This window comes from Puma concolor, chromosome B3, assembly GCF_028749965.1.
Source record: "Puma concolor isolate L17-30 chromosome B3, mPumCon1.1.hap2, whole genome shotgun sequence".
In the NCBI taxonomy this organism is placed as follows: domain Eukaryota; kingdom Metazoa; phylum Chordata; class Mammalia; order Carnivora; family Felidae; genus Puma; species Puma concolor.
Window position 1 is genome coordinate 124,296,637 of NC_141672.1, and position 288,358 is coordinate 124,584,994.

The 288,358-nt window shown below is 41.5% G+C and overlaps 1 protein-coding gene, 2 long non-coding RNA genes and 1 pseudogene across 5 annotated transcripts; 3 read left to right on the forward strand and 1 right to left on the reverse strand.

The window, feature by feature from the left end:
- Nucleotides 1-12,536: 12,536 nt before the first annotated feature.
- Nucleotides 12,537-206,708, forward strand: ATP10A (ATPase phospholipid transporting 10A (putative)). 3 transcript variants are annotated; one of them, XM_086711333.1, is made up of 22 exons: nucleotides 12,537-13,267; nucleotides 102,427-102,631; nucleotides 152,907-152,992; nucleotides 167,353-167,459; nucleotides 167,852-167,983; nucleotides 169,042-169,172; nucleotides 170,656-170,908; nucleotides 174,099-174,316; nucleotides 176,348-176,542; nucleotides 178,953-179,535; nucleotides 187,026-187,129; nucleotides 187,223-187,349; nucleotides 190,109-190,293; nucleotides 191,789-192,116; nucleotides 194,712-194,788; nucleotides 197,807-197,932; nucleotides 201,554-201,754; nucleotides 204,307-204,387; nucleotides 204,465-204,569; nucleotides 205,051-205,081; nucleotides 205,214-205,238; nucleotides 205,407-206,708. In XM_086711333.1, exons 1-22 carry the CDS (start codon nucleotides 12,801-12,803, stop codon nucleotides 206,023-206,025), a joined length of 4,386 nt encoding a protein of 1,461 aa, XP_086567459.1. In that variant the 5' UTR covers nucleotides 12,537-12,800; the 3' UTR covers nucleotides 206,026-206,708. The 3 variants fall into 3 exon arrangements, with proteins under 3 accessions (XP_086567459.1, XP_086567460.1, XP_086567458.1); XM_086711334.1 differs by having other exon boundaries at nucleotides 12,541-13,267; nucleotides 191,789-191,875; nucleotides 192,020-192,116; nucleotides 205,051-205,238; XM_086711332.1 differs by having other exon boundaries at nucleotides 12,541-13,267; nucleotides 205,051-205,238.
- LOC147580350 (cytochrome c oxidase subunit 6A1, mitochondrial pseudogene) lies at nucleotides 102,640-109,424 on the forward strand (annotated as a pseudogene).
- Nucleotides 128,230-146,538, reverse strand: LOC147580351 (uncharacterized). The gene is made up of 3 exons (XR_015252820.1): nucleotides 146,425-146,538; nucleotides 145,825-145,937; nucleotides 128,230-128,454 (listed from the first exon to the last, which is right to left on the reverse strand). It is a non-coding gene; the product is annotated as an uncharacterized LOC147580351 (long non-coding RNA).
- A 34,521-nt stretch (nucleotides 206,709-241,229) lies between the features above and the next one.
- On the forward strand, nucleotides 241,230-270,664 carry LOC147580352 (uncharacterized). The gene is made up of 3 exons (XR_015251928.1): nucleotides 241,230-241,651; nucleotides 267,796-267,908; nucleotides 268,200-270,664. It is a non-coding gene; the product is annotated as an uncharacterized LOC147580352 (long non-coding RNA).
- Nucleotides 270,665-288,358: the final 17,694 nt, after the last annotated feature.

Below are 288,358 nucleotides of genomic sequence, written 5' to 3' on the forward strand. Positions count from 1 at the left end.
ACAGCAAGATGGAGAGGGAATTTAGGATTCAAATCCAGTCAGGAATAAAGTGTAATTTACATTTGATAGCTGAAGTACAGAGGAGGTTGGTGGAATCATGTTGCTCCTCAAGACGTATAAGATAAACAGAACTGCCATACTGACATAACTCAAAGGACACCCTCTTTTACCTGCCCCACCACCGCTGTCCCTAACTCCCACATGTTAAAGAACAAAAATCCCACTAAGTACCACTGAAGATCTAACTAGCTTTATTAAGTGATTCTTGAATCAGGCAGCATCCCATCTACCAAGTAGAGGGGAGCTCTGAGGAGTAGTACAAAATAGAAGATTTTTATAGGAAGGAAGGTGAGGTGAGGAAGTTATTAGCAAAATAAAAGAAAGGATCCTCTCAGGTGTGGTCAACTTCCCTTAAGGGGAAGAGTAGGAGATTTATCATGCAGATTATCTCATTTTCTTTTGGGTGGGGTGGATAGAGAGGGCCCACATGACAAATGACCTCACTGATGCTGATCAGAAAATTTACTGACTGACTGGGTAAGACTACATTTCTGGGGGAGGTTGAAATTGCCCCTAGGTTAGATATTAAGACTGGGTTTGGTGACTCCATCTAAGTTGATGCCATTTTGGGCCTGTGGTTTTCTTTGTAACACAGACATACTTAAGTTCTTGCAGAAAGCCTGTAAATAGCTGGCTATTTTACCCTTTGCTTATACTGCTATCTCTGCTGTGTCCTGTTTTCAGGGTACAAGAGGTGGGCATCAGACCTGGTGCACTATTGTAGAGACGTTGGCATCCTATCTTGTTTCACTCTTAAACAACTCCTGGAGGCAGCTCCTGAAAACCAGTAGAAGCAGAGTTAGTGCATGCAGGAAGACTACAATTGTCAGGAGTCTCACATGTTGCCTTGGTGCTTTTCTCTTGTCTTGATGTACTACAGCTGGTCATCCACAGTTGTCATCGTGAATTTTCTAGCAGAGTTTTTTCCTGATATCTTGCTACTATTTTGAGCATTCTCAAAACTGTCCTCATAGACATCCTTTTCTGTTCAATAGAACAGGACACATCTGTGTTTTTCCAAAACAGAGGTGGGGTCCTTGACACCTAGAGGGGCAACAGTGGTGTGGAAAGGAAAACTTAAGCCTTAGCATGTGAATGTGGTTGGACAGAGATGATAAACTGTCATAATACATGTTTGTACCCCCACTCAACATGGGCTTCTGAGGGCAGAGACCAAGACCTATTCTAGTGTTATTCAATTAGCATATCCAACACTATTTGTCATTTGTCTGTAAAAAGAATAGGAACTTGCACCAGAATGTAATGTTAACATACTGCTTCTTTAACTGAGAACATTTTGTCTAATGAGCAGTACACCAACACTTACACTAGCTATGCATACTTATAATCTTGCTAGTTATTACAGTATGCAATAGTAGGCACTTAATCATTATTTATTCACTTTGTGAAATAGTTTTCTGCATGGATTGATTGATCTTTAGGTTAATCATAAGAGGACCTAGGCCGTCCTGGAAAAGCAGTACTTTTTTCACTAATTACTTTCCTATCTTAACAATTCCTTCATCGGTAAAGTGGCACATAATGTATCTAGTATATATTATCGATATGTATCTATTGATCAATATATTATTTATGATAAAAAATAATATATGTTATTGGTCCAAACATGAATTTGGTTATTCTATAAGATAAAATTGGATGTTCCTTCTTCTCTCCTTGCTGCCTCATCTTCCTATAGCCTAGATACAGCAAGCATCTACTCAATAAATCATTAATTAATCTCTCGTGTTAGGGATTGCTATGGGTTGAATTTGAACCCCCAAATTTACATGTTGAAGTCCTAACCCCCAGTTCCTCAGAATGTTACCTTATTTGGAAATAGAGTTATTACAGATATAATTCATAAAGTGAAGATGAAGTCATACTGGAGTAGGGTGGGCCCTAATCCATTATAACTGTTGTACTTATAAAAAGGGGAAATTTGGAGACAGATACAAACACAGGGAGAGAATGCCATGTGAAGAGGAAGGCAGAGATCTACAAGTCAAGGAATGCCAAACATTGCCAGCAAACCACCAGAAGCTAAGGGAGAAGCCAGGAACATATGCTCCCTCAAGGCCCTCAAATGGAACCAACCTTGCTGACATCTTGATGTTGGATTCCAGCCTTTGAAAGGATGAGACAATACATATCTACTGGTTTTTAAAAAATTTTTTTTAATGTGAGAGATTTATATTTACATTTGAGAGGGACAGAGAGAGCATGAGTGGGGAAGGGGCAGAGAGAGAGAAGGAAACACAGAATCTGAAGCAGGCTCCAGTCTCTGAGCTGTCAGCACAGAGCCTGACACGTGCCTCAAACTCGTGAACCGTGAGATCATTACCTGAGCCAAAGTTGGGTGCCTAACTGACTGAGCCACCCAGGCACCCCACATTTCTATTGTTTAAGGCACCCAGTTTGTGGTACTTTCTAATGGTAGCCCTAGAAAACCAATACAGGGATATATTGCTATATACTTTGTTCAAATCCCACAAATAAGATATAATACATATTATTACTGCACATATCATTTTCCAACTTCCCTTTTTCACTCATCAAGGTATGGGTGTCCTTCTTCATGAGCACATTAAATTCTACCTCATTTTTAGAAAATGGCTGCATAGTATGCAAAACTGTGCATGCTTTTCTCTGTTAAAATGTTATTTACCTTTTACATGTTAATATGTTAAGCTTTAATAGTAAAGAAGGATTAAATTATGTAGCTGGTCTTGTCCTTTATGGCTTCTTTTTTTTGTTCTTGTTTAGAAAAATCTTCCCACTCCAGCATTATAAACATAGTACATTTCTATAATATTTTTTCCTTTTTAAAAAATTATATAATTAATCTACCTAGAATTTGTTTTAGTTTATGGTGTGAGATTAGGATTTGATTTTTTCCCTAGTCAATTTTTCCAACATGCTATACTGAATAGTTCTTTCTTTCCTCCATTGATTTAAAACTCCACATTTGAGGGCACCTGGATGGCTCAGTCAGTTAAGCAACTGCCTCTTGACTTTGGCTCAAGTCATGATCTCACAGTTCATTGCATCCAGCCTAGGGCAGAGCCTGCTTAGGATTCTCTCTCTCCTCTCTCCCTGCCCCTCCCCCACTTGCACTTACACTCACTCTCTCTCTCTCTCTCTCTCAAAATAAATACACATTAAAAAAAAAACCTCCACATTTATCACGGACCAATTCTCCATAAATACAGAAATTTGTTGCTTTTGTCCCAGTTATACATTCCTTCATGAAAACCATCAGGAAAATTAGCTTTAACTGACATGTAATAGGATATAGCCTTCTTTTTTTTTTTTTTTTTGAAAGAGGAAATTATAATGTTTCATTTTCTTTTTTTTGCCCACTATTTATTTATTTATTTATTTACTTACTTACTTACTTACTTACTTACTTACTTACTTATTTTTGAGAGAGCATAAGGTGTAGAGGGAGAGAGAGAATCTTAAGCAGGCTCCATGCCCAGTACAGACCAGTGCAGAGCTTGACACAGGGCTCAATCTCACGACCCTGAGATCATGACCTAAGCTGAAATCAAGAGTTGGATGCCTAACTTACTGAGCCACCCAGGTGCCCCGTTTAAACAAATCATTTGGTATACAAACATTATATGTTAGATATATTAGTTATAAAGCATGGTAATACACTTGAATAATAGTTACTTATTACTAAAAAACAAATTACCCAAACAAAAATCACTTGAAACAACAACAATTATTTATTCTCTCTCTGTTTCTGTAGGTCAGAAATTCAGGAGCTGCTTAGCTGGTGGTTCTGGCTTGGGATCTTTCATGACCCTAAGATGCATTAAGATGTTGGCCAAGGCTACAAACTTCTAAATGCTTGGTTAGAGCTAGGGGATCCACTTCAAGGATGCCTGGCAGTTGGCAAGAGATCAGAGCTCCTCACCACATGGATCTCCCAGAGGGCTCCTTGGGTGCCCTCCACCATGGTAGCCGGATTTCCCTGGGACAAGGGATCCAAGAAGGTAGGCAGAAACTGCAATGTCTGTGACCAAGCCTTGGAGGTCACACACTGTCATTTCCTCAGTATCCCATTCTTTACACATACCATTCCTATTCAGTGTGAGAAGGGACTACACAAAGGCATCAATACCAGGAGATGGGGACCATTGAGCCACAACATATAACACCCATGAACTCACCACCAAGACCAAGAAACAGTACACTGATAACTTGCATCTACCCATGTGTCCTTTCCTTACCACAGCCCCCTGCTTCCTGTTGGTATCATTCCACTGTTTTTTTTTAATGTCTGCATTTTCAAAAAATGTTTATTTTGAAACAATTGTAGACTCATATGCAATTGTGAGAAATAACAAAAAGAGATCCAGTATATTCTGCACCAAGTTTTCTTTAATGTTAACACCTTACAGAACTATAATACAGTATTACAACTAGAAAATTAACCTTAATGTAATTTGACTTTATTCAAATTTCACCATGCACTCATGTTTTACATGCACTCATGTGTATGTATTTGTATGTGAATTTAGTTCTTTTAAAAAATATATTTTATTTTTCCATAATCTCTACACCCAATGTTGGGCTCAAACTCACAACCCTGAGATCAAGAGTCCCATGTTCCTCCAAATGAGCCAGCCAGGTGCTCGGCTGTATATGAATTTAGTTCTATATGATTGTGTTGCATGTGTAGACTTATGTGCTCACCACTATAGTCAAAATACAGAACACTTTCATCACAAGGACCCCTAGCAATACTATTCTATAGCCATAACCACTTCCCTTCCTTTCTCCTCCCAAACCACCAGCAACCACATTTTGTTCTCCATCTCTGTTATTTTGTTATCACAAAACCGGAATGGAATCAGACAATATGTAACCTTTTGAGATTGGCTTTATTTTTTGAGCATAATTCCCTTGAGATCCATCCACACTGTTGTGCATATCCATAGCTCCTTTCTCTCATTGCTGAGTAGTTAATTCCATGATATGAATGTATCACAATCTGTTTATCCATTTACCTATTACAGTTACTTGATTTCTTTCCTGTTTCTATTATGTATAAAGCTGCTTTTATAAATATTTGTGTGCAAGTTTTGTGTGAATGTAAGTTTTAATTTATCTGGGATAAACATTCAGTAGTTTAGTCACAGAATTGCCTGGTAAGCACATGTATAATTTTGTAACAAACTGCTTTATTGCAGATAAAAGTAGCTGAACGATATTTTGCTCAGTATGTCTAGCATTTGGGATCTGTAAAAACAGTATTGCTATGTATATAGTCTTCTGGGACTTATTTTTTCACCTAAAGTTAGGTTTCCAAGATTCTTCCACATTTCTGCATGTATCTATAGTTCATTAATTTTCATAGCTGCACAAATTTCTCATTTTGTGATTACTGTACACAGTCAAAGATGGAACAAGTTGCTCCACTTGTGAACAAGTGCACTATTTACAAAATGAGTGTTCATGTGCAAGTTTTCTCTGGTGTATTCTTAGGGACAGGGGTGCTGAGATTTAAGGACTTCAGATGTTCAAATTTAAGATGGAACGCCAAATAATTAACCAAAGTGGCTGCACCCATTCATACTTCCAGTGGCAACGCTTAAAAGTTCTTCTAATCCACATCCTCTAGAGCCTTAAGTATTTGACTTCTTAACTTTTGTCAAATGTAGTAGGTTATTATGACTTCTTAATTTTTGTCAAATGTAGTAGATTATTAATTTCTTATACCCCAAAATTTTTTTAACCTATTTATCTTCCTTTATTCTTCTGTTACTTGTATTCAAACTGACAAGTTGAAAACAATAAATCCAGTTGGAATTCGTTTGGAAAATACACAGAATCCACAGGTTAGTTTAAGAAGCAAGCCCACTCGGATAAATGGCAGGTCTATATTTATCCAGATCTTCCTTTACCACCTTTAGCAAAATGTTGGTAGCCATATGATCACATATTCCTCACCTGTGATATGGGATAAAAATTCTCCTACCTCATGGAATGGCCAGGAGGATGAAGACAATCACTATAAAATGAGTAAGCACATGCCTGACAGGCATTACATTCTCTACAAAGGTTACATTCTCTACAAAGGTTATCACCACTTCTATTGTTGGTTTTTGTTATGATTATTTGCATACATCTTGAACTGACATTTTTGTTCTTCATTAGGCATTTTATATTATTCTAAAAATGAAATCCTTCTGTTGATCCATTATATTTTCTAATTGGCTCTTGCTTATACATGAGAAACTTATAACTGCACATTTTTATCTTATACTTAGCTATATTACTAACCACTTTCCTAGATAAAAACCATGACATTGCAAACAGTGATAAATTTTGCCTTTTTCTTTTCTAGTATTTATACCAAAAATATTACTATATGGTAATAATCTATAAATACACTATAAGCTGCCCCTGCAGCTCTATACTTTGATAATTTAATTTCAATGAATGTTAAGGCCTTGTTAATTACTGTACAACATCTGTGCCTAACTTTATAAATTACAAATTTCAGAATCTCTTATGACCTTTTCTTACAAATTAAGTACACTCACAGGGCACCTGGGTGGCTCAGTCAGTTAAGTGTCCAACTCTTGATTTCAGCTCAGGTCATGGTCTTGCAGTTTCTGAGATCGAGCCGCACATTGGGCTCTGTGCTGACAGCTCAGAGCCTGCTTGGGATGCTCTCTCCCTCTCTCTCTGTTGCATGTGTGCTCTCTCTCTCTCTCTCTCTCTCTCTCTCTCTGTCAAAATAAATAAACCTAAAATATATATTTTAAAATTAGGGACACTTACAAGAGTAAATATTAAACAAATAATATCAGTTTAAAATATTACAGACTGTGATTTTTACTTATTCCATAAGCATTTATTAAGTAAGCATCACACCACCAAAGCAGTATATGAAAGGTGGAAGCAGTCTTCATGATTCTTTGATCCAACTCCATATATTTTTCAGAGAGAATGTATCATCCAGAGTTTCTTCTATTTACATTCTATCTGTAGGTACAACCTTCTCATCACACAGCTGTAAATCACAGGTATCTCCTGACATGGCCCAGATCTTTACCTCTAGTGCTTGGCTTTTCCTGTCATGTTGATATTTCACTATCCCTCTACCTCCTTGACATCTGTTAGATGTCAAACAGCCACCTCTACTTTAACATGGCATATGTTAGCTTTGTATTTTTCCCCCAAACCTGTTTTTATTTGTGAGAGTGGGAAAATTTTCCCTTCTTCCAACCTAGGTTCTTGACTGTCCTAATAATTAAATTAACAGGAGAAAAACAAATTAATTTCATACTTACAAGGGCCCCGTAAAAATATGAGGCTCAAAGAAGTGACCAAAGCAGAAAAATTTTGTACCTTTTAGACAAAAAAATAATAAATAAATTTGTGAAGAATTGACAAGAAAAAGGGGTTTGGGCTTGGGGTAGTAAATTGGTGAAGAGGCAGGATCTGTTTATACAGCCTTCTTGGTCTTAAATGTCCTATCTCTGGTGATAAGGATGCCTTCTACTCTCCTGGTACAGGGATGGTACCTTTCACATAGGAGATTCGTTTCCTGCTTTCAGAGAAACAAAAGAGGGTCAGCATATCAGTCTTTCACTAACTGTTTTTCAGGTCACTTTAATTCAAAATAATCAATATGCCAAAGTGGCATATTTGGGGCTAGAGCATTCTACAATCCTTCATCCCCAAGTCATTAACTAGACTCTTGAGGGTTACTCTTGATTCAGCTCTTTTCCTTCTCCAAATATCCAAGCTGTTCATCTATGATACTTGTAGTTTTCCACTCTATCCACTGCCTAGAGCCTAAGCCACCTCCTAATTTGTTGCCTTGACTGCTCCCACTGGGCTCAAAATTTAGCTTTCATCTTTTGAAAGGGATAATAATATCTTCTCACCTTATGCCTCTGCTTGGGGCAGTCTACAGCTTCCTATTGCAGTTGGAGCAAATCTAGAGGCCTATCCCTTCCAAAGGCAGCATGGTCCATGCATGCTGGCCCCTCTGTCCCCTTCCCACTACCAGCCACACTCTCTTCCACCCAGACTCACTCTATGACCCCAGACCTGTATCTCTGGCTGGGTCTCTCAGCTGAGCTTGGCTGTGTGCACCTCTGTCAGACTTCCCCTCCAGGGTCTGGTGACCATCCCAGGTCTGCCCCTCCCACTGCCTTCAGGCCCCAGCAACTCAAGATATCAGTTGCTTGGGCCCTCCTCAACTCGTCCCTTATTTCATATCCCACAGCCAGTTCAACACTATATTGTGCATGCTTTAATATGGCCATGTCCCACCCTGCACCATGACCACTCCCACATGAACCACCAACTCCTCTCCAGGATTATTGCAATGGCCTCTTACTGTCTCCTTGCTACTGACCTAGCCCTTCTGCATTCTATTCACACAGCTGCTGGTGATCTTTGGAAACCTAAGTTTAGTGATAAGACTCCTATGCTCAAAGCCCTCCAAAACTTCCCTTCTCACTCAGCTAAAAGCCAAAATCCTTACTCTGATTCTTTAGGCCCTATATGAGCTCACTATGGGTTTATCTCTGCTCAGCCACTTGGCTCTAGACACCTGGACCATCTTACTGGGCCTGGAACCCCACACTCTCCTACAGTCGCTCATTTTTCCCCAAGATATCTCTGCAGTTTTTTCCTTAGGCCTCTGCTGAGGGCTGTCCCAGGAGGCCCCCTCTGACAGCCCTAGCTATAGTAGCCCAGGCACACCCTTCCTGCTGGGTTCCCTGTGCCCCTCCACTTCCTACATCCTTCTTGTTGGAATCACCTTAGGAGATATAGCATTCCTGAGAGCAGGGACTTAGTGGTGTTCTCAGGGTGTCTTGTTTAGTTGCTGCCAATTTTAAGGGACACTAATTCTCTTAACATGTGTTGTCTGTGGGGTTTTTCCCCACACCACCAAGCAGTTCCTTGACACCGTTGGGTGTCCTTTAATTCAACTCAATTGACACTACTTGGAGATAGCATCAGATCTCACAGGTTAAGGTCTTAGTCCTGCAAGGCTGCCTCCCAACACACACACACACACACACACACACACACACACACACACACACACACACACTTCAGACACTAGTCACAAGTTCAGGTTGTCAGGTGCTTCTAAACAATTGGCTATAGATCAGATGTTCCAACAACCCCACCTTGGGTTTAATTCATTTGCTAGAGTGGCTTACAGAACTCAGAGAAACATTTTACTTACCCAATTACCAGTTTATTATAAAATGATATAACTCAGGAAGAGTCAGATGGAAGAGATGCACAGGGAAAATATGGGGCTTCCATGCCCTGTCTGGGAGTGCCACTTTCCCTGACTCTTCACATGTTCACAAACCTGGAAACTCTCCAACCCCCATCCTTTCGGGGTTTTATGGAGGCTTCTTACATAGACAAGATTAAAACATGGGCCATTGACAATTGATTTGACCTCCAGCTCCTCTCTCCCCCTGGAGGTCAGTGGAATGGGGCTGAAAGTTCCAACTCTCTAATCACAGGTGGTTGGTTCCCCTGGCAACCAGCCCCCATGGAAAGTGCTTTCTAAAAGTCACCTCATTGGGGTGCCTGGGTGGCTCAGTCGGTTAAGCGTCCGACTTCAGCTCAGGTCATGATCTCACAGTTTGTGAGTTCAAGCCTCGCATCGGGCTCTGTGCTGACAGCTTAGAGCCTGGAGCCTGCTTCGGATTCTGTGTCTGCCTCTCTCTCTGTTCCTCCCTGCTCATGCTCTGTCTCTCTCTCTCCTTCAAAAATAAATAAAAACATTAAAAAAAAAATGAAAGTCACCTCATTATGATAAACCCAGGTGTGGTGCAAAAAGGTTTGTTATAACTATCAAGATAATTTTATCAGTCTCATCACTTAGGAAACTGGTTTAAGAGCTTTATGCCAAAAATGGGGATGGAAACCAAATATATACTTATTATTATAAACCAGTGTCATACTGTCTCTTCCTACTAGAATGTTAGATCCATAAGAATATCAGTTGTCATCAGCAATTTTTCCAACTTGGTCCCCAGTGCCTAGAACAGTGTGTGGGGAAAAACTGGGTGATGAATAAGTATTTACTGAAGGAGGACAATTAAAGTGACTTGTCTAGAGCCCAGCAGCAGGACCTCATCAGAGCTCAGTGGTCCAGACAGTCAGCTCAGAGTTCACCCAAGCCTGGCCCTGGCCCAGGCCTAGGCAGTCAAGAGTCTGAGAGTTTAACTGGCAGAAGACATCTAAGCTCAAAACCCCTGCAGAGCAATCTAAGGGGAGGTTTACATACCAATGCACATAAGTCAGAAGAGAAGTGATTCCATGAAGTTCAATGGATCATGCAGTGTGGAAACCTTCTGGGAGATGAGTTGAGTGAGGACTTAGCGGAAATACTGAATTTGGATCGGTGAAGAGCAAGTGGGGAAAGATTCTAGGCTTCAGGAGCTGCAGTGTGACTCATGGAATCTTGGAACCTTACAGCGGAATGTAGATGGGAATGAACAAGGCCTGTTCTGAGAAGGGTAAGGAAACCTCTTGCCCTGGGGCTGGGCCTGGGTAGGGAGGGGTGGAGTTAAATCAGTAAGTTGGTGACAGTTCCCCTGAGGGCCTCAAAGGACCTCTGCCTGAGGAGTCAGCATTTGACTTTGTAAGCAACAGGGGACTCCGGTAAGCTCCAGGGTAAAGAAATGAAGTGAAGGGGTCCAGGAGATCAAGGGACCACTTTGTCAACACGTGGATTGGCTGAAGCAAGGAGACTGGGAGGCAGGGAAACCCTCCCAGAGGGTTGGGGCCACACTGGGGATACCTACAGGGATGGAGGCATCTATGGAAATAGAGGCCCTGGGGCCTCACTGGGTTAGGTAATGGAGGAAAAGAAGAGTCCATGAGGTCTTAGTCCTTGGAAACCAGGGAAGTTGTAGTCCTTCATTTGCTGTTAACACTCATTTTGGGATGCCATTGGTTCATTGTGAGATCTGATTTCTTTCCCTGAAAATGCAGGTACTTTAGCCAAATCTTTCTCTGACCCAGGCCTCTACACATTAATATTATACCCCTAGAAATGGCACAGGGGAGAGGTTTGATATATGGCATGCATCATTTTCTTAGTACCTGTCACTCTACCCTCCTTATGCTGGATTCTGATAAATACTGTGGTCTTTGGCAAGGCTCCCTGTAGACATGTGAGACCCTGGCATGGCTGGATGGTGTTTGACCACGGTACAGGAGGTAAGAGTATCATGGGGAATAGGTAAATGATTTGAGTAAAGTTTAGGAAGTGACTTGTAGAAGGCCTGGGAGGGATGAACCCAGCACTGGCAGAGGCTGCTAAGGTGGTCTCTTGGGCAATGACTGAGTATCCCAATGCAAGAAGAGAAAGGTGGGGCTGGCCTACAGGAGGAGGCCAACAGCTCTCAGAATCAAAGACAGACAGTGCCCATAATGGCTCTTCTCACCCAAATTCCCAGCCAGAGTCTCCTCAGCAAGAATCTCTGCTTCTTATCTCTGTACTTCCAAAGCAGAAGGCTAACTGTCACAGCTGTGGTATATCTGGGGGAGAGCATTACTGCGGGAGTGGGGACTCCCCCATATCTTCTGCCATACCCAGCATATTCTCCTACACCCATCGTTTACCCGCTCCCCTCTCCAATTGCCCATCAGTACTAAAGGTAGCCTTTGCCCCAAACTTCTGCCACCGCTGGTCTTCACCTGCCCTCCCAACAACCACTTTCAATTCCCTGTCACAGTTTCTCATAAAGGCCTCCTCAAAACTGCAGCACACAGGGATATTTTAGCTCTCAGGGTTTTCCAGAGAGGAAAAGAAAAATACTTGCAAACCTGTCTTTCTTTTCCACTGCGAAATAGTCCTCTCTTCAATTAAAAAAGAAAGAAAGAAAGAAACAGAAAGAAAGAAAGAAAGAAAGAAAGAAAGAAAGAGAAAGAAAAAAAAAAAAAGCCTATTTAGGGAAGTAAGGAAAGGCGGCTATGATCAGGGAAAAGAAAAAGTTCACCGAAAAAGTGAATCTGAAAGTAGGTGGAGGTTGAGCAGGGATAGGGAAGGGCGTAGAGGCAACGGAATTCCGACTTCTTGGGCTCTCCCCTAAAGCAGATATTCTCGATAAATAAGATTCAAAAATTGGAGCAGTGGTATACCATGGCTCATTTGGATTTTGATTCTAGCTGATTCCAGAAGGAGGCTCCTAACCCGGGTCCCCAAACTGTTTCCTCGTCCTGGGCCCAGGAAGCAGGGCTGGCCCAAGAAGAGCCTGGCAGCTGCCAGAGAACTGCGGTGCCTTTTCTCTCACAGTCTGCAGCTTCCTCTCTCCTACCGGAGACAAGGCGCGTTCCTAACGTTCTGGGACTGAACTGATGCTTCTGGGAAACGAAACCAAACTGCTCTAAGTTTCCAGCTCGGGCTTTTTTTCTTTCCCGCTATCTACGGTATCTCCAGCCCTGGCGCGGCGCGAGGCGGGGCCAGGAGCTGCAGCGGCGGAAATGGCCGGGAGGGCGCCAGTACAAGGGGGCTCTATGCGGCGCGCGCCCCGCCCCGCCCCGCTTGCGCCCTGCCGCGACTGCGGACCGGCGGGCTGGGCGGGGCGGGCGCTGACCGCCGTCTCCTTGCGTCCCGCAGGCTGGGAGCTCGCGCCGCCGCGCCCGAGCCGCCGGCGATGATCACCTAGGAGGCTGGCGCGGTCAGGCGCGAGCGGCGGAGGAGCCGGGCGCGGCGACACGCGGCCATGGAGCGGGATCTGGCGGCGGCGGCGGCCCAGGAGCCCGGGTCCCCGGGTCGTCGCCGTCGGCGGCGGCGGCGTGGGGACGGCAGGACGCGCGTGGTGCGCTCCAACCTGCTGCCGCCCCCGGGCGTCGAGGACCCCGCGGCGGGCGCGACCAAGGGTGCGCGGCGGCGGCGGCGCGGGGGCACCCAGCACCTGGCAGACAACCGGCTCAAGACCACCAAGTACACTTTACTGTCCTTCCTGCCCAAGAACCTGTTCGAGCAGTTCCACCGCCTGGCAAATGTGTACTTCGTCTTCATAGCGCTGCTCAACTTCGTGCCGGCGGTGAATGCCTTCCAGCCCGGCCTGGCGCTGGCTCCCGTGCTCTTCATCCTGGCTGTCACGGCCTTCAAGGACCTGTGGGAGGACTACAGCCGCCACCGCTCGGACCACGAGATCAACCACCTGGGCTGCCTTGTCTACAGCCGGTGAGTTGGGCGCTCGGAGCAGTGGAGCGCGGGGTCAGTTCAGGGCCAAGGCTCTCCGATAACTTGGTGTTGGGCTCTGTGTGAATGGCACCGGGCGGGGTGTGCCCAGAGAGCCGCTCGAGTGGGGGCGAAGGGTCCGACTTCCATTGCTCCTGGGAGCGCGGGGGGGGGGGGTACCCTGTCCCTGATTGCTTGGCACTGAGATGCCATGTCCGAACCAGAATGATCCCAGGGCTGGAATCCAGCGGCCGCTGGGCGTCCTCATCCCCACCGCTCCCGCCTTTTAAGTAAAAAGGAGGGAAATCCATCCCCCGTCCCCCCACCGCCCCCCCCCCCCCCCCCCCCGTGCTCTGGTTTGAAGTCCTAGCCCCAGTCTTCCATGAGGCTCTCTAGGATAGGTTGTTTAACAAGTTTAGCAACCAACACAGGTACCTAAAGCTCAGGCTTAGGTAACAGCTCTTCTTGGAACAACAGTGAAACTGCCACCAAGTTTTGGTGTGACCAGCACAGACATATTAAAAAAGCAGAGGTAATAATAGCAGCTGCCATCCATTGATGTGAGCTGTGAGCAGGCCACCCACTGAGCACCATTCCATAGTTGACTGTTTATTGTTAATTTTCTAAAAATTAGCCCGTTTCTAAACGTAAAGACTGAGGCTTTGAGGGGTTTTCCAGCCCTGCCCATGGTTGGTATTAGGGAATGTCGTTCCATTGGGCTTTTTCTCACTCCCTGCACCTTCCCAGAGTTTTGGACCCTCAGGCTCAGAGTGACTGGTGTCTTTTCTCCCTTTAGACTATCCACCCCCAAAGAGCCACTCCAGATCCATCTTGGAGCTGTGCCCAGTAGCTGAGCCCACCTCAACAATCCAACCCCTCAGGAAGGCAGATGGTCTGGACTTCTCTCCAAAGCTCATCCCATCTTTCCCTCGTCTTCACTTTGCTTGAGTGCTGGTGTAGGGGGCTGATGTGGGCCGCTGAGTTAAGGACATTACTCTTGTCTGGCTTCTGTCATATGTGAGGGGCTTCTAGGAAATACCTTGTGCTCTCAGTGGCAGATTGTTCCCCTAAAAGATGGGAGTCATGGTTATTCCTACTTTTTAGGATAACTTAGATGCAGAGTTGTATTTCTGACCCTCCCAGCAACATTGGTTGTGCTTCATACTTATTTTACAAATGAGTAAACTGAGGTTCAGAGAAGTTAAGTAACTTGCCCAAGGCCACACAGCTGCTATGTAATGAAGTGGTACTAGAATTTAACCCAGGTCTTATCAGTTTTACAGCTTTTCCAACATTGGTGGTGCTTGTGCTTCTTAAATTTATATAAAAATTACTTGAGGAGTTTGTTAAAAATTACAGCTCTCAGGCTCCCATCGCCAGTGTTTCTGACCAAACTCATCTGGGATTGGACCCAGGAATCTGAGTGTTTAATTAGCACAGAAGTGATGCTTATTTAATGATGTCTCATACTTTGAGTAATGCTCTCTTGTTCTCAAGGGGCACCCACTGCCCAGTAGGCAAGCATGATGTGGATAGGGCTGTGGGATTTCCTGGCTCTTGTTCACAAGAAGCCTGAGAGTAAGAAGGGAGGGGGCATCTATTACACAGACATCCTGTGTCCCTAGTGTGAGGATTCTGGGAGCTGTACATCTGTCTTCTGCAAGACAGAACTCTGGTGGGACTGTCGCAGGTTTGAGTCTTCACACACACCACTTCCTGTTATTAGTGAGCCAGTAGCTCCGGTAGCCTCCTTTTCAGAAATACTTAGGCCTCAGGAAATATAGTATATTTTCAGTTGACAGAGTGTTTTTAATCCATTAAGTCATTTGACCCTTAAAACCACCATCACCCCAAATGTGCAGATGAGAAAATAGAGTGGGACCCAAACGCAGTTCTCTCTACTTGACTTCAAAAGGTTTCATAGGATTCTGAAACCTTCATCTTCCCCTTGGACCACACCTGTCCATGTTCTCCTCACCTTCTACCCTGACCAGACTGGGATTCTTAAATAATCAGTACAGCCCTCAGGGGCAGGTCCTCAGAGATAATGGTGCTTTCAGGAGAAGTTGCTAAATGTCTCCCAGCTCCCAAGTTGAATTTCTTGAATGCTTTCCTGGGCAGAGAAGGGGCCCTCTCCTTAGGAAGGTCCCATGTGCAAGAGGGGTGGTAGCTGTTTGTGGAGACGAAGACTATCTGGAGGACAGTCATCCTTGTTCAGAAGCCAAACTCTTCCAGGCCTAGAAAGTCTGTGATTGGTGTTTTTATGACTGAGCTGTGAGTAATGTGGATTTCTGAGCCCTCCCCTGTCCTCTGAGAATGGTGACTTGTGCACCCATTGCATTCCAGGCTGTGTGTAGCTGCCTTGAAAGTTCTGTGCTTTGACTCAAACCAGTGCCCTGAGTTGCTCCTCACCATGTCATGCCCTAGCCACACCCTGGGATAGAAAAGGAGGAGGCTGGGTCTCGCCCGGAGCTTACTGTGGGGACTGATTGCACTATGCAGGACGTGTCCATGGGCTGGGGCCAGGACAAGGCTCCTAGCCTAGCATTGCAGGATGCAGGTGAGGAGAGGCCTCCCAGAGGAGGGCATGAGTGAGGACCAGGGAGGATGTGGCCAGATAAGGGGCGGGAAGGGCAGATGCCACAGTTGAGAGCACAGGATGGTGGTGGTGGTGGTGGGGCACGTGACAGGGTCAGGGCAGCCTAAGACTGCAGCCAGGCCATAATTTTTTTTGCGGGGAGTTGGGGGTAAGGTGCATTCTTGAAGCCCAGGATCTCAGGTGCCTGGCATTGGGACCAGCCAGAGTGGCCCAGAAGATGACTTATTTTATGTCAGGCCAAAGTTTGTTCCGTGCCTTTGGTTACTAGAGAGACAATGGGAAGCACAGTTGTGAGCAGTCAAGGTCTGTTCTGTGCTGCATCATTTCTCTGGTTGATGTGCAGAGGGGTGTTTCGTCAAAGCATGTGTAAATGCAGAGCATGAGCAAAGTTTAGTTGGGGAAGCCTTATCTGCTGACACCGTCTCTGGATAGTGGCTTCTTTTGGACATGTCTGTGTTATGACTGTAGCCTGCAGTGTGTCAGTTATTTATGTGGTGTTTCTCTCAGTAACATGGTCCTAGGGTTCCTTCTTTATGAGAATCCCCATCAGACTTGTGAGAAATGCAACTTCCCCAGCCCCCACCCCATGCTTTCTAGCCTGTGGAGGTGGGAAAGCTGGTGTCTTCATCAAAGCTTTGTTAACACACAGAAGTTTGAGAAGCAGTCCTTTGCTTCCATGTCCTGAGCCCATTGTATCCTCTCATGGATTTCATACTGTGGTATTTAGAAAAATTGTCCTGAGCCATGCTCAGTGGGATGAGAGAGCTAGAGAGGTGGGTGATCTTGGGGGTCGGGTCCTATCAGTGACCTCCCAGCTGGTAGAAATGGTCAGTTTGAGCATCACGCATTTGTGGTCTAGTGGGTTGGGGAGGGTGTAGAAAGGTCTTCTTGGTCATACAGACCATTTTGGTGCTGGCTGTAGGCTGGCCAGAGGGTCCACAGGTGGAAAGAAAGGGGGCTTACTGAGCAGCCATCTGGGACAAGGCTGGTGTCACCAGAGGCCTGGGCTGAGAGGGGAACAAATGGTTGAAGGGTGCAAGATTGGCAGGGCTGAAGGAGGAGAGGACATGGGAACACAGAATCAGCCTGGAGAGTGGTGATGGGGGCAGGAAAGCAGAGAATAGTTGTCTGAGAAGGACATTGATAAGGAAGTTGAAGAAGCAACATTCCGAGAAGGGAATATTGCCCAGGAGAGCCAAAGGGAAGAAGCAGGGACCATGCATGTAAGAAAGCACTCTCATCCTTGTCTTCACTTTTAAGGGAAGTGGGTAATACTTCATTAAACAAGAAAACCTGCTCCCTGCTCCCAGAAACAGAGCAGGTCTCCTAAGGGGTACAACTTGAGGTGGGGGTGCTGCATAAGCCCCCTGCCTCACCTGCACTCTGTTTCCTAAGTTGTCAAGTGGGCTGTTGAACCCAGGTCTGCATTCCCCTTCTGGCTCCCTTGTCCTGTGACCCTTTGCTCCATACTCTGCCTGAGTCATTGTATAATGTTTCCCCCCCTTTTGCCTCCATTCCCTTTGTAATGACTTAAATATAGTCTTTTTAAAAAATTTTTTTAATTTAATTTTTTAAATTTACATACAAATTAGTTAGCATATAGTGCAACAATGATTTCAGGAGTAGATTCCTTAATGCCACTTACCCATTTAGCCCATCCCTCCTCCGACAACCCCTTTAGTAACCCTCTGTTTGTTCTCCATATTTAAGAGTCTCTTATGTTTTGTCCCCCTCTCTGTTTTTATATTGTTTTTGCTTCCCTTCCATCATGTTCATCTGTTCTGGGTCTTACAGTCCTCATATGAGTGAAGTCATATGATATTTGTCTTTCTCTGACTAATTTCACTTAGCATAATACCCTCCAGTTCCATCCATGTAGTTGCAAATGGCAAGATTTTATTCTTTTAATTGCCAAGTAATACTGCATTCATCCATCGATGGCATTCATCCATCGGTGGACATTCTTCTTTATCCATTCATCCATCGATGGACATTTGGGCTCTTTCCATACTTTGACTATTGTTGATAGTGCAGCTATAAACATTGGGGTGCATGTGCCCCTTCGAAACAGCATACTTGTACCCCTTGGATAAATACCTAGTAGTGTAATTGCTGAGTTGTAGGTTAGTTTTGTTTTTAATTTTTTGAGGAACCTCCATACTGTTTTCCAGAGTGGCTGCATGAGCTTGCATTCCCACCAGCAATGCAAAAGAGATACTCTTTCTCCCCATCCTTGCCAACATCTGTTGTTGCCTGAGTTGTTAATGTTAGCCATTCTGACAGGTGTAAGGTGGTATCTCATTGTGGTTTTGATTTGTATTTCCCTGATGATGAGTGATGTGGAGCATTGTTTCATGTATCAGTTGGCCATCGGCATGTCTTCTTTGGAGAAGTGTCTATTCATGTCTTTTGCCCATTTCTTCACTGGATTATTTGTTTTTTGGGTGTTGAGTTTGGTAAGTCCTTTATAGATTTTGGATACTAACCCTTTATCTGATATGTCATTTGCAAATATCTTCTCCCATTCCGTCGGTTGCCTTTTAGTTTTTCTGATTGTTTCCTTCACCGTACAGAAGCTTTTTATTTTGATGAGGTCCCAATAGTTCTTTTTTGCTTTTATGTCCCTTGCCTCTGGAGATGTGTTGAGTACGAAGTTGCTGTGGCCAAGATCAAAGAGGTTTTTGCCTTTCTCCTCAAGGATTTTAATGGCTTCCTGTCTTACATTTAGGTCTTTCACCATTTTGAGTTTATTTTTGTGTATGGTGTAACAAAGTGGTCCAGGTTCATTTTTCTGCATGTCGCTGTCCAGTTTTCCCAGCACCACTTGCTGAAGAGACTGTCTTTATTCCATTGGATATTCTTTCCTGCTTTGTCAAAGATTAGTTGACCATACGTTTGTGGGTCCATTTCTGGGTTCTCTATTCTGTTCCATTGATCTGAGTGTCTGTTCTTGTGCCAGTACCATACTGTCTTGATGATTACAGCTTTGTAGTATAGCTTGAAGGCCAGGATTTTGATGCCTCCTGCTTTGGTTTTCTTTTTCAAGATTGCTTTGGCTATTCAGGGTCTTTTCTGGTTCTATACAAATTTTAGGATTTTTTTGTTCTAGCTTTGTGAAGAATGCTGGTGTTATTTTGATAGGGATTGCATTGAATGTGTAGATTGCTTTGGGTGGTATCTACATTTTAACAATATTTGTTCTTCCTGTCCAGGAGCATGGAATATTTTTCCAATTTTTTGTGTCTTCTTCAATTTCTTTCATAAGCTTTCTATAGTTTTCAGTGTATGGGTTTTTCACCTCTTTGGTTAGATTTATTCCTAGGTATTTTATGGTTTTTGGTGCAATTGTAAATGGGATCGATTCCTTAATTTCTCTTTCTGTTGCTTCATTGTTGGTGTATAGGAATACAGCCGATTTCTGTGCATTGCTTTTATATCCTGCAACTTTGCTGAATTCATGACTCAGTTCTAGCAGCTTTTTGGTGGAATTTTTTGGGTTTTCTATATAGAGTATCATATCATCTGTGAAGAGTGAAAGTCTTAGCAGAGGCTAAGACTTCCAATACTATGTTGAAAAACAGTGGTGAGAGTGGACATCCCTGTCTTGTTCCTGACCTTAGGGGGAAAGTTCTCAGTTTTTCCCCATTGAGGATGGTACTAGCGTTGGGTCTTTCTTATATGGCTTTTATGATCTTGAGGTATGATCCTTCTATCGCTACTTTTTTGAGGGTTTTTATCAAGAAAGGATGCTGTATTTTGTCAAATGCTTTCTCTGAATCTATTGAGAGGATCACATGGTTCTTGTCCTTTCTTTTATTGATGTGATGAATCATGTTGTTTTGTGGATATTGAACCAGCCCTGCGTCACAGGTATAAACCTACTTGGTCATGGTGAATGATTTTTTTACTGTATTGTTGGATTCAGCTGGCTAATATCTTGTTGAAGATTTTTGCATCCATGTTCATCAGGGAAATTGGTCTATGCTTCTCCTTTTTAGTGGAGTGCCTGTCTGGTTTGGGAATCAGGGTAATATTGGCTTCATAGAAAGAGTTTGGAAGTTTGTCTTCCATTTCTATTTTTTGGAACAGCTTCAAGAGAATAAGTGTTAACTCTTCCTTAAATGTTTGGTATAATTACCCTGGAAAGTCATCTGGCCCTGGACTCTTGTTTTTTGGGAGAGTTTTGGTTACTAATTCGATTTCCTTACTGGTTATGGGTCTGTTCAAGTTTTCTATTTCTTCTGTTTCAGTTTTAGTAGTATATATGTTTCTAGGAATTTGTCCATTTCTTGCAGATTGTCCATTTTATTGGCATATAATTGCTTATAATATTCTCATATTATTGTTTTTATTTCTGCTGTGTTGGTTGTGATCTCTTTCATTTTGATTTTATTTATTTGGGCCTTTCCTTTTTCTTTTTGATCAAACTGGCTAGTGGTTTATCAATTTTGTTAATTCTTTCAAAGAACCAGCTTATGGTTTCATTGATCTGTTTTGTGTTTTTGGTTTCAATAGCATTAATTTCTGCTCTAATCTTTATTATTTCCTGTCTTCTGCTGGTTTGGGGTTTTATATGCTGTTCTTTTTCCAGCTCTTTAAGGCATAAGGTTAGGTTGTGTACTGAGGTCTTTCTTCCTTCTTTAGGAAAGTCTGGATTGGTATGTACTTTCTTCTTATGACTGCCTTTGCTGCGTCCCAGAGGTTTTGGGTTGTGGTGTTACCATTTTCATTAGCTTCCATATACTTTTTCCTCTTTAACTTCTTGATTAGCCCATTCATTCTTTAGTAGGATGTTCTTTAGTCTCCAAGTGTTTGTTACCTTTCCAAATTTTTTCTTGTGGTTGATTTCGAGTTTCATAGTGTTGTGGTCTGAAAATATGCATGGTATGATCTCGATCTTTTTGTACTTGCTGAGGCCTGATTTGTGTCCCATTATGTGGTCTATTCTGGAGAACGTTCCATGTGCTCTGGAGAAGAATGTATATTCTTAATATATCTGTTAAGTCCATCTGGTCCAGTGTGTCATTCAAAGCCATTGTTTCCTTGTTGATTTTTTTCATTAGATGATCTGTCCATTGCTGTGAGTGGGGCATTGAAGTCTCATACTACAATGGTATTACTATCAATGTGTTTCTTTATGTTTGTGATTTATTGATATATATATTTGGGTGCTATCACATTTGGCGCATAAATGTTTACAGTTGTTAGGTCATCTTGGTGGATAGACCCCTTGATTATGATATAATGCCCTTCTGCATCTCTTGATATAGTCTTTATTTTAAAGTCTAGATTGTCTGATATAAGTATGGCTACTCTGGTTTTCTTTTGTTGACCATTAGCATGATAGATGGTTCTCCATCCCCTTAGTTTTAATCTGAAGGTGTCTTTAGGTCAAAGTGGGTCTCTTGTAAACAGCGTATAGATGAATCTTGTTTTCTTATTCATTCTGTTACCCTATGTCTTTTGATTGGAGCATTTAGTCCTTTGACGTTTAGAGTGAGTACTGAAAGATATGAATTTATTGCCATTATGTTGCTTGTAGAGTTGGAGTTTCTGGTGGTGTTCTCTGGTCCTTTCTAGTCTTTGTTGCTTTTGGTCTTCATTTGTCTTTTTTTTTTTTTTTCATCTTTTCTCCCCTCAGAGAGGCCCCCTTAAAATTTCTTGCAAGGCTGGTTTAGTGGTCAAAAACTTTTTTGATTTTTGTTTGTCTGAGAAACTTTTTATCTCTCCTTCTATTTTGAATGACAGCCTTGCTGGATAAAGAATTCTTGGCTGCATATTTTTCTGATTCAGCACATTGAATACATCCTGCCACACTCCTGCCACACTCCTTCGTGGCCTGCCAAGTTTCTGTGGATAGGTCTACTGCAAAACTGATCTGTCTTCCCTTGTAGGTTAAGGACTTTTTTTTTTCCCTTGCTGAGTTCATGATTTTCTCCTTGCCTGAGTATTTTGTGATTTTGACTATGATATGCCTTGTTGATAGTTGTTTTTTGTTGAATCTAACAGGAGTTGTCTGTCTTCCTGGATTTTGATGTCTGTGTCTTTCCCCAGGTTAGGAAAGTTTTCTGCTATGATTTGCTCACGTAACCCTTCTACCCCTATTTCTCTCTCTTCGTCTTCTGGGACTCCTATGATTCTGATGTTGTTCCTTTATAATGAGTCACTGATTTCTCTTATTCTTAAATCATGCTCTTTTGCCTTAATCTCCCACTTATTTTTTCTGCTTCATTATTCTCCATAAATTTGCCCTCTATATTGCTGATTCTGTGTTCTGCCTCATCCATCCTTGCCGCCGCGGCATCCATTCAAGATTGCAGCTCAGTGGTAACATTATTTATTTCATCCTGACCAACTTTTACTTCTTTTGTCTCTGTGCAAAGGGATTTTAATCTGTTTTCAACTCCAGCTAGTATTCTTATTATCATGATTCTAAATTCTGGTTCAGACATCTTGCTTGTATCTGTGTTAGTTAAGTCTCTGGCTGTCGTTTCTTTCTGCTCTTTCTTTTGGGGTGAATTCCTTCATTTCATCATTTTGAAGGGAGAAAAAGAATTAATGGGGTTAAAAAAATTAAAATTAAAAAAATTTAAAATTAAAAAATTAAAAACAAACACACAAAAAGAAATTGAATAAATGATGCTCGATCCTAGGTGTGTTTTGGTCTGGCTGTTGAAAGGGGCTTGATAGATTAGAGAAAAAAGGGGAAAGAAAAAAAAAGGAAATTGTTTGAAACTTTGAATAAATGAATACGGTGAAGTAGAGTAAAATGAAATGATGGAGGTAAAATAGAATTTGAAAAAAATTTACACAAAAGTAAAAAATATAGTAGAAAAAATTAAAGAAAAATATTTTTAATAAAAATAGAAAATAAAAATGAGTTTCTTCTCTTTCTGTATTTAAGAAATGAAAAGAAACAAGAGAAAAAAAAACGAAAGAAAATTGAATAGATCGACCTGCAAACAGACTGAAATATGACTGAAATTACTTTGTTTCGCCTAGAAGTCAAACTATGAAGTGCTTTATAGTCCATAAACTAAGCAGGTGGAGAGACTTCTGTTCCTGAAGAGTGAGGTTGGCCCAGTTGGGTGGGGCTTAGTGTAATGGCTCCATTTTCCACTAGATGGCGCTGCTTAGCTTTCTGGGGTGGATTGTTGTGACAATTGTAGGTGCGTGTGCGTGGGAGCAGTGAAAATAGCATCACCCAGCTACCCAGTTTCTAGTGTGGGAACTCTGTTCTCCCCAATCAGCAGTCGCGCACCTGTCCTTTGTCCTCGGCTTCCTTCCACTCCCCACTTTTACACAGTCTGTGACCAAGCCCCAGGCAGACCCTCCCTCCTGAGTTTTGTCTCAGATGCAGCTGTTTTTCCCGACCCCTTACTTCTAAGGGACTGTGTCTTTGACCCATTCTGCCCCTCTGCAGGAGGGTCTCACCAAGCAATGGCTGGGTGCGGGCCACATCCAGGAATGTTTGCAGGACCGTGCTGCTACTGATGCCCAGAGACGGGCTGGCACCCGACGCAGAAAAAGTCCATGAGATAGTGTAGCAGCAGCGTCTTAGGGATTATGGAAAATCACAATACGCATCTGGTACCAGGCTTCACCCTGAACCACGTTGCAGCACCAGTGGATGTGGTTGTTCTCCCTGGTCCACTGGGGCCTTGCCTTTGGGGTACCCACACAGCCTCTACCAGGTATTCTCCCATCAGGGGAACTGCCTCTCCCCATGTGGCCAGAAGACACCTGGACTCAACTCTCTTCCTGGGGATTCACTCTTCCCACCAGAGCACTGCCAGGTATTGAGCTGAGGAGTTTCAGACTCTGTGCTCCCCCTGTTTATAGTATTAATGGAATTTAAACCCTCTCCTTTCTCCCTTTTTAGTTCAGGCCCTATGGCTGTTTTACTTTTCCACTTTCTCTCCAGCTGCTTTGCGGGGGGTGGGGGGGGTGCTTTTTCCAGAGTCTTCCCCCCCCCATCGTCTCTTTGCATGCAAAAGCAGCTCCCTGCCCTCTGCGGCTTCTCTCCCCCAGTTCACCTCTACCTGCTGTGTACCTGCTGAGTTCTGTGGTTCATGTTGTGCAGATCGTTGTATTAATCCTCAGATCAGTTTTCTAGGTGTGTAGGATGGTTCAGTGTTGGTCTAGGTGTATTTCATGGATGCAAGACACAGAAAAAAACTTCCATGCTGTTCTGCCATCTTGTCTCCTCCCCCCTGTAATGACTTAAATGACTTAGTCTTAATGACACCTTCCAATGTCTGTCTCCAGAATGGTGGAAACAGAGTTTCTGCATGAAATAATCTGAGATGACTTTTTCCAGAATCATTTGGGCTCTGTACTTGTATTTGAGTATGGTGCCTTGGTGTCTTTCCATTATCTTCTGGGAAAACAGGTAATCAAGGGGTACTCTAATGCTTATCTTGGAATTGCTCTAATTTTGTCTGTTCCCTTTCCTTTGATTCTCACTTCATTTCCCCAGCTCACTGGGTTTATCTGTCCCAACCTGCTTACCCTGGTCTTCATGATTTGTTTTTTCAGAAGAGCCTGAAATGAGACCCAGCAAAGTTTTCCTTTTGTTTTCTGTTCATTTATCTTGTCTTCCTTCTCCTTCTTTCCCTTTCCTGGGCAGGAAACATCTTGCCTTCATGTCAGCAGCAGAAACATCTTTTCCCTGGAAGCATAGCAACTTTATCTTATTTGGAGTAAAAGATTCACAAAAGCAGACACCAGGATAAGATCCAGGAGACAGGAACATGCTCAGATAATGAATGTCCTCTTTAAGGCCCCTCACACATGCCAGGCTGGGGGACACTTGGATAATATTTGGACATTGCCATTCACCTGGTTTTTAGAAGTCGTTTTTCTTTTGACACCTGCCATGTGTCATTTGTGACTGCACTCATGGTTGTCAAGTTGTAGAAAAAGACCCTTTCTTTCCCTACAATCTTGGTTGCCTTCAGAAGGCAGTCTTGTTCATGGGGCAGTTCTTTTTTTTTTTTTTTTAATTTTTTTTTTCAACGTTTATTTATTTTTGGGACAGAGAGAGACAGAGCATGAACGGGGGAGGGGCAGAGAGAGAGGGAGACACAGAATCGGAAACAGGCTCCAGGCTCTGAGCCATCAGCCCAGAGCTTGATGCGGGGCTCGAACTCACAGACCGCGAGATCGTGACCTGGCTGAAGTCGGACGCTTAACCAACTGCGCCACCCAGGCGCCCCATGGGGCAGTTCTTTTTTACTTGTTGATAGGAGACAAGTGTTTTGTACGTGTAATTCCATCTTAACCTAACAACAGCCATATTTTCACATCCCCACTTTTCACATATGAGAACACTGAGGCCATAACTTCATCTTGTCTTACCAATAGCCCCTTTACTTTTTACATCCCCTTTACTTTTTACACCTCCATTTCACAGATGGGGAAACTGAGGCTTTAAGAAATAGATAGCTTGCCTAAGTTCTCCCTCTTAGACAGCAGCACCACGGCTTAAGTCCACAGTTCTGCTCTGGCTGCGCTTTTATTGTTATTTTTGTACTTGCAACCCCTACCTGTAGGAGAAGTAAGCCTCATTTTTTAAAAAATAGTTGAAAGTGTTATTCACTTCAAAGTACTTTCTAATTTTCCTTATGATTTCTCCATTGACCCATTAGATATTTAGGAATGTCTTAATTTCTGCATATTTGTGCATTTTCCAAATTTCTTTCTGTTATAGATTTCTAATTTCATTCTATTTGCACATATAGAGAATTGCACTTGTAATGAACCATCCTTCAGTTTCAACAGTTAGCAGCTCATGGCCAACATTGGTTTGTCCTGCCCACTCCCTCTTTCCCTTTTATTTTGAAGCACATCCCAGATAGTTTTTTCTGTAAATGCTTCATTATTTATCTTTAGAAAAGCAATGACTCATTTCATTTCATTTTTAAATGTTTATTTAAAACAGGGAGAGCAAGTGAGAGAGAGCAGGGGAGGGTCAGAGAGAGGGAGAGAGAGAATCCCAAACAGGCTCTGCACTGTCAGCACAGAGCCCAATGTGGGGCTTGATCCCAAATCAAGAGTCGGAGGCTTAACTGACTGAGCCATCCAGGTGCCCCTATTTTTATTATTTTTAAAGATCTTATTTTTAAGTGATCTCTACACCCAATGTGGGGCTTAAACTCAACAACCCTGAGATGAAGAGTTGTATGCTCTACTGACTGAGCCAGCCAGGTACCCTGCAATGTTTTTAAAACTAAACTGCAGTATAATTATTATACCTAAATTTATATTCTTTAATACTATTAAGCCTCTAATCTGTGTTCAGATTTTCACTTGTCTCATAAATACCATATATTTTTTTTTCTATCTGTATGTTTGAATGAGATCCAAATAAGGTCTCACTGTGATTGGCTGATAGATCTTTTAGGTCTCCTTTAATCTGTTGACATCCCCCTCTTAAACCATTTCTTTCTCATTTTCCTCCTTGCAATTTATTTTGAAGAAATTGAGTTATTTATACTGTAGGTTTTCCCTTGGCCTGAATATTGCCTCTTACTTTCCTGCGATATCACGTGACATGTTCTTTGGGCAGTAATTCCTGTTTAGTGTAGATTGGTCTGGATGCTTTGTCAGAACTTCCTCAGGTACATATTTGGTTTTCTTTTCTTTTTTTGGTCAAAACCACATTCATAGATGGTGTTGTGCACTTCTATCAAGAGGAACATAATATTCCTCTGTCCCTCTTTTTCTGGTGTTAGCAGCCATTGATGACCGTTGCCTACATCCATTAATTTGTTACTGGATGCCAAATGTTGATGATCTAATTCTTTCATTTATTATTGGGAATACTTTTATCAAAAGACCCTTCGCCTCATCAACTACCTGGTTTCCTAGTGGTACAGGTCATAGGAAAAGAGAGATAAGTGCTCAGTTTGGATCCCCAGGATCTTCTGATGGGAACCAATTGGCTTTCTAAAATTTTTAACCTTATTTTGATATAATTTGTAGGAAAGTTGCAAAAATAGTGCAGAATTCCTGTATATGCCTTATCTACCTTCTTCTAACTATAACATTTTACTTAACTGTACTACAGTGGTAAAAACTAAGAAATTAACATTAGCACAAGGCTATTAAGTTTTTTAAAAATTCAGATTTGAACAGTTTTTCCTTTAATGCTTTCTGGAGTGGGTCAGTTCTTTTGCATATTGATCCTGTATCCTGCCACCTTGCTAATTCATTTATCAGTGCTAGTACTTGCTTTGTGGATTCCTTAGGATTTTCTCTAAACAATCATGTCTTGTTCCTGATATGAGAGAGAAACATTCAGTCTTTTCCCATGAAATATGGTGCTAGCTTTGGCTTTTATATAAATGCCTTTATCAGGTTGAGGAAGTTCCCTTCTATTCCTACCTTGCTGAACTTTTTTTTTTCTTTTAAATAGAGTGTTAGATTTTGTTAAATGCTGTTTTTCATCTAGTGGCATGATCATGTGGCTTTTGTCCTTTATTAAATTAATACAGTGTATCACACTGATTGATTTTCATATGTTAAAACTGTTTTGCTTTTGGGGCGCCTGGGTGGTTCAGTCGGTTAAGCGGCCGACTTCGGCTCAGGTCATGATCTCGTGGTCCGTGAGTTCGAGCCCCGCGTTGGGCTCTGTGCTGACAGCTCAGAGCCCGGACCCTGTTTCAGATTCTGTGTCTCCCTCTCACTGACCCTCCCCCGTTCATGCTCTGTCTCTCTCTGTCTCAAAAATAAATAAATGTTAAAAAAATTAAAAAAAAAAAACTGTTTTGCTTCTTGGGATCAGTCCTACATGGTCATGGAGAATATTCCTTTATAATTTGTTGGATTCAGTTTAACAGTATTTGCTGAACCTTTTTGCATCTCTATATTATAGGGGATATTGGAGTGTGTGGGTATCTTTGGTTTTGCTCTAAAGAAAACACTATATTGGCTTCATTGCTACTATTCTCATTTTTGGAAGAGTTTGTGAAGAGTTGGTATTAATTTTTCACTAAATGTTTGGAAGAATTCAACATTGAAGAGTACTTTAAGCTTTCCTTTGTGGAGAGTTTGAAAATCACTAGTTCAATCTCAATACTTGTTAGAGGTACATTCAGATGTTCTGTTTCTTAAGTCAGTTGTGGTACTTTTTTATGTTCCTCGGACATCCATTTCATCTAAATTTATCTTATTTGTTGGCATACAACTGTTCATAATCATCCCTTATAATTCTTTTTATATCTGTAAGATTGGTAGTGATGTATCATCTTTTATTACTAATTTTAACAATGTGAGCTTTCTTAATTTTGCTTGGTTATTCTAGCTAAAGATTTTATGATTCTTTTGATCTTGTCAAAGAACCAACTTTTTTGTATTGTTGATTTTTCTCTATTTTTCTATTCTCTATTTATTTCTACTCTAATATTTATTATTTCCTTCCTTCTGTTTGCCTTAGGTTTAGTTTGATCTTTTTATAGGTACTCAAGGTAGGAGGTTAGGCTATTTTTTTGAGACATTTTTTCTTTGTTAATGTAGGTATTGACAGCAATAATTTCCCTGTAGGAACTACTTTAATTGCATTCTGTAACACTGGATGTATCATATTTTCATTTTTCTTTGTCTCAATATTTTCCAGTTTCCCTGGTGATTTTTTTCCTTGACCAATTGGTTATTTAGTAATGTCTTGTTAATTTTCACATTTGTGAAGTTTTCAAATTTCTTTCTGTTACTCATTTCTAATTTCATTCGATTGAAATACTTTGTGTGATATCAGTCCTTTAAATTTGTTGAGACTTGTTTCATGATCTAATCTCAGAAATGTTCCCTGTGTACTTGAGAAAAATGTATATTCTGTTGTATAGATATCTAGCTGATTTACTGTTCTGTCTAGCTGATTTACTTATTTTAAAACATATTTTTAGTGTTTATTTTTGAGAGAGAGAGAGTGAGCAGGGGTTGAGAGAAGAGAACAAAGGATCCAAAGCCGGCTTTGTGCTGACAGCCGAGTGCTGGATGCAGGGCTTGAACTCATGAACCATGAGATCATGATCTGAGCTGAAGTCGGAGGCTTAACCGACTGAGCCACCAAGGCTCCCTGGTCTAGTTGATTTAAAATGTTATTTACATTTTCTATTTCCTTGTTGATCTTCTGCCTACTGGTTTAGTCATCTTTGAAAGTAGGGTGTTTAAAGTTTCCCAACTCTTGTTGAATTGTTTTTCTCCTTCCACTTCTGTTAGCTTTTGCTTCGTGTGTTTTGGGGCTGTCAGATACATAGGTTTTTAAGATTTTTATGTGTTAATGATGGATTGATACTTTTATTATTATAAAATGCATTTCTTTGTATATACCAATTCTTGTCTTAAAATTTATTTTATCTAAAATTAATATAGCTACTCCACCTTTCTTGGTTACTGTTTCCATGGTATATCTTTTCTTATCCTTTTACTTTCAACCTATTTTTGTCTTTGAATCTAAAGTGTTTGTCTTGAAGTTGGCATATAATTGAGTTATGTATTTCAAAAATTTTATTCTTGCAATTTTTGTTTTTTGATTGCCTTTTGATTAACATTTGATATAATTTCTGACAAGGTAGGATTTATGTTTGCCAATTTGCTATGTGATTTCTATACATGTGATTTCTTACATGTTTCTGTTCCATAGACTTCTGTTACTGCTTTCTTTAAGTAAATATATTTTTAGTGTACCATTTTAATTCCTTGTTGTTTCTTTTTTTTATATTTATGTGCTACAGGAATTATAAGTAGCATCTTAGTTTAAAATAATGTAGTTCACATTAATACTAACAGTTTCCTAGTGTTTAGAAAATTTGGTCAGTATAATTCTATTTTCTCCCCCTCCTTGGTGCTATTAGTATCCTATAAATTTACATCTTTATACATTATAAGTCTATCAACACAGATTTATAATTATTGGTCTATGGCATTGTCTTTTAAATCCACATAGGAGAAGAGACAATTATGAAAAAATACGTTTGTGTTTTTTGCCTCAACTGGTGTATCACCTTCAGGTAACTGCAATGTTGAACAGTTGCTGCTTATTATTTTCAATGGATGCCCTGGGTATAGGGCTTTTCCCATAGAGCAAGGTTCAAATCAGCTCCAGTTACGACACTGCTCTGGGGTTGGGACTTTTTGAGGAACTCTGAACTCCATGTACCTTTTCTGGTGGCATCAGGCCAGGTGATTTTCATAGGTACTATGGCGCTAGGGAGAGGGGGATGGGAATAAGTCAAGTTAAAATACCACAAATCCTAGTATGGTTATTGAGGTTCAACGGTTTTTCTTGAATAAACTCCGCTCAGCTTGTGGCTAGCCTTACTTGTTAAAATCCAGGTTTATGAAAAAGTTAGTTTGGAAATTTTGCCAGTGTTGCTCTTATGGAGGAGCAAATTTATATGGAGGTCCTCATTTGCCATTCTGGCATTCCCACCTACTGGTCAGTTATTTTATACAATTTCCCTTAACGTGGGTTGGTGTGTTTCTCATGATTAGATTGAGACTGGCTTTTTGGCAGGAATACTACTGAAGTATTGCCTTCTCACTATATGATATCAGGGTGTATATGATGCCCATATATCTTTTATTGATGACACTAATTTTGATCTCTTAGTTAGGATGGTGTCTGCTGGGTTTCTCCATTGTAGATTTATTATTTTTTCCTGTTGTAAAAAATAAGTATCTTAGGGTAGATATTTTGAGACTATGTAGGTATCTTACTTCTCCTCAAAATTTTGCCCTCCAATTTTAGGACCCGGAGGTGGATCTTGCCTGCAGTAATAATTGTGGTGGTGTTCTAATGGTGACTTTCCCCCTACCTCTTTCCTTCTGTATTTATGAAGTAGAATTCTTGGAAGAGCCATTTTTTTCCTTCTTCATTGTTAATTTACTCATTTATTCATATAGGTGCAGACTAGCAGATGTTTATTCTGTAGGTTGTGATTGAATACTGTTGTAATTTTCGTTATTGCTCACTTTGTTCCAGCTTTGGTGATTGGGAGCTCTCTCAGTCTGGCTTTTCTGTTCCTTGACATGTCCCTAACCTTTCTTGAGCTCTTTCTTACTTTCTTACTCTATAAGATATTCCAGTTTTATCTTCTATTTTCTTTGCTCTGGTTCTAGAATTAACCACTTTTCCTAAGGGGCATTTAGCTTTTAAAAGTTTGTTATTTACTATGGATTTATTTACTATGGAATTCATAGATTTATTTATTTATTTTTAGTATTTGTTTATTTCTGAAAGAGAGAGAGAGAGAGAGAGAGAGAGAGAGAGAGAGAGAATGTGCGCACAAGTAGAGGAGGGGCAAAGGGAGAGAGGCAGACACAGAATCCAAAGCAGACTCTGGGCTCTGAGCTGTTAATGCAGAGCCTGATGAGGGGCTCGAACTCATGGATTGTGAGATCATGATCTAAGCCCCAATGGGATGCATAACGAACTGAGCCACCCAGGTGCTCCTGGAATTCATAGATTTAAGTACAATCTATTGGTTTTGGGCTTATTGTGGTTATTATTGTAATTGATATTCCCTGGTCAATAGGAGCCAATCCAGTTGGCTCTTGAATGTTTTGACATAACCTGCATCCATTTCTTTTGGTCTGTATCCCTGGCTCATATTAAACATTTCCTAGCATACTTCTGGAACCCGAAGGGGCCTTCTTATTTTTTCCCCCAGTTTTATTGAAATATAATTGATATATAGCACTGCATCAATTTAATAGCACAAGGACTTGACTTACATATATTGTGAAATGATTAATGCAATAAGTTTAGTTAACATCCATCATGTCATATAGATATAAAAGCAAAAAGAAAAAAAAGTTTTTTCTTTCTGATGAGAACTCTTAACAACTTTCAAATTTATACAACACAGTTTTTTTTAAGTTTTTTTTTTTTTTTTTTTTTGAGAGTTTGTGGGAGAGTAGGGAAGGGGCAGAGAGAGAGGGGGGGGAGAGAGCATCCCAAGCAGGCTCTGTACTGTCAGCTCAGAGCCTGATGTGGGGCCTGAACTCATGAACTCATGAGTTTTTGATTTTTGTTTCCCTAATGATTAGTGATGTTGTACACCTTTACATGTACCTGTTGACCATTTGTATGTCTTCTTTCAAAAATGTGTGTTAAGATCCTTTGTTCATTTTTTTCATTGGATTGGAAGCCTTGTTGTTTTTTAATGCAATTCTTCTGTAGCTTTCAGTGGTTTCTGAAGCCCAGTGTCCTGGTTTTCCATGCTGTGGTGTAGCTGGATCCTCTTCTAATGGTTATTTATTACTGTGATCATGAACTCTGCAAGTTCCATCTTCCTGGAAGGGGTCAGGTATCTCCTGTCTGGGGGCAGCACTGCCTCCAGATGTGCTTGCAAATACTTAGCTATCACAATGACTGCTGGTCTTCCTGGTATTTGGTGTTCATGGGCCAGGGTGCCGAATGGTATGTGATATACTTGCTTTGCTCTGGATAGTCCCACCCTGTACAGAATTGTCCTGCCACCAAGGCCAGTTTAGGCCCTGGTTGAAAACATTTTTGGGAGACTTTTAAAGTAAGGTCTTATCTGTGTTTCTGGATTACTTGGGAAGATTGAGTAGGGGCTATGTAACATTAGGATCCTGCCCTTCACAATGGATTGCTCCAGTTGCTTGTTGAATCCCTGAAACAGGGGAGCCCAATGTACTTACTTGTACAAGACTTACCTTGCTATATATATAGTGCATTGAAAAAACTAATAGGAAAAAATGGAAATGCTATGTTGATATTGCTTTTTTAGAATACTCTTAGCTTGGCTTTCCTTGTTAGTTTGTTTTGCATTTTCCCGGAGTACAGTTTGTAGGCATTGCCTTGGATATACACTCTGTGGTTATTTTTTCCCTGGGAATACTGTATTTTGAAATACTTTGCCTACCAAACTATTTTCATTAGGTAACAACAAATTCTTCTGCCCATTTTAAGCCAAAGAGGGATAATTAAAACCCCTTCAGTAAGGTTTGAACCCTTGCCAACAGTTAGATGTGACAATAGTTAGACGCTGGTCAGGCTGCATCTCTCTTCAGCTCAGTGTCCTCATTTAAATAGGAGGGAGATTAAGTGAGATGATGCACAAAAGGTTGGAGCAATGCCAGGCAGGCAGGCAGGTGTTGAAGAGGTTATCCATAACTCATTATTATGATTACTACTACTACTGTTATTTCTATTGTTATTCAGATTTTTTTGTAAAAATGTTTCCTAACATTGTTTGTTACACTGAAATTGATGTACTTCCAGCTCAAACAAGGAACTTTAAGTGTCATCTAGTCTGTGTGGTTTTATCATGGGTAAATGGGCAGTTTTTGGAAAGCATTTCGAAATATTGAAAGTACCTCATGGACTCCTGATAATCTAGGGATACCCTCGGTTGGCCCAAGTGTCTTCATAGAAATGCACTTCACTGGAAAAGCATTATAGAGAAATAGCAAAATTAAGGCATTATTTGCTTAGTAGAAAGCAGTGTGGTGTATTTTATGCATCTGATTGGATTTGGTAATAATCCAATTTTATTATTGGATTTATTATTTTAAAAAAGATTTTAAAAACGCACATCAGGAGCACCTGGGTGGCTCAGTCAGTTGGGTGACTGACTTCGACTCAGGTCATGATCTCGCAGTTTGTGGGCTCGAGGCCTGCATCGGGCTCTGTGCTGAATGCTTGCTTCGAGCCTGGAGGCTTCTTCGGATTCTTTGTCTCCTTCTCTCTTTACCCCTCCCCCACTTGTGCTCTGTCTCAGTCTGTCTCTCAAAAATAAATAAATGTAAAAAAAAATTAAAAAAAAACCCCACATCAGGTAAGTTTAATTCATTGATCCATTTAATGGTATCTTTGAAATTCTCATTTTTGCTAATTACCTGTTAGGAAAATTAAAAAAAAAAAAAAAAACCTAAAGTAAGTCTTTGGTTTTCAAAAGGAAAGTAAATCTTGAGCTGCCAGGACGCATTCCTCCAGAGATGTGCTATGCAGGACTCCTCCGAAGAGTGCTTTCCAGGTGTTATGATCTGTGGTCTTAGAACAGTCAAGACATTAGATCCATGTGGAAATCTGCCTTAGTTTTTACCCCCAATCAGGTTTTCCATCTTTCAGGAACTATAGGACTTTCCTAGAAAGGTCCCAGGGTGTGAAACAGACATGAGGGTGGTCTGGGTCTTAAAAGGTTGCCCCTTCCAATGCTCAGGAGCGCTCCTGGGCATCCCACTTCTCCAGTCTCTTCCTGTTTTTCTTCTCCCACCTCCAGTGCTTTTCTGAATGGAACCTTCTGCCCCACAAAGGATCCAGTAACAGAGGGGTTAATGAAATGGAAGGAAACCCAGATGTCACCAGCCCACTGAACTGAGCCCTTTGTTCTCACTTCTCACCACTCTTTTATCCCACCCTTTGTTTTTGTATACTTCTAATAGCAGTTTTGTTTGTTTGTTTGTTTGTTTGTTTGTTTGTTTTTAGTTCAGAAGAGTCTGTGTTTGATTCCTCTTTTCCATCCTTTGTCAAAATGTGACCTTGGGATTCTTGATATGTGTAGCAAGCCAGCTGTGGCTGGGGAGGCTAGCATGGCTGATGCTCAGTGGCATCCTGTCTGTGATGTCTGGGCTCATTGTTCCACCATTCCACCAGCCTCTTTCGGGTGGTCTCACCTAGCAGTCCAGTAAGTTGGGTGGAGGAGGAGGCCCTGGGGCTTACTCCAAGGATGTGGCCATATCCTTTTTCTGTGCTGGGGCAGAGACACAGATGGGGCCTCTTCCCTCGCCCTGTGCCAAGTTGGACATCATTCTCATTTCAGTTATAGAATCCATCCACTCTATCTAGGTCATCTTCAATGCACAGTGGCTCGGGAAATCTATTGACTCCAAAAACTCAGAACAATCTGAGGCAAAAAGGCAATGCAGGAAGTGAGTGTTATTGGGAGGGGACAGTGGTTTCTCTTGGGATGCTTTCAGGACAGGCAAACCATTTTTAAACATAAATCCAAGTGATTTGTTTCAAAATGTCTCCTGTAAACGACAAATAAGGACAAATGTTTCCTGTCCATTCAATATTCTCAAGATACACATAGCATTTATTTATTTTCTTAAAAAGAGCACTTTTCTTAAATTGTCTGACATTAGCTATGTCTTCTTCCTTGTGGCTAGTTGGTAGAAACCTAGGCAGTGCCATTCCATATTGTAATTGTTATCATCCTCATTCTTTTCTTCATTTTGCCATGACAGACTTTAGTCAAACAGATGTGTGTGACTTTTTCTGGCACTTAACTGGCATTGTGACTTGCATTGTAACATTTTCCATGTACAATTTTTCTTTTTTTGGAAAGAAAATTGTTGCCTTTAAGTGGGATGGAAAGTTTGATTCATTACATTGAAATCTGGTTGCTGCGTTGCCATCTGTAGCACCGTGGTGAGTGTGCTACGGCTGGGATGCCAAGCTTGCAGAGGCCCCTGGTGACCTTTCACATGGAGGAGGTGAGAACCAGAGTCCAGTGCTGTGGCAGGCCCCATGGATAGGAATGTCTTCAGGGGTTCTGTCTGTACTCACTGCTGATCATCATAAACCTCCCTGCTAATGGTCTTACTTTCTTTTTCCTCTCTTGGTTTCACATCCTGTTAATTCCTCTGTGAAGTATCTGCGGGTATAATGGGAATTCCTTCATAGTAAGGCCATGGGGCTGGGAGAAGGGTGTGTGGATGGGTGGAGGGCGTATTGTGTCTGTAATTCTTGGCTCTGTTCCCAACTAGTGCATAGCATACAGTGACATCTTAAATCAGTCCCTGCTTCTTTAATTCTATGTTACCTTTGTCTTTTCATCGTCTATATTTGATGCTTTGGCAACTGGGATCTGGTTGACCCTGGAGGGGCAGCCCCTCCCAAGACCTGCCAGTTCCTAGAGAGAACAAAGGACTTGCCTGTGATTGTGTCTTTTTTATGCAAACCAACCAATCCATAGCCCACACTCACAACACTTCTTTATCAGGCCCACACTCAGGGCCACCATCCCTCTGCCCTAATCCCCCTGCCTTAATCAGCCAGGAGCCAGATGCCAGACAACTTGAGGCAGCCCCTATGCCCCAGAGCTGACTTAAGTTATTCCTAAGCCTGCTTATCCTGCCCTGTCCGTTCCTTCCAGTAGAAACCACAATAAAGGGTCTTGCCCATGTTTTCCCCTTGCTCCTAATGGACTCTAGTGCTTCTCTGTGTGACCTCGTGTGGTGTGATGTGCCCTTTCTTCTTGGGACTGTGAATGGCAAACTATATTTTCATTGTCACTCATCTCCTGATCTGTTGGCCTCACTGCACCTGAATAATAATAAACCCTCATTGAAGACACATACCCAGGAGCTACTCCCCTCAGGCCCTCTTCACTCTCTTTGTGTGTCTGACTTCACCTATCTTCACATCTACTCCTGCCTTTGTTGGTGCCTCACTTCTGGTCCTCCTTCCTCATCATCCCCAGAACTGTATTTTTCAGTTTATAAATTTGTCTTTTTCTTTGAATCTTGGAACCTACCAGTAAATTTAGAAGTCCTCTCCATTGCATGCCAGACTGTAGCCCTGGACCTCCATGCATGGGACCCACGGTTTCAACTGCTCTGCACACACCTGTAGTCCCTTTGCACCCTGCCACCCTCAGCCCATCTCCAGCCTTTTTCTCTGAGACCTGTTAAGTGCTCTCTTCCTGCTGCCATCTGTGCTGGGAGCAGAAGTCCCTCCCAGGTACTCTGAGTATTCATGCTCTTCCCTGCTCCAGCTGTTCCTAAAGACATACTGCTCTGTCCTGCTCTCTGGGCCACTCTGGGACCAGCCAGTCTTTACTGTCCCTGTGGTTCTTGTTCTGGAGTAGGGTCTCAGCATCTCTGAGTATATAGATGAGTGAGTGAACTAATCCTCATGATACAGAAGTCATGGCACAGTGAATGCCTGTTGGTGGAATAATGGCCCCCTAGAGATCCTAATCCCCAGAATCTGTGACTGTTAAATTACATGGTGCAGGGGAATTAAGATTGGTCATAGATGAAATGGCAGTTGCTAATGAACTGACCTTGAGATGGCAACATTATCTTGGCTTTTAATCAAATCGCAAGTTCTTAATGTAGAAGAAAAGAGGGCAGAAAGATGCAATGTGAGAAGGGCTCAAGAGCTCAATAGCTGGCTTCAAGGATGGGAGAGGAGCCACAATCTGAGGAATGTGGGTGGCTTGGAGAAGCTGGAAAAATCAAAGCAATAGGCTTTCTCCTGCATCCTCCAGAAGGAGCACTGTCCTACAGAAAACTCAGTTTTATCTCAGTGAGACCCATGTCTGACTCCTGATCTCCAGAACTATAAGAAAACACATTTGTTTTGTTTCAAGCCACTGAGTTTTAATTTGTTACAGCAGCCATAGGAAACCAACACATTCCTGTTCATGGGAGGATCTAACAAAACCAAGTGCTTGAACTATAGTTTTTAGTGTGTAACTATTGATTTATATAATTTCAGTTGAAAACATTTGTAGCCATTTGAATTAGCTGAGAATACATGAGGATCCCCATGTTGCTTAGTGGGATCATGAAGACATGATATAATGGAAAAGAGGTGTTTTTTTTTTCCACTGAAATATTTAATGATAGAACATTACACATTTCTCTAGCACTGTATGCTTTTCAGAATTTTTATGAACTTGTCTGGTGAAGTTGCTGGCCAGCCCTGCAAGGTACTGATAAATTCTTTGTTGATCCTCTTAGGAAATGGTGGCCCAGAGAGAGGTCTCAGCTCAGAAGGTGCAGAGCTGGGGAGCAGACAGGTGGTTCTCGGGCTCTAGGATACCAGGTGATGCTACTCAGAGCCACTGGTCACATGCTGATTATGTGTTACCCTGCATGAGCATCCTGGGCCATTTTCACCTTGGATTTGTATGTAGGTAGGATCCAACTGTTTAAATATTTCAGGCTTTTGGGAAAGTGTGTAAAGCCAGATAATTATCCTGATACATGGCAGGACCTAGAATTTACCCAAGGATAAATGGCAAGGAGGCCACATATATGCTTTTTAGAAAAATTTAAATGTTGTTGTGGACATTGTTTTAGTGTAGCTGGATCATAGGTGTACATCTCCAAACTTTTTTGATCTCACACCTCTGTTAGTAAAAAGTACTTGTACATATGTAATTAATGTGTATTTATTGATGTATAAATCATAGGCATACAGTACATGAATAAATGAATGAATAAGTAAATAAATAAATTAGAGAAATGGCAATTACAAATACAAGTTGTGATATTTTTGCATTTCAGTGATGGTTTATTTCTTGTGTATGTTCATTGCTTCAGGGATCGTTGCCCTAGAACATCTTGAAGTAGCTTTATGTTGTGAAGTCATCTCAGACCACTGAGAAAACATTGCATACTTTTAGTTGTACATAAGTTTAGTTCATTCTCTTAATTGCCCTTTTATCTGGGGCTACTTAGGAAGTTTTAAAGAACCGTAGGCACCACTAATTCTACCATGTGCACATAAGGGCGGTCTTTCCTTGTGTGCAGTGGGGCAGGTTCTGGTGGTCAGAGCCTGTGAGATGCTGAGTGCCTGACTATATCCACTTTCCAGACCTGGGTGGGTCATTGCTGGTATAGGTGGTGAGCCAAGACAGGCTGGTCACTTCACACTGGGCAGCCTGAGCTGTGCTGCACAGGTGCACTGGCCACCTGCTTCTGAGTGCACTGTCTCTTGTGCTTTAAAACTTAAAAATATATATATATACATGACATTTTCCATTTTAACCACTTGTAAGTGTACAATTCAGTGGCTTTAGTTATATTCACATTGTTATGCAACCATCACCACCATCCATCTCCAGAACTTTTTCATCTTCCCAAAGTGAAACTCTGTACCCCCTGAACACTTCCCCAGCCCTTGACAACCACTATTCTACTTTCTGTCCCCATGAGTTTTACTGCTCTAGGTACCTCATATGAGTGGAGTCATTCATGCAGTATTTATCTTTCTGTGACTGGCTTATACACTTAGCATGATGTCCTCAAGTTTCATCCTCAAGTTTGAGGCTGTATAATACTTGAGGATGTATATATGCCCAATTTTACTTACTTATTCGTGTGGTGATGGACACTTGGCTTTTGGCTGTTGTGAATAATGTTGCTGTGAATGTTGGTGTGCAGATACCTGCTTGAGTATCTCGTGGTTTACATTTATAGAGATGTTTTGCATGAATTTCTTTTGGATGTGCTTTCCAGGGGCTGTATCCAGGGTGGCACAGTGAGGGATGGTTATTAGGGCAGTGTGAGCTATCTATGGGGTCATTTTCCCACTGTTAGCTTTTGTGTTGCTCTTAAGAACTCTGAGAATGTTGCATTAGCCCTTTAACTCCAGGTGATACTGCCAACGGACAGGCCTTTAGGGGCGTTGGCCAGGTGTTTACTCACCACCCTTGTCCGCCTCCATGGACAAGTACACACAGTGAGCTTGGTGGAGTTGCTATCAATAGGGACAGTGTCAAGTGCTCCTCTATGGTCTGTTGCCTGGATATTATCCCACCCTTTATCTTTGAGTTTGAGATTTCTTTTGAATCCAGAGGTAGCCCTGCTTGCTGGCTGCATGGGCACAGCAGTGGGCTTGCTTTAGAGTGTGGGGAGCAGCGCTGGCGGCTGAGAGCACACTGCTGGAGGAGTCCAGGCCTGGTCAGCAGCGTCTTCATCACCAAGGTGGCCTCTGCACATATGGATAATAGGCCATGCTGACTGGATGATTTTGAAGCCGTGATGTGGTCTTTGTTGCCTTTAATTCAAATTCTTCCTTAATGGTTATTCATAGTCTGTATCCTTTGTTCACACTGATTTTTGGCAGCCAAACAGAGTGAGAAGTTGCCCTCTAGTGTATCTTATAGCTCAGGAGAATTTCCAGCTGAGGGGTGTGGGAGCTGAGGTCTTACTTGGTGAGTGGCCACCATGGCACACAAAGGTGCCACTTTCTCCCTGCATTTGGGGGTTTCTCCTGAGTCAGTGCAACCTATTGACAAGGCCCTTGCTCAGGGTTCTGTCCCTTTTGGCTAAATCAGAAGCGTGCAGCGATTGGTGATCAGAGGAGCAGGAAGAGCAGCCGTATCTAAAATCTGTCACTAAAGATAGGGAAAAGTTGATATCATCTCGTGTGTCCTTAAAGTGATCATGCCAAAGCTCCCAGCCTTCTAGTGTCTGCCCCATTCTGTGTCTCATATTACAGGTGGGGCTGTGCATGTCCCCAGAAGGCAAGTCTGCGTGTCCACAATGCTGGCTGTTTTGCAGCTGGGAGCTGAGCCAGGGTGTGTGGGGCAGGGCAGGGGATTCATGGTGAGGGGACAGGTGGGGCCGCACCCTGGCAGTTGTTTTTCCACTTCACCCATTACTCACTGTGTGATCATAAAGCCCCCTCTGAAAGAGGCTGTTTTTTTTTTTTTCTTAAAGTTTATTTATTTGTGAGAGGGAGAGGGAGAGAGAGGGAATCCAGCAGGCTCCAAGCTGTCAGCACAGAGCCCAATGCTGAGCTCAAACTGATGAACCTCAAGATGGTGGTCTAAGCTGAAATCAAGAGTTGGACACTCAACCAACTGAGCCACCCAGGTGCCCCTGAAAGAGGCTGTTTTTAACCTGTTTTATGAATGAATGAGTACTTGCTCTACCTGTATTTGAAAAGCTTTCAGGAACACAGAAATTGCTTCTAAAGGAAAACCGTTTCACTTAATTCTCTTTTGATTACCTGAGAACTTAATAAATCTCTTTAAAAATAGGATATCATAAAAATATGTTAGAAACATGGTGGTAGGTAGAAAAATATCTCTTAAGCTTCATTACTCTATACAGGATCCTTAGTTTAGGAAAACCTATAAACATTCCTTTTATTTATATCATAATTCACCTTGAAGTTGTAGTTTGTTAATCCTCTCTTTTGTGGAAAGAGATGGGATGCAGAGAGAAACCCAAGACTTGTTATCTTGAGGTCTTTTTTACTGAATGGCAAATTCTCCTTTTGAAAATGTTTGGTTTGCAATGTTATGACATACAACCGATTGGAAATAATAGATGCTATCAAAGTAAATGACAAAGACAGTTTTAATAAGATGTGCTTTGTGGCCTGACATCATTTGTTTCTGACATTTTAGTTCTTTTATATTTGGTGTGATAGTAAAGTAAGGTGTCATCTCCACTTAATTTGTCTTGAACAAAAGTTTCCCCTGTGGTGGGCTTTGTCACAGTTTTGTCAGAGGATTTTACTGTCATTTTAGGCCAAAACTGACTCCAAAACTGTACACTGAGTCCCTGGGAAGAAGAATTAGGTGAAAAGGAACCTTTTCTGACAGTTGCCTGTTGAGTGTTCTTGTATTTAGAGTTTTGTACATCGACTGGAAAGAGCATCCAGAAATAGCTTCTAGAATTAGTGGGGTCTATGGGAATAGCTGTGGGCATGGTGTAATTTACCTAGGTAATTCAAATGGTGGGAGTTTCATGTTGGTGGTCATATGTCTGTCTTTTATATTGGTAATGAATTCCCCTTGAGTATCCTCAAGGGATGTTTTTTGTTTTGGATTCTTGGATGAACTCTGAATATGTGGGAATCAGTAAGTTTACAGCTTAGGGAGGGATGTTGAAAGAAGCTGCATTCATTCATAGATGTCTAAAAGAACTAATGTGCATGCGTGTGTGTGTGTGTGTGTGTGTGTGTGTGTGTGTGTGTACACACAAACCTGTATTTGCTATAATATAATTCAGGACGTTAATGACAAATTCCTGCACAGAGAGGAGTATCTTTTTTCTGCACCAAATCTGGACACTGTGTTTGGAAAATTTATTATTATGTCTATATAGAGGCAAAGTTCAATCAGCTTCTAAGGTAATTTATTATGCTCTCTACCACTTAGTTTATTTTTTTTATTATATTTATTTTTTTTTAATGTTTATTTATTTATTTAGAGAGAGAGAGAGAGGCAGAGAGAGGAGATCCAGGATCCCAAGCAGGCTCCATGTTGTCAGCATAGACCTGGATGCAGGGCTCGAACTCATGAACTGTGAGATCCATAGCATTGTGACCTGAGCCTCAATCAAGAGTTGGATGCTTAACCTAACCGACTGAGCCACCCAGACGGAGCCACCCAGGTGTTCCTGTGCTCTCTACCATTTAAATCACATCTCTCTGGGCAGCTGGGTGGCTCAGTCGGTTAAGTGTCCAACCTCGACTCAGGTCTTGATCTCACAGTTTATGCGTGTAAGTCCCCCCATGATGCTCTCTGATGTCAGTGCAGAGCCTGGAGCTCCTTTCTCTCTGCCCCTCCCCTGCTTAGGCACAGGCTCGTCTCAAGAGCCCACTTTCTCTCTCTCTCTCTCTTTTTCAAAATAAATAAACATTTATAAAAAAAATAAATCACATCTTTGTCCACTTGAACTGAAGAGAGAGGATTTCCTTCTATTTCTAGTTTTTTGCTTTGAAATTTAGCTTCTGCAGAGCTGTGCACCCTGAAAGCCTCTGTGTACACTGATGTGGGTTTGGGTGGTGATAAAAGACTTTTGCAGACAATTGTGGTAGGAGTGTGGAGGAGGGACCTACTGCTGTATGGTTCCTGTCAGCTCTCTGGCACCAGGGAGGAGGCTCGTGGAGTGATTATATTGGACATGAGTTTGCAAAATTTAGTTTTGTACCCTCCCTCTAACATTAAACTGTTGGCACCTCCTGCAGCTATTTAGAATACTAGGTTGTGAAATTTTGGATAATGGAGGGAGGTAATTATAATATTTAAATAAAACTTTGTGACCGTAGAGTCAGACTTTTACAGTGACAAGAGGCCTTGTAAAATCAGAAATGATGTTTAATGACTGGCCTAAAACACTGTGGATGTCAATCATGTATGTAGATGATGTAAATTCTATTAATCACATTCTGTGAGAATCATATGACTCTCATAGAAATATCTCAGAAAATGCAAGTGAATATAAATTAGTGTTTTGGTTTCTAGCAGTTCCTTTAAATATAGTAAGTAGAGGGGCATCTGGGTGGCTCAGTTGGTTAAGCGTCTGACTTCTGCTCAGGTAATGATCTCATGGTACCCGAGTTTTAGTCCTGTATTGGGCTCTCTGCTGTCAGAATGGAGCCTGCTTCAGATCCTCTGTCCCCATCTCTCTTTGCCCCTCCCCCACCCATTCTCTCTCTCTCTCTCTCTCTCTCTCTCTCTCTCTCTCTTTGTCTCTCTCTCTCTCTTTGTCTCTCTTTCTCTCTCTCTCTGTCTTAAAAATAAATAAGCATTAAAAAAAAAAAAGGATTTAGACACAGTAAATAGAAAAATAGAAAACAGAGACTTTTGGTTCCAGAACAAGATGACATAGATTCACTTTTTCCTACTCCTTCATTGTAAATAAAACCAAATCCTGGAAATAATTCAACAGGCACAATAAAAGGACACTAGAAGTTGGAGAAGAAGGTGGACTGGCTAGGTACCTCAGAAGCTGAGTAATGATAAGATGGTGAATTCTGCAGATTTCCTTTTTTTTAAATGTTTATTTTTGAGAGAGAGAGTTAGAGAGAGCAAGCACAAGCAGGGGAGGGGCAGAGAGGGAGACACAGAATCTAAAGCAGGCTCCACACTCCGAGCTGTCAGCACAGAGCCTGACACGGAGCTCGAACTCACAGACTGTGAGATCATTACCTGAACTAAAGTCAGACGCTTAACTGACTGAGCCACCCAGGAGCCCCTCCAGGTTTCCTTTTTATCTCTCCTATATACCCAGACTAGACATGGAGAGGTCTGTCACCAGAACTGATACACAAAAACAAAACAAAGCAAGATAAAAAAAAAAAAAAATGCTGTGGTTGAAGGAGAAGGCCAGCAGAGACCTAGTGAGAGCCCAGAGTCCTGCCCTACACCCTTGATGCCAGCAGGCTGTCTGGTCCTCCTGCAGGGGCCACATCACAACACTGTGTCTTCCTGCTCTCCATCCAGTGGCTAAAGGAGACCCTGCCTCATGGGCTTCTGCCCACTTACCCACCCCATAGCAGAAGGTAATGCAGGGAGGTACCGTCCATTCCCTTACTAAAAATATTTACAGAAATAATTACAGTTAACAATATACTTCATGATTGAAAGTCTGATGCTTCCCCCTTAAGAATGAAAACAAGACAAGAATGCCTGTTCTCATGACTTTTATGTGATCCAGTATTAGAAATTCTTATCACTTGGGGTGCCTAAGTGGCTCAGTTGGTTAAGTGACATACTATTGGTCATGATCTTGAGGTTTGTGAGATTGAGCCCTACATCTGGCCCTGCCCTGACAGTGTGAGGAGCCTGCTTCTAATTCTCTCCGTCTCCTGTCTCTGCCCTTCCCCAGCTCGCACTTACTCTGTCTCAAATAAACTTAAAAAAGAAAAAACAAAAGGCTTAAAAAAAGTTATCACTCAAAAAGGTAAGAAAAAGAAGTAAAATGCATCAGCTTGGGCAAAATAACAAAAACAAAAAAACCTCACCCAAACTTCAATTCGCAGATGACATGATTGCCTATAAAGAAAATTCTTAAGTAATCTACCAGAAAACACCACAATGAGATACCACCTCACACCAGTCAGAATGGCTAACATTCACCACTCAGGCAACAACAGATGTTGGCGAGGATGCAGAGAAAGAAGGTCTCTTTTGCACTGCTGGTGGGAATGAAAACTGGTGCAGCCACTCTAGAAAACAGTATGGAGGCTCCTTAAAAAATTAAAAATAGAACTACTCTACAACCCAGCAATTGCACTACTAGGTATTTATCCAAGGGATACAGGTGTGCTGTTTCAAAGGGACACAGGCACCCCAATGTTTATAGCAGCACTATCAACAATAGCCAAAATATGGAAAGAGCCCAAATGTCCATCAATGGATGAATAAAGATGATGTGGTATGTATATACAATGGAGTATTACTTAGCAATCAAAGAGAATGAAATCTTGCCATTTGCAACTACATGGATGGAACTAGAGGGTATTATGCTAAGTGAAATTAGTCAGAGAAAGAAAAATACCATATGACTTCATATGTGGAATTTAAGATATAAAACAGATGAACATAAGGGAAGGGAAGCAAAAGTAATATAAAAACAGGGAGGGGAACAAAACATAAGACTCTTAAATATAGAGAATGAACAGAGGGTTGCTGGAGGGGTTGGGGAGGAGAGTGGGCTAAATATGTAAGAGGCATTAAGGAATCTACTCCTGAAATCACTGTTGCACTATATGCTAACTGACTTGGATACTTGGATGTAAATTAAAAAATAAATTAATTAAAAAAAATAAAGACAAGAAAAAAAGGACTTAAATATGGGTCCTTATATTTGATGTGGTTATAAGAGGCTCTACATGTGGAAAATTGCATTGAGGTACACACACACACACACACACACACACACACACACACACACGAGTGTGCTCAAAGCTGGTGAAATCTGAAGAAGCTCTGTGGATTGTGCAAATATCAATTTCCTTTTTTTTTTTCTTTTTAATGTTTTTTTTTTTGAGAGAGAGAAAGAAAGAGACAGTGCAAGCAGGGGCAGAGAGAGAGGGAGACAGATTCAAAGCAGGCTCCAGGCTCTGAGCTGTCAGCACAGAGCCCAATGTGGGGCTTGACCTCACAAACCATGAGATCATGGCCTGAGCTCAAGTCAGATGCTTAACTGACTGAGCCACCCAGGTGTCCCAATTTCCTGGTTTTGCTAATGTACTCTGGTTATGTAGTGTCTTAACATTGGGGAAGGTGGGTGAAGGGTGAACAGGACCTCCCTTGTACATTCCTTTGCAACTTTCTGTGTATCTATGATTAGTTCAAAATAAAAAGTTTAAAACTGCTCATTTTATTATTAAGTACTATAATTATTAAATATGAAAATGAGACAACAGAAACTTATTCCCAGGCAATGGGAATGTGAACTGCCAGGACCACAGCCTCAGAAGCAACCCTTGTTCTTCAGGATGCTCGGCCACTTCGAATAAGATTGGGAGAGAAGATGTACCTGCTGTTTTTCCTAGGGAGAGGTAGCATCAGAGATTTGCATTCTTTCTAGCAAAGATGAAGCACTTCAGTAACAGCATCTCTCATGGGTACGGGCATAAGCATGTAAAATTTGTGAATAAATGTAATTAAGGACAAATAGAGGATTCTTACTATTATTTCACACCTCACTTTAAGGAGACTTAGTTCTCTGATTATAAGGGATATAAAATGCTTGGGAATATTAGCTCATTAAATTAATGCCTAGAAATATCCACCAGTATTTTATTTTAATGTACTTTTATTGTTATGAATAATTCAGATAATTACAATTCGAAGGGATGGACTAGTGCACACACCCTGTTATGTATTATTCCTGTCTGAATCCTAGGAGTGTCACAGCCCTTTGCCTTTTAAACCAGAACTGTAATTGCATGTGAACAGCCAATGTCGTCTAGAAAGAACAGGTATTGGATAGAAAGCATGCTGCTACATTACAGCTGACACCTAAGTAAATATGCAGTTTTGACACATTTATGAGAAATGGATACTATAGTGAAATACTACACTGCTATGGGTTGTCCCTAAAATAAACAAGCTTGCCATCAGAGATGTTCACTCCCATGAGACAAGACATAGCATGGGGCAAGTCTCTTGTGCTCATGGAAAAGTGAGGAAGTTCTCAATGGGAAATGCTTCTGAAAACACATTGATTGTTAACTGTAAAAAAAGATTCCTTCTGCAACTGAAATAGTATCCTGGAGTAATACCTACACCCTCCCTTTTCTCAGGTTTTAAGGAAATGCATCATGCAGTATTATCAAGAACCATAACTGTCAGTGGGATTCTTCCTATAAAAAGCAGCAAGGGACTCTCTTGCAGAGTTAAAGATACAGAAAATTGAAACTTGATCTGGATTTCAGTAACAGCACCCAGTTGTTGGATTAATGATACATTAGCTGTGATCAGAGATTAAAGGGTATTTTGAGTATGAAGCCAAGCCCTGAGGCTGCAATTGGGATGCTGTATAATACAGTCTAAGCTGGCAGAGGCCTCTTGGGCTTTCCTACTGACACTGTGTCTGGGAAGGTGTTAGCTAGGGGAGGCTTTGCTGAGAGTGTGAACTTGTCACCATTACTGGCTATATGGCACATTTGCTCACAGGCTTGGCTTGTTTGGATCTGACAGTCCCTGTGCCTGCCTGCCTGCTCGCTTGCTTTCTTTCTTTCTTTCTTTCTTTCTTTCTTCTTTCTTTCTTCTTTCATGTTTATTTATTTTTGAGAGAGAGAGCCAGAGACAGAACACGAGTGGGGGAGGGGCAGAGAGAGAGGGAGACACAGAATCTGAAACAGGCTCTAGGCTCTGAGCTGTCAGCATTGAGCCTGATGTAGGGCTCGAACCCACCAACTGTGAGGTCATGACCTGAGCTGAGGTGGCTGCTTAACCGACTGAGCCACCCAGGTGCCCTGCCCCGTGCCTTCTTTCTGTTCCCTGAATGAAACTGAGGGTTGTGCAGTAGCTTAGCTTGCTTGGTGTCCTGTGCCTGTGTCTTAGGCCTGTGTTATGCAGGCAAATTATCTGAAATGAGATTAAGAGTATGTTCAAAAGTGTTAGTCCTCTGAGCTTCTTATTGCAGAGGGTTGGTTTCACATGGAAAAAATCAAAGTATCACAGTTTCTGATATGTCTGAATCGGGTCAAACAAGAACCTGCTGAATCTCAGGGAAGTTGAGTCTGAACGAGGTATACACTTCCTAGCAGGGCCTTCCTGTTTGACCAGCCACTTAATGCTTGAGACATCCGATGTAGACCTTCATGGAAACACTGGAACAACTTCCTAAGTTATGGTGAGAACCCCCAAGAACAGTGATTTTCAAAATGTGGTCCCTGGGCCAACATCATCACATTACTTGGGAACTTGTTAGAGGTGCACATTCTGTCCTCGACCAGCTGAATCAGAGAGTCTGGGGTGGACACCATAATCTGTTTGATGCTGTCATATGCTGAAGTTGGGCTGGGCATTGAAGTTGAAGCTGTCCCTGGGCATTGTAACTATCAGCTCTGTCCCTCCTCTTGTCCCCCACACTGCCAAGGAGCAGTGCCCCCCAGCCAGGGTTTTCCTTCCAAAAGCGTGGTCACCTAGTTTAACCGTGGTCTATGTCTGTCTCTTAACCAAGTCTACTTTTATATTTCTCCTTCAGTTTGTCCTGTCTACCACATGTCCTCGGCCATTTTCTAGGGGCCCTTCCTGCTAACTAGAATCAGGCAGGGGATTTTCACTGAATTTGCTATTTGTGAATGTGCCTGTTTTCTGGTTCATTGTCCATTAGTGGCTATTTGTGTTAAATAATAGTTCTTAGAGCTTAAAGAATATTGAAGTTTATAACTTTCTGCTTTGTTCTTCAAGTCAGTGTCATCATCTACACATAACAAAGCCCAGTTCCAGAAGCTTTGTGGACAAAGGTGAAAAATTAATCTTTGCCTTTAAGGGACTTACAATGTAGTGAGAGGGACAGACATGCACATCCATGACCTTTCTAGATGTGTGGCTCTTTGCAAGTGACTTTTGCCTTCACTCCCTGTGAGTTAAGGATGATGATAGTACCCACTTCCTAGGTTTGTTATGGGGAATAGTGCACGTGAGCCAATACCTGCAATGTTCTTAGGATGGTTCTAGCACATTGTTGGTGTTAATTAAATAGAGGGAAGACTTTCTGGAAAAGGTGGGGCTTATACAGGGCCTTGGGGATATCTTAGTGTTTGAATAGATAATTAATTCATTAAATTAATTATGTTTGTACTTGATTGCTTTGTTTCAGTGTTGGCTACAGCAGTTCAGCCCACACCATGAGCCTTATATGCTTCTCACTTTGATGTCAGCACTGCCACCTCTGTGATCAGGGAGTGTTTCCTTTGCCATGCCACACTTACAGGGTAGTTGGTTCAAACAACCCTCAGAAAGGAAGTTAGAAAGGGAAGAGAATTAACAAAGGAAAAAGAGTTCAGAGAACAAAATGAATAGTATGTGGGAAAGATGGAGCAGGAAGAGTAGAAGGAACTGAAGGGGAAAAAAAAAGGAGCAACAGATTGGAAGGGAGAGTGGGATGCTCTTGTGCCCAGTGACAAAGCTTCTGGGCCATCTTCATTCAGTATGGACTGCCCTGATTCCTGGAGCCCATAAAACAGCTATAGATACTATTGAGTGAGTCTGTGTCCCTATGCTTTCTGTGACAAGTAAGGGAGGGATATTGCCCCTGTGGGTATCAGGAGGGCCAATCAGTCATAGAGCATGACTTTTTAAAAAATCTTTCACACCAAAGTGAAGAGATATAGTTTGGTAGCAGTACTCTATTGTCAGACAACTCTTTAAAAAATAAAATTGTGTGTTGTAATGAGAAAGTTAGCATGAAATGGCCTCTAGCCAATCCCATCCTCTTTGGTGCTATAAACTAGGTTTCACTGAGTCTAGATTCCATAGAAACATCAGTATTCCAGTTTAGTGAGGTCTTTTGGGGAGCATGGCTCACATGCATGCATGCTTGTGCTCTTTTAATTTATTTTATTTAGGCAAAAGGCTATAGCTCTTGCCTGTTTTTGTTTTGTTTTCTGTTTTACACGTAGTATATCAAAGTAGAGTGACTGATGCAAAGGAAATATGTTTGAAAAAAATCTTGGAACCCATTTTAAATAGAACCCATGATTACAAAACAAAAAATGGAATCTGCCTATCAATAACCCGAGATGTAAAGATGCCAATTTAGAATTCCAGTGATGGATCCAGAGTGTCTCCAGTCTTTGTGACGTCTGTGGCTTGCACAGCACACTCAGTGTAATTGCCCTCCCAGAAATGAGGCCATGTGTTGGCACAGAAAATAGCATTCAGTTCTCCACCGTTACTGTAGTAGTCTCCCAGGGCTGCTGTAACAGATTACCACCAACCAGGTGGTTTAAGACAACAGAAATTTATTCTCCCTGTTTTGAGAATTAGAGGTCTGAAAACAAGCTGTCAGTAGGGCCATGCTCTCTCTGTGAAGGCTCAAGGAAGGATCCTTCCTTGCTTCATCCAGCTTCTAGTGGTAGCTAGCAAGCATCTTCCAGCTTGTGGTGGTGACCAGCAAGCTTCTTCCAGCTTCTGGTGGTGGACAGCAAGTTTCTTCCAGCTTCTGGTGGTGGCCAGAAATTGTTATTGCTCCAATTTTTGTCTTCATCTCGACATGGCCGTCTTCTCTCTGTGTGAATCTCTTTCTTCATTTTCTTTTTTTTATAAGGACACCAGTTGTTGGATTAGGCCTCACTCTACTCCAGTACGACCTCATTTTAACTAGACTAATTACACTTGCAAAGACCCTATTTCCAGATAAAGTCATGTGGTTTTGTCTGGGTGGACATGACTTTTGGGGGGATGCTATTCATCATAGTATAATTGCCATAGTCGCTTACTGACTTGCAAGTCTCTGTAGGGAGTTTTGTTTCTTTTTCAAAGATTCCATTTTGGTGGTGAAAAATAAGGAGTTACTAAGAGCAGAAGGTTGTATGGCTCTTTGGAAATCCATGACAGTGTTTGTCTTCTGGATGTCTGGATCAGGCAGTGAGATAGTACACACAGGGAGAATGTCACAGTTACCCCCTGCCTAGCACAATGCCTTGCACATCATATGAGCTCAGCTAGAGTTTGTGGATAAATAAGAACTCAGAAAACATGGTACATTAATCCATATGGTATTTAGAAAAAAATCCTTGAAGGCTGTCTAATTGATTGCCACATATTTCAAGGATGTTGCTAGTTCAGCTTTACTTTCACATTTCTACACGCTGAATGTGTATTTTTAGAGAACTCCCAAATGTGGTTCCATCCCTTATTAGGAATTACCCGCCCACAACATTTCCCTGGAAAATGTTATCAAGAAGATTAACTGTCCGTGAATAAATCTGGCATTTTTCTGAGGGAGCATAAACACACAGAACCCATTACAGTTATAGTAATTGCCCAACAATGTGTAATTGCAGCATGGGTACCTTGTATAGGAGGAGTCCATGGAGGGCCCAAGCCACACATGGCTTTGGAATGAGCTAGGCTTCCTTAGAAGGGAGAGGGTGTGGGCAGCAATTCCAGACATCCAGACAAAGTAGAGGGGGTGCTAGGTCAGGCCCGGGGTCTAGCCTGTCTGCTGAGGGTAGGACAGGGTGTGGTGGGGAACGTGGGTGGGTGGCCAGGAGTTTTGTTAGTTTTGTTTGCATTCATTGCAGATTCGTCATTCACTCCAAATATAATTTTGGCTTTGAATAATGTGGATGGGCACTCAGCTGAAGGAAAGTCTGGCAGGACATGAAGCTGTGAAGCCAGGGAAGTCTTGATATCTCCCTCTGGAAGTACTGCTTGCTCAGCTAATTATTTTTTGGTGTCTTTTGTAAGTCTGAGGAAATGAGTTCCTTAAATTTGAAATACTGATTCCCATAAACTATTAGATATTAAAGTCCTCATCAGGTGACAAGTTTAGCAAAACTAATTTTTTTAAGGGTCTAATAGTTAAAATGAAGAGATAGTTTTAGAGCCTTTTTTTTTTAATGTTTATTTATTTTTGAGACAGAGAGAGACAGAGCATGAACAGGGGAGGGCCAGAGAGAGAGGGAGACACAGAATCTGAAACAGGCTCCAGGCTCTGAGCTGTCAGCAGAGAGCCCGACGTGGGGCTCGAACTCACGGACCGTGAGATCATGACCTGAGCCGAAGTCGGACGCTCAACCGACTGAAGAGATAGTTTTATATCTTCCTGGGACAGCTCAGGTGTGGAGAAAATGAGTCGCAGTGTTAGAGTTCTGTAGTAAAGATCCCAAACACACAATTAGAGGAGGAGAGGGGTCACACAGAGCAAGCAGTGCTTTAGTAAAGCAGAGGTGTGATGTCTGGGGACACTTTCTGAGTGAGGTGAAGGTGAGGATGTACGTGCAGGGCCAGGAGCTGCCCTGTGTACTTTCTTTCCTCCAGTTCACCTCCTGCTATGCCTGTGTGGTGGGGTGGTCCCTCTTCATGCCTTGTTCCCTTTGTAGATTCATCCACAGCTTTCACTGGTTTTCCCTGAGAACCTAGCTGCTTCCCTTCCACTATGACCATGGTGTCCTAGCTGGCCTCCCCGCCTTTACCCTCACCAGCTCTTGCCTTTATCCTTGCCTTAGTACACACTGTGTACCCTCCACTCAGCTGCCATAGTGATGCCTTAAAATATAAAGCAGATCACACACACCTCTGCTCAAAAGCCCCCTTTCCCTACCCGCATACCCTGAAGCCCTTTCCCACGCCTGTAGGTCTTTGTACGTGGCTGGCTGCACATCCTCACTTGTGTTCTCGCCACTCCACTTTGCACCTGCATTGCACCACACTGGCCTCCTGACTGTGCCCTGCCTTAGTCCTCCCTAGCTCCACTGTCACATCTTTAGGGAGTCCTTCCCTGGCCACCTTTGTCCTTACATTGATCTGGTTATCTTGATAGCACTTAACCACCATCTGCCCTTTTACCTGTTTGCCTGCCCTTTAGCTGTTTTGCAACCCTGTCTCCTCAGTATAATGTAAACTCCAGAGGGGCAATAACTTTTTCCTGTGGCTGCACACCTGGCTCCTCGAGTAGAGTGATGTCTACCTCCTAAATGATGCTTCAGATGCATTTATATGAATATATTTTAAAGAACAAAGAACATCAACACACTCAATATTTATTGACTCAGTTAAGAAATGCTTTTACTAAAAATAAAATTTATGGGGTTCTCTATTTTAGCACATCTTTAAGATGGAACTGATATTACCTGCTTAGTAGAAGTTGAGGTTAAATAATTGCAAAGACCTGAAGTCACTGCTCATTGGGTGCTGTCAGAGGTTAGCATCATCACTGGTGGTATATCACTACCACGCATGAAGATGCGTGAACCAACACTTTCCACTTAACCCCAGACATACGCGACCAAGCTTTGTAAAAATCTTTTATGACAAAGCATTCTTTGATCTACTTGTGTTATTAAAAGAGAAAATGGAAAAGGAAGGAATACAACTGGTTTCCACTTCCCTCTTCTTACCATGTTGATTCTTGCAGACATATTGGAGTATGATATTTACCACCCATCCTTTCTCCCAAACATTTATATCACTATGTATGATTTGAACATAGTTTTACTAATAAGGTTAACAGATATCACCAGCCATAGAAACACCTGTGTTTAGTATACATTCCATTTCTACAGATAAAATATGGGGAAAATAATATATATTTTTTAAGTTTATTTGTTTTGAGAGAGACAGAGACAGCACAAGTGGGGTAGGAGCAGAGAGAGAGGGAGAGAGAGAGAATACCAACCAGGCTTCATGCTGCCAGTGCAAAGCTCCATGTGGGGGTTGAACCAATGAAGCCATGAGATCATGACCTGAGCCAAAACTGAGTTGGATGCTTAACTGACTGAGCCACCCAGATGCCCCTGGGGAGAAGAATCTTTAATACAAAGATTAAAGTGCTCAAAGACAGTTAATTTTTACAACAGCAAAAATAGAATATAACTTAATGCTGCCAAATTAGCATAATAGCCAGATATTATGGTATATTCATTTGTTGAGATATTATATATTTGTTAAATTACATTTAAAAATCATTTTAATTGCATGGAAATGCTTATATTTGAAAAAAACAGAAATGATATTAAATATAGGATGTTAGATTCCTTCTAGGCACTGTTTTAGCTCTATCCCATAAATTTTGGTATGTTGTGTTTTCATTTGCATTTATCTCAAAGTATTTTCTAGTTTTCCTTGTGATTTCCTCTTTGATCCATTGGCTCTTAAAGAGCCACATGGCCACATATTTATGTATTTTCCAAGTTTGCTTCTGTTACTGAATTCTAAATTCATTTCATTGTGGTTGGAGAACACGCTTGGTATGATATCAGTCCTTTAAATTTATTAAAGCTTGTTTTATGGCCTAGCATGTGGTCTGTGCTACAGAGCATTCCATGTATACTTGGGAAGAATGTGTATTCTGTTGTTGGGTGACATGTTCTGTAGTTGTCTGATAGATCTAGTTCATTTTCATTGTTTAAGTTTTCTATTTTTTTTCTGATAGTTACATTCATTATCATAAGTGGGTTATTGGAATCTCCACATATTGTTGAATTGTCAGTTTCATCTTTCAATTCTGTCAATTTTGGCTTTATGTGTGCTGGAACTCTGTTTTTAGGTGCATTTATGTTTATAATTGTATGACTTCCTGATGGATTCACTCATTTATTATTATAAAACATCTTTTGTTATCACTCTAGTACCAATTTTTATTTTAAATGTTTTTTTCTGATATTAATATAGCCAATCAGCTCTCTTTTGGTTACCATTTCCTTATTATATCTTTTTTCATCCTTTTACTTTCAACTTATTTGTGTTTTGAATCTAAAATGTGTGTCTTGGAGTGCCTGGGTAGCTCAGTTTGTTGGGTGTCCAACTCTTGATGTCAGCTCAGGCCATGATCCCAGGGCCATGGGATCAAGCCCCATGTTGGGCTCTGTGCTGAGCCTGGAGCCTGCTTAAGATTCTCTCCCTGTCTCTTCCTCTTTTCTTCTCCCCCATGTGTGCATGTGCGTACTCTCACTTAAAAAGAAATGTTGTCTTGGGGCGCCTGGGTGGCTCAGTCAGTTAAGCAGCCGACTTCAGCTCAGGTCATGATCTTGCGGTCCGTGAGTTCAAGCCCTGCGTTGGGCTCTGTGCTGACAGCTCAGAGCCTGGAGCCTGTTTCGGATTCTGTGTCTCCCTCTCTTTTACCCTCCCCCGTTCATGCTCTGTCTCTCCCTGTCTCGAAAATAAATACACGTTAAAAAAAAAATCATTAAAAAAAAAAAAAAAAAGAAATGTTGTCTTATAGACAGCATATAGATAGATCATGTTTTTTAAAGAAGACTTCATTTTGTCAGTCTCTGTCTTTGATTAGAGAGCTTGATCCATTTACATTTAATGTATTTACTGAGAAAGCAGTATTTAAGTCTGTAATTTTGCTGTATTTTTTCAATGTGTCATGTATTTTTCCTCTGTTCCTTCATCACAGCCTTATTTTTTTTGTTAAATAGATACTTCCTATTGTACCATTTTTATCCCCTTGTTTGTTTGTTTATTTATTTATTTATTTATTTATTCATTCATTTATTTATGGAGTTAATATCTTATTGGTTGCCCTGAGTATTAAAATTAACATCTTAATTTGTTCCACTCTAGTTTAGATTAATACCACCTTAAAAACAGCATGATAAAATTTTTGCTCCTAATCCCTTCATTTGTTCTCCCTTTCATTGTACTCTTACTATGCAGATTACATACTTCTGTGTCTATCAACATAGATTTGTAAGTTTTGCTTTATGCAGGTGTCTTTTCAATCAAAGGGAAAACTACATTTATACTGTCTTTTATGTTTACTTAGTAGATTTTACTTGTGCTTTTTGTTTTTTCATGTGGATTCAAGTTACTGTGCTTTTATTTCAACCTGAAGGATACTGATTAGTAGTTCTTGTAGGGGAAGTCTGCTAGTGATAAATTTTCCCAGTTTTTGTTTACTTTTGAATGTGAATTTCTCCTTGATTTTTGAAGGATAGTTTTTGCTGGATATGGACTTAGTGGATGGCAGCCTTTCTTTAAGCACTTTGAATACGTTTTTCAACTCCATGATTTCTGATGAGAAATCAGCTGTTACACTTATTAGAGATAGCATGTCTGAGATGAGTTGCTTCTCTCTTGCTGCTTTCAAAATTCATCCTTGTTACTCAGATTGGGGCATTGGGCTTTTGATAATTGGATTATTATATGAGTAAGTTCAGATATCTTGAGTTTATCCTACTTGGAGTTCATTGAGTATAGGTGTGTATAATAATGTTTTTCATCAAAGTTAGTAAGTTTTTCAGCCATTATTTATTCAAATATACTTTCTTCCCCTTTTTTCTCTTTTTCTTCTGACACTTATATTTTGTATGTTTCCATACACTTGGTGTTCCACAGATCTCTTAAGACTGTTGATATTTATTCATATTTTTTTTCTGTTCCTCATACTGAATAATCTAAATTGACTTATTTTCAAGTTTTTTGATATTTCTATCTTCTCAGATCTGTCGAGCCCTCAATTTTTCATATCCAGCATTATACCTTTCAACTCCAGAGTTTTTATTTGGTTCTTTTTTTTTTTTCAATGTTTATTTATTTATTTTGAGAGAGAGAGACAGATAGAGAGAGAGAACTGGGGAGAGGCTGAGAGAGAGACAGGGCGAGAGAGAATCCCAAGATGACTCTGTGCTCCCATCTCAGAGCCTGATGTGGGGCTTGAACCCATGAACTGTAACATCATAACCTAAACAGAAACCAAGAGTCAAATTCTTACCTGACTGAGTCATCCAGGTACCCCATCTACTTGGTTCTTTATAATAATTTCTATCTCTTTACTGCTATTTTTTATTTGGTGATACTTCATTCTCATATATTCTTTTAGTTCTTTAGACATGGTTTCCTTGAGTTCTTTGAATATACTTAAAATGGCTGATTTAAAGTCTTTGTCTTGTAAATCCAACACCTGCACTCCCTTGGTGACAGTTTTGCTTGTGTATGGGCTGTACTTTCTTGTTTCTTTGCATGTCTCATAATTTTTGTTGTTGAAAATGACATTAAAAGAATATAATGTGGGGCGCCTGGGTGGCGCAGTCGGTTAGGCGTCCGACTTCAGCCAGGTCACGATCTCGCCGTCCGTGAGTTCGAGCCCCGCGTCGGGCTCTGGGCTGATGGCTCAGAGCCTGGAGCCTGTTTCCGATTCTGTGTCTCCCTCTCTCTCTCTGCCCCTCCCCTGTTCATGCTCTGTCTCTCTCTGTCCCAAAAATAAATAAACGTTGAAAAAAAAAAAAAAGAATATAATGTGGACACTCCAGAAATCTAATTCTCCCTCCTTCCCAGCGTTTGTTGTTGCTCTTTGTTGTTTGCTTAGTGACTTTTCTGAACCACTTCTTTTTTTTTTTTTCAACATTTATTTATTTTTTGGGACAGAGAGAGACAGAGCATGAACGGGTGAGGGGCAGAGAGAGAGGGAGACACAGAATCGGAAACAGGCTCCAGGCTCTGAGCCATCAGCCCAGAGCCCGACGCGGGGCTCGAACTCACGGACCGCGAGATCGTGACCTGGCTGAAGTCGGACGCTTAACCGACTGCGCCACCCAGGCGCCCCTCTGAACCACTTCTTAAAATCTGTGTTCTTTTTTCTGTTTGTCCACTGAAGACTAGAATACTAACTTAGTGGTCAAATAATGATTGGACAGTCCCCTGGTCTTTGCTGATGGGCTCTTTGTTTATCTTGTGGCATGTCTTCAACACTCAACCCGACAATTTACCCTGTCTTAGCCTACACTTTCTGCTTCTTCAGAACTTCATAGTCAGAAGTGAGAGATTAAGGCCTTTTTAGGTCTCTTTTGAGCATGCACATGGCTCTGGCCATGTGCACATTCCTATGTGTGCATGTAGTCTTCTAGATTCCTGGGAACATGTTGAAGTTTTTCACAGCTATCTATTATCTCATTCCCCAGATTTTCTTTCTTTTTTTTAAGCTTTTGGTCATCCTATTGTTTGCCCTGATTCTTATTCACCATCTGAAGCAGTCTATACAATTGCCTATAATTTTTTTTGGCAAACACCCCCAGGAAAAAGGCTTTTCACATTGACTGAGGTCCAAATCAGATCAAATAAAGACAGCTTTTTGAGTGGGGTCTCCCTTGAAACAAACTGGTCAAATAATGACAATTCTGTGAGAATGGGGCTTTGAGGAAGCTCCTGTAATTGCTACCCCCTTGGCTTCCATGCTGTTGTTTTTTTTTTTGTTTTTTTGTTTTTTTGTTTTTTTTTTTTCCAACGTTTATTTATTTTTGGGACAGAGACAGACAGAGCATGAACGGGGGAGGGGCAGAGAGAGAGGGAGACACAGAATCAGAAACAGGCTCCAGGCTCTGAGCCATAAGCCCAGAGCCCGATGCGGGGCTCGAACTCACGGACCGCGAGATCGTGACCTGGCTGAAGTCGGACGCTCAACCGACTGCGCCACCCAGGCGCCCCATGCTGTTGGTTTTTACTGTGGTTATGGCTACTATGATGCTAGAGTGAGGGGAATAGGAACTAAGGAAAGTTAAAATGCCAGAAAACTCACTTACTGAGTTTCAGCCATTTTTCTTCAATAAATGTTCCCAGATTATAGCTAGTTTTTGATTAATTTTCAGAGATCTGAAAAAGTTGATTTTGACAATTTTTGCCAGTATTCTCATTGCTAATCTAGAAGAGAGAATTTTCTCTAACATGGTGGAGAAAATGGGGACCTTTACTCTGCCATCTGCATTGACAGTCTAAACATAGAATGTTAAGAATATTTTTTCAAAAATTTGTTGAAGTATTAAAAATATAAGAATATTAAAAATATAAGGAAGTGGGGTGCCTGGGTGGCTCAGTCAGTTAAGTGTCTGACTCTTGATTTCAGCTCAAGGCAGGTCATGATCTCACCGTGAGTTTGAGCCTTGTGTTGGACTCCCCACTATTCTCTCTGCCTCTCCCCCTCTTGCTTACGCTTGGTCTTGCTCTCTCTCTGGCACGTACTCTCTCTCTCTCTAAATAAACTTTAAAATATATATATATAAGAAATAATAATTGAGAAATATTTTTTCAGTTACTAGGTTTAGCAAAATTATCTTTTCTCTCTGACAGTAGGAAGTGCTATCTATAAATTTTATGTTCATACACAAATAAGCTGCCTTATAGCAAATTATTGGTAACTGGTGAGTGTGAGCTAACAATGGCCCCTGTGTAAATAAAATTTTATAATACAGCCATACTGTTTGTTTATATATCATTTGTTGGTTGTTTTGTGCTACAGTGGTAGAGTTGCGTTGGTGCAAAGGAGAGCTTATGGCCTATAAAGTTTACTCACTCTTAAGGCCCTTACAGAAAAAAATTTTCCAACCTCTGTAATATAGTAAGTAACTATATAAATTTTTTTTGGTATATTAATGAATTGGGAAAGGTGTTAGCTTAAAGTTTGTTTATTACTATGTGTTCTTTTCAAAGCCCTAATTTCAAGAATCCATTAGAATGAATTCATTAGAATATTTTAATTAGGAGCAATGTTATGCTATGGAAATTTTTTACTTGCTTATAGAAATTGAAGGTCAGTGATGTTAAATTAATTCAAGTGATGTTTTGAGCTCTGAATAAATTGTATAGTAACTTCCTTGGCAAATCTTGCACTTATAAACAATTTGGTCCAGTATCTGAAATTCAATATTATGAATTTCTGATTTTAAGAAAGAATACCTGTGTAAGGGCACTAACCAGGATATCTGGAAAAAATCCTGAAGCTTTCAGTGATTGGCTGTGTGAACTTGGGAAGGTGACTTTGCATTCCTGGCTTCAGTTTTGTCCTCCACTAAATGGATATAATACAATTCTTCTGGAGATGCTTTGCAAAAATTAGGTTATGTATGTGAAAATTTCTCATAAACGATAAGAGCTAAACAATTGTCTATGTTATTATTACTAATAATATAGTTATTAATATAGGATAGAGATACAGAAGAGTTTTTCTTTTGCTAATGCATTGAAGCTAGAATTTTTTTTTAAGTTACTAAGTTCTTTATTAACTTAAAAACATACTAGGCTTTTCCAAACTTAAATCACAATTTCTCTTTCACTCTTGAAGTTTCTAAATTTAAAAGTCTACTAGAATATGTAAAAAATGAGTTTGTTTTTTTTTAAATAGTTGGTTAACTTATGAAAGTTTGCACATTGCAGGGGTGTCAAGAGTTCCTATTTAGATTAAATGGTTCATAACTTAATGGTGAAATTTATAACCTTAGATGGAAAATCTAATGTAAGAAAGACATATAGGAATCCAGATTTGTTTTTATTTTAGGTTAGAATTAGCAGTTCAGTTTGGCTTAAACTTTGGTTTACCACAGTTGCACATTTAACCATTTATTTGCTGTGAATTGGCAGTACCCTGCTTTGTGTAAGGTATAAAAGGAGAGAGGAAATTGTTATATGTAAGGCAGTTTTCCCTATTGATATTATTTTCTAAGATGTAGGTTGTGTGTGTGAGAGAGAGACAGTACATAAATTGGTATGCCTTTGGAGTGAAATAGACCTGAATTTTGGTACCAGCTCTGCTTAGGTGCTAATTAATTTGAGCATACTTAAAGTCCATGTTCTTCTGTAAAATGGGAATATTACCTACCTCATATTGTTATTGTGAGTTATGCAAAGGCATGTTTGGTCCTTATGACGTATCTGGTCAGTAGGGATAGGAGGAAAAATCATAAGCCAGATAATAAAGTTTACACACTGTCCCAAAAATTACATAGCCATGCTAAAATTTTAATATAATACTGAAATAAACATAGATTATTATGTACCATTGTGTTTTGAGAAGTACTACATAACAATTTAGCGCATCATACAATATGTATTTGTAAATAACATTTATTATGATTCTAAAGTGTGTAAGTTAACTGTAAATCATTTGGAACATACAGAATGAAAAAAATAATAATTGTGTAACTTTTTCTGCCACTCAGAGATATTTTTACCATCCTGGTATATCTATAGTTTTGTATCCCATGTTGGTTACATCATTATTATGTTTATATGACTTTTAAAGACTACAAAGTTTCTGCTCTAAAGATTGTCACTATTTACTTCATTATTAATTTTTGAAATGGTTGTATACCCTTGTGCACACTTCTGTTGGTTATGACCTCTAGGTATATTGCTCTGGGCCTCCTGAGACTTGTGGAAAGCCCTTTCCAATATCAGATGCCACAACTGACATGGTTGCCCACAGAGGCCTCCCCTGCTCACTGACACTGGATACCAGTTTAGTCTGTGTCTAAAGACAGGCAAAAATGGTATCTTCTTGTTTTTAATTTGTGTGTCTTTGATATTATTTGATTGCACATTATTTCCTTACAGTTACCAGCTATATGTATTTCAAGTGATTTTTAAATCACTTGTTCCTTTGCTAGTTACAAAAAGCCATGGTGTTTATTTTTCATTAAATTATAAGATATATAGATATATCCCATCATATTAATTAATTTTTATCTGATATATATGTTGCAAGCAAGTATTTTTCCCACTTAGTCATTACTTTCTTTTTCTTTTTTTTTTTTAAGGTGAATTTTTTGATACATAAAGGCTGAAAAGTTTCATGTAGTCAAACCTTAGCTTTTAAAAAAAAAAAAATTAATGTTTAGTTATTTTTGAGAGAGAGGGCACAAGCAGAGGAGGGGCAGAGAGAGAGGGAGACACAGAACTCAAAGCAGGCTCCAGGCTCTGAGCTGTCAGCGTAGATCCTGATAAAGTGCCCAAACCCACAAACTGTGAGATTATGACCTAAGCCGAAGTTGGGCGCTTAACCAGCTGAGCCACCCAGGTGCCCCAATCCTTAGCTTTTTTATACCTTTTAACTTAAAAATTTCTTCTAAACCCTGAAATATGCCAATAGTCACCTATATTCATTTCTATTTTCCTTGTGATTTTATGTCTTAATTTCAAAGTTTTACAGGGTAGTGAAAGGGTAGAGGTTTATTTTTCCCATTCACATAATAAATGTTTTCAGGAAGTATGTTTTGAATTTTTTCTTCCTCACCAATTTAAAATCCTACGTTTATTGTATTAATTTTTACAATCTTCTTACTTCAGACTACTGATCTTACCTTGCACATTACACTGAACATTTGTAAACATTTTAACATGTGGTAGTGAAAAATCACTCCTTAAATAGTTTTCTTGGATATTTTCACCTATTTATTTTTCCATATAAATATTTGAGGTATTTTCAAACCACCCTCTCCCTTCAAAAAAAGTCCCTTTGGAGTTTTGGTTAAGATTGCCCTTATGTAAGAGATCAGTATTTGATAAGCTATAGAATATTTCCATTTAGGGCAGTGGTGGGTGAGGCTTTGTATTAGCCAAGTTTCCTTTTAAGTAACTCAGAAAGCAGTGCTATTTTGTCCATACAGATTCTGCACATTAATTTTTAAATTTATTTTCTGACATATTTAATATTTGTGCTGTTGTCAATGGACTGCCTTCCCTGGACAAGCTTCCTTCCCCAGATTTTTGAGCTAGTTTGTGTGAGTCCATAAGTACGGTATTTACAGTTTTATGTGGTTATTTTATTGAAGTTTTTGACTATGATCATGATGGTTCTATTGTATATATTTATCACTGTCATATGACCTATTCATTTAATATATTTTCTTTAAAAATATTTGCTTAGTATTAATTTACTGTCATTAAAATATTTTCTTATATATTCATCCTATATTTTTTCACATTAAAAAATTCTTTTTGGTTTCAGTTTGCTTTAAGTGTTATCTCCTATAAATAGTAAATATTTTTCTTTTTATGTATTGTTTGTATAAAAATAAAGTTCAATTGGCAATTTAAAATTATCCCTATGGTTCATTTTAATGGAATTTAAGATAAAATAAATAATGCTATAGGTTAATTACATTTTTTCTGTGTGGCTTTTTATATTTGTGAATTTATCTTGCAGTTGTTTCAAACAAATTCCACAAAAATTAAGTTTACTAGACTATTAAAACTAATTTCATGTGAAAAGCAAAAATGAGTATGTTTGTATTCTACCAAAAAGAATGAGCATTTACAAGCCAGATTTTACTTTATCATCATCATAGCATTCTACATTTCATTTCATGTTACTCTTCAAATTCTTTAGTACTCTTCCTCTTTGAGAGAGCTTGATGTGGTCTTGTTTTCATTATATTTATGCATATAAATTTATTTATTTATTTTGAGAGAGAGGGCATGCATGTGAGCATGAGTCGGGGAGGGGCAGAGAGAATCCCAAGCAGGTTCCCGGCTGTTAGCACAGAGCCCAAGGTGGGGAGGTGGTGCTCAATCTCACAAGGTGTGAGAGCCAAGAGTTATGGATGCCCAATCTACTGAACCACCCAGATGCCCCTTCTTGTTTCCATTTTAGAGATAAGGAATCTGACCCCAGAAAAGGTTAAATAATGTGTACACAGCTGGATCTGCATCTATTAACAGTTGGACTGATTGTTGAGCCTCACAATCACTTTTTACCCTGCAGAGATTAGTGTCCTTCTACCTAAGATCTGAGTGGATGAGAAAGTTTGGAGAAAAGAAGAGTCAGCAATTTATGTTTATATACATTTGGGCAGTTGTCCTCACCAAGTAAATTATTTTATCAATCATTCTTAGACTCTTTAAAAAAAAAAAATTAACGCTTCTTATTTTTGAGAGAGTGCAAGCAGGGGAGGGGCAGAGAGAGAGGGAGACAGATCATCTGAAGTGGGCTCTGCACTGACAGCCTGGAGCCAGATGTGGGACTCGAACCCACGAACCATGAGATCATGACCTGAGCCAAAGTTGGGCGCTGAACTGACTGAGCCATCCAGGTGCCCATTCTTAGACTCTTTTGTAAGATGAAGTATGTTACATCAAATTAAGTTCCCCAAATGAATAGTATTTTCATGTTAATCATTTCATACTATCAAAATTGGGAATTAATCTATTTAAATAAGGGTTTTACTTTACAGTGGGATGCAGACTGCACTGTTTGTTAAAATAAATAGGAAAAGTGTGCCTCTGTGGCTCACTTGGTTAAGTGTCAGACTCTTGATTTCAGCCCAGTTCATGATCTCCTGTGTGGGATTGAGCCCCACGTGCAGTTCTGTGCTGGGCATGGAGCCTGCTTGAGATTCTCTCTCTCTGCCCTTACCCCACCTGTGTGCATGCTTTTGCAGTCTCTCTCATGCTTTCTCTCTCTCTTTCCCTTACCTGCTGGTGTGCATGCTTGCACACACTTGTGCACACTCAGAAAAAAAAAGAAGAGAAAATCACATTGTAAATAGTCGATTTTATAGACTAGTGAAATTGTAAAATTTGGGCAGAATTTTTTTTCCTACACATTTTCAAATTCCAAGATAGAGACCCACCCTTTTGTAGCCCGAGTATAAGCTACAGTAGGAATTCTCACCCATTTTTTTAGTAGGCTTTCCTTTTGTAAGCCTCTCATCTCTCCAATGAGGAGAGTGATTCTTTAAACATGGAGATCTTAGGTCTTTTTACTTCACAGATAGGTCAGACTTCAAAAATTCATATGGGTAAAACAAACAAAAAGTCCACATTTCCCCCTCATTTTTAAATTACTCAGAATATTACACTGTCTCAAAACTGTAGTGCAATGGCTGAGATTGCAGGGTTAGGGAGAGAGGTGGCCAAACTTTTAGCATGGTCGATGGTTATCTTTTAATGTGATGTTTAAGGCATAGCAGTATTTTGGAAATATTAAATACATTTATACTCTACGAGAAGCACACGGAATTCTATATTTCATAGATTTTTTCTGTGTCTGTCACTTAACAGAAATCTGAATTTTTACCATATGTAAAACCAATTTTTTTAAGTTTATTTATTTTGAGAGAGAGAGAGAGAGCAAGAGAATGAGAGAGGGAGGGAGGGGCAGAGAGAGAGGGAGAAAGAATCCCAAGCAGGCTCCGCTCTATCAGTGCATAGCTGGACATGGGTCTCAATCCTATGACCAACCAACAGATCATGACCTGAGCCAAAATCAAGAGTTGGTTGTTTAACCAACTGAGCCACCCAGTCACCTCCCCCCGCCCCGCCCCACAATTTTGTTCTTTAGGCACAGCCAGAAAGGAAAAACTTTGAATTCATTTGGTTTTCCATATTTTTACACTTTTGCTTTAAAAGCAAAGCCAGAAAAGCAACATAAAATTTGTCATTTTATTCACCATAATTTTCATTGTTCTGCAAGTTCTATTTATCAACTTCAAACAGTTTAATTTCTAAATTTAAATGTTACTGATATTGAAAATATCACACTTATAGAAATAGCTTAGTTTTCTCATAAGTTAATTATTACAGGTATTCTACAACCCTATGGAAATTTCTGGTTAAAAAAGATTTAGGTAATTTTCCTCCCTTCCTTTCTTAAAACTCTTTTTTTTTTTTTTTTTTTAAATTTTTTTTTTTCCAACGTTTATTTATTTTTGGGACAGAGAGAGACAGAGCATGAACGGGGGAGGGGCAGAGAGAGAGGGAGACACAGAATCGGAAACAGGCTCCAGGCTCCGAGCCATCAGCCCAGAGCCTGACGCGGGGCTCGAACTCACGGACCGCGAGATTGTGACCTGGCTGAAGTTGGACGCTTAACCGACTGCGCCACCCAGGCGCCCCTCTTAAAACTCTTTCAAATGACATAGTTGTCAGATTAATCCTCGGGTTATCAGCCTAGAATTGGAAAGATAAAATTTCCTTATGTTTGCAAGAGTTGGAACTAAAATAACAAACCACTTTGAACCGTAAAGGTATCACCCTATTTAAAACAAAAATGTATTATTTAAGCAAGGAAGCTAGTTGCTTGGTTAAGTTAACATATCTTCTAAAATGGCTAGTAAGTAAAACCAGTCTTAAAAAAAAAACAAACAAAAAAAAAACTAGTCTTGTTTGAACATTTCTAGCACAATCTCTTTTTCTTGGGGGAAAGTCACTTTTCACATGTGATGAAAATATTATCATTTAAAAAACTTAATGTTTTTGTAGAATTCATTTCTGAGTTTGGTTTTAGCCCATGTCCTGCAATAACTATTGAAAATTGGAATAGGTGAGCCCTAAGATTCTTTACCTTCTAAGATTCTGCAATTTGAAGAACATCTGCTATTGAATAGCAAAAGTGATACATGGAAGTTTTCTTGCTGCCTGGCCACTCCTGACTTTGGAAGTGGGAAGCCTCAGAGAAGGGTGTGTACACCCATAGGTACAGGCCAGGTCCAGCAGGCACCCCATGTATATGGCACTGTGTGGCTATAGAAGCCAGATCGGCCCCAAGAGATGCCCCTTGTTCCCATGCAGTTGGCAGTGTTGGCTGGGTTTCACAATAAGCCAGACATAGAGATTTTTATAAATGTCTTTTTATAAACCTTTTTTTCCAACTGAGGGCAGAGGTTATTGTGGACCACTGGTCTGGGACCTCAACACTCCCATGGAACTGACCATCTATCGACTCTCTAGGTACTATTTTAGAAGGGTTCAAAATAGAACCTTGAGACAGAGTGCCACAGTTCCTACTTTATGCAATGAGAATGCATTTATAAAACATACTTAATAAAAAAATCAGAAAACAAGCCTGGAGTGTGTGAGAGGCCAGACTGTGGTCACAGTATATTGGCTCTCCTATTACTTCCCTGTGCTCTCTCCCTAGAATGCTACACAGATTTCTCCTGTTTTGGAATTTGAGGTTATGTGAATCATTTTGAGCACTGATAAATTGCACTTGATCAATAATCTTAACTAATTAGATTGATTGTGCAAACATCTATTCAGATTTTTGTTTTTTCTTTTGATGGAGCATACCAGCATGAGTTTTATGGAATTTAACTTGAGTGCCTAGTAGTCTGATATAAGCTTGGTAGAGGATGCAGGGGGGGAGGGATTTCAGTTTAATCAAGCTGATTTCAGCAAACAGCAGGAAGTTTGATTGTAGTATCTTTTTTCTTAAAAGGGCTTTCTAGTCTCTTGAGAGAACCTTTGTCCATACATACTCTTCACAATCGACATGAACATTTTATGTTTAGAAGGTATACACCATACATTAAAAAGTACAAATATTTGTGCATTTTCCCATTAATTTTTAAACATTGGTCCCAGACTCTGACATCCTTCAGAATTTCAGCTGACTCTGCCTTTATTGTCTTTCTGTACTCAAATTTCGAAATGTAAAAGATTTTTCACTTTTTATACACAAAATCAGTTCCGAAGCCAAAAATAGTTCCAAGGGAAATCCAAAGTAGCTTAATTTAAATGTAAAAAGGCTCATTCATTTATCTTTCCAAATAACTGACTCCCATCTGCCCAGCTTTAGGACTATGGAAATCTACAAGATCACAAGGAAACATGTATTTTCCAGAGCAACTTTAAGGAAGCACGAAAACAAGGCCTCAGTCAGTATGGAAAGTGTGGGAGAAAAGGGCAAATGAGGATTTGGACTCCAGACCCAAAGGTGTGGATCTGCAGGCGTCATCAGTGACAGTAGGCACAGTTGCCTGTTTCTAATACCTCTCATGGCTTTCTTACATACAAGATTTCCCTCTGCCCGAAGGGTTTCCATTTACTTTCCCAGAGTACAGGTCTGCCCAGGATAAATTCTGTTCATTTTTATGAACCTGAAAAAGTTTTTATTTCTCTTTTGTTTTCAAAATATATCTTAACTAGGTGTAGAATTATAGATGGGCAGTTTTTCTTTTAGTACTTTAAATGTGTTGCTCCACTGTCTTTTTACTTCATTGTTTCCAGTGAGAAGTTTCATTCTTATCTTTGCTTCTGTGTACATAATCTTTTTTTCTGTTTTTATGGTTCTGTCATTGATTTTAAGCAGTTTGAATAGGATGAGCCTGGGTTTGTTTTTTCTTGTTTCTTGTGTTTGGGGTTTACTGAGCATTTTGAATCTGTGGTTGTTTGGTTTTCGTCAAATTTGGAACATTTTTGGTCATTATTTCTTCATCCATTTTTTTCTGCTCCACCCCTCTTCCCAATCTGGTTGCAGTTACATTAGCTTACTAGAAGTTGTTCGACAGTTTACTGATGCTCTTCTCATTCTTATTGCCCACCTTTTTTTTTTTTTTTAATCTGTTTCATATTAGTTTTTTGTAAATTTATACCTTTTTTAGTAGTCCCTACACCCAACGTGGGACTCCAACTCACAACCCTGAGATCATGAGTCACATGCTCATCCGACTGCTGTGTCTTCAGGTTCCCTAATTATTTTTTCTTTTATGATGTCTAATCGACCATTAATCCCATCCAGTGATTTTTTTTCAAATCTTTTGTGTACCTTCTTGAACACCTGAATTACAGGTATCACAACTATTTTCATGTCTTTATTTATTTTATCTGTATCATCTCTGATCCTCAGTATGAGTGATATTTTCCAGTTTCTTTGCATGCCTGGTAATTATTTTTATTAGAGGTCAAGCATTTTGAATTTCACCTTATATGGTGTTAGACATTTTTGTGTTCCTTTAAATGTTCTTTTTTTAAAATTGAAGAATAATTGACATACAACATTGTATTTGTTACAGGTGTATAATAGTGGTTCAATATTTATACTGTGAAATGGTCACCACAGTAAGTCTAATTACCATCTGTCACAATATAGAGTTGTCACAATATTAATGAATATAGTCCCTATGCTATACATTACATCCCCTTGCCTTATTTATTTAACTGAATGATTATACCTCTAAAACTTCTTTGTCTGTTTTGTCCTTCCCTCTACCCTTCTTCTCTTGGGCAACCACCACTTTATTCTCAGTACCTGTGAGTCTGTTTGTTTTCTTTTCTTGTTTGTTTTACTCTTTATGTTACACACATAAGTGGAATCTTATGGTATTTGTCTTTCTCTGTTTGACTTATTTCACTTAGCATAATGCCCTCTAGGTACATCATGTTCTTGTAAATGGCAAGATCTCATTTTTTATGGCTGAGTAATATTCTATTTTATATCTATATCTATCTATAAAATGGAATAATACTAGATGGAAATTCATCTGTCAATAGACATTTAGGTTGCTTTTATATCTTGGCTATTGTAACTAATGCTGCAGTGATCATAGGGGTGCGTGTATCTTTGGACATTAGCGTTTTTGTTTTCTTCACATAAATACCTACAAGTGGAATTGCTGGATCATGTGATAGTTTTATTTTTAATTTTTTGAGGAAATTCATACTGTTTTCCATAGTGGCTGCACCAGTTTACATTCTCACCAACAGTGCAGTCTCTTTTGTTTTCTGTATCCTTGCCAACACTTTGTGTTTTTGATTCTAGTCATTCTGACAGGTGTGAGGTGATATCTTATTGTGGTTTTGATTTGTATTTGCCTGATGATGAGTGATGCTGGCATCTTTTCATATGTCTGTTAGTGATTTGTATGTCTTCTTCAGAAAAATGTCTAGTCAGATCCTCTGCACATTTTTTAATTGGGTTCTTTGGTAGTGAGTTTTATGAGTTCTTTATAATACTTTGTTTTGTTTTAATTTTTTTTTGGGGGGGAATGCAAGTGGGGGAGGGGCAAAGAGAGTGGGACAGAGGATCTGAAATGGGCTCTGTTCTGACAGGCTGACAGTAGCAAGCCTGATGTGGGGCTTGAACTCACAAACTGTGAGATCATGACCTGAGCAGAGGTCAGATGCCCAGCTGACTGACTGAGCCACCCAGGTGCCTCCAGAGTTCTTTATATATTTTGGATGTTAATTCCTGTAAATGTTCTTGAGTTTTGTTCTCAGTGTAGTTAAATTACTTAGAAACAGTTTGGTCCTGTAGAGCCTTACCTGTAATCTTTGTGCGACAGGATCAGAGCAGCCTTCAGTCTATGACTCATTTTCTCCCTACTACTGAGATAATACCCATCAGGTTACTCCACCATGTGCCCTTTGAATTAAGAGGTTCTTTACCCTGGCTGGTGACAGCAAGAACTATTCCTGGAGCCCTGTGAGCTCCAGCAATCTTTCCTTTGCTTTTTTTTCAGGTGGCTCTTTCCCTGGCCCTGGGTAGTTTCCTCCCATGCAGCACTGACCAAGACTCTGCTGAAAACTCAATGAGGACACTCTGTTGACTTCCATTGCCATCTGTCTCTGGGCAGCTTTCCCCTTTCTTGCACTCTGCCCTGCAAACTGCAGCTGCCTTCGTTTCCCTGGGCCCTCAGCTGTATCTCCTGTACTTAGAGAGACCTTGGGCTTTTCCTGGTACCCTGTCCCGTCTGCATGCAGACGGCAACTTTCTCCAGACAATAAAGTTGTCTGGAGTAGGACTCACTTTGTGTGTTCCCCTCTCCTTGGGTCCCTGTGGTTCAATGTCGGACACCACTTTCTTTTAATGTATTTTGTTCCAGTCTCTTACTTATTTCACAGAGGAGGGTGAATCCTGTACCTTCATTCCATCTCAGTCAGAAGTGGAAGTTTGTGATCATTTTTGGAAATGGAATTTTACTTTGTCTTTTCTAAAAATCCAACTCAGATATTAATAATGTTTTTGCTGCCCTTCTATAGTCAAGGGAGAATAAGAGTTCAAGGTTTCAGAATAGTGTATTCCCCTGTGTTCAAAGAAAAATAAAGACAGCCCAGTACCAAAGAAATTAACTTGTTTTAATTTAAAGTGGAACAAAATGATTATTTTTTCCCCTGTGTTTAAGTCGGGTTGATTGTAGATCAATTAAAGGACTTTGATATCATCAGCAAAGCATTCTTGCTAGCCCAGGAACAAATGAAAGTGTTCTTGGAAAAGGTTTGTGGGTGTGCTTTGGGCGTGCTTGTTATTTTCCCTCTTCCCTCGCTTTGAATGAAAAAAGAAACTTATTTATTTTTGTAGTAATGTTTCCTCAAAGTAATTGTGTAGCAACAGGCAGAACATAACACTCTACTTTACAAAGCAGAAACAAACAGAGCTTTGTACTCAGTACAGGGCATGATATCTGAATTACGAAAGTGTTCTTTAACATGGTAAGAATCTGAGTGAGGTTCCTATTTCCTGACTTGTTATGTTTTAAGTGTGATTGATACCATGCTCTTCACCAGAGAATAGTCAGAAACTAAGGAAACTTAAAAAAACAAACAAGCAAACAAAACTAAAACTCAAAGTCATTTTGGCTTTAATTTCTAGGCTTCAGTTTCTTAGAGTGCCAGGCAGGGACCAGAGCTGTCATCTTTGCTCTTATCAGTGTTCATTCTGTCTGTTTCCTAGTTGTCTTTTGGTCAATTTCAGAGGCGCCACTTGGGAAGAAACATGGAATATGCTCTGGGTGAGAGCCATCCTCGTGCGCGGTTCCTATGCAATGCTATGCACTGCCAAGGGTGCTGGCATTCTGCTCACTGGCAGCTCCAGCCACATGCCTCAGTTTCCCCTGGCCTTGAGGCAGGGTCTTGTAGAGTGGAGAGCAATGGGGTGCACTCAGGCATGGATAGACACACAGTGGCTGGTGGGGACCAGCTGCAGTCCAGCCATACTGAGGAAGTGCCTCAAGGCTGGGCTGGTCTGAGCTGGGTCCCCATGGATCAGAGAACTCTGTCTTTGCACTGTCTTTGTACTCCTGACACATGTGGTGCTTCTGAGCCCCTGAATCTTTTCCTTCCCACAATCTCATAAGTGCTTTTTCATTTCCTTTCTTGTAAATTTTCGAATTGCTTTTCCATTTAGGTATGGTCTTGCCACACACACTTAAAAAATAGTGGAGATGACAGTATGCACTGTCTCCATCTGTTTAAAACTAGAGCAACCCTCAGAGGTAGTTTCTTATGGGGTTCTGGGGTGATGGTGGGGTTTGGGGCTAACGGTCAAGAAAGAATTCTTGAAAACGTCTTTGGTGCAAAAAGGTGATTTTCTCAAAGCAAAAAGAGCTGCCCCGGATGCTGAGGAGAGACTAGTTATATACTTGGGAGTTGGGAGAGGTAAAGTCAAGGGAAGTTTCCAAAGAGATTTTCATATGCTAAAGAAGATCACAGAGTACTGGAGGCCTAGCTATCTATTGTCAAGCTAAGGTTGTTTTCCCCTCTAGCAAAGCATTAGCATTAAGATAGTAGAGAGTTCCTGGAGAAATATTATGCGTTGTATTTGCCTCAAGTATTTGTCAATGGGCTGCAGGTTATAAGGAAATTTAATTTTACCTGCCATTTCCTTCTTGCCTTTGTATCCCACATCACTATGAAGGGGAGAGTGATGTTGGGGCTCCAGGAAACTGAGTCTATAGGTTTCTGGAGGTTAGGCTATTGATAAGATTGCCTTTGCTTATAATTTACCAAGACATTTGTAAACTGATGGAGACTCATGTCCTGCATGACTGTGATCTCTATCAGTTAACATTTGTTTTCTTTCCTTTCCTTTGTTCTTGGGTAGCCAGGAGTGTCCGAGGAATACCACACATATCCCACCTGTGGCAGGGTGTGTGTATCTGTTGGGGGTGGGGGTTGCTAGCTTGTACTTTGCCCTCAGTTTGACTTATGCTCCCTCATCATTCTGATGAAGTTTTGGGGTGATGGGGGTGGTCTGGAGCCAACGGCCAAGAAATAATTCTTAAGGATGTCTTTGGTGCAAAAAAAGGTGATTTTATTTAAGCATGGGGACAGGACCTGTGGGTAGGAAGAGCTGCGCTGGGATTGTGGTGGGTAACTGATTATATACTCTCAGGTTGGAAGGGGGATAGGGATAGAGTCACTCTCTAAGGAATTTTGGAAGCATGGTTTCCAGGACCTTGAGGGGCTAGCTGTTGCTAGGAAAATGCCATTTATTACCGTTTAGTAAAACCTCAGTCATGAGACCCTTCAGATATATACCAGGGGGCCATAAGCTTGGAGTATGATTATCAGCATATATATCTTGGGGAAATTGAGATAAAGGAAGTTTCCAAAGGAATTTTTATATGTTAAAGTACACTTACAGGTTCCTGGTGGGGGTGGGGTGGTCAGGATAATGTTAAGCCAACATTCTCTTTTGCTCCTAGCAAAATGTCATCTTTGAGGCAGCTGAGCTCCTAGAAAGAGGTCACTCTGCTAGTTTCAAGGACTCATCAATAGGCTGTAGGCAGTAAGGGAATTTAATTTTTAATTTGCCTTAGTTTCCCACATCACCATGGCAAGCACTTAAACCCTTTTCCTTTGTTCTTGCATAGCCAGGAGTATCTGAGGAATATTACACATATTCCACCCTGGTGGAGGGTGCTGTTAGCCTGTACTTTGTCCTCAGCTTGCTCTGTGCTCCCTTATCAATTCCACATGGGGCTGTTGTTCGAGGGCTTCTGGCATGCCCCAAACTATTGATTTTGTTTCTCTTCTGTGTCTTTCCTGTTCATCTATTGTTCCTTTTTCTTAGTTTCTTCCTCTCCTTTCTTCTCTCAGCCCTGCCTTATGTCCTGGTGGGATACATCACTATCTTTGTGGCCAGGAACTGGCCAGTCAGCAAAATTTTCTTCTGGCCTTCTTTGTCTACGTAATCACTCAACTCCAATATCTGTGAAGAGGCTGTAAGAACCACAGACTGTGACATCCTGGCAGCTCCCATCTGGGCCCATGCCCTGTCCTCTGATGCTGACTTTTTCCTGTCTCTTGTGTCCCATCCACACTGACTTATCTAGGGCCTATTTTTGAAGGACCCCATTGTCTGGTAGCTGAAGGTTGTTAATGGGTTGTAATTAATCCAATGAAGTAAAATTCCTGCTAAGGTGCTCCTCAAGGTCATCTGTGACCCATGCTGGATAACACAATTCCTCAACCTCATTTAAACACACAATGGTTGTCATATAACTAGAAGACTTAAGCTGACTCTCCAATCAGGGATTCATTGCTTTTTCTTTGCTTTTGTAAGGTTGCGGTAAAAAAAGAGGCCATTGTATGCCCTCTACTTAGGTTTTAAACATAAATTTTGGTGTTTGGGTCTTTGCAGCACCTCATCTTACTGGCTTGAGGATGATTCACTGGCCACCTGGTGGTTTCCCACGAGAATCCCAGGAGTGGTATTTTGTATAGAAAGCTTATTTACATCAGATCCTGCACAGCTCTTGCCCCCTAAGTTCTGCCGGGACTGTTTGCTGTTTTCAGATTGTGCACAAACATGCCTTGCTGATCTTGCAGGCAGGTGTGAAGCCCTGTTGGACATATAATCCGAGTTCAGTTTGGCTATTATTTTCTTTGGCTATCTTTCATAGTGTATTTTTTATCTTTTTTTTTTTTTTTTTTTTTAAGTAAGCCCTATGTCCTGAGTGGGGCTTAAACTCATGACCCTGAGACCTAGAGTCTATGCTCTACTGCCGGAGCCAGTCAGGTGCCCCTCCTGGTGTATTTTTAATTTTTGCAAGGCAGTCTCTTTGCCCAGAACCCTGTTGGCATTGGTACATTTTGAAAACAATTAAATACAGAGATGTGCATTTCCTAGGACACCTTCAGATTTAAAGGAACCATAAAACATGCAGACAAGAGGATTAGTTTGCACTTGAACTGCCTATGAGTAGTTGTGATTTCTTAAAAAAAATTTTTTTTTTTTTTTTTTGAGAGAGACACAGAGTATGAGAGGGCAAGGGGCAGAGAGAGTGGAGACACGGAATCCAAAGCAGGCTCCAGGCTCTGAGCCACCAGCACAGAACCTGATATGGGGCTCGAATTCACGAATCATGAGGTCATAACCTGAGCTGAAGTTGGATGCTTAACAGACTTCTCCACCCATGCGTGGCCCATGACTGGTTGTGATTTCTAAGAGATGAGGGTGTGTCAGGCTCCAGTGAATAGTTGGTAACTCACCCAAGTCTTCCACCACCTTGCTCATGTTTTCCTGGCAACCCCAGTGTTTCTGTAGCAGCTATCCTGTTAGGTGACCACGGACAGGAAAATTAGGGAAACCTGAACTAGGCTCTGGGGCTTTCTGATGACGGATCTTCTAGAAGGTTTGCAGGAGATGAGGAGCTTGAGAATCGTTATCTTGCTCTGGCCTCCTCATTCTTTGTTCCCCCATCATTGCCATGGATCATTGGGAGTTAGCTGTAAATGATGGGAGAAACTGCCGGCAAGCCTTAGTCTCTGGTTGATGACCCTGATTTTTAAGACTAGGCTCTAAAATACACTCTCATTTTTTTTTGGAAAAAAAGTTCTTGTAATTAATTTCTTATGTTCAGATAGTTTATCATATGTGTCCTAGATCTATATGAAGTACTTAAGAGTCTGTAGCTAGGTGACTCCAGGACAGGCCACTTCCCCATTGGGTGACCAACACTGGTCTTACCTCCCAGGTGGCAGAGCTCCAAAGGTGGAACTGAGAATAAAGGCCATGAGAAAGAGGGTCAAGTATCTTTAGTCTCTTTCTTATTCTCTTTGAGGATTTTTAGTAGCAAGTCCCATGCTTAAATCACAATGTGCTGTCGGAGACCCAATTTATTGCAGTAGTGGAAATATCTTCCTGCCTTCCTAGCATATCCTGGGCCATGAGTACGGTTCTCAGGCACACTATACATCTGTGGAACTATGAGTGACTTTAAGGTCTTCCCAAGAATAAAGGGGAAATGAATACAAATGAAACATTTAAAGGAGAAATTTAATTATGTGCTACATTGAAGATCGACTTTACCAAAAAAAAAAAACAAAAAACAAAACACCATTCTCGTATAAAGTAAATGTGCTCTTTGTTTATTTTTAGCTTATAGTAAATTTATGATGAAGTGGATGGGTTTCTTAAATTAAGGTTTGATGTTCCATTTGATTTTTTTCCCTTGTCTTTGATTTTGAAAGAAAATCCATTCCTTAGAGAAAATCAGAGTAAAGTACATTACTCAGCAAAGCTGTAATTGTCTCTGAAGGTTGGGGAGTGAATGTCCCTGGTTCATGACTCACCTCTTCCCCCCTGTTCACCCCTAGACTCTGGGGAATATGGGAATTCTAGGCTTCCTCCTGTGTCCTAGGAGGAGCTGTCCTCCACCATGATATCTCTCAGGGCCTACACCATCCTACACAGCTGTGCTCTTTCTGGTAGTGGTCCTTCCTCTTCACTTCACAGCAGCCCATCCATGGCCACCAGGGATGCTCTTACTCAGAATGCAGTTCGTCCCAGTGCTCAGAAAGTTTCTGTGGGGTCCAGGCCTCAGAGAATACAGCAGGGACCCTCTCATTTAGCCTCACAGTGTGGCCCCTCTTCTGTTAGGACCTTAATTGCCTGCATCTGTCCTCTCCACACATCCCCCATCTTGCGGCCAGTCAGTGAGCACATCACATCCTCCCAACTACTTTCATCTTTCCCAATGTCCAGGAAAGCTTGTTCTAATGTTAGCGCTTGTGAATTTCACCATCCTCTAATCCTAAACCCAAGTCCTACCTGATCCAAGAAACTTCTCTATGTTCCTCCAAAGAATGGATAGCATTTGGTATAACAATACCATAGATCCGGGCTTGTCACCTATTAGGGAGCAATATTGGTGTAAAATCACATGTGTTGGGAATCAGTAGTTACTTAAACAGAATGTTTTCCACCTGAGAAATAAGACACAAATGAGAGAATGTTTTAATGAAAGTTGTTGAGCAATTGTGTTGAAATAATCCTTGTTGTTCATTTAACCATTAATTTATGGCTAGCTGCTTAATCCAAATATCCTGCAAGACGGTAAGGCCATAGTGAAACCTTGAAAAAAAGCAAATGCAAATATGAGAACAAACTTGAGAACTAGGAAGGAACCTTGATATCCTGGGGTGACTCATGGCAATGTTATTTTCAAATTGCAAAATGAAGTGCCTTATTGTAGTACAGCATGGGAACAAAGAGTTAAACGGGGTGTGTTCTATCAGCCTGCTGATATATTTGGCACATTTGAAAAGTAAATATAATGTTTAACTTTAAATGTTATTTGATGATTGCTTATTGCTTTTTTTTTCTTACTAGTATGTTCTTCTGTGTTCTTCCTCAAAGAAATCAGACTTTAACTTCACCTCCACTATAAAGACAAGGCAGCTACAAAATTCAGAAAGAAGTCATTTCAGAGTCCTAAATAGTACCAATAAATGTATTTTTCTTTTAAAAACATTTGGTTAATTAGGATTTCTTTTAAAACTATCATCCCACAAGGAATGCTTGACTGTTTTGAGAATTGTCAAAGCGTTCATTCATTCAGCCAGAGTATCTCTGGGAGGCCTGCCATGACTGGGTGTGGGATGGTGCCCTGAAGACCAGCTAGGGCCCTGTGCATTTAGCTGTTGTGGACTCAGTGAATCTAGGGCACTACCTGCCTACCAGCCCCACCTGCTGGTGTACAGGTGCTCTGAGACTGGGCATCCGGTCACCTCAAGAATGCAGAGCTATTTGGTGGTAGAGAGAAGAAGGTATTTGAGCCGATTCTTAAAAAATGTGAAGATTCCACCAAATGAAGAAGTGAGTGATGTTTTGCTAGTCTCAACTCAGTATAATCATTCTTTAAAAGTCCTGAGAACCTCTCAACTCTTCCCTTTTGTTCTTTCGTGGCTGACTAAAAAGCATACTCTGAGCTGTGATGGAGACCCATCTGTCTGACAGAAACATGGGTGTGTTGAGGTAGGCTGTGGTCAGAACTGTAATTTAGATGAAGTAGAGAAAAATACATGCCTGCCCTTCAGTTATTCCTAGGGAAAGAATGAATTATGACTTGGGGAAAGGAAACATTTATGGTGGGGTAGAGGAAAAGAATGTGTTAGGGCAGCTGTTTTGTGTATCCGTGGAATGAGTAGAAAATCACTCATTCCATGCATGGCCAAGAGGACATTTAGTCTTCTGTATGGAAATAATCATGTTGAACAGTTTTCATTGCTTCTTCTGAAAGCAGTAAGGGCCACTTGTAACAAGATAAACATCTTAGGAAGATTATTTGAAATAAATAGCAGATGTGCCTTCCATCTTTGATTCTAAAATACCTTTTCCTCCAGTCTGGGAATTATGGGAATTACAGGTTTTATTTTTTGTCTTTTATTTTTAGTAAAGGTAGAAACTTGTTTTCATGAAGCAAATTATGAAATGCTTGGCAATCCCTACAGTTAGGTGAATTTGGGGAAGGAAAATAGCCCAGCCTTCATTTTTTACATAAAATGGATTTAATATTTCCTTGTGTTCAGCCCTTTAGAAGAGAAGCCCTTTAATATTTCCTTGTGTTCAGCCCTTTAGAAGAGAAGCCCTTTAATCTGTGGGCCCAGGAAGGTGCTAGAGAGGAACATGACTCACATTTGTTAGGCTATAAGACTTTGACTTTTATCTGGGCTTTACTTGTATGTTAATGCATTAATTTCCTCACCAAAATCTATAAATAGAAAACTGATTACTGTTTGAACTCAGAAATAGTACAAAAGTAAGTGTGAAGTATGGTGCAGTGGGTAGGTACATTTTTGGTAAATGCTACCACCGAAAAATTGATGATGATCTATCTATATCTATCTATCTATCTATCTATCTATCTATCTATCTATCTATATTTAATAAAGTCAGTATCTTTTCCCTGGATCATGACTCTTCGGCACAGTAGAAAGAACTTAAAGCCATGTAGGTGGCAGCGTAGTTCCAGTCCCTGTGAGATACTAGCTCTGAGGCCAGTATTAAGGCAGGGCATGACAGATTCCATCTGTATGATGGTCATCTAAAAACAAGCTTGGAAAGTCTCATTGAGTGGGTATCCAGCAGGCTCGTGTGGGCCCATGTATGGATGTTGGGACTGGCATCTCTTTGTGGACTGCCATCTTAGTGGACTACATCTTTGTGGACTACCATCAGTGTCCTGTTTCTGGCAATGTGCCTTATATTTCAGGACACTTTTTACTTTTCCTCCATTCTTGCCTCCCCATTTTCCAAACCCAGAGTGTCTACCTACCCAGGATTTATTACAATTTAAGGAAATCTAAAAATTCTTAACATTTGTGTAATATTTTATACTTATTTTTTTTTAATTTTTAAAAATGCTTGTTTATTTTGAGAGAGACAGAGACAGAGTGGGGGAGGGACAGAAAGAAAGAGAGAGAGAGGGAGAGAGAGAGAGAGAGAGAGAGAGGGAATCCCAAGCAGGCTCCAAGCTGTCAGCACAGAGCCTGACAAGGGTCTCAAGCTCACAAACCACGAGATCATGACTTGAGCTGAAGTTGGACACTTAACTGCCTGAGCCACCCAGGTGCCCCTCTGTAATATTTCATACTTTCAAAAGAAATTTCACATTTACTATTCATTCAACTATTCAAGAAACATTTATTTGAATATATGTGTTAAACATTCAATAAACTTGTAACCTGTGTTGGAAAAATTCTGATTTGATTCTCATGGATGGTTCTGAGAGGCAATTCACTTTGCATCATTAGCCATATTTTACAGATAAGATGACTTAACATTCACATGACAGAAGTTGGATGGCATATCCATGCACACTCACACAGTGAATGGCAGAGATGAACTTGAACACTTGCTGTTTGTTTTAGGTCTCATGCTCTTTCTGCTCTATTTTGATGTTTGATGCTTCTCTTGTCAGTTATCCTTTATATGTATATCTGTGTATACCTCTTTGTGCACATGTGCACACACACCACATACATGTACGTGCACACACACACATCTTGGGGGCAGAGCATTGTGAAGACAGACCAGTAGCATGTGGGTAGTATTAGAAGTATTAGAGAAGCTGCTGTTCCCATTCTATACTCAGAGAAGCCAAGGCCCATGGAGGTTTGGGAACTGCCCAATGTGGTTAAAACTGAGTGAGCTTCATTCTTGGGTTTTCTGAATCTACTGTTCAGTTCACCTGCTGGCATGTCCACTGTGAGCTGTCTTGGAAGTACAAACAGGATGGTAACACGCTTTGTGGAGTTTGGAGAATGTGTATCCTTGTGGAAGCAGTGCTGGTGACAGAGGCACTTATGAATGGGGATGGATTTAACCTGCCTGAGTATAAATCCAGTTGCACTGGGGCTAAACCCTGGTTCATCCAGATGTACAAAGAGCAGTTCAGGCTGCTTATCTGATTCTTAGAAGAACCTTTGACAGTCGTGTGAATTGCTGCTCTAGAGACACAGTCCTTGTGGCTGAGAAGCAGAGAAAATGTGCAGATGCCCAGATTCCAAGATGACATTGGCACCCAGCTTGCTTAGCACCTCATGTGTCCTTAGCACCTAGCATGTGCCCAGCAGAACCAACAGACACTTGATAAATTAATGAATGAAAGAAGGAAGGAGCCTAGCTGGTGAAGAGGCAATAATGTGGTAGACCTATCTGAGAATCTAGAAGAGAGACCAACACGGGCCACAGTGTCACTAGCCAGTTACCTCCTTACTAATGATTTGCTTCCCCTCACACCCCTGAGATTGCTTTGTCCAGGGTGTCAGATGCAGATGTATTGCTGAGACTTGGCTTGCCTTATCAGGAATTATCCCACCTCACTAAGATTCCTTGGTCATGTAGGCACCAGATGGAAATTGAGTTCTGGGTAAAATCCCAAAAATGGCACACCCCACTTTCCTCATATGTAAAATGCAGTTGTATGTACCAAATTTTTGGCTATGATTCATTTCAGGGAGAATAATGACCTCCCCAAAGATGTCTGTCACTTAATCCTCAGAACCTGTAAACATTTTAGGTTACAAGGCAAAGTAGAATTGAAGTGGTGAAAATCACATGTCCTTAAAATGAGATTATTTTAGATTTTTAGTGAGCCCAGTGTAATCACAGGGGTCCATGAAGTAGAAGAAAGTATCAGAAAGGGCGCACCTGGCTGGCTCAGTTGGTTGAGCTGTCAGACTTCAGCTCAGGTCACATTCTCATGGTTTGTGAGTTTGAGCCCCACATTGGGCTCTATGCTAACAGCTCAGAGCCAGGAGCTGCTTCAGATTCTGTGTCTTCCCCTCTCTCTGCCCCTCCCCCACTCATTCTCTCTCTCTCTCTCTCTCTCTCTCTCTCTCTCTCTCTCTCTCAAAAATAAATAAAAAACGTTAAAAAAAAATCAGAAAGAGAACCAGAAAGATGGCACCTCAGTAGAAAAGACTTGGCCTCCATTGTTGGCTTTGAAGATGGAAGAAGAGGCCATGAGCCAAGGAATGTGGGAGGCCTTTAAAAACTAGTAAAGGCAAGGAAACAGATTCTCTCCTATAATCTTCAGAAACAGACACAGCCTTGCTGACACCTTGATTTTAGCTCAGTGAGACCTATATTGGGATTCTGATCTCTGGAACTAGAAGATAGTAAATTTGTATGGTTTTAAGCTACTGAGTTAGTGGCAATCTGTTACTGCAGCCATAGAAAACAGATTCATGATGCTATTGACCTGACCCAACAGACTGTCTACATAGTCCAGGTTGCAGTGAGGGAGGCTCTCAGGCCTGGAGAATCTGCCTCGACATTTATCAACATATTCATCTCAGTTTTCAGAGAGGAAAGCCCAACTCTGTGTTTGCGATGTTAAGACAACACAGTCTGTACTGTGGGGATGGGCATACGCCAGTGTTTCCACAGTGCACTTTGCCCAATTTCTGTTCTGTTCTAAGAAGAAAAGCATCCAGACGGAGAGTTTCCAAATAACATGTTGGCCCAAAAGCAACATTTTACTGACTTAAAACAGGAAAATAATTTTAAAAGTCTCTCTGGTGAACAAAGATGGCTTTGTATACGGTACTGAACCTAAGTAGGCCACATGCTCTCATCATGTGGAGCACATGTTTCCTTTGTTGACATAAAAATGTAGATGAGATCCTTCCCTTTGGAATACTGGGAGGTTCTCTCAGCTTTTGGCCCAGGGCATGAGGCTAGCTGCTCACCAACCTGGATCGGTTAGCAATGTGGTGAATCCATAACAGAGGAGATTTGCCACTACAGTGGCTTTTATGCTCTGGCAGACACCTCAGGCTTCAGAGATTAGTGTGGGGGATTTCCTATGGTGGACTGTGATGCCCTTCCTGCTCAATGGTAGGAAAGAAAAGCTGGCCAGGTAAACGTTAAGTCCAGTAGTGTCAGGGCCAGGGTGCTGTATAGAGCTGGAAAGTGTATTTTTTTTTTTTTTTTTTGTAAAGCAAGCTGTTCCATGCCAGATGGAGCATTTTACCAAAATGAGCAAATTGAGACCCAGGCATTGGCTTCCCTAGGATGTGAATAAGAGTCAGCATTTCAAGGCTGAGTGGTTGTACCTTTCCCCAGAAGCTTGCACCTGAGATGCATTCACAGCCGCCCTAAGTACAGAAGAGAGTTTAATGCTGCATTACCCACATTAACACATCCACTCTCCATCACCCATGATGCTGGCAACAGTAACTTTTGTCCTCATTTTACAGATAGGGACAACCGAGGCTCAGAGACATGATGGCTGTGCAGCTGCAAGTACCAACTTGGAGGCTTAGCTTGAGGGCATAGTCCTGCCCTGGGCTCTTCTCAGCTCACTTGCCTCATGCTTTGTGCCCAGGTACCACTGAGGGGCACTGAGACAGCCCCATCCGCTGTGCGTGGGCTCCTGTTTGGAGGTCTGGGGAGCTGCTGGCTGAGTAGCCTCCTCAAATCCCAGTGTGTACATGACAACGTGTGGGCGAGCACACATGGGATGAATCCACTAATACAGCCCCATCTCCCTGGGGAAATTGTGCACTGTCATGCCAAAGGCTTTTCTTCAAGTTAGTTACCTAAAAGGAAACATATTTTCCCTTCACCCAGAGTGACTCACCAAACTCTTGGCCTGCGGCTCTAATCAGGTAAACATAAGGATAGTGCAGTCAGCTGGTTATAAGAATATAAGAATATATTAAATGCGTTGATTTTACCTCTGTAAAAACACAGTCTCTGGTGTTGTTGAAATACTAGTAACAAAACTGAAAAACAACAACAACAAAAAAGTAAATAAGAAATAGATGGTTAACATCATTACTGTTGAGTATTGGTGTTTGAAATAAAGTGGATCTAATTAGGACAGGTGGGAAGCCTCAGGGAATGTTCCAGAGTGGGCTGCAGGACTGACCTTTCCACACTAAACTAGGCTTAGTTTACATCATTGGGGACTCCAAGAGGAGTGGTGTTATCTGGCTTGTCCACATGTGGGTGGCACTGTGTGCATTTTGGAGGGGGAGAAGAGCGATGGCTGGCCAGAGTGGTCAGGCAGCTCCCACAGAATCAGGTTTTGCTCAGTGTTTGTGTGTTGTCCTGTCCACTTTAGCAGTGGGGACCTGGAAGCCATTTCACCAGATTGGAATTTGGCACTTTGCAGGAAGGAGAAAAGAGTCAGCTTGTTTTTTCTCCTGTTGATTTGAATCTTCTCGTTGTTCGGTGCTGCCTTCTAATGTGTCCTTGGTCATTTGCTAGGACATCCATAGGCAGGCTGCAGTAGGTGATCTGACCCTTCCCCCACCAGGCATATTCCAAGAGTCATTGTGATTTCATGTGCACATTCTGTCATCCATGTGAAGCCTACTTAAGGAAAAAAAAAAAATTTTTTTCCCAGTGGGTTTCATGACATATGATTCCAGGGTTAAGGAATAAAATGTCTACAGAAATAATTTCCAGTCATTCTAGTGCTAATACACTATCTGGCATATTTTGGAAAAATAAATACTACTGATAACACGAGTGATAAGGATAATAACACATTGCTAAAGCCAAAACCATAAATCTAATTCAGTTGCATTTAGATTGTTAAAAACATAAGCAGTGGGGCGCCTGGGTGGCGCAGTCGGTTAAGCGTCCGACTTCAGCCAGGTCACGATCTCGCGGTCTGTGAGTTCGAGCCCCGCGTCGGGCTCTGGGCTGATGGCTCAGAGCCTGGAGCCTGTTTCCAATTCTATGTCTCCCTCTCTCTCTGCCCCTCCCCTGTTCATGCTCTGTCTCTCTCTGTCCCAAAAATAAAAATAAACGTTGAAAAAAAAAACATAAGCAGAAATCCAGAAACATTAAAGTAATTTTTTGTTCCTATTCACAAGTTCTTTGAATCTGAAATCACTAGGGAGAATTGACGGAAGAGTCCATCATTCCCTCGTCTCAGTAGACTGCAGCAAAGGCCCTAAGTGATCAATATTCATATTTAAAATTGGACCAGAGGTAAGAGGTCCATTGGGGACCTGTGATAGTCATCTGCCTCATGGGGTGGGCTCAGCTGTACAACAGTGATTTAGTACTGATGTGGTAGGAACCTTCTGGCTGATTCAGTTTGTCAGAAGGGGCATGCTTCTTATCTTTGTATGTTTGTGAGGTGATGGACGACACTGTGTATGTAACCAGTTGTATCCTGCTCCATGTCCCAAAGAAGAGAAATGTTTTGTTTGTTTTCTAAATAAAACTGGCAAAAACATGTACAATTTAGCAATTCCCATTTTTCAGCATTTCCCCCTGCTAATAATCTAATGTTGGAAAGTGAGAGTTACTTTAGTTTTGGAGCAGGTTTCCTGACTTCTACCTGCAGGTCTTTGGGCACTGACTTACTGACTTAACACCCTCAGACACTCAGTCTCTTCATCCTTAAAATGGGAATGTCACCACTTCAGGGGCACTGCAGAAACAGAATGCAAACCATGACTCTGCAGTGGCCATTGTGGGGTCCAGCTTGTGTGGTATGGGGGTGATGGTCAGAGTGGGCAGTCTCACCATATTTTTACCCAAAGAGGAAAACTGAATTCTAGCATTATTGATGATTCGCAGAAAATGATTGGGTGAAATCATTTTCCCAGGTTACTGCTGCCATTATTGCTTTGCTAGAGAACAATAAGATTTGGCTCTCACCTATGAATACCAAAGGTGTCTTAGGTCACCACACAAACTGCATCAAAAGAAATTGTGTTACCATAGCATAGTTTGATCTATATTTTAACATTCCTTCTATTCAAGGGGCTTCATCTCTGAGAAGAGCAGTGCTTATTTGAGGTCTTTCACTGACCCTGCTTTGTAGGCTGTCATAATTGAAGGACATTTATAATAGTTCTGGAGAAATGTTATTGTACTGATTCTTTTAGAAATGCTTAATATAGAGAAGAGGTTGCTTGCATGATTTGTAGTTCTGCACAGTAGGAAGAAACCCAGGGTGGTGTTGGTCAGGGACTGATCTGGAGGTAAATGCTTTTCAGGAAGACTTCCCAGTGGTTCAGGGAGAGACAGTTTGGGCTACCCTCACCCAGTCTGCCATGCCCATTGAGTAAGAAAACTGATCAGCTTCTCTGGCTTTTAGTCTACTCAAAATATTAAATTAATGGGAGGGATCTTGTCATCAGCAAAACCTTTTCACCTTCAAATTCTGATTCAGAGAAGCAGGGGACTCGGGGAAATGGTGGCCTGCATGCAAACCCTTTCACCCTTTAACCTCACATGCCTGAGCCAAGTGGCCACTGGTGCCTAGGTCTCCTTGCATCTGGAGCAGACCTTCGGTCCATCTGGGTCCTTGGAGAGCACTGGCACAGCTTCCTGACATGGGCTGCTGGCACTGGAGAACAGCATCAGAGAGCCCTGAGGTGAGTCGTACAATGCAGAGCATCTTGGACAACACCTGGGCCTTCAGAAGTCTTTTGGCTTTCAGTGGGGAAGGTGGCTGTCAGTGCATGCAAGGCTAACCAGATGCCCTGGTCCTTGGGATCTTTTCCTGCTCCTGGGGCTGGAAGAGACTGCCAAGGAGGGCTGGGTGAAGGTTTGTGTTCCCCACTCACCTGGAGAACCACTTCACCTTCCACAGAGGGGACCAGCTATCACTTTAGAAAGCAAAGCAGAGCATAGCACAGCACAGCCCAGCCCAGGTGTGCTAACCAAGAATAATAACCATTCCTCCAAAGGGACCTCGCCGCCAGGAAGAGGAAGATGGTTTGAGCAAGAGGAATCGAGTCAGGGGCAGAGAGACTTGTGGCCACACAGAGAACTGCTCACATTAATTGAGGGCACTGAGCATACTGAGAAAGGGAAATGGGGAAGATCAGCTACTGAAAATGGGAAGAAAAACTGTAAAATACCTCGGAACAAATTTAACAAAGGCTCAAGCCCTTCCTGAAGAAAAGTGTAGTACCTTTTGGTGAGCATGAGGCGATGAAAAGCTTCCTGTAGCCTTGGGTGAGAGAGCAAGTGATGTCATAATCCCAGTTTTCCCAAGAAGAATATACATGTATGTGTGCATTTTGGCCTAGAATGTTCTCTTGGAATTAAATGACCTTCAAAGTTTTTTTTTCTATAATTTATTTTTTATAATTTACAGTTAGCACATGGTGCAACAATGATTTCAGGAGTAGATTTAAGCCCTTTACCCATTTAGCCCATCCCCCCTCCCACAACCCCTCCAGCAAACCTCTGTTTGTTCTCTATATTTAAGAATCTTATGCTTTGTCCCCCTCTCTGTTTTTATATTACTTTTGCTTCCCTTCCATTATGTTCATCTGTTTTGTCTCTTAAAGTCCTCATATGAGTGAAGTCATATGATTTTTGTCTTTCTCTGACTAATTTCACTTAGCATAATACCCTCCAGTTCCATCCACGTAGTTGCAAATGGCAAGATTTCATTCTTTTTGATTGCCGAGTAATACTTCATTGTATATATATACCACATCATCTTTATCCATTCATCCATCGATGGACATTTGGGCTCTTTCCATACTTTGCTATTATTGATAGTGCTGCTATAAACATTGGGGTGCATGTGTCCCTTCAAAACAGCACACCTGTATCCCTTGGGTAAATTCTTAATAGTGCAATTGCTTGGTTGTAGGGTAGTTCTATTTTTAGTTTTTTGAGGAACCTCCATACTGTTTTCCAGAGTGGCTGCACCAGCTTGCATTCCCACCAACAATGCAAAAGAGATCCTCTTCTCCCCATCCTTGCCAACATCTATTGTTGCCTGAGTTGCTAATGTTAGCCACAGGTGTGAGGTGGCATCTCATTGTGGTTTTGATTTGTGTTCCCTGGATGATGAGTGATGTTGAGCATTTTTTCATGTTTCATTTGGCCATCTGGATGTCTTCTTTGGACAAGTGTCTATTCATGTCTTCTGCCCATTTCTTCATTGGATTATTTGTTTTTTGGGTGTTGAGTTTGGTAAGTTCTTCATAGATTTTGTATACTAACCCTTTATCTGATATGTTGTTTGCAGATATCTTCTTCCATTATGTCAGGTTGCCTTTTAGTTTTGCTGATTATTTCCTTTGCTGTGCAGAAGCTTTTATTTTGATGAGGTCCCAATAGTTCATTTTTGCTTTTGTTTCCCTTGCCTTCAGAGATGTGTTGAGTAAGACGTTGCTGTAGCCGAGGTCAAAGAGGTTTTTGCCTGCTTTCTCCTCTAGGATTTTGGTGGCTTCCTATCTTACGTTTACGTCTTTCATCCATTTTGAGTTTAATTTTGTGTATGGTGTAAGAAAGTGGTCCAGGTTCATTTTTCTGCATGTCGCTGTCCAGTTTTCCCAGCACCATTTGCTGAAGAGACTGTCTTTATTCCATTGGATATTCTTTCCTGCTTTTTCAAAGATTAGTTGGCCATACATTTCTGGGTCTGTTTCTGGGTTCTGTTTTCTGGCCCATTGATCTGAGTGTCTGTTTTTGTGCCAGTACCATACTGTCTTGATGATTATAGCTTTGTAATACATCTTGAAGTCCATAAATGACCTTAAAAGTTTTATAATGTTCCAGTATAGCCAAGACTTTTTTAAAAGATGAAGGGAGGGCTTTGTATCAGTTAGTAGAACCAGGGCTGCAGCATGAGGTGCCCTGCAAAGTGGGGGTAGGAACCCATCCAACAGTTGCCTCCATATGCTAAGCCAGCTGCCTGGGGGCTTCTTCCCCCCAGAGTGGGGAGAGATCAGTGGAGCTGATCTGATACACTGTGCAATCAAATCAGTAGTACCACGGTATGGACTTGAAAACGACAAGTAGGGCGCCTGGGTGGCGCAGTCGGTTAAGCGTCCGACTTCAGCCAGGTCACGATCTCGCGGTCCGGGAGTTCGAGCCCCGCGTCGGGCTCTGGGCTGATGGCTCAGAGCCTGGAGCCTGTTTCTGATTCTGTGTCTTCCTCTCTCTCTGCCCCTCCCCCATTCATGCTCTGTCTCTCTCTGTCCCAAAAATAAATAAACGTTGAAAAAAAAAAATTTAGAAAACGACAAGTTGATTGCTTGAACATAATAACCCCCCAATAAAAGATATTGTGTGTGAGAATTTTAGAGTAGGTATTTAAGTTCCATAGGAAAATGATTATTTAGTAAATAGCATTTATACAGTTGGCTCTGGGGAGGAAACAGCATTGTACCCTTTGGTTGTACCTTGTAAAAATGAGTATCAGTTGGTTTGAACATTTAAATATTAAAAGAACTCTGTACTTCCCCCATCAAAAAACAGGAATGCTGGGGCTCCTGGGTGGCGCAGTCGGTTAAGCGTCCGACTTCGGCCAGGTCACGATCTCGCGGTCTGTGGGTTCGAGCCCCGCGTCAGGCTCTGGGCTAATGGCTCGGAGCCTGTAGCCTGTTTCTGATTCTGTGTCTCCCTCTCTCTCTGCCCCTTCCCCGTTTATGCTCTGTCTCTCTCTGTCCCAAAAATAAATAAATGTTGAAAAAAAAATTTAAAAAAAAAAGTATAAGAAAAACCAGTTAAACAACTAGAATCATAACAACTTGAGTCAACATAAGACTTTTCTGAAAAATCTCTCCAGTATAAGTCTGATAACACAAGAGTAGGCACCAACATTGAAATACTGGAATTTGCACTGGTGGGAGTGTGTGTCATCCAGGGGACTTCGAAGTGTTCACACTAAGGTTGAAGACTGTAGCTGTCCATCTAATGGTCCCATTGCTAAGACATCTCTCCTTAGGAACACGAGCACTTGCACAGCAGGAAACATGTGCAAGGATATTCATGGCATCATTGTGTCAAATAAAAAAAAAATGGAACCAACCTAGGGGCGCCTGGGTGGCGCAGTCGGTTAAGCGTCCGGCTTCAGCCAGGTCACGATCTCGCGGTCCGTGGGTTCGAGCCCCGTGTCGGGCTCTGGGCTGATGGCTCAGAGCCTGGAGCCTGTTTCCGATTCTGTGTCTCCCTCTCTCTCTGCCCCTCCCCCGTTCATGCTCTGTCTCTCTCTATCCCAAAAATGAATAAACGTTGAAAAAAAAAAATTTAAAAAAAAAACAGGAATGCTACATGGTACAGTCCAAAGGCACAGGAGACTCTCTTGGCCAGGCCTATAAAGGTCAGGAATATTTAACTAAATAAAAATTTTAACTGTTGGCGCACCTGAATGGCTCAGTCAGTAAAGTGTCTCAGACTCTTGATTTCAGCGCAGGTCGTGATCTCACAGTCTGTGAGTTCAAGCCCCATGTCAGGCTTTCTCTCTCTCTCCCTGTCTCTCTGTACTTCCCCGTTTGTGCTCTCTCTCTCTCTCAAAATAAATAAACTTAAAAAAATTAACTGTGATAAGGCAAAATATGCCACAAATTAACATTATAAAACCATGGTTCTTTAGACAGAAATGTTTTCAAGGCAGAAGATAGTAAAGAGGTTAATATTTTTAATATGAAAGTTCTCACAAATTAAGTGGTCAAGAAGGAAGCAAACAATACAGTAGAAAAAATGAGGGGAACATAGGTAGCTAATTCCCAGAAGAACAGGTCAATTGGCCTGGGAGTCAGGGTGATGCAGATAGAAAGGTATAAAGTGTCTTGTCCTGCCTGTCAAACTGGCAGGGGGGTTTTAAAGAGAGAAAGAGCAGAGATTGCTTGCAAAAATAAGGGCGCTGGTACTTTTATATACCCATGGAGAGATGTGAATTGTTGCAGCCTATTAGGAAAAATTATTAACAACACAGGACCTTTCCCAGCTTTAGGGCATTACCTGCAAGAATGTGGATCATATTATTTCTGCCCATTTTTGTGACAATATCATGCCAACAAGTGAATTAATGTAGAAGAAATTACCTTGACAACTCTGTAGTGTCCCCAAAGTGTTTTACATGCTTTACAAGTGGTAATGGTATTATGATGAAGAATCTGATCCCCTGGTCTTCATATCTGCTGAGCTATTTTGAGAATGTCCCATGAAATTCAGAAAAGACTGCACTAGAAATGATTTATCAAAAAAAAAAAAAGTTTTTATGTCAAAACTCACCAGGGAGTTTCTAAGTGATCTTGTTTTAAGGTATCATTTTGCTAGTATCACAAGCTAGTACATTTCCTAGGGAAAATTGTTTCTTCTAGGTGGGCAGTGTTTCATTGTACCAAATAATTATGTGAGAAACTGCACCTCATCTTAATTCTAAAGAAGCCAGAGGTCCTTGTTGTCAGGGAGAGTTCTGCCGGGACAGCTTCAGTACTTTCTGACTTCACCTCAGAGGGCCCAGCATTTTCCTTCATCTTGATTCATGTAAGAAGTCTCCTCCATGCACACATGTGTTTCTCACACATATCTGGAGTGTTTCTTAACTGTGCTTGTAGCTTTTTTTTTTAATGTTTATTTATTTTTGAGAGGGAGAAAGACAGTGTGACTCGGGGAGGGACAGAGACAGAGGGAGACACAGAATCTGAAGCAGGCCTAGGCTCTGAGCTGTCAGCACAGAGCCCAACATGTGGCTCGAGCACATGAATTGCGAGATCATGACCTGAGCCAAAGTCAGATGTTTAACCAGATGAGCCACCCAAGCACCCGAGTGCATGTAGCTCTTAGGAGACATCTGGAATAACACATATTTTAGAAAATACATTTCATGCATATGGGTTAAACTACTGTACTTTTGGTAATTTTACTATTGCAAGATTCACTGCAGAAAAATCACCCCAAATATCTTCTCTCACTGCCTCTGACTTTTAGTATTAGATTCAGAAGTCATTAGCATGTCTCACCAGAGGAGCAGATGTTTCAGTTTAGAGAGGAAAGAAGACACATTCTGGATGTTGCACAATGTATTTGGGTCAAGTTCCTGCAGACTTTGCCATTTCTGTTTCAGTGCTGAGTTCTCACGTATGTGATTTTTAAAATATGTTGATCCTGTAAATGTTTACTTAATAATTCGTGTTCCAGAATGTTTGTCCCAGGTGCTTTGAAGCAGTGCTTCTCAACCTGAGATGATCTTGTGCCCCAGGAGGCATTTGGCAACATCTAGAGCCATTTTTTGCTGCTACAATTTGTGGGGAGGGGTGTGCTGCTGGCATTTCTTGGGTGGAGGTCAGGTATGCTGCTTGGCATCCTACAGAGCAGGATGGCCAGCCCTCTACGGTAAAGAATTATCTGGTCCACGGGGCTGGGTGGCTCAGTCGGTTAAGCATCCAACTTCGGCTCAGGTCATGATCTCACAGTCTGTGAGTTCGAGCCCCGCGTCGGGCTCTGTGCTGACAGCTCGGAGTCTGAAGCCTGCTTCAGATTCTGTGTCTCCCTCTCTCTCTGACCCTCCCCCGTTCATGCTGTGTCTCTCTCTGTCTCAAAAATAAATAAACATTAAAAAAAAAATTAAAAAAAAAAGAATTATCTGGTCCAATGTCAATTGTGGGAGGTTGAGAACCCCTGCTTTAAAGCCACTGCCTCTCATTCTGGGCTTTCCACTCCTCTGCCTGTTGTGTAATGAGGGTTTATTGAATTGGGAGTAATTTAATGGGTCTTTTTAAAGTGCTGTGAGAATTTTCCTGGTCTCTGTCTCTCTTTGCTCCACACACATGCCTTCATTTGTGCACAATATGAAAAATAAATTCCATGAAGGATTTTCTTATCCCCAAGGCATCAGGCCTTGGCACTGATGATTATTCCACGAGGTTCTTGGATCACTTGCTCTGAACCTCCCATTTAGGGCTTTCCTCACTGCATCCTGGTTTCTCCTTCATTCTGTTTGCCTAAAATGTATTGTGCAGCTTTCTCTTTCCTGGGCCTGAGGAGTTCTTCAGCCTGCCCACGCTGGGGAGGCCTCAGTCTAGTTGGTTTGCATGTTAAGTTTGTTCCGTGGTATTCTTTTTTTCTTAAAAATGTGTTCTGTGGATCTTTCTAGATACTTTGCATTTCAACGTAGCTCAACCCTGAACTATTTAAAAGAGAAGTATATGCATTCAACTCTCTTGTCCATAAGATTTTCTGACCAAGTCTGTTTTTGTTGGTTTAGTAAATGAAGCACAAGTTTAGTTGCAGCATGCCTGTCTCACCTATGGGATGTCTTACCAATAGGAAATGTGATAAGCTGGCAGGTCAGAAGCAAATTGATGTTTGGAGAAGAACCTTTCTTTTTACAGGGGTTAGTTGCTCTGTGTTAATGAAATAGTACAGAATGCTGCTAAGCTTATAGTCTTAATGTATGACTATACATTAAGCTGTACCCATCCAAGTGCTTCACTTAACTGTATGGATAATTTTACCATCTTTCTAAGTCAATAAAACAAAATAACAGCTCTTGCTTTAACTCCAAACCACAAATTAAATGTAAGGTGTAACTTGTTCGTTAGTAGTATTTGTGATTTTATTGGTCAAAATCAAATACTTGCTTCAAAAATAATAGTGGGGAAAAATCATGCACAAAAAAAAAAAAAAAATGGAAAGTGAAGTCAAAATAGACACTGCGGCCTTGCTCAGTTGGGAGGTCCCGGCGGATGGTCTCTGATGCCCACCTGGAGAGTGGGAAACCTGTGGGACTAGAATGAAGGGCTGCTGGGGGTTTGGTGTGAACAGTTTCTGTGAGAAGGCAGACCCCCATTTATATGCCAGGCACCTGAGGTGCTGGAGGTCAGGTGCCTGAGCCCCAAGCCCTCTCCTTCCCCTTCACTTCTTAATGAGGATGAGTCATTAACTTGGCAAGATAGTGCCTATACGGGGGCTTGTGACCCTCAGGAGGAGCACTGGCCAGATGCGAGGCATCATCATTAATTATTGATCATTCCAGAGCCAGCTGTGTAGTACTGTTTGTAAATATATTCTGGGGGAGGGATTTTTCAAGAAAGGGTAGGGCAGCTTTGCTTAAAAGTGACCTGGATGGAGTGCCTGGGTGGCTCAGTCAGTTGAGTGTCCGACTTCGGCTCAGGTCACAATCTCACGGTTCGTGAGTTCAAGCCCTGCATCAGGCTGTGTGCTGACAGCTTGGAGTCTGGAGCCTGCTTCAGATTCTGTGTCTCCTTTTCTCTTTACCCCTCCCCCGCTTGCGTTCTTTCTCTGTCGCTCTTTCTCAAAAATAAACAACCATTAAAAAAGTTTAAAAAAATAAAAATAAGTGACCTGTAAGATGCCTGCAGTAGGGGAGCTGGAATAGTTTGGTCCATAGCCTTGTCTCCAAAAGTGCCACGTGTGCCCGGCCCAAGTTGGGAGCACTTGTCAAAGCTACCAGGTCATTCCAAAGCCATGAGAATAAACTGCTCTCCTGCTCCACCAACCTTCCTTCAGCCCCAGAGGGAGTCCCCCCAGAGCACTGAGTCAGGTGGTGTCCTTCAGGTTGCTGAAGCTCAGAAGCTCCCAGCCACAGGTGGTCTCAGTGATGAGCTCATCTCTCAATTTGCCAAGGCCCATTTAGGGCACACTTCCCAGTTTGTAGCATGGTTTGGTGACTTCTAACCTTGGACATGGCTCCTTTGGTCGGTTGCAAATAGGCAGGCATTTAGGCAAATTGACTGAAATTCATTATTCTGTGTCTGTCAAACACTGCTTATAGGTCTGGAACTGTCTGCCTTTCCACCCTTTTTCAAGCATAGTGCTATTTTATTTTCAGGCTACATTGGTCTCTGGGCTGAATAATTTAAAAGGAAAAAAAATACAGAGTTTCTGGCTTGGAATTTTGCAAAGTTGTCACTAGACAACTCCTTTATGAGTTTTAGTTGTTCTTCCTTTAGGTCGTTAGATCAGATGTGCTTTTCAAAACCACATGGCCCCAAGGATTCATGATTCCCAGAGTCAGAGAGATTTGGTCCTCACCCTGCTACTTCCTGATGTGTGACTTTGGGCAGGTCATTCCATGTCTATTTCTATGTCTGTAAACGGGAATATAGTGTTGGGATTGTGTGAAGACTCCCTGCAATAAAGGCTGTAAAATGCTCTGTGAAGTTCTGGGTTCATAATAAGGATATGGAGGAGGAAAGCTGTATTTATTTTTCTTTTGTTATTATTATTAAGATACCGATGTCTCAGTACTGACAAGGATTTGGTGTCTAGACGTCCAGCTGGTATTGCCTGAAAGACTTATCCTAAGACTTGAAGCATTCATGAACCTTTTACAGGAGGTCCATATCTCTTAGTCTTTCCAAAGACTGAACTCTCACTTGAGCTGCACACGAATGTGCTTGAGTGGTGACAAGGTCTGAAGGGAGAAAAGCACCAGGAATGTTTGGAAAGGGGACCTTTGGTCTTAATGGGTGTGCCATTTTCAAGTGTGTGCCACTGAAAATTGCCTTTTCAAAATAAGAAATGAAACTATGGTGATTGTGTGCACACATTCCATGACTGCCTTTCCAGATTGGTTCACTTGGCATAGGAAGGGCAAAGGGAGAGGTGTTGAGGCAACGGAAGGTGTGGCACACTGGACTCCTGCCCCTGGTTGCCCTTGGTGATGGGCAGCCACCATGGAACCTTGGCTCCTGGGACTCTGGGCTCTGCTGGTCTCTACCCTGTGCCCACCCTGTCTGCCCAGCCACCCCTGCTGGCTTCCCTACTTCAACCCTTTCCTACCCTTCCTGCTCTCCCAGTCCATTTTCAGTTCTTGTTACTATTTCAGCTCTCATCATTGTGATATCTCTGGTAATCTCAGTGATGGCATCCACAGTAGGGCACTGGTCATCTCCATGCCATGAGCCCCAAATTCGTCTTTATCTGCATTTGTCTTCAAAGATGTGGCCATCTCCTACAAGCCCAACCCACATGCCCCACCAGCACCTTGAAGAGATCACAATTGGACTCTGTTCCTTCCCACAGCAGACCCACTCCTGGGTAAGATCAGTGACACTCACGTTTCAGCCACCAGAGCTGGAGATGTGGATACTCGAGTGCCCATTCTCATCTAATCATTCATGGTGTGTGTCCAGTGACCTAGATTATATAGTCAAACTTCATGCCCATCATTTCCTCCTGTTTCTATTTCTTTTTTTTTTTTAATGTTTATTTATTTTGAGAAAGAGAGACTGCACACAAGAAAGGGAGGGGCAGAGAGAGAGACAGAGAGACAGAGAGAATCCCAAGCAGGCTCTGCACTGTCCACATGGAGCCCTAAATGGGGCTTGATTCTATGAACTGTGAGATCAGGACCTAAACCAAAATCGAGAGTCCAATGCTTAACCTAAAGAGCCACCCAGGTGGCCCCTGTTGCTATTTCTGAGTCTCATGATCTCTCTCTCTCTCTTTTTTAATGTTTATTTTTAAGAGAAAGAGAAAGAGAACAAACATGGGAAGGGCAGGGGGAGAGGGGGATGGAGGACTGGAAGCCAGCTCTGTGCTGATAGCAGCGAGCCCAATGTGGGGCTTGAACTTAGGAACCATGAGATGACCTGAGCCAAAGTGGGATGCTCAACCAACTGAGCCACCCAGGTGCCTCTCAGGATCTCTTTTGATCCATCCCTGCCTTATCCTGGATTTGGGCACTGCCCTTCCAACCTCTCCCTAAATTGCACTCTTTAGTATAAACAGTCTCCTTGGAGGAGGGTGGGGAATGGCTTAGGCTAAGATTCTTTTCATCCTTTAAGATCTAAATTCAGATGTCCCCTCTTCCAGGAATCAGTCCCTGATTGCCTAATCAAAGTAAGTGTTCTTCCTTCAGCATTAAATTGTACTTAAAAATTGTAGTGCTCAAACGTTAAAACCCCAAACCTGCATCTCTTCTTTCTCTTCCTCACTTCCTTTCTTACTCATCTACCCAAGATATTCCTTTGTTGATTAGTCTTATTAAAGGAGAGACGTGTTTAAAAAAATTTTTTTTCAACGTTTATTTATTTGTGCGACAGAGAGAGACAGAGCATGAACGGGGGAGGGGCAGAGAGAGAGGGAGACACAGAATCGGAAACAGGCTCCAGGCTCTGAGCCATCAGCCCAGAGCCCGACGCGGGGCTCGAACTCACGGACCACAAGATCGTGACCTGGCTGAAGTCGGACGCTTAACTGACTGCGCCACCCAGGCGCCCCAAGGAGAGACATGTTTAAAGAAGGAGAGAAAGCAAGGGAGTCAAGTGAGATGTGCCTGTTACCCCTGTGCACCCCCACTGCCAGCACCTGAGTAGGGTGTGGGTGTGGTGAATGGTGGGAGGGCAGGAGTGGGGTTCTCATGAGTAGCTGTGACAATAATTTGCAATTGAATTAAAGCTGACATTTTTACAACATGGGAAAGTATACAATAAAATATGGCCATATAAAGATGTTAGATAATGTAAGGGTAAGAAAATCAAATGTGTATGCATGCTACAAACATTTCAGACTTTTCATTCATCTCCTAAATTACCAAAAAACGGAAGAGGCAAGCATCTCCAATTGTAAGATGTCCTAGAAGCTGGCAGGTGGCAGCTCTGTGTGTGTGGCATGCAGTATTTTGTGGACATGATCAGAAGTGTGGGCACTGTAGCATTGCAGACACCCACTGCTACTTTGTGTTGATTACAGTGTCACTAAACTTGAATGATGATGTCATCTTACAAGTGAGGAGTAACTTGTGTGGAACAAGAAATTAGTGTGCCTCTTTCTGCAGCCCAGGAGGACTCTTAAGAACAGATCCAATTCATTCATGAATTCATAGACCAGGTTGGAGATCAGGGACAATTATTGTTGTGGTTGTCCTTGTAGAAGGAATGGCAGTGGGTAACCCGGAATATTGACTGGTTGTGGGCAAATTTGGAATCTGTTGTCACCTTAAATTAAAAAAAAAAAAAAAAAAAAAAAAAAAAAGCTCTTTTACTATGAGGGAAAATCTCAAATATATTTGAAATGCAAATCTACTTGAAAACAGCACGTTAAAGATGAAAGTGTAATTCCCTCATTTTCTGCACATGCCTTTTTTTAAAACTCGATCTAAATTTGTTTGGATTTATGAAATAGATCCAACTTCACCACATTGGAAAGATTTATAAATACATTGTTGAAAACCCTGAGCCATTGCAGAGACACCTTAAACACTGGAGGGGTCAGGGGTCAGTAGGGTTGCAACATTCTAATGCTTTTCAAAAAAATAAAACATTAATGAAACATTTCAGATCAGTAGTTCTTGAACCCTGTATTCATGAATAGCTACATAAAAGTAATAGTGATCTCCAGGAAAAACATGCTTTCAACTACTTAAAGTAATTCCTGTAAATTCTGTAAGTCAGCTGCCTCCCCTTAGGGAATTGTTTACTTAAGAACCTTTTTTTTTTTTTAGAGAGAGGGAGAGCAGGTATGAGCACGCAAGTAAGGGAGGGGCAGAGAGAGGCTCCATCCAAAGCAGGCTCTACACTGTCAGCAGAGGGCCCAATTCAGGGCTTGAGCTCACCTACTGTGAGTTGATGACTTGAGCTGAAATCAAGAGTTGGATGTTTAACCTACTGAGCCACCCAGGTGCCCCTACTTAAGAACCTTGAAAACATAACTAATACAAATAAATAGTTTAACTCAGCCTAAATATTAAATAACCAAAAATGATAAATTAAGGGATCTTAAAATTTTATTTACTGCTTGTCTTTAAATAAAATTTGTCACTTGTCATACTTATATTTCCTTATTCTTTCACCTGTGCATTATGTTGTTTTGGACAAAAAAAAGGCTCAGATGAGAACTGCAAAGCTCAGCATGACTAATTGTAAAATGTTAGTAATAGATTTTCCCAGAAGAGGAAATCTATTAATCACAGAAGGCTAACATTAGCCTCAGAACAGATTTTCAAGATCATCTATTTAACATTCTCACTGTTTAGCTGAGGAAACAGCTGGCCTAAGAAGTGAGGTGGTTGGTGCAGAGAAAAAGGAGTGGCAGGCTTTTTTAGAAAAAAACTGGCTTTTGTCTCTGGCTTCATACGTGGTGCTTTTAAATGTAAGACATTTTTATTATTCTTTCCCTTTTTAGTGTTTTTCTTTTTCTTTGCCCCCCATTTCAGAAGAATCACACTTTTTTTGCTCATGACCTTTGAAATCTTGGTTTGACACTCTGTTCAGACCTGTCAGGAATCATGAGCAGAAAATTGCAGCTAAATGCAAGAGCCAGTTGCCATTCCTGTGGAGGAATCATGCACCATGTTTGTAATATTTATAACATAGCCCGTATTTCAAGATTGCACATTTTCAGGGTTTCTCCACATTTTAATATGTTATTCAGGCCCTCTGATGGGCTTCCACTTTATGTGGAGAGAGAAAAACACTTTTGGATTATAACCAGTCTTGTTCTATGCATTCTTTTATCGTTAAGTAGTTTTTCCTCAAGTATGCAGACTATAAAACTACCGGCAGAATCTTTAGTTTGTTACACACTGTAGAAGACGAAGCTGCCAGGATGGGAGAAGCATCTAGCTCCTGCTTCTGTACAGAAAATGGAAATGGTGTGTATTAATTTTTTATTGCTGTGCAACAAATCCCTGCAAACTCAGCAACTAAAAACAATGTTGCAACAACATGGATGGACCTGGAGGGTATTACGCTAAGTGAATAAGTCAGAGAAAGACAAATACCGTATGATCTCACTTATATGTGGGATCTAAAGAATAAAATAAATGAACAAACAAAACACAACAGAAACAAAGTCATAGATAACAGAGAATAAACCGTTGGTTACCAGAGTGGGGAGGGGTTGGAGGGGGGGACATTGGTGAAGGAGATTAAGAGGCACAAACTTCCTGTTATAAAATAAATAGGTCATGGGGATGTAATGTACAGTGTAGAGAATATAATCAATAATATTGTAATCACTTTCTATGGTGACAGATGGTAATTTCACTTATCATGGGGATCATTTTGTAATCTATAAAAATATTGAATCACCATGATGTACACCTGAAACTAATAGGATATTACCTGTCAAAAGAAAGAATCCAGATACATTATCTCACATTTCCTGGAGGTTAGGAATTCAGGCATGGGTTGGCCAGGTCTTCTACCCGATGTCTCACCAGGCTGCGGGTGAGGTGTTGGCTGCAGCTGTGTTCTTGTCTGAGGCTTGCATCTTCTTCCAGGCTCTTTTAGGTTCTTAGTGTAATTCAGCTCCAGTGGTGGTAGGGCTGAGGCCTTGTGCTCTCAGCTCTGGCCATGTGGCCCCTCTGAGTTCCTGTCCCTGTCATTAGGCCCAGGTTGATAGGACTCCTGTGGCTCTGTAAGGCCCACTCAGATGATCTCTTTGTTGGTTGGCTCATAGTCTACTGATTGGGTCACCTTAGTTACATCTTCACAAGTGATTTCCTCCACATTCATACTTAGTCCCTACCTCACTCAAGGGAGCTGGCAGGGGTGTGGACACCAGGACTGGGCTGGAGATTTGGGGGCCATCTCAGAATCCTATTGCCAGGGGTAGTTGGCACCTGTTCTTAGAAGGAATGTGTGGGCAAACTAAACAGTGCCCCTTCCTAATTGCTATGAAGGAATCCAGAATATTGAGGACTTTGATGATTTCAAACTTGCCACTGTAAAAAATATAATCCGTGTGTTTTAGGGGAGTCCTATGGTCCTGCAGGTTTGCAGGCCCATGCCTGGTTGGGATTAGATTTGGCAGGGAGGCCATGGGGTGGTGAGAGTATCTCCTGATATTTGTGCCACAGAGAGGAGGCTCACACATTGTGTCTACCCCGACCTGTATCCATACTGACCTGAGGAAATGGAGGGCAGTTCCAAATCATTTACCTGCTGCTTAGAATAGTCTGAAGAAGAGTGTTATTAAGAAGCTAGTGTTTATAGTATTGTGTCAAAGGATTTATTTTTGTCTTCTCTGTGGTGCTTTTCCTGTGCACAGATGTGTGGGGCAGTGTGGGACTCATGCCTATGGATAAATCGCCTGGCATGGTGCCCCTCTACTACCCGCTTCCTCTGCTGTCTCTTCCTCTGTCACTGCAGGCTGGGAGCTGGTCCTTCCAGCAGGAGTCCTGGGACTTGAAGTTGTTAGGTGTTAGTCTGCTCAGGCTGCCATAGCAAAGCACTACAGACCAAGTGTCTAAAACAAGCTTATTGTCTTCTCAGTACTGGAGGCTGGAAGTCCAAGATCAAGGCGTGTCGGCAGGGTTGCTTTTTCTTGAGGCCTTTCTCTTTGGCTTGCAGATGGCTGTCTTCCCTCTGTGACCACACACAGCCTTTCCTCCATGTGCACACATCCCTGGTGTCTTTTCCTCTTATAAGGACATCAGTCACATTGGATTAGGACCACACCCTGTGACCTCATTTCAACTTTAGACCCTATGTCCAAATACAGTTCCTGGGAAAAAATAAGCATATACCCCCCTCATGAGACAAAGGGCTACTTATATGTAATGTGTTATATGCAAGAGATGTTATATATACATATATGTGAATATATAATATATAACATAATATAGTATACATATATGTGAATATATAACATAATATAGTATACATATAGAAATATGAGAAAGTAGGCAGGGATATTGCAGGGCTTGATGTAGGGTCCAGACTCAGTGTGGGTCTCCATCTGGAATCGTTGATGGGACTGTGGGGCTTTGATGGGGAATTTTTGGTCTGTTGGTGTGTCAAAGGGGTTCTGTCATGCTGCTCTTCTTTCACAAATGACTCCCAGGTTTGGGTTTTAAGGGCCCAGCCTCCTGCAGAATTCCCGTGAACTGCAGGGCCTTTTCACAGAAGCCATTATGGAGCTACTCTGTGTCCTGCTCCCTTTGCTTTCCATGGCTCACATGGGTCCTCTCGCGAGGACTGTGACTGAGTGCTCACAGATTGCAGGCACATCAGGGGGATTGAGGGGTTGCTGTGGGGGAATCTCCTGTGTGGCTCAGTGCCTCCACCAAAATTGCTGGTTTAAAAGCAGTGCTCTGATGTAGTGGGCAAGCTAACGTTTTAAGATTTCAAAGCAGGTGGAAACTGACTCTATGTTTGATGAGTTCTGTAAATGGAATGTAGTTAAGATAAACTGAACACAGACCATTCTGCTCCTCTTCTTGTCATCACCTTCCTGTGCCATCCCAGGGCAAGTCTGGGACCACTGGTCTCCTGGCAACCCCTGTCATCACAAATCCTGTCCACCTCACTCTCAAGAGTGTATGCTGCCCTCCTTTGTGACTTAGCTGTTGGAAACTTTCTTCTGGAAGAGGATAGGCTCTTTCACATTTCTTTGTACTTTCTGTGGGAACCCAACAAATGGTCATGATAAGGAATAAAGATTAAGGAGCTAATGCTTGCAGTGATATAAAATCAAGGTTTGACCTTTAGGAAAGGAAATAGGAACATTTAAAAATGTTTCATCTGTCTCACATCAAGGCTGTCTGTCCACAGGGAAGAGGTCAGACTGGAAGTGAGCCAGCAGGATGGTCAGGTGATTGAATGCCCCTTCTGTGCCTTATCTTAGAGCCAGCTGATGTCAGATTGGAGGCTGATGGGACCTTATCACACCTATTTAAGCAGCCTTGAAGAACACCCTGGCCTTGTGAGGAATGATGGGTTGGCTTTGGATAGTTTTGCTCACACTGGGGGCTTGATTATACAGTCCCCAAGGGTTGCTATCCAGTGGTTTGGCCTTGCCTTGCATTATTTTTGAGGACAGAGCTATATCTAATTTATCTCTGTTGGTCCTAACGTGGCCAAACTATGCTTCGTACATAATCAGTTTGGTGGATCTTGAATTGGAAGAACAAGAAAACAGAGGCTTTAAAATGGACAGGGATGGAGCAGCTGATAGCTGTGAGCTCCTGGAAGTTTTCCATAGGTTTCCTCAAATCCACAGTGTGGAATTAAATAGATGTGTAAAACCTCAATACTTCTCCCAAAGTGGAGGAGTCCATAAGATGTGGCTGACTCGGCCTACCTTGAGATCCAGACTTGCTGCCTGAATTCAGGCTTTCTGGGAACTCAGGCAAGGGAGAGGCATTGTATGGGGCAGGAACCAGTAAGAAGGTGATGGTTACATTGAAATGTGTTTTCATGTTTTTCTCCCCCCAACAGTATCACCCAGAGCATTTCTTGATGAGATTTCCTTATAGCATATCATGTTGATCTAAAGTCATGTTTCTATACTTATTTTTATAAATTAAGTGCGCAAAACTGCCATGAAGGAACTCTTAAAAATGTCCTTTGTAGGATTAATTGGCCTGTATTTTCAGAGTAAAAAAAAAAAAAAAATCTGAAGAAGAAATCTACAATGTTTTCATCTAAATATCTGTTAATAGTAACTATTGGAAGTTGAAAGCTGACTGTGTTGGGTATTGTTCTGGGTGATTGGCATATGCTGTCCACTTCGTGTTGAATGATGTGGAGAGGATGCATCTACTGTTATCTCCGTTCTGCAGACAGCAGGACAGTGAGATGTAGAGAGGATCTACTCTCTGTGAATTTGCCTGTTGCAGTCACTTCATAAAAGTGCATTCATATAATATTTGTCCTTTTGTGACTGGCTTATTTTACTTAGCATAATGTCTTCAACTGTCATCCATGTTACAGCATGTAACTTCATTTTCATGTCTGAATAATATTCCCTTGTCTAGATATATACCACATTTTGCTTATCCACTCATTCATCATTGAGCATTAGGGTTGTTTCCACCTTTTGGCTATGGTGACTAATGCTTCTATGAAGACAGATGTACAATTATCTATATGGGTCCTTGCTATTAATTCTTCGGGGTATACCTAGAAGTAGACATTTTAACCATTTTAAAGTATATAATTCAGTGGCATTTAGTGCATTTATAATGTGCAACCATCACCACTACCTAGTCCCAGAACATTTTCATCAAATGGAAACCTGTACTCAATAAACAGTTTCTCCCCATTTCTCTTACCCCTGGTTGCTGGTAAGCACTAATCTACCTTCTGTCTCCATGGATTTGCCTATCCTGAATATTTCACATAACTGGAGTCACACTGTATATGTGGTATTAATGAGTATCCTTTTTAAACACTTTCCTTATGGAAATTTTTAGTAGAAATATTTGTTAAATGTGCCCATCACACAGATTCAGGAATGATCAGCCTCCTGCCAGTTTTGTTAATGACAGTCTCTTTATCAGGGAGGAAAAGCAGTATGTGAACCGATTCTGGAAAGAAATCCGTGTGGGAGATTTTGTGCGTCTTCGCTGCAATGAGATCATCCCTGCAGACATTCTCCTGCTCTCCTCCAGTGACCCAGATGGCCTGTGCCACATTGAGACTGCCAACCTGGATGGAGAGACCAACCTGAAGCGACGGCAGGTGGTCCGCGGCTTCTCAGAGCTCGTAAGTGACTGGATACATCCAGGGCACCCTTGGCACCACGCCCACACAGTATCTCCCACATTGCTCTCTGGGCATCTGCACCCTATCCCCCAACTCCAGTGGCCAGGGCCACTTTTACTAGTAGATAGGTGTGGGACTGAAGGCCTGAGAGGACCTGCCTGAGCCCATGACTGGCCTATGGCTGGGGGGAACAGAACCCAGTTTTTATAACCTTGATTTCCACTCTGTACTTCTGAGTTTCTCAAAACAGTATTTAAAGTTGCAGAGAATGTTTATGACCAGCTGACTGTTGACATTTATCCAGTAGTTGCTCTAGTTTGCTAAATGGCAACACAGCAGAAGTAATGCCCTATTCTGAGAGTGTAGTTCTGAAACATTTTCTCCTCAAGGCTGTTTTGTGAGTTTGGCATCCGATTTTCTGTATCTGAATTCTGCTTTAGAGAGCCTCAGCCACAGCTCAAAAATGCACAGTTGATGTGAAATGAGAAGTAGGAAGGGAAGTCAGGTCTGACTGCCTACATTCACCAACAGCCTTGTGGCCAGAAAATTCAAACCTTTCAGGGGTTTCTAACCTTCTGTTCACTGTCCTCTCTCACATAACATGTGTCAGTCAATGTCATACTTTGGGGATTTTCTTCTGTGTCACTGAGACCTCTCCATGAGCTCCCCCGGGGAAATCAGCCTTAGAATCAAGATAAGGTAGCCTTCTCTTGAGCAGTTGGCTTGTTTTACAGCTTATGGATCTCATCCTGAGCACTGTCAGTATTTTGGGTGGGTGTTCATTGGGCAGGATTTATTTGGGGGATGGCATCCTTGCCTCCCACTCACGAGTGAACATGTAATTCACTCTTGGTCACTGTGACAACAAAGGCGCCTCTGTACACTTTCAAAAGGCCAGATAGAATTCCATACACTGGGGCTCCCCACCTTGCCCTGGTTGGTGGGAATTTCTCACACTCCTCCAGCCTACAGTGAGTGTACTTGGACTTCATTACCAGCATCTGCCCTTACTTCTTTCTACATGTTTCCTCATTTACTTTTTTTTTAATGAGAAATAATTGACACAATATTATAATTAGTTTCAAGTATACAGTGTTATGATTCAGTATATTGTGAAGTGATCACCACAGTAAGTGTAGTTAACATTCATCACCACATACAGCTACAATTTTGTTTTCCTGTGATGAGAACTTTTAAGATCTACTTTCTTAGCAACTTTCAAATATACAGTGCAGGATTAAAGTCACTACTCATTTACTTTTCTTTAAGCCTTCTTTTGTGTCAGGTGTGTTTTGTTTTGTTTTGTTTTGTTTTGGTGAGCTGCCGCAAATATTTCCTGGAATGATACAAAGCTGACATAAATACTAAAAATAGCAGTTTTAAAAAATGGAGTGCTGTCATCATCCTAGATCAGGAGAACTGGTGGAATTTAGGGACCTCTGGGGGCACAGTGCTGGAGATTTCCAGCATCTGCATTATTGTGCTCCAGAGTTTGGCAGTAAATGTGGGCTCACCTTCCACTACTAGCCCCTCGGCCCCCGTGCCTATGTGTTCTCCTAAGGTTGACCTTACTTCCAGGCTTTCTCCATCAGGCCTACCCCAGTCTACAAGACTAGAGCCCAGAATTCCAGGGCACAGATTAGTGTGTGGACTAAGCCTGAAATCAGTATGGGGCTGCATTGCCAGCTCAGTTCTTGTGATCTCAGCATGCATGGGATTATGGGGAGCCAGTGGCTGCACAAGCTAGAATGTTACCTTCCTGGCAGTGTGGCCAGTGTGCACGGAAGAGGACTGTAACATGAATGAATACACATGAATCTCTAATGGATGAAAATTTGAGAACTGGCAAGCAGATTGTACATGTTTGTGGTGGTGGCATGGGGAAAGCCACATAGGTGTATCTCCTTGGTCAGCTCTCAAGAATAACGTCCATGTTTCATGTCTTCTAATTTTATTCAATTGTTGTAATCCCAGTAATATTGACAAGCCTCCCCCACCCACTTTTTTCCCAAATAACAACTAGAACACTTCATAGCTTGATAGTGCTTAATATAATTCAGCTGCTTGTAAGTGCTTTATGTAATTCAGCTGTTTGGGTGTTTAAAATTCAAAGATGGCTACAGATAGACACATCCTATATCACCCTCCTTCAGGCCCAATGAATGCCTGAGGAAGTAAATGGAATTGAGCCATAATTTAGTCAAAATAGCTAAAATTAACAACCAAAGCAATCTTTATCAGCATCCAAATTCTTCAGTATACATGCACATTGTCCCTATTATTGGTGTCTTTTTTCACTTTTTCTTTTTTTTAAATTCCCCTCTAAATGTCCAAAGATTTTTTTCTGGTAGCTGAATTCCCATTGATACATTATTATTCTGAAATATAAGAATTGCTCCATGGAGAATAAAGATAGGAAGTCTCTGGCATTTAAAAGCCTGATAATTGGAAAACTAATATAACATATATGTTAATTATACTGGAATTAAGATTAATTCAACTAAACTAAAATTAATTTTGTTTTAATTTTAAAGTTTATTTTTACTTATTTTGAGAGAGAGAGCAAGGTGAGGGACAGAGAGAGAAGGAGAGCGAGAATCCCAAGCAGGTTCCATGTTGTCAGCACAGAGCTCGACACAGGGCTCTAATCCATGAACCTTGAGATCATGCCCTGAGCTGAAATCAAGAGTGGACACTCAACCAACTGAGCCACCCAGGTGCCCCTAACATTTTTTTAAAAATTAAAAGCCTGACAGTTGGAAAGCCAAGGTTATGACTACAATGCTGCAATGTCAAGAACATTTTAGTTCTCTGTATTTAAGTGGGTTTTTTCATAGAATGGAGTCAGCTAGTGTACCTCAGACGGGGGAAGAACTATAGAGAGTGATATGTTGCCAGTTTGATGAATGGCCAGTTGGAAGTGGTGGCCCCTAGCAAAACTTAAATTAGAAGCAATTTGCAAAACTGAGGTAAAGAAATGTGAGAGGACCTCAGTGTTCATGCAGGGACTCTGTGTATCTGTCAGGGTCTGGTGAGGAAGCAAAAATTACCCACAACTCAGGGAAAGTTTGATGTTAAGAATTCCAGTGGGGGGTTGTGAAGTAAATAAAGTAAGAACAAAGACTTGCAAGAATATACGGACGTATCTGACATAAAGAGCAGCCACTGGCCCTGGGGCTGAGATAGTGCCCAGGGAAGAGGCTCCCGAGGTTGAGTCTTATTTTCACGTGAGGGCACAGCCATTACTCACACGATGGTAGAAAAGCTTGCGAGGGGCTGTGCCAGCCAGAAGTCAGCCATCCATAGGAAGGTGCCAAGCCAGGGAATGTGGGAGATACCAGGGGCAGCTGCTGGCCACTGGGCACTGCTTGAGCTGGGCTCTAGGGATGCTACCTTCTGCTTGTGGCTCTGGCAACTGCAGTGGACAAAGGCTGAGTGGTGGCTCTGTAGACAGCCAACCCTGCAGAGCCCAGACCTGCACAGGCAGAGGGCCCGGGAAAGGGTAGAGGGAGCAGTAGCCCCGACTGGGGTCAGGGCCCATGCCTTTAGGGTTTCTGGTTACCCTGAACTGAAAGCTGGAGGAAGCATGTGGCTGATCTAGTCCTGGGAAAAAAAAAAAAAAACTACACTGCAGGATCCTTGCTTTGGAGAAACCTAGAGGGGGGCTGGGCAGTGCAGAGCAAATCCACACACCCCTCCCACTGAATTCCCACCCCTTCTCCTGCAATGTTCCTCCAAACGCCCTCTACCGAGAAGGTAAAAACTTAGCTTCATTTCTAGAAGTCGTTTATGAAGTGATTGTTTGCTTAGGGAAGGATGCTAAGAAAGAGGGACTTGGGTGGCACTGAGGCTTTCTGGGTCAAAAATAGGAGTGGCAGCTGGGTCCGGGTTTCCAGGATGCTAGGGCAGTCCAGAGCACAGCTAGGAGGTCCATGTCAAGTGGGGAGGACGGCTCAGCTAGCGTGTGGAAGGCCCTCACCTACTTCTTAGTTCTCTCCCATGTGGGAGTGAGCATGCTGAATGTCTTCTAATGTCGCATCATGGAGAGCATGAGAGACTTCAGTTCATTGCCTACCCCCCATCTCTGAATCAGGTCCAAGCCCTTTCCCTGGGGAGATGTTAATCATACTGTATTCCGTAACTCTCAAGTGAGTCCACTTCCAATGGGCTATATAGATGAATAAAGAAAACCTGTACGACTGACCCAGTGGGGAACTACAGAACTGGTTTGGACCATGACTCTGCACACATATGTGACCCTTAAGCTCACCTTCCTTACCTGTATCAAATGATGACCAGTATACTGATTTTCCATCCCTTTGCTTATGCAGGAGATGTCTTAAATAAATAGCTTAGATTGGTCCATAAGCAAAAAAGCCCAATCCAAAACAAAACAAAACAAAAATGAAAACAAAAACAAAAACAAAAAAACCAAAAAAAAAAAAGAAAGGGACATGGTCCATGTGCTACCGGGTCTAATGATTTAAGGCAATGGGACCAATATCTAGACGAGTCAGGCTTGTTTACTAGCAGACTCCCAGTATCAAAATTGTACAGAATTCATGGACTGGAAGCAGGAAGTCAGCATGCATGGCCTGCCTAGACCCTTGAATCTGAGGATAAGACACTTTGTGATGACCTCAGGACCTTAAATAACATAGCCATTTGGTGTCTGGCAAAAGGAAACAGATAATGGGACTTCAAAATAAACATATAATTTAAAAGTTGGAGCCAAATTGGCATTATCCCAGAAGTAATAGAGAACTCCAGTGTTTCACACGAAGCTCCCATGGTAACAACTCACCTTTGTTCAGCCTCCCCTGGTGTCAGACCTTACCATGCTTCTCACATTTGTAGTAGCACAGACATTTTAGAAACCACGTCACACATTTTAGAATATAAACCTTGTGAGATAATGATTATCACACCCTTTTATAGACCAGAAATGGAAAATGTGAAGATAAGAGATTCTTCTAAGACACACCAGCCGTGGCTCCCTGAATCAGCATAGAGCTGGGAGGCAGTTCTCAGTTCTCTCACCTCCTGAGTTGACATGGATGGGGGGATTCTCCAGCATCCAGGCCTTTGCTTTTGCATTGGGCATCTGTTCTCTCTTTGCATGCTGCCTTTCTCTCTCCCTCCCTCTTAAAGATACACACTTGTTCTGACCTGCAGCCCTGCCCTTGAGGCTGCATGCATTTAGTCTCTATACCGGTAGAAATTTCTAGTTCATCTATAACATTTGCAGTGATTTCTGCAGAATTGGGAGTTCCTTAGGCTGATAATTTTATATAAAAATATTTTAGAGACTAAATTTTGTGATTTTTCATTCTTTTCAGCAAATATTTATTGAGCACCTACTGTACTTCAAATGCAGTTCTAGGCATTGTATTGATCAAAAGAGGCAAACCTCTTCGCTCTCATGATGCTTACGTGAACTGTATAAATAGTGATATGTGCTGAGGGGTAAATGAAAAAGCACAAACAGTGACGTGTAATGTCAGGTGGGTGTTAGAATTTTGGACCGGCATGGGGTGAGGCAGGGCAGGCCTCCCCCAGGATAGCAGGAGAGTACAGACCTGAGATCTTGCTGAACGAGCTATTTCAGTTTCAGGGAGGAACCTTCAGGGAATGACTTCTGTGTTGGTTAATTTACTGAGAAAAAAATGTTCCTCCAGTTTGTCTCTTGGGTAGACCTGTGGGGTTATTATACGGGCTACACCCACAGGGCCATCTGCTTAAGGCTGTTTGGAGTAGTGATTGTGAGGCTTTGGGGAAGAGCTGAAATCACAAGCCTGCAGTTGCTAGCTAGCTCTTCCCAGATGTGTGTGGGTGTGTGCATGGGCATGTGCACGTGCATGGGCATGTGCACGTGCATGGGCATGTGCATGTGTGTCTGCTGACTGCTCTCAATGAGGAAGAAAAAATGAAACTAGTATGGGAACTTTCCTAGGCTGGGGGGAATCTGAGAAGCACTAGTCTAAAAGATGTGCCTAATATCTAGACCTGCACTGATTCCAAGACGATAATGTGGCTTTACCTCCATTTTGCATATATACTTTTACTAAATTCTCAGCAATATTCTTAAGTGCCAGGCACTTCTAGGCAGAGTTTCCTTTACAAGGGAGAGTTAGGCCTCCCCCAAGTTACTTGACAGAATTAAAGGAGCTTAGAGAAAATCACTTTATGTAGGAGGAGACAAAGTTATTATGTAGGAGACAAAATTATTATGTTGTATATTTGTTTGTTTCCTGCCAAATTATCTCTACCACAGGAAAACCAGAGGTGAAAAAGGATGGTTTGCAAGATCTTGTACCAAAGCTGTTTTTCCTTAAGCTTTTCAGGTTGTTAGTCTTTAACTAAATTAGCTACATGCATTGCTGTGGAATGAAGGAGGAAACAATCTATCATCTAAGTGGAAAACAAAGACAGCTGGCTGGGTGTGTTAATTGAAAAGGTCAATATCAAGTCTTTACAAAAAGATTCATGGTTTTCTTTTACATATTAGTCACTAAGCTCATAATTTATACTGTGGGACATTTTCATTCCCAAACTTAAACCAGATACTTTAGTTGAAGAATAGTAAATATGTAACAGGAAAGCCATTAGGAAAGATTACTTTGAGAACACAGCCATATTTAGACTAAAATTTCAATTCCAGCAAGTATGGATATTCAAAGTAATTTGGTTAGGTCGATAATATAATAATCTGAGATATACCATAGTTTATATTATCAGCTGTTTATACTTCATGGGGAACATAAATTTGGCTATATAATAAGATTTTGTTTCTTTGTTTTTTTTTAAATTTTTTTTTTCAACGTGTTTTATTTATTTTTGGGACAGAGAGAGACAGAGCATGAACGGGGGAGGGGCAGAGAGAGAGGGAGACACAGAATCGGAAACAGGCTCCAGGCTCCGAGCCATCAGCCCAGAGCCTGACGCGGGGCTCGAACTCACGGTCTGCGAGATCGTGACCTGGCTGAAGCCGGACGCTTAACCGACTGTGCCACCCAGGCGCCCCGTCTTTGTTTCTAATCCTAGTGACTTTGCCACAGATACTTTGCCTTGAACCTGTGGTCTAGCAAATCCCTGCTCCTAGAGAGTAAAGCACTATGATCTTAAGGAGAAAAACTAAATGCCATGAAGTTGATAAACTAGGCTAACCTGACATGTTAATACAAAAAAATCTTATTACATATGGAAACTTGAACATACTTTTTTTTTAATCTTTGTTTATTTAGAGAGAGAGAGAGAGAGAGCAGGGGAGGGGCAGCGAGGGAAAGAGAGAATCCCAAGCATGGGGTGCCATCCCACAAACCATGAGATCACGACCTGAGCTGAAACCAAGAGTTGGACGCTTAACTGACTGAGCCACCCAGGTGCCCTTGGAAACTTGAACATTCTTTGTATACATTTAACTTCACATTTTTATGTGGTTGGGAGTGGTCATGTGTTTATTCCAGGGAAAAGACAACCAAAGCATTAGTAGGTTTTTGTTCTATTTATGGTGGTATGTGATGTGAAATGCTATTTTTCTCTTTGACTATATTTTCATTGAAAACAAAAGGATAATTCTAGCTTTCCTAATTGTTAAATTGCATCAGCAATTGCAAAGAGTTTGAGCTGTGTGTGTGTATCTGTTTCTGAATTAGAAATTTCTTTATGAGATCTATCCAGTTACCACTCATAAGTGGGTATGGATGTGTATGTTTACGGGTGAGAGTGTGTGCATATGTGTGTGTGCACACGTGTAAGCATGAGAACGGATGAGTGTGTTCATGTGTGCACACTTGTGAGTGTGTGAGTGTGCATAGGCATGTGTATGTGTGTGAGAGTATATGTGCAGGCATGGCTGTGGGTATTCAAAGAAGAAAGCAAAATGAAGTGAAAGGTCTTGAGTTATCACTTTCTGTTACCTTGAAGAGAGAATAAATACTGTTTCCTGGACTAAGACATGATGTTCTGGAAGCAGATTGATCTGTAAAAGCACATTCCTGGAGAATCTGGAATTGTCAGTCTGGTTATGGAGCACCTGCTGTGCACTGTGAGCATTAGGTGGTGGGTGTCCGGACAGTTCACTCTCTGCTCAGCGGACTGGGGAATGCTTTGCTCCTTGATAGGGTGTGTGTAGCTGGTGTCATGTCCCTTCCACTTGTTTTGTGAAAAGAACCCCCAATGAAAGGAAAACCCCTATTTCTGCAACATGAAACTAGTCACCACACCCTGATTGCTACAGCATTTGAATTCTGTGAACTATTCTAATTTTGTTGCATGTGTTCCTCCAATGAAAAGGCAGTACTTTGGTTCTCATTTTGGTATTAGTGCTTCCTAGAATTTCCCCTCTTCACAAGTGGGACACACCATATATACATATGTATACACAGAGATATGTGTATACACATTTGTACTCTCATGATGATATTAACATAAATGACACCTTATAAAAATATCTGTCTTAAACAAGAACGATACTTCATAAAACACTGTTACCTACTTGGATGTGGATGAAGCCATTTCTCCTAACATCTAAATTGGGTTTCAACTGTGATAAAATAAATTCAGGGCTTTTTAACTATTTCTAATGAATAATATATGTTGTGAAAGGTACCCACAGATGTGATTTAACAGAATTTTAACTGAGCTGAGATAGGACCTCAAGCAAACTTCTTTAATTCGTTGGTTTTCACTGAAGTTATTTTCAATAGTATGTCTGTCAGGTTGCTGTATGCTCTCCCTTTCACTTTTATTTACTTCTAAAAATTTTTTAAAGTATATTTATTTTCGAGAGAGAGAGAGAGAGAGAGCGAGCTTGAGCAGGGGAGGGACAGAGGGAGAGGGAGACACAGAATCCAAAGCAGGCTCCAGGCTCTGAGCTGTCAGCACAGAGCCTGATGTGCGGCTCGAACCCATGAACTATGAGATCATGACCTGAGCCTAATTTGGACACTTAACCAACTGAGCCACCCAGGAGCCCCTATTTTTTATTTTTAAAAATGTTTGTTTGCTTGCCTATTTATTTATGTATTTATGTATGTATGTATGTATGTATGTATGTATTTATTTTTGAGAGAGAAAGAGAGAGAGAGAGAAAGAGAGGGAGAGAGGGAGAGAATGAGAATGAGAATGAGCAGGGGAGGGGCAGAGAAGGAGGGATAGAGTATCCAAAGGGACCTTTGCACTGACAGTAGCAAGCCTGATGTGGGGCTTGAGCTCATAAACAGTGAGATCATGACCTGAGCCAAAGTCGGATGCTCAAATGACTGAGCCACACAGGTGTCCTCCCCCTGCATTTTTAAAAAGAGTGTCATTTCATTGCCAGTGACAAAAGTCTTACTCTTCAGTTCCAGAGAGTAAGCACTTAGATACATCTGCATGCGGTTTTATAAGTTAAGAATTGGGCCAAAGCTTAAATCATTCTTTGTCACATAATACACACACACGCGCACACACACACACACACACACACACACACACACACACAACTTACCCAAAGAAAAATGTCTTCATATGGTTTTTGTGTCTTTGAGAGAAAGGGGGAAAAACTTGGTTCTTACTCACCTGTAATGACTCACTTTTTAGCAGTAGTTCCTGCTATAGTCCAAAAATGAGCGTTTTTGTTCAGTTGGTAAAAAAGGCCAACTTCAAAGAATTGTGGATTTTGGTTTATTTTGGATGAGACTTCAAACAGTTGGATTGCTCATCCGGCCTTTTTCAAGTGTTTGGTGTCTTGACCATGAGGCCGGAAATTTTGTTGAGGACAGACTTGTGAGGTTTATGTCTTCACCTTGGCCCAGTGAAGCTGGAGTTGGCCATGGAAATCCTTCTCTGGTATTCTGCGTGTTGGCCTTTCAAAACTAACAGTGGGCAGGGCAGGGGAAGGTTGTGCATGTAAGGCTGGGTTCAGTTGCTGAGACTTGAGGTATGTGATGTGTTCATCTCAAGTATTAAAGTCCAGAGGCTTGGGGACACGTGGATATGCAAGGCAGGAGCCCTCTTGCCTGTTCCAAGTATTCCTGCACATCATGCACCCTTGGGAGCCTGGGGTCTTTGTGACAGTCTGCTTGTGAATCACTTGTTGATGAGAGATCCAGGGGCTGGCACCACCTAGAACCTGGGATTGGTGAGAGTTCTGTGTCAGTGTCAGAAAGCTTGTAACTCTTCTGGTAAGAATAATGAGATTCCCCAACCCCCCATATCCTGGGTAATAGTACCAGTTAGTACTCATTCAGTGCTCACTGTGTGTTAGGCCTTCTTCTGAGTCTTCACATGACATTGATTCTTCTAATTTTCTTGATGACTCTGTGAGGGAAGTGCTGTTGTTACTCCCATGTAACAGATGAGTAACTGAGACACAGAAGGACTCAGCCCCTTGGCCCAACATGGGGCAGAGGGAGAGGTGAGCCAGATTTGGGGCAGACTGGTGGGACTCAGTCCCTGGTTGTGAGGCCCACCCAAGGCCACCTCCAGAGACCATTACAACTATTGGTGTTTAGTGTTGGAATTGATATGGGACAAGTTGGGCTAATCCACAGCCACAGGAAAGTCTGGAAGAAATCATGAGCAACTGAAAGTATTTCTGTGAATCAAAATTTTAACTCATGGACTTGGGTAATTCTGGCACTGGAACAGCAACACAGGTAGGTCAGTTTGAAAAGTTAGTTTGTAAAGGCAATGGTTGGTCACCACCTTGTGCTCGCTGACCTGCCTACATTGGGGGAATGGAATTAACTAAGTCCCTGGGTTATCGAGAGCATGTAAGGAGAGCATGCCTCTCCTCTAGTAAGGACATACTGGCCTGTGGTGGTGGCATGTTGGTGGCACTCACCAAGAAGTACCCCCTTGCTGCTGTGGCCAAGCCTAGGTGTGCCAGTTCCCTGAAGCTGCAGGCCCTGAGACCCCACACAGCATGGGCCAGGTGCTAGCCATGCCGTCCTAGCATGAGTGCTCAGACTGCCCACCGTCCTGAGCCTTGATGAGGAATCCTCCTGAGGAATGAGGAGGAAATGCAGACTTATGTCAGGGCTGGAAGGAAGGAAGGGGGGACCTGGTATCAGCTTTGTGATACTCCAGCCCTCAAACCCCAGTTCTGAGGCCTTGGGGCCCAGCACTGCATGGTGGTTCCTGCTCATTTCAGTTTCAGTTTGCAGGAGTTAGTGAGTATACACGCATACCAGCTTACGTTTCAGCATCAAGCTCTAGGTGGGGGGTTGGGGGAGTCTCCCAGCTGAAATCCTCAGGCAGCGATGGCTCAAGCTTTTCCTGAGGTGATTTTCAATTTCTGTGTAGATCATGTTTTAAATGTGTGTGTATTCATTTGCTGGAGATGCCACAACAAAGTACCATAGACAGAGTGGCTTAAATAACAGAGATTTCTTGTCTTTTATTTCTGGAGACTGGAAGTCTGAGATCAAGGTGTCACAGGGTTTGTCTCTTCTGAGGCCTCTCTCCTTGGCTTGTAGATGGCCATCTTCTCCTTATGTTTTCACATGGTCTTCCCTCTGTGCCTGTACACTAATCTACTCTTCTTATAAGGACACTAGTTGAGATTGGGTTAGGGCTGACCCTATGACAATTTTACCTTCATTACCTTAAGATCCATCTCTACATTCTGAGATGCTGGGAATTAGGACTCTAACATAGGAATTTTGAGAGAGGACACAACTCAGCCCATCACAGTGCAGTCTCCTGGTGAAAGTGATGCCATTTCTGCAGGTAGCATTAGCATGCTAATCACCTCAGATAAACCCACTGTTGCATTCCACATCCCTTCTCTTCCACTGCCAGGAGGAGGAAGATGCTTTCTCTTGAAGAACTTTTTTTTTTAATGTGAAATTTATTGTCAAATTGGTTTCCATACAACACCCAGTGCTCATCCCAACAGGTGCCCTCTTCAATGCCCATCACTCACTTTCTCCTCCCTCCCACCCCCCATCAACCCTCAATTTATTCTGAGTTTTTAAGAGTCTCTTATGGTTTGCCTCCTTCCATCTCTGTAACTTTTTTCCCCCTTCCCCTCCCCCATGGTCATGTTAAGTTTCTTAGGATCCACATAAGAGTGAAGACATATGGCATCTATCTTTCTCTGTATGACTTATTTCACTTAGCATAACACTCTCCAGTTCCATCCATGTTGCTACAAAAGGCCATATTTCATTCTTTCTCATTGCCAAATAGTATTCCATTGTATATATAAACCACAACTTCTTTATCCATTCATCAGTTGATGGACATTTAGGCTCTTTCCATAATTTGGCTATTGTTGAAAGTGCTGCTATAGACATTGGGGTACAAGTGCCCCTGTGCCTCAGCACTCCTATATCCCTTGGGTAAATTCCTAGCAGTGCTATTGCTGGGTCATAGGGTACTTCTATTTCTAATTTTTTGAAGAACCTCCACACTGTTTTCCAGAGTGGCTGCACCAGTTTGCATTCCCACCAACAGTGCAAGAGGGTTCCCATTTCTCCACATCCTCTCCAGCATCTATAGTCTCCTGATTTGTTCATTTTAGCCACTCTGACTGGCGTGAGGTGATATCTGAGTGTGGTTTTGATTTGTATTTCCCTGATGAGTAGCGACGTTGAGCATCTTTTCATGTGCCTGTTGGCCATCTGGATGTCTTCTTCTTTAGAGAAGAGTCTATTCATGTTTTCTGCCCATGTCTTCACTGGATTATTTGTTTTTTGGGTCTGGAGTTTGGTGAGTTCTTTATAGATTTTGGATACTAGCTGTTTGTCTGATGTCATTTAGCAAATATCTTTTCCCATTCCATCAGTTGCCTTTTAGTTTTGTTGATTGTTTCCTTTGCAGTGCAGAAGCTTTTTATCTTCATGAGGTCCCAATAGTTCATTTTTGTTTTTAATTCCCTTGCCTTTGGGAATGTGTCAAGTAAGAAATTGCTGCGGCTGAGGTCACAGAGGTTTTTCCTGCTTTCTCCTCTAGGGTTTTGATGGTTTCCTGTCTCACATTCAGGTCCTTCATCCATTTTGACTTTATCTTTGTGAATTATGTAAGAAAGTGGTCTAGTTTCATTCTTCTGCATGTTGCTGTCCAGTTCTCCACCATTTGTTAAAGAGACTGTCTTTTTTCCATTGGATATTCTTTCCTGCTTTGTCAAAGATTAGTTGGCCATACTTTTGTGGGTCCAATTTTGGAGTCTCTATCCTATTTCATTGGTCTATGTGTCTGTTTTTGTGCCAATACCATGCTGTCTTGATGATTACAGCTTTATATAGAGGCTAAAGTCTGGGATTGTGATGCCTTCCGCTCTGGTCTTCTTCTTCACTATAACTTTGGCTATTTGGGGTCTTTTGTGGTTCCATGCAAATTTTAGTATTGTTTGTTCTAGCTTCTAGGAGAATGCTGGTGCAATTTTGATTGGGATTGCATTGAATGTGTAGATAGCTTTGGGTAGAATTGACATCTTAACAATATTTATTCTTCCAATCCATGAGCATGGAATGTTTTTCCATTTCTTTGTATCTTCTTCAATTTCCTTCATAAGCTCTCTATAGTTTTCAGCATATGGATCTTTTACATCTTTGGTTAGGTTTATTCCTAGGTATTTTATGATTCTTGGTGCAGTTGTGAATGGGATCAGTTTCTTTGTTTTTCTTTCTCTTGCTTCATTATTAGTGTATAACAATGTAGCTGATTTCTTTACATTGATTTTGTATCCTGCGACTTTGATGAATTCATGTATCAGTTCTAGCAGACTTTTGGTGGAGTCTGTCGGGTTTTCCGTGTATAGTATAATGTCATCTGCAAAAAGTGAAAGCTTGACTTCATCTTTGCCAATTTTGATGCCCTTGATTTCCTTTTGTTTTCTGATTGCTGATGCTAGAACTTCCAACATGATGTTAAACAACAGTGGTGAGAGTGGACATCCCTGTTGTGTTCCTGATCTCAGGGGGAAAGCTCTCAGTTTTTCCCCATTGAGGATGATATTAGCTGTGGGCTTTTCACAAATGGCTTTTATGATGTTGAAGTATGTTCCTTCTATTCCGACTTTCTCAAGGGTTTTTATTAAGAAAGGATGCTGAATTTTGTTAAATGCTTTTTCTTCATCGAAAACAATATAGAATCTAAAAAAACAGTAGAGCAGATCAATAAAACCAAGAGTTGGTTTTTTGAAAAAATAAACAAAATTGATACACCTCTAGTCAGGCTTCTCAAAAAGAAAAGGGAGAGGACTCAAATATATAAAATCATGAATGAAAATGGAATTATTGCAACCAATCCCTCAGAAATACAAGCAATTATCAGGGAATACTATGAAAAGTTATATGCCAACAAACTGGACAACTTAGAAGGAATGGACAATTCCTAAGCACCCACACACTTCCAAAACTCAACAGGAAGAAATAGAAAATTTGAACAGACCCATAACCAGGAAAGAAATTGAATCAGTTATAAAAAAATCTCCCAACAAATAAGAGTCCAGGACCAGATGGCTTCCCTGGGGAATTCTACCAGACATTCAAAGCAGAGATAATACCTATCCTTCTCAAGCTGTTCCAAAAAATAGAAAGGGAAGGAAAACTTCCAGACTCATTCTATGAAGCCAGCATTACTTTGATTCCCAAACCAGAGACCCAGCAACAAAAGAGAACTACAGGCCAATACGCTGATAAATATGGATGCAAAAATTCTCAACAAGATACTTGCAAATCAAATTCATCAGCATATAAAAAGAAATATTCACCATGATCAAGTGGGATTCATTGCTGGGCTGCAGGGCTGGTTCAGTATTTGCAAATCAATCAATGTGATACATCACATTAATAAAAGAAAAGATAAGAACCATATGATCCTGTCTCTTGTTGAAATTAATGCTAGAATCTTGAGCCCTCGTATAGTAGTCCCCCATTATCCATGGGGGATACATTGCAAGACCCCCAGTGGATGTCTGAAACCACAGACAGTACTGAACCCTCTATGTACTATGTTTTTTCCTATACATACATTCCGGTGATAAAGTTTAATTTACAAATCAGGCAAAATAATAGATTAACAATAATAGCTAATATTAAATTAAAACAATTGTAGCAATATACTATAATAAAAGGTATGTGAATGTGATTTCTCTCTCAAAGTATCTTACTGTAGTCACCCTTCTTACGATGTGAGATGATAAAATGCCTGTGTGATGAGACAAAGTGAAGTGAATGATGTAGGCTTTGTGACATAATGTTAGGCTGCTATTGACCTTGTGATGATAGGTCTGAAGGAGGAATATCAGCTTCCAGACCACAGTTGACTGTGGGTACTTGAAACTCTGGACAGTGATCAGGGGGGATGAATGGTACTTCTTGCTTAGGCAGGATGGCTTTCTCTGGCTGGCTGCAGCCTGCCAAGAAAATTTATATTATTATATGTATATTAAATATTAAAAACTCTGTGAATGACAATGGAACAAAAAGAACAAGAATTGTACTATTGGGAAGATTTCAGAAATTTGGTTAGAGTACTTATACGTATTTGTGTATGTGTGTGTGTGTACACATGTATGCACATGTTTGTTTAAGTTAGTTAATAGTTAATGCCATGCCAGGACATAAACACTTCTTCCTAAGTAATTTGTCTTAGAAATAGTCAGGGAAAAACCTTCCAACTCTTGACTGAAGTCTTTTGATTTTAGAGTTTCCTTCAAGGAAGAGATCATTTCCATTGACAGAATATCTTACATTTTTTGTATTCACCTGTTCATTTTACATTATAAAAGTAATCTCAGGACTTATTTTACACCAGTAGTAAAAAGAGAACTCTTCTGAGGGTCAGTTTTATACACACACACACACATATATATATGATGTTTGTTTTTATTTACTTTTGAGAGAGAGAGAGAGAGAGCTTTCAGGGAGGGACAGAGAGAGGGGGGAACAGAGGATCCCAAACAGGCTCCATGCTGATGGCAGAGAGCTTGATGTGGGGCTCAAACTCACGAACCATGAGATTATGACCTGAGCCGAAGCATATGCTTAACTGACTGAGCCACCCAGGCGCCCTTGAGAGTCAGTTTTGAAAAATGAGGCCTGGCCCCAGGGGGGGGGGGGGGGGGCAGAGGGTGACTCTCTTTGGGGCAAACAGGTGGGAGTCCAAGTCTCTGTGGCCGGCACCACCATGCTTGGCCCCACTCAAGGCTTCCTGACCAACTCAGAGTTTGTGCTTCTGATTCCACAATCATGACATGAAAGGAGTAGGACACATTTGCTTTTATTCTAAGCAGATGAAACTATTTCACCCCTCATTATACCTTTCACAAAAATAGTCCACAGTTAATGGTATTGAGTTGCCATGGGTGCAGGTAGCCTGGGCACTCCTTTTATTCACCACCCACCACATAGCTTAGGAGGCCCCACTGAGCTGACCATTCCCTTTGTCATGGCTGCCCTTCTCACTTAATCCTATAATGGTCTGCTCATTTCCAAGCCACCCCGGCCCTGCAATTGGAGTTACCACTGTCCTGACCCTGCCTCACTGAGGGCAGACAACCAGTTCCCTGGCCTATAGATTTTACCAGGGCAGTACCTGGGAACCAGACTCCAGGGAGGAGGGGAATTTGGGAGGCAGCCCTCCTCAGCCCCACCTCCACCAGGTGTCACCGCATCAGAGACATGCAGGGCCCTTCCATGTACCTGTCAAGGTTGGCACATCAGATTCACCTCAAATCTATGACTTTGAAAGGTTCTCCCAGCCCCGGCCTTGGGGCCATATGGGGGACATCTAATCTTCCTTCCACAGAAGAGTTCTTCAGATCTTTGAAAGCTGCCAGGTGGCTTGCCTGTGGTACTGGTTCCCACAGCTAACATTTGCCAGTACTTACCACTTAGCCTGTTACTAGTATGGTTGATCTAAATCTACCATGGGAGGTGCACACGATCTTCAGGGGAGCTTTACACATCTTTGAGGGCCTGGCCCACCAGCACTCTGGCTCCCTTGGTGTGGGGTGGGTAGGCACTGGGGTGTTCCAAGCTCCCCAGGGCTGTGGACCACCATCCCAAGACAGGTTCAGTTGCTTCCCATTTTAAAGTAAGGTGGCCCAGGTCTGAGAGGTTAGGTACCTTGTATAATAAAATCCTGCAGCTGGTCAGAAAGTGGGGCTGCGACAAATAGGTGTTGTGGCTGCAGAGCCCATTCTTGCAGTGCCCCTCCTCCTGTGCCTTCACTTGCTCCGGCTCACTGGGGGTACCCTTCAGGGATGCTTGCATCTGTCTTGTGCTTCCCACCCACAGCAGTCTGCTTGGCCCCTCCTTGCACCTTCTCAAGGGCACTGTACCGGGTCCAGGCAGGGTTTTCTTGCCGCAGTCAGCCTTGCACTCTGGGCAGCAGCTGCCAGGATCCTCCACACGGATCGCAGCACTCCTCTGGGCACTCTCTGGCTCAGAAGCCTGCAGTGGCGGTTGGCACTGTAGTAAAGTTAAGGAGCAGCAGCCTAGGCTAGAACAGACAGAAAGTAAATTGATTACCATCCAAAAATCTGACTGTAATGGGCAGAACAGCTTGGTCTAGAGAAACTGTTGATGCCAAGAAACAGGGCAGGACAAAATGTGTATGTATGTGTGTATCTCCATGTGTCTCTATAATATATGCATGCACAACACATATATGTAAATACATGTGTATGCATATAGTAGATACATGCCTGTACACAAACTTATGGGTTTCACTTAAGATTTTGTTTGATAAGAGAGTTCCACTCCTTTAAAGTGTTGACAGAACCCTGACTACATTCTTTCTTTAAACATTTTTAAAGATATTTATTTATTTTTGAGAGAGAGAGAGAGAGTGTGAGCAGGGGAAGGGCAGAGAGAGAGGGAGACACAGAATCAGAAGCAGGCTCCAGGCTCTGAGCTGTCAGCACAGAGCCAAACGCAGGTCTCCAAACCACGAGCCACAAGGTCATGCCCTGAGCTGAAGTCGCACCCTTAACTGACTGAGCCACCCAGGCACCTCCTAGATTATTGCTAGGGTACAGTCCAACTGTGTGCCTTTCCAGGTTGTCATTTTAGTCCATGGATTCATTCCAGAAGGTTTTGCTGCAGCGCAATGGGTGTTCTTCTGGGTGAGCACAGACGCTGAGCTCTGGGGTTCTGGGATGGAAAGGCCTTGCCTGGGCCCCTAAGGACCTCTCTTTTACACCTCCCAACTGGTAAGATGGGAGTGATGGGGAACCCTCCTGGGGCTATTGGCAGGTGGGATGACATGACCCATCTAGGCCCATTGCATGTACTCAGCACACGCTCCTGTTACCAGATAGTGAGGATTGGAAATAGTTGCATTTCAGCAAGGGTGCAGCACTGGGTGTCCCTCACATCATGTGTGGCCATGGCAGTGCTACATTTGGGCTTAATTAGTATGACAACTTATCACTTTTAGGGATCTGGCCAAGATGCAGAGAGAACTAAGCCCTCACCATGTCTTTACTTTCTGCCTTCCTTGTGTGAGGAGCAGCCAGAGTGGAGGCAGGGAGGCAGTATTGAGGATTGGGGCCTTGTCCTTCAGAGGATGGCAGTAGCTAGGTTGTGCAGAGGAGGAAACAGGAGGTTCTGAAAGACTGATTCATTGCTCACAGATTTATTAAGCACTTATGTGTGCCAGGCCTTGTAATTAAAACAAAAAATCCCTTCTCTCAAGGAAGCACTGGCTAAGTAATTTGATCTGTTGAGTGCAGCAGAGCTGGATTCACAGTGAAGCCTGCCTCAAACAGGAGAGAAGGAATAGTCCCAGCCTCCCAGACTGCCCTTACTTGGTAAGGGTGGAGAGGATGCCTGGCCATGTGCTTATGGATGCTGCCCGCTCCATTCCTTCTGAGAATTTCTAGGAGAAAAACTCAGTAGTAGTACAGGAGAGCAGAACTGGGAAAGCTGACTTAATACTGTGCCCTTTACTTAATACAAAGAAGAAATAAAGCTGTGAAGTGGTATTCAACTTTTTGCTTTCTCAGTTTCCCAACCTGCTGTGGTGGTGGCTGGCTCTTCTCACCCCCTCTTGCTGGCTAAGAGGAAGCCCCTATTTTCAGAGGGGACAGGGCCTTGCAAGGGCTTGACAAAAATGATGCAGGTGGACACTTGGGGGTCTGAGGAGGAGGAGCCTGGGCAGGCATGGTCCCGCTTGAAGTTAGAGACTGGTGGCAGAGCAGTGTGGAGACCAGGCTTTGGTCCTACACTTGCTAGCTTGTGACCTAGGAGTCATATGACTTCTGTGGTCCTCAGTTTCAACATCTGCAAAATGGGAACAGTGTTAGAGGCCTTTCTTTCCTGCCAGGCCCACAGTCAGTGGGGGTAGCCATTCTTATCACCAGCCTTTCTCCTGCCCCAGATGCTGTCCTTGAAGGGCTTCTGGAGGGAGGGAGGGAGCAGCTCCTTTGGGCCTCATTACAGGGTGAAACCTCTCTGTGCAGAAGGGCCTGATAGTAAACATAATAGAGCTGTTGCAAGTGGGAGGCTTGCCTTGAGCTCTGAGTCCACAGAATAATGGAGAGGCCTGGAGAGTTTAAGTGTTAGTTGAGAATTGTCCACTGTTCTGGAAAAGAGGAGGCTGCATTATTGACCCCTTGCCTCGGGCTGTGGGAGTCACTGCCTGCCCGTGCCCAAGAGCAGGGCAGCTTTAATACTGCTGTAAGAGCAAGTTCTCCACTGGCAGAGTGCTGGCCTGTGGGATGTGGAATGCCAGGTCTGTAGCTTTAACCTGAGCCCCCCCTGGTATAAAACCAGAGGAACACATACAACAGAAGCAACACTTTGGGGGGCTGCTACGTGCCTTAATCTCAGGGGCAGGACTTTGTACTTTTAAAGGAAAGTTGTGATTTTTTGCAGGAATTCTTTGGTCACATATTGCAGTTATTGGCAGGTATTCCACAGAAGAGGGGAAGATATTGACTTGATGTGCCAGTGGCTGTTAGAAAAATCTGTACCTGCAGCCCAGGAGCCTGGGCTGCAGTGCTGAGCTCAGCAGACACATGCCCCATAGTGCTAGCACCAACTTCATTATGAGGGCCCATGTGGCCACCAGGGCTCTTCAGAGATGCTCTGTCTCAAGCTGAAGGACTGTTATAAAAGCCAAGCTTTCAAAGGGAAAATAATCCAGAAGCAAGCCTTAATTTATGTCCAGTGTTTTTCCTGCCTCCTCTTAAGTGTTTACTAGGCACACTGCAGAATTACCCTCTGCAATTGGCAGGCTGGAGCCCTTAGCTCTTGGCCCCCCTTGAATTTGAGGGAAGAGCCTATACAATTTGTACTATCACAGATGGAACCCTCCATGGTGATAACCCTTGTGTTTTAGGGAGGTAAGTTAAAGATGGCTGAGATCACCAGGAAGGGAGCATCCTCAGTCCTAGAAACCCATATTGCATCATGGATCTTTGAATAACTATTTACACATAATTCTTTGGTTTTCTAGGTCCTTGTTTCAAAGGGTGGTAGGTTTAGCACCACCATTGCTGTCACCTAGGGCTGTTGAGAAATGCAGAGGTCCCAGGGCCCACCCAGACCAACAGAGATAGGATCTGAATTTTGACTTGGTCCCTGGGGAATTTATATTTGAAAAGCCCCTTCCAAGTTTGAGAAGCCATGCAGTGCAGGATTTACACCTGGGTATAAATACTTACTTTTCTATAATTATTTCCTCTGTTTTCCAGACATGAATGGGATAATAATCAGTCTTTATGTTCTTCTTGCCCTCTTAATAGAAGCTGATATTTCCATAATATACTAATTAAGACACTTTTTTTTTGAAAAATCACAAACATTGATCACCTACAAAAGATGTGCTTTTGAAAACCTCAATAAAATAAAATTAAGTGATATTCTTTCATAGATGTAATTTCAGGGCTGTTTTATTTGCATTACCGTTAGGTTGATTCATGTGGGAGGAGCCTGTGCTAGCTGGCTCTGATCTGTGTAGTAGTTAATTATGAACAGTGCTTCCTGGAGTGAATCCTTTTATAGCAGGTGCTGTGTCCCAGACTTCATTGAACTGGCAGCATGGTCCCACCAGCTTTCCCTAATGAGGATCACTGTCAACTTGCCTCCTAATGAAGTCCCTCTGCCCCCCTACCACGAAATGCTATTCCACATCTGAACTGTTTTGCTTCATACTGTTGGCTGGCCATTCATTGTCTGCCCTCCCCCTGACTCTGTGAAATTATTTCAGTCCACCACCTTGCAGAGTGGACACACTTTTAAGAGACACTAGCATTTTGGAATATCGTCGATGCATGTCCCAGACCTCCTTTGCTTGGTATCCCAGGTTTCTGTCTAGGTGTGAACTTGGGCAACCCTGGGGATTTCCTTTGCTCCTGGAGTCTGGCCTCCTTTCAAGTACTGCCTGGTTTTTAAAATTCCAGACACCACACCCTGTCCTTCAAGGCCTCCAGAAATCTTGCAACACAAGATTAAAATATATAACAATTGTTCTTTGTTTTTAAAGTTTAAAATGTAAGGGTAAGCTGCAGGCATACCATCCACTCATGCATCTCACATGAGTGTGCATGTGTGTGTGTATAGATAGATACATCAAGATACATGTGCAGTTTTCCCATGAGGAGGTGTCTGCCCAAGAATCTTGATTTTTACCAGTTAGGTCAGCTGATACTCAGGAGGCAGAAATCACGAAAGGTGAACCCACTTACAGAAACTGTTCTTCGAAACCTCTCCTGTTTCATATCTTAGGGCCTTGAGGCTATTTTGGGAAGAGGCCTTAGTTAGGAATCTTGAGGTATTGTGAAAGGGTAATAGACCCTAAGAGGTTGTTGGGTATTGTATTAAGTTCTCCAGAGAAACAGAGTCATTAAGAGAAATAGATAGGTAGATGTCTCTGTGTCTGTCTCTCCATGTCAATGTCTATGTGCCATTATCTATAATAAATTTCTCTGTGTGTGTGTGTGTGTGTGTATACATACATAAACATGTGTGTGTGTGTATATATATATATATATATATAGAGAGAGAGAGAGAGAGAGAGAGAGAGAGAGAGGGAGAGAGAGAGAGACATACAGATATTTATACATATGGAGATCTATATGTCTAGAGAGAGATTTGTTATAGAAATTGGCTCATGTGATTTGGAAGGTGAGAAGTCTCATGATCTGCCATCTGCAAGCTGGAGATCCCAGAAAGCTAGTGGTGTAATTCAGTCTGAGACTGAAAGCCTGAGATCCAGAGGAACCAATGATGTAATCTCAGTCTGAGGGCAGAAGACAATGAGATAAGATATCCTAGCTCAGTCAGTGAGGCTGAAAAAAAGGGGGTGAATGTCTCCTTTCTCCATCTTTGGGTCTATTCAGGTCCCCAGTGGATTGGATGATACATACCCATGTTGGGGAGGACCATCTACTATACTGATTCCACTGATTCAAATGCTAATCTCATCTGGGAACACCCACACAGACATACCCAGGAACAGTGTTTAATGAAGGGGAGGAGAGGTGGTGGGGAATGGAATCATGGTGAACAGTTTCAGGGGGCAGTGAAGCTGGGCAGAGAGCAGGGAGACCAGCCATGACATGGCCATGGAACCTTGGCCATGTCACTCCTCTCAAAGCCCAGGCTTGTTCCCTATCTGGAAATGGACATTGTTGACCCTTGAGGTCTCAGAGACTCTCCTGTCCCCACTCTGTGGCTGCCTTTTATGGGAAAGGGCAAGGACATAGCACTTGTGTGGAGTGACGGGGCAGCAGCTGCACCCTCTTGTGACAGCATCCAGCCACAGTGCCCACCTGTGCACACACAGTATGCCACGTCTCAGGCAAACCAAAACCTGACAGGTTTTTCTTCTGTCACTGTTCCCATTTTACAACTAAAAATGCGGCATCCAGGACACAGGGAAGTGAAATCTGCTTCTCAGATGAGATGCAATGCAGTAAGTGCTGGCCTCAGGTTTTCAGCTTAAGCCTGCTCTCATCTGCCTCATTATACTGCAGGAGAGGTGCAGCTTTAGAACAGAGAAAGACAGACTTGGGCAGGGAACATTTAAATTAGACGTGGAGATAGACTTTCCTGCATTATTAAGACAATTATGTGTCCTGGGGCACCTGGGTGGCTCAGTTGGTTAAGCGTCCAACTCTTCATTTCAGTTCAGGTCATGATCTCGCAGTCATGAGATCAAGCCCCATGTGGGGCTCCGAGCTGACAGTCTAGAGCCTGCTTGGGATTCTTTCTCTCTCCCTCTCTCTCTGCCCCTCTCCCACTTATGCTTTCTCTCTCTCTTAAAATAAATAAACATTAAAAAAAAAAAGACAATTATGTGTCCTAACCTCATGTGGGAGGGGGCAGGGAGACAGAATTCCCTGCAACAGGGGCCTCAGCTTGGGGAAGAAGTTCCTGGCTTTGCTGCATTGTCGTCAGCAAGCAGCTGTGCAGTGAGGGATGTGCTTATTAGCAGAAGGAGGGGCTGGGATGATATTTAACACAAAGGGCCCTGGTGGCCTAGAGGGTTTATGCTTCAGTTTGGGTGCCTCCTTAGGCTGGACTCTCCACAAGTGACTCATCCCACAGGACCACTGTCATCCCTATTTTACATGTGGGAATCAGAATTTCAGCAAGATGCAGCAATTTGCTGGCAGGCACAGGGAGACCTCAATTTTCTGTTTGGCATTGTCTGACTCTGCCCATACCTTTTGTCTTCCCAGTGAGGTTACCAGTTCCAAGACTCATTCATACACCCTAATTGGTAACCAGTGCCCAAGCACACATATCTTCCCTGCAATGTATGCTTTTTTACTTCCTTGTAAATTAAGGTCTGTGCATTAGATTGAACCATTACTGGTTTTGTGGGTCAAATTACTACTAAACTAATAGTTTAGGTATCTTGTAAAATATTTGATAGTAAAGAAACATTACAAGATGAGATTTAAAATGGGTATCAATAGAAGTTCTGTTTTAACTTGTTTCTGCATGGTGGATCTTGTCGGAGGCCATCATGGGTAGAGTGCTTGTGTATGCATTGGTGTCCACTTGTCACAGGTGGATTATACATGTATATAACAAGGGGAGTGATCAGAAGACTGCTTTTCCTCCCTGGAAAAGATGGATATTTGTCATAGTGCAGTGGGAGCCATAGAGAGACAAAGAGCCAGGGCACCCCTTTCTGTCTTCCTTTTATTCCTTACTTTTCTTCTGCTTTGATCTGGATGAACCAGGACAGTTGCCAAACAGCATGTAAGAGTGAACCTGACAGGGATTAGGTAAACCATACCACCATTGACTTTAAGTCCAGGAGACACGGTGGTGACAGGATCCCCACTCCCAAAGCGCCACCTGCAGTGGGGAGGGATATTACTGAAGAGGCTGGCCTGCAAACTTGAATGCCATGGGGCACAGTGAAAAAAACTGTGGTTTAAAGGACAACTAGGGGTGCCTGGGTGGCGCAGTCGGTTAAGCGTCCGACTTCAGCCAGGTCACAATCTCGCGGTCCATGGGTTCGAGCCCCGCGTCGGGCTCTGGGCTGATGGCTCAGAGCCTGGAGCCTGTTTCCGATTCTGTGTCTCCCTCTCTCTCTGCCCCTCCCCCGTTCATGCTGTGTCTCTCTCTGTCCCAAAAATAAATAAATGTTGAAAAAAAAAATTTAAAAAAATAAAAAAATAAAAAAAAAAAAAAATAAAGGACAACTAGACTGTCAGTAAAGGAAATCTATTTACTAACCCTAGAGCCTCTGCCAAATGGTCAGGAAACTACTAGAACTCTCTGGGTTGAAGGTGCCAGCGAGAGCCACTTTTTATATTGACTCTCCACCTTGATGAACCCAACAGGAGCAGATTCCAGGGACTCTCACTTGCTAGGGCCACCTCAGCATGCCCAGACCCCTAAGCTACATCAACTCCAGCTGTCTCCCTGAGGGGACCCCAGTACTACACAGCCTGGGCATCACTAGCCTGCACCCACTTCAGCTCCAGCCACTGAGTCAAGGGTGCCCTGATACAGTGAGCTCAGGGACCCCTTCTGGCAGGTGCCCAACCGAGCCGTCCTGCTAAGATGCAGTCCCAGTATGTTGTGCTCCAGCACCCCCCCACCCCCCACAGCTGCTCCAGTTCCAGCCAGCCTGCCATAACAGCCCAGTTTGGCATGCCGCGGGACACCCCTGGCATGTGCTCACTCTAGCCCCAGCTGTCTTGCCACACTGGCTTCTATGTAACATGCACTGAGACTGCTCTTGGCCTGCATCTGATACAGCTCCTTGGCCTGCATCTGATACAGCCATCCCATAAGGGATACCTTGGTGTGGCCTGGGACCATCTTGTCCTGCACCTGCTCCAGCTCCATCTGGCCTGCAGAAGCTGCCATAGACAATAATATTGTAATAACTTTTTGTGGTAACAGATGTAGACTTAAAGTGCGGGTCATTTTATAATGTACAAAAATAATCATATCACTATGATGTACATCTGAAACTAATAAGATATTGTTTGTTGACTATACTTCAATAAAAAAAAAACATACAGGAGCAGGGATGGTCTTATGCCATCACCAAAGTGTTAACATTCAGCATATAAAAGAATAATGAGTGTAGAGTATTAAAAATAAACAATTTACAAAAGAAAATACATGGGATTTTGGGTGGCTTCATTGAGACGAAGAAATGAAATTTCTTATCGCTTTGCTTTAACAAAGCAGTTAATTTTATTATTCTAAGTTAGAGACTCCATCAATCCAAATGCAAATCAAAGGAAAAGATGGGCTTTCCAGGCCCCAAATTATTGTTGCCATCTACAATTATAGTTCACTTTGCTTCAACAGATGATCATTCTTTGCCTTTCTTCTTCCCAGTATTGACAAACAGTATTTAAAAAGACTTAACATCATATTCTAGATGCCACCTTGGTTAACCTGCATGGCAAACAGAACTTGTAATTTTTTTTTCTTTTTAATATAATTTATTGTCAAATTGGTTTCCATACAACACCCAGTTCTCATCCCAACAAGTGCCCTCCTCAGTGCCCATCACCCACTTTCCCCTCTCCCCCACCCCCCATCAACCTTCAGTTTGTTCTTAATATTTAAGAAGAACTTGTATTTTTTATTAATGAATTTTAAAGACTTTAAAGCTCATTTTTTACACAAATTGGAATCTTCTTGTTAATAGCTTCTGATATCTCCGAGCTTAAAAGTGGAGCAAGTAATCTGGCAAGAATTTGATCAACTGTAAATCACTCATTGATTGTTTGTTGCCTCTTTTCTTGTTCTTTCTAGAGGAACAAAACTGATACTCTGTTTTAAATTGTAAAAGAAAAATCGTGATAAAGCTTAGTAAACAGAAAGAAAAAAATAAAAGAAAAAAATTAAAAAAATAAAAGAAAGTTACCAGAAATTCCACCATCCAGAGATAACTACTCTAAATGTTTGGCAGTATCTCCTTTCTGGTATTTCTCATGCCCTAATATATGCTGCCCTATTTTTAGGCATTCGAGCATTACACGTCACTTAAAATACTGCACCATGTCTATGTACATAAATAAATGTATACATGCTGCCCTATTTTTAGGCATTCGAGCCTTACGTGTCACTTAAAATACTGCACCATGTCTCTGGATTTAAAAGAAGCATTCATTAGAATTATAAAGAGTTATTTTATTTTATTTTATTTTATTTGTGTTGATGGGTGGGGGCATATGTGAGTGCGTGTGTGCTTAAGGGAAGGGCAGAGAATCTCAAACAGCTGGTCAAGCTATCAGCACAGAGCCCGATGCTGGGCTTTAAACTCATGAGCCGCATGAGATCATGGAGCCGAAATCCAGAGTCGGATGCTTAACTGACTGAGCAACCCAGGCGCTCCAGAATTATCAAGAATTAATTGCATTTCCTTTTTTGCTTTCTGAACAAATTTAGCAAACCATGACGGTTTCTGAGTTTTACCTTAGTATTTTATCCTAGATTTGTTTGCTTATAGCACTGAACCAAGCATTGTTAATTTTCACCTCCTAAATGTGTCTACCCATTCTTCTGCATCGCTGTAGCCACAGGCTTTTACCAGCACCTAGCTAGAATGCTAGGTTTCTCTTTTAATAGTGATCACTCTTGACCTCATTTCATTTTCAAATGAGCCCCCTTGTTTTCTGTTCTTCCTTACTAAGCCCATTAAAGGAGGTGTTTTGGGTTTTTTTGTTTTGTTTTGTTTTGTTTTTTACTGGCACCTCAAACACAATTCATACAAAATCGAACTTTTGATCTTCCCCCTAAGAGTATTTCATCACAATTTTCCACATTTCAGCTTTGGTCCCTTCATCCTTCAGGTTATTCTTGCCAAAATCCGACTCCCATCTTCTTCCTATTTCATTCATGACTGTAAGCAAGTCTTTTTTCTACCTCCTGGACCAAGCCACCATCATCTTTTGCTTGAGTTACTGTAGTAGCCCCATACTAAATACCCTCCTTGCTTCTACCCTTCCCCACCTTCCCTTACTCCAACCCAGCCTCTGCCCCTCCCCCACCCAGTCTCCTCTTCAAGCCTCCATGGCTTCCTTTCTCACTCAGAGTCAAAATCAGTAATGGCTCACCAGCCTCTTTATGATCTTTCCCTATCATTTCTGACATAATCTCATTACTTTCCTCCTTGCTTACTTCTCACCAGTCCACACTGGACTTCTCACTGTAGCCCCAGAAGCCAGCACATTTCTGCCCCAGAGATTTTGCACTTGCTAGTTCTTCTGTCTGTGATACTCATTCCCCAGTTGTCTGCGTGGCTGACCCCTCGCCCTCTTTAGATCTTCACTTCAATGTTGTCTTTTCCATGATTATTTCTGTGACTTCCTCATGAAAAGCAGAGTTTACTCCTTTTTCTTGGCCAGACCCTCCATTTTCTGCCTTATATTTTCCCCCATAATAATTCTTCTCAAACAACATACCATCTATTGTACTTACTTTTTTAATTGTCTGTATTCTCCCACTCAAATGTTAGCTCCATGAGAGCAAGAGTTTTTGCTTATATTCTCTATGACTTTACAGTGTCTAGAATAATGCCTGATATTTAGGTGCTGAATAAATATTTGTTGAATGAGAAAGGAAGGAGGGAAGGAAGGGAGAGAGGGAGGGAGGAAGGAGAAGGAAGGAAGGAAGGGAGGGAGGGAGGGAGGGAGGAAGGGAGGAAGGAAGGAAGGAAGGAAGGAAGGAAGGAAGGAAGGAAGGAAGGAAGGAAGGAAGGAAGGTTCTCTTTCCCTAAGGTGAAGGAAGGTATGAAGGAGGGGAGGGAGGGAGGGAAGGAAGGAGGGAGGGAGGGAGAGAGAGAGACAGAGAGAGAGAGAGAGAGTGAGTTTCTCTTTTCCTAAGGTGAAAATAGCCTTGGAGAAGTCAGGTGACAGTGTACTTCCTAAAGGCCAGTTTATTTAGCAGTTGTTTTTCGCTTCTCTGTAAGACCCACCAAATAATAAAAGTTAGGGAAAATTAGTGTGCCACTAGGAGGGAGAAAACACTTTTACTAGTTAATTATCAGTTGCAAACTTCATCTGCCCTTTCATTTATAAAACTGCTTCATTGAGGTACAATCGACACACAATAAACTGTACATATTGAAAATGGAGAGTTTGATGAGTTTTACATACGTATACACTAGAGTAACTGTCACCACAGCCAAGTTCATGAACATATCCATCACCCCTAAAAGTTTGTAAAGCTTCTCTCCCACCCTTCTCTGAGCTCCTGGGCAACCATTGATCTTTCAGTCACTTTATTTTGGATTTTCCAGAGATTTGTAGTATGTACTTTTTTCATCTGGCCTTTTTCTCTTGGCACAAACATTTTGAGATTCATCTAAGTTGTTATGTATTAATAATTTGTTTCTTTTCATTGCTAGTAATACTCCTTTATGTAGCTATATCTCAGCTGTTTATGTCCATAATTCATCCATTGATAGGCATTTGGATTGTTTACGGTTTTTGGCTGTTCAAATAAAGGTGCTATGAAAATTCATGTATAGGTCTTTGTATGGAAATAGGCTTTAATTTCTCTTAGATAAATAAAATACCCAGGAGTGGAATAGCTGGGTTGTATGATAGGTTAGCTTTCTTTCTTTTTTTTTTTTTTTTTTTTTTTAAGTAGGGTTAACACCTTTGAAGCCCAGTACAGGGGTTGAACTCACAACCCTGAGATCAAGATCTGAAGTGAGATCAAGACACGCTTACCTGACTGAACCACCCAGGTGCTCCCTTTCGGGCATATTTTGTAGTTTTCAATATGTAAGTCTTTCAACTCCTTGGTTAAATTTGTTACCAGATATTTTATCTTTCTAAATGTTATTGTAAATGGAATAGCTTTATTAATTTTCTTTCCAGAATGTTACAAAGTCCAGTCTTTGTATTTAATGGATTGAAATAGCTGATTTTTGTGTATTGATCTTGTATCCTGCAACTTTGCTGAATTTATTAACTCTAGTACCATTCTTGAGGATTCATGAGACTTTATATAGCATCATATCAAATGTCAATTTCTTAGTAGATACAGAGTGATCAGGTTATCTGTTTCTTCCTCAGTAAACATTGGTAGTTGTGTCTTTTAAGGAATTTTTCCTTTTTCATCCAATTTGTTGAGTTTATTGGCAATGTTTGCTCATAGCCTTAATAGTGGTAATTAGAGCCTTCTCTGTCTCTGTCTCTGTCTCTGTCTCTCTCTCTCTCTCTCTCTCTCTCTCTCTCTCTCTCTCTCAATCTCTCTCTCTGTCTCCCTCTGTTTTTCCTTTATCAGCCTGGCTAGAGATTTATCAGTTTTATCAATGTTCTCTGAGAGAAGGCTTTTGATTTCATTGATTTTCTCTATTGTTTTTCTGTTTTCTGTGTCATTTATTTCCAATTTGAACTTCATCACCTTGTTTTATGTTGAATTTAGTTTATTCTTTTTTTCTAATTCCTTAATGTTAAATCTGAGGTCATTGACTTGAGACCATTCATTTCTAATGCATGAATTTAGTGCTATAAATTTCCCCCTATGTTCTGCTTTAATGTAATCCCACATATTTGTGTGCTCACTTTCATTCAGTTCAAAACACTTTCTCATTTCCTTTTTGAATTCTTTTTGACCCATAGGTTATTTAGAAATGTGTTATTTCGTTTACAAATATTTGGGTGTTTTCCAGAGATCTTTGTTATTGATTTCTAATTTAATTCCATAGTGGTCAGAAAATATATTTTATATGACTTGAACTGTGTTAAATTTATTTATACTTATTACCTAGAATATGGTCCCTCTTAATGGCTTTTTTGAGAAGAGTACAAATTTTGCTTTTCTTGGGTAGAATGTTCTATAAATGTCAAGCATTTGTTGTTGATGGTATTAAGTCTTTTATGTCCTTGCTAATTTCTTATTGATGGTGTTGTTTAAGTCTTCTATGTCCTTACTAACTTTATTCCAGTTTATTCTATGAATTACTGAAAAGGGCTATTGAAACCTCTGAATATAATTGTGGATTTGTCTATTTCTCTTTGCAGATCTATAAATTTTGCTTCATTTATTTTGAAGCTTCATTGTTTGGGGCATTATGACTCCTCTATCACTATGATATGACCTTATACCCTGGCAGTATTGTTTGAGCTGAGATTTATTCTGTCTACTCCAGCTTTCTTTGGACTACTTTTAACATCTTCACCTTTTATTTTTAACCTGTGTGACTTTATTTTTGAAGTCTGTTTTTTATAAGCAACAGATAGTCAGGTCTTGCCTTTTTCCCCCCTTAATCCTTTTTGACAATCTCTGCCTTTTAACTGGGATGTTTAAAGCTTTTGCATTTAATGTGATTACTGACATGATTAAGTTTAGTATAATCTTGATATTTGTTTCCTCATCTTCTCTTGTTCATCTTTTTCTGTTCTCTTCTTTGTCTAATTGGCTACAGTTCTTTGTTTTGCTACTTTAGTAGTTCCTTCAGGGTTTATAGTATAAATCTTCAACTTACCACAGCCTATCTCAAGTGATATTCAACTTCACCTATAATAAAAGAACTTTGCAGTAGTATACTTCCATTTCTTTTCTTGAAGCCTTACAACCTTTGTACTATTTTACATGTGTGTATTAAACACCACAATGCCTTGCTATCTTTTTGTATTTACACATTTATTAAAGAGATTTATATAATAAAAAAAAATCTTGGTATTCACCCATGTAATTAACATTTTCTGTGCTCCTCATTATTTTGTCTAGAGCCAAATTTCCAAATGATAACATTTTCCTTCTGTCCAAAGAGCTTTTAATGTTTCTTGATAGTGTGGTTATATTGGTGATGATTTCTTTTTCAGCTTTTGTGTCTATGAAAACATCTTTATTTTGCTTTTATTTTTGAAATATATCTATACTGAGTATAAATTGTATTTGACAGTATCTTGTCTTTCAGGGCTTTGAAGATGTTGCATCGCCTGTCTTTTTGTTTATTACATTATTTCTAATGAGAAGTCTGTGATCATCCTTATTTTCATAACTGTGTATATAAAACAACTTAAGATTTTTTTCTTAAATTGTTGGTTTTGAGCTAATTGATTGTGATATGACATTGTAATTTTCTTCATCATTTTGAGGCTTGGAATTCTTGGATCTGCAGGTTTATGATTTTCATTAAGTTTGGAAGCTTTTTAGCTAGAACTATTCATAATTTTTTTTTCATACCTTTTCTCTCCTTTTCTAACTCCAAGTACTTAAGTATTAAGTTGCCTCTTGAAGTTATCCCACAATTCACTGATGTTCTTTTCCTTTTTTTTTCTTTAAGTTTATTTATTTATTTTGAGACAGAGAGGGAGAGATAGTGTGCAAACAGGGGAGGGGCACAGAGATGGGGAGGGGGAGAGAGAGAGAAAGAGAGGGAGAGAGAGAGAGAATCTGAAGTAGTCTCCACACTGTCAGCACAAGCCCCATGTGGGACTCAAACTCACCAATCATGACATTGTTACCTGAAGTGAAATCAAGAGTCAGACACTTAACCTACTGAAGCACCCAGGCTCCCTTGTTCTTTTCTTTATTGATTCTTTGCTCTCTGTGTATTTCAGTTTGGATAGTTTCTGTTGCTGTCTTTCAAGTTCACTGTCTTTTCTTTTGCAATTACTACTCTGGTATTCATCTCATCTGGTTTATTTTTCATCTCAGACATTATAGATTTTATATCTAGAAGTTCATTTGAGCCCCTTTTTTATAACTTCCCTGTCTCTACTTAAGTTTTGATCATAGGAAATCTGGTTATAATTACTATTTTAATGTCCTTTTCTGATAATTCTAACATCTGTGTCTCTTTTGAATCAATTTTAACTGATTTATTAGTTTTTCTCAGGCTCTTATTTTCCTGTCAGATATTTGGATTTTACATTATTGGGTGCTGCCTATTTTCATGTTTCTAAATATTCTGAAACTTGAGCTTCACTTAAATAACTGAAAATTGTTTGATTTGTTAGGTGTAATCAAAGCAGTGCTCATGTAGAGCTAATTATTCTCCCTTTCTGAGTGCTCTACCAGCATTCATGGATTATGACTTCTTCTATTCCTGCTTCAAACAGACACTGTTGCAGGATATGTGTGAACCCAGAATACAGCTCCCTCTAATCCTTTCAGATTGTGCTTTCCCTTCTTCGGTAGCTGTCATATGCATATGTCTATCATCTTTGGTGGATACTCGAGGGGGACCTTCTACACGTTCCCAGGGTTCTCGGTGCACTTCTGTCTTCTCTGGGACTCTATACTGAAAACTCTAGCTCTTGTTCTTGTATTCTCAAGTGAAGCTCCTTCACTGAAAAAACCAACCAGCTGTGTTTCCCCATCCTCTGTCATGGCCTAAAAAGTCTTCCAAAGCAGTAATGTGGGGCAAATGTAGGGCTCACATCCTTTGTTTTCTCTCTTAGGTGTTACTATCCAAATGTTCAGTGTCTTGAATGTCTTTCTTTTATATATTTTGTCTGTTTGTTATTTCTCACTGTAGATTAAGTCCAGTCTCTGTTACTATTTACCAGTAGCAGAAGTCCTGAACTGTACATTTTAAAATCTCCCTCCTTGTTGAGAATGCTTTTCCCATGAATATTGTACTTGTCTTTTTTTTTTTAATTTTTTTTTCAACGTTTATTTATTTTTGGGACAGAGAGAGACAGAGCATGAACGGGGGAGGGGCAGAGAGAGAGGGAGACACAGAATCGGAAACAGGCTCCAGGCTCTGAGCCATCAGCCCAGAGCCCGATGCGGGGCTTGAACTCACGGACCGTGAGATCGTGACCTGGCTGAAGTCGGACGCTTAACCGACTGCGCCACGCAGGCGCCCCTGTACTTGTCTTTCAACTCACTTAGTTATGCATGCTCAACCTCTTCTCCTGAACAAGGCACTTAGTTCTGCAAGGAGAATGCTCATCCATGATGAGGATGGCCCCTGCCTTCACAACACTTAGTCACAGGGGAGTGTTAAGATAAGTACATGGACTGCTTTCATCCAAACAGGAGTTAGTAAGACTCTTAGCAGTTTGGTGGACAAGAACTCAGAAGTTAAGGATAGAAGGAAATCAATTCATATAGAAGATGATATTTAAGAGTGATGAGTCTTGGTTAGACCCTTACATTAGTATAAAAAAACTTCAAATTTGAATAGTACTTTAAAATTGGTGGAGATTGACACCCACTAATTCTTTTTTTTTTAATATTTTTTTAACGTTTAATTATTGAGAGACAGAGAGAGACAGAGCATGAGTATGGGAGGGGCAGAGAGAGGGAGAGACACAGAATCTGAAACAAGCTACAGGCTCTGAGCTGTCAGCACAGAGCCCAATGCAGAGCTCAAACTCAAACCGCGAGATCATGACCTTAGTTCTGAAGTCGGACACTTAACCAACTGAGCCACCCAGGTGCCCCTCATTATTTCTCTTAAGGAGATAATATGGACTTTGCAACACTTGAAGGAAGCTCCCCTGGCATAAGATACAGCTTGAATTAAGGATAGGGTGTCAAGAAAGCCTTGGATGTGTTCAGAAAAAGTTGAGTTCTCTAGGTGGATTAACATACAGATTCAAGATGGCTGCCAGCAAAAATTCTGGAGAAAAAGTCATTTGGGGGCCATTTTTTTAAGGTAGTGTATGACAGGTAGAGGTATTTATACTTCCTTTCTTAGGGAGCAGGAGTCACTGAAAGAAGCATGGGACCAAAATGATAGAAGCAATGTGTTCTCTAATTAACCTAGAAACCAGAATGGGAGTACAAAGAGAATAAAAGTGAGGAAACAGAAGTGTATTTCAAAAGCTATCTCTTTTTCCCTCTTCTTGAGCTTTCTTCTTGAACCCCTGTCATTTATCTTTTTGTCTTGAAACACAGAGAAAAGGATTTGAGTGTAAGCAGTCAATACTTCTAAGTGGCAGCCATTACAGTTTCTTTTTATAAAGTAAAACAAGACAGTTGTTGCTCCTGAGGTCATAATTAGTATATATGATCACTCTCCTCTGCCACCTATTTCATATTCCCTTCACCTCAACCAGCTGCTGGTTGGTCTAGGTCTGCTCTGTGGAGTGACCAAGACCTTTGTTTCCAGTGAGCTTCTGGTCACTGGGTCCTTGTTGGCTATAGTTGCTGCAGTTCCACTTTCATTGTCACCAGTTACAGAAGCACCAGTGATGCCATAGCAAATTCTGTAAATTTCAAACCTGCTTCTTCCTGTCCCAGTGATATACTGGCAACCCTCTCTATTCATGATACTTATGAATGTTCTTTTCCTGTTGGTGTTCTGGCATGAGGAGCCTATCATAGGTAGCAGTCATAGCTTTAGCTTAATGGAATGGTTTTCTTTTTTTTTGTAATGTTTTATTCATTTTCTGTGAGAGAGAGAGAGAGAGAGAGAGAGAAAGAGAGAGAGAGAGTGCAGGGGAAGGGGCAGAGAGAGAGAGGGAGACACAGAATCCGAACCAGGCTCTATGGCCCGGAGCCTGATGTGGGGCTTGAACTCATGAACCATGAGATCATGACCTGAACTGTAGTCAGATGTTTAACTGACTGAGCCACCCAGGCACCCCAATGGGATGGTTTTCTGGTGGAAAATTATTTCACCCTACCCCTATTCTCTTCCTCCAGGAACCAAGACTTCTTGTCCACTATAGCCTAAAGGTGAAGGGATAAGAAGCACTAATTCCCTATGATAGTCCCTGGGAGTGATAAGAAGAGGGGCTGTTCTACTCCCACATATTTTTAACTTCAATAGATAATGCCAGTCATCCAAAGTAGTTGAACTCAATAGCAGTGTGTGAGAGTTAACTTAGTACTAGTTCCTCATCAGTACTCGGTACTTTATTTCTTGTAGTCATTCTGATGGGTCAAGGTATCTCGCTATGGTTTAATTTGTATTTTTCTTTACCAAGGATATTGAACACCTTTTAATTTTTTTTCTCACATAGATACATGATACATAGTAACATCCCTATTCAAATCCTTTGTCTAATTTTCTCCTAGGTTAGCTGTCTTTTTGTAATTATTTTCTAGGAGTTCTGCATATACAGTCTTAACAAATCCCCAGGCAGATATTTTCTTCCATTCTATGACTTGCCTTTCCACCCTTTTTTATGGTGTCTTTTGATGAAAGTAAGTCATAAATATCTCTATAAGATAATATATTGGTCTTTTTCTTTATGACTAATTCCTCTGAAATTCCATGTAATAAATCTTGCCTTATTCTGGTATCATGAAGATATTCTCCTATAATTTTCTAAAAGCTTTGTTGTTTTACCTTTCACAGTTACAGACACAGTCTATCTGGAATTGATTTTTATAGATGAGAGGTAGGATCGGGTTTCATTCCCTTTTTCCATATGAATGCCCAATTGTCCCAAAATCAGTTACTAAAAAGATATCCTTTTCCTAGAATCATGCCACATTATCATAAATTAGATGACCATATATTCCTGGCTCTTTTTTGAGGCCCCCTTATTCTGTTCTGTTCATTTGTCTAACCTCACACCAGTACTACAGTTTTAACTATTTTGGATTTCTGATTAACTCTTCATACATGGTAGAGATCTTCCTCTCACTTTGTTCTTCTTTTCAAGAGCATCAACTATTCTTGGCTTTCCATGTTTTTTGGACTGAACTTTGCTAGTTCCCAAAGATGTTGGGATTCATTTTTAAGTTTATTTGTGTTGAGAGAGAGAGAGAGGAGGGACTTAGAGAGAGGAAGAGAGAGAATCTCAAGCAGGCTGGCTCTGTGCTGTCAGTGTGGATCCCAATGCAGGGCTTATCTCATGAACTATGAGATCATGACCTGAGTCAAAACCAAAAGTCAGATGCTTAACCAACTGAACCACCGGGCTCCCCAAGATGTTGGGATTTTTATTGTGATCACATTGAATATATAAATAAGTTTGGAGAGAAAGTAATTGATAGTTATAATTTTGAGTCCTCTAATTCATAAATATATATTTCTCCCCTTAATTATATATCCTTTAATCTCTCTCAATAATACTTTGTAGGGGTGCCTGGGTGGCGCAGTCGGTTAAGCGTCCGACTTCAGCCAGGTCACGATCTCGCGGTCGTCCGTGAGTTCAAGCCCCGCGTCAGGCTCTGGGCTGATGGCTCAGAGCCTGGAGCCTGTTTCCGATTCTGTGTCTCCCTCTCTCTCTGTCCCTCCCCCGTTCATGCTCTGTCTCTCTCTGTCCCAAAAATAAATAAACGTTGAAAAAAAAAATTTAAAAAAAAAAAAATAATAATACTTTGTAATTTCAGCATAGAGAACTTGCACATTCTTGTTAGATTTATTTCTACAAAATGATTTTATAAGCTTGTTACAGTGTGTTTATAAAGGTAATATGTATGCACATTTATAAAGTAGTAAAGTCAGTACACACACATATGTGTATGTATATGCATATATATGTTTGTGTATGAAATCTGTAGAAATACAGTAGATGATCTTGTATCCAGAAATCTAGACCCAGTTATTAATTCTAACAAATGTTCTGAAGATTATTTTAGATTTTCTATGCATATAATCATTTTGTTTGCAAGTGATGATAGCATTGTTCTACCTTTTCAATTATTATACTTTTGGTTCTTTTTTCTTACCCAGTTGCAATGGCAAAGGGCTCCAATCCAGTCTTTAATAGAAATAGTGATGATAGATATTCTGTCCCTGATACCAATCTTAAGGGAAAAATTTGAACATTTTACTATTATATGTATTTTATTAGGCTATTGCTGAATACATTTTGCAGACTAAGGATGATCCTTTTTTTTTTTTTCTCTCTTTTTTTTTCTTTTCCCCTAGCAAGGAAGCATAATCATAAACAGATGTTGAATTGTATCGAATCTGTTTTCTGCTTCGGTCGAGATGATTATATGATTTTTTTTCTCCTTTTGGACTAATGTTGATGATTATACTGATTTTTCTAATGCTGTTACCAACTTTGATTTCTTGGACTATATGCACTTTTCAGATGTATTATCTTTTAATATATAGTTGGGTTTAGTTGTGAATGTTTTATTAAGAACATTTTTATAAATAAGATAGGCTTGTAGTTTTCTGTTTTTATAATGTGTTTGTTGGGTTTTGGTATCAAGCTGATATTGGCTTCATAATATAGGTTAGGAAGTGTTCGTTCTAATCACTAGAAGAGTTTCTTGAGTGTTACTTTTTCCTGAACTATTTAGTAAAGTTCGTGGGTAAAACCATCTGAATTTTCTTTGTGGAAAGATTTAAATGATCTTTCAGTGTATTTAATATTAAATAAATATAATGTGTATTTTTCTACTATAAATTTTAGTACTTTGCATTTTTCTAGTAATCTGTTCTTTTCATTTAAATTTTCAAACTTACTGGGGCGCCTGGGTTGCTCAGTCAGTTAAGCATCTGACTCTGCTCAGGTCATGATTTCATGGTTGGTGAGCTCAAGCCCCACTTCAGGTGAGTGTGAACCCTGCTTTGGGTGACCAGGAATCCCATTTCTCTCTCTCTCCCCCACCCCTCCCCTTGTGGGATTCTCACCCCTCTCTGCCCCTCGCTCTTTCTCTCAAAAAAAAAAAAATTATTTTCCCATTTGCAACAGAGTCAGTTAAGCATCTGACTCTGCTCAGGTCATGATTTCATGGTTGGTGAGCTCAAGCCCCACTTCAGGTGAGTGTGAACCCTGCTTTGGGTGACCAGGAATCCCGTTTCTCTCTCTCTCCCCCACCCCTCCCCTTGTGGGATTCTCACCCCTCTCTGCCCCTCGCCACTTTCTCTCAAAAAAAAAAAAAATTATTTTCCCATTTGCAACTATGTGGATGGAACTAGAGGGTATTATGTTAAATGAAATTAGTCACAGAAAGACAAATATCACATGATTTCACTCATATGAGGACTTTAAGACACAGAACAGATGAACACGAGGGAAGGGAAGCAAAAATAATATAAAAACAGGGAGGGGGACAAAACATAAGAGACTCTTAAATATGGAGAACAAACAGAGGGTTACTTAGAGGGGTTGTGGGAGGGGGGATGGGCTAAATGGGTAAGAGACATTAAGGGATCTACTCTTGAAATCATTGTTGCACTATATGCAAACTAACTCAGATGTAAATTTTAAAAAATGAAATAAAATAAATAAAAGCAAGTTAATATTTAAAAAATTTATTTTCAAATATATTGTCATATAATTATCCATATAATACTTTTATTGGTAGTGGTATCCTCTTTTTTATTCCAGTTATTCATCATTTGTACTCAGTTTTTTCAAGCTCAGTCTTTCTAGGGTGGGTTATTATATTTGTATCTTTTTCTTTTTTTTTTTTTTTTTTGGCTATTCCTTTAACTTTTTTCAGATTTCATTTACTGTTTTCTAATTTTTTAAATGGATGCCTAGCTCATTAAATTTATATTTTAATATTTAATATGTGCAAATAGGCTCTTAGTTTTCCTGAAAAGAAACTATCTGACAAAGTTTGATACATATTGTATATTTAATACCGTTTTGTTAAATATATGTCCCAATTTCTCTTGTGACTTTTTTCTCTGACCGATTGGTCATTTAGAATTATAATCCATAATTTCAAAGCAAATGGGTTTTTTATTTTTTTTTTCAATGTTTATTTATCATTATTTTGGGGGGGGGGGGGACAGAGAGAGACAGAGCATGAATGGGGGAGGGCAGAGAGAGAGGGAGACACAGAATCGGAAACAGGCTCCAGGCTCTGAGCCATCAGCCCAGAGCCTGATGCGGGGCTCGAACTCACGGACGACCGCGAGATCGTGACCTGGCTGAAGTCGGACGCTTAACCGACTGCACCACCCAGGCACCCCGCAAATGGGTTTTTTAAAAAGAACTTTCTTCTTATTTTTAATTATGATGTAATTAAATTCTATATGAGCTATGGTTTTGAAATTTGTTATTACTTGCTTTATGGCTCAGAATATGATCCATAGTTTTAAATGTTGTGAGTGTCCTTGAAAAGACTATAGTTGGTGAATACAGTTTTTTATATATATCCATCAGGATAAATATGTTAATAGTGATGTTCAAATTTTCTGTACCTTCCTGGGTTTTTTGACCATTTGTTCTATCAAATACTGAGAAAGGAATGTTAAAATGCCCTGATTAAGATTGTGGATTTGTTTATGTCTCCTATGTTTCTGTTGATTTTTGCAATATATAGTTTGAAATTTTGTTATTAGAAATATGTAAATTAAGAATTATTTTTATTTTCCTAATGTATCAAACTTTTTGTCATTTCATATTAACCCTTTTTATACATAGAAAAGCTTTTGGATTTAAAATTACTTTGTCTAATGATAATACAGCCTTCTTTTTGTTAATCTTTGTCAGATAAGCCCTTTTCATCTTATCACATTGTTCTCTGGTATCTATATGTTTTTAGGTCTTATTTCTTATAAACATATTGTTGAGTTTTTTTTTTAATTCTGTTGGATAATCTTTTTATTTTCAGTAAATTATTTTACTTTATTTACTTTTATTTTATTTTATTTTTTTTAAATTTTTTTTTCAACGTTTATTTATTTTTGGGACAGAGAGAGACAGAGCATGAACGGGGGAGGGGCAGAGAGAGAGGGAGACACAGAATCGGAAACAGGCTCCAGGCTCTGAGCCATCAGCCCAGAGCCCGACGCGGGGCTCGAACTCACGAACCGCGAGATCGTGACCTGGCTGAAGTCGGATGCTTAACCGACTGCGCCACCTAGGCGCCCCTACTTTTAATGTTAATATTGGTATATTTGAGTATGAAGCTTTCATCTTTCATTTTTATTTGTTCTGCCTGGCTTGGTTTCCTTTTGCCCTCCATGTTTGCCTTCTTTTAGATTGAGAGTTTTTATTCTTTCTTCATTTGGTTTGACAGTTATACATTTCTTTATTCTCATTTTATTTTTCTTTTTTTTTTAATTTTTTTTTCAACATTTATTTATTTTTGGGACAGAGAGAGACAGAGCATGAATGGGGGAGGGGCAGAGAGAGAGGGAGACACAGAATCGGAAACAGGCTCCAGGCTCTGAGCCATCAGCCCAGAGCCTGACGCGGGGCTCGAACTCACGGACCGCGAGATCGTGACCTGGCTGAAGTCGGACGCCTAACCCAGGCGCCCCTATTCTCATTTTAATGTTAGAGATTACAGCATGCATCTTTGACTTATCAGTATTTAATAGGGGTTGATTTTTAATTATTTGCTTGGATGATACAAGGGTTTTTATTTTTAAAAATTTCCTTTTATTCCCTCCTTATATACTCTTGTTGTCATGTGTTATAATTATACCTGTTTATGAATCCCCTTAGACATCATCATTTTTCAATACAGTTAACATGCATTCATATTTACCCTGATATATGCCATTTTTGTTGCTCTTCATTCTTTTCTACTTCTTACCCTGTCATTAGGGCCATTTTTTCCTTGTCTTTGGAGAACACTATTTATAGTCTTTTGTTTTCAGCAGTTAGTTCTGGTCTGTCGGTAACAAATGCTGTCAATTTCCTTTTAAGATTTTATCTTTTTTGGTTTTCAGCATTTTCACGTCATGTGCTTAGGTATAATTTTCTTCTATTTATCCAGTTTCAGGTTTTTGGATCTGTGGATAAGTGCTTTTTCATGGGATTCACTTAACTTGTCAGCTGTTATTTCTTCAGATACTGCTCCTGCATAATTCTTTCTCTTCTTTTCTTCTGGGGCTCTAGTAACATGTATTCTAGCTCTTCCTCCCTGTCTTCTCTGTCTCTTACCCTCTCTGCTGTGTTTGCCGCCTTTTGGTTTCCTTGTGCTTTATTCTGAACAATTTTTCTCACCTTTCTTCTGGCTTACTAATTTTTTTTCTTCAGGTTACCAAATCTGTTATCAAACGGTTATTCATTGAGCCTTTCAATTGAATTTTTTTTTTCAGGTCTATTTTTTTTTTTTCTTGTTTGCTTGTTTTCAAATTTGTTAGGTCACATTTTAAGGTTTCTACCTCTTCCAAAATATCCGTCTTGTGTTTAGTTTCATGATCATGGCAAGCATGGTAACTTACAAGTTCCTGTGAGCCTATTCCTATTCTTGTTTTTGTTGGTTCTTTTTGCATGATGCCTATCTCCTCTTGTACCTGGTTATCTTTGAGTATGCATATGAAATTATACTTGGAAATTAGCTTTTCATAAATAATTTGAAGCCTAGGATTACATTTTTTTTTTTTAATCAAGAAAGGACTTTTGTTTGCTTTGTCCAGTATTTGAAGGTTCTAGCAATCCAGAATTGCTTTAATCCACTTTTAGGGGTTGAGATTTTTCTGGGCCACTCAATTGACTTTAAGCTGGGTGGCAGTTTCTACAAAGGCTCACTTTTCCAGTTCACACTTTCTTTGGGTTTCAGTTCTTCATGGTCCCATAAAAAGGCATAGCTGTTTATCAGGCCCTTCTGTTGGTAAGTTCAATGGGAAGCAGAATAATAACCTATCAAAGATGTCTGTGTCTTAATTCCTTGAACCTGAGAATGGGTAGTGTTATATGACAAAGGGAAATTAAGATTGCAAATATAATTAAGGTGGTTAATCAGCTGTCCTTGAGGTAGAGAGATTATTCCTAATTATCCTGAATTATTAGAGGTGAGTTTAGTGTCATCACAGGGGGCCTTCTAAGTGAAAGGGAGGCAGGAGAAAGAGTACACAGTGATGGAGTGTGAAAAGAACTTGGTTTCACTACTGCTGACTTGAAAATGGAAGGAAGCCATAAGTCAAGGAATATGGGCAGCTTCTGGAAGCTGTAAAAAGCATGGCAATGGATTTTCTCCTGAAACCTCCAGAAGAAACACAGCCCTGCTGAAGCTTTGTTTTTAGCTCAGTGATACCTGTTGTTTTTAGCTCAGTGATACCTGTTTCCAGCCTTTGACCTCCAGAACTGTAACATGTTACAGTGTATTGTTTTGAGCTACCAAGTTTGTGGTAACTTGTTATGGCAGCAATAGGAAAGTATTTCAGGTTTTTTTTTTTTTATGTTTATTTATTTGTGAGAGAGACACAGAGTGTGAGTGGGGGAGGGGCAGAGAGAGAGGGAGACACAGAATCTAAAGCAAGCTCCAGGCTCTGAGCTGTCAGCACAGAGCCTGACACGGGGCTCAAACTCACAAACCGTGAGATCATGACCTGGGCCAAAGTCAGACACTTAACCAACTGAGCTACCCAGGTGCCCCGTATTTAAGGTTCTAAACTCCAACATTCATTCCTCTAGTTATGCTCAGTTTCTCAACTACCTCTTTAAGAAACTCCTATACAAGAAAAGAGGCCCCAAAGACCAATCTCAAATCCCTGGACTTTTTGTCTTCACTAGATCTTGGTTTGACTATTCTTCACCTTCTTGTAAAATCTCTGGTACAAATCGCTGGTACCTTTGGGCATGTGTTTTTAATATTTCCCTAATGTTTCTTTTTCCCTTCAGCTTGATGTTTGGTCCCAATTGCCTAGTCCTTAATAATGGAGAATTTTCCTTTTGAATCTGATGACTGAGCTAGTCTGGTTGTGCTTCAGAATTCACAATCCTGCTGCCATTTTGGTCTCAGACTCATTCTCAAGTTAGTGCAAGAGTTTCTTCACTGACTTGTTTTTTAAGTTCTCCATCCTGATTTTACTCTAACACTAGAATTATGACTTTTTTCCTACGTGGGTACCATTGGGACCTGACCTCAGAGGCCACTTCATTGTAGATGTCTCTCGTTCTTTCTGTGCCACCTAGTGAGAAGAGAGCACCTTATCTCCAGCTAGGATATCTGTCCAGTGATCCCCAAAACTTGACAGGTTTATACCCACAGCCCTGTCTTTGCTCACTCCTTCATACCCACCTGTAGTGATGGAAGAGGGAGAAGTTCATGGCTGTGAAGCAGACAGGTTGACTTGTAACCTGGCAGTGCAAATTAACTCAGCCATGCTGTAGACATGTTTCATACAGTGGCACCTTGTTGGATTAAGTACAGATTCTTTACAGAGGGCTATTTTAAAATATAGCTCTCATTGAGGTTTTGAAGTTGGTTTCTATAAAACAACTCGTGTTGCTTTCTGTCTGCATAGCCTGTCCTTATATACTCTTAACACATTTGATAAAAGAAAAAGCAGGGCTCTGCTGGCAATCACAGCCCATGAAGGCAGCACGACGGAAGGAAAGGCTTTTGATTTTGAGAATTTAGGCTCAAACCCAGCACTCTGGGCCTTTGAATTTTGCTACCATCTAAACTAAAGCTTGGAGACTTTTTGACTATGAAACAGCAAGGAGGCAAGGGAACAAAGGATGAAAAGGCAGGGAAACTAAGGGCGGGGTTGCTCCTGCGTTTTCAAGTCTGAGTCAACAGGGCAAGGCTGGCTTTCTATTTTCACACAAAGAGAGGTCCACCTGATCCTTGTTCTTAGGACAGGAAAATTTGCAATTAGAAAAAGAAAGCACCCACCTAGATACCCCTTGATCAGTTTTTCTATGAGCTGTCAAAGGCTTTGAGCTTCCAAAGCCTCCTGTAAGGCCGGCTAAAGCCCTTATGCCCCTCCCATGGTCCTGGCCAGCTTGGTTTCCCTGGAGATAACTGTGACATCAGGAAGGAGTGTGGCCCTCACATAAACCATCAGGGCTGGACTACATGCCATCCAGTGCTTTGCTGCAGCTGCAGCACCAACATATTTAAGCATTTGTATATTCAGGACACATTAGATAATACAGTCACAACTATTGCAACTGTAAATTAAATATTTATTTAAATGTGTTTTCTGATCATTTGTATTTGGGCATAAACTCCCAGTGAGACAAAAGTTTACTTTGATTTAAGGCTCCTTACATGTTTGATGTCTTCTGCAACCAGTACCAGAATGCCTACAATTTCATTCAGGTTTTGACTGATTGATTGATTGATTGATTGAGTACTGACTATGTGTCAGGGGACACCTGGGTGAACAAGGCAGACTATTTCCTATTTCAGGTTAACTATGAGAAAATATTGATTTGGTAATACAATCTTTGCAGTGAATAAGTAAATTTTCATTTATTTGTTCATTTGCTCATGCAGTATTGGTCTATTTGCCCTTTGAATTCCCACAGCACTAAAAGTCATATGGTAAATACAAATTGGATTAAAAATGCAAAACAGACGCACCTGGGTGGCTCAGTCGGTTGAGTATCCGACTCTTCATTTCAGCTCAGGTCATGATCTCATGGTTCATGGGATTGAGCCCTACCTCGGGCTCTGCATTGACAGCGTAGGGCTTGCTTGGGATTCTCTCTCTTCCCCACTCTCTCTGCCCCTCCCCCACTCTCGCTTTCTCACAAAATAAATAAATAAACTTAAAAAATGCAAAACAAAAGAGTTGGAGTGATTATTCCATTAATTTATGTTAAAATGCTTTCCTAAATTCAGATATTGTTCACCCTTTGTTAATAAATAAGCAGATAGACTGACAAAATTATTTTATATTGCTACTAAGTGAAATGCACTTGCACCAAAGAGGGACTATGCTTGTGAAACACAGAGAAACCCCACAGTCAGCCCCGTTGATAGTCCTATTTGCCTCAGCATCAGGTGAGGAGCACCTGGTAGGCAGAGGTTCTAGGACCCAAGAGCCTAGCATGGAGCTCTAAGTCTATTTGGAAGCTTGTGGTACATGATATCCTTGCAGAATAAACACCTGTCACCCCTGGACCATGTGTGCACCAGGCTCTGTCTTGGCCTCAAGGAAATAGAGCTCCTGTCCTCAGGGAACCTGAGGTCTAGTAAAGCATGGATGAAGCCAGCTTCATCCAGGCACATGTACCTGGAGCCCATTCAAGCTCAAAGCAGTGGCACCTGCCTATCCTACCTAAGGTAGTGGGCTGTCACATCTTGAAATGCAGGAGGCAGTTAGCTAGGTAGAGTAGTGTGGGAGGGCAAGGGAAGCCATGCAGAAGGGTCTGGGCCTCTCCAGAACATCCCAAGTGACAGGAATAGGAGTTGGGAGGGGCAGCAGCTGACCTGGAGCAGAGTCTGGTCACTGCATTAGGATGTGGATTTCATCCTGTAAGGCAGCAGCTGGTGTAGGGTGATCAGCCTTTGAAGGCTGATGTGGGGTGGTAATATTGAGGCTGCAGGAAGAGGGGAAACCCCAAGTCCCTTGTGACTGGAGGCATCCTGACACGTGACGCAAAGGGCATTTTCTGGACAGGGTCCCAGATGCAGAGGACAGAAGGAGCCATGTGTGTTTTCTCTGTCTTGTTGGTCATTTCTGGGCTCTGTGCATTCTCTTACCAGGCTTCGCTGTGACCTTGTCCTCCAGAGACCAAGACACAGCCTTACTCTGAAATCTCTATGTGGAGAGCTAGTGGGGCCTTTGGAAACATAAGCTTATCTCGTTTTCAAAACAGCATAAACTGGTTCATTTCACTTCTCTTAAGATAAAAAATAATGGTGTCTACTTTAATGGATTACAGATGTCCTTTTAGACATTATGGCTTTTGTTTTAGGATAGAGGAAGTGTCCTTTGGCTTTTACTAAATAGTTATTAGTAATTCACTTAACACAAATGTGAAATACAAGAATGGTAGCAGAATCTTCCCTGTGAATCAGGCATTCACTCAGTGAACAGTCTGGGCACTGCTAAATTAGACATCGTGCCTCTTCCATGTGGTTGGATCGGGGACACAGTACCTGCGTAGATACCTGTTCTACCTGGAGGGGGTGCCTCTGAGGGGGAGGTAGGTGCTGGGTGTCTGAAGGAGGGACCATCTGCTGGAGTGGCTTGGCTCATAAGGCTCTTGGCTGCTGCAGTATCTAACAAAAATGCAAGTTCAAGGACAGAGCTCTCCTGTGTTACTGCCCTGTCTCTTCCTTTTCATAAGATCAAATCACTTTGTCCAGAGAAGCTGCAGAGATATTTGGAGTATAGCAACATAAAGTATGAGTGTAGTACTTGTTTGGACACGTCTGCTCTGCAGTGGGTGTTGTCATCAACTACACTTGGCCCAAGATACTTGGCGTGCTGTGGTGGTGCTATAGAAGGCCAGCAGCTTCAGTTTGAGGGCTGACCAGTGTGAGAGCATCTCCTAGGTAACAATGCATCTGCAGCACCTCCCAGTACTGAGCCTGTCACAAGCCTAAGGGTGAATTAGAATCACCTGTGCATTCTGTGGAATTGTGCATTTATATGGCTCCAGAGACTTCAGAGATCCAAGTCCAAATGCCCTCTATTCACTTGGTAAAAATCTCACATTTTTTAAGCTGAAGAACTAGGACTAAATCCCAGATCTGATTTTTGGGTAAACTCTGCTAACTCTACATCCACAGGCATTGCTGATGAGAAGGGGGCGGATATCGACAGACCAGGATATATTTAATTGAAGCATGTTTTTAAAAACATTAAAACTTAGAGACATATTTAAATTTTTGAAATTTTCTGTAGAATTAAAAAAAATTTTAATGTTTATTTTTGAGAGTGAGAAAGCACGTGCATGAGTGGGGAGAGGGACAGAGGGGAGGGGGAGGCAGAGGATCCCAAGCCAGCTCTGCACTGTCAGCACAGAGCCCAGTGCGGAGCTCAAACTCACAAACCATGAGATCATGACCTGAGCAGAAGTCAAGCGCTTTACCACCTGATCCACCCAGGTGCCCCTGAAATTTTCTGTAGAATTAATTGTATACATTTTGGCTTATTAAACATAATGTAATCTTTTCCTGTTTAAAGCAAGATAGTCTCAGCAAGATGTCAGCGGCTGAGCTGGATGTCTGAGAGGCTGAGGAACTGCTGTCAGTTACTCAAAGACCTCTTGACCTTGGGCATGACCTGGGGCATGGTCTTTAACCATCCTAAATTAAAGGTGGCATGAAAAGCAACCTCATAGTGTTGTCATGAATGGTGGTGAATAGCACTTAGCACAAGGCCTGGCATTTAACAAGCTATCAAAAAATTATAATTGGTGGCAATGATTCAGGTGATATAGTACAGTGGTGCTCTCAATAATTACTTATGCATGTTTTCTATATTTGTATTGAAATCCCTGGGTTTCTGGGCTATGTTCTACTTGATGATGAAGTCATTTCTGCACCGTCAGTTCTCAGTTTATATATACTTTTTTAAAAACTTTTTTTGGGGCGCCTGGGTGGCTCAGTCGGTTAAGCGGCCGACTTCGGCTCAGGTCATGATCTCACGGTCCATGAGTTCGAGCCCCGCATCGGGCTCTGTGCTGACAGCTCAGAGCCTGGAGCCTGTTTCAGATTCTGTGTCTCCCTCTCTCTGACCCTCCCCCATTCATGAGCTGTCTCTTCCTGTCTCAAAAATAAATAAATGTTAAAAAAAAATTAAAAACTTTTTTTGTCATGGTAAAAATATATATTACACACAATTTACCATTTAACTGTTTTTAAGTGTACAGTTCTGTGGCATTAATTTTATTTACTAACCATTATTACCATCCACTTTCAGATTTTTTTCATCTTCCCCAACTGTGTATCTGCTTTAAAAAAAAAAAAATGGAGTTAGCATGTTCAAGATGGAAGGGTGGATTGGGGCCCTCTAAGTCTGTCCATGCTTCAGGGGACGGGGTTGACAGAAATTTGGCTGATGGTGACTATGGTGTGACCTTGAAGCCAGTTTGGAATGAAGCAAACAGATAGATGAGTGGATGGGGAGAAAAATAAATATATTTCTTAAATGGGGTATTATTACATTGCCAATTTACGTAGAAACAATCAATGTAAGTAGAATTTTCCCATCTGAAAGGTGTGCTCTGGATGTGAAACACTTTTTAAATGAGAAACCAAAAGATGGTCTCTGTATTAGTTTGCTAGGGTTGCCATAACAAAATACCACAGACTAAGTGGCTTATACCACAGAAATTCACTTTCTCACAGTTCTGGAAGCTGGAAGTCTAGGATCAATGAGTCCACAGGGCTGGTTTCTTCTGAACACCCCCTCCATGGCTTGTGGATGGCCATCTCTTCCCTTTATCTTTATATAATTGTCCTTTGCTGTATGTGTCCAAATTTCCTCTTATAAGGATACCAGTCAGATTGTATTAGGGCTCCCCCTAATGACCTCATTTTAACTTAATTATCTCTTTAAAGATCCTGTGTCAAACATGGTCACATTCAGAGGTTCCGGGGGGTTAAGACCTCAACATATGAATTCTGGGGTGTGGGGCAGGGGGGTGTGGTGGTTATACAATTCAATTTTAACAGTCTCTGAAGATCCTTCTGGTTCTAAAAATCCTCAGAATTCTCCCGAATTCCAGACGAAGTGGATGAAGCCAGGCAACTTGTGCCTTGGACGTGCACATTCCTCAAGGCACATGGTTATTGATAGAACATTATGAATGCAGCGCTGAAGTCCAGAGACAAAATGTCCTACCGTTTCTGAGCCATTCACATTACATTTTCATAGAGAGAAAGAATAACAAACAGAGACAGTGTATTTTAAGTGCACCCTCCTTGTCTGCCAAGAATAATCCTGTGTGCTGTGGAACTGAGTCCCTTCATGGCTATCCTGGATGCTGTATCTGCAGATGTCTGCCCTGGAAAAGGCAACCAACTGGCTTCAAGATACTTTGCATGGCTTTAAATGAACACAAGGCAGCTTGAAACATAGCCTCACTCTGGAAATAGAGCCAGAGGCCATTTCAGTCCAAGAAGAGCAGAGCTGATGGCTAATTAAACTTCAAGAAGAGCCTTTTAAATGGCATTTTAATTTCATCTATTGAATTAAGCTACTGTTATCTAGTGAATTCTCTGTTTAATGTACACGATGCACTGGAAAACAGTAAGAACTGATGTTTGAGTAATTACTGTTACGGCTGTATTCTGTGTCGGAAACTATGTTGTTGTGGTAGAGTAATAATCACGTGGGGTGGTGTTAACAGTATTTGTGATTGCTGTGATTTTTAACCACTTGCACTTTTTGTGTGATGATTTACTTGTGTGAGCAAAGAGTTAATTTTTTTACCATGTTGTGACACTTGGTAGAGAAAAGAGAATGACAAGCCTGAGCAATGAGCTGATTTTAAAAAAATCCATTAACTATCGTCACTTATCCAAAAGACTTATTCCCTGCATTTCCCTCCTTTCTCCCCATTTCCTTCCCACATTCCTCTCCTCATTTGTTTGTATGGTTTATGGCACTGCTGCATCTATCAGTGGCAAAACTACCAATGAGAGACTTTATGGTGAGCTGTTGTTTTTTCATCAAGCGGAATAATAAAGAAATTGTGGGTTTACACATTGGTTATTTAATTTTTTTAATGTTTATTTTTGAGAGAGACAGAGACAGAGCACAAGTGGGGGAGGGGCAGAGAAAGAGGGAGACACGGAATCCAAAGCAGGCTCCAGGCTCAGAACTGTCAGCACAGAGCCTTACGTGGGTCTCGAACTCATGAACTGTGACATCATGACCTGAGCCGAAGTCTGACACCCAACCAACTGAGCCACCCAGGCGCCGCACATATTGGATATTTAGATGTTTTTCATTAAGTATTTGTGCAAAATTTTTAGTGCACATTGAGGAACTCTCCTTTATTATAAGTTCCTATTTTCCAGATGGAATTTGCTTCTCTAAATCTATATTGGAAGTTGAAAGGTGCTGGTCTGTTTCAAAAAACTCATTCATCCCTTTCAATCATTAGTGGCTTCCTTTGCTGTTTTCTCATGTTCTCTTATTTTCATTGGAGCAGTAATCCTTTCAGCTCACTTACCAGTACTGTTCTACTAATTGCTGTCAGTTCTACAATGATTGGTTATCATTCAGTATAAAAATGAGAAAACATGAGCTAAGTGCTGTGTGTGTATTGGCATTCTGAAGAGGTTACTGGGCAGACTCCTTCCATGAAATTTCCCTGCCCTACATAGATGTTATACAGAAGAGCAAGTGCCTTTTAGAATGGAATGGTCTAAGCCATTTCTCTAATATATGCATGCTGTTATTTTAGGTCTCCGAATTCAATCCTTTGACGTTCACCAGTGTAATCGAGTGTGAGAAGCCAAACAACGACCTGACTAGGTTTCGTGGTTGCATGTGAGTATTGTATATATGCCTGAGCTTTTTCTTCTGTTTGACAAACATAACACACACACACACACACACACACACATATGTGTGTGTGTGTGTGTGTATGTGTATCTGTATATGCATACAGTTCTAAAATATGCATTTAATATTCTTTACCACCTTTGTAGTCTTTTGGGAATGTTGCCCATACTTGAGCCTCTTTGGTTGCTTATGGGACTTGTTTACAAGATCTTGTCAGCAGTAGAAACTTAGCCACATTGCCTGTGATGAGTAGTTTCTGCTTTTCCTTCCTCTAGTTGGCCCTGGAAAGGTGAGGGGAACAAGGGAAGTATGGTTGACTACACATGGCCCCATTAAATGGAAGCACAGGGGCCACACAAGAGGAGCCTGGGTAGAAGCTCATTCATTCATTCATTTAGGTACTCAGTCATTGATCCAAGTATTTTTTGAGCATCTGCTGCGTGATAGACCCTGTTGAAGACTCTGAGAGGAATGCTGTGAACTGCCTTCATGTTTATTTCATTCTAATTAGGGGGAAAGACCATAAACAAAAACATAAGTATAGTATATACTGTGTCAAATAGTTCTATCCCTTGCTCCAAAATGGAAAGGCAAAAAGGTGGATAAATGTGTTGGGTGCTTGCTGAAGTTGAGCTATGGGTACATGGGAAGTATATGCTAGTCTCTCTACTTTCATGTTCATTTGGAAACTTTAATAATAATAATTGTGTGTGTGTGTGTGTGTGTGTGTGTGTGTGTGTGTGTGTGTGTGTGTAGTTGGTTGGCATGGGGAAAAATAAAATAGGAGAGAAAAGGGAGTGTCAGCATGGAGTTGCTGAGTTGGGTGCCAGAGCAGGTGGGGGCAGCCTCACAGAGAATAAATGAGATGTGTGGGCAAGACCCTGAGGACTTCATGTTTGACCTTGTGGACCTTAGTCTGTGCTCTTAGGCTTATACCTCTTGTGTGATGAACTTGGGGCCTTTTCTCTGCCAGTTTTCCTGCTTGAGATGTGAGGTGACCAGTCGGCCCACTGCTTGGTGGTCCAGGCACAGAGTGGCCCCCACAGACATGTGGGGGTGAGGCAGGGTGCTCTCTTTTATGGAAGTGAGCTTCCTTTCCATGACCTTTCAGTGTATATTTGAATCTTTGTGTTCACTGGCATATCCAGCATTGTTGCCTCTGCCCACCACTCAGGAGACTTTCTGTCATGCTGCAAGGTGATCATTGAATGAAAAGTGTTAAGTAGTAAAGGGTGAATGAAATGTGTGTGCTGCCAAGAGATGGCCTAGTCACCCACTGAAATTGCTGATCCATGCCTGAAGATCAGAACTTGGAAAATGTTAGATCGTCCCTTAAAGGAACCAACTAAAAGAGGATAAAAGTTAAGAAAAATGTTAAAATGCAGTATGTAAAAGTTAGGGGGAGAATACTCAACTACTCACATATAACTGGTCTGCCATGGATTTTTCCAGCCTCTGTGGCCAGAGGCCCTTTAACCCGTTGTCCCCAGGACTTCATATATGGCACTATTCTTAGCACTACTGTGAACTTCCAGGACCACATCAGCTGAATGGAGCAGATGCTGGGTTTCCAAAGACCCTAAAATAACCATTTTGAAGGGTGTTAGGACATCCTCTAGGGAGACTATTCTATGTATCTTCTTATTCATGGGTAATTTTGGGGAGCCAACTCTACCAAGGAAGAAGAGTAGGCATCCTTCACCAAAGACTGTCTTGTAGTCTGTCTTCTCTTCTGTGGGATTCCTCCAACACCCCTGAAAGATGCAGAGCTCCTGTGCTCTCATGACTGTTCATACTTTTGTTGCCTGCGCTTGAGTTGGATTAACACTGAAATGGATTCAACCCTAGGTCCGCAGCTCTTAGTCTTGCCCTCCAGGAACTACCTTTGTCGTAGGGCTTAAAAAACAAACAAACAAAAAAACACACGAAAAAACCACTTTTATTTTGAGAGACAGCATGAGTGGGGAAGGGACAGAGAGAAAGAGAGAGAATCCCAAGCAGGCTCTGCACTGTCAACGCAGAGCCCAACATGGGCCTAGATCCCATGAACTACAAGATCACTACCTGAGCTGAAACCAAGAGTCAGACACTTAACCGGCTGAACCACCCAGGCACTCCTGTCATAGGGCTATTAAACAAGTCCAGCTTAGTGTTGATGCCAGCAGGCTCTGGAGCCCACACTTTCTAGCTAGATAACCTTGGGCAATCTGCTTAACTTTATTTGTCGTATAATGGGGAAGATCACAGGAATCCCCTCAAGTCCTTGGTGCAAAGTTTTAGTCAATCTAATACACACAAATCTTTCAGAAGTGTGCTTAATAAATACTTGCAACTATTGTGGTTGTTGCTGCTGTTGTTAATATTACCGTTATAGATGACACTTTAGAGCAGGGAGATAAAAGAGTCAGAAGAGAGATTTAGGCAAAAACACAAATGTGTCCAGGGGAGAGAGATTTGTCTTCAGTGTGTTTATTAGGAGAAGCCATAGAAGAAAGGAAAATGGGGTTTTGAGATTTCCTGAGTTTGAGGGGCCGGCAAGTGCATAAGGTGCAGTGACATTTTTTGATAGAAAAAAAAAAAAAAGTGGGCCAGGACTTCAGGGGAGTAGGAGCTAAAGGTCAGGTTTGAAGACCCTCTACCTACAAGTCATGTATGAACTCAGAGAAGAGGCCCAGGAACATGGACAGAAGGCTAGGGAAAAAAGGAAAGGAATAAATACAGAATAACCCCACAGGTAGGAGCAGGTGTCCTTGGGTGTGATAGGGATGTAGTTCCAAGGATGGTACAATGGTGGAGGCATAGCAGGGACACTCAGGAGAAAATCTGCATGCTAGACTCCACAGGCAGCCTAAGAAATGGGAGGGCTACACCATTGGAGTATAGACCCAGAGGGGCAGAGTCCAGATTGCAGGAGGTAGAAGAGGAATTATATTTTTCCACCACTCTTTCTAGAAATGTGGCTTAAAAAGCAAGAACAGGGCTAGAGCTGAAAGCTTCAAAGAAAAGGGATGGACTCTTAGTAGGAAAAGAGAAGATAACAAAAAGCCAGGCTGGTGGAGATCTACATGGGGGCATGGTAACTTTCAAGTGTGGGGAGTTGGTGATCAATGAGGGGTAACATCACGCAGCTCCTAACTCACCTCCAGCACTGCATGGCCTCCACACCCTGCCCTTAGCTGACTCGGCACCCCCAAACGCTTCTTTCTTTAGAAGATGGCCACTTAGGTGGACATCATTCTGCCCCACGGCCAGCCAGGCTTACTCGGCTTCTCTGGCTGATGCCTACAGCAAATATTCCTAATACAAGGGCCCTCGCTGGCACATCTCCTGAGAAAGTAATGCAAGAAGGGCAACTCCCTGCTGCATGAATCTTTCCCTGCTCTACTCTCTAGTTTTGCCATGCTTTCTCCTTACTTTTTCCAACAAATTGTCCTGCACTGAGGCTCGCCTCTGAGTCTGGACACAAATCCCAGTAGTCTAGGTGCTGCACATTCAGGCCTCTGCATACTAGACTGCTGTTTAATTATGATTTGCTATTTCCACCAAGGCAGGCATTTTGGATTGGCTACAGAAAGGTCAGGATGTGGCTAGCCTCTCTCTCAGCAGACCAACACCCTCTGGACGTAGGACACAGATGACCCTGAGTTAAAAGTTTTTTTCCTCTGGTGACTGTGGTGCAAATAGCATGAGCAGCCCTGCCACAGTCAGGGTGAAGTGCTTCAGGAAGAGTGAGGGGAGAGGAGGACAGGTAAGGTGAGCATCAGGGAAGGGGCCTGTTCACACCACTGTGTCCTGTTTGGGGCAGAGAAAAGGGAGACCTCAGTTCCCATATTGGTCCTTATGCTCAGGGGTGGGACTAGCTTGGGTGGTAAATCTTCGGTTTAGGTCCATGGAGCCGATCAGCAGCCAGTTCCTTAGTCTGCTGGTTTGCTAGCTTTCATTATCTGCTGAGGGTGACCTTCCTTCAGTCTTGACTCAGCTGCTGCCCTGTAGCCTCACTCCGGCCGTGAGATCAGGCCAAGCCTAGCCACCATTTATACCAGCAGGTTTCACTCATATTTGGACCATCCAATCTGAACTAAAACTTTAGCTATTTGCAGTTGGAGACCTAAGCTTGGATTTACAGCAAGAAGAACCAAGTTTGAATTCCAGCTTTGCCCACTGACTGAGCAAGTTATTCCACATTTCAGAACGTGGCTTCCTCCTAATGCTGGAGATAACAATGGCTGACATGAGAATGGAGAGAAAGAATCTGGGTGAAGCATGAGGTGAATTAGAACACTTCATAAGAGAGGTGTTAGCCTTGGTGTGTGATTCTGCTGGTATGAAATGCCTCCAATAGGAATGTGTTTATGATGTGGAAAGTGTTGGGATTTGGAGCCGACTGCCAAGAAAGAATTTTTGAGATGTCTTCAGTGCAAAAAGGTGGTTTTATTAAAGCATGAGGATAGGACCCTTGGGCAGAAAGAGCTTTGCTGGAGTTGTGAAGAGCAATTGATTATATATTTGGGAGTTGGGGGAGATAAAGACAGGGGAAGTTTCCAAAAGGATTTTCATATGCTAAAGAAGACTGAGGATCCTGGAGGCCTAGCTGTTGTTTAGCTAAGGTTGTTTTTCCCTCTAGCACAGCATTAACATTAAGACATTTGGGAGTTCCTGGAGAAATGTCATCCTCTACCTGCCTCAAATATTTGTCACTGGGCTACAGGTTATAAGGAAATTTAATATTATCTATATTTTCTTTTTGCATTTGTTTCCCACATCATTTAGAGACAGAAAGTGCATTAATGGTTGCCATGATTTGGGAGTGGAAGGGGCATGGAGAGTGACTGCCAATAGATCTGGGGTTTCTTTTTAGGATGATGGAAATGTTTTAAAATTAGATGATAGTGATAGCTGTACAACTCTGAATACACAAAAAACAAACCACTCAACCACATACACTTTAAATGAGTGAATTTTATGGTATGTGAAATGTATCTCAAGCTGTTAAAAAGAAAAGTGTTAGGAGCTTCATTATTCCAGTGTACTTTAATGCTCACTGTTTAAGACATTCCTGTAAGCACTAACCAAATCCTGATTGTTCTCTACCCCTTGGGCTGCCCTCTTCCTGCCCAGAGGCATTGCAGCTCAGAGAGGCCCATGGGAATGGGAATCAGCTCAGAAGCCCTATGCCCCAGCAGCTCTGGGCACCCTGCTCAGATGTGCTCAGCCAACTTCATGGCATATGGTGGGTGACTTCTGAGGCCACCAGTCAATCAAATATTTTCACTTACCTTAGGAATAAAGCAGAGAGGTTGGTTGGTTTGGTCTGGACTAAAATTCCATTTCAGGTTGTAAAAAGCCAGGTTCTATTTCTTATCCCAGAGTTCTCCACAGAGTGAGCTCTGAGCTCCCTCCCTATATGGTGCAGAGTCTTATTTGACCTTATAGGGCTGGGAACTTGCCATTGCGAGCCTAAGCGTGCTTGTTGGGGTAGAATCCCCACCTTGTAGATGACACACTCCACTACCACTGTCACCCTATAGGAGACATCAGTGATGTGGTTTTGGAGTGGTGGGGATCCAGAGTTGAAGGCCAAGAAAGAATTCTTAAGACATCTTTGGTATAAAAAGGTGATTTTATTAAAGCATGGGCACAGGACCCATGGGCAGAAAGAGCTGCACTGGGGTTGTGAAGAATGACTGGTTATATGCTATGGAGTTAGAGGAAGTAAAGGCAAAAGAGAAGCCTCCAAAAGGACTTCCATATACTAAAGAGGACTCCAAAGATACCAGAGGCCCAGCTGTTGTCAATCTAAGGTTTTTTTTCCCTCTAGTAAAGTATTAGCATTAAGACAGTAGGGAGTTCCTGGAAAAATGTTATACTCTGCCTGCCTCAAGTATTTGTCAATGGGCTGCACATTATAAGGAAAATTTTTTGTGTAATTTTTTTAATGTTTATTTTTGAGAGAGAGAGAGAGAGAGAGAGAGAGAGCAAGTGAGGGAGGGGCAGAAAGAGAGGGAGACACAGGCTCCAGGCTCTGAGCTGTCAGCACAGAGCCCAACACAGGACTCAAACTCCCAATCCTTGAGATCATGACCTGGGCTGAAGTCGGAGGCTTAACAGACTGAGCCACCCAGGAGCCTCATGGAAATTTAATTCTATGTACCATTTCCTTTTGCCTTTGTTCCCCAACATCATTATGGAGGGGAGGGTGATGCTGGGGCTCCAGGAAACTGAATCTATAGGCTTCTAGAGATTAGGCTATTGATAAATTTGCCTTTTTCTTTTCTTTTTTTTTTTCAATTTTTTAAATGTTTAGGTTTTTTTTGGGGGGGTGGGGACAGAGAGAGAGGGAGACACAGAATCCGAAGCAGACACCAGGCTCTGAGTATAGAGCCTGATGTGGGGCTCAAACCCACGAACCACCACAAGATCATGACCCGAGCCAAAGTCAGAGCTTGACTGACTGAGATTCCCAAGATTGCCTTTTTCTTGTAATTTACTAAGACATTTGTAAACTGATGGAGACTCCTGTCCTGCATGATTGTGATCTCAGTCAGTTAACCATTGGTTTTTCCCTTTCCTTTGTTCTTGGGCAGCTAGAAGTGCCTGAGGAATGTCACACCTATCCCATGGGAGTGGGGGTGGGGATAGTTGCTAGCTTGTGTATGCCCTCAGCTTGCCTTTGGGTCCTTCATCATCAGGACCATTACTAACAGGAGAGCCCTCATGGTCCCTCACCCTTCCTACTCAGTGTCTGGATGGAGCTTTGTGTGGGTTTATGTCCAAGATGTTCTCATTACCAATAACCAGGCATTAAGATGAACTATAACTGCACCAACTGAACTCATTAAAACTGGAAAGTTTTCATTTTACCTTGATAACTTTTAATTGACATATTTACATATCAGGAAAATCTAACATTGGCATAAAACACACAATTGAGTTATTTCTACATGTAGATAATTCACATAAGTGGAGATCCTTTGAAGCAGGAGTGAGTACGGCTACAAGAGTTAGTAGCAACTGAAGTGTCACCCCTGTGAGTCCAATGGTTCCAGGGAAGGAGTGGCCGCCTGGGACTCAGGTCAAGAAGTCACCTGGGGAGTCACACAGCCCTGGTCTAGGGACATACCCGGCCCAATGCTCTCTCCCCAAAAGGTGCCAGGGAATAACCTCCCCATCCTCCCTTGCCTTGTTCACTCCCCTGCCCTTTTGACATCACCATTGGATGGATCCAACCTGAGGCCAGGGACAAGGCAGCCTTCACATTTCCCAGGCACTGAGGTAGGCATCTGGGTTGCAGAACAGAATAAAATTTGAGGAGCTCACATTTAGAAGTGGACACAAAGAAGGAGGCATCAAAGAATACTGCACAGTTTCCTGTCTATAGGTCCTGGGGAGCTTAACCCAGATAATCTTCCTGAAGGCTATAAAATGTGAGCCCAGGATAACAGGCCAGACTTGTCCAGGCTGGTGGGTTACCCTGGGATGAGAGGCAGTGTGGGTAGAAGGATGTGCAATGTGAGGTGGCTGGAGCCTTAAGCCTGCATGGGAAGGACCCCTAAAGGTGTTGCAGAGCCAGCTGGCCATGTGTATCGAGCATGAGGAAGTAAGGAGCTCACACAGGATGTGCCCAGGAGAATGCAGTGTTCAGATGCACACACTGAAAGGTTGCTTTGGTGACTGTGTGAGAAATGGATAAGAGGGACCAAGGCTGGTGGCATGCTGGCCAGCAAGGGGTGTGTTGCAGGCTCTAAGCAGAGAAATGTGGAAGCCTAAATTAGGGTAGTGAGGTACAGAGGGAGCAAGAAGGAGGTGGATTCAAGAAATACCCAGTGAGGAGAGAAATATTAAGGTTTGGTGTTTGAGTGAGTGTAAAAATGAGGGAGGAGGGGGCAAGAAGGACACCCAAGGATGCTGGTCATGGTGACCAGGGTGAAGGTGGACCACTATCTGGGATGGAGCAGACAGGAGGGCCCAAGTGCTGGAGGTGATGTGACCTATGGAGGAAGGGAGAGAGCTGCAGGCTGCTGTTCAAGGTTCCTGAACTCTCATGCTACTGCCTGTGACCCTGGACAAGTATACTTTGCACCTCTGTGTTTGAACCAATGGATTGCTATTTGTTGCTGGTCCTGTTAGCACCTTCACATGCTGGGAGGAACGAGGACTGACGTGCAAGACCCATTACTAACAGCCAGTGCTGGCAGGGAGACATTACGATTCCTGAGAAAGAGCAGCCAGGCAGGTTGTTAATTAGCTAAACTCTGCCATTTCCCAAGGAGCCTGCATGTGGTGCTTCCCAGTGCACAGGACATTCTCACCAAACAGCTATCTCATCATCACATTGTACTTTGGGGCAGTTTTGATTTAGAAGAGATTGGTTTGATGAGTCAGGATGCCGGGAGACTTGAACCAGAAAAGCTTTCCTCAGAGGCTCAGATGAAATGTTAAAGGATGTGTCAGTGTGCTCAGGGTCACCATAGACCAGGCAGCTTAAACAATAGAAATAAATTTGTTTGTTTGCTTGCTTGTTTTTAGAGCAAGCAAGCATGCACAAGCAAGGGGAGGGGCAGAGGGAGAGGGAGAGAAAATTTTGAGGCACCATGTCCAGCACGAAGCCAAACATGGCGCTCAACCTTAGGACCCTGAGATCATGACCTGAGCCACCCAGGCACCCCAACAACAGAAATTTATCATCTCACATTTCTGAAGGCTAGAAACCTGAGAGCAGAGTATCAGTAGGATTGGTTTCTACTGAAGCCTTTCTCATTGGCTTACAGAAGGCTGTCTTCTCCCTGTCTTCATGTGGTTTTAACCTCTATGCTTGTCTATCTCTGTGTCCAAATTTCTCTTTATAAGGACACCAGTCATGGGGTTAGAGCCCATCCGTATGATCTTTTTTTAACTTAATTACGTTTTTAAAGACTCTGTGTCCAAATGTGGTCACATTCTATGGTACTGGGGGTTAGGGCTTCAACAAATGAATTACAGGGCAGGGAGCTTACATCAACCCATACCAAAGAAGTGGGTATTGAGGACAACATTATGGAGTGTGTCTTCCTGGAATCAGGCCTCATAGCTGCTTGGCCTTGGGCCTGTTTTGCCTTCGGAGAGTATTTTTCCTCTCTGAAGACCAAGACAGGGCTATCGTCTTCCTTCCCCTTGTTCTTCAGCTATCCTTCTGGAGTTTGGCCTGCCTTCCTCCCTCTTCTAATGCAACGGCCGTTCACTCAGGAAAGGCCATTCATGTCTGTGCACTGCCTGTCCTTGTGGCTGTAGTCTTCACAGGCCTGTGCACCTGCTGGTAACGAGTTCTGTTCTGTCTTGGTCTGATAAGAAAGCACAGTATTGCTGGGGCACCTGGGTGGCTCAGTCGGTTGAGTGGCTGACTCTTGATATCAACTCAGGTCATGATCTTATTCATGGTTTGTGAGATTGAGCCCCTCATTGGGGTTTGAGATTCTTGAGATTCTGCTTGATATGCTCTTTCCCACCCTGTCTCTCTCCCTCCCCTGCTCACATTCCCTTTCTCTCTCTGTCCTCCTCTACTTGCATGTGCACCTGTGCTCTCTTCCAAAATAAGTAAACATTTAAAAAATTAAGCAAAAAAAGAAAGTGCAGTGCTGCTAAAAAGTGTGTCATATCAAAGAAGGCTTAATATAAAATGTTTTTTCTTGTTTTTATTGAGTTTGTCTCTTATTTTGTGTAAGCATGATGGAAACTTTGATTGAAACTGTTTTTTACCACTCTCCCTCAGAAATCGTGTCCATCTCCAGCTGTTACCAAGAGAACTGTGGCCATAGGTATCTCTCATTCCAGAGGTGGGAATGGTGTTTTATATGTACCATCTTATGTATACTGAGGTCTTGATGCATTATCCAACAGTGAGGTTTTCAGTCTTGAATCTTTTTTAAAGCAAAACCTCATTCTGTCCTGGAACTGCCAAATGGGGGCATAGACACACTGTTGTTTGAATACCCCACTGTGTTCCTTTGCATACCTTCTGCAGAAACATTGATGCTGTATCAATTAAGTAACAGGCTTGTGGAAAATGCATCCCCCTACCATGCATTTTGGCCTTGTCTTTATGATTTAGCCTGTCTTTTTCATCAGAAAATACAATCATTTCCTTGTTGTGAAGAACATGGGTTGTGTCTCAGATTGAATGGCAGCCCTGGCCCATCATTCCAGTGACCAAGGTCTAGATGTGGCAGGAAGTATGGTTTCCCCAGAAACCTTGTATTCTTCCTCTGACCTCGTACCTCCGCGTACCAACTCTATTTCATGTCAGTGGCACTGTGCTAAGAACTGGTGTGAGGGAAAACACCTTCAGGTGTCCTTGGTGAGCTTCAAGAACCACAGAGGAGTTTGGGCTATCCATGTGTGGGAGGGGGAGGCTGTCTACTGATGATGCGAGAAGGTAGCTTTTCTGAAGTCCCCTTTGGAGGCACTGCCTGGTGTAGGCTGGACCCCTACTCTAGTTTCAGAAGCCTCCAAGGCCTCCCCTTGTTCTTCAGACTCCAGGACCATATCTGTCCCACTGTGATCCTAGCATGGGGTGCTCTGGCTGCATGGATGACAAGAGGCCATCCATAGTGGATCAAGAGGATAAGTTTGAAAACCAGTGGCTTATACTTAGACTGTCTCTCTGAATCAAAACAACAAGGAAACCCATAAAATGGAATGTACCACATTTAAAATTTAATGTTTTTAATAACTGTATGACTTTTTATAAGAAAAAAGGATATAGAAAATGTTGCTGAAACCAATACCATTCCCTTTTCTAAATTTGTCACATTTCTATACACCAATAATGAAGCAACAGAAAGAGAAATTAAGGAATCCATCCCATTTACAATTACACCAAAAACAATAAGATACTTAGGGATAAACCTAACCAAAGAGGTGAAAGACCTATACACTGAAAATTATAAAACACTTATGAAAGAAATTGGAGTGCCTGGGTGGTTCAGTTGGTTAAGAGTCTGACTCTTGATTTTAGCTCAGGATAATTTCATGGTTCTTAGGATCAAGCCCTGCTTTGGGCTCTGTGCTGACAATGTGGAGTCTTCTTGGTATTCTCTCTCCTGCTTTCTGTCCCTCCCCTGCTTGTGCTCTCACATGTTCTCTCCCTCTCCCTCTCTCTCCCCCCACCCTCTCTCTCAAAATAAATAAGTAAATAAATAAATAAACATTAAAAAAACAAATTGGGGCACCTGGGTGGCTCAGTCAGTTAAGCGTCTGACTCCTGGTTTTGGCTCAGGTCATGATCTCACGGTTTATGAGTTTGAGGCCTGCATCAGGCTCTGCACTGTCAGTGCTTGGGATTCTCTCTCTCCTTCTCTGTGCCCCTCCCCTGCTCATGCTCGCTCTCTCTCTCTCTCTCAAAATAAATAAAACTTAAAAAAAAAAATGACAATGACACAAAGAAATGGAAAGATATTCCATACTCATGGACTGGAAGAACAAATATTGTTAAAATGTCTATACTACCCAAAGCAATCTACACGTTTAATGCAATCCCTATCAAAATACCAACAACATTTTTTGCAGAGCTAGAACAATCAATCCTAACATTTTTATGGAACCACAAAAGATTCCAAATAGCCAAAGAAATCTTGAAAAAGAAAAGTAAAGCTGGAGGCATCACCATTCTGGACTTCCAAGTTATATGACAAAGCTATAGTGATCAAGACAGTATGGCTCTGGCACAAAAGCAGACAGATCAATGGAACAGAATAGAAAACCCAGAAATGAATCTGTAACTGTATGGTCAATTAATCTTTGACAAAGCTGGAAATAATATCCAATGGAATACAGTGAAGACAGTGGAATGGAATGCAATGAAGACAGTGTCTTCAACTAATGGTGTTGGGAAAACTAAACAGCAAAATGCAGAAGAATGAAACTGGACCACTTTCTTACACCATACACAAAAAGTAAATTCAAAATGGATGCAAGACCTAACTGTGAGACAGGAAGACATTAAAATCCTAGTGGAGAATACAGGCACTAACCTCCTTGACATCAACTGTAGAAACTTCTTACTAGATATGTCTTCTGAGGCAAGGGGAAGAAAACAAAAATAACCTATTGGGACCTCATCAAGATAAAAATCTTCTGCACAGCAAAGGAAACAGTCAACAAAACTAAAAGGCAGCCTATGGAATGGGAGAAGATATTTGAAAATGACATATCTGATAAAGGGTTAGTGTCCAAAGTACATAAGAACTTATAAAACTCAACACCCAAAAAACAAATAATCCAATTAAAAAATGGGTAGAAGACATTAAGAAACCATTTTCTAAAGAAGACGTACATGTGGCCAACAGACGCATGAAAAGATGCTCAACATCACTGATTATCAGAGAAATACGAATTAAAACTACAATGGGATATCACCTCAACACCTGTCAGAATGGCTACAATCAGCAGCATAAGAAACAACAAGTGTTGGTGAGGATGTGGGGAAAGGGGAACATTCCTGCACTAGTGGTGGGAATGCAAACTGGTGCAGCCAATGTGGAAAACAGTATGGAGGTTCCTCAAAAAGTTAAAAACAGAAATATCCTACAATTCAGCAATTGTACTACTAAGTATTTACCCAAAGAATACAAAAATACTAATCCAAAGGGATGTATGCACCCCAGTGTTTATAGCAGCATTATCTTACAATAGCCACACTACGGGAACAGCCCACATGTCTGTCAATTGATTAATGGATAAAGAATAGTTAGAGTATATATATAATGAAATATTACTCATCCGTAAAAAAAGAATGAAATATTGCCATTTGCAGTGACATGGGTGGAGCTAGAGAGTATTATCATAAACAAAATGTGTCAGAGAAAGACAAGTTACTTATGATTTGACTCGTGTAGAATTTAAGAAACAAAACAAATGAACATGGGGGGAAAACAGAAAGAGAGGCATACTAAGAAACAGACTCATAACTGTAGGAACAAACTGATGGTCACCAGAGGGCAGGAGGCTGGGGAGATGGGCCAAACAGGTGATGGGGATTAAGGGATGCACTTGTGATGAGCATTGGTATTGTAGGGAATTTTTGAATCACTATATTGTACACCTGAAACTAAGACTATACTCTTTGTTAACTGTAATTTAAATAAAAACTCAAAGAAAAAGAAGGATTTGTGTATTTGTGACAACACAAGGTACTGATGAGCAGTGTTCTCTATGATGAGCAGGAAGTGGGCAGACCACCTGGCAGCCTTCCCTGGCCAACTTCTAACTAGGCCTCACTGCTCCCAGGTCTGCCCTCTCTAGCTGTGGTCTATCCTTGTGATGAAAATAGGCCTGCAGTGCTGACACCAATTCTGACCTGTGGGGTTTTCCTACACATCAAGCAATCCTGTGACACCACCTGGAGATAGTGTCAGGTCCCACAGGTTAAGGGCTCAGGCCCACAAGACTTCCTCACTTCAGATGCCAGTTACAAGTCCAGGTTGTTACTTGTCCTTCTACTGATGTGCTATAAAGCAGAGGTTCCCACAATCCCCTTTTCAGGTTTAGTTAATTTGCTAGAGCATGTCACAGAACTCAGAAAACAATTTCCTTACTGTTTACCAGTTCATTATAAAACAGTATCATAAAGGATACAAATGAACAGCCAGATGGAGGAGATGCATAGAGCAAGGTATGTGCAAAGGGGTGCAGAGCTTCCATGCCCTGTCTGAGCACCCTGCTCTTCCAGCACCTCCATGTGTTCGCCACCCCAGAAGCTCTCCAAACCCCAACTATTGGGATGTTCCAGAGGCTTCATCACATAGGCATCATCAGTGATTAACTTAATTTCTAGCCCCTGTCCACTCTAGAGAATGGGCAGTAAGGTTGAAAACTCTAAGCTTCTAATCATGGCCTGGTCTTTCTGGTGACTAAACCCCATCCAGGAGTCCACCCAGACTGGCTTCATTAGAACAAAAGACACTGGTATCACCCAGAAAGTTAAAAGGGATTTAGTATCCTATGCCAGGAAAAACTGGAGTCAGAGACCAAATATAAGAACAAAAGATACTGCTAATGCTCATACCACTTAGGAAATTACAAGAGTTTTAGGTGCCCTATGCCGGGAACTGGAGTCAAGACTAAGTACTAGAAGAAAAGATCCTCCCAGCACCCCTATTTTCCAGGATTTTAGGAGTCCTGCCCAGCTACTAGTGAGCACCAGCTCCCTCTCGGCTCTTGCAGAGGTCCACTGAGACAAGCCACCCACTCTTGGAGTTCCCCGTGCCCCTTCCCAGACCAGCGTCTAGGCCTTCCTTCCCCAAGGTAGTGCTTCTTGGGACATGAGGTGCTGGGAAGCATCCATGTGATGCATGCTACCTTTTCCTCAACAGTATACATGACAATGGGAAAAAGGCTGGGCTGTATAAAGAAAACCTGCTGTTGCGAGGATGCACCATCAGAAACACGGAAGCTGTTGTTGGCATGGTCATCTATGCAGGTAGGTGTGGCTGTGGCACAGGTAGTCTGTGACAATGCTGGCTTGCCGCCTCTGCTGTATGTTCTTGAATGTTGTTCCTTGTTCTTTCTTTTTTTTCCTGATTATAAAAGCAGCATGTATCCATTGTAAAAACTTAGAAAACCAGAAAAACAGAAGCAAAATTTCTAATAGTATCTTAACCAAAGTGTTCTCTCAGCATTTTAGCTTATTTATTTCCATTGTTTCTCCATGGTGGTTACATATTTAAGATGAATTTTATACCCTGCTTTTTCGACTGAGCCTAGCCTGTAAGTGTGATTGGATGGCAGCACTGTACTTCAGTTCACCAGTCAGGGAGCTCCACACTTCACTGTTGGGCATTGATTTACCATGCCCCTCATGCTCCCCTGCAGGACATGAAACCAAGGCTCTGCTGAACAACAGCGGGCCCCGCTACAAGCGCAGCCAACTTGAGAGGCAGATGAACTGCGACGTGCTCTGGTGTGTCCTCCTCCTCGTTTGTATGTCTCTGTTTTCTGCGGTCGGTAAGTCTCCTTCATGGGTCATGAATAAGAGGGCACTGCTGGACAGCCTCCAGGTGAGCCTGGTGGGCTACTGACAACTCATTCTGATCCAGAACTCTAAAGTTAAAACACACATTTGTCATCCACTTAGACTGAAGGGCCATTTGTATCAACATGGGCCATGTTAGAGATGCCTAGATGAAAGATCTTGATAAAATGATACTATTTTTCAAACTTGCAGCTTCTTGGATGGAAGAATGGTTTAATCACACCAGTAGTAATGATTCTGGTAGAAGAAGCATTAGTAACCTGGTGATAAACTGAGAATAATATATCAGGAGATACACAAATGCTACTAATGAGAACTCCATGAGAAGAGGGGAAAAAAAAGTATTTGGGTGCTAAGAAGGGGTTAGCAGTTAGATTGCACACAGGCTGTGGTACTCTCCAGCCTTCGATGGCCTTCAGACCTGGCATGCTGCCTTTACCTCTGGGTAAATGGTCTTCACCACATCCCCTGCCCCCGTCATGAAGCAGACAGGTGTGATGTGGTCGTGGAGCTCAGTGGTAAAAAACACAGGTGTATGGGACATGAAAAGGATTTCTGTTATCAGATAGGTGTGTGACCCACTTAATGAAATATGTGCATTGCCATTGGCTTCTGGGAGTCTATGACATCTGCATTTTGAATCTGTAGCGAAGGTTAGTAATGGGAAGTATCCAGGGCCAAATGGCAAGACTGATGTTTTCTGAGGCACATGTTGGGAAAATCTTCTTGGGGATTTCCCATTTATAGCTGCCAGCGCATATCCAGTTTCTGCCTTATGACCATTTGCTTTTCAGTACCAGCAATGGGAAATGCCTGATATGAGGAAGAGTCTAAGAACCAGTGCTTCCCAGCAGTCTGCTTGTTCGTGCCACCAGTACTGGTCATGTGTTTTTGCTGTCTTACATGGCAAGGCAGACTAAGGAGGCCAAATGTGCCTGTGTCAAGTCTTGAAGTTTTGCTTTCATTTGCAGTAGCAGTGTCTTATTTTAACATTTAGATGTATGATGTTTCTTTTTGAACGTTGCTATAGGACATGGACTGTGGGTATGGCGGTATCAAGAGAAGAAATCATTATTTGATGTCCCTGAGTCTGATGGCAGCTCTTTATCCCCAGTCACAGCTGCAGTTTACTCATTTTTGACAATGATAATAGTTCTGCAGGTAACAGTACTAAGTACCATATGATAATTGCTTTATTTATCTGGTAAGAATTTAAAGTCATATTACTCTGCTGATAATTTCCTTACAAATTTTGCATCTGGGAGGACCACAAATATACCTGCCTAATGTATTACATCTTACTTACTTTTCCACCTAATTTTTCTATGGGGTCTTTTTGGGTGCTTTTCAAGTTAACTTTCTCCTTTGCTATTCCTAAAATTCTTAAGCTTTGGGGGGTTGGTTTTTTGATCATTGTGTTTGTTTTATTTTTCCATTCAATTACTTCTTAAAAACCCAAAATTATTATTTTGGAATAATTTTTTAAGAGTTATAGACAAGTTACAAACAAGAGTACAGAGAGTTTCCATATGTCCCTTACCCAGAGTCCCCTAATGTGAACATATTATATTACCATGGTGCATTGTCTAAAACAAGAAACTAACTTTGGTACTTTGCCATGAACTAAATCTTAGACATCATATTCTACTAGTCTTTGTACTAATGTGCTTTTATCTGTTCCAGGATTCAATTCAGGATATCACATTGCATTTTGCAGCATTGGTTTTTATTATCATTATTACTGTTACCATTAGTATTATCAGTTCACATGCCTCGTGAGCAGCTCCTCGTCACTAATTAAGAGTCTATGCCCAAAAGGCCTGTTTAAGAGTGGGGAAGGGACAGTGAGTATCATCCTAGGAACACAAAGTGGACAGAGGTCATTTGCTTAGCCTTTGCCTACGAGAGGAGCTCTGCTTCTTTTATCACATGTGCTTCATAGAATGGAAACAGACTTATTTAACTTCCCAAATTAGTCTTTTAGTCTGGTTAGTTCAATACTGTTACTCAAAAAAAAAATGTTTTTTAAACATTGATTTCATGAAGATTATTCTTAAATTGTCAAAGTGTTAACTGTGAATATTCTCCTCAAAGCCTTCTTCCCTTTTGCTCTATATCGTACAAGATCACAGAAATTGTCCCTCAACACAACCAGCCTCTGGAAAGACTGTCTCTTCTGAACTGTGGGGTTGTGTCCATGGGATGGGCAGCTCCTTGTTGCCAGGAGCCCTGGGAGAGCCTGGGGGCCAATTGCCACTGTGGTGCAAGGTGACTTTGCTTATGAGGACTCTGACTGTGCCTTGTGTTTTTTTTCTCTCTTTCTCTTCTTTCCTTTCATAGCTTCTGTCAAGCACAACTTAGTAATATGAAAATGCTTTCTTCTATCCAAGCCATGGTTACCATTCTTCCAGACATGATAGTGGATTTCTGCTCTGCAGTGACACCATAGGCTGTCCTAGTTTAAACTCTTTGCCAATCCTAATACTTTTTCATTACTGACTCTAAACCAACCTGGTTAAGCCCTTAAAGGTACAGTATAGTCCCTACTTACTTGTGGTTGTAGTCATTTGTCATTTGAATAGATTGGACTAGTTCTCATCTCCTTGTTCCTCACAGTTGTTCCTGTATGCCTTATGTCTTCTAGGTTTTGATCCCAATTTCCTTATATGTTTCCATTGAAATTGTTAAAGTATGCCAAGTCTACTTCATTAATCAGGATATAGAGTTGTACGATGAAGAAACGGACTCACAGCTGCAGTGTCGAGCTCTCAACATCACCGAAGACTTAGGGCAGATACAGTATATCTTCTCAGATAAAACTGGCACTTTAACTGAGAATAAGATGGTTTTCCGAAGATGCACTGTGTCTGGCGTAGAATATTCCCATGATGCAAATGGTGAGTCTCGAGGTAGGAACTCCTAGTCTGGCCTGGACAGGGAGCTGCTGTAGAAAAGCTGCATGCACATGTGCCTGTGTGCACATACATGCACACATGAACATGCACGCGTGCGCGCGCGCACACACACACACACACACACACACACACACACACACACACAATAAGCTTCAGGGATTGCTGATTTTTGAGAGACTAAAACATAGGCTGTTAGAGCAACCAGGAGACTGAAGCTTAGCAGCATTTATAGAAGCAAATAATGAATTCCATTTACTGACAGTGCCCTACTCACTGCAGTATCTTAGTGTGGTGGGCATCTGCTTAAACACTCATTTTTTGTCAGACAAGAGAACCAAGAAGGGCAATCTTGAGGAACTCACTTGTGAGGTATGTGGTCTCTTTGCCATGCCAAGAATGAAGAGATGTTTTTGTTGTCACCCATCGATCTTCTTGTTATTAACTAAAAATTCTCAGAAGGGCATTGGGCAATTCATGCTGTACTCTTCCCCTTAGAAAATGATGTTCGTGGAAGCTGAAGAGAAATGTTACTCCTGTTTGAAGTTTACAGGGTGTTACTCTTCCCACTTCTCCTTTCCTTATGCTTTGCTGCCTCTGTCCTCCCTGATCCCATAGAGAAGCTATCCACTTCATAAGTGAAGGGTGTGACTAGAACCAGCCACCCACCCGAGTCGGGAAGGGGCACCACAATAAGGGTCCCTGTGCCACAGTAGTGTTTGTGGAGCTATGGCGCCTCTGAGAGGCACCATCAACTCTTCAACCAGGACTCCCTTTCCTTCCTATAACAGCATCTGAGAACATGAAAGAAGTCTTGCCACAGGAACAGAAGCAAATATAGTATAGGAGTCAGCACGTGGTCATCATTAGGAAACTTATTTATTGAGGGGATATGGTAGGAAAGATCTCAAGGAAGCATGGGATTTTTGTGAGTTTCATAAAACAATTATGATACCCACTAAGGCCCTTTATGTAAAATTAATCATATTAAACAGAAGACATAGGAACTTATACACTATGTTTAACTTTATTTGCCACCCAAAGTAAATGGTCAGTGACTGTGCCCACCTGTCCCTTTTCACTCTACCCTTCTGTAACTCCTCAGCCTAGTGCAGAAGAGCTCATTTGCCTGAAGGCAGAGTTCAGCCTAGTTGTAAAGGAACCAGAGACCCGGGTCTGAAGTCAGGTCAGAAGCAGCCTTTGAAAGCTGGACCTGAGGCTCTATGGGCAGAATCCCAACTAAGATTACAGAAAAATTTTGATAGTTGTTAGATGTTTGTTATAAAACTAAAGGTTGCATTGCCTCTGGAAGATACAGGAAAACATTTCTGGTGAAGACTAAAACAACCAGGCCTCTCCGCTGCATGTTTGAAAGAAATGCTATGATCAGTCATTGACATGCTCCTGGGGCCAAGAGCATCTTCAGCTGTTACTTTATGTGGTCTGACCTCACAGATCTCATTAGTAAAATGAATTCAGATGACTTTGGCTTTGTATGATGAGCCCAGTTCACATATATCTGAACCAGCCATGGAGACTCTTGGTATGGCCCTCTGACCTTCTGTCCTGGTGACACAGTGTGCCTAGAATAAAGCATCACCTGCTCCTTGCCTTTATCTTCCCCAGGAGCACTGAAGGCATTGCTCAGGCCACTGTTGGTCAGAAATTGCTGCATCACTGTAGACCAGTCATATCAACAGTGGTCTGAAGGATGGCTACATTTAGGCTAACATCTGACTACTACTGCAGGAGACTGGGATAGGCAGGTATATCCTTTGAGAGGCTGACAACAAGTTCCTAATGCATAAGCCTAGAAGCTTGACAGCACTGTGTCCAGGCTTTGTTCTTCCTTGATGTTCATTCACCACCAAACTGTGACTTATATCAGCAGGAGCAGCTGGGATGTGCAGGAGGAGATTTGCTTCTGGGGTGAGGAGCTCCCTCAGTGGGATCCTGGTGTTGGCAATTACTGAGTTTTGTGACCATAATTGACTTACCTTTCCTTATCTCTGTTTTTCTCATCCCTAAAGAAAAGTCTTAACTAAAGAAAGTTGTTAAATAAAAGGCCACAGGCATTGGAGGGCTCCTCTTTGTCCCTTATGTAGGCCACATTGTGTTAAGATATTTTGTGCTCACACCCAGCACTGGACTTGCCCTCGAAGTTCTTAGCGATTGCTTGTTTTGAATGAGTAATCCTCATGAATAGCCTCCTTGCTCATCTATGATGAAATAAGCTGAACTAAAACTGGGCAAAGCCAGAAAAATGTGTTCAGAGCCGTTCATTAGCAAGAAACAGAGCAGATGTACTTCATGTGATTCACCAAGTGGCTGGCCACATGGCCACGGATTTTTGCTGGGCAATGCCCCACTAAGCATTCAAGTGTAACAGTGCAGTCAAGATCATCTAAAATGGATCTTTGCCGGTGGGTCTATACCCTGGTGACATTTGTCCACTCTATGCAATCCCAAAAGGACTGTTAGCCTCCCTATTGGGTAGAGCTTCATCCTTACAAGGTGAATGCAGATAATACCCACCCCCTACCTGACCCTGGACAAGGAGCGCCCATGGGAAAGCACCATCAATACAGACTGAAAACTGTTATTTTTGTGTGATTGCAGGGCAGATGTTCAACTTGTGATCTGTCCTAACAGCCCTAGTGAGTCAGGTGGCCCCATGACCCTGGGATAAGGGCAAAGCCTGGAGCCTGGCTACACTGTGGGAGAGGACTTCATTGCCCTGCCTTCATCCCCACTGTCTGCTGCCCAAACCACATTCATCACACCTAGGGTCCACCTGAATAGAGGGGCTGTATGTGAATCTGTCTCTGTCCACACCTTACTTGTTTGTGGAGCTCGATGGCCACTGTGCCAAAATGCACAGGATCTTTGCTTTGGCATCACATTGACCTGGGTGTCCTCTCCACCCTCCTGAATCCTGTGTACTTAGCAAGGTCCTTAAGTTTTCTGAGACTCAGTCTTCTCATCTGTGCAGTGGGGTGGAGAATATCAACCTCATGAGGTTGACTGTAGGTGCACATAAAGCCTCCATCTCTCAGTGGAAACTTTTATTAAATGTGGCCTTGCCTTTGGGAAAGTGAGGGTGGTGAGTGCTCTGAATCAGTTTCATTTTCCTAGCCTCCCCATGATGTGTCACCCTATGTGCCTTTCCCTACAGCCCAGCGTCTGGCCAGGTACCAGGAGGCAGACTCAGAGGAGGAAGAGGCAGTGCCCAGAGGGGGCTCGCTGCCCCAGCGCAGCAGCATTGCGAGCCATCAGAGCATTCGCATCATGCACAGGAGCCAGAGCACCAAGTCACATCGGCGCACAGGCAGCCGGGCCGAGGCCAAGCGGGCCAGCATGCTGTCCAAGCACACAGCTTTCAGCAGCCCTATGGTGAGTCCCACTCAGAGGACAGCAGCTACCCATGCTGGGACAACACCACCTTTCCTTGCCCTGTCATTTCCCTCCATTCATCAGAAGTATCTGTATGTAATAATACAAATGAGCTGTTGCTGGGGGGTTAGCTCTGTTCAGTTAACAGAACTTGTGTGGCCAACACTTTCTTCACCCTACATTGCTGGATCTTTTCTAAAACACTGACATGGCCCCTTTGTTATGGCCTCTAAGGCCAGGGAATTGTTGGTGAACTACTCAGATCAGTGACGGAGAGGAAGTCTGTCCTACCAAATGAAATGAATAAAACATCAGAGCAAGATGACAACTGTGAAAAAGAAAAGACAGATGAAAAAAAAAAAAGTTTTAAGTAGATGAGCCCAAATCCAATAAACTTCTTTCTCCATTGCCTTGCCCCAACATTTATGGACCATTCTCATCAGGCAGGAAAATTTCCAGAAGTGAATGAGTGATAGCCTTTAAAAGATCCTTTCACTTCTAAAATGTTTTAAGAACAGAGAGGAAGAATCCATTTTGATCACTCTGTGTTGGCCTCATTCTTCTGTGCCCTTTGAAACCTATATAGGCTGCCATTTAAATTGTGGTTGCTGATTGGTGGTTTTATACAGGGCACTTGGGAGTCGGGCTCTACCACCTGGCAGGAGGAGCACTGTGTTGAAAACAAGCTTTTCTGACATCGATGTAACAATATGGGTCCAAGGGTATTTGAAATATTCAAACTTTCTGACCTAGGAATTTAGTGATTCAGTCAAAAATTTCTGTGCATAGAAGTTTATCAATGAAAAAAATATGTATTCAGTGATAAAAGAGTGGCCAAATGAATTATAGTATATCTAATTTCTAAGTTGTTAAAAGTTGTATTTTCAAATGATTCTTAAAAGCCTGGAAAAGATCAGACTGCAGTTAGCCCTTGATCAACACAGGTTTGAACTGTGCTGGTCCACTTACATGCAAAATTAAAAAAAAAAATGAAATATAGTGCAGTATTGTAATTGTATTTTCCTTATGATTTTCATATTTTATTTTTGCTAACTTACTTTATTGTAAGAATACAGTATATAATACATATAAAATTCAAAATATGGTGTTAGTCCATTGTTCATGTTATCAGTATGGCTTTTGGTCAGTAGTAGGCTAATTTTGGGAGTGTCAAAAGTTATACATGGACTTTTCGATTGCATGGGGGGTCAGCGCCCCAACCCCCTGCATTGTTCAGGGGTCAACTGTGTATAACGTTTTGGGGAACATGAAACTGCCAATTTATGTATATTTTTTCTTTATTGAAGTATAGTTGATATATAATGTGTAAATTTAAGGTGGGAAATGCAAATCAAAACCATAATAAGATATCTTTCACACCTGTTAGAATGGTTATCATCAAAAAGACCAGAGATAAGAAGTGTCAGCAAGGATATAGGGAAAAGGGAACCCTCATTCATGCACTATTGGTGAGAATGTAAACTGGTGCAGCCACTAGGGAAAACAGTATGGAGTTTCCTTAAAAGCTTATAAATAGAATTACTGTATGATCCAGCAATCCCACTTCTGGGTTTATATCAAAAGAAAATGTATAAAATATTTTATTATATATATAACGTAAGTGTCTAGAAAAAAGACTGGGAGGAAACAGAAGCACATGTTTCAAAAAGTGTGTATGTGAGCTGGTGCGATACAGATTTGTTCTATTTTCCCTTCTCTGTCTTTTTCAAATTTTTCTGAGTCAGATATGCTATAATAATCTATATTCTTAGCTGTATTATTTTTTAATGCCAACATATATGTGTTCTATATAAGAATATATACATTTCATTTCACATATAATGGATATTACATTCTTACACAATTTAAAATTATGTGTAAGTCATCACTATAAAATGGCATATGTAGATGAGTCAGATGAAGGGGCCTTTACAACTTAGAATAAAATCAAGGTGCCTTAAATAGTCAAGCACCAGGATGCTTGGCAGGTCACTGGGTCATACTCACCCCTAAGCCTCCATTTTCTTGCAGGAGAAAGACATTACACCTGACCCAAAGCTGTTTGAGAAGGTGAGTGAATGTGACAGGTGTTTGGCCATCGCAAGGCACCAGGAATACCCACTGGCCCACCTCTCACCAGAGCTCTCTGATGTGTTTGACTTTTTCATCGCACTTACCATCTGCAACACGGTAGTAGTCACATCCCCGGATCAACCACGACAAAAGGCAAGTTCTGGAGTTTCCCTGTGAAGCTGATACCTTTGACCTTCAGCATGGCCCTACTGTTGTCAGTCTACCCTTTCCAACAGGACTATTTACACTACCTCTCTCAGGTTTAAGGGGATATATCAGGGGGCTTTATATGGGACAAGCCAGCTCACTGGTTCTGTGGTGCCATTCCTAGGCTACCAGAGGCAGGTGAGGGGTTTGGGGCCAAGTAAGAGAGGACAACTTCCTCCCATGATGGGTGGGGCACATAACAGCCTGGCCTGGAGTGAGGCTGCCCTACACTACCTACACAGAATTTCAGGGTTCCAGATTCTCAGAGAAGAGTGCACAAGACAGGCTTGGGGCCCAGACAAATCACCTGGACTTGAATCCTGACTTTATCACTCAGCTGAGTGGCTTTGGATAAGCCTTCCCCTCCTGTGCCTTATGTGACATGAGGCCAGTGGTGAGGGTTAGGGAAAGGGCTCAGAGTAGGGCTTGGCACACAATAAATGTATTTGATGTTAACAAAGGCTTTTAACATCATCTTTCAAGGAGAAGTGGTCAAGAATCGATGTGAAGTTACTTAAGATGGTGGAAACATAGCATTAATCTAAGTTGGTTTTTGTTTGGGTTAATAATAAGATTCTTAAAGTTTCATGTGCAAAAAGATCCTCTCTAACCCAGGTGCTTCTGAGAAAGTCCTCCAGGTGGGCTGAATGTATGCTTGTATAGGGTGCACCTAAGGATGGATGTGCATAATGCAGCAAGGAAACTTTAAATGGGTAAAAATAAAAGTGTTCTAGGGCTAGATGCATGCCATAGACCTGCCTCTCAATCCCCTACCCTCTCAGACCCCTTTCCCTCCTCCTGGGTTAGCCCTTTTACCAGGTTCCACTGATGGCGCCATTGGTGTGTGATGTGGCCTGAACAAGAGGTCTCTGCTCTCTCTTGGCAGCAGCCTATCTGGCAGTAATGCAGCACCCCCTGTGCCCTTGCTTCTGCGACACTGGCCTGCAAAAGCCCCAGTGGGCCTGGTAGATCCAGAGCGGACAAGATCCCACCACTCAGAGACCACAGGGTTGCACCATCTGCCTTAGTCAGGAGGTGTTTTCTGCTGCAGCTCACCTCTTAGCTGCCTTAGCATCCCTCATCTGGCCTTTGGGTTCTTCCACCACCTAGTATTCAGCCCCTCTGGCATGCATCCCTGCATTCTAGTAGAACCTGTCTGACAAACTCAGGCATTGTTGCAACTACTGAATCACTGAGAAAGACCCCAGCATAACCTGAGGCATGTGATGATGGTGACATAAGCAGTGCATTCCATATTGGGAGGAGAATATTTAATCACCCACCCTCAGACTGCAAATGAACGGGTCTCTGGATGTGTTCCTTTTCTCACATATTAATGAGTACTAAATCTTCAGGGTATTTGGAGCCGGCTGGAACTCCAGTGTGGCTGTTTGAATCTCCCCTTGGATATGTAGCACATTTAAAGTTATTATAGGAACAAAGAAGAAGCACCTTTATCAAAGTTGGTCCTACAGTCCCTGCTTGACCACACACCTAACTTTTCTTGAGGCTATTGTATAATATACAACTTTGGACACACAGGCAAAATTATGAAAATTTAAGGCTAACTATAACTCCGTGTTTTGATTGTTATAACATTTGCTCTAAATCCATTTTCTAGCAGAAAGTTAAAATAGGTATATTATGCCAGCATTAGTGAACAATACTCCTTTAAATAAAATATTGCTGTTGCTCCATCATTAAGCTTTTTGGAACTCTAGCAAATGTGTATAACTGTTATTTTGTTGTTTTCATTTCTTGTTAGAAGCTATATAATTTATTGTGACTTAAAAAAAGTGAGCTAAATGATTTCAATCCTGAATTTGTCCATGCATTTAGCTGTTTAGAAAAGTTCTTTTGGGTTGGGAATGTTATTTAAATTTTATATAGACATAATTCGAAGGACTGTATAAACTGGTCTTCTGTTAAATGTTTTTTGCAAGTGGGGAAAAAAAAGGCTGGGTTTTGTGCCAGGCAATGACAGGCATGCTCTTCTGAGCCTTTTCTGCAAAGCAGTGGGACATTGCAGTGTGAAGACAGCCAGCAGAAAGGATAATCTGAAAGCCTGCAGGCACCATTGGCCTGAGTCCCCTGACTCAGTTCAGGGCCTCCATGTAGCTACCCTGGTGATCACATTCTAAAAGAATATATATTGCGAATCTTTGCTTAAGTGAAGTGTAAGAGGCCAAAGGGTGATCTCAAGGAAGATCAATGCTGGCTCTGGTTGCAGTTTTTAGTGCATGCCCCAAAATCTGGGAAATGGGAATTCTATGCTCCGAGCCCCCACTGGGGAAGTGGTAGTTGGGGTGAGGTCTCTAGACACACCTTCCCTGTCTTCTAACTGCTTCTCTTGCAGGTGAGGGTGAGGTTGGAGGTGAAGTCCCCGGTGAAGACGATAGAAGACTTCCTACGAAAGTTCTCACCCAGCCGCCTGACCTCCGGTTGCAGCAGCATCGGGAGCCTGGCCACCAACAAGACCACCCACAAGTCAGGGTCAAACTTTCTGTCCACCCTGTCCAATGACAGCACACTGCTCAGGCTGGAGGAGAGGCTGGGCCAGCCAGCCCCAGCCATTGCCAGCAATGGCTACAGCAGTGGGGCTGCCAGCTGGGCCCCAGAGCACACTGCCCAGGAGCAGGGGGTGGAGCTGGAGCAGGAGCAGGAGCTGCGCTATGAGGCAGAGAGCCCCGACGAGGCAGCCCTTGTGTATGCTGCACGGGCCTACAACTGCATGCTGGTGGACAGGCTGCATGACCAGGTATCAGTGGAATTGCCCCACCTGGGCAGGCTCACCTTCGAGCTCCTACACACGCTGGGCTTCGACTCCATTCGCAAGAGGATGTCAGTGGTGATCCGGCACCCACTCACCGATGAGATCAATGTCTATACCAAAGGAGCTGACTCAGTGGTCATGGACCTCTTACTGCCTTGCTCCTCAGGTATCCAGCTCCTCTCCACTGGGCGGCACCTCCAGTCCCTTTCCATGAGTAAAGTGATTTTCATTAAGCCTTTTCTAAAGCGGTGCCTATCAGAGATTACCTTTCTGGATCACCCTTTCCCTCCTCTGAGGTATTTGGACTAGAATGCTCTGGGGGGTGGAGGATGGAGGGCTTCAGTGCCTAAATTCACCTCAGAACAGTGGGGTTGGGGGTTACTTGAGGTGAGGCCTAGCATCGTTTTAAATCTGGCCAATGGAGGTCAAGAACTTTTAGACTAGAAGTTCTGGAAGGTTCGTTCCTACTCTGTGATTGCCTGGACCAGGGCGACTGAAGCCAGGTCATAGTTTGTAGCCAATTTGTGGAGCTGCCTCAGGTCACAGGCTGCTGGCCTCTCACTCACTGTCATCTGTCCCAACTTCAGGCAGAGCCTGAAGTCTCTTTTGAATACTAGAGTTCCATATAACTTCTGTGTTGAAAAAGAGAAATCTAAATCACTGGTGTCGACAGTTAGAACTTTATCCAGCAGAAGGGCTTGTTTGCATCTCCTTCTAGACACATGCTTCTGGGCCTTGGGAGGGGGGTGGCCAAGGTCCCCATCAGTAAACCTTGTCACCCTTCCCTCTGTACTTGGAGGATGAAGGAGTACATATCTAGGTGAGAGAGACTGGGTGGAGGTGAGGGTGCTGCTGGCAGATAGAAGGGTATCTGCTGTGGCTTTGCTGCCTGACCTCCACAGTCTCCTTATCTATTGTATTCTGGAAACAGCTCTAGGTACAACCTGCTGTGAAACCTTGTACACTGGATGGAGCTAGGGAATAATTTACTTCCCGTGGTCCTCTCACCATAATTTCAGTGCCTCAGAACTGGACTCCTGGCTCTCTAGGCCAGCACCACTCTGTTGTGGGAAAGTGTACTAAGGAATCTCTACAGACAGGAAATCCTTTTCCCACGGGAATACCTCTCAGTTTGCAAACGTGGCTCTGAAAACAGTTTGGATAGCTTTTCATGGGCATAACCTACCAGAGGGCAAGATTTGCCTTTCCACCTCAGGGATTCTGTGCTAGTGTAGACACAGGCTGATTTTGCATTCCCAGAGCCGCCTTCATTCTGCCATTCAGTAGCCTTTTTGTTTTCTTGATGGTTTCCTTCACTGTGCAAAACTTTTTTATTTTGATGTAGTCCTAATAGTTTTTATGCTTTTGTTTTTCTTGCATCAGGAGACATGTCTAGAAAAATGTTGCTACAGCCAGTGTCAGATTACTGCCTGTATTCTCTTCCAGGATTTTCATAGTTTCAGGTCTCACATTTAGATCTTTTTTTTTTTTTTTTTTTTTTTAATTTTTTTTTTTTCAACGTTTATTTATTTTTGGGACAGAGAGAGACAGAGCATGAACGGGCGAGGGGCAGAGAGAGAGGGAGACACAGAATCGGAAACAGGCTCCAGGCTCTGAGCCATCAGCCCAGAGCCCGACGCGGGGCTCGAACTCACGGACCGCGAGATCGTGACCTGGCTGAAGTCGGACGCTTAACCGACTGCGCCACCCAGGCGCCCCTCACATTTAGATCTTTAATCCATTTTGAGTTTATTTTTGTGTATGGTGTCAGAATAGTTCAATTTCATTCTTTTACATGTAGATGTCCAGTTTTTCCACCATTTATTGAAAAAAAATACTGAAAAAAACACAAACACATGGAGGCTAAACAACAGGATGCTAAGCAACAAAAGAAGAAATCAGAAAGTACATGGAAATAAATGAAAATGAAAATACAATGGTCTGAAACCTATGGGGTACAGTAAAAGTGGTTCTAAGAGGGAAATAAATAGCAATACAGGTTTACCTCAAGAAACAACAAAAAGCTCAAATAAACAGTCTAACCTTACTACACCTAAAGGAACTAGAAAAAGAAGAACAAAGACCAAGAGAAGTAGAAAGAAGAAAATAATAAATATCAGAGACTTAAAAAAAAAAAATCATTGACCAAGAACTGGTTCTTTGAAAAAGCTAAACAAAATTGCTAAACCTTTAGCCAGGCTCATCAAGAAAAAAGAGAAAGGACCAAACAAGAAAGAAGTTACAACTGACACCACAGAAATACAAAAGATTATGAGAATACTACTAAAAATTATATGCCAACAAATTGGAAAACCCGGAAGAAGTTGATAAATTCCTAGCAAAGTACAGCCTTCTAAAACAATCAGGAAGAAATAAAAATCCAAGCAGACCAATTAATTGTAATGAAATTGAATTGATAATAAAAAAAAACTACCAAAAAATGAAAATCCAGGACCAAATGGATTCATAGGTGAATTCTGCCTAACATTTAAGGAAGTGTTAATACCTAAATCTCCTCCACCTATTCTAAAAAAGAGAAGAGGAAGGAAAGCTTCCAAATACATTCTTTGAGCCTTCTTCATTCTGAAATTTGATTTTGCATCCACACAAAAGAAAAACAGATATAGCAATTATCTGAGATTTAATTCTACTGTAAAAAAAAAAAAAACTTTGTCCTTTTAATTAAAGACAGTTTAATGGACTGTTGTATTTAAGAATTAACCACATACAATGGGTCATGTATAAGGTAAAAGGCCTGGAGTAGCACTAAGAAATGGGTAGGACAGGGTGGTAGGTGGGGCCCACTATAGAGAAAAGGGATCCTGTTGAGCTGTGCAAGTACAGTGGTTGCCACACTTGTACTTTGCTGGCAGGTCACTTTTAAATGAGTACATAGTCTTAAATTTCTAGACAAAGCACAAACAAACAACTCCTACCACTCATAATCAACTTTAAGGTCAGGGGCGTGTGAGGAGACTAAGAGCAGGCTGGGAAGCCTCATATCCCTCTTCACCTGATCCTTCAGCCCCTGTGTAGCTTTGCTGTTGCACTCACCTCCTCTGCTACTGTCCATCTACTGCAGGTCTCTGGGAGGAAATTACTATCCATATCTAGGTAACTATAGGTGAAAAGAAGCAAAGCCTTCCATCTGTTGCACCATGGATGAGACAAGTAAAAGAGTGACATTGCTATAGTGACACATTGTCCAAACCATGACATTGAAAGGGGCAGATTAAAAATAGACAATTTGTGTAGCTCTCCACCTTACTCAAGGAATTTCCAAGCAGTGTGTGGTTCAGATATGTTTGGAAGATCTACGTGTAGACATCCAGCAACTTAAGATTCAAGATGTTCTGAGACTCCATTGCTTTCCCAAGAGAGGAGCTATAGGATGGCTCTGGGGTTACCTTGAAGTTATCCACTGGTAACACCCCGGCATTATGTATAAATCATTCAACTTTTACTTTGTGGGTGGATGGAGTGTGGAGAGCATACTTGAGCACTTACCTGTGCTCAGGAAGTAGAGCATTGTGTTCAAGCTGCTGTACCTGTGCACTGGTGATAAAGTAAGGTGGGCACACAAGTATTATCCTCTGGATTACTTCAGATCTTTAAGATCTTTCTTCAAAGAGATATAACACTTCTACAAAAAAAGGCAAGAGGAGGCTACGATGATGGTTGATGTGACTGTGTTAGAGGGAGTGTGTCATATTCTCAGGACGTGATCAAATCTTAGAAGTTGTGGGGGATCAGGTAGAAAGCAGGGACTGTATCCTACTCTAGTACCTACAGACCTCTGTTCAAATCCCAGGTCTATATTTATGGGCTGGAAGGAGTGACCCTGGAGAAGTCACTTTCTTTGCTTTAGTTTCCCATCTGCACAAAGGAAATCAGGATACTGACCTCATAGGAAGCCCCTGTCCAAACCCCTAGCACAGTGTCTGGTGTTATATAAGCATAAAGTATAAGCTAGCTCCCTTTTCCCTTCTCTCTGGTTCCTTCCCCTTAAGATTCACTTGCTTGAGGTTTGGTCCAGCTGCTACTTTGTGTGGTGTTTAAGACACAAACCCCCAGATTGCCCCACCTTCTCCAAGAGTGAGGATGGAGAGTAGCCCACCACATAGCATGGGAATCACCCATTGCTGCTATTCAATAAATCAATAAATGCATGCATAAACAAGGGAGGAAATTCACTTTATTTTGCCATCTTGCTGAGATGACTCTATAAGAGAAACAAATTTGTCAAAAACATTAAGAAAATGAAAAAAATAAATAGAAGTATCACTAAGCATTTTAAAAGCACGTGTTAAAATCATGAGTAGGAGTGGAAATTTTCCTCTGAGCGCCTCTTCACAGGGTCCTGAGCATTGCCAGCAGTGCACTGGTGGGGACCCTGCTGCAGTGTCCATGTGCACTACTTGGCCAGAGCTGGCGCAGGGCTCCTCTCAGTCCTATTGCATCTTGAGTGCAGTGACATGGGAGTCTTCTTTACTGACAGGAGCTGTTACTGTCTGACACTGTGCTTGCCCCCCACTCCTTACCTCCAGCACCCAGATGTGGCTGCAGAGACCTTCTTCCTGTGCCCCTCAGGCCACCACTTCTCTCCAGGAGGTGCTGGGTAGCATTGGTTCTACCTCTGGCCATGATGTTGCTCCATTACCAAACTGGCTGTTTTGCAGTGCAACACAGAATTCTTCCTACTACCATAGATATAAAAGCCACAGGGGGTCTGGGTTGCCTGTAAAGTATCAGAAAAGAGTCAGATACTGCATGAATATCACTGAAAATGCAATGTGAACATTACAATGCCTGCAGTCTGAGATCAGTGCAGGAGAGCCAGGCTTACCACATAACTCTGGGGGTCCACGGGTGTACTTTCTAGGACAGCACCAAATCCACTCTTCCTAGGTGCCCCCAGCTCTTTGGTGCTTGTCTGCTTTGGGTTTGAGTTCTTTCTAGCATCCTGGCCCCTCCATCAGAATGCAGATGTATCGCAGCATTCACAAAGAGCCAATTCCTACAGACCCTGTCATTGGTTCTCAGTGACTGTCCAGCTACTGGTGTAGTGGGAATCTGTAAGGGAGAAATCATGTAAGAATCAGGAGCAAGGTCTTACCTCAAGTGGCAGAGGAGATGTATGTCTTCAAGTCTAGAGGAGGGAGGGAATGAGGCAGGGCAGTCACTGCTTCTCTGCAGGGCTTGCTTGTCTCTTCCCAGGCCCTGCTGTGGGTGTTCCCATACAGAAACAGCTCAGTGTGGCCACCTGTGTGATTGCACACTCATCCAGGGCACCCAGAATGCCAAGCTGCCTGGCCTGCCTCTTTTTCATTGATTCTGTTTTGACAAGTGTTTGGGCACAGCCCCTGCATACTGCTCCTTTACTTTCTTCCCCTCTCCTCCCTGGAGAACTGAAGTTCTTTATGATTATTATTTTAATTCCAAAGCCCCTTAGACAGATGCCTCTGGTCAAGGAACAGCCAGCGTCTGGAATAATGTTGTTATCATGTTCTAAAAATGCTATCATGATATCAGGAGTAAATGGTAGTCACAATTAAGATGTCATTTTTTGAGTGTCTTTTTTCCAGGAAATTTAAATTCCTAAAGCAAAGTCATCTAGGGCAGGATTTTCCCTATCTCTCTCTCTCTTTTTATTCATTATTGCTCCCTTTAAGGAGCCTTTTTAGATATTTTTTAAATTATTCCCCCCATGACATTTTAATGCCACAGATAGGCTATATATATATATATACATATATATATATATATATATTTGTTTATGTGCTGTATATATACCTGTGCTTTATGCTATACCTAAATATGTTTTAAATATATAATTAAAATTATGTCTGGGCTTTCTAAATTTTTTTTAACATTTATTCATTTTTGAGAGACAGAGCACAAGTGGGAGAGGGGCAGAGAGAGAGGGAGACACAGAATCGGAAGCAAGTCCAGGCTCTGAGCTGTCAGCACAGAGCCCGATGTGGGGCTCGAACCCACAAACTGTGAGATCATGACCCAAGCCGAAGTCGGGTGCTCAACTGACTGAGCCACCCAGGCACCCCATGTCCGGGCTTTTTTTGCCCCACAGCCAGTGTTTTAGACCCATAGGGGTGCTATCTTTATGGAGAACACATGTCTAAGAGGTGAAAGTGTTTCTGCCAGGTCCAGTTTGTCCAGGGCCTGACTCAGATAGTAGACAGCCTTCCCCAAACCAGGAGCCTCACCACTGATAGAGTTGCCAGATTTAGCACACAAAATCTATTGAATGCCCAGTTAATTTAAGCTTCAGATAAACAACATAATATTTTTAGTAAAAGTATGTATTTTTTTTAAGTTTATTTATTTTGAAAGAGAGAATATGTGCACACAATGGGGGAAGGAGCAGAGAAAGAGGGAGAGAATTCTGAGCCCCATGCGGGGTTCAATCTCACGAACCACTGTGAGATCATGACCTGAGCCAAGATCAAGAATTGGACTTTTAACTGACTGAGCCACTTAGACGCCCCAGTAAAAGTATGTCTTATGTGCTATTTATGCATCTTATATTCTATCTGGTAATACTACTGGCATTTTGGGGGTAGAAACTGCACTTTCTGCTAAAGTACAATTTTTTGCAAACTGGAAGAATATGTACCTTAATTTATGTGTACCTCCTGGACCAAAGGGATACCAGATCACTAATAAAGTTTTGTTTATATGAGCTCATTTCAACAAAGGTCATTAGTAACAGTCATAAATATGATGTGGTTCTTTTTAAAATAACAAAGCAGCTTTTACCTTAAATTTTATGTGAAAAGTGTGTACAATTTACAAGTGACAAAATAGACATGGGATGAATCTAGTGGTACCAAGGTTTCACAGGAGATTGTTGGAGTAAATCATGGGGTAGGATGCTCTTGTGACATTCCTGCTTAGTGAATTGCAACAAAATGCAATTCCAAATGCAGACAGCTAGAACACTGCAGAGAGGTGAAGACAACTTCTTTCTCACTGGCCCTGAAACACAGTCATAATATACTTTTATCATGCACAAACTAAAGTGCCTTATGATTTCCCACTCATAATTGGTGACCCAAGAAAATGTTAAGAGTTACAAAAGTGTGTGTCACCTTGTCATGGATGCCACAAGTTGGGTGAGGCTCAAAGTCAGCACTTCCGTAGTTCAGTAATAAGCAATAAGTATGCTCAGCTGTGTCTACAGGAAACAGAAAAGGGTGCATGTTTGGAGAGGTCTCACATGTAGACAGCTAGTTTCTTAGCTTTTTCTTTTTAACTGTGGTAAAAAACAAACCCCATATAACAAAATTTACCATCTTAATAAGTATACAGTTCACTAGTGTTAAATAGATTCACATTGCTCTGCATCCTTTAAACAATTCCTTTGTCTCCTCTATGCTCCTTTCTGTGTCTGTGAACATGACTACTTTCAGACCTTAAAAATGTGGCCATTTTCATGGGAGGCTTGCCTGGAAGCTGGGTGAGAAGAGCTTCCAGGCTAGAACATCTAGAGTGGTGCTGACCTCTCCTCTGTGTCAGCTATATGTGTAGAGCTGTTTCAACACCGTGCAGAGCTACCTGAGGTTTATGGAGTGGTCCAGGGCAGTCTGCTGGACTCTGTTCTTACTCATCCATGTTTCTGCTTCTATTCCAACCTAGATGACGCCAGAGGAAGGCATCAAAAGAAAATCCGAAGCAAGACTCAGAATTACCTCAACCTGTACGCAGTGGAAGGTCTGCGCACTTTGTGCATTGCCAAAAGGGTGAGTGGGTGCCCCCTCCACAAGTGCACGTGCTGACCACTGCCCCAACAGTGCTCAGCACCTGCATTGGATTCATCAGTGTGTCTCATGTAGGTTCTGAGTGAAGAAGAGTATGCCTGTTGGTTGCAAAGTCATTTAGAAGCAGAATCCTCCCTGGACAATCGTGAAGAGCTTCTCTTCCAGTCTGCCATTCGCCTGGAAACAAATTTGCATCTGTTGGGTAATTATGCACATGAGCATGCGTTGCACTGAGCAGTATGGAATTTGCAGAGACAGTTCTGGATGGTGAGGTGACATGGCTCCAGTCTCTGGCAGCTCTTCACATGCTGGCCTTGATTAAGGAATTGCCTGGCCTGATGCTAGCATGGCTCCCAGGACCAACCATCCTTGATTGAACATTCACACCATGTCCCGTTTCTTGATGTTCTATGTACTGTCCCACTAGACACCCAGTGACAACACCTGACTTGCCTTCCCTTAAACACTGCTTTCCCACAGAAATAGAGATGAGGAACAAGGCTTCTCAACAATTGATGCTTATTGAGTCTACCTCCTACCCCTAAGTCAAAAAGAAACTGTTGGACTCCAGAAATGGCTGCACTTTATGTCTTATGAATGTTTCATGGATTCAATTTGGTTGAAAAAGAAAATGAGCTCATTTTTTACTAAAATGTGCTCATATTTACTACTGTGTTCATATTAGTATTTATAAGAGTATTTATTTTAATATTTAAAATATTTAATATTAAATTTGTATTAAATTAGCTGAGTCTTTGTATACATGGTCTCTGTGACTGCACCGTTTGTAATCATGCTGTATATACACACACTACATCCTGTGGTGCTAGTAGTCAGATGGTATACCTGGGGCATGGAGAAACTGGAGTTCATCTCTTCATTCAATACAGAGAGGCTGTAATTCATTTGCCCTTGTTCCCTGGACAAAGGAATTGGGCTACCTACATATCTATATATACATACCTAATATAACATTTAATTCATCTTAATAATATATTTAGTAGCATAACATACATACTTTATATAATATTCTTTTCTGCCTGTGGTATCCTATAAGAGGGCATGCACTGCGCAAAAAAGGCCCAAGATCCAGAGGCCCAGAGACATCATTAGCAGTATCCCTGGGAGTGATTAAATGAAAACACTTGGAAACAGTTTTTTCTAGTCTGCCAGGTTTTGATTTACTGAGCTAGGACTGTTCACATCTAGAACATGCTTCTCCAAAACAGATGAGACCCTTTGGCAAGGCAGGGGATCCTGTTTGTCCTCTTGGCCTGAGGACAGGTGTGCCTGTCTAAGTTCTCTGACCCTTCACTGTGGGGCACTCTCCCTGGAGAGCTCTGACTCTTGAGTGGAGTAAAATTTGCCTCCCCAGTTTCTTCTTCCAGTGGACACTTGTCCTACCCTCTGGAGCAACACAGATAAAATCTCTTCCCCTTCCAAGAAGGTAAGACCTTAACTATTTGAGGACTTGGCTGTGAGCCCCTAGTCTGTCTCTTCACCTATACTATTTCACTCCTACCTTTCCTTTTTTCAGAGGCTAGGAGCCTTGGCTTGGTTGTTCAGTCCTGGCTTCGTCATTTACTGGCCATGAGAGCCTGGGCATGTGACTCTGTCTTTTGACATCCCAGTTTCCTTCTGCTGGGTGATAATTCTCTGGGGTGAACAGAAGGGCTGCAGTGGAGCACTGAGTGAGAAACAGGCACAGGATCCAGTACTTAGCCGCATGTGGTGATGTGTCTTTAAGTTATTGAATGCTTTTTGTAGGTCAATTATACCTTGACTCCACCCTCCTTGCATCTGCCAACTCATCTGTTTTAGGAAGAGAAAAGGAAGTGGTGTCTATCTTAATCATTTCAGGCTGCCATAACAAAATAATACATACTGGACAGCTCAAATAACAGACATTGCTTTCTCATAGTTATGGAGACTGAAGTCCCATATCAAAGTACTGGCCATTTTGGTTCCTTAAAGGGCTGTCTTGCTGGTTTGCAGATGACTGTCCTCCTTCTGTATCCATAAATGGTAGAGAGAGATCATCTCTCCTGTGTCCCTTATTATAAGTGCACTAACCCCATTCATGAGTGTTCCACTCTGATGACCTAATCACCTCCCCAAGGCACCACCTCCTAATGCCATCACCCTGAGGGTTAGGGCTTCAACCTATGAGTTTTGGGAGTAGTGGTACACATTCAGCCCATAGCAGCCTCTTATCACAGGGATGAGTATGGCATAAAAGAGAAAGGGCTGATGAGGGGCCCTCAGTCAATGTTGTACTTTAAGAGGGGAGATAGAGACAATCTCATTATGTTGGCAACAGGAACAAAACTGAGGCTAGCCTGGAGAGCATCTTTTGGCACTGAGTAGATTTGTTCCAATATACAGAGGCCTACCTAGGGAAAGCCACTGCTTATTACTTACATTTATGGGGACGGTACCTTCTGGATAACATTGCTTTCAAGAAATAATGGCTTGTGTGGTCTGTGTAGACAGATAATGGTAAGCATTGCTGAGAGCAAATATTGTGGATGTCATTCACCAGAAATTTTACATGGAATGGATAATTTTTAAAGCTTTTTCATCCTTCAGAATATGGTCATTATAAACATTTCCCCACAAGATTTGTTTCCATGTTATCTATTAAGTTAAAAATTAGCTGCATGTTAGAAAACATTGGAAGTGCTTTGTTGTTGGCAAATGAACAGAGAATTGTGTTTAGTGCCTCAGTTATTCTGACTCATTCTTGACTGTGTCAATCGAGGGAGTTATTGAAAGGGTTTACCACTGTCCTGAAATGATGAATTATCAAAGACTGCTTCCACATGAGACCAGCCTCAAGTTGCTCCCAGTCTATGGGGTCATGCCAGCATCTTTGGTGTGTTGGTGATGGCATTCGTACCCCATCAGGGTCTGGGGGAATGTGAGGAGGGGGATCACATACACTGTTGCACATTTGACCAGGTGCTACTGGGATTGAAGACCGCCTGCAGGATGGAGTCCCAGAGACCATTGCTAAATTGCGTCAAGCAGGCCTGCAGATTTGGGTTCTCACCGGTGACAAACAAGAAACCGCTATTAACATTGCATATGCCTGCAAACTGCTGGACCATGATGAGGAAGTCATCACCCTGAATGCTGAGTCCCAGGTGTGTATGTTTCCAGGAGCCTGTGTTCTACCTGGGACAGCTTCATACCCAACTAGCCCCCACAGCAACAGGAATGTTTTCAATTTCTGACAACTGCTATGAGAGGACTTTGCCCTCTACCTCTCTGTTTACACCTGTGTTGTGTTTCTGGCACTTAGAATGTTTTTGTCATTGCCTAGGAAGGTGTGGAATTTGCTGGAATTTCTTAATTTCAAAGGGACATACATCTGGACTTTACAAATGCAAAGTTCAACTTGTTTTCCCTGACCTGTCCATGTCAACAATGTTGGAGAAGTCTTTTATGAGGTCACATGAGCCAGGGAACCAGTCCATTCAGCACTGATGTACTCAGGACAGGATGGGTTGTCTCATTGATGCCCCACTGTGCACTGAGGGTTTTGATCCAATCACATTTATCTATTAAATCATCAAGTATGTAGGGATTATCTCCTTCTCATAAAGCCCTGGTCTGGGCTCTGATTCCTTGAGTGAGATCCCACTTGAAACATCTTTTTGAACTGGATGATGAGGTCCAATTCATCAACTTTTTCTTTAAAAAAAATTTTTTTAATATTTATTTATTTTTGAGAGAGCATGCACGCACATGAGTGGGGGAGGGGAAGAGAGAGAGAGAGAGAAACAGAATCTGAAGCAGCCTCCAGGCTCTGAGCTGTCAGCACAGAGCCCAATGTGGGGCTTGAACTCACAAACTGAGATCATGACCTGAGCCAAAGTCTTGTCTCACTCACTTTTCTAAGTACAAGAGTTCCTCAATAAGCACTTACTGAACACAGCTGGATTTTCAGGGTGTATTGCAGGAAATCGATTGCTTACCCAGTGGGCTTACTGTCTATAAAGGGCCAAGAACTACTTGCCTTCCCTGGAGTGTGTTTGTTTCTGGAAATAGTTGTCTTTCTTATGTCCCCTGACCCCTCAGGTTCCCCATTAAATGTTCCTATTCTTTCTGGAATTCAGGTACAGTTTTGAAAGGGCATTGTCAGTAAAAGCCTTTTGTATGCTTGTTAAAAAATTTATTTCCCTGGTCAACTGGAGACATTAGGGAAACACTGATAATTACACTTCCTTAGAGGATGATCATAACAAAGACTTTTAAAGGGCTTTGTACCTCAAGAAGAAACAAGAAGGGCTGAGTAAAGGCCTCAGAGAGCCAGGGAGAAGTACATATAAGGCTTCCTCGCCTAACCAGCCAGCAGTTTAGCCACATACATTCAGACCTTCCAAAATGAAGATATTCTATCTAACCTCCACATAGTACAATGGGAAATTAAAAGTAGAATCTTATCAAAACCCTACAAGTTCATCCTCTTCAATGTGGAAAGTCTTCATCTTCAACTAACTTCCCAGTTTCAGGAGGGAGGCCTTCTGGGCAGAGCCTGCAGCCTGGTGCCCTCGAGATGATCAGACTTTGAGTGTCAAGGAAGGTAATCTGTGGCGCAGCTGAATGAATTGCACTGTCCTCTCATGCCCATTTCAGGAGGCCTGTGAGGCCCTGCTAGACCAGTGCCTACACTACGTGCAGTCCAGGAGCCCCCGCATTGCCCCTGAGAAGACCACAGACAACGTGAGCGTGGGGTTCTCCCCTCTCTGCCCACCCTCCACGTCTACCACCTCTGGCCCCAGCCCGAGCCTCGTGATCGACGGGAGAAGTCTGGCCTATGCCCTTGAGAAAAACCTAGAAGACAAATTTCTCTTTCTCGCTAAGCAGTGCCGGTCAGTCCTTTGCTGTCGCTCGACACCTCTGCAGAAGAGTATGGTGGTGAAACTGGTCAGAAGCAAGCTCAAGGCCATGACCCTGGCCATAGGCAAGTATCCAGGCTAGCCAGGCAGGGCCCTGTGTAAATGAGTAGCCCCCATCTTGTGCAGCTGCTTCCTGCATTTTCCACCCCTTCTATGCTCTCCTGTAAGACAGAGAAACATTTCCTTGCTCTTTTTCCTATTCTTAAAATCACACCTAATACAATAAAACAGACATCCTGTTTGAAATACAAAATGTAGATTTGAAAATTACAAACTATGGTAGCAACAGTTATAGCTATATATAGGAAGCCAGTAATACAATGATGGTTTAAGAAGACAGAACTTATATAGTGTTTCCTGCAAGACAGGAAACTAGAGATCGGCCATTCCAGGCAGCCTCAGCCACAGCAGAGCCCTGCATTCTAGCCATTACCCAAGAACACCTTAGAAAGAAGGCCCTTTGCAGGTGTTTCCGGTCACTGTGAGCCAACTGGAGTCCCAAGACTCCATAATGCTACAAGAGCCCAAAGACTTGATGGTGATCATAATTCCCACTGCCTCTTATCCTTTGAATTTTGCTGAATGTTCCAAGACAAGCATGTAATTAAATGTAATTCACATGTAATTCACATAAGCATGTGAATAGTTGCTAAATCTTACATCCTTTCTTTAAGGACTGTGCATCTAATGGTGGCTTTTCCTTGCAGACTGTTGGCCTGGAGAGTTTTCTAGGCTCCTATCCAGTGCTACCTGGTCCTCCCCTGTCTCCTCCTCCCAGGGCACCATCCCCACCCACATCTGGTTGGGTGGGGTCTGGTCTCCAACCAGGTTCAGGGACTCAGCAGCACCACTTGCTGGTGAGGGCTGGGAAAGACTGGATAGCCTGGGGAAAAGAGTGATCTCCTTGACCCCCAGATCTCAAAAATTTTGGTCTCCCTGAATATAGAATGCATACCTAGGTGAGATTTAGTTTTGAAATAAAGGGTCCTCACTAATCAATAATATTTATAGTATTTTCTGCAAAAGGTCTGTGACAGCCCCCCTTGTTGATGTGGGGGTTACTACCCTCTCACATTAGGATAGGGTTGAGGTTAGTGTAGAGTCTGGGTCTGAGGTCGGGGGGGCCTTAGTGTGGTTGTCATGGAGACAGCTCTGTACATCTTGAGGGATGTGGTAACCACTAAGGGGAGTGAGATGAGCATAGATGTGAATACATGTTTAGCCATGACTCCCTGGTCCAGGCTGTGGGAAGTCTCCATGGGTGGACCCCTTCCAAAGGAGGCTGTCTCAGTACCACCTTTGCTCCCATGTGTCTGGAGTGGCCTTCAGAGCTCCCTGAGCAAGTTTTGTAGGTGCTGAGGAGTGTGCAGGCTGGGTGCAGGCTTCTCTGAGCAACTCTTAGCAGTGACATGAGGACCATACCTCCTGGTAAGGTTGGTGTAAGACACAAATGAGTAAACCACATTTTCAAAGCTTACTCAGTGCCTGGATCAGTCACGGAATCACTGGTGTATGGTATTTATTTTTGAAAAATGGAGGTAGAGTCTTGGTTGGTTACAAAGAAAAGAAAAAACAAAATAGAATCTCAAAAGAGAAAGGGAAAGTAATGACCCATCAGAACTTTCGCTCATTTCTTTGACCATGAGTGAAAGCATTGATGGCACCTAGTCCCAGGTGTCTAGCAGTTAATAATGTAGAGAACATTATTGCCTCCCATATCTCACTTTGATTGGGACATTGTGGGAGAAGCTGCAGAGATTGTTACTACTTCACAGAATTTCAGTGTGACAAATATTGACTGATCACTCATGTTGGGCCAGCACAATAAAGAACAGGAAAATCATAGGACACAGATATCCTATAGCCACATTATGAATCACTCCAACTTGTATGTCTGCACTTTTTGCACATTTGAAACTTGGGAGGTACTCTGGGATTTGGGCCCTTCTATTGCCCCATTCCAAGAATGGTCATTGTCGCTTAGTGACAAAGACTTTAAGTCTCTGCTTGCTTTTCCCTGAAGATGATGAGACCTCTAACCTATGTTTTATGTTCCTAACCATTTTCTAACCATCAGCAGCTTGACTGAACAAATAGAAGTTCTTTATTACATCTTTAAAGGACCTAAAGGCAAGCACAATAGCTAACAAACTTGCTGGTAATCAGTGTACAAAAAGAACTCTACAGTTTGCTGGGCAGAATTTAACCTCCTTTGTTCAGTTCAGAAAGCCACTCCTGTTAGTATGAATTAGAATAGACTTGACTGATATATTCTACATGTGATAAAGGCTAGAGTTCAGTAAGTAATAATAATGGTGATGATACCATCTTTATTGTGCCAGACACCGCACTGTGTTATGGGCTCTCTGTATAGGTATATGAGCCAATAATGTAGACCAAATACTAAGTAAAATGGTTACCATGCGAGCCTGCTTTCTGAAACATCTCTTGATGTGACAGGCAGTTCCAAACCTCACACCATGTTTTTTTCTGACTGCTTAACTCAATTTCCTGGGCAAACTCTGTACCGCCTCTTCCTCACTCATCCCCATGACCCTTTCACAGGACTCAGCCCAATAGGGACCCCATGAAGATCCATCAAGCCATTTGATTCTGTGCACCTCAACTCAAACGATTCTTCCTGCCTGTGCTGTTTCTAGGAGATGGAGCCAATGATGTCAGCATGATCCAGGTGGCAGATGTGGGTGTGGGGATCTCAGGCCAGGAGGGCATGCAGGTAAAGACCAATCAGGACTGTCCTATGTGTCCAAGTGGCCCACTGACATACCTTGCTATGAACTTTGTCAAGTAAGCTAAAGGGTTGGCCTTTAATAAAACATGATGGTTGTAAGCCAGTAGTAGACGATAAGGTGGAAGATGGCTAGTCCTTCATGTTTATGAAGCAGTAAAAACCTTTGCCTATGTCTATAAGTATATTTTTGTGAAATAAGTGGAACAGAGTAAGGCAAGGTGAGTCATCACCGCTATGGCTATTTATGGCTCATCCTTGGAGGGCATATTTTGCTGTTCCTGAACATTAGAGATAACCATTTGAAAAAATGAATCTGCTGTAGGACAGTTGGAACCTGGTATCATTATAAAAATTGAAAGTAGCCATCTTGACTCACATGAAAATTAGTCTCTGCCTTTTTCATTTGTCACTATGTTGGTTCTCAACATGTGATTTATGTGTTGAACAACTGAGTTAATTAAAAATAACTTTCTTCTGGATGTAGTATCACAACAATTTCCAACATTTGATTAACTTTGAATCATGACATTTTTTTTAACTTGGTGGAGATTTTAGAGAACAATCTATCCTGTTTTCTTCTCCTAAAAATCCAGATGTTGGTCACCATTTAGTCATTGGTTGATTCATTCATTGATGCAATCAGTAATTATTCATTGAACGCTTAATATGTGCCAGGTCTGTGCAGAACTCCTTAATTTCCTTACCTGACATGCAAATAATAGTAAGTTGGAAAGTCCTGAGCTAGAAACACAGTAGTTCCCTCTTGGCCCAATCTCAGCACATGCCTTACTCTCCTGCTCTCATCTGACCTCAGTCACTGTGCTATGTTACTTGTGTGGTTTTAATTCTTCCGTGAAACTAAAAATGCAGCCCAGGGTTGGTTCTATCCCTGCCTTTTAGTGCTGTGTGCCCAGGGGAAGGGGTTAGGGTGGTGAATTGATAAACATAATCATAATAGTTGGTTCATTTTGATGTTTTCATTATCGCCGCCATTGCATCGGTTTCCTGTAGTGAAAAGCTGACCAGGGCAGTGCCCATAAATAGTATATGCAAGAGAAATGCACCAAGTAAATACATTTTTTGTGAAAGATGGTCAGGTTTTTGGATGGGGAAGAGACTGATCTGCCACCACTACTCACTTCCTCAAGGCAGGGGCCAGAGAGATCCATGATTGAAATCATGTGAGAAGTGATGGGAACAGCCAAGCCATAGGGCACATACTGAGACAAAGCTTTGAGTGGGCATAACTTCCAGGTAGGATGTTGCTGGACACTTTTGCATTTATTAAAGGCACACTTCTTATTAAGGATGCATTAAGTAAGACGACAATAAGTCCTGATACCTTTTCTTACTGTTCTAAGTGCTCAGGTTCCCAGGGAATATTTACCTGCTTTCATTTTAGTCCAGTAAGTAAAGGTGAGCCCTTTGGAAGACAGACTTTGTGGGATGCTGTGGTAACAGTGACACTAGGAATCTGAGCAGATCGAGAATGAGTGAGAGTGTTTGGAGCTTCCCAGATTAGCCAACTGGGCATTTGTCTGGCCCAGTTACTTTAACTGTATAGAGCATGATGGGAGAAGCTATCCCAATTGGACAAAGGAGATCCTGCATCTCCAAGAAGCTTGGTCTTCATGGGGTCATCTAGTTCCCCATGTTTATTGATCACTTCATGGGGCCAAGCATTGACTCAGAACTCAGGATTCAGGGTGATCACAACCTCTACTATCCTGGCTCTCATGGAATGTCCAGAAAAAAGCTGGGAAGACAGATACATATTTTAAATGTTCACAAATAGTCACAATTGTAATAAATGCCATCAAAGAGAAACACTAGTTTCTGCATGGAGGATCTAACCTAGCTGGGATCCATCTTGACAGAGGGACAAACAGTGGGTTTGGGGCCTAGATTTGGAGGCAGGAAGGAGTGTCAGAAGTCTGGAGAGGAATACAAAGCCCTCCAAACCCCAGTGGTGACAGAAAGAGGTATAGAAACAGTATTTGCTTTGAAATCCTTAACTTTTGATTCAGAAAGCAGACGTTCTAAGGCTTCTCACTTTTCTGTCATGTATAATTACATTATTCTGATCCACAGAAGACCACATTAAGTGTGACCTACTATTTTCTAGGAGTTATTTGACTATAGGGAAATAAATGAAGCAGACTGACATTTTTGTATAGAACAGTCCTTCAAAGATGAGCAGAAATCTATCTTTTCCTGATATTTTCTTTAACTTTTTTTTCCCACATAGAAAAATTCATTATATGGTGGGGTCTAAGTTATTCTGGGTACAAAAGATATAATTTTGATGGCATTTGTCTGGCCCAGTTTAATTGTATAGAGCATGATGCTGAGTGAAGTGAGAGGAAGCTTCCACCCCCAGTCATCTTTCCTGTCCATGGAGGAAACCTGCTTTCCCCCACTGTCTTCTGGGTGGAGTGGACACCCATTGCCCTTTAGCGGCTTCCTGGGACTGGATTATGTGAAGGCCTGCAGAGCCATAGGCTTGGCCTTGCTTATCACCTGTGGCTCCTGAGGAGAAGGACCCAAAACATACCTATCCGGATGGTCAACTGCCAGGATGCATACAAAAGGGGCAGCTTTGGTTCATCTCTGGGTTGAGATCCTAATATGAATAAAACATCAGAGAGTGGAGAATAGCAGAGAAGCTGTGTACATCTCTGGGCTTTTGTTTTTGTTTTTTGCTTGTTAAAAAAAGCATTGGAAAACAAAAACTTGTAAAAATCAATTACATATATTTTAAATCTTAAATGACTTCTATAAAATGATATCCCTGAACTAGAGTGCTTGTTGAGATTGATTTTTTTTTTAACTGAACGAGATAATAAGGGAAATCCTGGTAAAGTGAGCCTTGGCCAGTCACATGTACATTTGTGTTTGAAACTGGATTTCTCCATGCATGTTTGCCTTGTATTTGGGGAAGATATGACAGACCTTAGGTGGAATAAGGTGTCAACAATAACAGGGACTTCTCTCCCTTTCAAGGCAGTGATGGCCAGTGACTTTGCAGTGCCGAGATTCCGATACCTTGAGAGACTCTTAATTGTTCATGGACATTGGTGCTATTCCCGACTTGCCAACATGGTGCTGTACTTCTTCTACAAAAATACAGTAGGTATTTGACACTTCTGGTTTCTAGAGTGTTTGAATTCAAAAAGCTTTAGCTGAGATTTATTGGACCATCACCTGAATGTGGCCCACTGGCCATCCCAAGGCTTCCTGTCGGTTCCATCCTCCTCAGCCTTTGTGAACTTCCCCCAGGCCTGGCCTGGGCTTGCACCCTATAGGCTCAGGAGTCTAACTCACAGGCACATGAGAGTAACTGCACCTCCAAGGGAGTAAGTTGTGGAAACAGGTGGATCAAACAAGAATGTCCACTTGTTTGCACAAGGTCACACAGCTAGTGAGTAGTCAGGCAGCATTTAACCCCAGTTCATCTGGCTCCCAACTCTTAACCACTCTGTTAATGTGTTTCTCAGGAGCAGACTGCTGAGGTGTCCACAGAGAGGAGTCCTCTGATCATTGCTCACTCTAGAGCAGTCAGGAAATCCAGTGACAAGTAGGAGTGTATTGGCAGTCCTGGAATCAGAATGACAGGACTTAGTCATGCTGTGATTCCAATATTGAACAGCCTCTGTTGAAACATACCCACACTGGGCCAGTGTGCCAGTCCCCTAGTCAGAATGCAAGCTTAGGGCCCGAGGAACAGCGCCACCAGCAGTGTCTTACCACACTCTCTTCTGTGCTGGTAGGGCAGACATGCCCCCTTCTGGCCAGCTCAGTCTGTAGTTGACGCTCCGGTTGGGTCATACCCAGGCTGGCTGATGACAGTTCTCTCTCCAGAGGCTCTAATCCAGGACGTTTCTCCATTTCATGTTGATCCTAATGTTTAATTCTTAGTTCTTTTATTACTAAGACCTTGGCAGACAAGCGTCTTTCTCCATAGCCCTCCAGAATGGATGCCATGGCCATTTCTGAACCCTGCCCTTCTTGTAGGTGAGGGATAGACATTTTGCTAAGAAGTTGCTGAGTGGGTATGTGTTGCTCTTGTCTCTGATAGCTTGTGGCTGAATGTATAAACAGACAAAATAAACTCTTGGTATAAGTGATCTTTCAGGGTAGTCCCACAAATCTATCACATTGGATACCACAATTCCAATGTCAAGGTCATCCTATACTCTTCTGAAAAAGAATAAAATACACAATAAATGAAAAGATATATTTCTTATTTCTTTCCCATTAATTCCACTTAAAAATCATACTAAGTCTAAACTGCCACCGGTATGCCTCTTGTTCTTGTTTGTTCTGGAGATTTAGACCTACCTATCTTTCCCAACCCTCTTGCCCCCTCACCCTCATCCATTTTCAAAATGTCTTCTAGCAGAATGAATACAGATACTCAGGACCAGTCAGGGCATGTCTGATTGGTAGGTTGGGTCCTGGAAATTAATTCAGATTAGGTTCTGCCTAGGATTCTGTCCAAGGAAGTCTGTGCCATGCTAGCATTGCATCCCCAGAGCTGAGGTCTCCATGCATATAGTTGCAAACTTAGAGGTTCCCAGTTCCCAAAGAGGTGAATGGGTGCTTGAGTACGGATGAGTGGGGCTGGGCAGATGGAACCCTAGCTCTCTTTCTGTCATTAATTACTTATGCAATCTTGAGCAAGTTTTTTTGCTTCCTAGGGATTTTTCTGATCGTTTTCTAAAAGCAAAACATGAGAATTGAGGTCTATTCTCTGTAATTCCTCATGAAAATTTCGCAGACTGAGGGGAAGAAATTCAACATTTTAGTTGCAAATGAGTGCCAGAGTGGCTACCTGAATGAGCACAGCCTCCTGCCTGCCATAATGAATCTGTCCTGGAGGGAATGGAAGAAGGAGGGGGTACTTGTCTTTATTCCACATAAGATGCAGGGCCTCTGTTAACAAGCATTTAATCTAGTTGAGAAGTGCAAGGAAAATCACCCTGCCTCCCAAAGTGAGAAATTCATTAGTTTTAGGAAAGAAGGAAAGTTTCCATAGCAACAGTAGTTTGGGAAGAAGTCTTTTTGGTACTACAGGGGGAAAAAAGTCTCAGTTATTTAAGTACTTTTCCTCCTCTTTCTCCTGATTCTAGTTGCTCATTGATGACTCATTAGGCTGAGCCTATGGGGGTGGGTGAAAGTCAACAATCGGAGTGAGAATGGAAGAAAGTCAATGAAGAATCCAAGTTTGTTAGTTTTCAGTGTGGAAGGGAAAAGTTGCATTAGGTCATAGACTGAAACAAGACTTGGAGGAAACGTGTCATTTTTTTCTGATCTTCAGAGCAAGCCATTTTCAGGTCCAGAAACCAAAGCTCAGAGAAGGTAAGTGACCGAGTCAAGGTCAGAAAGAGACAGTGACAGCTCCAGAACTAAAACCCAGGCCATTACCTGTGGTTCCCAGCAGAGAATGTTCTTCCACCATGTTCTGTCCTGGGAGTGTCCATGCCCTCCAGGCCCAGACCCACAAGTGGCTGAACAAGTTGGGTTTATTGCTTATACAATGACCATAGTTAAGTCATTTAACATGCTGGACTTGAGTTTCCTTTTCTCTAAATGGGGTAAACACGCTGGCCCTGCTTGAGGCTAAGAAAATAACTGTACTGCTAACTGTACAAACCATAAGTGAGTACCTATAGTACTCACAAGGAGCTCTTGTGAGTACTTTAAATGCATAAGTTCATTAATCCTTACAACAACCCATAGCTAAGTACCATTGGGATGCCCATTTCATGGACAAGGACACTGAAGCAGAAAGGGGTTAAATGATCTGTGCCGAATTGATAAGTGTACAACTTATAAGTGTAAATGCTTTGCCATCACTAAACTGCCATGCTCTCATGTAAATACACTCAAGCCACTGATATTCAGTGATAGTGGGAAGAGATCCACCCAACTCCTACTGAGCATGGACTTGAAGACGCTGTTCAAGCTCCGTGGTCTTCACTTTACTATTTGGCAAAGTGGGGGGTAGCTGTAAGAACCAGTGATAATAACTACAGCTCACCTGCCAGCAGAGTGCCCGGTGGATATCAGGACTTGGTCAAGGCACCAATGTTGGTAGCATTACCGACTTCTGCCATGTTCCTGTGTGTCCTCTTTGCCATGGGAAGCAATAATTTCCCACTGTTCTTCATCAGAAAATGTTTGTGACTAAAGACAGTGGCAAGATCTGGGATGTACACAAGTAGGTTTAGTTTACTATCACAGAGGAGAGGTGCTAGGGAAGAAGCTGCCATGGGTGAAGAACACAGCTGACCCTTTTGAAATGTGAGCAACCCTAGACCCTGCTGGACCTTTATGAGGAATTCTTCTACTCAGCTGTACTTTATCTCGGCTGGCCTTAGGAACAAGATATAAGGAATTTGTCCTGTGGAGTTAAGGGACTGTCAGGAAAGGCCTAACCAGCACTTTCATAAGTGCTCAGTAAATGCTTGTTCCATCCAATCTGCATTTCTCACAGGCTGGTACCAGTGTCCTCTCTCCATGGGCTCTGCTTGGGAATTCTCATCTCCCATTGCTGGTCCTTCATACTCAAGGAAATGAGGAGGGAGAGACAGAGAGCAACAGTGTTACGGCTATCTTTGGAGGAAATTGTTGTCAATAAGTTTAATCTTGTTAGTCAAATTTTGCAAAACTCTTAGATCCCTTGGATGAGAATCTGCAGGGACAGCTAAGAATTTCTTACCCCCATTCTTCCTTTCTTGATTTCAGATGTTTGTGGGCCTCCTGTTCTGGTTCCAGTTTTACTGTGGCTTCTCTGCATCTGCTATGATTGACCAGTGGTATCTGATCTTCTTTAATTTGCTCTTCTCGTCACTTCCCCAGCTTGTGACTGGGGTGCTGGACAAGGATGTGCCAGCTGATGTACTGCTGACTGAACCACAGCTCTACAAGAGTGGTCAGAACATGGAGGTGAGGGACCCTTCCTGTACCCACTTCCTATCTTGGCCCTCCCACTCTCCATGTTCACCTTACAGAAAGTGCAAGTCTTCACACCTCCCTTTAACTAGACACCCTGGGAGAAATTGTTAAAATTGTGAAAAATGACCAGTGGGATGAAAAAATGGATTCTATCTACTTGATTGTGCCGTACATTAAGTAGAGTGAGGTTATTGGTTGGAGTGACAGTATACTGGTGTATGCATATGCCCAAACCCATCAAGATGTATATATTAAATGTGTGCAGGTTTTGTGTATCAATTTACCTCAATAAAGCTAAAAAAAAAAAAAAAAAAAAAAAAGAGGGAGCTTTAAAGAAAAAGTATAGTGAGGTGAAAACTGTCTCTACACCAAGAATCTCCAGGAACTCAAGGAAAATCCACTTGGAGTTGAAGTCAGGGCCAGGTGGCTGACTCCTGAGCAGGGATTTTTCTTTTTTTTTAATCTATTTTTTAAAACATTTATTTATCTTTGAGAGAGACAACACAAGCAGGGGAGGGACAGAGGGAGAGGGAGACACAGAATCTGAAGCAGGCTCCAGGCTCTGAGCTGTCAGCACAGAGCTCAATGCAGGGCTCAAACCCACAAACCATGAGATTGTGACCTAAGGCGAAGTCAGACACAACCCACTGAACCACCCAGATGCCCCAGAGCAGGGATTTTTCTAAAACAACCTCCTAACCCCCATCCACAGTGTGATTATTTTGAATGGGACTTAACCAGAAGATAAACCCATGGGGAAAACATTGAGAGAATAAGTGAATTCAAACAAATATAAATACATGTTTACATCAATACACCACATAGATTGACTGCTGATTACCAGCTAGTCCTCCCATCATTTAAAGCCCTCTAAAATTACAGAAAGAACCTAAATGTCCATCAACTGACAAATGGATAAAGACGATGTGGTTTATATATACAATGGAATACTACTTGGCAATGAGAAAGAATGAAATCTGGCCATTTGTAGCAATGTGGATGGAACTGGATAGTGTTATGCTAAGTGAAATAAGTCAGGCAGAGAAAGACAGATACCATATGTTTTCACTCATATGTGGGTCCTGAGAAACTCAACCAGGGGGAAGGGGAAGGGGGGAAAAAAGTTACAGAAAGGGAAGGAGGCAAACTATAAGAGACTCTTAAATACTGAGAACAAACTGAGGGTTGATGGGGGTTTGGGGGGAAGGGAAGGTGGGTGATGGGCATTGAGGAGGTCATCTGTTGGGATGAGCACTGGGTGTTGTATGGAAACCAATTTGACAATAAATTTCATATAAAAATAAATAACTCAGGCCCTCTAAGTGCTTCTCTTTGCTAGTTGGAATCATCATATGTATGCATATGTATCCTCCCTATCTCTTACAACTACAACAGTCTCTAATTTAGAACTTGTTTACTTTTGAGTTGACTCCCCTGATCACCCTCATTGACACTGAGTTCCCTCTTAGGCAGCTGGGGGGGTGGGGAGGGGGAGAGGGGGTTGGGCTGCAGGGTAGGAGCTACTGAGGGTCTGACCAATGAGGAGGGCCTTTGCTAGTTGCCTGTCAGTGGAGAAATTCCTGTGCTCAGCTGGGCCTCTTATCCTCAGCTCAGCCTCAGCTGAGGCTGGCCTAGGGAACCAGACACAGGGAGTTTGTCCTGTGGAACTAGGGAACTGAAGGAAGGTCCTAACCAGCACTTTCTTAACTGCTCAGTAAATGCTCATTCAGTCCAGTCTACATTTCCTGCAAGCCAGTACCAGCCCCAGTTGCTCAGGAACTCAGAGTCCAGTACACATTTTGTTACCCAGTTAATGAAAGCTTGATCAGTCCACATCAAGGTCATTTTTGCCCTCAGTGTACAGCTCTTTTTTATTTAATTTTTTTAAATGTTTATTTATTTTTGAGAGAGAAAGAGAGACAGCACCAGCAGGGGAGGGGCAGAGAGAGAGGGAGACACAGACTCTAAAGCAGGCTCCAGGCTCTCAGAGCCTGACATGGGGCTCAAACTCACGAACCATGAGATCATGACCTGAGCCGAAGTTGGACGCTTAACTGACTGAGTCACCCAGGTGCCCCAGTGTACAGCTTTTTTATTTTAACATTAAATACATCCATGATCTAATTTTAAAAGACACTTTTAAGAAACATTCTAAAAGACCCACCAACAAAGGGTGCAAAACCCTGACAAAGTAGGAGTAGAAGGACTCAAATTGGAGCAAGATGTCCAGAATTTGAGCTGCTGTGTCTACCCTAGGAAAATGCTCCCCATAGGCTTTAGAAAATGGTTTTATCTGTCTATTGTTGGCCTAGAACTACTGTAGCTGGTCTTGTATACAGATACTCTCAGTGATTGACTCAGTTGGATGCCTCTGCAGATGTTTGCGTTGTGTTTTTTCCTCAGCCCTCTGGGACCTCAAGCACCAAAAGTCCTGAATTAGCAAATTGCCCTAGGGTGATATCTACAGGCCCTGTAGCTACTGGAAAACATCATTTGAAGAGATGTACACTTCCCTGTAATCTGTGATTGTTTTTGTGTCTCAGGAATATCGGCCACGTACCTTCTGGTTAAACATGGCTGATGCTGCTTTCCAGAGCCTGGTTTGCTTTTTCATTCCTTACCTGGTAAGTTGACACCTGGCAGTCTTTCTTAATCAGCTTCATCCAGTGACCCACAGACACAGGACACTGCTGTCTTTCAGGCCTACTATGACTCAGACACAGATGTGTTTACCTGGGGGACCCCCATAACAGCAATCGCGCTGTTCACCTTCCTCTTGCACCTTGGTATTGAAACCAAGACCTGGGTAAGTGCTGTGGACATGATCCCAAAGGGTGCTGATGCTGCGGGCCCCACACTCCCAGGCAGATTCCATGACATCTAGAAGGTTTCTGAGCAGACAGGTTACTACAAAGCTAGCCTCACTGTGGATAAGGAAAACAAATATGTGGGCCTGCCACATGTATGGAGCCCCTGGTGTGGGAACTGCTGCATCCTGACACAAATACTTCACCTGGGCAGCATTAAGCTCCTTCCTGCCCTCTTTCCCCTCCTCCTCTACCTCATGTCCCACCCCCTTTCCCCCTCTCCTTTCATTCATATCCCTGACTTCCATCTCCCTGTGTCCAGGCTGGTCCATAGATGCTGAAGGCAGCCTCATCAAGGCCTCCTGGCTGTCTGTGCCAAAGACCTGTGTTTTTGCTAAACCCTTAGAACAGCTACCCGCTCACAGTTGACCAGTGCATTTTTATTGAAATAAAAGTCCTGTCTTTCTCTTTTCCCCTTAGACCTGGCTCAACTGGATAGCTTGTGGCTTCAGTATCCTTTTATTTTTCACTGTGGCTTTGATTTACAATGCTTCTTGTGCAACGTGTTATCCTCCATCCAATCCTTATTGGACTATGCAAACATTACTGGGCGACCCCGTATTTTACTTGACTTGTCTCATAGCACCTGTTGCTGCATTGCTTCCCAGGTAGGTATAAGAGACAGTGTCCCTCAAGTCCTAAGTGAGCTCTGTAGCATTCTCAGGCTTTATATATCTCAGAATATATAAACATTCTCAGTGTTTTTACATTGTGCAAGTCTCAGAAAACTCAAAAGCTCTATCCACGGATAACTGTTTTTTATATGCTCTTTCCAGATTGTTTTTCAAAGCCATGCAGGGGAGCCTTTTCCCCACCCAACTTCAGCTGGGGCGCCAGATGGCCAAGAGGTCCCCCAAGAAACTCATTGCTCCCAAAGAGACCTTTGCTCAGGGACACCTCCCAGGAGAACCCAGAACTGAATCGTCTGAACAGAGGAGAATCAGTACCTCTGGATCCCTCTCCCGGGACTGCATCTCACAGGCATCTTGGCATATGCAGCGGCCAGCCTGCTCCCCAGAAGCTCGTGGGGAGCCCAGTGTGGTTGACATGAATATGCCCTTAAGGGAGGACATTCTGCTAGAAGGACTGAGCAGTCAGTCCCCCGGGTCCTCCATGCCAAGGGAGGCTATCCTGGAAGGGTGTCCTGGGGACTCCAAGATGAAACCCACCAGCACCAGCAGGGCAGCCTCCCTGTCGTCCATTTTCAACCTGCCCAACTTCAGCTCATTCAACTGGATTTCCCCCCTCTCGCTGGTCAATGGGCTAGGAAGTGTCTTACAGTTCTCTCGAAGTAGTTTACAGATGGACAAGAGGGACAGTGAATTTTTGCCTAACCCGCCTCAGCCAGACCAGGATCTGTGTGGCTTAAATGGGCAGACCACCAACTATTTCTAGGAGCATCTTCCAGGGACCACAGCTGATGGCAGTAGCAGTGAAAACCTTGAAATGGCCTCTTTTTATATAACTTAGATGTTAATATTATTTATGTTTATTATTTTGCACAGAAGAGTTCTAGTGAGATGTATTTTATGTTTCCAAGGCTAACACAGGAAATGAAAGGTACCAAAAAGAAAATTTATTTTTTAAAAGTTCTAAGTAGAATATGTTGAAAAGGAAAATAAGAGATTTAACATATATAAAAATTTAAAGAAAAGAAACACTTGAAAAGTGTGTTTAGATTTATTTTTTCATCTCATTTTATAAGAAAATGCAATATGATTGAATTTCTTCAACATGCATGACCTTGGTTTTCCCCACTTGAAAATGTGTGTGTGAGCTCAGTGAATCCCAGGTGGGTATGGCCAGTAGTGAGGGGACATGATGGGACAAGAATGCAGGTTCTCTGTCTTTGTCCTTGTTCCTTTGCCCTGCCTCCACCAACCTGGGAGAGCTGGGCTCCGCTTCACCCAGAAAAAGGAAAGAGAGAATGCATGTGTGGAGTTCATCCTAACGTTGAAGTCTACTCAGGCATTCTATAAAGATCACTTTATTGGTATTGTAGGTATTACAGTCCCTATGTAGGGTTTTGCCTGTCAAAATCATAACAAGCAATAAAAACTTTCACTTTGCAAAGAGAATATGTCCTGTTGCCACTGTTGTGTGAAGTTATGAATATGTGACCTAACAACATGTTCTAAGTACCACAGGACACTTTTAGACACCATGCAGGATACAGCAGGGTGTCATGAAAGCTGCACACTGTAACACTAGGTTTATTCCATGGCTCCCTGCACCAGGCTATCAGCACCTACCAGATCCTTCCTTCCAAGGGACAAGGCTTTTTAAGTGTGTATCTTTAGGCATTTATCTTACAAGTCATTATTTCTCTTACTCTAAACAGTGGGAAAAGGAGGAAAAAAAATTAAATATCCAAGATCATTAATGATATATCATTTCCTCTTCAGAGACTTCTCTTTGCACTTTGCCATCAGTTGTGAGTCAGTTGCTCTGTTCAGCCTAGGGATGTGAAGTGAGCATCATGTGACCCTTGCTTAGGTGTCTTGTGGCTGGGTGTCCCTAAGAACAGCAAGGCACAAAAAGTGTGGAGGATCTCAGGAGCAAGCAGTTCCTGAGCACAGCATACCAGGAAGAATGGCTGGTTATCCATTGTGTGTGGCTCATTGAACAAGATAGAAGATGCACCCCATCTAGTTATATAGAAATAAAAGGCAGGGTTCAATGTCTACAAGGCCAGAGACACATTGGGCTTTAGGACCATTGAACTCAGCACCTCAGACCTGGGGCTTTACACCATTCCTCCTGCCCTGAGCTTTCTGAGGTCAGTTTTGTCTTAAGGCTGATTCTGTTCATATTGATGACATGGCTGGAGCCATCCCACTGTGCAGAAGAGAGGCTGTTGCTCTCCACATTCTCCCAGAGTTCTGGGTTTCTTCAGCTCAAGCTGCACAGGTTGCAGTTGCTGTCAAAGTGAGGAGGAATGAGTGGAGCTTCTGGCTAGAGCTGGAAGAGAAGTCAGCTTCCTTCCAAGAACCTGAATTGCATGAGTGGACTCTCAGAGGAATATCTGGGTCCTGTTAGAGCGGGGAGAGAGAATGAGGAGTGGAAAGAGTTTCAGCAGCCAGAAGAACGGGAGGTGATACTGTCTCAATCCTCCCCCTGCATGCCTAAGGGTGCCTCATCTGTTCTCATAGCAACACGTACAAAAGGAACTTAGGAAGATGCACAACACTGTGCTTCCTGAGTTAGGGTAATGGTTGTTAGCACAAAGCACAAGAAGAACTATATGCACATTTCCCTGATTATCAGAGTTCAGAATGCTCCAGCTTCCAGATTTTCCTGCACTCACAATTGACCTTTCCCAAGGACTTTTCTCCTCCATAGATAGTTCCTCTTGGAAAATGATATGATCCAGGAAGTGGCTTTGGGAATATGCATACCAAAACCATTTCAGAGAAATAAACATTGTAAAGGGCATTGTCCACTGCTCTGTAGGAAGATGAACATTAATAGAAGCCTACAATGATAATCCATCACAAGTTTGATCTCAAAATGAACATGGTATAGATTGAACTGCATGATTATCTCAAAAAAATCACTGGGAAATATATGTCACCCAATCCTAATTACAAATCTAAATAAGAAATCTGGCTTTCTAAGGCGACTTCTTCCCCTAGTGACAAAATGGCAAAATTAACCATTTGACATTATACACAATGCCTACTTCAAACCCTAAATCAGTTTTAATTTCTTGGAGGCCTCATCTTATGTCCTCTTCACCTTGTATTCTTACCACTAGCATATGGAACCTAGCTCTCAGGGACACCTTGGTGGCTCAGTCGGTTAAGCCTCCGACTTTGGCTCGGGTCATGATCTCGCAGTTGGTGAGTATGAGCCCTGCATTGGGCTCTGTGCTGACAGCTCAGAGCCTGGAGCCTGCTTTGGATTCTGTGTCTCCTTCTCTCTCTGCCCCAACCCCATTTGCACTCTGGCTCTCTCTCAAAAATAAATAAACATTTAAAAAAATGTTTTAGAACCTAGCTCTTAGAATGTCTGATGAACCTAAGTAAATGTTAATAGTGAAAATACTGAAGGCATTCTTGTTAAAATAAGAGCTAAAGGAGAGTTGCTTATTATAAACCAGTTTTGTTTAATATTTTCTGGAATTTCTGGTTAATGCAATAAGACATGAAGTTTTGAGAAGAATGGGTATTGGAATTAGAGACCAAATTATCATTACTTACTTACACATGATATGCTTATATGCCTAAAAAATCTGAATTAAATAGTGCTCAGGGCTAATAATAAGAAGCAATAAATTGACTATGAGGAAAACAAACCCTATAGAGCATAATGGGGGAAGGAAAAGATCTAAGTCACCAACACTAACAAAAATTAAAATACCAGGGGTGGGGTCAAGATGACAGAAGAGCATGGAAGTTGTTTTGTTTTGTTTTGTTTTGCCTCTCTCATCCCTGAAATGCAGCTAGATCAACACCAAACCAGCTTGCACACCTAGAAGACTTACCTGAGGATTAACACAACAATCTGCACAACTTGAACCACAGAACTTGGCAGGTACATGGCACAGAGAGAACGAAGGAAGAGAGCCACGGAGGGTAGGGATCTATTTTTTGCTTCCAGAGAGAGGCCAGTGATTGGGGAGAGTACAGGAAAAGCACTCCCCTGAAAGCAGCTGGAGAGAAAGAAAGTGGAAACACCTGTAAGAGACTTAGAAAGGGAGAAAGGAAAAAGGAGAGGGTTTAAATACCATTAAGTCTCCATAAACAGGGGAGCACAGAGTCTGAAACTCCACAGCTCAATACCTGGTGGAGCTCTGATAGGAAGGGCAAATCCCCAGGAGCAGACAGTGAGGTCTGAGGGGTCCTTGGGCCACACAGGGACAGTTCCCCTGCTGAGAGGGCATTTGGTATAGGCTGTGTGGTCTCCCTACAGTCAAAGCTCCCAGTGATCCCAGAGAACAGCCACATTTGCTGGTGTTGGAATAAGGACATTAAGGGTGAAGCCTGGTGCCAGATGTGTGTTGTGATTTACCATAATCCTGAAATGCTGCTGCTACACAAACACATGAATTTTTCTGGGGCAGGCTGCACCCAGCCACTGTCTCTGGACATCAGCAGCAGGGTCGCATGAACATTCCTAGGGTGGGGCTGGCACCCAGCCATTGCTTGGTGAGACCCTACCCCAAGGGTGTGAGTGGGTCAAAGCTGTAGGGCCCTCAGAAGTTAGGAGTTTGGAAACACAGCCTCATTGGAGATAAAAAGGGAGGTGCCTCCTGGCAGGCAGACGGTTTGGTCGTAGACAGTGTAGAAGCGGGGAGTGGATGGAAGCCAGGTACAAAGGAGGGGTGCTTGATTGCTGGTGGGCAAGAGCACAGAGTTCTGATACAAAAGACTGGGTAGCTAGGTTATGACAGTTTCAGCCCTCTCACGCATGTGCATACATGTGTACACGTGCCACAAAAATCCACCTCAGTAAACTAAGCAGCTCCAACTAGTGGAGAATGGAGCCATTACACCAAGCCTCTCTGTGCCAACCATGACTAGAGGAACACCAAAAGTCTCTCCACCTGCTTGGTTTGCAGACTATAAAGCGTTTCAGAGTTTGATTTCCAGGAGAAACTAGATGTAATTTCAATCATATTTCATTCTGTTCACTAGTCCATCTATTCAATTTTTTTTCTTTTTTTTAATTCTTGAATACAGTAAGAAAAAAAATATTTTTATTTTATTTACGTTTTCATTAAAAATGTTTTTAAATTTTTTACTATATTTTGTACTTCATTGTAAATGTTTTTTAATTCTATTTACTTTCATTTCATTTTATTCTATTATATTCATTTTTTTAAATTTTCAAGTGTTTTTCTTTTTTGTTTCCTTTTTTTCCCTTTTCTTTTCTTTCCCTTTTTACTCTAGTCTATCAAGCTTTTTCAACAAACAGACTAAACAACACCTAGGATCTAGCATCATTTATTTGTTTTGTGTGTGTGTGTGTGTGTGTGTGTGTGTTGTTTAAATTTTTAAATATTTATTTATTTATTTTATATTCTTGATTCTTTTTCTTCCTCCAAAATGATGAAATGAAGGAATTCACCCCCTCCAAAAAAAAGAAAAGGAAGAAATGAAATCCAGGGACTTAACACAGATACAAGCAAGATATCTGAACCAGAATTTAGAATCATGATAATAAGAATACTAGATGGGGTTGAAAAAGCATAGAATCCCTTTCTGTAGAGACAAAAGAAGTAAAATCTAGTCAGGGCGAAATTTAAAATGCTATAACTGAGATGCAATCTCAAATAGATGCCATAGCGGCAAGGATGAATGAAGCAGAGCAGAGAATCAGTGATATAGAGGACAAATATACGCAGTATAATGAAGCAGCAAAAGAGAAGGAATCTAAGGCAAAAGAGCACGATATATGAATCAGAGAACTCAGTGACTCCTTAAAAAGGAATGACATCCGAATCATAGGGGACACAGAAAAAGGGGTAGAAGGTTTATGTGAGCAAATCACAGTGGAGAACTTCCATAACCTAAGGAAAGACACAGACATCAAAATCCAGGAAGCACAGAGATTCAACAAAACCGTTGAATTAGATTCAACAAAAACCATTAGATTCAACAAAAATGACCATCAACAAAGCATATCATAGTCAAATTCACAAAATACTCAGGCAATTAAAGAATCATGAAGGCAGTAAGAAAAAAAGTCCTTAACCTACAAGGGAAGACAGATCAAATTCACAGCAGACCTATCCACAGAAACTTGGCAGGCCAGAAAGGAGTGGCAGAATATATTCAATTTGCTAAATCAGAAAAATATGCAGCCAAGAATTCTTTATCCAGCAAGACTGTCATTCAAAATAGGAGAGATTAAAAGTTTCCCAGACAAACAAAAGATAAAGGAGTTCGTGACCACTAAACCAGCCCTGTAAGAAAGTTTAAGCAGAGAAAGACAGATACTATATGTTTTCACTCATGTGGACCCTGAGAAACTTAAAAGAAGAAGATGGGGGAGGGGAAGGGGGAAAAAAGTTACAGAGAGGGAGGGAGGCAAACCATAAGACTCTTAAATACTGAGAACAAACTGAAGGTTGATGAGGGGTGGGGGAGAGGGGAAGGTGGATGATGGGCATTGAGGAGGGCACCTGTTGGGATGAGCACTGGTGTTGTATGGAAACCAATTTGACAATAAATTATATTTAATATAACAAAATAAATTCCTGGGGACAGAGTAAAAAGTTTACTATTTTTCTGTATAAATTACAGGTATATATATATATATATGGTAAATAAATGTATATATTTGCCATATATATGGCAAATAAATATATACACAGTAAAAGAAAGAAAGAAAGAAAGAAAGAAAGAAAGAAAGAAAGAAAAAAAGAAAGAAAGAAGAAAGTTTAAAGAGGATTCTTTGAGGAGAGAAAAGACAAAACGAAAAAGACCAAAAGCAACAAAGACTAGAAAGGACCAGAGAACACCACCAGAAACTCCAACTCTATAGTCAACATAATGGCAATAAATTCTTATCTTTCTGTACTCACTCTAAATGTCAGTGGACTAAATGCTCCAATCAAAAGACATAAGGTAACAGAATCGATAAGAAAACAAGATCCATCTATATGCTGTTTACAAAAGACCCATTTTAGACCTAAGGACACCTTCAGATTGAAAGTAAAGGGAGGGAGAACTATCTATCGTGCGAATGGTAGCCAGAAGAAAGCCGGAGTAGCCATACTTATATCAGACAAACTAGATTTTAAAATCAAGACTGTAACAAGAGATGAAGGGCATTATATAATTAAGGGGTGTATCCACCAAGAAGATCTAACAATTGTAAACATTTATGCTCCAAGTGCGGTAGAACCCAAACATATATATCTATTAATCACAAACATATAGAAACTCATTGATAATACTATAATAGCAGGGGCCTTCAACACCCCACTTACAACAATGGACAGATCATCTAAACATAAAATCAACAACAAAACAATGGTTTTGAATGACACTGGATGGAATGGACTTAACAGATGTATTCAGAACATTTCATCCTAAAGCAGCAGAATACATATTCTTCTCGAGTGTGCATGGAACATTCTCCAGAATAGATCACATAGTGGGACACAAATCAGCTCTCAGCAAGTACGAAAAGATCGAGATCATACTTGCATATTTTCAGACCACAATGCTATGAAACTCAAAGTCAACTACAAGGAAAAAAAAATGGAAACACAACAAATAATTGCAGACCAAAGAACATCCTACTAAAGAATGAATGGGCTAACCAAGAAGTTAAAGAATAAATTAAAAACTACATGGAAGCCAATGAAAATAACACCACAGCCCCAAAACTCTGGGATGCAGCAAAGGCAGTCATAAGAGGGAAGTACATAGCAATCCAGGCCTTCCTAAATAAGGAAAAAAGGTCTCAGATACACAACATAACTTTACACCTTAAAGAGCAGGAAAAGGAACAGCAAATAAAACCCCAAACCTGCAGAAGACAGGAAATAATAAAGATTAGAACAGAAATCAATGCTATTGAAACCAAAATAAACCAGTAGAACAGCTCAATGAAACCAATAGCTAGCTCTTTGAAAGAATTAACAAAATTGATAAACCCTTAGCCAGTTTTATCAAAAAGAAACAAGAAATAACCAAATTAAATGAAATCAAGAATGAAAGAGGAGACATCACAATCAACACTGCAAAAATACAAATGATAATAAGAGAATATTATGAACAATTATATACCAATAATTGGTCAATCTGGAAGAAATGGACAAATTCCTAGAAACATATAAACTACCAAATCTGAACCAGGAAGAAATAGAAAATTTAAACATACCCATAACTAGTAAAGAAAGCAAATTAGTAATCAAAAATCTCCCAAAAAATGAGAGTCCGGAGCCAGATGGGTTTCCAGGGGAATTCTACCAAACATTTAAAGAAGAGTCAACACCTATTCTTTTGACAATATTCCAAAACATAGCAATAGAAGGAAAACTTCCAAACTCTTTCTATGAAGCCAGCATTACCTTGATTCCAAATCCACACAAAGATCCCACTAAAAGGGAGAAGTATAGACCAATTTCCCTAATGAACATGGATGCAAAAATCCTCAAAAAGATACTAGCCAAATATATCCAACAAAACATTAAAAGAATTATTCACCACAACCAAGTGGCATTTATACCTGGGATGCAGGGCCAGGTATTGTGGTTCAATATCCACAAAACAATCAATGTGATACATCACATCAACAAAAGAAAAGACAAGAACCACATGATTCTCTCAATATATTCAGAGAAAGCATTTGACAAAATACAGCATCTTTTGTTGATAAAAACCCTCAAGAAAGTATGGACAGAAGGATAATACCTCAAGATCATAAAAGCCATATATAAAAGACCCTCTGTTAAGACCATCCTCAATGGGGAAAAACAGAGCTTTCCCCCTAAGGTCAGGAGCAAGACAGGGATGTCCACTCTCACCACTGTTATTCAACATAGTATTCGAAGTCTTAGCCTCAGCAATCAGACAACACAAAGAAATGAAAGGCTTCCAAATCAGCCAGGAGGAGGTCAAGCTTTCACTCGTCGCAGATGTCATGATATTCTATATGGAAAACCCAAAAGATTCCAACTGATCCATGAATTCAGCAAAGTTGCAGGATATAAAATCAATGCACAGAAATAAGTTGCATTTCTATACACCAATAATGAAGCAACAGAAAGAGAAATCAACGAATCGATCCCACTTGCAATTGCACCAAAAACCATAAAATATCCATAAACCTAACCAAAGAGGTGAAAAATCTATATAATGAAAACTATAGAAAGTTTATGAAAGAAATTGAAGAAGACCCCCCAAAATGGAAAAATATTCCATGCTCCTGGATAGGAAGAACAAATGGTTAAAATGTCAATACTACCCAAAGCAATCTACATATTCAGTGCAATACCTAACAAAATAACACCCCCAAAAATACCCCGAATAGCCAAAGCAATCTTGAAAAAAAACCAAAGCAGGAGGCATCACAATCGCAGACTTAAAGCTGTATTACAAAGCTGTAATAATCAAAACGGTATGGTACTGGCACAAAAACAGACACTCAGATCAATGGAACAGAATAGAGAACCCAGAAATGGACCCACAAACATATGGCCAACTAATCTTTGACAAAGCAGGAAAAAAAATCCAATGGAAAAAAGACAGTCACTTCAGCAAATGGTGCTGGGAAAACTGGACGAGGACATGCAGACAAATGAACCTGGACCACTTTCCCACACCATAAACAAAAATAAACTCAAAATGAATGAAAGACCTAAATGTATGATGGGAAGTCATCAAAATCCTCGAGAAGAAAGCAGGCAAAAACCTCTTTGTCTTTGGCCACAGCAACTTCTTACTCAACACGTCTCTGGAGGCGAGGGAAACAAAAGCCAAAATGAACTACTGGGACCTCATCAAAATAAAAATCTTCTGCACAGAGAAGGAAACAATCAGAAAAACTAAAAGGCAACTGACAGAGTGGGAGAAGATATTTGCAAATGAAATATCAGATAAAAGGTTAGTATACAAAATCTATAGAGAAAGTATCAAACTCAACACACAAAAAACAAATAATCCAGTGAAGAAATGGGCAAAAAACATGAATAGACACTTTTCCAAAGAAGATATCCAGATGGCCAGGCAACACATGAAAAAATGCTCAACATCACTCATAATCAGAGAAATCCAAATCAAAATCACGATGAGATATCACCTCACACCTGTCAGAATGGCTAATATTAACAACTCAGGCAACAGATGTTGGTGAGGACACAGGGAAAGAGGATTTCTTTTGCACTGCTGGTGGGAATGCAAACTAATGCAGCCACTCTGGAAAACAGTATGGAGTTTCCTCAAAAAACTAAAAATAGAACTACCCTATGACCCAGCAATTGCACTACTAGGTATTTATCCAAGGGATACAGGTGTGCTGTTTTGAAGGAGCACAGGCACCCCAATGTTTATAGCAGCACTATCGACAATAGCCAAAATATGAAAAGAGCCCAACTGTTCATCGATGGATGAATGGATAAAGAAGATGTGCTACACACACACACACACACACACACACACACACACACACACACAATGGAATATTACTTGACAATCAAAAAGAATGAAATCTTGACATTTGCAACTATGTGGATGGAACTAGAGGGTATTATGCTAATCGAAATTAGTCAATCAAAGAAAGACAAACATCATATGACTTCACTCATATGAGGACTTTAAGATACAAAACAGATGAACATAAGGGAAGGAAAGCAAAAATAATATAAAAACAGGGAGGGGGACAAAATACAAGAGACTCATAAATATGGAAAACAAACTGAGGGTTACGGGAGGGGTTGTGGGAAGGGGGATGGGATAAATGTGTAAGGGGCACTAAGGAATCTACTCCTGAAATCATTGTTGCACCATATACTAACTAACTGGGATGTAAATTAAAAAATAAACAAGTTATTAATTTTTAAAAAAGTAAAAAATAAAGAGAAATTATTCGAACTGAAAAAAAAAAGGAATAGTTGCCGACTTGGCAACAGAACAAGAGGAAAAAATAAGTTATTTCCAATATCTCAGAAATCCTATTAGACAACGTATATTTCTGGGGCACCTGGGTGGCTCAATTCAGTAGGCATCTGACTCATGATCTCAGGTCAGGTTTGACCTCAATATCATGAGTTCAAGCCCACAATGGGGTCCATGCTGGGCATGAAGCCTACTTTTAAAAAAAAAAAAAAGGATACTTCCCAGGGATAAGGCTGCAAATTTCAGTGTCACATTAAATATACCTAGTTTTTACTTGAATTTTTGATAGACTGTTACATATGGATTTTATTAATAACAGTATTGAGTCCATTGAGGGAACATAATAAAAGAGCTCCTTTGTGATGCCAGATTTAGAAACCATTTATTATAGTTTAATTGCAAGTAATCAAGTCCTAGTACAAACTCTGGCACATATTATACTCTAAATACATATTTTCTGAACTAGAATACAAGCCCTGTCACACAGTATATACAGGCCTTGGGGGTAATGGGTACTTTGTGCTATTAAAACCATACTAAAAGAGTCTCTAACTTAATTTGACACTTGTGGACATGTCTATTGGATCCATTGGACCTATTGTTTCATATGTCCATTTCCATTTGTTTTTGGATCCTTATCATTGAAAAACAGTATGATATAGCAGTGGAAACTAGATAGAGTATCATAAAATTGGAATTCTTGTCTTGGCTGAGCCACAGAGACCATGGATGCACAAATGTTACCTCCTCTATGGTGTACTTTTCCTGGTTGAAACATAGTCCAAGTAAAATAATTAATAAACTCCTCTTCATTCTAGAATTCTACTCTTTTAGGATAGGCCACTGGTTTAAAAAAAAATAAAAGGTAAAAACAATCTGAGCTGTTGTCATAGATGCTATGCCACCAAGACCCTCCAGGTCCTCTTATGATAGCAGCACTTACTCCCCAGCTCCAGGCAGTGTTGGTTCTAACAGCTTTCTGATAGGTACCTCTCCATAAATGCCCTCAGCTAAAAAGACTACCTTCCCAAGCTCATATTTTCTCCCTGGTTTCAACCCACATCTTGTTTTATGTGGATGTACCAAGGCCTGAGCAGCTTTGACGGGCCAACCAAGCTCCAAAACTCCCTATGGGATCAGCCAAGACCTCTGTTACAACTTCATCATAGTTCACTGATTCCCTCTGCCCAGTCCTTCTTCTTTCATTTCCCGGGAGACCTGCTGTCCAGTAATCTCAGTCTCAGATGATTCTGAACTAAAACAGCTCCCAAATTAGGAACTAATTTTCATGGAAATGGTCTACTTAAGCCATTCTTAAGTAAACATCAAAATATTTATATGAAATCACAACTACAGTGGAAGAGTTTAATTGTCTCAGTACACTTCTGTATCATAAGTGTCCCCTATTGTCTTGAATTTATTGTCTACAAGCAGAACTAAGCTTCTTTAGTCATTAAAAAAAAAACAAAAAAACAAAAAAAACAGACTGGCACTTTGGTCTGCCAATCCCCCAAGTGGCCACATTGTGGCTTCTGGGCTTGCAGCACTCCATCATCACTGACCCACATCTGCCAGTGTCACCTCTCCTGGATGCCTTTCCTGATGTCTCTTCTCAGCCAGAAATGCTCTCTCCCCTCTTTCACTCCCAAGACCCAGAGTCTTTCTTTATGATCTGCATCAGTTTTGTCCCTGTGCTCCAACATTACCATAAATGCCTGGTTCTCCTTTCATAGATTATTAGTTCCCTGAGGGTAGCATCTGTAATTCTTCAGAATGACTTGTTCAATAATTACCATTTTTATCAAAAATTAGTTGAGCTGTCCATGTCAGGCATCACTAGAAGAATAAAGTCACTCTTTCGGTTTCACTTTGTCTTTGTAAACTCTATTTGACCCTCTGGTGTACTCTAGCTCTCCTTATAAGAGCTTGCTGTCTCTACATTGGAGATGAGAGTCCCTAGTTTTATTCTCACTTTATATTGAACCTCCTTGACACCATGACCATATTTGCCTAACTAGAAATCAGGGTTCCCCACTCTGGCAGTCCCTAGAACAATACGATATTTGAAATAAGAATTATACAAAAAATCATGCACCCATAGTCCATTGAGAATAAACATAAAACAATTACAATACAAAGAATTTTAACTGTAAAAAAGTAGACAGTAGATTGGAAATATAAAAACTATTTGATTCATACCCCTCTCTATACAAAGCTAAGAGGAACAGACACAAAAAAGAACAGATAAATCAAAAACAAGTAACAAGATGATAGACTTAAGTCAACCATATCAATAATTACACAAATGTAAGGGAGCTAAAAACTACAATTAAAAGACAAAGATTTTCAGACTTGATAAAGAATAAGATTCAACTCTATGTATTTGAAGTATAAAGACACAGATAGGTTGAAAATACAAATATGAGGGGCACCTGGGTGGCTCAGTCTGTTGAGTGTCCAACTTCGGCTCATGATTTCATGAGTTCGATCCCCATGTGGGGCTCTGTGTTGACAGTTCAGAGCCTGGAGCCTGCTTCAGATCCTGTGTGTCCCTCTCTGTCTGCCCCTCTCCTGCTCATGCTCTGTCTCTCTCTCAAAAATTTAAAAAACACATTACAAAATTATAAAAGGAGGGGTGCCTGGGTGGCTCAGTTGGTTGGGCGTCTGACTTCAGCTCAGGTCATGATCTCACAATTCATGGGTTCGAGCCCTGCATCGGGCTCTGTGCTGACAGCTCAGAGCCTGGAGACTGTTTCAGATTCTGTGTCTCCCTCTCTCTCTGCCCCTCCCCTGTTCATGCTCTGTCTCTGTCTCAAGAATAAATAAACATTTAAAAATTATAAAAAGAAAATACAAATATGATAACAAAGAATTTTTTTTTAAAAAGGAAAGGTGATGTCATTAGATTACTATCAGTAGACTTTGAGACATATAAAGGGACATCACATAATGATAAAAAGTCAGTTTCTTAGGAGGATGTAACAATCCTGAATAGTGTACACCTCATAACAGAGCTTTAAAATACATGCAACAAAAATTGACAGAAAGAGGAAATAGAAAGATCACAAATATAGCCTGATCCTCTCTCAAAAATGAATAAAATATGTAGCAGGGAGGAAATGGTTATAGGAGCTAAGATATTATAAGCAATTTGTTTCTGTGCTTGTAACTGTGAAATGAGTGGAAAATAAAATCCTGATTATAAGTCTGCAGTGGCCACATGTCTAATTGACAGAGTACCTCTACTACAGCTGCAAGCAGATTAGGCCAAGAAAGGCCAAAGATGAGCTGGGGGGCAGTAGGCAGAGAGAAAGGTGAACAGAGAGAAAAGCAAGGATGAGACTATGGGTAAAGAAGTGAGTGCAGAGAAGTCCTAGGATCCCTGACTCTCATTGTCTAGGGAGGCAGGCTGGCTATGCCTACCCTCACCTCCTTATCTGTATGTCCAAGGAGGGAGAGCTCCATGGGCCTTTTGCCCAAGCCCCTGGCAGTGTGCTGGCCCCAATTCTACCACTCAGTTTCACCTTCATTCTGCATTTTTTGTGTCTCTACTAAATAAACTCTGAATTCAGACTTGTTCTCAAAGATACAAAGACTTTACTTCAGTGTCCATCCTGCCATTGAAGCAAATCCTATGTCACAGGGCTTCTCACACTTGGGTTCTCACACTGGGGCCCATCCATAGATTATGAAATCAACTTTTTCTCCACTAATTATTTATTTACTTTTGTTTTTAACGAAATGATGGCTTTTGGTCATCTGAGTAAAGCCACAAGGAAGATAACAGTGCCTGGTCACCTCCTTCCCAGACTTTGTACTTTGATCTTAGAATGGAAAACATCTCCACGAGTGCCACCTCTGTGCTGCCCAGGGTCGGCCTCTCTGTCACATGGACCATTACACAAGTTCTAGTGTCTTTGCCAGAAGAATCTGCATTTTCCAGTTCCTTTTTGATCTCACCCTAGCCAGTTTTAACATCATCACAACCTGTTTTGTTTTTTTTTGTTGTTGTTGTTTAAAAGTACTAAACCTTCTTTGAACAATTTGAACTTAGTTCACATCTAACTTGAAGTGTTTTGGAAAAAACAATAGTGACAGAGTGTTTTCAAGATACTTATAAAAGTGTTGCTTTCCTCCTGTCCTCATTAATAGAAACACAGCTGGAGACCTCCACAGGAAAGTCTATGACACAATAAAGACACTGGACAGCATAATGAAACCAAAGTAAAGCTCCTTAACCATGCCCAGTCCTGACTGGTACATGGTGGCCCTCCCACTCTGCCAGGAGGACCATTCACTGTTTAAGCTCTTGAGCTCTGTGCCCATTCCACACACAGTGGGTCTTGACATCTCAGAGTGGATGTCAGGTGACTCTTGGGTTTTCTTTGTTATTATGATTTTCAGCTTCTTCAGCTCTTTTTTGTTTGTTTTAATTTTGTCTTACACTACGATTCCATGTATGTTTATATGTCAAGTCTCTCAAATCAACATTTAGGTAAAAAGGTCAAGAACCACCTGTCATCCTCAGTTCTTTTTTTATTTTTTTAAACTTAAAAAAAATGTTTATTTATTTATTTTGAGAGAGATAGAGGAAGAGAGAGAGAATCCTAAGCAGTCTCTGCTTTATCAGTACAGAGATCAGTGTGGGACTTGATCTCACGAATGGTGAGATCATGACCTGAGCCGAAATCTCTTGATTTCGGAGCTACCCTGCCCCCAACCTCACCGCTCAGTTCTTATTTAAACCAGTATACAAGCCCCAGATTCTCTACTGAACTGAACACAGGTTCTTACCCTTTTTCACCCATTCTGGCTGGAGGATGGGGTCAACCCTGGCTGAGAGAAGGATGAGAAAAACTGCTCGGAAAGCGACAAGCTGTCCTGTGGTTTGCCTCCTGTACTTTCATCAGAGCTGCCTTCTATGTCACCCCAGGCAAAATAGATTTTTTACCACAGAAATTAATATTTCCTAGTCTGTAATTTAATCATGTTAAAGGGATTGATTTTGGGTTTTAGAGATTTTTGACTCTGTATCTCGCTTTTCAAACCTAAATGACAAAAGATTAATACATGACACACAATACACTGCTTGCTGGCTTTAGCAAATAATCCACACACAGAGAAATGCAAAAATGTTCTTGGCAATCTTGGGTGATCCATTACACTTTGGGATATAGCCATGAATTTTAAGAAGACCCATGCAGGGACACAGAAACTTAATAAAACAGGAGAGGATTATTAGAATATTACTCTAATTTGAGCTCATCAGTCATTTATGTAAACAGAAGTCCATACTTTGGTATGTGCAGCCAAGATAAATAGAGTTGTTTTACTAGCTTCTTTCTCTTCCTGAATTCCACTTTGTATATGAGCTGAGAGCCTGTGATTCCTCGGCTTTTGGGTATAAGTGGTTGCAGTGGCTTCTCTGTGGAAAATTATCTGGAATCCTGACCCTGTGTTGGGGACTGCATCTGGCCATGGTGCACAATGGCTCTGAACCCCAGCAGCTCTGAGGGGACATCGAGTGAGTTTCCTGTTTCCTCTCCAGCCTTGCTGATAGGTCAGGGCCCCATGAGGCTCAGGCCTATGTGTACTAACTCTGCAGCTTTGACAGAGACTGTCCCACACTGAGAATACATGTCAAGGCTTTTCATCATGTTTTTTTCATCAGTCTAAGAGTGACCATCTAAGGCATGTGAACTTCGTTCTTGTGTCATACTTTCCAGGCCCCCCAAGTCCCCCAAAACAAACAAATAAAATAAACAGTGCTGCTGGAGCTGCAAAACATCCACCAAGTGAATGCCCAAGATGGCCACGTGGGTCATCACACCCATGACATACAGGTGACTTCAGGATGGCTCCTATCAGATGAAGCAGGGCTGAGGATCCCAATAGAAAGGGTGTACTTCACATAAGGACACACAGAGGAGTATTGCTGTCTACCTCCCTTCTTTAAATTTTTTTTTTTTCAACGTTTATTTATTTTTGGGACAGAGAGAGACAGAGCATGAACGGGGGAGGGGCAGAGAGAGAGGGAGACACAGAATCGGAAACAGGCTCCAGGCTCTGAGCCATCAGCCCAGAGCCTGACGCGGGGCTCGAACTCAGGGACCGCGAGATCGTGACCTGGCTGAAGTCGGACGCTTAACCGACTGCGCCACCCAGGCGCCCCTACCTCCCTTCTTTAAATACAAGGAAAAGAGATTTCAATATTTCAAGCACTATTCTTGAGTATTTTAAATTTGGCAACCCCAAGAATGAGCCAAGGCAGACAAGGGAGGGTATGCCACGCCTTCCTTGCTGACAGTCAAAGCAGGCTCTTGAAAACCCACTTGCAAGTCTCACCTTGTGACAGAGCCACACCAGGAAGTCATGGTCCTTCTTCAGATGCAGAGTTCAGAGAGTGCCTGGTTCTGAAAGTCTGGTGTGTAGTGAGATCTGAGGAGACATTAGAGTTGTTTGGAACCAAAGAGCAAATTGACTGCCAAACGAGGGCAATTCTGACAGGGATTTATTTATTTTCTTTCTAATGTTTAGCTATGACCCGCTGGTGTTCCCAAAAGTGGAAGTCTGGTAAGACACTCAGGAAGTTCTATCCCTTCTCCATTCTTGTTTGTAATTTTATGTAAGGAGTTCCTGTTAAAATGTGTAGTATGGTTGGCTCCCCACCTATGCCTAGCATGATTGTCAGTACCTGCCTCACTCAGGGGAGCAGGCTGCCCCTCTGCAACCCATCCTCCATGAATTGGGATTAGGGGTCCTTCTTGTGGCTGATTGCTATGGCAGATAGCTTACCATAAATACGTGCAGGTCCTGGGTGTGGGCCTTCTCTTCTGCTAACTGGCAACTGTCCCTGTGGACCCTCATTTTGTGTTTCCTACACTATGGGTATTATGCTTGGAGTGTAACTGAGCATGTGCTCCTGTTCCTGTGTGTCAGGAGTCATAAACATAGATTAGTTCTTATGCCTGTTATCTCTCTGCACAAAACATCTAGCGGTATCTCGTCCTGCCCCAGGAATACTTTCTTCTTCCTAAATACCATGTTTTTGCTTATCCTCCACCTACACTTCAAAAAATAACCTATGAGAGCTCTTTTCATAGTGTTAGTAATCACTTATTAAAATTTTATAATGTTGGGGTGCATGGGTGGCTCACTTGGTGAGCATCTGACTCTTGATTTCAGCTCAGGTCGTGATCTCATGGTCATGAGATTGAACCCCATGTCAGGCTCTGTGCTGGGCATAGATCCGGCTTGGAATATCTTTATCTCTATCTTCCCATTCCTGGCTTGCTCTCTCTCTCTGTCTCTCTTTCCCTCTCTCTCACACACTGTCTCTCTCTCTCCCTCTCAATAAATAAATAAATAAACATAAAAAAATTAAAAAAAAAAACAAAGACTCAAACAAATATTTGCATACCCATGTTCATAGCAGCATTACTCACAATTGTCAAAATGTGAAAGCAACCCAAGTGTCTACCAACAGATGAATGGATGAACAAAATGTGGTCTATACATATAGTGGAATATTAGCAACCATAGAAAGGAAAAAAAAAATTCTGACATATGCTACAACATAGATAAACTTGATAACATTAAGCTAAGTGAAGCAAGCCACTCACAAAAGGACAAATACTATATGATTTCACTATATATGAGGTCCCTGGAGTTGTCAACTTCATAGAAACAGAAAGGAGAATTGTGGTTGCCAGGGGCTGGGAGGAGGGGGAAAGGGGCAGTTATAATTTAATGGATGGAGTTTTAGTTCAGGATACTGAAAAAGCTCTGTGGATAGATGATGGTGATGGCTGCAAAATAAGGTACTTAATGCCATTAAACCGTGTACTTAAAATGGCCACGTAATGGTAAGTTTTACGCTTGTGCATGTTACCACTAAAAAGTAAGTAAAGAGGGGCGCCTGGGTGGCGCAGTCGGTTAAGCGTCCGACTTCAGCCAGGTCATGATCTCGCGGTCAGTGAGTTCGAGCCCCGCGTCGGGCTCTGGGCTGATGGCTCAGAGCCTGGAGCCTGTTTCCGATTCTGTGTCTCCCTCTCTCTCTGCCCCTCCCCCATTCATGCTCTGTCTCTCTCTGTCCCAAAAATGAATAAACGTTGGAAAAAAAAAATTTTTTTAATAAAAAAAAAATAAATAAAAAAAATAAATAAAAAGTAAGTAAAGAAAAATTTTAAACACAGTCAAGAGCACCTTGGAAAATATGATTTTAGATTAAAATGTTTTGAAACATGATCTTCTGACACAGTCCAGAGAGACTGCACTAGCCTGCTCTCCTGCTGGCTCAGCAGTTGGGCCTGCCTAATCCCACTTCACTGTCTGATGGTGTGAGAGTTTATCTGTTTATACAAGAAACATGACAGTAAATGTGTCTACTCTGAGTCAGAAACTCTAAATAACTTGTTGGAACCATGTGGCCATGAATCGCTGTTGTGAGCTGTGTGTGGCCCACAGAAGCAGGAAACACATTGGCCATGGGAATCCAGGTGGAGTCTTTCTGCTGTTTTCAGCTCCCACCTTCTTTCAGAGGAAATGAGGGTCAGCGCACACTGAGAGGCTGTGTGGAGATCTCCCTGAGGGATCACCTGTACCCAAGTCCTGGCAGAGTGCTCTGCCCACCTTCTCAGGACAGCTCTCATGGGGCATCCAGCCTCTGCAAGGGGTAACCCTAAGAGACCTTCCTAGAACCCCAAACAGACATCCTCTGTCTGCCATACACTTCATTTCCTTTGTAGCAATTATCACCCCATGACATTATCTTGCCTACTTTTTACTTGTTTATTTCCTATCTCCCCCTTCTCAATCCTTCCCACCAAGGGAGGAAGTTCCCTTTTCCAGTATCCCACACAAGAAAGAAATATTGAGGGAGTGTGGGGAGGAGAGGAAGTGGGGGAGGGGACATAAAGAGAAAGAGAGGGAAGGAGAGATGTGAGAGACAGAAATTATCTGATAGATGAGTCAGTATTTTTCATAGTTAATTGAGGACAATTTTTATACTTGACTATGTCATTTTTATCTTTGTTATATCAGCTCCATCTCACACCAGGAAGCAAAGATATGTTCCTCAGGTTTTTAGCTTTTCTTTAGAAATAAATGCACAAATTCCATCAGTTCCCTGATGCTGAAAATGCCAGCTTTTCCAAACACACAAAATTTGGTTGAGCATTTATAAGCAGATTCAATAAAAGGACATTCCATATGGGGTATACCTTGAATGTTTTCAGAAATTACCCCAAACTTCCTTTCTTTGATCTCTTTTTGTTGAATCACAAAAAAATAGGAGCAACAGTGCAATTTTATTGCTGGAGAAAACATTTTGTTTAATACAAAGTGTAATATTAGATTCCACTGTGTGAAAAAAGAATGTGATTCTTGGCTATACCTAACAATGGAGAGCTGCATAGTTTTTTCTTAAAAGAGAGCCCATGTGACACATCCTAAGACATGTAACCCTTCTGCTAGAGGCTCCTGTGTACAGAGCCTGGTTACCTTCCCAGGCTTAGGAGATGGGTTCTCACAACCTCAAACTTTGGGAGATGTTCCCTTGGGTAACGTGGCATCCCTTACACACTCCAGATTGCATCAGAAGACACTGGAGTTAAAAAAAAAAAAAAAAAAGAAGATCCCTAGGCTTTCAATGTTTTCCAGTGTGCAGATTAAAATAAACCAAAGCCTCTGGTGTCTGCAATTTCTTCTGTGCTGTGCACAGAGCCCTCCTAAGGCCACTTAGGACACTGGATGAAAAATTGTGCCTTCCTGAGTGTGAGGCTGCACTATTTTCAGCTTGAATTTCTCACGTGGACTGGCCACGAGCATCTGCTGCTGCTTGGTGCAGAAAAGCAATCAGGATAGCCTGCTCTTTCTCTCCAGTGTTTGCCCCCATGCTTTCCCTCTGCTCTGACAGGGATTCCCAAAGCTGGTCAGGACCAGGAACCAAACACAGATAACCCAACCCAGAACTACAGAAGTATCTCTTTAAGGTTTTTTTTTTTTAATGTTTATTTATTTTTTGAGAAAGAGAGAGAAAGACAGATCATGAGTGGGGGAGGGAAGAGAGGGAGACACAGAATCTGAAGCAGGCTCCAGTCTCTGAGCTGTCAGCACATGAACCGTGAGATCATGACTTGAGTCAACACTTAACCAACTGAGCCATCCAGGTGCCCCTACAGAGAGATCTCTTTAAATGAGGATGTAGTCATTAAAAATATTGTCCCATATTTTCGTGAATATATACATGATGCTAAAGATAATAATCACCTCTTTAAAAAGTGTCAATGGATTTTTAATTTATTAAGTGCAGCAGATTATTAAGCATATATCAGGAAAGTGATACAGAGGGGGTACCTGAGGGGAGAAGATATGTGTAAGTAACCCCTGGGAAACCTTTTCTTCTCTCTCTCCCACCCCAACACACACACACACACACACACACACACACATGCACACACACGCACACACACACACACACATGCACATAGCAGTATGTGCTCTATAATGTGGCTTTAATTGAGTTATTTAAAATGGAGATGATATTAATTTATTTTCTTGAAACAAAGGTACGAAAGTATGTAGGGCAATCTGAATCTTCCCATTAGGCATAAGTGAGAAGTAGCATACTGTATCCCGGATCTAAATGAATTTTTTTTAACTTCTTTTTTTTTTTCTTAAACATTTATTCATTTTTTTTTCAACGTTTATTTATTTTTGGGACAGAGAGAGACAGAGCATGAACGGGGGAGGGGCAGAGAGAGAGGGAGACACAGAATCGGAAACAGGCTCCAGGCTCCGAGCCATCAGCCCAGAGCCTGACGCGGGGCTCGAACTCATGGACCGTGAGATCGTGACCTGGCTGAAGTCGGACGCTTAACCGACTGTGCCACCCAGGCGCCCCAACATTTATTCATTTTTGAGAGAGACAGGGCTCGAGCTGGGGAGGGACAGAGAAAGAGGGAGACACAGAATCTGAAGCAGGCTCCATGCTCTGAGCTGTCAGCACAGAGACTGATGGGGGCTTGAGCCCATGGACCATGATATCATTACCTGAGCTGAAGTCAGATGCTTTACCAACTTAGCCACGGAGGCTCCCTCCAGACCTAAATGTATTTTACATACTTGTTTTGCATTACTTGCTCATCCCTTTAATCATACTTGTTTTCATCTACATATTTAAGTTTTGGCGTCAACCAACTGGTTTAAGTGATTTCTACAGACAATACCTTTACCTCTCACAAAAGCTTGTCAGGTATATTCTAATTTTACCCATTTTTCAGATGGGGAAAGGTGAGGCCCAATAAGGGTAATTATTGTGCTCAGGTTGCACAAAAGTGGTAGAGCTGAAATTTGAACCCAGGCAGGCTAGCATGTGAGTCTTAACTCACATCATGGTATCTGTATTAAAGAGAGAAAAGTTCAATAAACATTAACTTCTACATATAAATTCAGAAAAAGAATTTTACTGCTGGAGTCCAGCTCCAGCAGGTCCAGGGGTTCCCTAAGGATGAATGGTGTCGGCGAAAAGGTGAAAATAAAACTAAAACAAAAATAAAAATGGACACAGACAACAGCAATGTGTTGAACTGGCTGATTTATTGTAGCAAACGTGGCATTATATATGCTAGTGATTTCCTTGTAACATACGTCATCTATGTTTTTCTAGCATTACCTAATTTTGAAAATGTTCCTATGTGTAATCAACCTTTTAGAAATAATGATTTTCTCATAATGTTCCCACATAGCCTTTGATTATTAATTTCTTACATTATTCCATTATGCATCTGCGTTAATCTATAATCTATAAAGCGCTTAATTTGCTGTTCTCATGAAAGGCCCTCCATTTCTCAACACCTCAAGTGGAACAGTTACAGGGACATGACCTCCTAACCACATGAGGCCAGAAGAACAATGTGTTTGCCTCGGTCCGAGGTGCCAGGAAGGGGCGGAAAAAGCCTTAGAAACCCATGCCTCATACATTCTCAGAGAGACAATGCATCTAGGAACTAATGAACCATTCTGTACCTTAACTGACTAGGTTCAATCATCCTCTGGAATGCCTCCTGGGGGCCAGGTGGGCCTAGGGGTTGAAGTCACCTGTGCCCAGAGACACACTCCTTAGTTGCCAGAGTGAGGCTTTCAAATCCATATGTCTCTCCTTTACAGGCCTTCTTTGCTGGCAAATGGTGAGGCTATCCTTACTGTAAGTAGAGGAGTCTCCATAGGGGATGGCAAGAGCTAAAGGTAAGGCAGCACAATTTCTTGTGGAACCGTATTTTGTTTCCTAATGGTTCTTTTCCCAGGGGACCTGTGGAGGGCAATTCCCCAACAGGCAATACCCCAAGTACTTAAGGCCAAATTACCTAAAAGCGGGAGTACAAGAAGGTTCACTGTCAGTGGGCCACCTTGCAGTCAACAATCCGTCCACAGCCCGGGCGTTGCCACTCAGGCTGGGACAGCTCGGCTTCCAGCATTTTACTAATATATAAAGTAAATTAAAACAGCTTCAGTACTTTAAATGTAATTCTGCTGGGACACACATTATTTCTAAGTTTCATGTGACACCTACTATTTAATTCAATTCCCTCATCCATTCCTTCACTCATTCAACAAATCTGCATTGAGCACAAAGGATGTACCAGGTTGCGGGGGCTCCCCTGTTAGCACATGGCTTCATTGTTGAGCCCTGTCCCAGAAAAGTTGAGAATGTTACCCACCCCAAGTGTCAAAGAATCAAGATTGGGATGTGACTGATGTCAGATGTGTCACCCACGTCAAGAGCTGTGAAGGAGCCAGACTGCGGAAAGGTTAGATGGGCCAGGAGGAGGCAGGCCGAGGGACAAGAGAAGTTCAGCCAGAGTGGGTGCACATGTGCACAGAGGCACTGGGTAAAGAAGATTCCAGCTTTGACCCAAAACAAAGAAATAGAAAGGGGTGTGGCAGGTTGGAGTTGGACATGGAGGCAGGGGTTTGCCAAAAGATTCTAGATCCCCCATGTACACCTGAACACAGGGTATATGCCACTATAGCACAAGTATACTTAGTAAATGAGGTTGATTTTTTTCTAGAATAATCTGGTCTTTCCATCCACCGCAAATTAGCTTTTATCCTGTGCCATAAAAGTAGTCCTTTAGGGGGATGCTCAGTTTTTAGGGGTCCTTGCTCCTCAGTTTCATTGTCACCTCCAGACTCTAAGATGCCTCTAGCTCTGGGAGAGGGGTCTCTCAGGGGTGGTGGGGCTTCCCAGACCCACATGGCAGTGTGCTGGGACTCTTGTGCTTGCATGAGAGGCTGAAATCAGAGCTCTCAGACTTATGCTCTGGGCTTTATGTGCTTAGGCTGAACATGGCAGCCTGTCAGCAGACTTGTTGAACTGCACAGTGGTCCTGGCCTCAGGGGCACATGGGGGCTGCCATCAGGCCCATGCCTACTGGGAGCTCTGGGAGTGCTGCAGTGCTAGGACTCCAGCCTCTTTATGCCATGGGTCTCCTCGGCTGTCTGGTGAAGACCATGGACTCCCCAGACTCATATTGCTAAGCTTGTAGAAAGAAAAAAATAATGATAAAGGAGACCAATTACACTGAATAGGATAAAGGTTGTTTTGGGGTTTTTTTGTTTGTTTTTCATTTTTAATTTAGCTCTATGTGAGATAATAGAAAATACATATGCAGTTGATCCTTGAACAACCTGGTTTGAACTGCATGGATCCACTTATACATGGATTTTTGACAGTATAGTACTGTAAAGACATTTTCTCTTCCTTGGTGCCAGTCCTGGTGGGAGCCTGACTGGTTGAGGTGAGCCCTTCCACACCTAGAGTCAGGCTTTGGTCCTGCACAGAGGGGCAGTATCCCTGAGCCTGGCTTGCCCTCCTGCTGCTTTTATATGTTATGGAATGTTATTCTAAAACACACTGTGAAGAAGCATATCACTTTTTAAATTTTTTTTTTAATGTTCATTTATTATTTTTGAGAGAGAGACAGAGTATGAGCAGGGAGGGGCAGAAAGAGAGGGAGACACAGAATCCGAATGAAGCAGGCTCCAGGCTCTGAGCTGTCAGCACAGAGCCTGATGGGGGCGGGGAGTTGGGGGGGTGTTGTTGAACTGACTGCCAGATCATGACCTGAGCCGAAGTTGACGCTTAACAGACTGAGCCACCCAGGTGCCCCATGAAGCATATTACTTTAGAAGAGTATTTATAATAAGGCTGTCAGATAAAATACAGGATACTTGGCTAAAATGAATTTCATAAATACAGAATAATCTATGTATGAAATAATTGTTTTGATAATTAATGAATGTTGTTTTAATACAAGTATGTCCTATGTAATATTTGGGACATACTTACACTTATAAAGTATCGTTTTTATCTGAATTCAAAAAATAAAAATAAAAATACAACATTCTGTGAAACATTAGGGGACAAACAATATGGTTCCCACACCTTATACAAAGTAAAAGTGTTTGGCGAACATTTTCAATTAACCTGGAAACAAGTAAAAGAAAACCCCATTACATACTTTCTTATTGTGATGTGGCATGCTCACCCTGTCCTCCAGTTTCACATTAGTCTTAGTTCTGTTCCTCAGCTGATGGCATCTCTGAGATCAGTCTTCCAAGGCAGTGGAAATGGCCATTTCATCACATATGTGGCATTTCCATCCCTACCCTCCACCCGCAATACCGCCTCTAGAGCTATTATTTGCAACGGGTGCCGGTACAAGTGCCAAAAGGTGGAAACAACCTAATGTCCATTGACAGATGAATGGATACAGAAAATGTGGTGTATGTATACAATCTTTGTGATGGTTAACTTTGTGTCAACTTGACTGGGCTAAAGGATGCCAGAATAGCTTGTAAAACTATTTCTGGCAGTGTCTGTGATAGTGTTTCTGGAAGAGATTAGCATTTGAATCAACAGACTGAGTAAAAACATCCACACTCACCAGTGCTGATGGGTGATGAGGGAGCATGAGGCAGGCTAAGCACAAGCTAGCACCACCGCCCACCCCAGGTGGGATCTGTGTGATATTGCTCAGGCACTCCTGGCTACCCAAGAACAAAGGAAAGGGGGTTAAGTGCTTGCCGTGATAATGTGAGAAACTAAGGCAAATGAAAAATTAAATTCCCTTACTTTCTACAGCCCATTGCGAGTGACCTTCCTCTAGGAGCTCAGCTGCCTGGATGATGATACTTTGCTAGGGGCAAAAGAGAACCTTAGCTTAACATTATCCCAACCTTGAGAATCCTGTAAGTCTACTTTATCTCAACTGCCCCAAGATATATGCTGGCAATCATACTCTAAGCTTATTAAATAGTAATGAATGACATTTTCCTATCAACAGCTAGTCCCTCAAGGTCCTGGAAACTTGCTTCCAAAATACCTTAGAGTCTTACTCTATCCCTGAGCCCCTCCCAACCTGAGGGGATATAACTTACCTGTCAGGACCCCAGTGCAAGCTCTTCCTGTCCATGGGTCCTGTCCCCATACTTTAATAAAATCACCCTTCTGCACCAAAGATGTCTTCAATAATTCTTTCTTGGCTATCAGCACTGGACCCCATGAAGCCCCCCCCATCACCCCAGAACTTCATCAGTGGACATCACACAATCGATTGAGGGCCTGAATAGAACAAAGAAGCAAAAGAAGGGTGAATTCTCTCTCTTCTTGGGATAGGATATTCATCTGTTCCTGCCCTTGGACATTAGAGCTCCTGGTTCTTGCGTTTTTGGACTTGGACTGAATTACACCACCAGTTTACCTTGTTCTTCAGCTGCAGACAGCAGTTTGTGGGATTTTCAGCCTCCATAACTGCATGAGCTAACTCCTATAATAAATCTCCTTTTAAATATATCTATATGTATCCCACTGACTCTCTTTCCCTGGAAAACCCTAACTAATAGAAGGGAATATTTTTCAGCATTGAAAAGGAAGGAAATTCTGACAACTGTTACATACAACATGGATGAACCTTGAAGACATTATGTTAAGTGAACTTAGTCACAAAAGGGCAAAATGTGTATGATTCTAATGAGGACCCTAAGGCAAGCTGGGGCAAAGCACAAGCTAGCACACCTGATGTGGGAAACAAAGGCAAAGGGAAATGGCAGAGAAGATTAAATTGCCTTATAACCTTTAGCTCATTGGCAAATACTTGAGGCTGCAGAGTAAAATGTTTCTCCAGGAACTCCCTACTGTCTTAATACTAATGCTTTGCTAGAGGGAAAAACAACCTTACCTTGACAATAGCTAGGTCTCCAGCATCCTGTGAATCGTCTTTAATGTATGAAAATCTCATTGGAAACTTCCCTTGGACTTTACCTCCTCCAACTCCATAGTATGTAACCAATCTCCCCTCATGGTCCCAGGGCAGCTCTTTCTGCCCATGGGTCCTGTCCTCCTGCCTTAATAAAATTACCTTTTTGCACAAAAGACGTCTTCAAGAATTCTTTCTTGGCCACCAGGTCCGGACCCCACTAATCCCACTATCATCCCTAAACCTCATTGTACCCACACCCCCAAGATGTGATATCCCTCAGGCACTCCTGCCTTCCCAAAAACAAAGGAAAGGAAACAAATTGTTAATTGATAGACATCTCAGTCATACAAGACATGAGTCTCCATCAGTTTATAAATACCTTAGTAAATTACAGGAAAAAGGCAATCTTATCAATAGCCTAAACTCCAGAAACCTGTAGATTCAATTTCCTGGAGCCCCAACATCACCCTTACCTCCATAGTGATATGGGGAGCAAAGCCAAGAAGAAAATGGCAGGTAAAATTAAATTTCCTTATAACCTTCAGCCCACTGGCAAATACTTGTGGCAAAAAGAGTATAACATCTCTCCAGGAACTCCATACTGTCTTAATGTTAATGCTTTGCTGGAGGGAAGAACTACCTTAGCTTGACAATAGCTAGGCCCCCAGTATGGTGAATCTTCTTTAGCATATGAAAATCTCATTGGAAACTTCAGATTTGCCTTTACTTCCCCAAGTCCATAGTATATATCCAGTCTTTCTTCACAACTCAAGCACAACTCTTTCTACCCACAGATCCTGTCACTGTGCTTTAATAAAATCACCTTTTTGCACCAAAGACATCTTCAGGAGTTCTTTCTTGACTGTCAGCTCCAAACCCCCCACCCCCACTCCAAAACCTCATCAATTCCACTTATATGAAGTCCCTAAAGTAATTAAATTCATAAAGACAGAAAGTAGAATGGAGGCTGCAAGGGGCTAGGGGAGGTGAAATGGGGAGGTTACTGTTTAATGGGTACAGTTTCTGTTTGGAATGATGAAAGAGTTCGGAAGATAGATAGTGGTGATGGTTGCACAATAATGTAAATGTACTTAATGCTACCGAATTTTGCACTTAAAAATAAATAAAATGGTAAAATTTATGTTATATGTATTTTACCACAGATACATATGTTATGCCCAGAATTCGTGATCCCCAAAGACGACCAGGGAGCTGAGTCCGATGCAAAAGCAAAAGAGCCTTTATTCAAGCTAGCTCGAGCTCAATCCCCTACCTGCACCTACGCAGCGGTGAGATACCAGGGAGAGAGAGCGAGTTTCAAAAGGACAAAGGTTTTATTGGGGCCTAGGGGCAGTTGGTGAGGTAATGGCTGTGGCCTCAGCCAGTTGGCTGGGGAAGGGTCTGAGTCCTGTTAGGCAGGTGAGCAAGAGGTTACTCAAGGGGAGGAGTCTTGGTCAAGGTGAAGGACACAGAACAAGATGGAGTCAGCTGGCATAGGCCCGCCTTTTCATTCCCCCCTTGTCATGTAGCTTCCGGACCCAATCATGGGACCGGCTGCATTTATGGTGACAAGGGGAACAGAGTTTGGAGGTTTACGCAAAGTTCTGGGAACCAAGTGTCCCTGGGGTGGTTCTGGAAGGCCTGATTAAGTATTGTCCCCAAGCTGGTGTCTATGATCTGCCAGGTGATGTTTTGGGGGCGTGGGGACTCCCGGCAGCATAAGCAATGACATGCAGAGTTAACAGAGTTATCAATATTAGGTGGGTGAGCTTGAGCGGGTTGTGTTGGTCCTGATTGATGACCCATCGCGTGACGAAGTCCTACCAGATCATGGAGGGGTCCGCTGGCCGAACGTGGGTGTGATGGACCCAGGTCGCGATGCCATCTACTTTGAGAGCAGTGGGGGTTGTCAGCACCACGATGTAGGGTCCCTTCCAGCGCGGCTCGAGGGTCTCTCAGTGGTGCCTCTTGACGTAGACCCAGTCTCCCGGCCTGTACTGATGAGGTGTCGGGGTCAGGCCAGCCTCATAGATGGCACAGAGGCACGGCCAAATGTCCTCGTGCGCCCTCTGGAGCCCTCTCAAAGAAAGAAAAAGTTCTTGACCTTTAAACTAAAGGTTGGGAATAATAGGGGGTGGCCTGCTAAACATGATCTCGTAGGGAGTAAAACCCAGAGAGTAAGGAGTGTTCCTAACCCAGTAAAGGGCATATGGTAGGAGAGTCACCCAATCCCCGCCAGTCTCCATGGTTAATTTGGTAAGGGCCTCTTTTAGGGTTCTATTCATTCTTTCTACCTGTCCTGAGCTCTGGGGCCTATAAGCACAATGTAATTTCCAGTTTGCCCCCGCTGCCTTGGCTACTGCCTGTGTTACCTGCGAGATAAAAGCTGGTCCATTGTCTGATCCTATCATGGCAGGAAAACCATACCTGGGTAAGATGTCTTCCAGTAGCTTCTTAGCCACCGCCTGAGCTGTACCATGATTGGTTGGGTATGCCTCCACCCAGACAGAGAAGGTATCTGTAAATATTAAAAGATATTTATAACCATACTTTCCTGGTTTGACTTCAGTGAAGTCGACTTCCCATTGGGCTACCGGTCTGGTGCTTTGAGCCTGGTTCCTTTTTTTATTTGATGTGGCTCTCGCGTTGGTGAGTTAGCAGGTCTTGCAGGCAGATAAAACTTGCTCTATTTTGGTGTCCTGTTGGTGAATCTTGATTCTGGCATGTCAGATTAAGTCTTTTAATTTTCGGGCCCCCATGTGAGTAGACCGATGAACTTGCTCTAATATTGAGACTCTGAGCCGGTCTGGCAGCACAAGCTCCTTGTTAAGTGTATACCACCATCCCTTTATCTCCTGGGCCATGGGGAGTTTCTTGCTCTGCTGTAACTCCTCCTGGGAGTATTTGGGCAGGTATGGTAAAACTGGGTCTCCCGAGTCCGGTAGTTGTTAAGCCATTTTCTAGCTCCCAATGTTAGCGCCTTGGTAAGGGCAAAGAGCTCTGCTCACTGGGCTGACGTTCCGGAGGGTAGAGCCTCCGTCCATACGGTGTCCGTTTCGGTGACCACCTCTGCACCCGCATACCTGTGTCTGTCCCGCACAAAGCTGCTGCCATCAGTGAACCATGTAGCCTCGGCATCGGGGAGGGGCCGGTCGGTCAGGTCCGTCCTGAATCCATGTACTTGCTCCAGGATCCCCGCACAGTCATGTAGTGGAGCACCTAGGTCAGGGTCGGGCAGCAGGGTTGCAGGATTGAGGGCTGCACTGGGGTGGAACCGCACCCATGGAGGGTTGAGTAGGAGGCTCTGATAATGAGTCATATGTGTGTTGCTCATCCATCTATCAGGAGGCTGTTTCAGCACCCCTTCAATGGTGTGTGGGGTTGTGATCCAGATCTCCTGTCCTAGGGTCAGTTTGTCTGCGTCCTTGACTAGGAGTGCTGTCGCTGCAATAATTCTTAGGCATGGCAGCTAGCCAGCATCCACTGGGTCTACTTTCTTGGACAGGTAAGCCACTGGGTGGTTACAGGGGCCTAAGGCTTGAGTTAGAACCCCTTCTGGTATTACCTTATGTTTGTCTACAAAGAGGTGGAAGGGCTTCATAATGTCTGGCAGGCCCAGGGCTGGGGCACTTAGGAGGGCCTTTTTTAACTGATTAAAGGCAGTTTCTTCTTTTTCAGCCCATTTAAATGTTTTCCCCTCTTTGGTAGCTTCATATAGGGGCCTGGCGATCTCAGCAAAACCTAGAACCCAGAGGCGGCAGTAGCCTGCTGATCCTAAGAATTCCCTTACTTCTCTTCGGGAGGTGGGAGTAGGGATCTTTAGGACAGTTTCTTTTCTGGCATCTGATAACTGCCACTGTCTGCCCTCCAGGATATATCCCAAGTAACTTACCCTCTCCCTGCATATCTGAGCCTTCTTCGCGGATGCCTGGTACCCTAAGTACCCCAGGGTAGCCAGCAGGTCCTGGGTCCCTCACTCACAGTCTTTGGCCTTGTCGGCAACAATCAGGATGTCATCTACATACTGTAGGAGGGTGAGGCCAGGGTGCTCCCTTCTGTACTCACCCAGGTCCTGGTGTAGTGCCTCGTTGAAGATGGTGGGCGAATTTTTGAATCCCTGAGGTAGCCTTGTCCAGGTGAGTTGCCCACTGTAGCCCTCCTCCGGATCATGCCACTCAGAGGCGAACAAGGGTTGGCTCTGGGGTGCCAGCGGCAGACTGAAGAAGGCGTCCTTTAAATCTAGTACAGTATACCAGACCCTGGAGGGCGCCAAGGAGCTCAAGAAAGTATATGGGTTGGGAACAGTTGGGTGTATGTCCGTGACCCTCTTATTTACTTCCCGGAGGTCTTGTACCGGTCGGTAGTCATTTGTATGAGGCTTTTTGACTGGTAGTAGGGGGGCGTTCCAGGCAGACTGGCAAGGAACTGGTACCCCTAGGCTTTGTAGTCTCCGGATGTGTGGCTGGATCCACTTCCGGGCCTCCTGAGACATGGGGTATTGTTTGATCCTTACTGGACTCTCTCCTGGCTTGAGCTCTACCAGGACCGGGGTCCTGTGAGTGGCTAGTCCTATTCCCCTCCCCCTCACACCCCCCCCCCCAACCGTCTCTGTCCAAACCAAGGGGAATTCTTGTAGCCATCTGTCTATATTATCCTCTCTCGGGAGCGCCTCCTGGTGGAAGCGGTATTCATTCTCCAGTTTCATGGTCAGGACCTGGATGGGGTGTCCCTTGCCATCGGTGACCTGAGGCCCCCCTTGTCTGAAAGTTATCTGCGCTCCAATCTTGGTCAGTAAGTCCCGTCCTAACAGTGGGTAGGGGCATTCTGCTATTACCATAAAGGAGTGGGATACCCGGCCCGGCCCCAAATCTACCATTCTTCGGGTAGTCCATGAATACTGGCTCATACCAGTTGCCCCTTGTACCCAGGACTTCTTGCTGGCTAGTTTTCCTTGTGGGGTGCAGAGGACCGAATGTTGTGCTCCGGGGTCGACAAGGAAGTCAATGGGGGTCCCCTCCACTTTAAGAGTTACCCTGGGTTTGGGGAGAGGGTCTGAACCCTGACTCCCCTAATCACTTAGTTCATCTAGCTCTAGGACTTTTACTCGATCAGTCTTGCTTCCCTTCCCGTCGGCCCATTTTGGACAATCTCGGGCCCAATGCCCTATCTCCTTGCAGTATGCGCACTGATCTTTCTGCAGCCTCTGCTTCCCCCCCTTGGTGGATCCTTTACCTTTTCTTGCATCGTCTGCCAGCTGCCGGAGACAGCGGTCTCATTCCTCGAGGAAGTTAGCAGTGATAGCTAGTAGTATTCTGGCCAGGTTTGAGTCTGCTTACTACTGGCAGCCGCCATGGCGCGAGCCTGCTTGTCCTCAGGAGGCTCCTCGTTATTATATACCTTTTCAGCTACCACCAGTAAGTCCTGCAGACTTTTTTATCCTAGTCTATCTATTTTCTGTAATTTTCTCCTAATGTCTATGGCCAATTGGTTTACAAAGGCCATGATAACAGCTGCCTTGCTTTCCGGAGCCTTTGGATCCATGGGGGTATAGGTACGGAATGCCTCCATGATCCGTTCTAAAAAGGCAGCTGGAGATTCATCTTTTCCCTGTTGTACATTTCCTACCTTGGCCAAATTGGTTGGCTTCCTAGCAGCCATTCGGAGACCACCCATTAGAGTCTGGCGGTAGACCCGGAGCCTCTCCTTACCTTCTGCCATGTTGAAATCCCACTGGGGCCTAGTTAAGGGGAAGGAGGCATCTATCTGAGCCCGGTTGGTGGTGGGATTCCCGTCTGTGCCCGGAACTAGTTTTCAGGCCTCATTGAGGATTATTTCTCTTTCCTCAGTCGTGAACAGAACCTGAAAAAAGCTGCTGGGAATCGTCCCATGTGGGCTGATGAGTAAAAAGAACAGAGTCTAATAAATCAATAAGCCCTGCCGGTTTCTCGGAAAACTTAGGATTCTGAGCTTTCCAATTGTAGAGGTCATTAATGGCAAAAGGCCAATAGTGATGGGGCTGATTCCCCTCTGGGTCTGGGGGTCTGGTGGCTCACAGGGGCAGAATAGTGGAGTCGGTGGCGGAGGCGCGTTGCTCCCTCTGAGCCCTTTGTCTGGTAAAGGGCGGGCTTCCCACTGGAGTGTTTCCACCTCCCGCTCTTGGAACAGCGTCTGCCTCCCCCGGAGGGGGAGGATAGTGTTCTTCCAGCATCCTAGGGGGGTTATACAGGGAGGAAAAATTAAATCTTCTTCAGCCCCCCCCCCCCCCCCCGCCGGTAGGACAGGGTAGTGGGGTGCTGAAGGCTGGATAAGACTTTTCTTGTTTTCCTTCTTTGTCCCCTGCAAAGCAAGAATGGGTTTGGCTCCAGGGGGAGTGGGGCTAGGAAGGGCTTAAGCCAAGAGGGCGGGTAGAGGGGTAGTCTGAGTCTGTCCCATAACATCCGTCCAGTAAGTCCACAGAACAAAACAGAGAAACACAGAAACAGACAAACAGAAGGCCCTTAGAAAGTCTTCCAACTCCATGGAAGCAAACCTGAAAGCTAGCTTAGACCTTTGAGGGGATTCCATGTCCCTCCAAAACTGATGAGGGGATTCCATGTCCCTCCAAAAGGGAGGATCAGAATGTCTTCCGAAACTCCCGGCCATGGTCCTCCAGTGCGTCCTTTCAGACCGCGCCGGGCACTACCAGAATTTCAGAAATGAGCTCACACAGAAAAGACGGAACGAACAGACACTAACCGTGGCCAGTCAAGCTCTCTGGGTCGGGGGTCCCTCGGGGGTCTTGGGGATCCCGGGTTGAGCCCCCAAATGTTATGCCCAGAATTCGTGATTCCCAAAGGCCACCAGGGAGCTGAGTCCGATGCAAAAGCAAAAGAGTCTTTATTCGAGCTAGCTTGAGCTCAATCCCCTACCTGCACCTACGCAGCGGTGAGATACCGGGGAGAGAGAGCGAGTTTCAAAAGGACAAAGGTTTTATTGGGGCCTAGGGGCAGTTGGTGAGGTAATGGTTGTGGCCTCAGCTGATTGGCTGAGGAAGGGTCTGAGTCCTGTTAGGCAGGTGAGCAGGAGGTTACTCAAGGGGAGGAGTCTTGGTCAAGGTGAAGGACACAGAACAAGATGGAGTCAGCTGGCGTAGGCCCACCTTTTTACATAAAAGAAAAAGAAAAAAAGAAATGTGTAAGTCATCAGAGTGGTTACAAACCTTGAAGAATTACCAAGGGAGCATGTGAAAACTTTCTCTCAAAGCCCTCTCAGAGCAGAGAGCTGTCATATTCCACCCTGTGACTGACTGCCTCTATGTCTCCTGCCCATTCCTAAGGTAGGATGTGGGAAACAAAGGCAAGAGGAAATGGCGATAAAATTAAATTTCCTGATAACCTGGAGCCCTTTGACAAATACTTGAGGCAGACAGAGTAAAACATTTCTCCATGAACTCCGTACCTTCTTAATGTTAATGCTTTGCTAGAGGGAAAAACAACCTCAGCTTGACAAAATCTCAGCCTCCAGTATCCTGTGAGTCTTCTCCAGCATATGAAACTCTCAATGGAAACTTCCCCTGGACTTTACCTCCATAAACTCCCAACTATATAACAAGTCTCTCCTCAGGGACCCATAACTGGGGCAGTTATTCCTGCCCAAGGTCACCTTTTGCACCAAAGACTTCTGAAGAATTCTGTCTTGGCCATCAGCTCCGGACCCCACCCCCACTCCAAAACTCCATCAAGGTATGCATTGCCTTCAAATATCAATCTCTGTAATTATAGGGAAAAATCTGTCATAAGATGGCTTACAGGACTGATAGGGGAATTCCAGTCCCTGCCTGAAGCCTCCCCTTCTGGGTTCTTCTTCCCACCCTGCTTGCCGCTTGCACCAAATTACTACTAATGGGGAATGCGGAAGTAGCAGACTATAAATTGTCCCCTCTGTTGATGCTCTGAGCTCAGACATCTGGAGAACGATCTCCTCTGAGCCCACCAGTGTAAAATAATCCTGCTTCCGAGATCTCCAAGCGCCACTTGGTGCTTCTGCCGGATGATCCAGACCAGTTTCCATAACAATATCTACCTAAGGAATACATGTTTATGGATTAAAAAGCCAGAGTGCTAAAAACAGATTTTAACAAGACAGTCCCCAGCACCTTCCTCCTTACTCCAGGGTTGGATTCCAGGAAGGTGATCACTTTGAACATTTTATCTTCTAAATTTCAAGTGAAAATGCTTATACCGCTCTCTATCAATTTTTTTCCTTTAAGCATTATCCACTGGCTTTTTGGTATGAAAGGAGTAGTTATCATTTAAACACCTTTTACCTTCCCTTCCCCATTCTTCCGATCTATTGCCATTTTTGTGAAATCACTTTTCATTGTTTACATCCTATTTTTAATACCAAGGCCAATATGCTACCCAGCTAATTACACTTATTCTTATATTTGTTTTTAAAAATATTTTCTTGGAATTAATAGTTTCTTGTTTTTTTACCTTATCTCATTTGTATAGCTCTGGCCCAAGTCCATCCTGTCCTATCCTACAGGACAGTGAAATGTCTCTGAATGCTATTTTCCACATAGTCAAACACATAGGTGATTTATTAATCCATTGGTGTGCTGACCTCAGCTTCTACTAGCTGGGGAGAGTTAATTGTTAAATATTCAGGAATTTTGTAAGAAGAGTGTTAAGTTGTTGAGAGCTTAACATCAGCATAATAGGATATTTTATGTTATAGGAATTGGGAATTTTGTAAGAAGAGTGTTAAGTTGTTGAGAGCTTAACATCAGCATAATAGGATATTTTATGTTATAGGAATTGGTAAACATCACGAGTCAGGGCTTGTTGTTTGGTTTTGTTTTTCCAAACAGTCTGTTTCCCCTTAGACCACGTTACCAGTTTCATTTTGTTCCCTAGAGGCAAGTCTTCCAGAGCATCTGCAGTTGCAGGCAGCAAGGCTGCCCTCCTTCCTTAGAGGGCATCATGTCCCAGAGGGCTTCCTTTGTCTCCCTTCTGCATTGTTTTCCTTTTGCTGGGTCAAGTGTCTATTTCTTTTTTATTTATTCCATTTGAGACGAAAAGCTAAACAAAACAAGAAAAAAGGGGCCAGCCAGATGTCCGAGGCTGGAAACTCCCCTTTCAAACTTTTGGCTTTTGTAACCTTGCTTGCTGCCTGCCTCCAGCAATGGCCCAGAGAGCACCACTGGTAAGTGCCCCCTCCCCTTTTTGTTTTGTCTCTCAACCCCCTACCATCCCAGCCATTAAGGGAGGCTGATGCCAAGGTTCAGTGCTCAGCCTATGGTGGTGACTCTGCTGGGCTGGCACTGGTGCATAATAAATAGTGTTTTCCTGATTCCCCTGAGTGCGTGTGGCTTATCTCTTCCTGGGCGGCAAGTATTTGCTGTAACACATTTGAGGTGGATTCTTCCCACTAGTTTTCCTAGCAAAGATGTACAGAAGGTAAATTGTTTAATTCTGCACATGCTTTTATTCTCACTGATAACTGATAGTTTGAACATGAAATTCAAGATTGGAAATATTTTCCCTTGAAATTTTGAAGGCACTGCCCCATTGGTTTCCAGCTTTTGATGTTGCTGTTCAGAAGTTTGAGGCTATCTTTGATAAGATCCTATTGATTCTTCTTTTATTGAAATTCTTCTCTTCCTTTTTCTCACTTCCTTTTAGGTATTTTACTTTGTGCATTTATACTCTGGCTTTCTTCTCTTTTCTCTCCTATTTTCATCTTTGTCTTTCTTTTTTTTTTTTTTTTTTTTTTTCAACGTTTTTTTTTTTTTTTTTTTTTTATTTTTGGGACAGAGAGAGACAGAGCATGAACGGGGGAGGGGCAGAGAGAGAGGGAGACACAGAATCGGAAACAGGCTCCAGGCTCTGAGCCATCAGCCCAGAGCCCGACGCGGGGCTCGAACTCACGGAGCGCGAGATCGTGACCTGGCTGAAGTCGGACGCTTAACCGACTGCGCCACCCAGGCGCCCCCCATCTTTGTCTTTCTAAACCTATAAATAGTTTCTAGGATTTTATTGACTTTACCTATCATACTTTTTATTTATTTAAATTTTTTTTAATGTTTATTCATTTTTGAGAGACAGGAAGAGACAGATCATGAGCCGGGGAGGGGCAGAGGCAGAGGGAGACATAGCATTGTTGGAGAAGTGGACAAAATATGCCAAAGATGGCTGGTGGGGCTAAAACAAACTCTGGTCTTTAGCTTAGAGACCCCTCCTCTGGGTTCTTCTTCCTTTGCTGTGCGTGCAAAACCCCCACAGATATGAAAGCTGATGACTATAAATTACCCTCCCCACTTGCATTCGGCGCTCATATCTTTGAAGAAACAGTCTCCTCTGAGCCCGCTGGTGTTAAATAAATCTCCGGTCCACCAAGATCTCTGAGTGCCGCTTGGTTTTTCCACCAGTGTTCCAGCCTGGTTCTGTAACAGCATCTGAAGCAATCTCCAGGCTCTGAGCTGTCAGCACAGAGCCCAACGTGGGGCTCAAACTCACAAACCATGAGATCATGACCTGAGCCAAAGTCGGACACTTAACCAACTGAGCCACCCAGGCACCCCATTTTTTTTATTTCTAAAAGCACTTTCTTTTTCCTCACTCTAACTTTTTGTGATAGCCTGTTATTTTTTTCTTAGATGGACTATGTCTTTGAGGATATTATGGTTTTCTCTCTTTGCTTTGAGCTCTAACTTTCATATGAGAGACTTTCTCAAGTGTTTGATGATTCTTTGTACTTATTTAAAAGTAAAGGACTGGACACATAACTGGAGGTAACAAGGTTCCTCTTAAGCTTGGGACTCAATTGTCTGGGGGGGGAACCCCAAATTATAGAAGCTATAGGTGATTAGTTAAGGCTGTTAAGTTTATATAGAAATGAAGAGCCAGGCTATAGCTTGAGGTGGTGAATATGGATTGGAGCTCTGTGAGGTAACATCTGCCATGGGCTCTACCATCCATTTGTTCTATTTTTACACCATTTCATTGACCCCTCTCACTTTCCCGGAGTCCACAGATTCCTGGATCTATTATTGAGGGATGGAGGGGATGTGCCTTCTGTAGTCATTGCATGCCTCCCAGTCTTCTGAGGTCCCTGGAACCCCAGCCTCTCAATGCCTGCTGGAGACTTGGCTTGTTGCATTTCCCAGTGGCAACTTCCTCTCGCTTCTGGCTTCTGACTTCTCACTTTCCTCTGAACATTCATTAACCACTCTGGTCAGCCACTAAATCAGTCCTTTCTCTCCTTGTCCTTATGGCTCTATACATTTTTTATTCCTTCACTATAATTTGACTGGGGTTCAGGAGGGAGCTGAGATGTGTTAACTGGTCATCTTTAACTAGAAGTGGATTTAGCCCTTACTTTTCCTGCTCTTTTTGTCTTCTATTATGTCCCTAATAAGTGTGTCCCTATTACTTTGCAACCAAAATATTTTTTTTTCCTGGATTCATGCCCCATCCTGTGTCTAGTACCTTAGTTTTTTCTTTTTATGTTAAATTTCTCTTTATTGACCTTTCTTCTGCCTGTAAATATGCTCTTCCCCTCCCTCCATTTACAAAAATGGTGAATGCCCCTCAACCACTTCTTGCCTCTTTCTCTCTTTTTTATGTGCAAAAAATATTACAGAAATTAATGTAAACAGACTTGCAACACAGGAGGTTTAATAAATTATTGTTTTGCTCAGTTAACTCTAAAAAGCAAGTAGGTGGATTAAAAGAGTTGGTACAGTTTTCCAATATGCCTAATACAATCTCTTAATTTATATATTTTAATGAATGTTCATTCAAATACAAGAATTTAGAAATCCATTACTCACGTAGTGTACTGAAAAAGTGTCTATGATCAACGTGATGATAGTGCACATTTTATGAGCATGTTATGACCCTAGTGGATTCCCTAAAAAACATTGCAGCAATGTCCAAAAAAGTAAATTTTATTTTTTGACAACTTACTCTCGAATTTTTAATTATTATACTTCTTTATAAATCATTCATTATATCATATTTTTTTATTAATTCTTCCTTAATGTGATTTAAAAAAAATAGATGAATGGCATGATTCTTTTGTAAGAGACTCTTAAAAACTGAGAATAAACTGAGGGTTTATGGGGGTGGGAGGGAGGGGAAAGTGGGTGATGGGCATTGAGGAGGGCACCTGTTGGGATGAATACTGGGTGTTGTATGGAAACCAATTTGACAATAAATTTCATATTAAAAAAATGAAATGAATCTGGTAACTACCATTACTAAAATGACTTAAAATTTTGTATTTCCAACATGATGTGTAGTAAAATCTTGTCATATAATGTTCAAGCATTTTTCAGATTATGAGACTGATGCACCAAGAGGGCTGCTTGGTATTTTTTAAAGAAATAGGAAACAGGAGTGCTTGGGTGGCTCAGTTGGTTATGCATCCGATTCTTGATTTGGGCTCAGGTTATGATCTCAGGGTCATGAGACTGAGTCCTGCATCGGGCTTTGTTCTGAATGTGGAACCTGCTTAAGATTCTTTCTCCCTCTCTTTCTCTTTCTCTCTCTCTGCCCCTCCCCTGCTCATGTTTTCTCTCTCTCTCTTTCTAAAAAAGAATAGAAATAGGTAATAGGAAACAAATTGTGTTCTTGTGGTACAAAGCATAAGAAGCTGGATGGCAAGAGACAGAATATTAATATATCCAAGAAAATATGTATAGTTTGCAAAAAAAAATTATCAAGTCATAATGCAAACTTCAAAAAATAAAGCTTGACAAGATACTAGTGTTTGTGGAGACTATGAGGAGTGAGTCAAATGCCATATAGGGATCAAGATTTTTTTTAAACAATGAGAAATGCTAATGTGAAGCTTGACTTTAAAATTTTCCCTAGGACAGATAGATGGTTAACCTAAGTCTAAGTTATATCCCTTTCCACTCCTTTACCATAATTCTGAAATATGAGCTCCTCTGAATTACCTTTCTCGTCCTAATAAGGAGACTTCCTCCCCTCTAACTGTTAGTATCATAAAGGTAGAACCTTGTAACCCTAAACGTGGTGTGTGAACCAGCAGCACCTGGGAGCTTGATATAAATGCAGAATCATAGACCCTGCCTTAAGCTTACTGAATAACAATATGCATTTCCAAGTGCTCTGTATGCACTGTAAAGCAGTATCTCACAATCTAGGAACTTAAACCACGATACCAAATAAACTAAAACCAAAACAAAAAACTACCAACAGCAAAAACAAACAAACAAACAAACACCCAAAACCAAAACCAAAGCACAAGCAAACAAAAAAACAAACAAAAACAAAGAAAAAAACTAATGTTCAGGTCCCCCCAGAACAATTAATTAAACTACAATTTAATCAGTCTGGGGATGTGTTCCATCTATCTAGGTATTTTAAAGTTCTCCCAGGTAATTTTGATGGGCAGAAGTGTTGTGAGTACCTGTTCATGATCTGCTAGGTACAAAACTCTACACTTCCCTCTTAGAGAATGAATTCCTGCTCCTGAATCACAGTCCAAGAGTTAGAATCCCCTTACTATACAGATATCTTAGACACTACCTGCTTGAACTTCAAATACTAACTTTCCTAAGGGCTTTCCTTTGCCCTATTTTCTTGTCTTTCAGGACCTAAGTTATTTTGTATCCCTGAAATTAACTGCTGTCCAGAAACATCATCATATATTTCTGGACACTGCCTCTGCCATATATTTTCTCCCACAATCTGTAAACAATGTAAAGGAAGAACTCCAGGCTCTGGCCTTTCCCAGACCCTTCTCATGCCTTTCAGTAACTAGCTCAGACACTTATTCCATGGGCTGGATGATGACCATGTACTTTGTACTTCTCCTCCTCTGTGTTTTTGGTCTTTTATACTGTTATGTTAAATTGCTGCATATTTTTTTATTTATGAATTGCATCACTGTCATTTACTTTACATGTCTTAATCAGTTTATTAATCTGTACAACAAAGGCCTATTCATTACTGGTACTGGTTTGGAATATAAGGCCTAATCATGAAAATTGATAATCCTTCGTTGATCATCAAGAATTAACTATTTTATACTAATTTTTTTCATCATGGTAAGTGTACTCTTTAATCTCCACCACCTATTTTAACCATCCTTCCACCCACCTCCCCTCTGGTAACACTTTCTTTCACCATACACAAAAATAAACTTAAAATGGATTAAAGACTTAAATGTGAAACCAGAAACCATAAAAATCCTTGACGAAAACACGAGCAGTAATTTTTCTGACATCAGCTGTAGCACCATTTCTCTAGTTATGTCTCCTGAGGCAAGGCAAATAAAAGAAAAAATAAACTATTGGGACTATATTAAAATAAAAGGCTTCTGAACAACAAAGGAAACAATTGACAGACTAAAAGTCAACCTATGGAATGGGAGAAGATATTTGCAAATGACATATCCAATAAAGGGTTAGTCTTCAAAATAGATAAAGAACTGATACCACTCAATACCCCAGAACCAAATAATCCAATTAAAAATGGGCAGAAGACACGAATACATTTCTTCAAAGAAGACATTTCTCAAAAGAAGACATCCAGGTGGCCAACACATACCTTAAAACATGCTTAACATCACTGATCATCAAGGAAATGCAAATCAAAACTAAAATGAGATATCACCTCACACTTGTCAGAAATGGCTAAAATAAAAAAATACAAGAAACAACAAATGTTGGCAGTGATATGGAGAAAAAAACACTACTGCACTGTTTTTAGGCTGCAAACTGGTGCATCCTCTGTGGGAAACAGTATGGAGATTCCTCAAAAAACTAAAAATAGAACTACCCTACAATTCAGTAATCACACTTTTGGGTATTTGCCAAATATGAAAACACTAATTCAAAGGGATACATGCACACCCTATGTTAATTACAGCATTATTTACAAATTATATATATATATATATATATATATATATATATATATATATATATGTGTGTGTGTGTGTGTGTGTGTGTATACATATATATGTGTGTGTATATATACATATGTGTATATATATATATATATATATATGTATATACATATATATAATGGAATAATATTCAACCATGAAAAAGAATTAAGTCCTACCATTTGCAACATGGATAGAGCTAGAGAGTATAATGCTAAGTGAAATAAGTCAGTCAGAGAAAGACAAATACCATATTATCTCTTTGTGGATTTTAAGAAATAAATGAGCAAAGGAAAAAAGAGAGAGAGAGAGAGAGAAACAAACCAAGGAACAAACTCCTAACTATAGAGAACAAAGTGATGCTTACCTCTTTCTCTTCATTACATTAAATTGCTAAAATTTAATTTCTAAAATTTTCCTATGAGATACTAAGTTTGCAAAGACGAATACAACACGTCCCCTATTCATGGCCCAGCACAGGAACCAGACATAAAGAAATAGTTCCAGAGCAGTGTAAAAGTGCCTGGTGCAGATGATGTATGCAAGTCCCCAGAAGAAACTAGCTGAGGGAAAGGGGATGGTGGGAGTGTCCTGGAGAGAAGAACATTGAAGAAAATTTTAGAGAGAGTTTGTCCCTGAGCTGATTTTGAAGAATAAGGAAACAAGGGAATTTCTGAGGAGAGAAAAGAACATGTACAAAGTTCTTTGAGGAATCTTCAAACTTTGGCAATGTCTTACCCCATCTCCAGACTGAAATTGCTCTCATAAGTATACTAAATAATCCCTAACTGCCCAAATGGACGTCTCCTTTTCAGGTTCATCTTACCTGCCTCCTCAGAATTTGCCAGGGTTGACTGAACCCTATTTCTTAGAAGCCTTGTTCTGCTCAGCATCCTGTCAAGTCCCTGCCCCTGATCTTCCACTGTGTCTCCCCCTCTCTTCCATCTTCCTTCCTGAGTTTTCTCTCATTCTGTACCCTCTTGCTGGGGCTTCTCATTTACTGACAACACTTTGGCATCCTTCTAAAGTAGGTAACTCTCATTCTGTTGCTTGATCTGGACATGATGTCAGAAGAGGCATGATATCCCTGATGCTGCCAGACATTTTAAACCCAAAATGTACCAGATTGTGCTAATCTCCTCCAAAACCTACTCATCTCTGCTCTACTGTTGATCTAAGTCATGAAATCAACCACTTCAATTCCCACCTTAAACTCAAAACTATCCTGGAGTCCTCTCTCTCTCAACTCACAGGCAAGTCTTTCACCAAATTCCATTACTTTTACCTTAGAGATATTTCTCAAATTCATATTACTTCTCCACTTCTGCTTAGCCCCACAATTAATAAAGTAGCTTCTTACTCTGTCTGCTGTCACCAAGACCTTCTCCACATCACCACCAGAATTATCTTTCTGAAACCCAAAATGCCTCATGTCTTTTTCCTACTCAAAAGAAGCATTCTGTAGCTCAGAGTCCAAACTTTTATTGTGGCCAACAAGGCTCTTCATAATTTCACCTTCATCAGTTTTGAGTCCTCCTTGCTACATAAAACATATATAAAGTGCCAGTAAACTTCAGGGTTTCTCCTCCTGACTATATGGTGGCACTGCATAACCCCACTCCTTTGAAGATAGGTATGACTATGTGATTGCTTTGGACAATGAAATGTGGGTGAAAGGGACATGAGTTACTCATGCAAAGAAGCCCTTTAAGAGCAGTATGTGAGGCATCATGTTCTTCTCCTTAAGGATGGTGACCACAATGCTAGAGACTGAGGTGTCATCCTGAGACCATGAGGGACAAATCATGCAGCAGAACCTTCTGTCAGTAAAAATGAACATTAACATGAGTGATAATAAACCTTGTTTTTAGCCCTTGAAATCTTAGCATTGTTTGTTACTTGGCATAGCCTAACCTGTCTGACAGACAATGTCAAAGACACACTGGAGCTGAAAAGAAATTAAAGGGGTAAAAACAGATTTTACTCAGGAATTATTGCAATAGGGGAAATGAGACCTCAGTATAGAACCATACTCACTTCGGAATACAGCATGGGCAAGTGGGCATCTATAGCCAAGCATCCTGGTGGAGGTCATTATGTATAAGTTTCTAAGAGGAAATAACAGCAGGGGTAAAAAGAGACTCTTGCTAAATTGACCTCACAGGATCCTTGTTGAAGGCCAGCCAGAGTGATCAGACATCACCTGGGGGATGGCAAGGGTGAGGAATTTGGTCACATATTGAGGGTGATCAGATATCAGAAGTTGTTGGCAGAAGATTCCAGCTAAACTAACTTAGCTCAGTTCATACTAAAATTGGACTCTTATGGACATGCCCAAGGATGGAAACTTGTTGAAAAAGAGCTCAGAGTTTCCTGACTAGGGTTTGGTTCAGGAAAGTATCTTTGTCAATGAATCATTCATGTCTCTCAGTCTCGGTTCCATGTGTCTGGAAGGCATGTTAGTCTCATCCTCTTCCCCTTTTTCAAAGTGCCTCTCATCCTTTACATGTCGTCTCCCTTTGAGGTTCCACAACTCCCTTTGAGGGACAGTTGTGCCCTTCCTCATGCTCCCATAATTCCTTGTGCACACCTAATATGGTACTTTTCACTTTGTATTGTATCATATTCAATTGTATGAAATATTTCCTGAGTGTGACCTCTTCTCATATGTAACTTCCCCAAGATCAGTGTCTTTAGACCATCAGCACACAAAGAACTTGCCAAGTGCAAAAGGATTCCCTCGTAAGCACCATCTTGAATCATCTTCTCAAAGTTTTTTATTCCATCCAATTTTGCTGACTTCTGAAGCCTTCCTAAATTACTTCCAGAAATCAGCAATCTAAGACTCCACTAAATGGATTGTTTCTACTTTTAAACAAATTCAACATATAAAGATCTGGATTTATATAATGAATCTATTGGGAGGAGAAAACATGATGAACATACAATTATTTTCTTCACCATAAGCTCATTCTAAAAACTTTCAAGGCGGGGCGCCTGGGTGGCGCAGTCGGTTAAGCGTCCGACTTCAGCCAGGTCACGATCTCGCGGTCCGTGAGTTCGAGCCCCGCGTCGGGCTCTGGGCTGATGGCTCGGAGCCTGGAGCCTGTTTCCGATTCTGTGTCTCCCTCTCTCTCTGCCCCTCCCCCGTTCATGCTCTGTCTCTCTCTGTCCCAAAAATAAATAAACATTGAAAAAAAAAATTTAAAAACTTTCAAGGCTATTGTGACATACCAATCTGACAGCTCTAAGAGGTAATGAAATATATTTTATTCCTTTTTGTTTCCCGGAAGCTAGAACGGTGCCCAAGATAGAGTAGTTGACATTCATGGGCCATACACCAGCCCTTGAAGGTGAGGGCTCCCCCTCCACAGTGTAGTGAAGAAGGGGATAGGAGGCAGTATCTAGTCAGCTGAGGCTCAAAGTGCAAGGGTAGCCTGGCTTTAGAGCTTGCACTCCATCCGCTCTAATACTTCCTCTGCTTCTGGCAGCTGAGTTGTAATTCCTGGGTTCTGGCTTCTAACTGGAAGTCTAGTTCTCAGTTGGAGAAGTCACTAGGAAGTTTCACCTAGAGTGAAAACTAGCTCACTCCCCTGGCTTGGTTCTGACAACAGAACAAGAGGTTAGTGGAATGCTTTTTTTTAAATTATTTTTTAACATTATATTTATTTGTGTGTGTGTGTGTGAGAGAGAGAGAGAGACAGACAGACAGACAGAATATGAGTGGGGAGGGGCAGAGAGAGAGGGAGGCAGAATCCATGAAGCAGGCTCCAGGCTCTGAGCTGTCAGCATGGAGCCTGACGCAAGGCTCAAACCCATGAAGCATGAGATCATGACTTGAGCCGAAGTCAGACGCTTAACCAACTGAGCCACCGAGGTGCCCCAGTGGAATGCTCTTTTTAAACTTCCTTGGCCGTGGCTGCCCTTCCTAGCCAAATTGCTGAGGGTCTTGCCCCCTTGTCTCCCTGCTGGTCCTGGAGCAGAGATGCAAGTCCTGTTGCTGTCCATGGAATCAGGGAGGAGCTAAATTGTCACCCCAACTTTTATGTTACTAAGATATAATTTTCATACAATGAAATACACAGATTTTAAATGCTTCATTCATTTTTTAAATATATATCTTTTATATATTTATATATTATGTATATATTTTAAAACCATGTAACCAGTCTAATCAAGACAGAGAACATATCCAGCAACACAAAAGGTCCTGGCTTGTCCATTTCAATTCCACTCTCCACCCCTATTACTGATCTGATTTCTGCCCTGTAGATTAGTTTCATCTGTTCTTGAACTCTGGAATTATATCATATTTACTATTTGATGTCTGGCTTCTTCTCATCCTTGTTAATGTGTATCAGTAATTCTTTTTTTAATGTTTATTTATTTTCTTGAGAGAGAGAAAGAGAGATAGAGAGAGCGCAAGTGATCAGGGGAGAGTCAGGGAGAGAATCCCAAACAGGCTCTGCACTGTCAGCACCAAACCTGACATGGAGCTTGAACTTACGAACCATGAGATCATGACCTGAGTGGAAATCAAGAGTCAGGAGCTCAACCAACTGAGCCACACATGCTCCCTGTATGAGTAATTCTATTTTTATTGCTGATTTGTATTCCATTACATGACTGTGTCACAATGTGTTTACTGATTTTCTCCCACTGATGAATATTTAAGATTTTTCCAGTTTGTGGCCATTACAGAATAACATTCCTGTAAATATTTATTTACAACTGTAACTGCGAATGTATATTTTTTACTCCTTTTGAATCAATACCTGGAAGTGAAACTGCTGAGTCATAGGTAGGTGTATATTTAACTTTTTAATAAAGCGTGGAACTGTTTTTCAAAGTGGTTGCACCATTTCACACACCTACCAGAAGAATCTGTTTTCAGGATGCTCCAAATCCTTGTTAACTTTGAAAGATGTCAGTCTTTTTTAATTTTAGCTATTCTAGTGAGTGTGAAGTAATACTTCATTGAGGTATTCATTGTAGTAGTTATATATTCTGGATATAAGTGCTTTGTCAAATATGTGTATTTTAAATATTTTATCTCAGTTTGTGTCTTTTCATTTTTTTTTACCTTTTGTGTAAGGTGTAAGGTAGAGATATTACCTCAGGGAATGGAGTGGGCATGGGTGAAATTATCAATGCCTCAGCACAGTTAAATTCCTGGAAATTCTCATGTTAGAATTAAGTGCCATTTAACTCATTTTTCCTGGTTTACTAAATTCAGTTGGCACTTGTTGTCTCTCAGAATCTTAGATAATGTTTGTATTCATGACATACTGGTATTCCAGAAAGACAGAAATCATTTGGCACCCACATTTCCCACACAGTCATTGACTTAACACAAAGAGTATTAGAATTGTATACATCAGTGCTTTGATTTTACAGAGGAAAGACTGAAGTTCAAAGAGATTAAGTGTCTTGCCTGTAGTCACAAGACGTTGCAAATAGCAGAATCAGGTCTAGAAACAAAAATTTAGACTCCTAGTATACCTTTTCTTTTTTTTTTTTTATTTATTTACTTTGAACGAGAGACAGAGAACACAGGTGATGCATAGAGGAAGAGAGAGAATCCCAAGCAGGCTCCACACTGTCAGTGCAAAGCCTGACTTGGGGCTCAATCTTACAAACCATGATATCATGACCTGAACCAAAATCAAGAGTTGGATGCTTAACTGACTGAGCCACCTAGGTGCCCCACTTTTTTTTGAAGAGGGGTGGAAAAACATGAAAACAGACAGAGACAGACAAAAAATATCTCATAAAGCAATCCCTATCAAAGTAACACAAGGAGTGCTGTTTCGAAGGAACACATGCACCCCAATAGCAGCACTATTGAAAACAGCCAAAGTATGGAAAAAGCCCAAATGTCCATCGGCAGATGAATGGATAAAGAAGATGTGTTATATATATACAATGGAGTATTACTCGGCAATCAAAAAGAATGAAATCTTGCCATTTGCAACAAGGTGGATGGAACTAGAGTGTATTATGCTAAGCAAAATAAGTCAGTCAGAGAAAGACAGGTATCATATGACTTCACTCATATGTGGAATTTAAGATACAAAACATATGAACATAAGGGAAAGGAAGCAAAAAAATAAAAATAAAAACAGGGAGAGGGACAAAAAATAAGAGACTCTTAAATACAGAGAACAAACTGAGGGTTGCTGGAGGGGCTGTGGGTGTGAGGATGGGCTAAATGTGTAAGGGGAATTAAGGAAGACTTTTTTTTTTTTTGAATGAGCACTGGGTGTTATACATAGGGGATGAATCACTGGAATCTGTTCCTAAAATCATTATTGCACTATATGCTAACTAACTTGGATGTAAATTAAAGACAGATGATAGATAGATGATAGATAGATAGATAGATAGATAGATAGATAGATAGATAGATAGATTAGATAGATAAATTAAATTAAAGATAGATATATAGATAGACAATAAATATTTAAGGAAAAGAAATAAATTCAATAACCCCCCCCAAAAAAAATAACACTATCATTCTTCACAAAGCTAAAACACACAATTCTAAAATATTTATGGAACTAGTTAAGACCCCAAATAACTAAAGTAATCCTGAAAAAGAAATCCAAAGCTGGATGCAACACAATTCCAGACTTAAAGTCATATTACAAACTGTAATCATCAAGACAGTATGGTACTGGCACAAGAATGGACACATAGATCAATGAAACAGAATAAAGAACCCAGAAATGGACCCACAAATGTATAGCCAACCAATCTTTGACAAAGCAGGAAAGACTATCCAATGGAAAAAAGACAGTCTGTTCAGCAAATGGTGCTGGGAAAGCTGGACAGCAATATGCATAAGAATGATTCTGAACCACTTTCTTACACCATACACAAAAATAAACTCAAAATGTACAAAAGACCTAAATGTGTGACAGGAAACCATCAAAATCCTAGAGAAGAAAACAGGCAACAATCTCTTTGACCTCTACCACAGCAACTTCTTACTTGATATGTCTCCAGAGGTAAGGGAAACAAAAGCAAAAATGAACTACTGGGACTTCATCAAGATAAAAGTCTTCTGCACAGTGAAGGAAACAATCAGAAAAACTAAAAGGCAACCAACAGAATGAGAGAAGATATTTGCAAATGACATCAGATAAAGAGTTCTTGTCCAAAATCTATAAAGAACTTATCAAACTCAACACCCAAAAAAACAAATAATCCATTTAAGAAATGGGCAAAAGACATGAATAGACACTTTTCCAAAGATGACATCCAGATGGCTAACAAACAAATGGAAAAAATTCTCAACATCATTCATCATCAGGGAAATACAGACCAAAACCACAATGAGATACCACCTCACACCTGCCAGAATGGCTAAAATTAACAACCTAGGCAACGACAGATGTTGGCAAGGATGTGAAGAAAGAGGAACTCTTTTACATTGCTGGTGGGAATGCAAACTGGTGCAGCCACTCCAGAAAACAGTATGGATGTTTCTCAAAAAGATAAAAATAGAACTACTATATGACCCAGCAATTGCATTACTAGGTATTTATCCAAAGGATACAAAAATGTTGATTCAAAGGTGCACATGCACCCCGATGTTTATAACAACACTATCAACAATAGCTAAAGTATGGAAAGAGCCCAAATGTCCATCGACTTATGAATGGGTAAAGAAGATGGGACATATATACACAATGGGATATTACTCAGCGATCAAAAAGAATTAAATCTTGCTATTTGCAACAAGGTGGATGGAACTAGAGGGTATTATGCTAAGTGAAATAAGTCAGTCAGAGAAAGACAAGTATCATATGATTTCACTCACATGTGGAATTTAAGGTAAAAAACTGATGAGCATAAGGGAAGGGAAGCAAAAGTAATATAAAAACAGAGAGGGAGACAAACCAGAAGATACTTTTCTTTAGTGTTTATTTATTTTTGAGAGAGAGAGAGAGAGAGACAGACAGAGGATGTGCAGTGGAGGGACAGAGAGAGAGGGAGACACAGAGTCCAAAGCAGACTCCAGGCTCTGAGCTGTCAGCACAGAGCCCAATGCAGGGCTTGAACTCACGAACTGTGAGATCATGACCAAAGCTGAAGTCAGACACTTAACCAACTGAACTACTCAGGTTCCCCTGAAGACTCTTAAATACAGAGAACAAACAGGGCTGCTGGAGGGGTATTGTTTGCAGGGAGGTGGAGGTGGGAAGGGCTAAAGGGGGACACTTGTTGGGATGAGCACTGGATATTGTATGTAAGTGATGAGTCACTAAATTCTATTCCTGAAATTATTATTACACTATATGTTAACCAACTTGGATTTAAATGTGAAGGAAGGAAGGAAGGAAGGAAGGAAGGAAGGAAGGAAGGAAGGAAGGAAGGAAGGAAGGAAGGAAGGAAGGGGAAAAGAAAGAAAGAAAAATCCCATAAAGCTACACCATATATGGTAAATGGCTGGAACACTGGTGGGTCAAAAAAATCTAGAAAAGTATATGTAAAATGAAGTTACCTGAAATTCTCCCTCAGGACACTGACCCCATATGACTGCAGAAATCCACTGGGAAAGTCTGAGCAGTCTTATTTCTTAGCCTCTGAAACAAATTTATATTTATATACTGAGGGCTTGCAACATTTGTCACCTGTAATACTTCTCTAAACTGTACATACCATAACCTTGTATTGCCAATGACTCCACAGAGCCCGACTCAAGAGCAATCTTGGACATTTCAGAGGCATATTATGAGGGAATCTACCCTCTGAAAGGTTAGATAGTGTCAATGAGGAGCTATTCTTTAAGAGCTGGCTTTATTTTGGAGTCCACCTGTGGCCAGATCTACTTCCTGAGAATGCTAGGCATGAATTAGAAAAGCATGCATTGATGCCAGGTGCATTGCCACTGACATGGACAACAATGACCTCGAGCCTGGGTATATAGCCTTTGGGTATATAGACATGCTGAATGTTGACACTTCAGTCCTTATAAAACAAAATCACACGGGAAGACTTGGTGGCAGAGCACAGAATGCAGGTCTTAAGTGATCTCCTCTCAAAGTTTTGAATCCTTGAGCTCATTCATCACTATCCCCTGGTATACCAACATGCCAAGCTTTAGCAACTTCTTAGGCAGTTTTCAGACTGCTTCAGCAGGCCTAGGGCTCCTTCTCACCTAGGGATCAGCAACAACATGCACAGTGTTAGGTGTGCCTGCAGGCAGGAGCCTTCTTCACACCTTGCATGCTGAGTCTGGGCGGTGGGACCAAAGCAGCTCTTATGAGTGACTTCTTTTAGGGGATATGGTACCCCCTGGCTCCTTAGGACATCACCCAGGTCAAAGGCCAGGGTGTGTGAGCTGAGGTACCCTCGCTGCTGCTGCTGCTACTGGAAGCTGAGCAGAAATAAATGCTCACCTTCAAGGTAAGTGGCACCCTAAGTAATTTGACTTACACATACAAAAGTGTGTTATGGCACATATATGATATCTATGGTATCTATGAGATATATATTATACACATGATATAGTTTGAAATGTTGAAATCCCAACCTCCTCTGTGATATTGGGAGGTAGGGCCTTTGGAAAATGATTAGATCACAAGGGTGGAGTACTCATGAATAGAGTTAGTGTTCTTATAAAAGAGACTTCACAGAGCTCCCTAGCCTCTTCTACCATGTGAGGAACACAGTAAAAAGTTGGTAGTCTGCAGCTGAAAGAATGTTTTCTCCAGAACCCGAGTATGCTGGCATCCTGATCTTGGACTTCAAGCTTCCAGAACTATGAGAAGTAAATTTCTGTTGTTTATATACCACCTAGTCTGTGGTATTTTGTTATAAAATCTCAGATGGACTAAGACAATACATATATCATCATATATACAGTTTTTTAAAAATAATGATGAAATAAATGGTTGTGTCACCAAACTTCATGCTTATGACAGAAAACATCACTGGTACTATTGACCCCTGCACCAAGTGTCCTCCTTTGACTACCTCCTTCCCCTTCCCCCACAACAAGCACTCTGAAATTTGCTGCTTATCCCCTTGGCTTTCTTGGTAGGCATGCCTGACATGTGCATAGTCCCAGATAATGTAATGTTCAGTTTTGTCCATTTTTGAACTCTTTATAAACCAGATCTCATTGTGCATCTTCTGCAGCCAGTTCTTTCCACCTGATCTTGTTGGTCAGATTCATCTGGGCTAATGCCTTAAGACATGGTTTGTTAATTTCCTCTGATATACAGTGTCCCTTATGTGAATGCATCTCATTGCATCTACCCATTCTACTGTTGTTGGATTTTTGGGTCTTGGCAGTTGGGGATTGTGGGTAGCAGTGCTGCTGTGAGAATTCTAGTACCTATCCTGGGTCATATGCACAGGCATTTCTCAAAGGCATATATAGGGTTAGCATTTGCAAGGTAGCAGTGTATGTGTGTTTTTAACTTTTCTAGTTGTTATGGACTGAATTGTGCCTCCCAGTCCATATTTTGAAGCCCTAATCCCCAGGGGAATGGTATTTGGAGGGGGGGCTTTGGAAATCATTAGGTAGAGCCCTCATGAGTGGGATTAGGACCCTCAAAGGGTGAGACACCAAAGAGCTTGCTCTTTGTCTTCTCCACCACCCCATTGTCATGTGAGGACAGAGCAAGAAGACAGCCCTCTGCAATTTAGGAAGAGAGTCCTCACCAGGAACCTACCATACTGGCACCCTGATGTTGGACTTGCAGTCCCCAAAGCTGCAAGAAAATAAATATTTATCATTTAAACTACCCAAGGTATGCTATTTTGTTATGATAGCCAGAGCAGATTAAGACACTGGGTCATACCATATTGTCTTACAACTTACATTAGAAGAATACTTAATGTTAAAAAAAAGTTTTTTTAAATAGCTATTTTAGTAGAGTCCCCATATCTCATCTTGATTGGCAATTGCTCTGGTCTGGGGGTGTCTTTCCTCTCTTATCTGATCTTCTCTGTTGCTGCCCCTCTCAACAGTCAGGCCTCTTTTTTTTTGTTTTCATTTCATAGTCTCCCCATGATGAGGCTTGGAGGATATAACACCTAGCTCACTTTCAGCACAGCCTCCAGGAAAGTGCAACAAAGCCCTGCTTACTTATGGCTAACATCTATTGTATTCACCTCAGGGGCTTTAGCACAGATACATTTATGATTCCAATAAAAGCAATAATACCTGTCCCTAGGAAAATATACATATACACACAACTTTCATGTCATTTCAGAAGGTTCATAACCTCCCAACCCCATCCCAAGTGAATAAGATGAATTAAGTCCAGAGAAGAACCCTGTGTCAGCATTTGGCCCTGACTAAAATAGAGGCTACATTTCAAGGCAAATGATGAATGCATACATGTTTATGCACTTTTTAAACGTCGTGTTTTTAACAGAGAAGAAATGATGGCAAGAGAAGATGCAGGGTAGCAGTAGATTTTAATAGCTGAGCAATCTTTGAGGTACATTAACTTATCCATAGTGAACCAGGCACTATCCCTGGATATAGAGATGGCTGTGACTGATACTTTAATAGAAGCATGTGTGTATTTAAGTTAGGAGTTCCAGAAAGCAGCTCCTGGAGGTTCTATGGTATTGTCTGGCAGTAGGAAATCTCCCTCAGCCAGAGGAAAGGTGTTAAGGATGGTGAAGTGTCTGAGGATTTACCCTTTTTGTAAGCTAACTAGTTAGCCTGCCACTGTTCGTGGAAACTGGAAGACACACGACTTCTAGGTCCGAGACAAAAGACTTCATTGCCCTTGCCCGCAAAGTTCCATGGGAGTGATACAGAGATGGGCCCAGAAGGATGCTGCACACACACTTTGGGTCTGTGTCATAGATAAGGAGCTCTGAGCTTAGGACCCCCCCCCCCTTCCAGTCCTACCAGGGGTTTGCTAACAAACTTGTTCAAATTACAACAGTACCCTTATTATCTTGTTCAGGAAGCAAACCTGTCCTCTGCCACAGAGGGAGACACTATTTCTATATCTCAAAGCCATTTTGAATACAAACATCTTTGGAGAGAGTATAGAACAAAAGATGATATAATATGTGCATAAATATATGAAAAATTGTTACCCATGCAAAGAGGATGGCATTATGATTTCCATGTGATGAGGGAACTAGGGTGCAGAGAGGTAGGTTCTTACACAGGAACACACATTGATGGGACCTGGACTTGAAACCACTTCATGAGCCTCCAAAATCCAGAGTCTGACCAGTGTACCTGGTAATCTGGGGCAGTTTAGAGTTGGGTGAGAAGAATTTCCCTAGGAGGAGAAAGGGTGGTGGGTAGAGAAGGCAGAGGCAGACAGAACATGAATCAGGAAGCATGAGGTGTGTCTGGGTGCCCCATGAAGGGCAGGGGTGCTGAGCTGCAGGGGAGGGGAGTAGTGGACACAGTTAGGAAGCCAGGCCAATGAAGTATGTGGAGGGCTTGTGGGCTGGGCTAGAGTTGACTGATCTTGATTTCCTGTACAAGGAGAAGCCAGAGAAGCCTGTGCAATACACAACCCTTCACAAATATGCCTTGCAATTAAACCATTTGAGTATTACTTATAGTGTTATGGGAAAATAAAAATGAAAAATAAGAAAATACAAGGTCAATTGTTTTTTAGAAAAAGGTGTTATATTAGAGATCATTTTTGAGGCATAGGCAAATAGATACATATATTCTTCAGCACTTCTAGTATGCAGAGACAAAAGGATATGAGAGAAACTTCTAGAAACTAGAAGAAACTTAAAAAAAGACAGAATCCCAGAGGGAAGAGGGAACTCATTTGTAATCAAATTTTTTTTTTTTTTTGCTGCAGATGATGGGTGCAACTTCTAAGTGCTCACATTTGGTGATTGAAAGTGTTAAATAAATAAGTCCCTATTAAAGCTTATGGAAATCGAGGACAGTGAAGGCCACATGCTTTTTTTTTAATATGAAATTTATTGTCAAATTGGTTTCCATACAACACCCAGTTCTCCTTCCAACAGGTGACCTCCTCAATGCCCATCACCCACCTTCCCCTCCCTCCCACCCCCCATCAACCCTCAGTTTATTCTGTTTTTAAGAGTCTCTTATAGTTTGGCTCTCTCCCTAACTTTTTTTTTTCCTCCCACTATCCCATAGTCCTCTGTTAAGTTTCTCAGGGTCCACATAAGAGTGAAAACATATGGTATCTGTCTTTCTCTGTATGGCTTATTTCACTTAAGCATAACATGCTCCAGTTCCATCCACCTTGCTACAAAAGGCCATATTTCAGTCTTTCTCATTGCCATGTAGTATTCCATTGTGTATATAAACCACAATTTCTTTATCCTTCCATCAGTTGATGGACATTTAGGCTCTTTCCATAATTTGGCTATTGTTGAAAGTGCTGCTATAAACATTGGGGTACAAGTGCCCCTATGCCTCAGCACTCCTGTATCATTTGGGTAAATTCCTAGCAGTGCTATTGCTGGGTCATAGAATAGATCTATTTTTAATTTTTTGAGGAACCTCCACACTGTTTTCCAGAGTGGCTGCACCAGTTTGCATTCCCACCAACAGTGCAAGAGGGTTCCCGTTTCTCCACATCCTCTCCAGCACCTATAGTCTCCTGATTTGTTCATTTTAGCCACTCTGACTGGCGTGAGGTGATATCTCAGTATGGTTTTGATTTGTATTTCCCTGATGAAGACTGACGTTGAGCATCTTTTCAATATGCCTGTTGGCCATCTGGATGTCTTCTATAGGGAAGTGTCTATTCATGTGTTCTGCCCATTTCTTCACTGGATTATTTGTTTTTAGGAGTGGAGTTTGGTGAGTTCTTTACGGATTTTGGATACTAGCCTTTTGTCTAATATGTCATTGGCAAATAACTTTTCCCATTCCATCAGTTGCCTTTTAGTTTTGTTGATTGTTTCCTTTGCAGTGCAGAAGCTTTTTAATCTTCATGAGGTCCCAATAGTTCATTTTTGTTTTTAATTCCCTTGCCTTTGGGAATGTGTCAAGTAAGAAATTGCTGCAGCTGAGGTCACAGAGGTTTTTCCTGCTTTCTCCTCTAGGGTTTTGATGGTTTCCTGTCTCACATTCAGGTCCTTTATCCATTTTGAATTTATCTTTGTGAATGGTGTAAGAAAGTGGTCTAGTTTCATTCTTCTGCATGTTTCTGTCCAGTTCTCCACCATTTGTTAAAGAGACTGTCTTTTTTCCATTGGATATTCTTTCCTGCTTTGTCAAAGATTAGTTGGCCATACTTTTGTGGGTCCAATTCTGGAGTTTCTATCCTATTCCATTGGTCTATGTGTCTGTTTTTGTGCCAATACCATGCTGTCTTGATGATTACAGTTTTGTAGTAGAGGCTACAGTCTGGGATTGTGATGCCTCCTGCTTTGGTCTTCTTCTTCACTATAACTTTGGCTATTTGGGGTCTTTTGTGGTTCCATACAAATTTTAGGATTGCTTGTTCTAGCTTCGAGAAGAATGCTGGTGCAATTTTGATTGGGATTGCATTGAATGTGTAGATAGATTTGGGTAGTATTGACATTTTAATAATATTTATTCTTCCAATCCATGAGCATGGAATGTTTTTCCATTTCTTTGTATCTTCTTCACTTTGCTTCATAAGCTATCTATAGTTTTCAGCATACAGATCTTTTACATATTTGGTTAGGTTTATTCCTAGGTATTTTATGATTCTTGGTGCAATTGTGAATGGGATCAATTTCTTTTTTTGTCTTTCTGATGCTTCATTATTAGTGTATAAAAATGCAACAGATTTTTTTACATTAATTTTGTATCCTGCGACTTTGCTGAATTCATGTATCAGTTCTAGCAGACTTTTGGTGGAGTCTGTCAGGTTTTCTATGTATAGTATCATGTCGTCTGCAAAAGTGAAAGCTTGACTTCATCTTTGCCAATTTTGATGCCTTTGATTTTGTTTTATTGTCTGATTGCTGATGCTAGAACTTCCAACACTATGTTAAACAACAGCGGTGAGACTGGACATCCCTGTTGTGTTCCGAATCTCAGGGGGAAAGTTCTTTCCCCATTGAGGATGATATTAGCTGTGGGCTTTTCAAAAATGGCTTCTATGATGTTTAAGTATGTTCCTTCTATCCCGACTTTCTTGCGGGTTTTTTTTTTTTTAATTTTTTTTTTCAACATTTATTTATTTTTGGGACAGAGAGAGACAGAGCATGAACGGGAGAGGGGCAGAGAGAGAGGGAGACACAGAATCGGAAACAGGCTCCAGGCTCTGAGCCATCAGCCCAGAGCCTGACGTGGGGCTCGAACTCACGGACCGCGAGATCGTGACCTGCCTGAAGTCGGACGCTTAACCGACTGCGCCACCCAGGCGCCCCTCTTGCGGGTTTTTAATAAGAAAGGATGCTGAATTTTGTCAAATGCTTTTTCTGAATCGATTGACAGGATCATATGGTTCTTTTATTTTCTTTTATTAATGTGATGTACCATATTGATTGATTTGTGAATGTTGAACCAGACCTGCATCCCAGGAATGAATCCCACTTGATCATGGTGGATAATCCTTTTTATATGTTGTTGAATTTGATTTGCTAGTATCTTATGGAGAATTTGTGAATCCATATTAATCATGCATATTGAAGGACACATGGTTTTTTTTGTCTTGTGTAGAAAACACACAGAGAATTTCATAGGAATAAAATCCACAATAGCAGTAGGTTGAGACCTACCCCTGGATGTTAGCTCAGATATCCTCATCACCTCTTTCTCTACTTGCTCAAGAGCACCCAGCCCTAGACTTCAAGGGGTGCCCATGCAGACTTGGAGGACTAGGTGACAGACATACCAATAATGAGAAGTTAGGTCCCTGTGGGGTGAGACTTGACAAAGGGAACTGGAGAAGGGTGGAGTTTAGTACAGTTCTCCAACAGTCTTCTCTACAGTGTGGGTCCATCCCACAATCCTTTGGATAAGGTCCACAGGCCAATAAAGGAGGATGCTGAGAAGTACACTGTCTTTTTTAAAAATAGAAATAATTCTTTTATTTACATAATTTAACAAGTTTCATGATCTGTTTCAAGAAGTGTGGTGTTTTGTCACAAGACATCTTCACCATCCATTTTCCTCATCCTCACTGCCCTGGGCTTGAACTTCCCATATAATTATTGAACTTTGACCCTGCTTTTAAGCTCTACTTTCTCTAGGACTTGTATTATAATAGGAAGGAAAAAGCAGGGATAGATAAACACCTTCTCTGTATTTCTACTTGGGTGGTTGTAAATGAATGTATGAGTCAAAATTAGGGCACTACTTTCAGCTTTGGATTTTTCTTGATGGGGCATTCCCTCCTCTCTGGTCCCTAAGACTCTTTTCCTTTCTCTTACCCAGGCAGCCTTGGAAGTCTGGGTCTCTGCCTTCTCTCATCCTCCCTTTACCAACCATCACAGGAAACATCTTCACTTGAGTCATGGATCTTTTGGTGTACTGGCAGACATGTGACCTTTCAGATTCACATTTCTTTGAAAACCTCACTGCTGATGTTGACTGTGTGGTTCACTGGTAGCTGACATAATCTGGGAAGAGATGGAGAGATATGTTTTAGGACATGGATTCCTTTCCTGAGAACACTCCAGAAAGAACAAGTTCTTTGAGTCCTTGCTTTGCTTCTTGCAAGCAGTGTGATTTTGTACAAGTTCCTTAACACAGATGTCATTATTCTCATCTACAAAACTACAGGAGAAATAATTACACCTACATCTGTTCAAAGGGGTTATTGTAATGATTAAATAAAATCATGTGGAGATGAAGTGCTATGGGTCATACAACTGCTATCTATTCATTCATCTTTCTATCTACCTGCCTATCTATCCCACTTCTTCTTATGTATGTGTGTGGGTATCCATGCATCCATCCATCCATCCATCCACACATCCATCCATCCATCCATCCATCCATCCATCTATCCATCCATTCATCCATCTATCCAAGCATCCCCTCTATCTTTCTACTCACCTATCCACTTAGGGCTCTATCACCCATCAGGTAGACAGCAGACTCCAGACTCTGGGGTGAAATATCAGTTATATAATGGCATAAACCTACCACCCCTCATCAGAGGAATTACTAAAAGTGGAAAAAAATGATTAATAAACTGTTTTGCATGTATCAAGGAAAAAGCTGCCCTTTAATATTTATCAGAACTTAAACTTGTTTATTTGCTCTGGGGATTTATTGTATTGCTGAAGCACCACTTTCCAAGATTTTTGCTTGCCCACAAATCCAGTTTATTGTGCTTCCTCCAGGTGCCCCTAGGGTGAAATAGAACTGCTGTTGACTGTAGTTGAAGAGTTCACTCCGGGATGTGGCAGGAGTAGGAGGTATATAGCTATATGGGCTAGAGCAATGATTCTGTACCCAAGATTGAATTCCTGAGAACTATTTGGAATAAGGACTTATGAGCATTTCTTTAAGGCTTTTTAAATGTGCAGTCACTTAAAAAATCACTAAATATCATCACCATTCTATAATACTTCCAGAATATACGCTAAAAAATAAATCTTCAAAGAAAAAGCACTTATTTAGGGAGAAAGGTGGTTAATCATTAACTCAGGTGTGTAGTGTGAGCTGCTCTTTTGCCCATGCCTGGCCCCAGCAGGGCTGTGGGCTACTCTTATGGAGTCAGCTCTTTCTCTCCCATTTCTCCTCTCATTGGAAGGAAGGTGGTTCTTTCCACACTCCAGCTTTTGCCCTGTCCTAGCTGCTAATATGTCTTGTAGGACTCTGGTGTCCTGGGAAGTGCTCCATGTAAAGGTCTTCCCTAACGAGGTAAAGTCAGATGTTGCCCTGGAAACTAAGGTTTCTCATTCCTGATTGCCCATCACAATCACCTGGGAGGTTAAAAACGCCTGCCTGCCCAGGTGCTCTGCAGACCTTAAGCTGGGTGAAACCCCATGAGTTTGGGAGCACCTGTCCTAATTCAGCACTCCTCAGTCATGCTCTCAACAAACCCTGGTTTCTGTGAAGGAGATTAAAATGTCTGCCAGGAAAATGTGGTCATATTCTTTTTTTTTTTTTTTTCCAAATTAATCAGAAAAAAAACTAAAGTTATTGGCTAGAATTTCCTCAAATTTAAAATTTCTCCTATACATTTTCTTGAAACTTTGGGGTTAAGTACTACTTATGAGAATTAAAATATAGAGGCACCTGGGTGGCTAAGTCAATTGAGCGTCTGACTTTGGCTCAGGTCATAATCTCAAGGCTCGTGAGTTTGAGGTCTATGTTGGGAGCTGTGCTGACAGTTCAGAGTCTGGAGCCTGCTTCAGATTCTGTATCTCCCTCTCTCTCTCTGCCCCTCCCCTGTTCATGCTCTCTCTCTCTCTTTCAAAATAAATCAACATTAAATAAATAAATAAAATAAAATATAGCGAAGTGTATTGTGTCTTATTTAGCCCACATTATGTTTCATTATTTTATATGAAATACAAAAATGCTTCATGATGTTAGGACAGAATCCCACATGTTCTGCCTGCTGGACACATTTGGAACCATGATGATAGTGACATTGCACCCAGGATGGTTTTTCCAGAGAAACAGGTTTTCCAGAGAAACAGAATCAGTAGAAATGAGGAGAATGAGAGAGAGAGAGAGAGAGAGAGAGAGAGAGAGAGAGAGAGAGATAGGAGAGAGAGAGAGAGAGAGAGAGAGAGAGAGAGAGAGACTTATTTTAAGAAGCTGGCTCACATGATTGTGGAGGTTAACAAGTCCAAAATCTGTAGGATTGATCATGAGCTGGAGACCCAGGGAGGAGTTGACATTGCAGTTCAAGTCCAAAGGCAGTCTGGAGACAGATTTCCCTCTTGCTTGGGGAGTATTTTTTCTCTTTATGGTCTTCAACTGATGGGATAAAGCCCATCCACATTGAGAAAGGTAATCTGCATTACTCACAGTCTACTGATTTAAATACTAATCTCATTAAAAACAAACAAACAAAAATACTTTTCCAGCAACATCTAGACTGATATTTGGCTGAATATCTGGGTACTGTGGCCCAGCCAAGTTGATGCATAAAATTAATGGGATATGCACAGTTAAGAAATAGTCCATCTCTTACATTACACCCTGAGCAGCTGCCTTTGAGGATGGAGAGTTTCAATACAGAAATGTATTGAGTCCTAACTTGACCCTTTGGCTCTCTCTCGCAAGCTTTAGCCCCTGGTCTGCACTGATTGAAGAGTTTCACTTCCTCTAGAATGAGCTTCACTCATACCCTCATGGGATTTGATGGGGCTATTCCCTGTTCTTCATGACTTTTCACCCCATCTCTAGTCAGAATTCCTTTCAAACCAGAATTCATTCTTAACAGTTTTTTCCATTGAATTCCTATAGTTTTGTTATCTCAATCATGTAATCTGTCACTCAGTTGAATATTGTCTGGCATAAATTAACTGCTTCCTAAGTTAAGACAATGGAAAACTTTTTGATAACAGGACACATTTGCTATTCACTGTTCACCTGGCTTTTGTTGAGTGAAGGAGTTAATAGCAAATGACACTATTTATTGAATGCCTCTCATGGTGCTGGAGCATACACAGTAAGAAACAAAACAAAACAAAACAAAACAGCCAGAAACCGTGAATGGTTAAAGGGCCCACCAACAGCAGATTGACACACCTACTGACTTGAGCTTTTAAGTAATTTTCTTGACTTAAAAAATTTATTGTGGAAAGAGTGCACTTGGCATTCAGTGAAGTTTACCTGGAATGGATTCAACAGTCTTTCTCACTCTGCTTCAGTGGTTCAGCAAAAGAAAAGAAAGTTGACTCTTCAAGCCCAAGACAGAATTGCCCATTTCCATTCTTGTTCACTTTAAGAGGAGGCTTGTTTGGCCTTTATTACTTGATAGATTGTGGCCCCAGTAAGAAGCTTCTGATTCCTCCACACTGGAGGCTTCCCTATTTCTGAAATTGTCTAAATATAGTTTCCCTTTCTTTTTTTAATTGAAATATAGTTGACACACAATGTTACATTAGTTTTAGGTGTACAACATAGTAATGCCATATGTTATACTATACTCACCACAAGTGTAGCTATTATTTGTCCCCATACAATGCTATTATAGTACCATAGACTATATATTCCCTATGCTGTACTTTTTATCCCCATGGCTTCTCTACTTCATCACTGGAAGCTTGTACCTCCAAATGGTTTCCTTTTTGTGCAGAGGTACATTTCTGGTTCTCCATAGTTAGTAAAATGTTCACTCCCTGAATACCTGATTACCTCCAAATGGCCTGGCATGCATATACTTGGGAACATCAAGCTAAGTGGTGGCCTTCTGGCCCCTTGAGCCTCATGGAAATGAGATTATTTGTGTCTTGGGCAGTACAGCTTCTCTGCAATCCCTAATTGCCAGAAGAAGACCAGGAAATGCCTTTGGCTTAACTGAACTGCCTCTTTTATATTTTCTCAGGGGCTGCTCTATTGAGTTAGTAGCTCCCAGTGCTGCCTTTGACACCCACACACCTGCACTGATGGCATACTCCATTCAAGTTGGTGCTTACACGAGGCTACCTTGGAATTCAGGTAATTTTTTTTGTGTCCAGTCTTGTCCTCCTGGTGCTAAACTCTGAGAAAAGCAGCTCCATGACTCACCTGTGCTGAATGTAACTATTAAGTAGGGGACTTGGGCATTGGTCTGTCCAAGGTCATTCCCAGTGCTGCAACCCTGGACCAGTTAATGAACACCTTTTAGCCTCAGATTCCCCACGTATAACATGAGACTTAAAAATAGCACTGACTTCAATATCTAAGTCAAGACATTATGCTATGGACTTTTAACTTATACAGTGCTATATATCAATTATATCTCAAAAGGACTGGAAGAAAAAATAGCTAACCTGAAAGTATCATCAAGAGGACCAAGGGATGAATGCCTGTGAAGCTCTTAGAACATTGCCTGCGTCTGCTTGGTGTCTGATTGATGCCAGCTGGTACATCATCCATTCTGTGGAAATTCCACAGTTGATTCATTTCCCACAGAATTTTCTGTGCTGTGACCCCAGACTCCCTCTGTTTAGCAAGCCTGGCTGCCAGAGACTGTGAATGAGCCTGCAGTGCAGCAAGTTGGAGACAGTTGAATTTTCACTCCTGGATTCCTTCTCACCCTCTAGGACACCCTTGGTACCCCTCTAAGTGTCCTCCAGGTGTCCAGGTGTCCTCCATATATCTACATGTCTTTGCACTTACCATATTTCTAAGATAGATCCCTGAGGTGGTGTGGCTGTTGGTGGCTCTCAGGTTCTGCTTGGCTGGGGATGCATAGGCAACCTGATGCACTGGAAAGAGCTGTGGCAGAAAACCCAGAGCCCATAACTGCCCAGGCCCTGCCATCAGGAGCCATGTGACCTCTGAGAACCTCACCTAAATAATCCACATTTGAATCAGCTCAATGCTACAGTCCCTTGCAGCTCAAAAGTCGCCAGTTCTAAGGGGTTTGACTTCCTTATTTTGGCACAGAAGGGATAGATAGAAATAAAAATAGACAACAGATGTCAGCATCAAAACAGATGCCCTGTGTCATCAGAGACTGCATTATAGTGATATTTTCCTACTAATGGTTTAGACAAAAGCCTGGAGTGTGTTTTGAGGGTAGGGAGAGAAAGGGGACTGATAGGTAGGATGGTGAGATTGGCTAACAAGATTAGGTCTTCTAGAATGTGTGCAGCCCTTGAAGGACTCCAGGGCCCCAAATATAATAAAAACTTCGGATGTATGAATTCCTCCAAGGTTGCTCTGGATGAGGGCATAGGAGTACAGACTTGCCAATAATATAGAAATTGGGAATTATTGGAGCTGAGAATGGCTTAAAGTTCTTTTTGTCCAACATCACACGTTTAAAGGGCACAAAAACCAGAAATTAAAGGTTTTTCCAGTAGTGATAGCTCATAGTTGTAAAAATTGCAATCAGAGCCCAGTTGCCCAGACTTTGATGCCAGGACCAGCTCTGACCTGCACACTAGGGGATGAGAATCAGAATATCTTCAAAATTGGATATTCCATTATTCTCCAAATAGAAGGGGGGTTGTTTGTTTGTTTTCTGGTTTTTATATCAGTAATGTAAAATATCTTAACAAAACTCTAGAGTTCTGGCTCATGACTTCAATTGCACATTGAAAATCACCTATGGAACTTGAAAAGCTCCTGACTCTTGGCAACATTATATTCAGATATAGTTGGATAAGGAGGTACAGCTTGGGCACCATGGTTTTTGAAACACCTCCAGATGGTTCTAGGTGCAGCTCACATTGAGGAACTCCCTGCATAATGGGTCCTGTGGACCTGCAGCATTGCCTAGACTGGGAGCTTGTCAACCATGCAGAACCTCACACCCTCCCCAGACCTGGTGAGTCAGCACCTGTCTTTCAACAAAGTGATTAGTTTACAACATGTAGTTTAATAAACACAGCTGTAGTCTACAGCAATCCTGGTGCTTCTCCAGAAATAGGCAGTGATGTGGTGACATTCAAATCAGATTCCACAAGTAGATTTCAGAATTCCAGGGAGCAGCAACAGTACAGCTAAGGCTCCTCCTTTCTAAACTGTGTGATGTGGAACCAGCTTCCTCTTTTCCATAGGGACAGTGATGGCCCTGAGATTGGGGCAGTGAAATATGTAGGTGATCAGGGCAAGGTCTGGGACAGGTACAAGCTCTGGGATGTACCCAGCAACCCCCTCCTTTCCCTTAGCCCTTCTTCTGCTTTCGGTTTAGGATGCATTTTTGTTAATTTTTAAACTATCATATTTACTAAATACCTATTTCTAAGTATGCTGCTCATGTGACTTACCTCTCAAATCATTATCCAGATATGATGATCCATTAAATGACTATAGCAACATTGCTTCATTCTAGTGTGTTTGGAGAGGGACATAGGTGAAGATGACAGGGAAACAAGGGGTCAAGAATGGCTCTAAGTTTGTGTTTTGTTGTGATTTTGTTGGTTTAAAAGGCAACTGCTAATGGAGAAGAGGGTTCTGTGCTGTCAACAAGTCTGGGTACAGATGTGGAAGGAAGATGAGGTGCCTCATTGGGTAGGGCTAGGCCTTGGATCTCCTTCCAGTGGCTCTGAGGGGGCAAAAGTAATGACAAAGACTGGGACACTGGTGGTTGTCAGGCAGGAAGTGGGTATGGGGGATGGCTGAAATAAAGGGTAATAAGAGTATACTTATTGTGATGAGCACTGAGTAATGTATAGAATTGTTGAATCACTATATTGTACACCTGAAACTAATATAATACTGTATGTAATTATACTTCAATAAAAGCAAATTAAAAAAAGTAATGGAGTGTAACTGAGCTGCCCCTAATACTCCTCCTCCAATGAAAGGCCAAAAATCTGCCTTCTCAGAAATTGCTAGAAAGAGAACAATGGCACTTCCAAGCAGCCAGTGTGAGGGAAGCACAACTGCTGAGCACAGAGACTGCACATTCAGCTCCATGGACAGGACAGCCTTTTAGTTTCCAGCTCTAACGTTCTCTTATGCCCTGTGCTGGGAATTATCCTTGGCCTGATGTGTCAGCCAGGATACATCAGGACCTGTATCAGCTCAGCTGCTTGGGGCACAAATTATCCTGAGGAGGAAAATTAGGACTTTCAGAAGGGAAAACAACATCCCAAGGACCTCACAATCACACATACTTTCTGGATCAGTGGCCTCCCTAGAACACCAGAAGAGAGCCACAGAAAAGAGGCAAGTGTCAAGTGCCTCATCCTTGAGGCCTGTTAAATGGGATGAGGCACATCTGACTTAGCTGCAGGCATCAGCCTCCCCAGGCCTGCTGCTGTTCTGAGCCAAACATAGAACATACTCAGCATCAGGCTGGAGGCTCATAGGCCAAGAAAGATGTGCTGGAAGTAAAGCTTTTAGCCCTGGGATTTCTCCTCACCTCCTCATGGCCACATTCTAGAATGTTGTGCTGTCTGCAGAAGACTTAACTGCACCCAATTGTGGGAGGAGAATTCAGGTTTTCTGGATAGCTCCAAGATGAGAAATAAAAGTACATTTTGGTGCAGCCACTGTCTCAACCATGACCCATCTTATACTCATGCACAACCACACTTCTACATGTGCTCACCCACACCCACATTTAAACACACACACCACAAATCACCCAGATCATAACCCTAAGAAACTATGTGTCATCCAATCCACACATACTTCTTGAATTTACCTGTGGCCAGCCAACCAGCAAACTGGACTCTTGGAAGAATGCAGAGATGATGCCCCAGATCTCCAGAAGCCAAGTACAAACCCCACATCAGACTCTGGAACTAGTGTCCTTTGTGCAGGTACACTGAGAGTTCTGATTAAGGGGTGTTTATGGCTGTAAAGGCATCACAGCTTCCACAGAAAGCTGCCCAGCTTCCCTAATTGGCACAAGCTGACAGAGAAAGAGAATGAAGAATGAGACACTCCCATGAACCTTCCTTCCATCCCTTTCAGAAATCTACAAGCTCCCCCAGGCTCTAGTCCATGGGTGCTGAGTCCTGGGACAGAGCTGGTGGGGGGTCTAGGAGGCTGCTTTATGGAAAGTCTCAGAACTTGGCTTTGAAAAAGTTACTCGTGGGTCTTAAGACTCTTATCCAGTGATGGACAGATCCCAAAAACAGTAGCAGTCATTCAACTTCCCCAGCTCCTCAAGGGGCACCTGATGCACTCAGCTGAAATGTAAAAGATAAATATCTATCAGATTCTTATCATATAAACAAACAAAAATATCCACAATCCTTTTTCCTAGTCAGTCTTCCTGGACAACACACAGGAAGCCTGACGACAACGTCACAAAGATCTACATGCCACAGAGAAAATATGGGAGCATCCAAAACTCTGAGTAATCAGACTCCTGCCCCATTAAAGGTACAGCGTGGCTCCCTTAAAGTCTCTCGCCTGGGCAGCCCTGCCCCAAAACTCCCATCCTTCTCATCCTGGCACCTGAAATGTAGATTTAAGGAAATGGGTGATGGCTTAAAAAAAATGCCCTGCTGCCTTTTTGGCTAACCCAAAATAGAAAACCTATAAAATATATCAAGGGCACTGATGTGACTCAATCCACTATTCTGTTTACTCATTGCTTGGTTGTGGGAGCATAGCCTATCTTAGTCCAGAAATGTAAAGCTCATGATTCATCTCCATGCCCTCTGCCCAATGCTCCCACTGTTTGTGGAGAAGCTCAAGAAATGCTTCCTAGTAATGATGACATCAGGATAGCAAGTTTGCTGCTTTCTGCATTTTCCCAGCAGAGCCTCCATTTTAATCAGTGTCACACTATTGGTTCAGTATACAATTTTTCTAAAGGGAATTTTGCCTTCAATATGGAAACTCAGGAAGTTCAGGTTTTACTTATTTTTGATCTGTTGAACTAAAAATTAAAAAAAAATCAAGAAAGGATATTGTTTTTTGTTTGTTTTGTATTGGAGCACCTGGACACTGTTACATTGTCACTATTATGAATCAGAGAGGCTTAGGGGGGTTTAAAAGTTAAACTCACTTCAGCTTTATAAGCTATTTATAAGGTCCTTCCTGCCTGCCTGATTGTCTCTTCCTATTATTACAAAGTCATTTTTGGTCCCAGTTCCTATAATACTAAGAATTGCTCACCCATGGTTATTTAGTTCTCCTAGGCAAAAGGGGCTTTTATGAAATTCAAGCTCAAGCAGACAAAATTCAGCCTTCCAAAGGAGTGAACAATTTAAATGGGGCAGAAGACACAAAGGGAGGGTGATATTCTGGTGCCTTTCTTTGTTCTTGGGAGCTAGGAAGAAGAGTGAAGAGCCCTCTCCCACCCGAACTCCCACCTCCTGGTAAGTAGGGCTCTCTCCCCTCTCCTCCAGGTCTCTGACCTTTTCTTTCTTCCTCCCACCAACTGCAGTGCAGCCAGTCCTAGTGAGTACTAATAAAGGAGGAAAAGGGACCCAACAGGTAGCCCTAGACCATTTCCCCAGTAACAAAAAGAGGCCTGAATAGAAGCCCCCCTGTCTCCAAGCTCTACCTTTCAGTGCCTGGCCAAAGCCCCAAAGCCAAAACTGCTGGGTTTTCTCCAAGTCACACCCAGTCATATGGCCTCTTTACTCCTCCTGCTACTTGGCTGGTGACTATAAATGAGACAGCAGGATTAGCAACCAAGTCCCATTAGAGCCAAGGGCTGCAGATCATGGAGTGCCCTTGTGGTCAGTGTCTTCATTATTGTTGGCCTTTCTCTTCTTGCCCCATTCATATTTTCTCTTTCCTTTTTTTCTCCAGAGTCCCAGTTTTCTCCTGATATTTTATGGAAAGGGTTATATTTATACATTTTTCCATTTAAGAAGATTTCCTTTTTCTTTCAACAACAGTATTTAATTTTATACTCACAAAAACAGTATCTGTGAGGTAAGAAGTAAACAGGGGTTCTAACCTGCATTTCACAGACCAGAGAATCCCAAACCAGCTAGAAGACAAAAATGCTTACATTCACATAATGAGAAAGAGGCTTGGCTCTTTCTTCCAAGTCAGGGAAGAAACTATGTGCTGAATATCCCAGGAAGCCACAGAGTTTCAAAGGGACTTCACATTAGTTAGCATGCCAGGACCCCAGTAGATGGAAGAGGTGGCTCCTCTTACCATGGCACTGCTGGTTTTCATGCACAGCTGTTGTCACTAATGCAGTGTCAATTCATTCTGAATTAGTAGTATCTAGGTCTTTATACATATTCTCAATTGGCAGATACTGAAAGAACAATCATAATCTAGGGGAATCCATGATTTTTTTTTCTTTTCACTCAAAAGAGCTCTCTTAAAGGATTAAGAATATCAGAGAAGGGTCAGACAATTGCCTGCTACCATTTCCCAAAGTAGGGTGTGCATCCTGCTGCTGGCACAGGGATAATTTTAGGGCCTATAATGACGTTTTTTATTTGAGTGTGTTAGCTTCCATTTGCAACCATAGCATTGCTTTTTTTTTTTTTTTTTTTTTCAACGTTTATTTATTTTTGGGACAGAGAGAGACAGAGCATGAATGGGGGAGGGGCAGAGAGAGAGGGAGACACAGAATCGGAAACAGGCTCCAGGCTCTGAGCCATCAGCCCAGAGCCTGACACGGGGCTCGAACTCACGGACTGCGAGATCGTGACCTGGCTGAAGTCGGACGCTTAACCGACTGCGCCACCCAGGCGCCCCAGCATTGCTTTTTTTAAAAAAGAATATTCAAGTAGAAAAGCAAGTTGATATAAAGAAAAGACTGGTAGTTAACTGACTCAGCAGTTTTTTGGGAAGTGTTAATTACAGGTGTGAAGGACATTTGTCCAAACTGACACTGTACCAAGTTAGGCGATCAGGATGTCAATGAAGGAAAAATTGGCAAAATGGATCCATTGCCAACCACTAGTGTGAAGTGTCCTGTGCACAAGTATCCATGTGAAGTAGGGTCAACTGACAGGAGCTGAGTTGGCCTCTGGTCCCACAATTCTTGCAGCCTCATCAAGGAGACTACCATGAGGACAGTGACAGCAAAGAAAAGGCCTAGGATAGTTCTGGCAATTGTTCATCAGTGACATCATCAAACATAATAGCATTCAAATTATAGGTATCCCAGAAGGAGAAGATAGAGAAGAGGTGGCAGAATGCACATGAAGAAATAATAGCTGAAAACTTTCTTACACTGGGGAAAGAAACAGACATCCAGATCCAGCCTGCACAGAGAACCTCCAACAAAATTAACCCATAGAGGTCCACATCAAGACACATAATAATTAAAATGGTGAGCAGTAGTGATAAAAAGAGAATTTTAAAAAGCAACAAAAGAAAATAATACAGTTACATAAAAGGGAAACCCCATAAGGCTATCAGCTGATATTTCAGCAGAAACTTTGCATGCCAGAAGGGAGTGGCATGATATATTCAAAGTACTGATAGGAAAAAACCTGCAATCAACAATAATCTACAAAGAAATTTTATCATTCAGAATAGAAGGGGAGATAAAGAGTTTCCCAGAAAAACAAAAGTTAAAGGAGTTCATCACCACTAAACCACCCTTACAAGAAATATTAAAAGGAATTCTTTGAGTAGAAAGAAGAGACCATAATCAGAAGAAATAAAATTATGAAGAAAAAATTCACAGGTACATAAAGACATAATAAAAGTAGGTTAATCACTTATGAAACAAGTATGGTGGTCAAACACAAAATCAGTAAAGTCAATTATATCTACAAATCACTCAAAGGATTCACAAAATAAAAATACTTAAAGTGTGACATCATATGCATATAACGTGTGAAAGAAGTAAAAATTTGGTGCTCTTGGAATAGGTTCAAACACAAGTGACCATCAACTTAGTATAGATGGCTATACACATAAGATACTATATATGAACCTAATGGTAAGCACCAGTCAAAAACCTATAAGAGATACATTCAGAATAGAGTAGGGATCCAAGCAGAAAATAAAGATAAAGGGATCCAAGCAGACACTAAAGAAAGTCATCAAATCACAGAAGAAAAGAGCAAAGGAAGAAAAAAAAATAAAGAAGAACTACAAAAACAACCACAAATCAAGTAACGGAGTGGCGATAAGTACACAACTATCAAAAATTACTTTAATTGTAATGTAAATATAAATATAAATTAGCTAAATGCTCCAATAAAAAGACATAGGGTGACTGGTTAATAAAACAAGACCCATCTATATGCTGCCTACAAGAGACTCACTTCAGACCTGAAGACACATGTAGATTGAAAGTGAAGGTAAGGATCTCAGGACCACTAAACCAGTCTTTCAAAAAATATTACAGGGGACTCTTGAGTGAAAAGGAGAGACCAGAAATGACAGCATAAACTTAGGGAACACAGTAACAGGAAAAAAAAGAATATTTATGTCAAAAATCAGTCAAGGAACTCACAAAATAAAAGGATATAAAATATAACAACATAGACCTAAAATGTGGGGAGAAGAGGAGTAAATAATGGGTTTACTTAAATGACTTAACTTAATATAGACTGCTATACCCAGATGATGTTATGTAGAAACCTAATGGTAACCATAAATCAAAACCACTAATAAATATGGAAAGAATGAAGAAAATAAATCCAATATCATTAAATACATCACTAAAGAAAACCAGCAAATTATGAGAGAAAGACAAGAAAGGATCAGAGAAAATCTTCAGAAACAACTACAAAACAAGTAATAAAATGGCAATAAATACATATTTATCAATAATTGCTCTGAATTAAATGGACTAAATGCTGCAATAAAAAGACATAGACTAAACACTCCAATCAAAAGACATAGGGTGACAGAATGGGTAAAAAATAAGACCCATATGCTGCCTACAAGGCACTCATATTACACCTTAAGTCACCTGCATATCAAAAATGAGGAGATGTGGAAGCATCTGTCTTGCAAATAGATGTCAAAAGAAAGTTGGAGTAGCAATTCTTATACTGGAAAAAAATAGACTTTAAAACAAAGATTGTAATAAGAGACAAAGAAATACACTACATAATAATAAAGGGAACAATCCAACAAGAAGATATAACAATTGTAAGTATTTATGCATCCAACCTAGGTGTGTGCAAATACATAAAACCGTTAATAACAAATATAGGAACTAATTGGCACTAATATGACATTAGTAGGGGACATTAACACCCTGCTTATATCAGTGGACATATCATCCAAACAGAAAATCAAAAAGGAAACAATGGCTTTGAATGACACACTGGACCAGATGGACTTAACAGATATACTCAGAACATTCCATTCTAAAATAGCAGAATACACATTCTTTTCAAGTGCATATGGAACTTTGTCCAGAGTAGATAACATATTAGGCAGTAAAACAAGCCTCTACATATTCAAGAAGACCGAAGTCATACCATGCATCTCTTCTGACCACAATGCTATGAAGTCAGGAGTTAACCACAAGAAAAATCTGGAAAGACCATAAATACATGGAAATTAAATAACATGCTACTAAACAGTAAGTGGGTCAACCAGGAACTAAAAGAAGAAATCCAAAAGTACATGGAAACAAATGAAAATGAAAACACAGCAGTCCAAAACCTTAGAGGTACAGCAAAAGTGGTCATAAGAGAGTATATAGAAAAACAGGCCTACCTTAAGAAGAAAGAAAAATCTCAAAAATAAACAACCTAACTTTATACCTAAATGAGCTGGAAAAAGAGCAACAAATGAAGCCTAAAGTAAGCAGAAGGGAAATAATAAAGATTAGAGCAGAAATAAATGACATAGAAACTTAAAAAAAACAAAAACAAAAACAAAGAACAGAACAGTGAAACCAAGGAGCTGGTTCTTTGAAAAAAAATAATAATAAAATTGATAACCCCCTAGCCAGACTTATCAAAAAGAGAAGGGGAAGGACCCAGATAAATAAATTCACAAATAAGATAGGTGAAATAACCACCACCACAATAAAAAAAAATCATAAGAGAATATTATGAAAAACTATATGCCAATAAATTGGACAACCTGGAAGAAATAGATTAGTGCCTAGGAATATATAAACTACCAAAACTAAAACAGGAAGAAATTTAAAATTGAACAGACTGATAACCAGCAAAGAAATTGAATCAGTAATCAAACAAGTCCCAACAAACAAAATTACAGAACCAAATGGCTCCACAGTCATAGACTACTAAACATTTAAAGAAGAGTTAATATCTATTTTCAAACTATTCCAAAAAAAATAGAAAAGAAAATAAAACTTCAAAATTCATTCTATAAAACTGGCATTACTCTGATACACCCAAGTCAGATTAAAAACACCACACACACAAAAAAGAAAACTACAGGCCAATATGTCTGACGAACATAGATGCAAAAATCCTCAACAAAACACTAGCAAATTGAATTCAACAATACATTAAAAAAATTCATCATGATCAAGTGAGATTTATTCCTGGGTTGCAAGCATGGTTCAATATTTGCAAGTCAATCAATGTGATATATCACATCAATAAGAGAAAAAATAAGAACCATATGATCATTTCAATAGATGCATAAAAAGCATTTGACAAAGTACAACATTCATTCGTAATAAAAACTCTCAAGAAAGTAGGTGTAGAGGAAACATATCTCAACATAATTAAGGTCTTATATGAAAATCCCACAGCTAACATCATCCTCAATGGGGAAAATCTGAAAGAATTTCCCCTAAGGTCAGGAATAACACAAGCATGTCCACTCTCACAACTTTTATTCATCATAGTACTGGAAGTCCTAGCCACAGAAATCAGACAACAAAAAGAAATAAAAGGTGTCCAAATTAGTTAAAGAAGTTTTACTATTCTCAGATGACATGATACTATCTAAAACCCAAAAGACTCCACCAAAACAGTGCTAGAACTGATATATGAATTCAGTAAAGTCACAGGATACAAAATCAATGTACAGAAATCTGTTCCATTTCCATACACTAATAATGAAGCAGCAAAAAGAGAAATTAAGAAAACAATCCCATTTAAATTTGCACCAAACCCAATAAGATATCTAGGAATAAACGTAACCAAACAAGTGAGAGACCTGTACTCTGAAAACTATAAAACGTTGATGAAAGAAATTAAAGATAATACCAAGAAATGGGAAGACATTCATGCTTATGGATTGGAAGGAAAAATATTGTTAAAGTGTCCATATTACCCAAAACAGTCTACACATTTAATAAAATCCCTATTAAAATACCAACAGAATTTTTCACAGAACTAAAGCAATTCTAAAATTTGTATGGAAGCACAAAAGACCCCGAATAGCCAAACCAATCTTGAATAAGAAAAGCAAGGCTGGAGGAACCACAATTCCAGACTTCAAGTTATATTACAAAGCAGTAGTAACCAAAATGTATGCTATGGGCCCCAAAACAGACACAGAGATCAATGGAACAGAATAGGAAACCCAGAAATAACCCCACAACTATATGGTCAATATCTTTGATAAAGCAGGAAAGAATAGCCAATGGGAAAAAAAGTCTTGTCAACCAATTGTGTTAGGAAAACTGGATAGCAACAGGCAAAAGAAACTGGACCATTTTCTTACACCATACAGAAAAACAAATTCAAAATGGATTAAAGAACTATATGTGAGACCTGAAACCATAAAAATCCTAGAAGAAAACACAGGCAGTAACTACTTTTACATGGGCCATAGTAACTTTTTCTATATAGGTCTCCTGTGGCAAGGGAAATAAAAGCAAAAATAAACTGTTGGGACCACATTAAAATAAGTCTTCTGCACAGCAAAGTAAATAATCAACAATACTAAAAGACAACTCATGGAATGGGAGATTTTGCAAATGACATATCTGATAAAGAATTAGTGTCCACAATATATAAGGAATCAGTGTCCACAATATATTAAGAACTGATACAAATCAATAATCCAATTAAAAATGGGCAGAAGACATGAATAGACATTTCCCCAAAGAAGACACAGATGACCAACAGACACATGAAAAGATGTGCATCATCACTTACGATCAGGGCAATGCAAATCAAAACTACCATAAGATGTCACCTCAAACCTGTCAGAATGGCTAAAATCAACACAAGAAACAACAGGTGTTGAAGATGTGGAGAAGGGAGAGCCCTCTTGCACTAGTGGTGGGAATGCAAACTGGTGCAGCCACTGTGGATAACAGTGTAGAGGTTCTGTAAAAACTTAAAAATAGGATTATCAGGTGATCCAGTACCTCCACTACTGGGATTTACCCAAATAAAACAAAAACACTAATCTGAAGGGATATATCCACCACTATGTTTATTGCATCATTATTTACAATAGCCAAGGTATGGAAGCAGCCCAAATGTTCCTCACCAGATGAATGGATAAAGAAGTGGTATAAATATACAATGGATTCTTATTGGAACATAATAAATAGTGAAATTGTGCCATTTGTAACAACCTGGATGGACCTAGACAGTATAATGCTAAGTGAAATAAGTCAAATTCCATATGATTTCACTCATATGTGAAATTTCAGAAACAAAACAAGCAAACAGAGACAATAAGAAAAACAGACCATTACCTATGAAGAACATACTGATGATTTCCAGAGAGGACACGGGCAGGGGGGATGGGTGAAATAGATAAAGGATATGCTTACTGATGAACACTGAGAAACATAATTGTTGAATCACTGTATTATACACCTGAAACTAATATAACACTGTATGTTAATTATTCTTGAATAAGAAAAAAAACATAAGTAAGGGTAGTGGAGAGTTGCTTAATCTCTAATACTGCTGTTGTGGTCATGGTTGTTTTATCATTAGTTACCACTGTTTCTTTAGTTTAAAGAAAAATAACTTTTCAAAAATTGTTTGAATGTTTATTCATTTTTTGCTAGACAGAAAGAGACAGAATGTGAGCGGGGGAGGGGCAGAGAGGGAGGGAATCCAAAGCAGGCTCCAGGCTCTGAGATGTCAGCACAAAGCCTGACATAGGGCTCGAACTCATGATCTCGAAAGAGATCATGACTTGAGCTGAAGTTGGACGCTTAACCAACTGAGCCACCCAGGCACCCCTAAAGAAAAATAACTCTTAAGAAAAGGAGCTATATTAGTTATCTGTGATTCTCAGTAAATAGCAATTCTGATTTTTTGATGATTCTTTTTATAGATATTGCTGAATGTCTAATCTGTATCATATTTACTAAATTTTAAAATACACTTTGCTCAATTAAAAAGTTTAGAGAGAGGGAAAAAATTAAAATATGAGGTGGAGCTTTGTTTTGAATTGAATTATCCCCCCCCCCCAATTTTTATATCCAAGTACAGCTGTCAGTACTTCAGAAGGTGACCTTATTTGGAGATAGTCATTGCAGATGTAATTAGTTAAGATGAGGTCATACTTGAGTAGGGTGGGCCCCTGAAACAATATGACTGTTGTTCTTATTTAAAAAAAAATACCACATGAAGATAAAGGCATGACACACACAGAGGCAAGAATATATAAAGAGATGCAGAGGTGTCTGTCTGGAAGTCAGTGAGAGAGGCCTTAGAAGGGACCAACTCTGCCAATCCCTGATCTCAAACTTCCAGCCTCTAGAAACGTGAGACAATAACTTTCTGTTAAGTGGTCAGTCTGTGGTATTTTGTTATGGCAGCCTCAGGAAACTAATATAAGCTTCAAATAAATTTTCTATACTGTATATATATATATATATATATATATATATATATATATATACATATGTACGTACATATACACACATATATAATTTATAACAGCAAACGAATAGAAAATGTTTTGCTTTTCTCACAATGACTTAATGATCTATTTCTATCATATAACCCAACATTAAAATAAATTTCATCCCAAAACTCCTCTTGATTGAGAGACTTTATGCTGGCAGATGCTGTGCAGCAATGGAAACTATCTCACAGTTTATTCAGGTGTAATTGGCATAAAATAAACTGTATATACCTAAAGTATAAAATTATTTCTGTGTGTGTGTGTGTGTGTGCTTATCCTACTTTTTTTTTTTCTTTTCAAATTTCTACTTAAATTCTCATTGGTTAAAATGCAGTGCACTATTGATTGCAGGAGTATAATTCAGAGATTCATCACTTGCATACAAGTGCTCATGATAAGTACCCATCACCCATCTAGCCCATCCACCACACATCCCTCCATCAACCTTCAGTGTGTTCTCTAAGAGTCTCTTATGGTTTGTTTCTTTCTCTTTTTTCCCATCCTATATGCTCATCTGGTTTGTTTCTTAAACTCCACATATGAGTGAAATCATATGGTATTTGTATTTCTCTGTCTGACTTATTTCACTTAGCATGGTACATACATTCTAACTCCATCCATGTTATTGCAAATGCCAAGATTTCATTCCTTTGATAGCTGACTAATACCACATCCTCTTAATCTATTCATCAATCAGTGGACATTTGGGCCTTCTCCATAGTTTAGCTATTGTAGATAATGCTGCTATAACCATCGGAGTGCATGTTCTCCTTTCAATCTGTATTTTTGTATACTTTGGGTTAATGTCTAGTAATTCAATAGCTGGATCAAAGGATAGTTCTATTTGTAACTTTTTGAGGAACTTCCGTAGTATTCTCCAGAGCGGCTGCACCAGTTTGCATTCCCACCAACAGTAAAAGAGGGTTTCCCTCTCTTCAAAACCTCGCCAACACCTGTTGTTTCTTGTGTTGTTATTTTAGCCATTCTGACAGTGGGAGATGGTATATCATCATGGTTTTTATTAGTAGTACTTCCCTGATGATGAGTAATGTTGAGCATCTTTCCATGTGTCTGTTAGGCATCTGGATGTCTTCTTTGGAAAAGTGTCTATCCATGTCTTCTTCTCATTTCTTAAATGAATTAGTTGTTTTTTGGGTGTTGAGTTTGATAAGTTCCTTAAAAATATTTTTTAGTATTTTAAAGATAGAGTGGGGTCAGTGGAGAGCTGGAGGGGAGAGGAAGAGAGAGAGAGAGAGAGACAGAGAGTGACAGGGAGAGGAAGAGAGAGAGACAGAGAGTGACAGGGAGAGGAAGAGAGAGAGAGAGAGAGAGAGAGAGAGAGAGAGAGAGAGAATCTTCAGCAAGCTCCACGCTCAGTGAAGAGCTTGTCAGGGCTCCATTCCATGACCCTGGGATCATGACCACAGATTAAATCAAGAGTTGGACGCTCAACTGAGGCACCCAGATGCCCTGATGAGTTCTCTATAGATTTTGGATATTAACCCTTATAAGATATGTCATTTGTAAATAATTCTCTTACTCCATAGTCTGCCTTTTAGTTTTGTTGATTGTTTTCTTTGCTGTGCAGAAGCTTTTTATCTTGTTAAGTCCCAAAAGTTCATTTTTGCTTTTGTGTCCCTTGCCTCCAGCAACGTGTCTAGATAGAAGTTGCTATGGCCAAAAACAAAGAGGCTGCTGCCTGTGTTCTTTGTAGGATTTTGATGGTTTCCTGTCTCACGTTGAGGTCTTCCATCCATTTTGAATTCATTTTTGTCTAAGAAACTGGGCCAAATTCATTCCTTTACATGTTGCTATCCAGATTTCCCAACACCATTTGTTGAAGAGACTGTCTTCTTTCCACTGGATATTCTTTCCTGCTTTGTTGAAGATAAATTGGCCACATAGTTGTAGGTCCATTTCTGAGTTTTATATTCTGTTCCATTGATCTCTGTGTCTGTTTTTGTGCCACTATTATAATGTCTTGATGACTAAAGCTTTATAATATAGCTTGAAATCTGGAATTGTGATGCCTTCAGTTTTGTTTTTCTTTTTCAGGATTACTTTGACTATTCAGTGACTTTTTTAGTTCCATACAAATTTTAGGATTGTTTATTGTAGCTCTGTAAAAAATGCTTGTGGTATTTTGATAGAAATTGCATTAAATGTAGGTTGCCTTGGGTAGTATAGACATTTTCACAATGTTTGTTTGTTCTTCCAATCCATGAGCCTGAAATGCTTTTCTGTTCCTTTGTGTATTCTTCAATTTCTTTCTATAAGAACACTTTCTAAGTGTTCTATAGTTTTCAGAGTAGAAATATTTTACCTCTTTGGTGAGGTTTATTCTTAGGTCTCTAATAGTTTTTGATGCAATTGCCAATGGGATTGAATCCTTGATTTCTCTCTCTGCTGCTTTGTTATTGGTGTATATAAATGCAACACATTTCTGTACATTGATTTTTATTTCTTATTATTTTTAAAAAAATTTGATTTATTTTTGAGAGAGAGAGAGAGACAGAGCGTGAACAGGGGAGAGGTAGAGAGAGAGGGAGACACAGAATCCAAAGCAGGCTCAGGCTCTGAACTGTCAGCACAGAGCTTGACATGGGGCTTGAACTTGTTTACTGCAAGATCATGACCTGAGCTAAAGTCAGAAGCTTAACCAACTGAGCCACCCAGGCACCCCTGTACATTGATTTTTATAACCTCAGACTTTGTTGAATTCATATTAGTTCCAGCAATTTTTTGGTGGAGTCATTCAGGTTTTCTATATAGAGTATCATGTCATCTGCAAATAGTGAAAATTTGACTTCTTCCTTGTTGATTTAGATGCATTTTACTTATTTTTGTTGTCTGATTGCTGAGGCTAAGAGTTCCAAACTATGTTAAATAATAATGGTGAGAGTGGACATCCTTGTTCCGTTTCTGAACATAGGGGAAACTCTCAGTTTCTTCAGATTGAGTATGTTATTAGCTGTGGGCCTTTCATATATGGCCTTTATGATGTTGAGGTATGTTTCATCAATCCCTATTTTGTTGAAGGTTTTTTTTTTTTTTTATCAAGAACGTATACTGTATTTTGTCAAACGCATTCTCTGCATCTATTGAGAGGATCATATGGCTCTTATCCTTTCTTTTATTAATGTGGTATGTTACGTTGATTGATTTAGGAAAATGAACCAGCACTGCATCCTAGGAATAAATTGCACTTGATTGTGGTGAATAATTCTTTAATGGATTCAATATGCTAGTATCTTTTTGAGAATTTTTACATCCATGTTCATCAGGGATATTAATCTATAATTTTCCTTGTTAGTAGGATATTTGTCTGGTTTTGGAATCAAGATAAAGCTGACTTCATAGAATGAGTTTGGAAGTTTTCCTTCCATTTCTATTTTTTTTGGAACAGTTTGAGAATAGGTGTTATCTGTTTCTTAAATGTCTGGTAGAATTCCTCTTGGAAGTCATCTGGTCCTGGACTTTTGTTTGTTGGGAGAATTTTTATTATTTCAATTTCTTTGCTGGTTATGGGTCTGTTCAGATTTTCTATTTTTTCATGTTTCAGTTTTGGTATTTTGTGAGATTGTGGGAATTTATCCATCTCTTTCAGATTGCCAACTTTGTTGGCATATGATTTTTCATAATTTTGTCATATACTTGCTTGTTTTCCTGAGGTGTTGGTTGTGATCTCTCCCCTTTCTTTTGTGATTTTTATTTATTTGAATCCTTTCTCTTTTATTTTTGATACATCTGGCTAGGGGGTTATCAATATTGTTAATTCTTTCAAAGAACCAGCTCTAGTTTTGTTGATTTGTTTTAATGTTTTTTGTTTGTTTCTATATCATTTACTTCTGCTCTAGTCTTTATTATTTTCCTTCTTCCACTGTCTTTAGGTTTTATTTGCTCTTCCTTGTCTAGCCTCTTTAGGTGCAAGGTTAGGTGTGTATTTGAGACCTTTCTTGTTTCTTGAGATTGGACTGTATTGCAATATACTTCCCCGTTAGGACTGCTTTTGCTGCATCCAAAAAGTTTGGACTGTCATGTTTTCATTTTCATTTGTTTCCATGTACTTTTTCATTTCTTCTTTAATTTCTGGTCAACCCATTCATTCTTCAGTAGGATGTTCTTTAACCTCCATGTATTTTTGATCTTTCTAAATTTTTTCTTGGGGTTGACTTCAAGTTTCATAGAGTTGTGGTCTGAAAATTTGCATAGTATGATCCCAATCCTTTTGTACTTTTTGAGTGCTGATTTGTGACCCAGTATGTGATCTATTCTGGAGAATGTTCCTTGTGCACAAAAAAAAAAAAAAAAAAAAAAAGTGAATTCTGCTGCTTTAGGATGGAATGTTCTAAATATATCTGTTAAGTCATTAGGGTCCAGTGTGTCAGTCAAAGTCATTGTTTTCTCATTGATTTTCTGCTTAGATGATCTGTTCATTGCTGAAAGTGGGTGTTAAAGTCCCCTACTATCATTATATTATTATCACTGAATTTCTTATGTTTGTTAGTAATTGATTTTCATATATGGGTTTCTTCTAGTTGGGAGCATAAATATTTACAATTGTTAGACCTTGATTGATAGACCCCTTATTTATGATGCAATATCCTTATTCATCTCTTGTTACAGCCTTTGGTTTAAAATACTGTTTGTCTGATATAAGTAGGTCTACTCTGGCTTCCTTTTGGCATCCATTAGCATGATAGATGTTCTCTCTCCCCTTACTTTCCTCCAATGTCTTTAGGTCTAGAATGAGTCTCCTATAGGCAGCATATAGATGAGTCTTGTTTTTGATCTATTTTGATACCCTACGTATTTGACTGAAGCATTTACTCCATTTGCATTCAGAGTGATTATTGAAAGATATGAATTTTGTGCCATTGTGTTACCTGTAGAGTTGGTGTTTCTGGTTATGTTCTTTAGTCCTTTCTAATTATTGTTGCTTTTGCTCCCCCCCCCCCACACCCCGCCAAAGAGTCCCTCTTCATATTTCTTGCAGGACTGGTTTAGTGGTCATGAACTCCTTTAGTTTTTGTTTTACCGGGAAACAGTTTATCTTCCCTTCTATTCTGAATGACAGCCTTGCTAAATAAAGTTTTCTTGGTTGCATATTTTTCTCATTCAGCACATTGAATATATCATGATTCTCACTTTTGGTGTGCCAAGTTTCTGTAGACTGATCTGCTGTACACCTATCTGTCTTCTCTTGTAAGTTAAGGACTTTTTTCCCCTTGCTGTTTTCATGATTCTTTCCTTGTCTGTGTATTTTTGTATATGACTATGATACGCCTTGGTGATTGCTGGCTTTTATTGAATTTAGTGGGAGTTCTCTATACTTAAATTTTTGTGTCTGTGTCCTTCCCCAGATTTTTCAGCTATAACTTACTCACATAAATCTTCGGACTTTTTTTTTGTTATTTTATTATTTTTTTAATGTTTATTTATTTTTGAGAGAGAGAGAGAATGAGAGAGAGACAGAGCTCAAGGGGATGACAGGGAGAGAAAGAGAGAGAGAGAGAGAGAGAGATACACATTCTGAAGCAGACTCCAGGCTCTGAGCTGTCAGAACAGACCCCGATGTGGGGCTTGAACTCACAGACCTGGAGATCATGACCTGAGCCAAAGTCAGACGCCCAACCAACTGAGGCACCCAAGTGCCTCCAATTGTCTTAATTTCTTTCTTTTTAAATGTTTATTTTTGAGAGAGAGAGAGCACAAGTGAGGTGGGGACAGAGAGATGGGGACAGAGGATCCAATGTAGGCTCTGGGCTGAGAGCAGTGAGCTGGATGTGAGGCTTGAACTCACAAACAGTGAGATTGTGACCTAAGCCAAACTGAGATGTTCAACCAACTGAGCCACCCAGGTGCTCCCTTGACCTTTTCCTTTTTTAATCTGTGGGACTGTTATTATATGAATGTTACTCCCTTCTAATAAGTCATTGAGTTCCTTCAGTCTACCTTTATAATCCATTACCTTTGCTTCCCTCTTCTTTTCAGCTTCATTGTTTTCCATAATTTATCTTCTATATCACTAACACTCCTCACTGTTACAGCATCCATTTAGGTTTACTTCTCGATTATAGAATTTTTTATTTTAGCCTGACTAGATTTTAGGTCTTTTATCTCTGCAATAAGGGATTCTCTAGAGTCTTCTATGCTTTATTCAAGCCCAACTAGAATCCTTATAATTGTTGTTTTAAATTCTAGTTTGACAGCTTACTTATATCTGTATTGACTGAATGGCCATCATTTCTTCCTGTTCTTTCTTTTAAGGTGAATTCTTCCATTTTGTCTTTTTAGAGGGAAAAAAATAAAAAGAAAAATTAAAATATTTAAAAAAAATAATAAAGAATCTAGATTATAGGTTTGTTTTGGTTTGCTTATTGAGAGAAGCTTGATAGAAAAAAGATAAAAAATTAAAAATTAAAAATAAAATAAATAAAAAATTTGCAACTTCTGTATAAAAAAAAAAACAGCAGGAGATACAAACAAACAAACACTATCCAAAGGAAGCTAGATCCTGTTTCCCCTAGAGCTGAAGCTCTGCAACACTCCATGATCAGTAGACTTAATGAATGGGTGGGGTTTGTGCTGGTCTTCTGGGGGGAGGGGCTGTTGCTCTGATTCTCAGGCTGACTTGCCCTTGTGGTGATGTACTTGGAGGGAACAGAGAATGGTGTTTGGTGTAATGACTCCATTCTCTAGTTGGTGTTGCTGTTTAGCTCACTGAGGTTGATCAGTGCTGAAGGGCTAGAGACAAAAATGGCTCCCTAGCCCCGGTCTCCTGAGCGGTAAGT

Excerpts from the sequence above, each read along its gene's own strand:
- ATP10A (XM_086711332.1), top strand. The coding sequence starts at position 12,801 with ATGGAGCGGGATCTGGCGGCGGCGGCGGCCCAGGAGCCCGGGTCCCCG. Across the intron at positions 167,984-169,041 it reads GTCTCTGTTTTCTGCGGTCG|GACATGGACTGTGGGTATGG; the intron begins GTAAGTCTCCTT and ends ACGTTGCTATAG. Across the intron at positions 192,117-194,711 it reads GGCCATGACCCTGGCCATAG|GAGATGGAGCCAATGATGTC; the intron begins GCAAGTATCCAG and ends TGCTGTTTCTAG.